This window comes from Nyctereutes procyonoides, unplaced genomic scaffold, assembly GCF_905146905.1.
Source record: "Nyctereutes procyonoides isolate TBG_1078 unplaced genomic scaffold, NYPRO_anot_genome, whole genome shotgun sequence".
NCBI lineage: Eukaryota > Metazoa > Chordata > Mammalia > Carnivora > Canidae > Nyctereutes > Nyctereutes procyonoides.
The window spans coordinates 59,165,496-59,453,853 of record NW_026575121.1 but is presented as its reverse complement, the minus strand read 5'-3'; the positions used below and the strand labels follow the sequence as shown (position 1 = coordinate 59,453,853).

General features: G+C 48.8%; 1 protein-coding gene across 5 annotated transcripts; it reads right to left on the bottom strand.

Moving 5' to 3' along the window:
• Window positions 1–145,782: 145,782 nt before the first annotated feature.
• Window positions 145,783–272,324, bottom strand: ARHGEF7 (Rho guanine nucleotide exchange factor 7). Of its 5 annotated transcripts, XM_055335593.1 has the most exons (22): window positions 272,034–272,324; window positions 243,086–243,172; window positions 217,242–217,326; window positions 212,846–212,976; window positions 206,775–206,976; window positions 196,315–196,403; window positions 185,035–185,129; window positions 184,720–184,815; window positions 182,231–182,353; window positions 176,566–176,704; window positions 175,609–175,668; window positions 174,834–174,980; window positions 172,811–172,897; window positions 170,379–170,457; window positions 170,045–170,184; window positions 167,152–167,376; window positions 164,766–164,859; window positions 160,369–160,458; window positions 157,402–157,578; window positions 149,467–149,566; window positions 149,270–149,324; window positions 145,783–148,376 (listed from the first exon to the last, which is right to left on the bottom strand). In XM_055335593.1, exons 1-22 carry the CDS (start codon window positions 272,196–272,198, stop codon window positions 148,254–148,256), a joined length of 2,589 nt encoding a protein of 862 aa, XP_055191568.1. In that variant the 5' UTR covers window positions 272,199–272,324; the 3' UTR covers window positions 145,783–148,253. The 5 variants fall into 5 exon arrangements, with proteins under 5 accessions (XP_055191568.1, XP_055191565.1, XP_055191566.1 ...); XM_055335590.1 differs by lacking the exon at window positions 157,402–157,578 and having other exon boundaries at window positions 272,034–272,293; XM_055335591.1 differs by lacking the exons at window positions 157,402–157,578; window positions 243,086–243,172; window positions 272,034–272,324 and adding an exon at window positions 219,549–219,594.
• Window positions 272,325–288,358: the final 16,034 nt, after the last annotated feature.

Below are 288,358 nucleotides of genomic sequence, written 5' to 3'. Positions count from 1 at the left end.
CGAAGGTGATCCCCAGGAAGTCTACAAGAGAATTGTGTCCAGCCGCAGAATTCCAGACTTGCTTCCCCACCCCAAGACGCACACGTGGGTTCTGGCTGCCGCCTCCCAGCACGATGCAAAGTTTGCCTGGTGTCGGGAGGAGGTGTGCAGTTGTCTCTTACCCTAGGATTAAAGGTGGGGGAGCAGAGCCAGGAGGAAGGCAGCCGCGCCGCAAGAACAAATTCCTTCAAAATCACACTCTTTTGTTTATACTATTTTTTTAAAAACGATTGTGACTTTTACTCTCAGTAGACGCATTTATAATCTCCAAGATGAATATAAATACTACCATTTCTCCTTAAATAGAACCCAATTTTAAACCACTCCCAACTTCATAAATTTGCCTAATCGAGGATGACAAAGCACACAACACACTTGCAATACGGCAATGTTCTATAGAATTCGTTTCTTCTCTTAATAAGAGTCGTTCAAAAACGAAACAGCCAAGATATTTTATTTGAACCCAAATTATTTTAAGTAAGTTCTCGTGTTGGGTTTTCAAAGCTTACATAGGAAAAGTTTCCAATGCATTTTTTTTTTTTTTTTTTACTCCTAAGGACTTAATGTTTAAAAACTGAGTTACGCCGCCGGATTCAAAGATCACTTCGTTCCCTTAAAGGTACTGTGCTAGTTTGCCTCATTATAATAAACACCACTGTTTTTACCCTTGCAACAGTTCCCCGCTTCATTAGCATATTGTGGCTGAGGTATTGTTTTACTCTGACCTGTATAATAAGTGTCACATTAGCAAGACAACAAATCAAACGTTTGTTAATTTCCCCCGCTTTCCCACACAGCTGGCGGTGTTATCATGTCACCAGATTTTAATTAATATGATAAGTAACACTTGCAAGACAACAGCCGGATTTTTTTCCCCTCTATGCACGCGTGAGTGGCTATAAGCCTCCTGTGTGTGTGTGATGTGTGCGTGTGTGCACGCGCGCGCACGTGCCTGCACACACGTGTGCGCAGACTGGAGGCAAGGGGAGGAAACCAAGATGATCACAAGGGCCTTCTGCAACAAATTAGTCACTAAAAACATTCACAGCCCCACACAATGCTATTTCAAATCAAACTTTCACTGTACCATTTTCTTTTGCTCTTCCGGATCAAAGACCACCACGCACCAATGCATAATTAAAACCATAAAAACATAGAATAAAATGCGCCAGTTTTCATACCTGGGGTAGCTGTGTTTAAGGTTTTAGCATTTAAGAGAGAGGCGATACTGCTGTCTTCCAAGAGGCTTAATTGTGATTTCTCCAGCCTCCACGTGAATAGTAACAAATACATTTCTGACTTCTACAGAGACCATTGTGAGTGCTTTCCTTGTGCAAAGGTCTGATCTGCACTGTTCTTGGGCAAGTCAAAAGTGCCATCTATTTGCAAAAGCTAGAAATGCAACCAAACCGAGACTAGAAAATCCTCAACCTGCTCCAGCCTCCGGAGGCTCTGACTTTGCTAATGACAGACCCAGAAACGTGGGGGTGCTCAGCAGGGGCAGAACACCACGGTGCTAAAATACTAAAATGAAAATGCATTCCCATAACGTTTACACGGTAACATATTTTACAGTGCTGTGCCAAATTTTTGTTTAAAACTCTCTCAACACATTTTTTTTTATAAAAACAAAGGCAGTATCTGATTCCAAATAATCTATGTGCTGTAAAACGTTACCTGAGAATGGATGTATTTTGCCTTTAGATTTAGGAAAAATAGATTTGTTTCATATTTTTTACTGATACAGTAGAAATTAAGTATATAATGAAAAACGAAGAGTAGAAAACTCTTAAACCATTTCTGGAGAGAAAATGCCAATAAGAAAAGTGGTATTCAAAATCAAGACTCAAATGCTTTCTGATTTTGAATATTCTAAAAAGAAAGGAAACCTCTTTCTCTTGGGAATGGAAAGCAGAAGGCCCTTTTAAAAAGCTGAAATTCTTCCAAATCTCCTTATTGTTATTTACCTTAGCATTTTTCCTTCTGTTGCAAAATACAAGATTTCCCCCAATGAATCCCAAACTCTAATATTCCACCCACATAAAATTAAGCCCCAGAAGCAGGATGGCACCTAATTCCCTACAAACAGCTTTTTCTTGGAGTAGGATTAAGCACAGTAGCAATTTCCACAAGTGTGGGAGGTTTGTGGAGAGGCTAAGCCACCAAACCCAGTTACTGAATGTGCTGGGGCTTAATGCCCACCCTCCCCATAGCACCACCCACAGGACCCCAGGTTGCAGAGCAGGTCTTATTGTGGGTCCCTGGCAGGGGTTCTGACTGAATCTGCAAGAAGCATGCCCCCAAGGACTTCCTTCCTCTCTACAGGCCACACAGGCTCACCTAGACGGCAGGTGGGAGACTATGCCAATGGGCTAGTTCTGCAGAAACCAACTCCAGGGTCGCTCACCTGTGCATTCAGAAAATGAGTAGAGGACTCACTGGAGCACCCCAGGTGACACCCAAGGCAGGACCTGCACCTGCAGGGAGCCAAGGTCCCAGGCCATCCTCCAACACACACCAAGGCGTCCTTGTCCATGGCAGCAGTGCCTTCTGGAAGGACACCACAAGGTCCTCTTCTCTTGTGACAGTGCCCAGGGCAGACAGACACCAGCTGTGCTGGTCACTGACACTGGCTGTGGGTGCTCTGTAGCATTCTGAGGGCCATGGGCCCACAGGGGTCTCAAGAGGGCCTTTGGCTGCCCCCAACCTCACCCAGGGAGAGCCATCTCGCCAGCTAATCTGAGGCATAGGGTAAACCCCAGGGACCTCCCTGGGATCCCAAGAACTCTCCCACTTCCTCATGGAGGTAGGACCTGGCCCAGTTCTGCCTTCACTTGTGACCCAGCTACAGAAGGGGATCAGCAGTGCCTTCGGGGCAGTGCTCACCTTCTTTCAAGAGAAACTCTGGCCCAAGAGGGCTCCTGAGCAATCCCCCAAAGAACTGCAACTTCAATGATTTTTGGAAGGAGGAGTCTGGTACCCAGGATGCAAAAGAACTTGTATGGCCAATGACCATGACGCACAAAAGAACTCGTATGGCCAACAAGCATGACCCTCTCAGAAGATCGCTCATCGGCAGAGACAAGAGAAGCTGCTGGGAGCTTCAGGCAGATTTCAAAATAAAAACTCAAGAAAATACATGTTTTATCCTGACCAAAGAGGGGCAGAAGAGAGCTGTAACATGTGTGAGAGGAGCGAAAGAAGAACCAACCCAATTGTGCAGCTGATGCTTGCAAAGGGCAGCAACCACCAGAAACATACCTCGGGGAAGCAGGGCCCAGGGCCTGGCAGCAGAGAGGCTTCAGACCAGAACTGGAGGGAAGAGGAGGAAGACGGTATGAGGGCAGGGGAGGGGAGGAGAAGGAAAAAGGAAGAAATGAAAGAAGGAAGGAAGGAGGAATGATGGAGGGAAGATAGAGGGAGGGAAGGATGGAGGGTAAGAAGGGAGAATGGAAGTCATCTAATACATTGAAGCCAGAAATTTCTAGAATCTGCTCAAAGTAGTGGAGTATAAAATAATAAAGTAAACCTGTTTATCTTTTTAAAAAGGATTTGGGATCTGTAAAGTAAATCTCCCTACTTCTCACCAACAACCCCAAAATAATACGCCTGCATGCACATACACGCACACATCTGTAGAATAATACTGAATTCTAGGAAATCAGGACTACAGTGTCTTAACCACCCTCACCGCGATTACAAATCTGGCTGCTGTGTGCAGTCCCTCTGCCCTTGTCCAGGGAAGGTGGCGTCACGAGCTCACAGCTGCCTCTCTTGTTCCCCAGAGGAGGAGTGGCAGGTACCAACTTTGTCTTCAGGGACACAGGTCAGAACGTCCATCATAATACTTGAAAATAAGTGCAGGACTTCACTGGTTACAAGATTCACCCCATCTTATGTATCACTAAGAAAACAATGTGGCCAACACTAATTAATTGTGAGGTGCCGTGGACAGTAAGAGACATTTGACTTTAAAACTGTTAAATGTGAAAAATGGCTATCTTAGAATAAATTATGACAGCAAATATTAAGAGGGTCAAATCGAAGATAGCCTTGTACCAATAAGATATGCTATGAAGAATGGAGAGAATTCAAAGAAAAAATGTAAAAGACCCTATGATATCTTCCCCATTGGCTTTCTACACATTTGGAAGGTAATACAGAAAAAAATTTATTTTTAAAAATCTCCCATTCCATAGAGCAAATCTCAGGGTTCCTCCTTATGATTACACTGGCCTTTGGGAGAGGCTGGGGGCACAGTGGGCACCCGTGGGTCAGGGGCCGTCCACCTTGGGCCGGCACCTGCCCTACCTACATGGTGTGGGAAGGAAGCCGGGGACAAGCAACAGGTACAGCAGAAGGCCACGCCATGGGTCTGACCTCATGACAGTTTTTCAGGGGCAAAGACACAAGAAGGGAGTAAAGAGAAGGTGCACGCTGAAACCCTCCCCCGATACACAAAGACCCTCCCAGCCGGGCCGTGGTGCCGTGGTGCGGGGGCGCGGATGCTGCTCGGAGAGGTGGGGCCGCGCCCAGGGCAGGACCAGGCCAGCAGCACACAGGACGGCTGAGGAAGCAGGGGACCAGGTAAATGATGTTCTTGGTTAGGAGCTGCATCTCTCTCTCTCTCTCTCTCTCTCTCTCTCTCTCTCTCTCTCTCTGGTTAAATTCCTGCAAAATCGTCCTTGTAATGCAAGTGAATAGGGCTCTTATGTCATTTGTTAGCTGACCCATTTGGCTGTTGGCAAAAATCAAACAGGAATTGATTTTGATGATCTGACATGCAACTGAAAGGAACACAGACTGCAGACAAACAAAACTCCAGGTCCAGTGTAGGTGTGCGGGTTGATTATGTACCTGTGTCGGGTGTTGTGGCCATCACGCCCGGAGAGAGACAAAGCCACGCTGCCCTCCCACATGTGGCCTCTGGCACGCAGCCTCTTCTTCTAGGAGGCACTGCTATCCTTATTTTCTGTTGAGAGTTAGGTTGTTTCTTTGTGGAGTCCCCCTGGCCCCAGGCACTATTTATAAAACGCCCAATGAAGAAGCAGAGAGAGGAGGAGGAGGATGGGAAAGGAGAGGCAGGGAGCAGTTTCTTACATTTAACCCCAAACACGGCTCCCCCGTAAGCAGTGAGTAATAATCAGAAGAGAGCCCGGCAGCCTCCCTACTTTAAGAGTTCTTGTTCTCATTAGCAGGCCTAGCATTACTCATTACCCGGCCATTCTGCTCAGCTCAGGAGCACCAAGAGAAAACGATGTTCACCATTTCCATTATGCAACCTGCTTCTGCTAATTTTAGTGATTACCCTGGGACTGGACATATCATTAATCTCACTTCTTATGCCTAGTTTATTTCAAACAAATTGGAGGTATATTATTATCCCAAGGCTAAGGAAACACACGCCCTCTCTGGGGCCACGCTGCCAGGACAGGCTCCAGGAGGAACGTGACAGCCCTGACCGTGAAGCCACCATCACATCAGCTCAAGGTGGGTCTCTGTCCCTGCCCACCACCAACACTCTGCATGTACACCGGTGGCTTCGTGTTGCTCACATCGTCTGGGAGTTACAATTTACAGAGATACTCCCATAAACTCCTACCCACTTCTGGAAAAACGTCACCTAAGTGTGCAGAAATACATACATGGGGGTTCTATAAAATCAGTTCTCGAAATGGTTTGCAAAGTATAAATGGGTCATGAGAGACATGGGAAATGTCATTGTTCACCATAGGGCTGCAGAGAAAACAGCAGCCAGGCATAGCACTGCTCAGCACACACTGAATCCCCAGAGATGATTCTGGAACAGCGAGAGAAATCTATTCTCCCTGTATTTGCCACAGAGAGGAACCAAGGGGGACACATTCAAGGTGTACAGGACACAGGGGAGAATGCTGTGGTGAGCCAACCGAGCCCTCCCATAGGCCTTCAGCATCAGGCAGGGACACAGAGGGACGCAGGCACATAGCTGCCTCCCGACACTGCCCCAGCCCATCCTACATCTGCTGACTTAGCCTCAGAGCCTCCCGCATTGGACACTGTGACTGCAGGTGTGGCTGTGGGTTAGAATTCCTGAATACCTGCCTTGGGTAAGTCATGCTCAGCCTCAGTGTCCATATCTATAAAATGGAGAGAGTACAAAATGTATAGACTTCTGGGAACTGTGTGCAAAAGTTGGATAGAATCTTATTCAAGGTCTCAAAGAAAGCTAGTGAGAACTTATTTTGCTTGAACTGCACGGAAGGGAATTATAATTTAGTGCTATACCAAGAAAATCTCCATAAAATACTATTTTTCATTTGTTTTCAATCATTCATCCACTCATTCTTCTATCCTCCACCCATCAATCCCTCCACCCACCCACCCACCCACCATCCATCCACCTACCCACTCACCCACCCATCCTTCCATCCACCCACCATTCTTTCACGTACCCATCTAGTCATCCATTACCCACCCATCATCCACCCACCCACCTACTCACCCACCCATCCTACCATCCACCCGCCCACCCACCCACTCACTCACCCATCCATCCATCCACCCACCCACCCATCCTACCATCCACCTACCCACCTACTCACCCATCTGTCCATCCATCCACCCACCATCTGCTCATGTACCCATCTACTCATCCATTCACCCATCACCCATCCACCCACCTACCTTCCATCTACCTACTCATCTTCTGTCCATCCATCCATCCATCTACCTATCCATTCACCAGCCGTCCATCCACTCATTCATCATCCATCCACCCACCCAACCTTCCATCCACCCACCCATCTTCCATCCGTCAATCCATCCATCCATCCATCCACCCACCTTCTATCTACCTACCCATCTTCCATCCATCCATCCATCTATCCATCCACTTCCCCTCCCCACTCATCCAGCCAGCCGCCCAGCCAACATTTATCTACTGAGTAGCTCCCAAGTGCCATGCCTTGTACTCGGTCGGTACTGGGATATAACAGCAAGCAAAGGAGTCTTTGCCTTCATGGAGTTTACCATCCAGCAGTAAGTCATTCAAAAAATAACCAAATTCACATGACAAATGCAGAATTACAACACTAATGTGCATCCCGAAGGGGAAGAACCAGGCAAAGTGAAGTCACAAAGTGATGGCCTTATCAGGCCAGTCCAAGGAATCTGAGGAGACTCTTCAGAGGAAGAGGCCAGGCTGAGATGGGATGGAAGGACAGGGTTCACTGGGAGAAGGAGTAAAAGAGAGGAAGGGGGATTTGAGAAGTGGAAGAACAGGTGTGTGGGCAGCCGTGTGACTTTTCTGTAGTTGCCATAACAAAGTATCACAAACTGGTGGTTTAAAACAATAGACATTTACTATCTCACAGTTTTAGGGGCAGATGTCTCAGGTATTGCAGGGTTGGCTCCCTCCTGGACTCTCTCCCAGCTTTCACTGACTCTAGGCAATCCTCAGCAATCTTTGACTTGGATCACGTGGCTGTGTCATTCCAATCTCTGACCCCATCGCCACATGGAGTGTCTCTGTGTCTGAATTTCTCTCTTCCTATGAGGACACCAGTCATTGCATATGGGCCCCCAACCCAGTATGGTTCATCTTAATATATATGGGAGAAGTTAATAGTTTGAGCAAAACTTGAAGGCTCCCTGGGTGTAGAGTACCTGAATTTTAGGCTATGGATTTTGTGACTTTATTTTATTTGAAACCATTTTTGCTTATTTTGTCCTGAAACAATATTCCGGATAGTTGGGTAAGTGATCTCCAGTTAAGGGAGGGATGGTAGACTGAATTGGCCCTGCTTCTCCACACCCTCAGAATCCATACCTACCAAGGCCTCACAGTGGGCGAGGCTTTGGGTCCCTCCCTTGGTGTTCTGCCTACCACATTGCCTGCCTCGGCTAACTGAATGGCCAGTTCTTCTTCTTCTTTTTTTTTTTTTTTTAATTTTATTCATGAGAAACACACAGAGAGGCAGAGACATAGGCAGAGGGAGAAGCATGCTCCTCGCAGGGAGCTCGATGAGGGACTCAATCCCAGATCCGGGATTATGCCCTAAGCCGAAGGCAGACGCTCAACCACTGAGCCACCCAGGTTTCCCTGAATGGCCAGTTCTAAACCCAGACTTTCAGAGGCCTCTGTGTTTCCATGTGTTCATTTACGCCCCTGCTATGGACGCCCATCACTTGGGGAGCATAGATGCGGCCCAGCCAGGTGCAGACCAGTCCTGAGCAGTAGAGCTTCCTGTCAGGCTCAGCCTAGACCATCCCAGCCCCAGCCAACCAGCACATCTGAGGAAACAAGGCATTGCTGTTGATGCCACTGATTTTGGTGTGATTTGTTACACAACATTATTGAGGTAATAGCTAACCAAAACCAGAAATGATATTGCGTCATTAAAACACAATATTAGTTACCTTAATTACTCCACAATGTGTATCTTACAGAGTGTAATCCAACAGGTTATGGTCTATCCCATCCCACTGGCTCACAATTTAGGCCCAGTCAATACTACTTCTAGAGAATGTTTTATTTGTTATACTTATAACTCCTTTACATCAATAGCCCTTAGTCAGAGAAGCTCTTTCTGATTCCAAGCATCCTAATCAGCTCAAGTATGCTTTTTCCCTGCCTGACTCCAGATTTAGACACATGGTAGGTGCTTAACAACATCCATTCCATAAAAGATTCTAATCCCTTCCTCTTAATTCTTAGCACTACCTCTGTGGGCTTGTCGCTTACCTTGCCCCAAATGGAAGGCAACTAAAGATCCCAAACATTCTAGAAGGGCTCTGCGTGGTTCCCAATTCCTTCTAACGACTTTTACGACCAAGTACCAAATCAGATAGAACTAAAAGCATTTTCCATTTTAGAAAATCCCCACGTAAATCATTCATACCAGCTTTCTTTCAGTTCTCAAACTCTGAGTCTCCCTCTTCGGGTTCATGAGCTTGTTCTTCTGTCTGCTTGGACTATTCTCTCTGCTACGCCAACCCGACTCCTTCTCTTCGTCTCAGGGACACTGACCACCCAACCCAAGGAAGCCTTCCTAGCATTCTTTCTCAGCACACAGTTCCCTGCAGCCTTCAGTGCAATTTGGAATGGCTACTTTCTTCCAGTATTTGTTTTTGGGTCTTCTCTTTCCTACAAACACTGCTCAGAGCATAAGCTGCAAGAGAACCTGGACACCATCTTTTTGATCCTGCTGTCCAGCATTCAGAGGTACTGAGTACGGTAGCAGCCTGTTTGCAGTGCAAGGACAGTCCCTGAGGGAGATGGCGGTGGCTGAAATCCAGCTGGGACTCTGCGCGCCAAACCACTCACTCTGGCACAACAGGGCTGAGTCTATTCAGAGAAAGAACATCTGTTCTAATTCCCAGCCCTGCCCCATTTACACCCACCCTCATGCAGGAGCCGATGCACCAAATCTTGACCACCCTAGGGTATAAATGTGGTTTGACTAAAGGTTGGATCTTTTAGGTCTGAATTTAGATGTGGGTTCTCAAAACATGGTGGGCATTTAGCTAGCTGGGTCAGTGATTAGCAAGGCAGATTTGGGCCTTCTAGATCTACCCTCCCTGACTCTGTCAGGTGTTCCAACGTATTCCACGTCATGAAGAGCAGAAACATTTTGGCTGCTAAAGAAGAGTAAAGGAGACATCAACCCAGAGCAACATGCCTTCCATTGGGACGAAGACAAGGCCTTGCCTGTAGGCCTTCCTCTATCCAGGGATGCTTACTGTTGGTTTCAAATGCACACAACACGTAGCTGTTCAAACATGCCTCGAATCACACGTGCTGTGTGAGAAGCTGAAATACTGCCAGCTAAGGAAATGGGTAGCGTGAATGACAATGCACGCATGATAGGTTTTGTGGATGATGTATGTGGGACAAGAACCGACACCCTGTGGACTGGTGCACAAGGGCTGGAATGCGCACATCAATCTTCATTAAACTGCCTTTTAAAAATTATTTCACTGCCTCTACCAAATCCCACTTTATAATGTGGTATCTTCCCTAATCTGCCTAATTACACACAGTGTGTTTGCTCAGGCTCTCCACATGGCCTCTGGAGAGACGGCTGTGCCCAGCCATTCTGAAGCCACCAATTACCCACTGTATGCTGTGCTGGCGCCCAGGAGGGCCATGAAGGAGGCCCAAGGCTGGGAGGCACATTTTGAGAACTGGCTTTGCCGGTTGTTACCATATCTATCAGAGACCAGGCTGGGTGACTTTTCATTCCCACTGTGTTAGCAGCACTGAGCTGACCTGAGTTTCCCAAAGAGCCAGCCCATGAAATGCAGGAAGTCTTCCTGAGCAGACTTGCATTAGCACAACCAGCACCCTGTCCTGGGTTTGCACACAGAATCAAGCAGTCCTGGGGGGGCCTTGCAGCTAGCACTGCCGCAGCAGGCGTGGGACCCGAGTCACCCATGGCTGCCCCAGACACCTTTAGGGGTGAGTCCAGAGCTGCAGGCCACATGCTGAAGGCCTCCCTCACTCTGGGACACTGCTAGTCTCCTTGGTGTCCTTGCTCGGGGTGCCAGACTGGCATCAGCCCCAACCCTCAGCAAATCTGAGACAGAGCTGAGACACATGTTAGGGGGAACAGACCCCAGATGAGCTGGCCTCGACCAAGTGACCTCACCAAGCACAGACCGGAATGTTCCTGGTAACCAAAGGTCCTGTCAGGACCTGGGCAATGTCCATGGAGAACTGCCCCGGGGACTTATTGCTCCCAGTTCTGTAGGTATTGAAGAGCTAAAGGAAGGAGGCAAGGCAAACCCCATCAAAGCAGTGCTGCCAACGGTCTGGGGCTCATGGTAAGCATCTTCCTGGTAATGCCATTAAAAAACTGAGTGATGTTTTGTGCACGTATATTTATATAGTGCATGGGGTTACCAGGACCTCTTAACTCTTCAAACTTCAACAATTCCATTCCTTGGCTCACAGCCGCCCTAGCATGGAGGTAACCATGCGCTTCTCACTCTCAACCTCAAGGAAAGCAGGGAACAGAGAGAGCGAGGCCAGGTGAGGAAGTCTTAACAGAAAGCATTTTACTTAGGATTTCTACGTTGAATGGAAAGAAGGTTATAAAATGGCAGATTTCACTTGACATCCTTTATGGAAACGTATCCACAAAGTTATGAGAGTTGATACTTTTATATAACAATTACATGCTAGGCCCTGCATTTATTGTCAGGACAGACCTGTAACTCCAGCATCATCAGAATGCTGACCTGACAAATGAGCAACTTGGCCCTGGATTGGGCTGCATAAGTGGGTTGACTTAGACCCTTCTAGACCTAGTCTGCCAGTCGGAGCCAGTGCCCAAGGAGCCTGAGAGTCCTGTTTCTTAGCTGCTATTTTACTTTTTCTACACGCACATGATAGTCACTCTCAGTGTGACAGGATATTGAATGGGAATCGCCAGTGGGAGTGTTTTGCCTGAATGCTGGGGCCATTCCTTCCATCCTCACCATTCACGGCCTCCATCCCTCCAGGTCGACCACAGCCAAAGAGACCATCCTCAAGTAGAAAGAAAAGGCAAGGCCTAGTGGAGACGGTACTCTGGTGGAGGCCCCTCCCTCCCCGGGTACCTGGCAGGGAGCACGGATGGAGGGAAGCAGGTGCAGCCGTCCCATGGTGCCCTGCACTCCCTGCAAAGGACAACCTGTTGGAGAGGAACCCCCGCCAAGGGAGAGAGTGAGCATCTGGACGGTTGCCCCGCACAAGTCGAGCGTGGCCGGGCACTGAGCCTGCCTGGCGGTGCCCTCACCAGCCGGGGGAAGTCAGGCCCCCAGCTACAGAAAAGCTGTGGCCTTTCTGCCTCATCCTCTCTCTCCGCTCCAAACCACACCTTCTCCCAGCTCGGGGATGCAGGCTGCACCAGGAGGAGCAAAGGAGCAAATGGACAGGGCTGAAGCTGGCCTTTTGACAAGAGAAAGAGACGAGGAGCCATGGGATGTCTTTCAATATTACTAAGAGACATGCTGGCAAGTTACTGTTGAAAGTATTAACTGGAAAAACTACAAAGAATTGTATAAAAGCAATTCAAAATAATAGTCTCAAAACTGTGTCCCAGAAGAATGATTCTACCACATATAAATAGCTACTGATTATGAAGTTTATCAAGTGTATTATTTTGTTGTTGTTCCAAAATATATAAACATATGCATTTCCTGCAGGAAAAGCAGAAAAAAATGAAAAAGGAAAACAACACTGACCTACGATTAAAAGTTACGCATAAAAAGAATAGCATTATACCTGCTTATAGGGGCATGAGAAGAATGTTTTCATTTAAGCAGGGGAAAAAAGCAGAGGTTGGAAAATATCCTTTCTTTTAGTAATAAATGTCTGAAAATGGCCATTCACCGCCTTTGCAAGTTCCAGCTCCACTATTAACACTAGAAATTGAACTGTAATCCTTGAGACCATTAGACTCTTCAGACCATCCCCTCAGAGCAAGCAAGCCATTATCCAGAGTGACTTAGAGGCATTTTTATGTTCTTCCCACTGTATGAACAACTGCCTCTCAAAATTCAGTTAAAAGTAGATGTTAGCGTGAAAAGAGTACAGGCTTTGGGGTGCAGTCAGGCTTTAGGCCCCCTCAGCACTAAGCCGTGGATGGAGGAGGAGCTGCTCATCCTCCAGGCTTCCTCTGGGGGTGACGGCTGACCCAGTCCCCCTGCCAGGGCAGCTCTGAATCTAGCAGGCCCTGCCCTGTGACCAGACCATGGCCAGTCAGGAAGGCTGTTGAAGGACAGGGTGCAGCCCCACGTCTGTTTTCTCTGAAGGCTCATCCCTGCAGAGCCTCCTCTTGAGAACCCTATTCTCACGCCTGCCTACAGACACAAGCAGGAAGTGGGCCCACGGGGCAGTCCTGAGTTTCAGTCCCCTTTCCAGTTTCCTTCATCTGTGCATGAATCCCTTGGAAGTTAAAATTATCATCTCTTACCTAGTATTCCACACACTGTACCCTTCATACTCTTCACACGCTACTATCCCACACACTAGTACTCCTCACACTAGTATCCCTCACCTCACACAAGTACCCCTCACACACTAGTATCCTTCACACTAGTACCCCTCACACCAGTACTCCTCACACACTGTTATCCCTCATAACAGTACCTCCCATTCCGGTACCCCTCACGCACTACAATGCCTCATACACTAGTACCCCTCACATACTAGTATTCCTCACTCAGTACTATCCCTCATACTAGTGCTTCTCACAGATTATTATCCCTCACACAAGTACCCCTCACACACTGGTACCCCTCACACACTAGTACCACTCACACTAGTACCCTTCATTTACTAGTATTCCTCACTCACTATTATCCCTCACACTAGTATCTCTCACACACCAATATCCCTCATATACTAGTACTCCCGACAGTAAGTACTCCCGACAGTGTGAGAGATAATAGTACCCCTCATACTAGTACTCTTCATACCAGTACTTCCCACACTAGTACCCCTCACACTGGTATTCCTCACTCTACTACCCGCCATACCTACATACCCCTCCTAGTGACAATGGGAGGGGACAGGAAGCCGAGAGTAGTCAAAACTACAACTCTCAACATGAAAACCCAAAGTGGGTGGGGCTTTCAACTTGAAATGCAGGGAGTGAGGCAGCCTCACTGATCATTTCACCTCAGCCCCACTGACAGAGAGCCCAGGCCTGCACAACACCATGCTGATGGCTACACGGAGCATGCAGAGCAGCTCCTCGCAGAGGTGGCCAGCCCATGAGACACAAACACTGAGGGTAAATACAAGCCATTTTGTGTTAAGTGATTATCAAGAGGTGATCAAAATGGGCATGAGTAGAAAGCAATTAATTCAGCCTTGGAGAGGAAATGACAGTATAGAACCAGGGAGAAGGGAGTTCCAGAGAAGGTAATGGTGTGGAAAAAGTGTGGATGCCTGTTATTGAACAGGATGCCTTCCCACCTTCAAAAATATAGAATAACATGTCAAATGGAAAATAAATGCCCCCTCTTTGAGTTAACTGCCAACTAAAAAGAAGAAAGAAGGTCTACTCTCTGAAAAAACAGGCTACACATTGTAGGTTCCTGGGTTTCTCTATCAGAATCTAGCTTGCTACAAAGTCTTAACTTGAACTTGAGCAACTTATTTTCTTAGTGAGCTCGAGGCTAACAGCCTTTCCTTGCATGAAATCCTCAGCAAATAATGACATAACATGTATTTGGTGCTAGGCAACAGGGTTGGCATCTTTTGATCACGAAATTTATAGAGACTATCCTTAGAGGCAATACCTGCATTTATCAAGTAAAGTGCCAACACATCATTTAGGCAGCTGCCATCTAAAAGATCTCTCTAGAAACCCTAGCACAAACCAAAAGGTACACAATCGTGACGTTATTTGGTGATACAAACAGGCATATTCTAAGAAACAGTGATTCTAGAAAAAAAGCTTTATTGCCACAGCACTTATTATCCATGCACCAGGCAGTGCACTAGGTCCTGGACACATGAGCTCAAACCATGGTCCTCATCTCTTTCACGTGCTCAAGGTCCAGTGGGAGTCAATGCAGATTGGCTTTTTTGACCACAGTCTTAAATCTAGGAAACACTCAACTGTTTCCCTGAGGAAAAGGAACTCTGAAATGCTCACAGACATCATGGAGTCTGGTAGAAACATAACTGGACCATGTGTGATATGGCATGCTTAGCCCTCACAGCATGGAGATAAGATCTACATAGTTGAGCCTCAATGAAAATAAGGCTCATCAACTCAGAGGTCACTGTGGGATCTGCGAGAGGGATGCTATGCCCAGAGAGCAGCAATATGGGCCTGGGACGAAGGAAAGGCAAGAGGCAAACAGGAGTACAATTGTCATGGGAAGGGAAGATTCCACAAGGGGGAGTGTTCCAAAGTTTCAGATGAAGAAAGGTGTTTGGTAAGATGTCAGAATCAGCAATGGCCACATTGTAAGGAGTTGAGGAAACGGAGGGTGGGATGAGGTGACAGCTCTGAATAATTCTGGAGGAGAAAGGAAGCCATGGTGTACTTCTTCGCTCTTCCACGATCTCAACAAGGATCCACTGAACACCCCCATGCTGGACGTGGACAAAGTGCTGGGGACACACAGGGGGTTAGTTTCCTGTTGTCGCCATAGCAAATTGCCGCAAGTTCAGTCTTGGAGCCCAGATGTCCAACATGGGTCTCTGGGTCTGAAGTCATGGTGGCTGCCTTTCCAACTCCCATACCTCAGCTCGAGGTCCACCTCCTTGTCTCCTCAAACTGCCACACTGCGTCTCTCCGAGCCACCCTCCATCACCACAGCTTTCTCTCTGGTCGAAGCCAGGTAAGTTCTCTGCTTTTAGGGAGCCTGTGGTAAGACAGGGTCTCAGGGAAAATCTGAGTGATCCAAGAATGTCTCCCACACTGTTCCCTTTGCCAGGGAGGGTGGCAGGTTCCCAGGCTCTGGACATGGGGCTGGGGACCCCCAAGAGGCCATTATTTGGTCAACCACAGACAGACAGCCACACAAGCCCAGCCTGCTGGCAGGGAGCCTAGTTCCCACAGCAAACTGAGAACTGTGGCCATGAGCATGAGGAGCCCGTGCGTGCCACGAGCCAGAGCTGGGGAGTCAGCAGGAGCTGCCCTCTCCCAGGAGGGGATGGCCTGAGGCCAAGGCCATGCTGGCACAGAGGGAAGTGGATGGGGTGGGCTCTGGAGCCGGATGGCAAAGACCTGGGCTTGCCTCTGGGGGAACAAGACCCCCTCAATCCCCCTGCTCATGGGAAGCAGGCAGGTCATGTGGGAGGGTGGGATAGCCTTGTGGTGGCCAGGGGCTGTATGCACAACGGTGACTTTCTCTGGCAGCTGAGGCACCGCAGGTCAGGGAGGAAGTGGATCTGAGCCTGACGGAGTGGGGGCCAGGGCTGATAGGTGGGTGGGCCTGGTGACCACGGTCAGATACATCAGCCAGGCCAGGCTGGCCAGAGGCGGGGGTGGGGGGGGTGGCGAGAGCAGCCTGGGTGGAGCTAAAGTCACCGTGGGCATCCCTGGTGTCCGTGGAGAACCAGGGCTTCTTCCTGATGGTGATCACACAGGCCTTGCTCCCGGGCCCGGTCTCCTGCTGCCAGGTGAGTGTGTGTGGCGTGTGCATACATGGGCAAACGCATGCATGCGTATGAGGGTGGGCGCGTGCAACAGTGTACATGTGCATGAGCGTGTGCACACAGACGAGCTCGGGAGAGGGCATGCTGGGAGAAGGCCAGGACTGTCCTCTGCTTACGCTCAAGGTAAGGAGAGGGTCCAACCTGGCACAGGGGAGAAGCCTGCTCCCTGGGCGAGCTGGGGAGAGCCACGCAATGTGCCCACACTATTTCTGCAGAAGTGCACACACACGTGTTGCTCTAACCTTGCTGGTCCCTGTTCAGGGGAGGAGGGGTGGTGTCTGTGAGCACTGATGGAAGTGGCTGGCCTTCTTTATAGTGGCTTCCAGGCAGGGATTTATTTATTGTGATAGAGGCAGGGATCTCCCCCCCCCCTCCCCGCACAGAACAATGTAGACTCCCCTAATTTTGCATGCAGATTCCCCCAGGGCACGTGAAGGGCTCAGGCCAGCAGCTGCCCATAGCTGCTTTCCTCAAGGCAAGTGGGAGAGCACCAGCTCCCAAGGCTCCCACAGAAGCACATTCAGGTCATCGCTCAGGACACATCTGCTGACCCTCCAGTGGTGAAGGCCATCAGGTCCATGCAGGTCCTGCCTGGCCCCCCAGGCGATGCTGTGAGTCATGGCAAAAGGCGGGACAGACAAGGGTCTGACCCACCACGGTAGACTGGAGCCCAGGGCCTGCAATGGCTCCCCGTCACTAAAGCCCAGACACAGCCCTCTGCCCCAGGCCCAGACAACACGCTCCCTGTCCACTGCCCCTCCTCACTCTTCCAGGGCAGAGGGACACCGTCATCAGCAGAGGCTCCTCGGACATGTGGCCCATCACAGCTGGGACCCCACTTCCAAAACAGTGTCTTGGCTGGAGCAAGGCTTGTAAATCCATGACCAGGTGAAGGAGCAGCCCCTACAGGAGCTCCAAGGTGTCCACACGGTGTCCTCTGACCTCAGGCATTGACAAGGGCAAGCTTTAGGGGGAAACCACAATCTGGAACTCGTCTAATGCCTCCCAGACCATGGCAGAGCATTCATGAAAACTCCCGGCGCCATCAGCAGGCCCGAGTGACTGCTGCCAGACCCTGTGTGCCACCGCCCCACCGACACGGAAGGCAGATAGAGGCAGAAACAGCAACCACTTTGGGTGCAATACCCAGATTTCTTAAGCACCCCTTCAACGTCAAGACCTGCTCCTCTGACATCACCTGCTGCATGTCTCGATGCAGCACGCACCTTCCGGTCCCATCTGTCAGCAGAAAGCCACCCGGCTTCCGGGCTTTCCTCCCTGCTGAGCTGAACAATGAGGTGGGGTGGGGGAGTTTCATCACTATTTCAAATGTTTTTCACAAGCTTGATTTAAGAAGGGAGGATTCCCCCCCATATTTTCGGTCTGATTATCAGACGGAGGTGGACAATGGATTGATAAGAGCCACTCAAGGAGACACAGCTCTCGTGTGTAACAGCTCCTCCAATCATCAGACACTACTAAACGATTATTGATCCTGCTCACATCGGGTGATAACTGAGCATTTTCCACTTCTTTAAAGTGCTGTTAGCTAGAGACTCCAGTCAATGAAGAAGCAGTAGATTTCCTTTAAACACAGCTCAATACAATAAACAGCTCACACTGAAAGTTCAGAGTTCTTTAATCTCAGTGAAACAAATAACTACCCAGCACAAACACACAGGCTTGCTCTCTGCTAAATGCTTTATTACAACACTGGCACCCAAGGAGGTCATTTAATATGTAACCTTAGCTACCACTCAGGGACCTGCTGACAGAGAAGGACAGTCTCTCCGCCTGCTTTCAGTGGCTTAAACATAGGGACAGAGAGACGGGGCTGGGAAGTGATAGTTTTCAGCCATCAGAGTGGTTGTCTTACAACCTCCGGTGACATCCTTCCGGCCCTGGAGCGGCAGACCCTGGTTTTGCGTGGGCCTGCAGGATGTGCAGACGGGAGAGGCCCACTGCAGAGAGCGCTGGTCAAGTAAACATCCCCCTGAGGCCCTTGTCACAAGAGATGCTGATCTGTGACTCCTGCTCTCCTGGGTATCTCGTCTGGCCAATGACAAATGGGTGCTATTCTCCAGATGGACCAAGCTTTGTTGTGGGTCTGGGGCAAACTCCAGAACATAAAACCGGGAAATCGACATATAAGGAAATCGGCAGTAACTGTGGAACTAATCTCTCTGTGCCATCTGTAGTTAGCCAAAGGGCTGACCACAAAGGCTCGGGGGTCAGGTCAAATGACCTGAGAAGTCAATGAAAAGTGGTTTCCGTTATTTATTTTGACATACTTTTTTCCCCCAATGTGAATGGCTTCACGTTTTATTGTATTCAAATAAAAGCATGGAATGTCTTCAGACAAAGGCATTGTCATCACTCTGGGGCAAGTGAGCAGCTCTGAAGAGCCCTGTGCCCTTGACTCACCCACCCAACCACCAGGCATCTGATGATTAGTGTTTCATGCAGAAAGGAGCTGTGGTCCACGAGAAGAGCCCCAATGATTCCTGAAAGAGGAAGGTATAACAGAAGCAGAGGCTCTGGAGGGAAGGGTGGGTGCATACGTCCAGCTAGAAGGACGGGTGGACCTAGGGCTCAGATGGATTGAAGCCACCCGCACTGTCTGATTCTCTCTTCATTAAGCCAGTCAACACAGATTTACGTGTTTTGGGGTCCCACAAGGCTCACACCTAATCATGCAACTGAGCAGTGACGTTAAACCAATGAGCAGTGAATGGAGGAGTGGTAGAGGAACAGAGGGTGATGGCCACAGGCTCAGCTCGGGTGTCCAGGGGGCCCTGCAGAAGGGGACACTTGTGCCAAGCCTTCACGGGGCATCCAGCAGGGGCGGGAGCAGGTGCACAGCAGATGGGGCCACAGCACCCCAGAACACACAGGGGTGGAAACAGGTGCACAGAAGATGGGGCCGCAGCACCCCGGAACACAGGGGCAGAAACAGGTGCACAGTGGCTAGGACTGCAGCACCCCAGAACACACAGGGGCAAAAACAGGTGCACAGCAGATGGGGCCGCAGCACCCCAGAACACACAGGGGCAGAAACAGGTGTACAGCAGACTGGGGCCACAGAGCCCCAAATGCACAGGGGGAGGAGCAGGTGCACAACAGATGGGACCACAGGGCCCTGAAATGCACGGGGGCAGAGCAGGTGCACAGTGGATGGGGCCACAGCACCCCAGAACGCATGGGGGAGGAGTGAGGTGGTGCCTTCAAGAGCCCAAAGGCAGGGACTCAAATGGGTGTCTGTACACCCTTGTTCACAGCAGTATTCACAGCGACCCAAACCGGAGGTGACCCAAGTATCCACTGATAGATGACGGATAAATGAAACCGTGGTCCCTCCACACCAGGAGTGCTCCTCACACTTTTCCACATGGACGGACCCTGAAGACGTCACAGAGCATGAGATCAGCCAGACACAAAGACAAAGACTGTGTGACTGCAGACAGGAGGGACCCAGAGTCCTCAAATCCACAGAAACAGAAGGTAGAAGGGAGGTCACCCGGGCCGGGGAGGGGTGGGGAGCTGGTGATTCTGGGGACAGAGCTTCCATGTGGGAGGATGAGGAAGGTCTGGAGATGGACGGTGGGGTTGCACAGTACCGGGAGTGTGCAGAATGCCACCGAGTGTACAAGTAAAGCGGTCCAGGTGGCTAGTTTTATGCTGTGTTTCATGGAACACAGTTAAGACCAAGGAACCTGTAGGCGCTCTGTGGTGATAGGAGATGGAGTGGGAGAAGGAGAGCTCTTTCATTCTGTCTGGACTGAGCATCTTCTGTAAGATGTGGGAGGAGGGAGGAGGTGGGAAGAGGCGGGTCACGGCCAACTCTGTATTGTGGTGGGGGAGCAGAGAGCTCAGGCACCTCTGGGCAACACCCTGCATTCAAGCAACAGTGTGGAGTCCTCGAGGAGGTAGCAGGCATGGAGGCCATCAGTGGAGGTCCCAACACAAACATGACTGACATGCCAAGGACCACCTACGTGCCAGGCTCTGATCCCCCCAGCAAACAACTCTGCAGGAGAGCCAGTTGTGCCCCAGGGACACAGACAAGGAAGGGTGCTATTGAGGTAAAACCTGCTCGAGGGGGTGAGGCCAGCCCCTTTGTGGGCCTCTAGGAAATGGATGCTTTGCAGATCTCCAGCCCTGGACAAGCAAAGACAGGAGGGGACCACATTCCAGGATCACTTGTACAGGTGCCTGCTTTGCTATGTGTGTGTTTTGTTTTCACTGTGCTACGTTTTAAATCTTTGAAGGTGGCTACCTCTAGGTTGACAATGCATTCTGTACTTGGCCGCGGTCTCCATTATCCCGCTGGCATTCATTAGAAGTAAGAACCCACAAGAAGTAGTGATCTGCTTGGATCCTGATGGTCTGTGGAGAGAGAACAGGCACAAGAGAGGCTCTAAGTAAAAGCTTTCTGGGTGATGGGGTGGGAAGGCACAGCTGTCAGAGACACACAGTCTCCAGTCATTCTTTCCACCACAAAAGAAAAGAAATGTGGTGACGTCCTTAGTCCCTGCCCAAAGTACAGAGGAGGTGTGCCTACACTCCCGTGTGGATGCCAGACAGTGCACCAGCTGAGGTGAGAGGGCCCCCCTGTTGGCACACCCCTGATTTGGGGCCATCATGCTGAACCAGTGTGCCTAAGAGGAGTGTGGTGGCCGCGGGTGTTGGGGAGCTGGCAGTGCTGATCTGGGGTCACAGAACCCTGGTTCTGAGCCTGGATTTGCTGTTTATCATCTATATGGCCTCAGACAAATCGTACTCTGCCATGCTTTGGCTTCCAGGTCTGAAAAGTAGGGTGTTGGTGGCATCTGTCCCATGGAATTGTTGGACAAATGCATTCAAAGGGAGCCTGGGTCTTGGTAAGTGGCACGGAGGTCAGCGGCTGTTACCATAAAGGTGAATTTTATCATCCATCTGAGTGACAGTTTCTTCAGCATAGCATCAAATGAGGTGACAGGTCTGAAAACACCAGACACAATGCCTGCACACAGTAGGCAGTCATGATGGGGGTTCTCTTCTCCTTCCCTGGGCAGGTGATAAAACCTGCTGCTACCACTTTTCACTGCTCACCTCACATAGTAAAAATAACAGCAGCTAATGGAGACAGAGTCCTTCCTAGGTGGCATGTGCCACGTGTGAACCTGGCTTTCTGCTCAATGCAGCCCTCTGAGGTGGAAATCACTCATGATGCTCTTCTATGTAGTGGGAACTGGAGTCTTACAGATGAAAGGACTGACCCACTGGCCCCCAGCCAGTAGGCAGTAGAGCCTGGCTTTGGGCAGCCTGGGAAGGCACAGCCAGGACCCCTGAAGTTGGGGGCTCCCCCTGGGTTAGCATCCCAGCCCTGAAATAGGGGCATGACTGCCCCGGGGCTGGGGGGGGCGGGTGTAGCTGGACATGTGGACCAGTGAGGGAGTCAGGGCCCAGTCAGCAGAAATGAGGAGAAACAGGGGCTGGCCCATCAGGGTGGCTACCCAGCTAGTCCTGGCTTGAGCCTTCCTTGCATCCCATGAGGGGAACCACGTCATAGGAAACAGAACTTCACTCAATTGGAAAGAAGAGAAAATAAGAGTGGGCAGACTTACAGGTATTTAGATAGGCTGAGTCATCATTTCTGTAAGTGGAAAATGTCGCCAATCCACAGCCTAATATATATTAATGAATTACCTAATGAATCTTAGAGTTCAAATTCAGTTTTTCCCACCAAATAGGATTTGTCCTCTTAAAGTTGAACATAAAATACACCTGTGAAGCATTTTCATTCAGAATCAAAATAGGATGAGGAAGGGAATTGGGCCAAATGCTGTGATGTGGAGTCCTACAGAAGAAAGAAGTTCAGTTCTCTGGAGTATGTGAGCCCACTGAAGACAAATCCAAAAGATGAGTTCCAAGATGAACTGTGTCCCATGCAGCCTAACTCAGGCAAACAGCTCCCCTTGAGGAGTGAGACAAGGCTGGGTGCTGCTCACACACATCCCACGTTGCTTCTAAGGCCCATGTGGTTAACCGGACATTCAGCGAACTAGGCGCTCAGCAGAGGAAGGAGGACACATTGGGCTCGGAGACCCCCACAGAGCAAGCGTCCTGTGTTCCCTGCTGCATTGAGCATTTTGTTGCAAGTGCACACACCATTAAAAAGCAAATTAATGAATGATGAACATTTTCCAGAAAAAAAAAAAACTATACACCTCCTGCAATTCCAAAAATCTTGAGCTCTTGGGGAGTGATTGAAGTGAACCTAAAAGAAAGTACATCTTACTGTAAATGGTTTTGGGCAACAGGGAGGTAGAGCTGAACAGCCTTGGGAAGGTACGTGACAAAAGCAGAGAAGCAAAGCAAGAGTTTCAATGGCTGATTTGCATCATACCCACTCTCTCTGAGACAGGTGCCCCACTGCCCCCCACCCCACCTGCTTGGAAAAGAAGTAGCAGGACACTGAGTACACAGATATTTCCTCGGCAACAGGATGGCCGGAAAGGAAACAAGTTGGAAAAAATCAAGTTCTCAGGAGTGCTGACAGACCTGGAAGCCAAAGCAAAGGCTCTGACACTCTGTAGCTACTCCAAAGCTCACCTCGTTGGGCCTGTTTCCTCCCAGTGGCAGGAGGTTGGCTCACAGCACACAGAAAATCAGAAAGTCCTTTCCCCAAAGCCAAAGTCTTCTGACCTAACAAAACCTCCATACCTGTTTGTCCCTCACTGACATGGATTTCTGTAAAATGCCCAGAATAAAGGCCAGTCTCACCTATGCAAGTGCTATGCTAGCCCCAGCCTCGTGCTGCTGGGGATAAGCACACACACGTGCCCAGGGAAAGTCAGCAAGCATTACGATTCCCTCCTTTACCACTGATGACCAGACACCACAGTCCACACTTTCTCCCAGGGCTCCAGACACAGGAGCAGGTGTAAAGAAGAAAACCTCTCCTTAGAGCCCACACAAAACATCCCAGACCCTGTCACCTGTCTGGTCCAACCTCTACATAAGGCAGGAACTGTGGGGAGAGGCTCTCTGAGGTGTCCTTATGACACCGTCTGGGCACATTCTCTCCCACAGGAGAGATGCTGGATGGTGCCCAGAGATCTGCCTGGTCTTCTCTATCCCTCCCAGCCAAGAGAGCCCAGCTCAAATCCCATGGCTGCCATTGAGCTTTCCTGTTCAGAACCACAGATGGCTAGGATGGGAAGGAAATCAGAAGGCACCCCATCACTTCTCCCATTTCATGACCCTAAGAGCTGACACTATTTGCTATGTGCAGGAGCTGTGCAAAGTGCTTTACAGAGGACAACTTGGGGAACCCCCAGAACCCTGGAGACCTACAGTGGTATAATGAAGTAAGTACAGAGTGAGTAGCCACCATCCACCATGCAGGACACAGAAGAGGCAGGATTCCAACCCCAACAGATTGTTCCAGAATCCTCACTCTCACCTTGTCACCAACCAGACACCACCACCCTCACCCTTCCCCGGCTTCATCTCCCCACCCCATATACATGACTGCACAACCATGCTGCAATTAACCTGTGCTGTCAGGGGTATTTATTATCTCATGTGTTCATAAACCTTTTATGGCTATATAGCTGATCACAGTGTAGACCTCATTTCCCTATTTTTATTAGAAATTACCTTGAGGGCTAGGAGAGAGGGGATGGCATGCTTCCAGTTATGGTGAATCTAGTTCTGGACCAATATTGGGAATAGATAGTCCAGCAAAGGCTTCTTCTCCCACTTCTAGGTACAAGAGCCAGCCTTGGAGATGTGGCTTGCATAGTAAAATAGAGAATTAAGAGAGTTTCACAGGTTGAGGATGTTTCTCTTTCTGGAAGCATTCCAGACAGTAAATGAGTCAGGACTGGTGAACTCAGAACATCACCCTTAAGGGATGTAGCCACTGGGAACAATAACAGCAGGAGGCAGCCGGATGGTGTGTGCCCACTGATGGAAGAATGCATCGCTGCCCACAGAGCAGTCTTGCCAAACATCTCAACCTCAGTGTACTCCAGTTTTCAGGATTTCTCAACCTTGGCACTACTGATGCTGTGGAGTCACAGTTTTTGTGTGGGGCTGCCTGCACATCACAGATGCCGAGTGGCACCCCTGCTTCCACCCACTAGATGCCAGTAGCAGCCCCCCACCCCAAAGCTGTGACATTTCCCATTGAGAACCTCTGCATCCAACTACCAATCTGGAGGAAATACAGGGGATAGAAGAACAAGTTAAATACACCATGGAGGTGCAATCAGTAAAACTCAAACAGTAGAAAACCCTGTAGAACAACAACTCAGTCTCCTCGACACATAACATGAGAACTGCAAGGGGACAAAAAACAATGGTGGAGAATGTTTACAGATTTAAAAAGGCTTAATTGCAATTGATAGATCTTATGTGGATCTGGATTCAAACACAAATTATTAAAAATTACGGTCTGAGACTACTAGAACTCAGAACACTGGATATTTGGTGATATTAAAGGAATATCAGTAGCTTTTTAGATGAGACAATGTCATTACTATTCTATTAAAATTTGTCCTTCTGTTTTAGAAATATATACTGAAATGCTTACAGATGAAATAAAATATGACATCTTAGATTTGTTTCAAAAATATAAGATGGGGGGATCCCTGGGTGGCGCAGTGGTTTGGCGCCTGCCTTTGGCCCAGGGTGCGATCCTGGAGACCCAGGATCGAATCCCACATCGGGCTCCCGGTGCATGGAGCCTGCTTCTCCCTCTGCCTATGTCTCTGCCTCTCTCTCTTTCTCTCTCTGTGACTATCACAAATAAATAAAAAAAATTAAAAAAATATGAGATGGGGTAAGTGGGGAGAGGTACATAAGAAATAAGACTGGCCATATGTGGCTAATGATTGCACCTGGGTGATACACAAGCATGGGTTCATTATACTGTAGTCTTCTTTCTTATATATTTGCAATTTTCTATAAGAAAACATATAAAGGGGATCCCTGGGTGGCGCAGCGGTTTGGCGCCTGCCTTTGGCCCAGGGCGCGATCCTGGAGACCCGGGATCGAATCCCAAATCGGGCTTCCGGTGCATGGAGCCTGCTTCTCCCTCTGCCTGTGTCTCTGCCTCTCTCTCTCTCTGTGACTATCATAAATAAATTAAAAAAAAAGAAAGTTAAAAAAAAACATATAAAAAAAACCAGGAGGTCTTTTAACAAGAGGAACCATGCTAGAAAATCTGCTATGTGGCCACCACCAAAGCTGTGGTGCCCACGTATATGTTGCTGATGGTAGGTGTTTGACAGATGGAAAGATTTAATAAACTATTTTTTTATTTTTATTTATTTATGATAGTCACACACAGAGAGAGACAGAGGCAGAGACACAGGCAGAGGGAGAAGCAGGCTCCATGCACCAGGAGCCCGACGTGGGATTCGATCCCAGGTCTCCAGGATCACACCCTGGGCCAAAGGCAGGCACTAAACCGCTGCGCCACCCAGGGATCCCTTAATAAACTATTAACGTGTGTATCTCTGTCAGACACTCAAGAATAATTTCCATAACCCACTCCAGGGATGGACTTCCCAAAGGAAAAAAAACAGTGATGTGCATGTGCCAACTGGATGTATACACTTTAGAATGCTGACAAACGAAACTGAAATGAGGATCCCATTTTGTGGTCTTTTGCTGCTCTGCAAGGCAGTCTTGGAAAAGGCCTTGGAAGGGGAAGCCAGAAGACCCCTGAGGGTTCTTCGCTCCCTCTGCCTCAGACCACCTCAGCTCACCCTCCAGGAGTGTGTCCATTCTGTATGCCCACAGCTCCATCCTCCCTCATGACAGCCGTTTACTGAACAACATATCTCTTCCTGTGGGACCAAGAAGCTCCCTGGAGGTGGGAACTGTATTGGTATCATTCACCACTTCCCCCCTGGGGTTAGGCACAGGGTAAGTGCCCAGTGAGTGCTGCTGGATGAATGAATGAATGAAGGCATGCTCAGGAGCAGCAGGCAGATGAGGCCAGAAACAAAGCAAGCACTGTAGAGAGAGCCCAGAGGCATCACATATGTCCACAGAATGCCTCCAACTTCAAGAAGAGACTTCAAGAAAAGACCTCTGACTTCAAGAAAAGGTGCCCAAGCCAATTAAAAGATTAAAGTATTATTGTTTACATCTTTAGAAGCATTACACTGGCCAAGAAAATTATATTAACTTATAGGTTGCTATATCATTTATACTTCAGAGTTTATTAATACCTTATAAAAAGCAGATAATGCATATTTTAATTGAAAATTTCTTAGAGGAAAATGTCACTTAATGGGGGCTTTCTCTCCCCTCCTGCCCACCCACCTTCCATAGTTCCACACACTGCCATTCACTGGTGGCACCCATTGCATTTATAGGCACCTACTAGGGAGAAGTCAGCCAACTCTAGCAACATCTGAGCAAACCCAGTGTTTGAATAAACCCTTAAGCAGTCAGCTTGCTGCCTGCAGCATCTGCAGACAAACCAGAGATGGGGAACACTGTGGCTAGAAGTCTGAAGGCCTGATGCAGTTCTGGTTGGACCACTCCCTTCAGGCTTCTCCAGGCAAGATGATCATCATGGCCCTTTCACCTTCGGAAGTGCTATAATTCTAAGTTCGCCTCAGGTTTCACTGATGCCACATGCAAGCTGGGAATCTAATCTTAATCATAATGATGCAAGATTAGGTGGAGGATGCTGACGCGGGCTCATTTTTATTTTAAGGAACCTACTACTGTTTCAGGCTCTCTCTTATGAATGAGCTTGGAGGTCCTGCTTTGAAGGGAGTCTAGAGGCCTGAGCAGCTGGGGGCTCAGAAGGACCACACATGAAGTTGTGTGGCTGAAGATCACCAGGAGAGGTGGAGTATGTGCATCTGGGTTCACCTGATCAAGACGCAACCTCACTACGTGTCCAGTAGAAACGGCAAAGAGAGCCAGAGGAATGAGATCAGAGTTGGCATGTCCGTCAGCACAGCTCTGGGAGGCTACCCGGGTGATACTTTCCTTCTCTGAGCACAGCCCAGGAAGCTGCGCCACACAATTATTGCTTCATTCATTAGTACACATCACAGGCGACACCATGAAAGAAATGACAAATTAGCAATTCCACGGCCGTGGCATTAATGCTATCGTGGCATCACAGAGTCAGCAAAACCCAGGGCCCATAACTCAGTTCATCCTTCTCATCCAAGCCTGACCATCAATAGGGCCTGAGGTGCCTTGTACTAATCACTAAAGTCAGATAATATGAAGGTTAATGGTTGCAGACAGTCTGGGGAAATATCCAACATCTGATAAGGACACCCCCCATTATTGGCCTCCTCTGTGTCTCTACCCCAACCAAGAATAGACCAAGGAAGGGAATCGATGTTTAAGGCACTCGTAATACATCTCCCTGTGTAACATATAAATTGGCCCTTCATTTGCCCATTCACATTTCAGTTAATAAATAGTTCAGACACGGGCCACCGTGATAGTGAAGGAGTGTAACCATTGTGCTCCCGTCAACCCCTTGAGATTTATGGTGCCACCACACAACGGGCCCCAGGCAAGGCTTTCCAATTACCTCACCCATCTCCTACACAGAAACAGTGTGCACTGTGTTCTGATGAGGACTTTAATATCTACATATATCAAGGCCTCAAAACTGGGAGCTGCACTTTCTTCTTGGAGCAAAGCACTTGTATTGAACAGTAACTAGACAAAGCCCAGCTTGGGGCCCTTTGTCCGGGTATCGACTGTCAGGGTGAGCACCGAGCCAGCACACAGGCAGCATTTCCTCTGCTGCAGCCTCGGCAGCACTTAGCAACATCCCTAGAGAGACTTAGAGGACCTTCTTAGGTTCTTAACACTTAATTACTACATGTGGAAGTCCCCCCACGGACACTTGGGTGTTCCGGAGAAACTTGCTTTTGACAAGAAGCTAGTTAATGTCAGCATGTGCATCATAAGAGAGATGGCACAGTGCAAATACACCTCCTTTGGTGCAGCACACACATGCCAAATCATCCCTACATGACAGATTCTGGCTTTGGCAACGTGATTTTTCTTCAAATCTAAGTATGCATTTCTGTGTCCCAATATAATTACTACAATTTACCTTCCCAAACCAAAATAAAGCATTCTGACCCATATGTTTAATTTGTAACTAAACTACCAAATGAAAATGTGGATTTGGCAGTGTGGCCATGGTAGCGTTTTGGAGAGTTTATCTCACTCGTGACAGTAAGAAAGACACTCTCCTAGGACCGTGAATTTTGACAGATCCTCCAACACATGAAAAATCACTGCATACGGCCGTCCTGCTGCGGCTCCTGCTCGTTCTTTGCTGTCTGCTCCAGCTCTTGCAGCCAGGCTCTTGCAAGCAAGACGAGGACAGCTGATTTTCCTCCAGCCCTCTGCTGGAGGAAGCACACTCCTCTATATTTCATGCAGCACAGAGACTGGCAAAAGGGATCCCCCTCTGTTGCCAAGTGCAAGCAGGGGAGCAACTGAATGTGACGTCCCCAGGCCTGGCTCTCCCAGCAGTGGGGGGAAATGCTGCCCATCTGGCCCTGCTTCTTGCTCTTTCTATGGATGCTGGCCCTGTGCCAGGCACTGTGTGCAGACCAGGTCTTTGGCCATCATCCTTCAAGGCACTGATGGCGCTCTGGGATCCAGAAAAGGTAACTCAGCCCAGTGTGATCCACAGTCTAGTGAATCCCCAAGGGACAGTGACATGGGAGAGATTAATGCTGCCCAGCAGCGAGGGAAGGGAGAAGACAGTGGAAGGAGCTTCCCCAAAGATACACTTAAAGAGGTGGTCTGCTTCCTGACAGAGAGGGGAAGGGAGGTTTGGGGTGCCTTGGAGTACTGCCCAGGGCAGCAGGCAGGTCAGATCAGCCCTGGAGGATTCCTCCAAACAAATACCACCTGAACCAGCTCCAAGGGTAGAGCCATACCCACACTTCAGTCCACATGCTTTTGCAGATGAGATGAGGACACCTCAAAGCAGGAGTATTCACGGGTCCCTATTAATGGGGCACCTGGGTGGCTCAGTGGTTGAGCATCTGCCTTTGACTCAGGTTGTGATCCTGGGGGCCTGGGATCAAGTCCCGCAACGGCCCCCCCCCCCCCCAGGGAGCCTGCTTCTCCCTCTGCCTGTGTCTCTGCCCCTCCTTCTGTGTCTCTCATGAACAAATAAATGAAATCTTAAAAATAAATAAATTAAAAATAAGCAAAATGGCCACCACATCAAGACACTCCATGGTTACAGTTTTCTTACTGTGCAAGTGGGTAAGGTGGTTCAGCAAGCCAATGGCATGCCTCTAAGTCAGGTAAGAGTGAGAACCCAACCACCTGCTTAACTACTTTTTGATGCATAAGGAGAGACCACTTGCCCAATGCGCCCTCTATAGAACAAGAGGAAGAAAAGGGAAATCGCATCTTCTCCTTTGTTACAGACTTGGATTCCCCTGTTTATATGGCATTTTGTGGGAATTATCTGTCAAACTTCCATTTGGGGAACCAGGGCACCACTCGTCATACCTGCAAGGATGTGCAAGTCTCTGCCTCACATGCAGTGCCTAGGCCAGACCAGGTACAAGATGCATACCAGCCCTGAGTCGGGCTTGTCTGGATAAAGTGATTCTTCATCCCCACCCCGAAACCCTGTACTTGCAAGCTTTCTCCCCTTCATCCTTGCAATGTGGCAGGCTGGCTTAGACCCCACAGCCACTGATTCCACTCACTCTTGGCTTCCTCCTCAAAAAAAAAAAAAAAAAAAAAAGGAGGAAAATTGTATTTTTGATTGGAGCTCAACAGTAATTCCAGCCTCATGAAGGAAGGCATCACGGCTCTGTGGCTACAGGTGGCCCTTTGTAGTGGGAAGCAAGCCTGGTGGAGCATTCTTCCTGAGATTAATAGTGGAAATGGCCTCCTGTGCAGAAGATGCTCAGGATCTCCCCGGGGCAGTCCTGTTGTTCATCGATGTGATGCTGCACCCAGCCCATATCCAAGACCTGCCCGGGGAGCGATGCAGCCTAGCATGCCCCCTTCACTGCTCTGCCTTGGGTGGCCGCATGGAACCATCCCGGCTTGCCAGCTGACTCTGGCCACACATGCTTCCACAGGAGCCGTGTCTGGATGCCACGATAGTTCAGAAACAAACTGTAATTACAGAGGTGGGAAACTGTCCTGCCTCTTCTCTTGACATTCGGTGGAAGGAGAGACACGCTTCTCCTCTTGCCACGTGGCCTCTATGGCAGGAGAAACACAGGAGTGCTCCCTGGGTCTGGGTCAGCTGCCGGCCGGAGGAGGTAGAGGACCAGAAGGGCACAGGGCAGACATCACCCCTGTGCCCTGTGCCCTGTACCCAAGGGGAGGAGACATTCAGGAACTCCCGACCCACCAGGAAGCTGTCAACAGAAGCCTAGGGGCTCGGAGAACGGCCTCCACCTGCCAGGCAGCTCAACACTGAGCAGAAGGAGTAGCTCTTCAGCATCCATGATAAGAAGGCACCGCTGCAGGCCAGAGACAGGGCTTTGAGACCCAACTCTGTGTGCAGAGGACAACGTGTGATGCATTCGCATCAGACCAGTGGCTCTCAAGCTTCAGGAGGCGTCAGAATCATCAGGAAAGCTTCTTAAAACACAGACCACTGAGACCTCCACCACTTGGTTTCTGATCCAGTAGGCTTACCAGGGGCTAGACAGTTTGGTTTTCTAAGAAGTTCCTGGGTGCTGATGCTGTGGGCCTGACAACCTCACCTGGGGACCAGCGCCTTCCAAAAGTCATCACATCTCATAGCCAGACAGTGGGACTGGGGCGGGAATCCCCACTCAGGGACAGTGGCAGCAAAGAGTGAGTGGCCGCCTTCAACCGTGGAAGACCATAAATGTGGGACCAACAGGGGCAGCCACAGGCCAGGAGAGTCCGGCCTCATCCAAGGAACCATTTCTTTCTGGTTCAACTGTCAGAAGGCGACCTGGGCTCCCAGCAGGTAGAGGGAGCACCCAGCAGAGATGTCCAACCAGCCATGTGCAAACCAGAAGAAGAATGCAGGCCAGGGGCTGAGACAGGGGCAGACTTGAGCCCAAAGTCCTGAACAATCTTTCTACCCCTGAGAGCCCACACCCTCTCCTCCTTGGTAGGCCTCCAGGACTGGCCAACTTCCAGCTCACCAGAGGCTCCGTCCCCAGCACACGTGGGAGGGTGCAGGCTCCTCCCCAACACCCATCCTGCTTTTAGATGCTTGACATTTGAGTTTTGAAATAATAGGATCAGAAGCAGTTATGAATCACCCCCGCTATGGAAAGACGTTACCAGTATTAACTCTAATATGTCTTTAATTGGTGTCGTTCCTAAGGAAGAGAGATTTTTTTCAGAGAGCTTCAAGCAATAAGAAAGCTTTCAAGAAACATCCCAAATTCTTATTCCTCAATTCCTTTCAGAACTAATTTGTGTTAATTCAATTAAGGGCATGTAATTTGGCTGTCACAGAAATTAAATATAAAGAAAAATGTATATTAATGCAAAGTTTGAAGAGTCAGCCACATAGAATCTAAGAAGAAAAAAAGTTGCATTTCCTCCTATAGCAAGAAGGAAGGAAAGAAATAACGTATATTGACATTTCTTTTAAATTTCTTGTTTACAAAAGGCTTAAAAGTGCTACTGAATTTAATAGGCAAGTATGCAGTGAGAACTTGTCATCCCTAATTTCTACTTTTACTACATTTATTTTTTACCCCAGACACTGGTCACCGCATCCCAATACTATAACATCCAGTAGCAATCCTTTTATTTAGTACCACACTGTTAAAAAAAACCCGGTCAGGGGATCCCTGGGTGGCCCAGTGGTTTAGCGCCACCTTCAGCCCAGGGTGTGATCCTGGAGTCCCGGGATCGAGTCCCACGTCGGGCTCCCTGCATGGAGCCTGCTTCTCCCTCTGCCTGTGTCTCTGCCTCTCTCTCTCTCTCTCTCTCTCTCTCTCTCTCTCTCTCTCTCTCTCTGTGTGTGTGTCTCTCATGAATAAATAAAATCTTTTAAAAAAAAAACCGGTCACTGGAGAAATCCTCATGTGGGACCCACACAGGGGCTGCCCACACACACCCTCATCCTGCAGCCCTCTTGCTCTTGCAGGACGCATCTCCAATAAAATCAGTGCAACCAGGAGTAGAGCTAGTGACATAGGACAGCTCCTGGAGATGCTGCCTTTACCAGCAGAATCATCCTCTGTGAATGCAGAGCACTGCCCATGCTCGCACGCGGTCCAGCCACCCTTCCAACCAGACGTCTCAGGGGTGCTGCCCCCCCACCCCGGTCAGGCCTCGTGGGGTGGGGTGGAGGCAGGATGTGGGGAGAGGAGCCCTAGTAAAATAGAAATGAACATCCCCCAGAGTTCCATGGAAGCTTCATTACTGTCTCATGATTCTAGTCCGTCTGTTCATGGTGAGTGCCCGACACACAGTATGTGCTTCACAGCCTCGAGCTAACGGTGCATTATTCCATTAAGTTCTGGCAAGAGTCCCCTCAGCTCTCTCGGTGACAGAGCAGCAGTCTTACAGAAGCTTGTTGGCGAGCCCCAGGACTCAGCACAGGTAATGGCAGAGACAGGGTCTGAACATCAGCTCTGGCCCCAGAGCCACTGCTGGCAGCGGGGGAGGAAACAGGGATATGCCCAAGCAGAGATGCGGTTAGATGGGCAGAGATGCCGCGGGGTGGGCATGACGCAGCGTGCTCACGTGACTGGAGTACGGTGACCAGGGTCGTCCCCCAGGCCACGGGTTTGGACTGGGTCACCGGAGTGCAAACCACCGCAGGTCCCCAAGCGAGGAAGCATGGGCAGGAACCCCACCCACCGTGACCACTGGAGAGGGGCTCAGGCAGTTCCAGGGCAATGCCCTCAGGACTGGGATGAGGTGGTCAAACCTGGGACAACCTCTCTTTCATTTAGAAAACCCGGGGCAGATCCAATAGAAGCAGCGGGCACTCTGCAACTCCACGGCTACGCTCTCCTGTGCTACCGGCTCCCGCTGCCCTGACGTCCACCCCCTGGCCTGGGGGAGCCCCCCCCCAGGACAGTCTGCGGGTGGGCGCCCCTCCTCTCACGGGCTCCGCTTCCCACAGTGCCCGGGAGGCTCCCACCCCTCTCGGTGCACAAGCCCCGCCCCTGCCCCCCCCCCCCCCCCCCCCCCCCCCCGCCTCGGGCCCCCACAGGTAGGTGCTAATGGGCCCTGGGCTTCCCCTTCGCCCAGGCCCGGCCCCACACCTGCCCTGAGGCCCACCAGAGCCACTTCAAACAAGACTCCGAAGAATGCCATCTCTTCCCCATTTATTGTTCGGGCAGGGGATGCAGAAAAGATGAACATTCGATTCGCAAAGCCATTTTGCCTATGATGGTGCATTTACTAATTTCCGCACAAAGAAATCGGGGAACACAGTAGTTCGGCATCTCGCGCTCATTATCCCGCCCACAGTTCAGGTGGCGCCTATTAAGCCATCATTTTAAATAGTTTAACTTGTAATGAGAAATACCAGGAGCACTGGAATGAGTTCATGTTTCTGTGAAAGCTGCTTCGCTTCCTACCTCCATTGTTCACGCTGCTGCAAGTCACTGTGCGATTATGTATTTATGTTTAGAGTCTCAAAATAACGCCTTTTGTGAGAATGTCCGTGGGGCTCGGGGAAGAGGTGACATTGAAATGAATGCGCAATCTGTTCAAAATGTAAACTTTGAAACCAGATGATTAGGAAACGAGTATTTATTACACAAAAAGAATTACTACTGGTTCCTTTTGTAAATGACGGATTCTCAAAGTGAATTTATAATCTGATCTACAAAACAAGTGTTAATGCAATCGCGTGGTAGGTCAGTATGCCCCAGCACATAGTAGGTGCTCAGAAGCAAGAAGCCAAGAAAGTGACCCTATGTCTCAGCCTGTCTGTCCTTTGGACCATAGTCACACCCACAGGTGCTAGGTTCCCCCAGGACGAGGCTAACATCTCCCCATCTGCTGGATTCAGATCCACAAGGCAGAGCCCTGGGAACACGCCCCCATGCATTTCCCCCACTGGATCCAAAAGCAGAAGACAAGGGGTAGGTGGCCACATATGTGGTCTGTCCCTCCCAAAATGGGATCTTGAAAATTTGGGATTTAGAAAATGGAATTAAGACTTCAATTAATACGTGCACCTGTCACTTAGATCAGGCCATGGAAAGAGCAGCAGCACGAGACAAGGGCAGAGTCGTAGCTCCCTGGCCCTGCTGACTCCTTGCCGTCCCCGCCCGAGGTCCGCTGGGACACCACCTGCTCTACACCTGCTGGGCAGCACCACACCCCAGAGGCGGGGTGGGGGGATGCCCTCAGGCCAGAGTGGAGTTTCAACACAACAACAGGCAGGCCTGGGACCTGAGGACACATAAGAGCTGCAATGCTCCACATTTAGGAGGAAGAGACCAAGGGGAAGCAGTGCCTTCGGAAGATGGTGAGCAAGTCTCAGATGTGCCCACACGTGGAGCTGGCCCTGGGCTAGCAGCTGAGAGAGCCAGGCCTTCCGTCTGAGCTGCTGGAGCAAAGGGAGGTGGTCACAGTCAGGCTGGAGCCTGTGCTTCCATTCGCACGGAGCAGGTGTATGCGTACAGCACGCTCACTTGGCAGAGGCCTGCTGAGCACCTCCCACTCCCGAGCACCGAGGTAAGGGGCAGCCTCAGGCCTGTGATCACTTCTGCTCCTGGCCTGGAGTCCATACCCAACAATGTCTCCCCAACAGCTGGCTGCCCCCAATCTGGGCAGCAGCAGCGGGCAAGGCCTCTGTTCCTTTTTACTTTTAAAGCACTTTTAAATCATTTTTATTTAGGAATGATTTATATCCAGGGAAACGAGCAGATCTTAACCATTATAGTGAAATAAATTTTGACGTATGTTAATACCTTCACAACCACAAACATGGCCCTCATTAAGATATTTTTAAGATTTTTTTTTTAGGGAACGCCTGGGTGGCTCAGCGGTTGAGCATCTGGCTCAGGTCATAATCCTGGAGTCCCAGGATCGAGTCCCACATCAGGCTCCCTACATGGAGCCTGCGTCTCCCTCTGCCTGTGCCTCTGCCCTCTCTCTTTGTGTCTCTCATGAATAAATAAATATTTTTAAATCTTTTTTTTAATAATCTCTACACCCAACATGAGGCTCAAACTTAACCCCAAGATCAGATTGCATGTTCTACTGATTGAGCCGACCAAGCACACTAGCCCTCATTTTTTTTAATTTAAATTCAATATAATTAACATATAGTGTATTACTAGTTTTAAGGGTAGAGGTCATTGATTCATCAGTTGCATAGAACACCTGGTGCTCATCCCATCACATGCCCTCCTTCATGCCCATCACCAGGTACCCCATCCTCTACCCTGCCCTTCCAGTGACCCTCAGTTTGTTTCCTAGCATTAACTCATATGATTTGTCTCCCTGATTCTGTCCTGTTTTATTTTTCCCTCCCTTCCCCTATGTCCCTCTGTTTTGCTTCTTAAATTCCACATATGAGTGTGAGCATGTAGTATTTGCCTTTCTCTGATTGACTTATTCCACTCAGCATAATACCCTCTAGCTCCATCCATGTCATTGCAAATGGCAAGATTTAATTTTTTGATGGCTCAGTAATATTCCATTGTCTACACAGACCATCTCTTCCCTACCCATTCATCTGTTGATGAACATCTAGGCTCTTTCCATAGTTTAGCTATTGTGGACATTGCTGCTATGCACATTGGAGTGCAGGTGCCCCATTGTTTCACTACATCTGTATCTTTGGGGTATTCAATAGAGCAATCGCTGCATCAGAGGATAGCTCTATTTTCAACTTCTTGAGGACCCTCCACACTGTCCTCCACAGTGGCTGCACCAGTTTGCATTCCCAGCAGCAGTGCAAAAGTGTTCCCCTTTTTCCACATTTTCGGCGACATCTGTTGTTTCCTGACTTGTTCATTTTCGCATTCTGACCGGAGTGAGGTGGTATCTCATTGTGGTTTTGATGTGTATTTCCCTGATGCTGAGTGATGTGGAACATTATTTTTTCATGTGTCTGTTGAAGGCCTCTGTTCTTCAAAGCTGGCCCCTACAGCTGCTGAACAGGGGACTGTGACATCCCCAATGTGCTGGCCAGCTCCTCCAGGAGGGCCCCACAAGACACTGCAACTTATTCTTCACCCTCGTCCACTCTCCCACACCTACCTCCAGGTTTGGGAGCAGAAGTAATCTCTCCCTTCTTTAAACCCCTATAGCTTTTATCACTTTCTCAACTAAACCCTAAAATCCTGGAGTAGAGACCAGCTTTACTTCCTGTGGCCACCACAGTGCCTCCCACAGAACACCCTCGAGATGTGTGTCACAAGGTCAATACACAGGTGCATCCATGGACCTGGGGTGGGGTAGAGCAGGCAGCTGCCTGTCTGTCCACTTCTGTAACACAGATGGGACAGGTCAGTTATCTCATCATCATGGGGCTTCACACCCATAAACTCACTTCAGACATTTAACAGTCAGGTCAAGATTTGAACTCTAGAGCTGCGCCATCCAGTATGGCAGCTGCCACCAGCACTCATGAATGTGGTAGTAAAATAGGGAAAACACACCAGCTTTTGAAGACTTATGGGAGAAAGAACATGAAATATCTCACTAATAACTTTATCAGTGACATGTTGCCCCTGAGTGGCCAAGTTCTATGTGAATCATTGGCGCTCTTCCAGCTGAGCTCCTACTGTGTGCTAAACACTAGGCATATGTACATGGGAAGTCTTCCTCAGCGGACTGCAGAAAGCTAAGCTGCAGGGCAAATCCCCATCATGCCTCCGACTGACCTTCCCCATGTGGCGCAGTCCCCAGCACTTCCTTGGGCTGTGTGTTATCAGAGCATCAGAGATGAGGCCCAAGAACAGCCACAGCAGCACTTGAGCAGAAGGTATTGGTGTCTCCTGGCTAGTGTCCCAGGGCTGCCGGAACACAGCCCCACAGACTGAGTAGCTTATCCAATATATTCCCCCAGTTCTGGAGGCCATAGGTCAGAAGTCAGGGTAGGCTGGTTTTTCTGGGGCCACAAGGCAACATCTGGCCCTGCCCCTGCCCCAGAAACTGGTGGCCTGGGGCCTTCCTCCTGTCTCCTGTGTGTGCATCTGTCCCTGTGCCCAAATATCTCCATTTTATATCTGACTGCCTCGGGGCTATCCTGATGCTTTCCTCCAGCCTTGATCTGCTACAGAGACCCCATTTCCCAGTCGAGTCTCCCTGGGGGACTGGTGCATCATTATTCAACTGGGAATGTCACCTGAGCAACAAGTGGCTCTCTTCCATCTCACCATCTCTGCAGTGCCTCAACAAGCACGGAGGCGATGCTACCTGGCCACCAAGCACACACCTGCGGCCGTCCACGCCAAGCGCCACAGGCCAGTGTCCATGGGCAGAGCCTGGCCCTTGAGGAGCTGCACACTCATGCTCACCTCCATGAGACCTACATGTCCAGCCCCTTTTTGGACTCCAGAGGGTGGATGGGAACAGCTCTCCTAGCCATGACTCCAGCTCCACATGCTTGCAGATAAATCCACACACTGGTTATGGCAAAACAGAGGGGTATCCCCTAAATCATCCTGCCAGAGCTCTGAACACCCTTGCTTGAGAGAAAAGCCATGCCACATATCTGCCTTTGCTGCTGCCCATAACAGCCTCGGCTGAAACCCACCCTGTACAGCAGGACAGACTCCCCACTGCTGAGACCAGGTAAGACCTGCAGCCTTGTACCACAATCAGCTGAAAGGAATCCATTAGAATGACAAATGGTCCTTCAAACACTTCACATCTTTGTCAGCAGTAGGGTGAAAGAGCCCAAGAACCGGAGGGGGGTCTGGCACCCCCATGGATGGCAGCTGGAGTTCTGACAGGGTGGATGCAGGCCAGGAGAGGGGGCCCGGCCAGCGAGACAATGAGCTGGCTGTGGGGTTTTCTTCTCCAAGCCCAACAGGAAAGCAAGAGAAGTACAGGGAAAATAAGGTTCACTTGAGTCCCTCACGGCCAGGAGGGTGAATGGAGGCTTTCCCAGCAGCCAGGCAGGAGGCGTCACCGAGGGAGCCTAAGGAGAGCCCCTGATGCTGGCACCTGAGCTTCCTCCAGCTGGCTGTGTTTTCAACCCCCTTGCACGGCAATAATACCCCAGGAGAGGGAGAGGGGCTGGTTCTTGTGAGATCTCCTGAAATCAGACAGACTGGAGACCAGGTTCTCTCGTGCTCTAGAACCCAAGAGCAGCAACCCCTGCCTCACACCATCAAAGCCCAGGACTGCTGCTAACTTGACTTCATAAGATGGGAGCCTGGTGTTTGGGACCCACCAAGCCCATTTTCCTTAGCAGAAGACAGGGGCTCATGTGACCAGGCCAGAGAATGCCACACATGACTCCCGTCCGTGGTGCCAAAGGGGAACAAGTGAAGACCACCTCCAAGACATACGTGCCATGCAGAGAACACGTGGGGAGGGGCCCGGCAGGATGTGTGCACATTCCCCAAAGTTTGGAAAAGTGTGGTATCTTAACCACAGCGGGCCTAAACCACTGTCCATTTGCACATACACTCCACACCCTGGCTCCTAACCATGACGCAAGGGGACCTCCTGCGGGGTGGGGGAGTCACCTGGAAAATCACCCCCATCCTTGCTACCTGAGGCTGGCTTACACACCTACACCAACGACACCACGGGGTGGACTTCATTGTTTCCCACTCCTGCTGCTGCCCACTCTGAGGTGTGTACGGGTCTGCCTGGAACTCTCCCCATAGAGGCTGAAAGCGACCTGAGGTCGCTGCTGGTGGCACCTTCTCTGTTTGCAGGTACCGGCCAGGTGTGCAGAAGGGAAATCCTACGTCACCGTGTGACGACGTGTTGTAATAGCCGTGTTTACCCTGGTTCCTCTTGGGACTTGCAGTGCCAGCAACGTCCTCGGTGATGTTTGCTCAGCTGTGGACTCTGTCCCGATCCTGCTCCCAGCAGCCCCGTCTTCAGATCCCCCTCACCCAGGCATCCCGGAGAGCCAGGTCCCTCGCCGTGACATGGACAGCCTCCCTCACAACCCCATGTGCCCTGTCCCGAGTGGCCCCTGAACCCTTCCCTTCAACCAGTGCTCTGCAGCTGATTTCCCGTGGTGTCGTCTGATCCAGAAGGGTGCAGAGAAGACCTCTCCTCCACAGCTGCGTCCGCACAACACCGCCACGAGAGGCGGGGCAGGGAGTGGGAGCCAGGGCGAGCGGGTGTAAATGAGCACGAGGACACAGGATCAGGGGAAGGTGCCACGGCGGAGAGCACAGGAGGCTGGCCAATGTGCGGAGAAACGCAGCCCCAGCATTTCTCCACGTCTGAGCTGAAGCAGTCTCTTCTCACACATGACCGGACTGTTTTGCTCGAACCATAGGAGGGGTGTCCCTTCTCTGAACCCTGGGTAAATCCCTTGGTCTGCCAACGGAGGAGGAGCTCCCTCTCCAGAGAGAGGAGGGCCCATGCGCTCCTTTCGGGAGGCTGAGCCGCCAAGGAACTGGCGGTACCCTCGCAGATTTCTCTGCACCTTCTGATGCTGAAGGCTTCAGTCGCAGGAGCCCCCGAGGGGCCACAGCACGGACGTCTGCAGAGGCCGCTGGTGCTGGCATCCACGCCTGAGACTTCAGGGACACCCCACCTGCAGCCAGGGACAGGCACCTGAGCCCTGGCGCCCCAGCTCACCGCCGCCTGTGCACCCAACATCTGCTCAGCAACCCCATCTCCACCATGTGCCATCTGCCTGAGCACTTTCCTCAAACGTAGCAAGGTCTCTCGAGCTGGACTCAGGCAACCCTGCAAACCATTCACGTGTGTTTTCATCTGAAAGATCTTCCTGTTCTGTTTTCATGGTGTCATCATCAGACTTTGGTTTTCTTCTTGGGAAGGGCTGAATAGTCTCCGTCTATCATCTCTTGGATCCACTATGAGAAGACCCCAAGTCCCCAGTTCTTGGTGAGGCAGTTGCTCCTGAGGTTTGTAATCTGGGGTTGTGAGTGCACATCCAGGAGGATTCTCTCTCTTTGGAAAATCCATGATGCAGAGAGGTCTGGAGCTCATGCCACAGTGCCACAGAGGTGGATGCCACCTCCCAAGACGACTGCTGGTCCCATAGGGTCAATCCAATGTAAGAGCAGAACCGGGGCTACACTCTCACCTCCCCCTCCACCAGCAGTCCAGGTGCCTTCCCATCTAGTCCCTGTAGTTGGGGGGAGGGTGTGTGGAGATTTCTAGAATACCCTGTTACCAAGAATGGAGCTATGGGCAAGGATCCTGGCTTTACACCTATGGGCTAAGTACCTTCCCATCCAGCATTCCATGTCACACAGGCCAATCTCTTGTTTCTTGTGGGTGCAAATACAGAACCCCACAAGGCCAGCAGAGGCAGCCCATTACCCCACTACCTCCAGGGCTGCAGATGTAGCCACTTATGCAGACCACTTCTGATCCCCAGTTTCTTCTTTCTGTCTGAGCCTTGGGGATTTCTCCCACTTGCTCTTAAATGTATGCATTTAAAATATCTGTTATATTTTGTGCTCCATTTCTGTGTGTTTTGTCAGTGGTAGCCTTCAGGCTGTCGGGTCCATTGTCTGGTCAGGCACAGAGGTTCTCAACTAGAGGGTGTCGAAGACCCTCCCAGGCTCTCCAGTCTATGCCTCAAGTTCTTCTTTGTAACAACAGCTTTATTAACATACAGTTCCCACACTGCATAATTCACTCACTCAAATTGTACAATTCAACGGTTTCTACCATATTCAGATATGTGCAAACATCACCATAGCCTATTGCAGAGTATTTCATCATCACAAGAAAAACTTCATGCTCTAGCTTACTGCCATCTATCCCCCTGCCTGCCCCTCCTTTCCTAATCTGGAATTTTCATACAAACAGAATCATGTGTGTGGTCTTTTGTGACTTGATTCTTTCACTTAGCGTGATGTTTTCTGGTTCATCCACATCAGAGCCTGCGTCGGTGTTTTATCCATGTTCATGACTAAATAATATTCTGTCGTGTGGGTGTATCCCATTCATCCATCCATTCTCCAGCTGGTGGACCCTTGGACTGTTCTTGCTTTATAACAATCACAAGTCACTCTTCGTGAACATTCACGTCCCGGCATCTGTGTGCACACGTGTTTTCATTTCTCTTGGGTGTCTACCCAGGAGTGGAATTGCTGGGTCATCCGGTAACTTGCAACTTAATCATCCGAGAAGCTGTCAGAATGTCTGGTTCCATGTGTTTTTAATCTACTCCCATTTACTTCTTATGGGAAAAAAGATACATGTGGAACTTGCTTCATTTTTCTTACTGTAAATCGTTATTGCTGCAATTTTAAAAGACTGACAAGTATACCATCATGAAAAAACATATTATGCACAAAGAAAAAAGTCTTACAAAATGGCCACAAAACTGTTTATCACTAGGAGGAGTGAACTTTAATTTTTGCAATTTTCCTTATCTGAAAATCTGAATTTTCAATAACGAAAATAAGTAGTACTCATCATAAAGTAAATTAAGGAGAACAAAGACGATGTCATCTTCAGAGGATGACAAGAAGTATTGTTTTTTTAAATTCAGAATCCAGACTAAACCTTTCTGTAGAACAATTGGTACGCTGGCACACGGGGCATCCCTTTCTGGAATGCAAGTGGCAAACAGTTTTGGCTGGAATAGACATACAAGTCCCTTTGGGATCCCAAATGGATCATCTCTGCATTAGACAATGGGAGATTTAAGAGAAAATTCTGGAAGCTACTGGCTACTGAGCACTTCTTGACCTTCTCAAGGACAAAGAGCCAGTACGGATGGGTCCAGGGCCCGCATGCTAGCAGAATCTGCTCACCTTCAGTCTCAAATGCTCTTGTCCTCCTCACCCCAGGGACACCCTGACAGACTGACTTCCAGATGTTTCTGTTTCTGTTGCCCTTTCTGGGATACACCGCCCCCCTTCTGCCACATGTGGACCAGGACTCATGTAGAGCAGTGTAGAGCAGAAGCTCTCAACCAGCTGCACACCAGCTGCCCAGAAGCACCTCCACACACCAGTGCCTGGGCCTCACCTCCACACAGAATGTCTAGATGGTGTCCCCAGGACACAGTCGAGGCTGGGAGCCAAAGACCCACTCACAAGACTCTGAAACATCACCAAAAACTACAAGAGAAGAGCTATTCTGGTCTCTTAGGAATGCCTCACCATCACCAAAGGAAAGAAACATGAATAATTCTCCCCAAAGGGCACTGGGCCTGGGAGGTGGACTCGTGTAAGAACATGGGCAGCGTCCCCTAAAATGTACAGCAGATGGATCCGAGGCACCTTCTCTTCTGCGGCTGCCTTCCCCAATGCCTCTGGTTCAGGATTACCCACGTCCTGATGAATCTGTTCCTTATAAATGTGCAACTGCCTCCGTCAATGGGTCTTCACCCAAATAGATTCGCCTGCCCACCAAGACTCAGGGCCACAGAGACACCCGGCTGGTATGCAGGGCAGGTGGCACAGGCTGGCTCTGCAGAGCTCATGGTGAGCTCCTAGCCAGCTGCCTCCTTTCTTGGGTTCTCACTGCATCCTGTCCTCCTCCTCCCTCTTTGGCTCACACTCACTACAACTTTTTGCTGGAATAATTATATTATCTCATTTAGTCCTCACACTATATGACAAAGGTGTTAGAGCTACGGTGGCAGAGATGCCAAAGCCACAAGAATAAGAAAATCTCTTAGGTGACCATTTAGAGTTTAGGAGTGCTAGGATTTGCACCCAGGTCTGGGCTACTGCCCAGACTGTGGTTTGACCACCACGCTGCTCCCACCCCAGGACTGACACAGTCCAGCCAACCCTTAGCCAATCTGAATGCAACCCCATTGATATGGTCACATCAAAATGTTAATGCATCAACACCACTCACCTGTTTCTGGTGGAGCCAGGTGGACGGAGCCAGGTGTGTGGAAATGCCTTGTAAACAGTAAAGAATGGCCCAGGGACAGAAAGAACATCGCCGTATCTTTGGGTCCATCCGCCTCCCCCATGGACATCAATCCCTTCTCCTTCCCGGTGGGTCTCCATCCTTGGCAGAGCCATGGTGGTGGCTCTCTGTGCTGACTCCACACGGTTTCCTGTCGTGCTAACAAGTGCCCCAGCCCTAAGGCAGACCCACACTGCCTCTCACTGCACCAGCACAAGTCATAGACGTGCGGGATCCTGGCTTCTAGAAGCAGGCTCCTAATGCTGGTGGCAGGGTGGCACCAGTGTGGGGGGCCTCACCTCGCCAGCCCCCCCACCCCTCCCACCACTGTGGAGGCCTGAACAAGCAGGCAGCCCAGCCAAAGAGCCGGCACTCAGCCATCAGCACCCGCCCCCAATCTGCCCTGTACACACACACACACAACCCTGGCCTGTTCTGTGCCTCGTCCAAGGATGGACTTCGAGAAGTCACTGCTTCCAAGTCAGCCTGCTGGCTGCACATTTATTTTAAGAGGGACATTACTGACATCTGGTGGCAACCTGAGAAAGCTCACTTTGTAGAAGAAGAGTGCAGACTGCATCTGCCCACATCACAGGCCATGACTCTACTCTAAAGGGAAGGACAGAAGGGTTCTTAAGAAGGCAAGAAGCTGTCATAACCTCTGGCCCTCTCCCAGACACTGAATTCCAGCAGGGACAGGCTCCACTTTCTGGAAGCGAGCTACAGATGTGGAGTGAAGCCAACTTGGTCCTGACCCTGCAGGCACCACATCCTGGCATCTATACTGGACCCGGGGAGTCAGGAGTACAGCTCTGAACACACATGATGTCCGAGCAATCCAGTAGAGAGGATGTTCCCACTGCTGACAATGAACAGAGCTGCACAGCCTGGGTGGGGCTCCGCGGATGCGCGTCCTGAGCCTCTCAGCTCTCCCAATGCCCGCCCCTCTGCTGTGGTCCCGTGCAAGGTGGTGCCTTCCCCACCATGCTATCAAGTCCCAGGAAATAAACACAGCAAGTGCGAGTGACAGACACCGGGAGACCCCGAGGCAGACGTGGAACCCACTCTCATGTGTCCCACACTGAGGTGATGCGAAGTGTAAACGTTCTAGTCATTAGGAGTCCTTCTTACAGACTAAGTGCTTCTCAACACTTCCCTTTAAAAAGACGTACTGGGGTTAGTAACTCTCATCAACTAGAATATCCCCTAATAAATTAAGTCTCATTCTTTGTTGGACAAAGGATAAAAGTTTGGATTTTCATCCTGAAGTGAAAGATTTACCGTTCAATCAACGACTGGGGTAACACAAACAGTCCAGACACAGCTATTCACAGATCTGCTCACACAGCCTCAGATGCAGACGTTCCCAGAAACACCAGGCGTCAGCAGGCAGGCCTGTCCGGTGACCACTGTCATCTATCCACATGCATACCTATTCCCAGTTATCGGCAGTGATGACCTGTGATTTACATTAGGCCAGCAAACAAAACCCACAGAGATGCCAGGTTTCAGCACGTGACTTGCTGCAGGGACAGGCCTCACTGGCCTCTCTCTGCCGACTAGGGCCTGCTCTCCTTGCAACAGTGCACCTTCTGCCACCACCCTCCCTGCCAACCACGGCAGGGCCAACACTCACAACCTATCTTTGGTTCCTCAAACTTATAAAGTGGCCTGAAAACCCCCGTTGCTCCCACTATACCCAGAAACTCAGCACTGCGCGCAGACCCTCGTCGGGTCCTGCCAACCTGGGAACAGGGCAAGCTGGCCGGTTGACATGTCCAGCTCGGCCCCTGCCATGTACAGAGGCTGCCTGCAGGGCCCCGTCTGCACCAGGAGCAGTACCACCAGTCTTGGCAGCAGAAAGGATGCTGGGCGAGCATTCTTTGCTTGATTGTGTAATGGAGAAATGGGGCACACACTGGACGCCGAGACTCAATGAGAGCTGGTGTTCTAGGGCTGTGAGAGAGGTCTCTAGGCCTGACAGCCCCTTGGGGAATGCGCCCCCTCCCTTCTATCACCCTACCCAGCCCCCAGGGCCATCCTCACGCTAGTCCTCAGCTGCCAGGCATCCTGCCCTCGCGCTGGGTCTTCCTCCCGCCACCACTCTCACCAGCAGAAGGCCTGGGCCCACCTTCCAGGAGCTCACTCTGCCAAGTGAAGTTCCCTGGAGAACTCATCCATGGCCTGGGGGCTTCCTGGTGATCCTTCAGTCCAGGGGGGTCTGCACCTGAGGCCCAGCGGAAGCCACATGGGAGTATATCCGTGGGAATCCACACACCCAGCTGCCCCACAAATGGCCCCTTCTGTTTCCAACAGGGAGTTAGACACGGAGCAGATGAAAAAACCATCTGCCTGAACTCCTCGCAAATTGTAGCACGGCCACAGCCTCGGAAATGTGCAGAAATGTGCAGATTCTACTTCTCCACAACTGAAAAACAATGCAGCACACTGACCTGCAGTCACTCTGATAACAGAAAACTTAGTTTTGCCAATTAAAGATGACCTGGGCCTTCCCAGACTTCTATGGTCACTGGAAGTTACCTTCTCCTCCAGGAGGTGACCCGGGTGCCAAGATCTTCACGCCCTTCCACTGGCCTCTACCAGTTGTGTCGCCCAGACACAGATGCCCTGGCTGACAGCCTCGCCCTGCCGTGCCTGAGGTCCGTGCCAGCTTCCCAGGTTCTTCTCAGCCTGACTCAAAACCCTTCAGGTCTGTGGCCTGCGTGGCTCTCCCACAGCCCACAAGGTCTGGAGCCTTGTGGCTCCAGAGTCAAGGCAAGGTTGGCCGCCATCCTCCCCTCCTCCCTCGGCCATCCCTTCTCTTCCTCCCCAGGCTGAGCCAGGGTGACTCGTCCAGGAGGCTGTATTCTAGCACCTTCTCCCAGGTCAGCAGCCCACACAGCTCTGCTCACGCTGGCCAAAGCCGTCCAGGCGCCTCCTCCTGGGCCTCACTGTTTCTGCTGCGCCCAGCAGCTACCCACCTCTTCCCAGGCCTGCGGTCGCCAGCATCTTTGGCCTCACTTCCTTCGGCCCCTCGGCTTCTCCTCTCCAGCAGGCACAGCCGAGTCTTTCCCTCTCAACACTCCGGCTCTTGGAGACCAAATGGTTTAGACAGCAGACTTTACACCCTGCCTCTGTGGTGAAGTCTAACAAGGACAGCTTAAAACTTAGCCGTAAACAGCAATCTTTGTTCTGAGCTGGACTCATCATAGATTCACCCAGACAACAGGGTGCGAACTGGTCACCAGGGAGCAAAGTTCAGGGAGGGGCTTTTCTCGGGCTCACACGGGTGGCCACACAGCGCCTACCAGGACCCTGAGTGGTCCCTCTTCCACTCTGGACCCCGGGCACCTCCGTCTTCCTGTTCTGGGCCCAGCCCTGCCCCAGAGCCATGAATACAGCTGGACAATGAGAGAAGGGAAAATAGGAACACTAGGGAGTGCTTGAGGAATATTCCCTGCTCCCAAGATGCTCAGCACCACTCAGATGTTGTACACACACACAAGAATCCTGTCCCCATACGGATGGACAGGTACACACGGGGACAAGGACTTGGTCCACATATACATGTAGCAAGTAGTTTGCACATGGATGGGGTCCTGGTCCATGTACAGGTGTACAGCTATGTGCACAGATGGGGTCCTGGTCCACATATACACGTAGTGGTCCATCCACGAACAGAGTCAGGGTCCACATACAGATGCAGAGGTACAAACATAGATGAGGAACCAGGACGTTTATAGACATACTGATACACATATACATACACCCCCATCTGAACAACACCCAGTCCATGTTTGGGATGTGAGGAAGGGGGACTTACCTAGTGCCACTGACTAGGCCCACACCTCCTCATCCCCATCAGCCAGAACCTGGGGATGCTCGCATCCACTTCTCAACAAGCCCTGGGGCTTGTTAGCAGCCCACACTGCACCAGGCTTTCAGGGCACAGCGCGGAAACAGCGGGGTAGGTGATGGCAAACTCCCAGTCACCCTTAACAAGGCACCTCATCTGAGCCATAGGACCCAGAAAATGACTGAAGTGACTCACTTGTCACTTCCCCAAGGGCGGAGCATAGCCAGTGCCTGCCAGGTGCATGGGGAGGCTAATTCGTGACTCACATGGGTGATGGGGTGTCAGGAATGGGTGCTCTCTGCAAGTTCAAGAGCAAGCACAGACACCCCTGCTTCATCCCACGGCAGCTGGGCTGTTCACAACTCCCACAGGGATAAACACACAAATCTGCAGATCCAAACCTCTCCTTCTAGAACATTCGGTGGGTTTCCTCTGTTAGTGGCTTCATTTTTCCATTCAAACCCTAACAATTAAAAGCATATTTTTTTCAATATTACAGATGACATATATTCCCAGGAGCAGCGTGTTTACTGCTTTGCACACGGCCTCCGCGAGAAGAGACAGGGAAACATAGTTCTCAGGGAGTGAAGTGAGGGGTGTGTATAGACTGCAATTTCTTCACCCAAGAACAGAAGCTAAACTTCTAAATGTTAAGAAGCAACTTTTAAAAAAATGCCAGTCTCGAACCTAGTATCACAGCTGGGGCCACCAAGATGGTCAAAGGTCCTGGCAAAGGAGCCCAAGGTTCAGGGTAACAGAGGGCAGACTCTGAAGTCAGGGCGCAGACACATACACCCTGTCTCTGGCCTCAGGCCAATTACAGCTCTTTCTGAGCCCATTTCCATGACTGTGAAAACAAGATGAGTCCTTCCTCCCCATTCAGCTATTGGGAGCAAGAAAGGCACCTTATAGCACACGCAGCACAGAAGGAGTCGAGTTGACAGGCATCTTACCTGAGGCATTTCTGCTGATGGACGCGGTACCCAGGCCACAGGCCACATCCCCCAGGGCCCCACTTCTCCCCACACAGAGCCGTGGTCGACACCACCCCCAAACCACAGCATCACGGTGCCTGCCACAGGCCCACGGCAGATTCCCTCCTGCCTCAGCCCCCAGCTACGTCCAACCCAAAGCCACTCCCAGGGCCTCTACTATGATCATCTCCATCTAACAGAGTGTGAAACTGAGGCTCGGCTGGTGAAACTGGGACCAGAGCCAGCCGCCAATTCTGGCCAGGCACTGAGTCCTAACCTGAGGTGGGCCGGGAGGCACCCTGGGCCCCTGACCCTTCAGGAAACCTTGTTCTGCCTCTGACAAGCTGTATGACTCTAGGAAAGTTGCTTTACTTCTTTGAGCTTGTCCCATGTCTGAAATAGCATCACTGAACCAGGTGATGTCAGGGACCTTTGCAGATCAAAGCTCTGGGCTCTTTTCTAGTCTCCTGTCCCCAGACACTCCAGCAGGAGCATCACACCAGCAGGAAGTTGGAGGGACAGGATTGAACCCAGGCAGCCTGTGTGGGAGGTCTTCATGGAGGCTGAGCTTTCTAACATGATGGCAGCTCAAAAAGTGGGGAGCCCCTGGTATACCGGCCTGCCAGACACTCGAGGCAGAAGCCGTCTCAGGCAGGATTTCCATCCATACAAACACCAGAATCGGTGATCAGCAGGCTGGCCACCTGGCTCTGGGATCTCAACAAAGTGGCAGAGGGTGAATAACAGACTGAATCATGGCGGGAGGGGGAACTGAAGCCTTCACTCCGTTCTTCTCCTCCCTAGAAGCTCATCCTGAGAGACGTGATCTGCAATTGCATGCAAATGCACTGTTTAATTTCCAAAAGAGGGAAAAATGAGAAAGCTTCTCAAAGTGGAAAATACGCACATACGCACAGGACAATAGAAGGCGCTCAGAGAGCCCGTTTGGAAGCGTTAATGCATTTCTTGGATGATTGAGGTTGCTCAGCCTTTAGCCTCACATCTTGGCAGCTGTGCTGGGCAGACACTGATGGCCAGGGTCCTATTGTTTAATTAAGTGATTAAGTGCTTTACACATGAATACATCTATCGAGCAGAGACACCACTGCTCCCACAGTAAGAACACATTAAGCGTGCAGAAGATAAAGGACCCAGGCAGGACAGCATAATTGAGGACAATTGGTCTTATCTGAAATGGAACTTCAATACACAAGTTTTCTGCAGGAGCAAGACCAGGGAGTGATCAGTGTGGTGGTGGGTTTGGGAAGGCCCCTCGGGACATGGACAAAGGACCCCCACCCACTGGCACCTGGCTGGGCTCTGGGGTCTGGGAGCACCTGGCCAATAGGTGGCACCAGAGGCTGCTCCTGTGGCCAGAGACCAGCTGGGGACCAGAGGAGGACCAGAGGGGGACCAGAGGGGGACCGGAGAGGGACCAGAGAGGGATCTGCATGGCAGAAAAGAGCCAGAGGCCAGCACCTCCAATCCCCGGCCCACTCTCCCTCCCACACCTCCCCACCAGGTCAGGGACGGTGCCCACAGGGCACCACCAGAGCCCACGCCCATTCCCCTCCAACCAAGTCACCTGACCAACACCCCCATCACCATCTCCACAGGTGTGCGGGAAAACACTCTTCTGTGTCCAAGTGCACATGTGTGCAGACACAGATACACATACATGCATGCATGCAGTGCACATCTATCATGTGTGCACATAACACATAACACCCACCACACCTAGACACTCATGTCACACACCACATACGTCCACACACACACGGGTATAAACCATGCCTTCTCACATCTCACTCATCACCTGCTCTGGGGTCAGAGCCAGACTCCTCACAAGGCCTTGGTGTGGCTCCAGTCCCACACCATGCTGCACACCATGCTGCGCCTTCCCCACCCTTTCACTCTTCCCCCTAGGGCTCCCCCCACAATGTCGCTGTTCTTGCTGCCCTCAACCCTCCACTGAGCTGTGGTCAAACACTTCCCGTGCCCACACCTGGTGACATCCCACCTCCCTGCACAGACTCCTGAGCATCCTGGAGGCCTCCCTGGGCCCTTGAGGCTGAGATGTTGCTCTTTCCCTGCTCACACTGCTCACAGCACACCACCCAGCCACGCCTGACCAGCAGGAGCTATGGCACATGTTCACTGGATGAAGGAAAGCGGAAGGTGGGGCTGCAGACAGACCTCTTCCAGCACACCAAGGGTGATGCACAGGTGTGGATCACACCTGACCAGTCCCAACTATGCAGGGCGGTGTGGCTCCGATCGTGCAGGAAAACAGGTGTGTGTGTGTGTGTGTGTGTGTGTGTGTGTGTGTGAGAGAGAGAGAGAGAGAGAGGGAGAGAGAGAGAGAGAGAGAGAGAGAGAGAGAGAGACTTCCCTGTAGCTGCATCCACAACTGTCTCTGCACTCTGTCCTCACTGGAAAGTTCTAGAAGGATTTAAAGAAGTCATTGGGATTTGTTGGCTCTGGGAGAGGAAGAACGTGTGAGGGCTTGAATTATGAAGAGGATGTAGTCTGATCACAGGCAACTCCTGTGTTTTTTTTTTTTTAAACTCCTGTGTTTTTAAAACATGATTTTAAAGGAACAAAAGAGACCAGATAAAAATTCTCTGATAAAGCCTCTGGACCCATAAAACACACACACACGGATACACACGTCATTAATTGGCCTTAAATAACAGAAGTCTGGAGACGGCAGAGACAAGATAACCAGTAAGTTTGCCAAACATAATCAAAACCACCCTTTTTCCAAGTCGACTAAGCTGCTAAATTCCCCCACTGTTCCAACTGCTCAGAGAAAGACACAGCTGTACTCCAGGCCACAAGAATGCTGCTGAGAATCATCTTCAAGTGTCCTTCCTCCTAAACAATTCTATTTAAAACCTGATCTTCTCTGATGCTTTTACAGCTAAAGTCTCTACCAAGTTTTAAGTTGTAATAAGCCAAAAACTGTAGAATAAAAAACAGAGTTTATAACTCCTGAAATGCCTGTGGCCATGATTTCAAGTATAACACAAGCAAGACAGCTTCATGGAACACTACGGCTGAACATGGACCGTGCCCAGGGCCCACCTCCACCTTTCTACCTGAAGAGAACCTGCGCCATTTCAGGCTACAGCATCCTCAACTCACCAGCACTGAGTTCCCGGAGTCCACCTGCCCTTAGAAACACACAATGTTCAAAGGAGGTGAATAAACTGATCAGCCTTGTTCTGACCCTAGAAACTTTTGCAGGATAACTTATAAAGCTCAAAAAAACATAGTTATAAATATATAAATAAGTTTCTTGTAAATAATTATTCATAAGTAATAAAGTGTACTACTCAAAGTTAGGAAACAAACAATTATTTGGGGCATAGCTGGACACAGAACAGAAAGAGAGAGAAATTCAAAGATAATCAGACAGAAATAAAAGTCCAGGGGCGAATATCAGAAATCTCGAGTGCTTTGAGGAAGAAAAGCCTCTCCATTATGACATTCACAGAGGCTGGTGACCTGCGGTGGAAAGGAAGGAGCAGTCAGCTAAGAAAGAGGCCCCATTTGCAAAACTTCCATGAGGCTCTTGTACTTGGAGGATATGTGTACAAAATGTAGCCAGAATGGAAGCATATATCCCCTACATGCATCCACCTCTAACTAAAGTATACATCAACTTCGACGTAGCTTTGGGAAACAAAGACGGAAAACATCACTGATCAGGGCAGCCACCGATAAGCAGGGATGTGATGAAAGGAAAATAAATCAGCACCCTAGGATGATTAGCCTCATTTGCACATTCTAAAAACAAAGACGAACACAGAACTGTAGTAACTTTATTCTGCATCCTTCCACGGCACAGCGAGTAAACAGATTGGCTCTCAGAGTCAGGCCCGTGGGGTTCAGGTGGCCTGAGTTCCCCCGATCTCTGAGGCTGCAGTCAGGGGGCCTCAGGGCCACAGACAGCTTCCAGAAGGCCTTCTGGGATCACCTAGCCCTGGTGAGGGATGCATTATGATGCTCTAGACTAAGCCATTTGTTCACACAAGCGCCAAGCTTTCCCAGAGGGTTGAAGATTTCCTTGCTTTGAATTTGCACTGACATTCCCTTTTTCTGGACTGTGATGCACACAGAAGCTCAACTGGAATTGTTTAAATCAGATTTTTCTGAACTCTAAGGTCTGAAAAGAGACCATGTGATTCTAAACCAGCATCTCCAGGGAAGAGAGGAGATAACTGTATTAAAAACTCAGGTGTGGGATCGAGTCCCACATTGGGTTCCCTGCATGGAGCCTGCTTCTCCCTCTGCCTGTATCTCTGCCTCTGTGTGTGTGTGTGTTTCTGTCATGAATAAATAAATAAAATCTTTACAAAAAAAAAAGTGTGTAGGGACACCTGGGTGGCTCAGGGGTTGAGCATCTGCCTTCGGCTCAGGGTGTGACTCCAGAGTCCTGGGATCGAGTACCACACTGGGGTCCTTGCATGGAGCCTGCTTCTTCAGTCTCTGCCTCTCTCTGTGAAATCTTTAAAAAACTGGGTGTATACACACTTTCTCAGACAGAAGTGTATGTAGTCACAAAGCTGCACAGCTGAGATGCATATGCTGTTCCAAAAAGGGCACATTCTCTCACATAATTCTTCAATCCACACCAGTAGCTCTGTGTGCACAGGACAGAGCCTTTTATACCCATTTTACAGATGAGTAACTGAAACCACACATGTGAACTGCAACAGGTGTCAGAGGCAGTTTTAGTGTCCGAGGCCAGTAGGCTTCCAGATCCCAATGTGGGTTTTTTTAAAATTGTGGTTAAACACACACACACACACACACACACACCCCACAAAATTTACCATCTTACCCATTTCTAAGTACACAGAGCAGTAGTGTTAATTATATGCACATCATTGTGCAAGTGATCCTTAGAACTTTTCTATCTTATAAAATCGAATTCTATGCCTAAACAACTCCCCATCTCCACCCCTGGCACCCAACATCCCACCTCCATCTCTAGGAGTCTGACTCCTCTAGGGACCTCGGATAAGTGCAATCATACAGTATTTGCCCTTTTGTGTCTGGCTTATTTCACTCAGCACAATGCCCTCAAGTTCCATCCATGCAGAGCCTGTGTCAGAATCCGCTCCCTCTCTAGGGTAGAAGAACATCTTGCAGCCATGGACCACGTTTATCCATCCATCCATTGATGGGCAGTGGTTGTTGGCTATTGTGGACAACGCTGCCATGAACAGAGGGGTGCAGCAGGTGTCACTTGGAGATGTGGACTTTTGATTCTATGGGATCTACATTCAGAAGTGGAATTACTGGATCATACAGTAGTTTTATTTTAAATTTTTTATTATTTTTAACTCTTTGAAGGAACCATATTGCTTCTACCGGCTGCACCATTTTACACTCCCACCAACAGTGCATAGGGTTCCAATTTCTCCACATCTTCACCAAGCACTCATGACCCTCTGTTTTTTTTTTTTTTTCATAAAAACCAGCCTACTGGGTGTGAAGAGGAGGATGTCTTGTGCAGATACACATGAAGTCTCAATTTAAGATATTGAAAACTGTAGCCCATGCTCTTAGACAATATTAGGAAATTAGTATTATTTTCCTGAGTGACCATGCCATTGGGGTTATATGGAGATGTTAAAATGTGTAGAGATGAAAGGTCAGAGGGTCTGAAAATCACTATCATATGGTGCAGAAAGTCACAGATGGATAAATGACAGATTACGGGCAAATAGAGGACAGACAGATGCAGAGGACGAGTGATTAAACAGAAAGACAGAGATGCAGAGACAATGGACAGTGGTTGAGGAGGAGGATATCCAGGTTTTCATATGTTTGGAATTCTTCCCAAGGAGAAAGGCGACCAGCGCAGCAGGTGCACACGCCTAGCCGCCCACCGCCCTTGCTCAGCCTCGCCTCCCAGCACCCACGGGCTGGCCACTCCCCTACTTGCCTCTGCCCCTGCTTCTCCTTGGCTGGCAGGCTCTGTAGGGCTGCCAGAAGAGCCAGTGACACCTGCCACCCGCCAACCTGGTGCCTGGCACCCCAGGGGTGCAAGGGCTCTGCATACCATGTCTCTTTGTTACACTTCCCCTTTCTTCTTCCTGATGCCTAAACCCTCTAAGGATGATGTAGACTGCACCTGTGTCCCCTCCTCCCTCCCCACAGGCAGGGTGGACAGGAGAGAGCCCAGAGTATCCCCTTGCCCTGTGACATTGACAGTCACACGCCTACTAATCTTCAATCTTGATCTTACTTGTGTTCAAAAGTAGTTTGCACGTTCCTTGCTAAAAAGGCAAGAAAAGACTATCTGTAGAGACTTACCAGTGTCCCCCAGAAACACATATTCCCCACAGGGTGACAACTGTCCCAACTCTTCACGTCTGCAGTGTGGCAAAGGGCACGAGACAGCATGTGGCAGTAGGCTTCATGCTTCTGTGGAGTCTGGGGACACACCTCTGAAGCGGAACACAAGGGCACCCACTCCAAGGTCCGCCTGCCACCGGAGCCGCCTTCCAGCATCTCGTCACTAGGTGGCAGTGACCCTCACAAATTCCCAGCCAGCCGCTGCCACCTCCAAATAGGTTTCAGGAGAAAAACCCAGGGACACGGGTGTGTCTTGCCCTGACCACCGGGGCCCCTGCATCAGGCTGCACCGGCGGCCACCCCCCACAGACCCTGAAGTCAGAGCGGGACACGCAGAACGGGATGTCAGGGCCTCGCTCCCCCCGGCGGGGAGCCGGCTGCTCCCTCTCCCTCACAAAGGGAAATGGATTATTCCCAATGATTTTCCAGCTAAGCGCAGCTAAGAAGCCAAACCTACTGTTGCAGAGACCTCTGTCACTTTGTCTGTCTGTCTGTCTGGGCTTCCTTGGGGCCAGGGCCCCAGGAGGCGGGAAGATAGGGGTGAATTTAAAGCAATAGGTGTGGCCAATGTGGGAGACAGCGGCTTCTCATCAGTGAGACGAGCGCGGCTCACAGCTTCACCCCCATCAGTCGTCCATTGGCCACACACACACCCCATCCCGAGTGATCTCACCAAGGAGCACAAGGAGAAAACAGAGGACACATATAAAGGGTGCTTTCCTTTTTTTTTTTTTTTAAAGATGTAATTATTTATTTATTCAGTCATGAGAGACACACACACAGAGAGAGGCAGAGACACAGGCAGAGGGAGAAGCAGGCTCCACGCAGGGAGACTGACGTGGGACTCGATCCCGGGTCCCCAGGATCACACCCTGGGCTGAAGGCGGCGCTAAACCGCTGAGCCACCCGGGCTGCCCTAAAGGGTGCTTTCCTCTTTATGGTTCCCTATAATAACTCCTTGTCTAACACCTCATACTTAAACGTTAGCATTTTTTTCAATAGATTCATAAAATTTGAAAATCTTAGTTGTTCATGTCGCATCCGTGGACAAGATATACAGAGTATGAAACAGAAAGAGCATTTACAGTTGGTAAGTTAAACTTTCACATAAGAGGTACAACCCTAGAAAGCCATCCCGGTACCTGCTCCCCATGCACAGGGTTACAGTGGGAGCCAGGGCCCTGCTTTCCCCACCGTGGGAAGGTGGGGTGTGCAGGGGGGCCTCCACTCCTGTGGGACAGGAGGGCTGTGGAGGAGGCCTCCACTCCTCCCGTGGGACAGGGGGTGTGCAGGGGTGCGGTGGGAGGCCAGCTGTGTGGTGTGACCGGGGGGCTTTCTCAGAGCTCCTTCTCATATTTAAAACATGACAAGTGAGATTGGTGAAAATCAACAAGACAGGAAACAACCAATGTTGGAGAGGATGTGGAGAAAGGGGAACCCTCCTGCACTGTTGGTGGGAATGTGAACTGGTGCAGCCACTCTGGAAAACTGTGTGGAGGTTCCTCAAAGAGTTAAAAATAGACCTGCCCTATGACCCAGCAATTGCACTGCTGGGGATTTACCCCAAAGATTCAGATGCAATGAAACGCCGGGACACCTGCACCCCAATGTTTACAGCAGCAATGTCCACAATAGCCAAACTGTGGAAGGAGCCTCGGTGTCCAGGAAAGACGAATGGATAAAGAAGATGTGATCTATGTATACAATGGAATATTCCTCAGCCATTAGAAACGACAAATACCCACCATTTGCTTCAACGTGGATGGACCTGGAGGGTATTATGCTGAGTGAAGTAAGTCAGTTGGAGAAGGACAGACATTATACGGTCCCATTCATTTGGGGAATACAAAAAATAGTGAGAGGGAAAAAGGGGAAAGGAGAGAAAATGGGTGAAAATATCAGTGAGGGAGACAGAACATGAGAGACACCTAACTCCGGGAAACGAACAAGGGGTGGTGGAAAGGGAGGTGGGTGGGGGGTTGGAGTGATGGTTGATGGGCACTGAGGGGGGCACTTGACGGGATGAGCACTGGGTGATATGCTATATGTTGGCAAATTGAACTCCAAAAATATATATATACAAAATAAAAAAAAACTTGTGAAAATGTAAGGTCTCTAACTCTAATGGTTTTATTCATGATACTTTAACCAGCAGTTACCTTGAAGGTGCTTGAATGTCTCATGTGTTACTAAATCAATGGGGAATTTCATTCACTCTCATGAATTTAACCATGGCAGTTCTGTGAACTTGTGTCAAAAATGGGAGCTGGATATCCTGACTTGTGCTATCACACAGCAACTCTATGGCTTCACAGTGGTAAAGGGATGTGTGAGTGTGTGTGTGTGTGAGTGTGTGTGTGTGTGTGTGTGTGTGTGTGTGATTTTTTGAGCTCAAGGTGGAGATTGAATTATTTTTGATTGAGAAAAATCTCCTGCAACTGTTATTATTGAACACTGTATGTTTCTGGAGATTAGCTTTTGTTGTGGATTTGGTAATATTTCTTAATAAATTCAACTTAAAACTAACTAACTAATTAACTAAATAAATAAATGAATGAATGAATAAATAAATAAAATAAAACATGAAAAGTGTTTTTACTCCGATTTGCATGACAAGCCTGGTGCCCCCTGGGCGTCCCTGGGTGCTCACAGCCTGGGGTGCTTCTGGAGCGCTGCTCAGCTGACCCTCCTGACACTCCCGAGGCCTCATCAGAGCCCCCCCCCCTTCACAGGCCAGAAATACAGGGGAGGGGCAGAGGCTTACCCTGTGCTGTAATGAGGCACGATGGGACATGCAGACCCAGACGTGGTTGTCATGGAAGAGGCAACTCAGCATGTCCCTGCCTGTGGGGCCACACAGGGAGGTGCCAGGGCTGGTCGGGAGGCAGGTCACACCAGTGGCCAAAGCCTCACCTCGCTGTGGTTTCCGTAGAAGGAATGTGTGAGGCCGGACACGCAGGACTGGCTAGTGTGAGTCACATCGGGGCCCCGGGACCGCCCTGGGGGATGAGGGCAGGGAGAGCAGGGGAGGGTAAGCACCCCCGGAGGAGGTGATCGGTCTGTGCTCACAGGTGAGCTGTCCGCTATCTGCAGGGGCGGTTACCCTGCAAGTGGCCACCCCTCCCCAGCCCGGTGGCCTCAAAGCATTTGAAATACAGGCTGAAAGATACAAAGGCACACTTGGCCTTCCCCAGGTCACGCCACCGGTGAACGCAGAGCTGGGACTGCCACCTGCCTCTGCCCCACACTCAGCCTGCCCTGCCATCGGACCTGGCAGCTGCCTGGGACACTCCCAACACCAGACAGAGCCTCACCCCTGCGCCCTGAACCACAGGGCACTGAGGCACCCCTGCCATTCCTAGTGGAGGGCAGGCCTCCTGAGACCTCCAACAGTAGGAACAGATGAAAACCCAAGGTCTTGCTGTGAGTATTCAGATTAATAATGACAGTTGCTACTGTCCAGGGACACCCCTAGGAAAGAACAGCCCCCCACCTAACCAGCACTCACTGCCTGGGAGTGCTGTTTAGGAGTTGTTAACCTGAGAGATAACAGTGTGATTAACACCAAGATTCCATTAGTATTGGGAGTGGGGTTTTTTTAGTATTGGGAGTATTCTTGTAACTTGACTGCTACTCGAGATCTTTACTACCCACAAATAGCCCCAAGGACACCAAGCCAGGGTGTCTGTAGTTGCCTGTGGAAGCTCTATTTCACAGGAAATAAGGAGAGCAGATCTTAGACGCATTTTTATGGAACTATGGCCTCCATGTCATTAACTGTCACAGGGGTCATGAGCTCACACCATTACAGAACGACCTCCATGCAGCAATCTTCCGTCAACTTTGATGTGCTGCTAAAGGGGGTGCTTCCACGTGCACAGTCTGCAGTCGTGAGCTTCCTGGAAGCTGCTCACTCTGTTTTTTGGGAAGACCCCTGGAAGTGTCCCTTCTGCCCCACAGAACCAGGTCCACGGAGGGTCGGCAATCTGTGGGATGTCGACCAAGCCTGATATTGCTGACGTTTCATTCATGAACGGGAGACAGTTTCACATCAATCACTGTCTGATGAGACCCATTGCTGACTTGTGAGTCACACCCCCTCAGCCACACCTCAGCCCGTCCATGCAAGTGTACAAATTCAGACAACAGTACAACCTGCTACATCACCTGCTTGAACTCTCTCCTGCCCAGATTATGGTGGGGCAGATGCTTGCAGAAAGACACTAAGACTTTCATCTGTAAAGATCATACCATACCAAAACTTTCAAATGCTTTTACATTTTTGGAACAAGGTATGGTTCTCAAATAGACATGCTGAAAGTGCTGTGTTTTTCAAATGTATCCAGGTTTTTTTTACAATTATTTATTTATTTATTTAGAGAAAGAGAGGGTACATGCATGAGCAGGGGGGTGCAGAGGGAGAGAGAGAATCCCAGGCAGACTCCCCACTGAGCTCAGAGCCCGACGCTGCTCAGGGCCAGATGGGGCTCCATCTCAGGACCCTGAGATCATGACCTGAGTTAAAGTCAACATTCAGACGCTTCACCAAATGAGCTACCCAGGTACCTCAAATGTATCCAGGTTTTTAAAGGTGTAACTATATTTGCATGAGTCCAACCGGGAGGTGGGAATCTGCCCAAAGAGATGCCTCAGCCTTGGTCACTGTCTCAGATCAAACCAGCTTCCCCTGGTGGCCAGCTCCCTCCTGAGAACACTGCAGGAGCTCCTTTGCGCTAGCAAGTCTACAAACGCTGCACATTTAAATGCACGGGGGCCTCGTCCAAGTCACAGTCACCACTGGAAAGCCCAAGCATCAGGAAACACGTCCACACACGCTCCTGTGTCTCCCATCCTGGATAACCCCGTAAAGAGGAAGTTAAACTGTTGCTCTGCGTCTCAAGGCCGCAGGTTCAAGGACGGCTAGCTTTTCTTCCAGAACCTCCTTGGTACGGCTCACTTAGCAGGTCCTCAGCGCCTTTTGACACTGCAGAGGGAGGAAGATCCTTAGGAAACTGGATGAGAAAGGACTAAGTCCTTCAAGGAAAATCACACTGCCAGCAGAGAACAAAGGAGACAGACGCACAGGAGCCTGCATGCAGGCAAGTCCAGGGCCACTGGGCAGGGTTTCCACCAACAGCAGGAGCAAAAAGGCCAGTCAACAGCAGGTGGCCATTTCTCTTGCATTTCATGCCTTTTCTGAACATCAGGGGTACCTTGGAGCAGGTCTCAGTAAATACCACATAGACCAAGACGACCACCCTGTCTACAGATTGAAGAATAGTGTCTTGCTGCAAATATCTGCGCTTTGTTATCTAGACAGAAGAAACTTCCGGTAGGCAATGTGGCTGGTGGTACAGTAATCTGAATTTCTGTGGGGACAGCAAGAAAGCAGAGGAAACAAACGTTTACCGAGCACACATGGTATCGGGTGCTGTGCTAGATGGATTAAACATACAGCCTCACTTAGGTTCTGCCTAAAAGCATTTCTCTTCAGAGCTGGGTTTCTTCAGAGGGTGAATGATGTACTTGTTATTGAAGTACAATTGAGAATGAACTATAGTTATTTACAGTGACAATTTAGTGAGTTCTGACATAAATATACACCCAGGAAACCGTCACCGCAAGCACCGCACAAGAGCTCCCATTTTGCAGAATTTCTTTTTTTTTTTTTAAGATTTTATTCATTTTTTTAGAAACAGAGAGAGAGAGAGGCAGACACAGGCAGAGGGAGAAGCAGGCTCCATGCAGGGAGACCAACGTGGGACTCGATCTCAGGATCAGGGGACCACGACCTGAGCCAAAGGCAGAGCTCAGCCACTGAGCCACCCAGGTGTCCCACCAATGCTTTTGAATAGACCAATCCTAGAGCTGAGTGTCTCCTGGATCCAAATCACGGTCTTGATCCCTGCAGCTGTACAGTCTTGAAATCTGGTACTGCTGGTCCTCCAACTTTGTTCCTCTCTCTCAGAGTTGTTCTGGATACTCTAGCCCCTCTCATTTCCATATCATTTTCAGAATCTCCTTGCCGATTTCTAAGAGAATTTACATGCAAAAAAAAGCTTGCTCAAGTTCTGATTGGTATCACATTGAATCTTCAGATCAATTTGGGGAGAACTGATATCTTAAGAATATGAAATCTTCTTACTCATGAACATGACATATCTTTCATGTTACTCAGATCTTTCATTTGCCTTGGCAATATTTTATAGTTTTCAGTAAACAAGTCTTACACGTCTTTTGTCAGATTTATCCCTAAATTGTTCATATTGTTTGATGTTTTTGGAAATAGTATTTTTTTTCAATTTTGATGTTACTTTCTGGTATATAGAAATTCAATATATTTTTGCATATTGGTTCTGTATCCCACAACCTTGCTGAACTCACTCATTAGTTCTAGCAACTATTTTTATTGACTGGAGTCTGAGTGAAAGAAGCCAGACTACAAGGAGAACATATTGTATTTTTCCATCCATATAAAACTTGAGAAAACATTAACTAATCTATAGTGACCAAGTACTAGCAGGGCAGGGTAGTAGAAGAGGTTATGAAGAGCCATCAGGAAACTTGGGGGTGATGGATACATTAATTATTTTCTTTGTGGGTAATGGCTTCCCACTTATATGCATATGTCAAACTGTACTAATTACATTTAAAATATGTAGTTTATTACATGTCTATTAAGCTTCAAAAAAGTTATATATATATATATATATATATATATATATATATAAAACCTTTGCTCAGTAGAAACTAAATTCTCCCCAACCCAAATTCATGGAATTACAGAATGAGCACAGAGAGACAGAAGGAAGCAAGGTCTCACCAGGACTGTCATCTCCTTCAGGGCACAAGGAGGAGGGAACAGAAGAGCATCCACCCAGGTAGGCACACCAGACAGAAATGTGGGCCAGGAGGACAGTATTTGGTTCATCCACCACTCTCTGAAAGACTTGATGCACAGAACATAATGATTGGGATCAGTCAGTAAGGACACTATCCCTGGACCTTCTCATCCTGTATCTATGAGTGACTGCATCCTGACATAGGAGACATGCTTCAAAAAATTTAGATTTCCTATCATTATGATATGTATAAAGTTCTGCATGCACATGCATGATTCAAAGTCCTTTTTTCACACAAGGGTGATGATCCAAAATAAAGAAGGTGAAAGTCAATAGGAATGAACATAAAACACTAATATTATATTCAAAAATCTGCTCCGTAAGTTCAGCATAGGTGACATCTCACCTGATGGTGGTTCTTATCAAACAGATGTGTTGTCCATATCAAGGAGGTCAGACTGGTCTATGAATATCAGAGACCAACAGAAAGGCAACAGGTAGAAGGTGGAAAAGGAAGAAACCTCTGGAAACATAATGGGTTGCTCACAAAACATTGAGTACCTTGTTGGTGGCAGCATTCCAAATTCTTCCCCGTGGGTACCATAGGGATGAGAAGATGCACAGAGCTCCTTCCCAGCTCCGAGAGTCTGAGGTAGAAGGACCTCAGAGGGTAACAGAAAAACATGACTATCTTGCTTTTCTGATGGCCCTGGTCTTTATTTTTTTAATCTTATTTATTTATTTATTTGATAGAGAGAGGGCACGCACAAGCAAGGCAGGGAGGAGGGAGAGGCAGACTCCCTGCTGAGCAGGGAGCCCAGTGTGGGACTCGATCCCAGGACCTAGATCATAACCTGAGCCAAAGGCAAATGCTTCACCAACGGAGCCATCTAGATGCCCCTCTGATGTCCTTGGTCTTAAAGGGTTCACAGCAGAGCCATAGTACAGGTCTGATCTCGATATAAGCCATTTAGCCTCTGCTGTGCAAACTTCATCTAACCTATCATATTTCCGTACCTGCAAACATGGCCCACCAACGTGCTAACAGCTGCCAGGGGACTCTCACCACACAGGCACTGCTGATACCACAACATTGCTGTGTCATCCACACCCAGAGGAAATGCCCATCCACATTAGTTGCTATCATAGGCCTGGACTGATTTTTAAAAACAAAGAAAAACTCTGTATTCTGGGTTTTTCTCTCTTAAACCCAGAATTAAAGACATTATTTTCCTCACTGAAGGCTGTGTGTTGATGATGGAAGAACAAGGTCGTGGGTTGGTCTTCCCACACACGGATGCTGGTCACCTGCCGGCAGTGTGACTCTCCCTGTTCAACCCAAGGGGCTCTTCATCCCCATCTGACACCTGAGCAAACCGCTACGTAGTATAAACCACTGGACTCATAGAGCAGTCAGGCAGCAGCGCCCAGAACCAAGTCTGTCTGCAACCACCGCCCATGCCCCAACCCCGGGCATGGACTGTGCTTTGCCCAGAATGGCCCAGTGGATAACGAAGGTGGATGTGTGCTCCCAGGAGGCAGAGATGTTCTGACTCACCTTCGGACTCCCAGGGTCCCATACAGTGTGCGGTACAAAGTAGTCCTTAAAAGTGATTTGCTAGTTCTATGCAAATGAGGCGATCTTCCAGTACATATTTGAGAATCAATATTGCCCAGCACACTATGGGGGATGCATGATAAAGAATAACCACTTTCCTCTTGGAAGTCATAATTAGAAGGGTGAAAATCACAGAAAGGCCTCTACGACTAGAGAAGGGAAGAAAGTGGAGTAAACATCCGTATCAATCTCTGAACTATCCTTTGTGTACTAGACGTAGTAAGAACCGCACTCCTGCCCTGGCGTCACCGTGGCCGAGGGACCGTGCTGAGCACTCTACCCGCATTGCTGTATGCCTTCCTCCTGACTCTGGTTTGATGAAATAACCACACAGTATCCGTGTTACAATAAGAAGTCAATGAGTCTTCCCCTCAAAGGAAGACTCTGCCCTCTTCACAGATCACTTGGTAGCTGACTGCCCAGTCTCTCCAGGATTCAGCGATGGACCAGAGGCAGACAAAATCTGAGCACGATCTTCATGCTGAGAAAGGTGCCACAGTCACCATATGCTAAGGCCAGATTAAGTCACAGGACCAAGAGCAGCGCCCAAAATGAGAGGGGAGGCAGGTCGGCCGCTGTGAGGCTGGACACACCTGCTTCAAATCACAGGCCTCCATGCTGTCCTCCTGGGGGCTCTGTTCCCAGACCCAGCACCACGCCTCACTCGTGGAGGCTCAAGGAAGATCTCCGTGAACCCAGGCAGAGCCCTCTGGGGGAGGACCCATGGCTGGAGGTCAGCTTCTGTGCCAGAACATGTCCCTGGGAAAACCCCGCCCTTCATCCTTCCAGTTCTCAGCCACTGCACAAGGTAAACAAGAGCAGGTACCGGCCCTCAGAGAAGCCATGGCATCCAAGAGGGGGGAACAATAGGCAAATGGTTCCTCCATTGTTGGACGTGCAGTTATTGCTGAGACATAAAACATTCTGGAACTGAAGCCCAGAGAGAACAAAGCCTGAGTGTGTGATGTTGGTTTTTATGCCAGAAAATACAGAATCCAAGCGACTTCTGGATCTCTCGCTGGGTGTCTGCTGGCAGAAACCTTTGTTGTTTCTGATGCAACAATAGAAGAGTTCTTTCTGTTTGCACACGGGCTAGTTAATGTCTGGGATGGAAGCAGAATGTACAAAAGAAGCCTTCTGTCATTTCTAGACAAATGACTCGGATATCACCCGTGCCCGCTAAATAGACACAGAGAAATTAAATTAGTTTTTCAGGGCTGTAGAGAGCCACCACATCTCTTTAGATCTAATTCCCAGATTAAAACAGAATGAAAGACCAAACAGGTTTGTGAATAGTCTCACCTCCATTGACAAAGGGCCTCCTGCACAAAACTGTCAAGGGTGCCAGCTCCAGGGCCTACCTCTCCCTACCTCAGTATAGATGCCTGGCCCCAGCCTCCAGGCGGCCACCGAAGCACAGATACCCAGGCATGCCTGGCGGTCTGCTCCCTCCCACGATGAGGTTCAAGTCTTGTTGTGATTCTCCACAGTTGGGAATGTCTCACGAATCAGCATGAGCTTTGGTTTCTGGAATTCTCAAGACTGCAACAGAACCATCCTGCCTGGATGTCCTACTACTGGCCTTCCACAGCTTTGGGACTTGCCAGTCCGCACAGTCACATGAGCCAATGCTTGCTTGCTTGCTTGCTTGCTTTTTTTAAATAAAGATTTTATTTATTTATTTATGAGAGACAGAGAGAGAGGCAGAGACACAGATAAAGGAAGAAGCAGGCTCCTGGCAGGAATCCCAACGCAGGACTTGATCTCAGGATCATGGGACCACAACCTGAGCCAAAGGCAGATGATCAGCCACTGAGTCACCCAGGTGTCCCACCAATGCCTTTGAATAGACCAATCCTTTCCTCCTCTCGTCTCCCATCCGCCCTCTCCATTTATATAGGTTATTTGTGGTCTTAGCATGGTGTTTGAAGGTAGAAGTAAGAATTCAGTTTGTTTTTAAATGAACTTTTCATTGGTGAGATGTCTTCCTCTGACCTTAGGCTTCTATAGGACTGGACCACGTGGGTCGTGTTTTAATAAGATAATAAATTGATGACAATCATCTCAGCCTCAAACCACAGGTTGTATAATCAAAGGAAACACAATGTGGTAAAATGAGGGGGAAGGGGGCGGCTAATATAGGCAGGGAACCAAGATACAATGTTTTATTCTTTTAATCAGAAAAATGTGGATTTGTAGGAGGCAGCTTAGAAAAACTGAAAGAGAAAATTCATCACAGACACATGCGTGTGAGGTAACAAGATACACAAAGGATTGTTTCAAGTAACAGTATGACCGCATAAAAGAAAGAAAAAACTACTAAACAAGAACAGGGGTGCTTTCTATCTTGGCCTGTGATCTGGAATATTTTAGGCAGCATTGTAATCAAATGCTCTTTTTTTTTTTTAAATAGGCCGTCTCCTCAGCAAACTCCTCAGCTGATTATTCACCCCAGAAATCCAGAAATCCAGTCTCTTACCCAAAACAATGATACCCGACCCTGAAATAAGAGGTACCCCTGTTAAAATATTCTTTTTGGATATTTATATGATTATAGACTTGGAAAATTCAAGAGAATCAACCCCAGCAAAATCACTTTAACAGTAAGAAATTAATAAAGGATCAAAACTCAAAATAAAACCACCAAAACGATGAGACAGCCTACGGCCACGCAGCACCCTACGTTTAAGTGCTTGGTGTTCTTGATTTCCCGTCTGCCACGTGTTCCCAGCGCCCTGGTCAGCGGCACAGTACTGCGACCACGACGGTGGTAACTACTGCGTCGTGGTGCCGTTCACTCGGTTCCAGGGATTGAGCTATTCGGTGTGTGTTATTTATCACATATAGCAACGTCCTGTAAAGTCTCTCCTTCAATTTGTGGATTAGAATATAAAGTTCAGCAGGGTAAATGTCTCACACTGGGGCGTGTACGGTGAACCGGAGCCTGGATTTCAGCCCACGTTTCTCAGGATACAGAGTCCATTCCCTCCGACGGAGGCACCTGTCCAGCGAGATGATGAGCTGGGGCTTTGGCCCAGCCCCGCAACCTCTCTGGCTACTTACCGGCCGAAGGTGAGTCTGTGGGAGGGGGCCTGACACAAACGATGTCACCTGCACAGAAAGGCTGACAGTACTAGCCATCTACTGCAGACCTGAGAACCTGTGCGCAAATCCCAAAGTTCAGCTACAAGTAAGATGATGTCTTAGCTCCCAGAATAAACTTCACTGGCACCTGCTCTACATTTTCAACAGATTAGGATGTACACTGCTGCTTCAGTTATCTCTAATTCAATGTTTTTCTGATGATGATCAGCAGTATTTACTCAGAATGTTTCTCCAGTCATTTTATTTTGGTCCTAACCCAGCTGACATTCTATTTTCCACTCATTTTTATTTAGTTTCTTTCACATTTTGTATTGTTTTATGTGGGTTCTTATTTTTATTCTAACTTTTATACCCATTTTAGCCAGGACAGAGATGTTCTACCCTTTGGGCCTTTTGGAATTAGCTCTCCATCCTCACTGGGGTTTGGTTTAAGAACAGGCTTGGTATCTACCAACATCCCAGCCACGGGAATGTCAGCAAACGGCTGCTGTTTCCAGGGCTGCGTCCCTCACGGGCTCGTGGCCTGACCTCATGCAGAAGGACAAGGTGTGGGGCAGAGAAGTCCAGTGGGGTGGTACTTGGAGGTCTTCAGTTTTCTCTAAATTTAAAGGAAAGGATGATTCAGAGAGGGATGAAAAGTCTCCAGCAGGTCACCTCCATAGACAGCTGTGCATTTTCACAATTACTTTTAAAACAGTGACTATATACAGGAGAAAGATTCTATACACCACACTCACCAAAAAAAAACAAACAAAAATACATAAAGTTATATTCTTAAAAATGGGGTGTGCTCATGAAAAGGTCTCAACATCACTAGTCTTTTGGTAAACTCAAATCAAACCCACATGAGATCCCACCTCACACCCATTAGGATGGCTGCAATCATATCAGACACACGGAAAATCACAAGTGCTGACGAGGATGTGGAGAAATGGAACCACTGTGCACTGTTGGTGGGAGTGTAAACTGGTGCAACCACTGTGGAAAACCATATGGAGGCTCCTCAAAAGATTAAACATAGAAATATCATATGATCCAGCAATCCCAAAATCTCTGACAATATCCCCAAAAGAACTGAAAGCAGGAACATGAATAGATATTTGCGTGCCCGTGTTCACAGCAGCATATGCACACCAGTCAAAGCTGGATGCAACACAAGGTGTCCACTGATGAATGAACAGTAAACAAAATGTGGTGTATGCACACGAAGCAATATTGCTGAGCCTTAAAAAGGAAGGAAATTGTCACCTGTGCTACAACGTGGATGAACCATGAGGACATTATGCTGAGATAAGCCAGACACAGAAGAATAAAGATTGTATGATTCCGCTCACACGAGGTCCCTGGAGCAGTCAAGTCCACAGCTGGTGGGTGCCGAGAGCTCAGGATGGGGATGCCAGTTAGCAGCTAACAGGGACAGAGTTTCGGTTGGGGAAAGTGAGAGAATGTCTGGAGATGGATGGTGGTGGTGGTGGTACAGCCCTGGGAATGAACTTAGGGCCGCTGAACCGTACACATAAAAATGGTTAAAATGGCAAACTTTATGTATACTTTACCACACAATTAAAAAGTTAAAATTTGCAAAGGGGGTATATACACTTATTCTGGGGCCTCCAAACACAAATTTGATGCAGGTTTACCAGGGGCCAGAGTCTGGAAGGCAAGTCAGGAGACTGTCAGGGGAAGAACAGACACTGAGTGAGGCCCAGCAAGGTCCTCTAGTGGAAAGGACAGCGCAGAAAAGGCACCAATGGCAAGACACACAGAGATGGGACATGCAAAGGATGGGCAGGAAGCAAACTGTTGTGTCCCAGACCGGCTTGCTGCCACCTCCAACATCACAGACCTGCGTTGGATTTTGCGAAACCATTATAATTATGGATTTGGGAGGGAAAGACACGTGTGCACACATACTCATGAACACATGTACTCACACACTCACAAATATACACAGACTCGTGTACACATGCACATCTGCACACTCATATGCATGCAAGCACACAGACCCATTCACACATGTGTGCGCCTGCACACTCATACGCACTTGGGCACATGCACAGCCTAACATGTCTATGGGGCCGGCAACATTCTGCTTTCTATGGGATGTGTCACAGGCAGGATCAAAACTCAGGTGGACTTGCACTGAGGCCGAATCCTAAAATGACACTCTGCCGATGGAGCTCTGAGAAGCTCCCGAAACAGCCTGGCCCTCAGCCCCGCCCCCAGCCTCAGCCGTGTACCACCTGGGGCCCGGGCCCAGCTACTCACCATGAAGGCGGACATGGGTGGAGGCCATCAGGAGAGGAGCTCTCGGGTATCAGACCTGCCAACATCACCGCTTCCCTTCAGTGTCCCCCCCCCCATCTGGTGCCCACTGAGGGGAAGAGTTAGTCCCCATGGAGGAACCCAGCAGGCCCACCCGACCAGTCCACCAATGCCATCCTCCCCATCGCTGCAGCAAATGGATGTGCTGTGCCTTGTGATGATGGCACAGCGGCAAGGACCTTGTGGTGCACAGGCCCCACACGCATAACTGGAACCAAGTCCTCAGGAAACATCAAACCCAAACCGAGGTATTCTTCAGAAATATACAGATGTAGTGAAACGACAGGACATCTGCACCCCAATGTTCATAGCAACAATGTCCACAATGGCCAAACTGTAGAAGGAGCCTCGGTGTCCATCGACAGATGATGTATAAAGAAGATGTGGTCTATATACACAACGGAATATCACTCAGCCATCAGAGAGGGTGAATACCCACCATTTACATCAATGTGGATGGAACTGGAGGGTATTATGCTGAGTGAAGTAAGTCAATCGGAGAAGGACAAACGTCATATGGTCTCATTCATCTGGGGAATATAAAAATTAGTGAAAGGGGCCCTAACAGAAGGTGGGGAAACTGAGGGGAAAAATCAGAGAGGAAGATAACCTGTGAGAGACTTCTAACTCTGGGAAACAACAAAGGGTTGCAGAAGGGGAGGTGGCTGGGGGATGGGGTAACTGGGTGTTAGGCACTGTGGAGGGACTTGATGGGCTGAGCACTAGGTGTTATACTGTATGTTGTCAAATTGAATTTAAGTAAAATATTTTTAAAATATCAGGAAAGACCAGGAGAGTTTCAAGCACTATCTCAGATCTGTGAAATGATTCTGAGAAGACAAAAGCCCACATAAGGCATGACTGGCACAACTGACAACTGTGGAACAGGTTGACCTCCAGGGTACAGCGGTACCATAGTGTGCAGACTGCACACTCAGGGAGAGGCCCCATGGTGCCACAGACGACCAGCAAGCCCCAGAAGGTGCAGGACAGGAACAGGCACTCTTGTGCTGCCTTGGAGGGAACCAAGCTGCCCACACACCGACCGCACAGGCCTCTGGCTCCAGAGGTGACGTGTGAAAGGTCAATGTCCGCGATGTGAGCCTTCCCTGAATGACACAGGAGGGAGGCATCGGTGGGTGGGGAGCAGAGAAGGGCTGTGACTACAGTGACACAGTTGGTGGATCCCTCCAGCTCTGGGATTTATCAAGGCCACAGGAGGGAGGGGCAAGGAAGTGGACAGGACAGGGGCTCAGGGCAGGTGGTGGCCATGGTGGAGGTGGGCCACAGCCAGACTTCTTTAGGGTGAGCCGGCCAGAGCTCAGCCTGGTGAACGTGGGTCTGAGCCCAAGTGGGCTGTCGGTCTGGGGACAAAATCAGGCATCGTGGACAAGAAGAGTAAAGGTGTCCGAAGATATCCACCTGGCACTATCAACCAGGCAACAGGCGGCAGGAGCTGTAGGTGAAGGGCCAGGCCACTTGAGTCACCGGCAGGGAGGTGGGACAGAGCATCGCGGGAAGAACCCTGGACACCCCAGCCTCACGGGCAGGAGGAGGGTGTACGCATCCAGGGGCGCCTGCCTGTGGAAGGCTGAACACTGTGGAGGTCTCTTCATGTGACACAGGCTGTGGGATGCACCAGCACCCCTGGTTTGGGGGCTCTCCAGGGACAGGACCTGATGGCGCCCCACACCCACTCTCCTGGGCACTCACTCCACTTGCCTCTCGGCAGCAGCAGGCTGCAGATGACAACCTCAGGCCCTTCCCACCTCCGGCCTCCTTACCCTCCACCAGCTCCCGTCCCCTGCACTCAGGGAGCCCCCGGGCCTGTGGACAGAGCCCAGCAGCCTGGAGCTCGTGCTGCCGCCTCTGAAGAGGTGAGAGGAACACCAAAGAGCCGCTCTGACCTCTGCCCCAGGTGCCGCCACCGGGTGAAGCCTTGGAGACAGGGCTCCAGGAACCTGCTGGGTCCCTACCACAGCAGCCGTAAGGACGGGGAAGCAAGTCCGAGCTGCCCAGCAGATTCCACACCTGCATCCACGCGGTCTGACAGGCCACATCAGCACCCGGGGGGAGCCTGGGCCTCTCAGGTGGATGTTGGAGAACAAGAGTCCCAGAAAACCTAGCCCTCACACAAGTGGAGCCCGTGCACACGCTGGGGACCCAGAACACACCCTCTGCTGACAGAACCGAAGCTGAGCTGAGGCGTGCGTCCCTGCCAGCGACCCCCCGTATTGCATCAATGCCTCACCCTGGACACAGGAGCGAAGCACCTGGAAAGAGCCAGAAAGCCAGCAACATGCCCTCCCCGGTGGGAGGGAGACCAAACACGGGGGATAACCAAATGTCTGTGTGGAGAGAAGGCTCTTCTCAAGAACAACGTATCACCCACAGGGGATGTGTGATTCACGGAAACATGAATAAATGGAGAATTTGTTTATAACTGGCAATTAATATGGGCTCATTAAGATAACCCAAGAGTTAGGAGCAGGCCAGGATTGCTTTTAATGACTTGTAATTGGGTTAATCTGAGGCTGCTGGCTCCTTTTCCCCAGAGCAGGACGGCCACTGGGGCGCATGCTGCACACCTCAGGTTGGGGCTGTGCCACCCCTGGGCCACAGGACAGGAGAGGGCGGTGGACGTGCGCAGATGAGACTTCAGCTGACAGCCTGGCAGGCCTCCCAGAGGGCGCACTCTGCCCAGGACAAGGGCGTCCACCACGCGGCCCGTGGCAGCAGCCCCCAGAGCCCACTCAGCCATACGGTGTGTCAGGGGCCGACAGGCTTGAACAGGCCACTCGCAGGCCTCCCTGCAGACAGGTAAAGAAGTGAGAGGCCTCGGGGTCTCAGGGGAGCTTCGTCGTTCTGCAAACCACCTTTCATGGTGGTGGGTTTGTTAAAATTGTTTGCCCAACGGACTAACATTGCAGGTCTCCCACACTCCCGCACACGCCCAGCCGCGCAGAATACCAGCAGCACGTAGCCTTCACGTCCGGCCGACTGCGCCAAGCACCTGGCAACCCTGACCATGCGCCTGACTGTCCAACTCCACAGCCCCACAGCCCGCACCTGCCATCTCGGGAAAACCCAGCCGGTCTCAGAGCCGGTCAGTGTCTGAGCCAGGGTGCCTGCCCCTTGGCCACCAAGCCTTCCCTAACTAGAACACGGCCACCTTCAGCAGGTGGCGGTGCGGTCCCTTCTAACTGCATTCCCGGAGCAGCTTCAGATGAACCGGGCCGTCCGCTAAATGACATTCAGTCACAGTCAGTTCAGGCTGCCAGGTTTCACAACATTCTGCTGAATATCCAGTGGGCAGTAGCAATACGGGTCTAGGTGCAGCCAAGAAGCGAGTCTGGAACAAGAGATTTCTGAGTGAATGAAGGTACAAACTGTCCTTGAAGACACAACAATGTAATAAAGAAGAAATAAGGAAGGCAGAACACAGAACCTGCATCCTGGCTTAAAAGCCTGCCGTAGCACCACCTAAGGCCACTCGTCCCCGAACAGCCCTACCTGTGCATTCTCTCTTCTAGTAATACAGATCCTTGGGCATGTAATAATACAGAAGTGGTATTTTTTCCTGCTCAAACCCCAGATTTTAGAAAGAACATTAATGGCAGTGAGGCAAATAATTGTCTTTAAAACAAGAACTTTTAGAATCTAAGATTACATTTAAAAATGCAATGATACATCATGCTTATCCCTCTGGAATCCCTGAAAAAGGCAAAAAAAAAAAAAAAAAAAAAAAAAAGACTTCCAAGCAGACAGAGTGAAGGTACAAAGGCCACCACCACAGCTCACCTGCCACAGGAGAGGAAGTGACACCAAGCCACCTACCCATCTCCACACGGTGGTCGGAGGTCATCGCATGCCAGGAGTCAGGGAAAGAGGTCCAGCATGGGTCATGAGGTCATAACGATGCCTCTGCATTTCAGAAAAGGGGAGAACTCCAACCTGTTCACTCCCTGCCACAGAGGCCAGAAGATGTCTTGTAAAAGCCATGGCTAGAAGGCTCACCAACGGTCCCCCTGCTGCTATGTCCAGGGACCTCTCTATGGCCCTGGCCCGGCCCTGACAGTGTTTCACCCTTTAAATGTCTCCTCCACTCAGGCTGCTCTCGGGCTACCCTCTGCCTCCACACTGAGGTCCATGGAGCTTGTTACACTTTGCTTTGTGTGCTCACTCCTCATGCTCTCCCCAGCTGAGAAAGCTGCTTGTGATTCCACCTCACTCAGTACCCCCAGATTCAGACAATCACCATGTTCTATCAATTTTGGTTCCTAAACATTCCCAAATATCACTTTTCCCCATCCCAACTGTTTCCCCATATCAAATCGCCAACACACCTCATCAGATTCTGCAGCAAACTCCTCACTCACCTTATCCACAATCCTGGAGATGCTGTTCCCCACCTTCTCGTCCCTCTATCCAAGTCTGCATCCACCCATCCAGCTATCCACCCACTTACCCAGCCACCCAGCCATCTGTCCCTCCACCATCCACCCACCCATCCATCTACCCATTCATCCACCCATCTACCAGCCTATCCATGCACCCATTCATCCATCCATCATCCCCCTCCCATCCATCATCCATCCATCCCCCATCCATCCGTCCACCTGTACACACACCTGTTCATCTATCCATGACCTATCTACCCATCCATTTATCTACCACTTTATCCATCGATATAGCCATCCACCCAACCCTCCCTCCCTCCCTTCACCCACCTACCCATCTATTCATCTACCCATTAAATCACCCATCCATTTATCTACCAATCCATACATTCATCTATCCACCCATCTATCCATCCATCAATCTACCTACCCCTCAGTCTATTCACCTATGCACTCATCCACCCCCCACAACCTCCCATCTGGTAGTCATACCATAGTCAATGTGCACCACCTAAAGAGAAGTCTTATATCTTTTCCTACAATGTCTCCTCCCTGATCATAAAATACAAACCTCTCAAAGTGATAGACAATGTCCTTCACTGTCATTTCTTGCTGCCCTTCCACCTTTGCTCTCCAAGCTTCACATAAGGGTTCCTCTTATTCTCATTCTTAAGCAGGTCATGTTCCAGACCTCTCACTTCTGTCCAATGCTCAGCACAACTTGGCATAAGGTGCTGTCCTGGTCACCCTGGGCCCTTCTAAGTCAGCTTTCACGTCTTATTCAAGTTGTGACTTTCTCGGGAAGAATTCCCAAGACTCCCCACCCACCCTACCCCAAGTCTAGAGCAATAATAGTGTCAATCTCAGAGCATTTCTGTGGGCATTAAATGAGACTATACCTGCAAAACACTTAGCATCGGTCCTGTTACATGAATGTTCAAAACCTGCTAGTTACCATAACAGCCCTGTGACTTCCTCCATGAAACTAAATATCCCATTGATGAAACCTTTCCCAGCCCCACAAGATGGGCTTCTATAGCATCCATGCACACCCCTGCCATAGGCCCTCTCACATTTTATTAGTTTTTAATCCACATCTCCCTTCCAGGAACTTGGGCCCCTTGAGAACCAGGGCTGGCATGGCCCCCACCCAGAACACAGGCATCAGAATGCTCACAATGAAAACCCACATGTGCAACAGTTATCCCCGTCACCTTCCAGAGGCAGAAACAAGCTTGCAAAAGGTAAGAAACTGACCCAAACTTACTTCGTAAGTGAGTCAATAAAACTCAGCCTCTGAAAAACTCCAGTGCACGATACACTTCCTGTGGGTAAGGGTTTGTTAAAAGAAGGAAAAGTAAAGGGGTATTCCAGCCTCAAAAAGTCATGCAGAAAGTCCAGAGCCTTGAAAGGGCAGATGGTGGTGGCGGGGGAGAGGGAAAGCCCGCAGGCTGGAGCGAAGGGCACATGGCAGAGCTGAGAGAGGTGAGACCAGGGAGGATGTGGCATCTGGTTGAGGGGCCTTTGTCCATCACAATGATAGCATTTTCCTGAGGGTCTGGAGGGGACCAGGTGACTTGGTGAGGAGCCAGTGCAGAGTAGATGTAGTGTCTGATTTAGAGACACAAAGATGTGGGGAGGCAAAGGGAGGCAAGGGAGGGCAAAGTTGGAGGAATCTAGGTGATGCGATGGCACTGGGTGGGAGAGGAGATGAAAGCATGTGGTCCCATGCACACAACCAGGGCACCAGTGGGATGGGGGGAGGAGGGCAGCTTGCACACATCAGGTCTGAAGTGCCAGGGAATCTCCCAGCAGATGTGCCTCGCGGCTATGGGACATAGACGGATGCTTATGTTCTGGACCTCAAGCAACGAGTCTATCTTGGTGTCCATCTCAGGAGCCACCTGTGCAAGAACGCTGGATGAAAATCCTTCAAGAAGACTGTGAACCCGAGGAGGGAAAGAGCAGAGGAGATAGAACTCACCCAGGGCACATGCACACATCAGGAGCTGCTCAGCAAATCGCAAGAAAGGGAGAGAGGAAGAAATCTCAAGGTCAGACTTGAAGATGTCCTTGAATGTTAAATCAGGAGCTGCACCACTTTTAGCTGAGCTGTCTGAATCTTATCTATGTAATTCCATTCATCTAAACTGTTTCTTCTAGTAAAGGACAGTTGGTTAGTATGAGCATACACACAACCACGGTCAGCACGAGGGCTGTATAAAGTGCATGTTTGTGCAGTGATGGCATGTATTCAGTGAGGAAGCTCATAAGTCTCTCCTCACTCATTTTTCAACCAGCTTTGGAAGCTTCCTTGGTTGAGATGCACCCATGGAGGGGAGGGCACGGACAGAGAAAAGTAGTTCCATCTGTGCCAGGTGCTCTTTTACACAAAACATCATCCAGGAACGCAATAAAGAGAACACTTGCTACCAGGTTGTTTTTTTTTTTTTTTTTTTTTTTGGCATTCCCAACGTAGAACTCACCCGCACACCCTGACTATATGGTATGATGTTGCCACACCAGAATGAAAGGTCTGTCTGGTGAGAGGCATGACCTAACATGGTTTGGAATCAAAATGTAACCAAAGGCTTGTGGGGAGGACAGAAAGGGAAGAACAAGTGACAGGCTCGCAGAGAGAAAAAACTGGGTCTGGTCTGAAGGGGCTGGTCTGGGTGACAACATGCACAGACAGAGAAAGAGGTGGCCGTGCAGAGCACCCTAACAGGAAGATGTGAATGGGCGGGTATGTGACATGGGGAGCAGTCAGCTCTGCAAGGTGGACAGATCCAGGGGCATCTGAAAGAGCTGAAAGAGCACAGGCACTGGACGGGCCAGCAGGAAGCCATGGACATTGAACCGAACAAGCCAGCATGCGCCAGATGGGAAGACACCACACAGTCTCCAAGAGAGGAGCAGAGTAGGTAGGTTTGCAGTGGCTGCCGTTATGCTGGGGTCGGTGAGAGTGGCATGCCAAGCACAAGGGACAAGGCAGGAGGCCAGCAGAAGGAAGGAAGGAAGCTGCGGCTAGGAAGGAAGAAGCAGCCGTGGGAAGAGGGCAGCTATGATATGTCTTAAGAACACAGGGAATGGGGCACCCTGAGTGGCTCAGCAGTTTAGCGCCGCCTTCAGCCCAGGGCCTGATCCTGGCGTCCCTGGATTGAGTCCCACGTCAGGCTCCCTGCATGGAGCCTGCTTCTCCCTCTGCCTGTATCTCTGCCTCTCTCTCTCTCTCTCTATGTCTCTCATGAATAAATAAATAAAATCTTTAAAAAAAAAAAAAGAACACAAGGAATGGACGGATGCAGCTAAACTTGACTTTGGTTTCAACTTGAATTTTTAAAGTAACCAGCATGTAAATATTCACTGGCTTATTCCTTATCTCCCTAATGAGACGCGGTGGCTAGCTCAAGATCTGTTCTCTGAGAGCAACAGTTTTCTGTTGTTTCAAACTTCAAATCAGGAATGTAATTCCTAGTTGGCACTGCATTAAGGACTGTGGGACTCTTGACGACCTGTCCCCAATACTATACTGCAGATGAGGAAAGTGTGTTGAGTCACTCTGACATGGGGAACCGGCGAACAGCAGCTGTGCTCCTGGAGCACGGTGATGGATGAGGAACACTGCCTCAGCCAGGGGACGACATATGCTTAGGGCAGGTGCTCAGGGATGCTGCAGTGGAGGACAGAGCTAGGCCACTGTGACATTCAGCCCGGAGTTGGGGAAATGGTGCCTACAACTCCTTGGAAGGTATGAAGCTCCCAGCAGCCACAGAAGTCATGGCAGCTAGTAAGAGAATTGGGGTGCAGGCAGGAGGGGAGAGGGAGGGCTTACCCAGCCAGGGCCTCAAGCAGGGCCAGCTGCTCAAGGGATGTCCCTAAAGACAGCAGGAGAGCAGCAGAGAGAAGGAGAAGCAGAGGAGGCGGTTCCACGGAGGCCAAGGGTGGAGTTCCCAGGATGGTGCTGTCAACAGGGCTGAAGGCTCCAGAGAGGCTCGAGCAGAGGACTGGCACGTCCCCGCTGGATGTGGTGGTTAGGAGGGTATTAGTGACCATAGCAGCACATTAATTCATCAATATGTCCTTTCCCATGTCAGGTTCCAGGCCTCTAAAAAGGTGGGCAGAGCTCCTAAAATATCTGCTGCCTGTGAGCACAGGTCATTGAACAATCACGTAAGGCTCATGGGTCCCCACTGACCAAAAGTGGAACATCAAAGAAATTATGATGGTAATGGATTATAACCCATGAATAAATCAGATTAAAGAGTCTGTAAATAAATAATAAAGAAACAGAGGGAAAGAGGAAGCTCTTCCTTCCAGTGGAATGCCCATGTTTGTGTCTACATGACATAGGTCCATTATGTCATGTCCTAACATGTCACATCAACAACACATAATATCTACATAACAGGCATAGAAAGTAAGAGGGGTTAGGAAAATTACCCATAGGTGCCAGAATTGTGGACAGAGGGTGAATGTGGAATGGAGCACATCCACACAAATGTGCCCACAAGTTCCTAACAACATAGAGACCTGTGTAACCTGACAGCTGCGAAGCCTGGGAGACTACGGCCTCACCCACCCTCAGAGCCAGCAAGCCTGGGGTTACAGCAACTGAGCTCAGGCTTCCCGGAGGGAGCCACAGCCGCGCCCCAGTGCAGAAGCCCCCAACAAACCCAGATATGGTCCAGAAAGCCCAGGAAAAGCTGCAGAACTGTTCCAGAATGAAGAGCACGAAATAAAGGAGACACCTAAATGCCCTTCCTAGACCTGGGCAGGGCTGGACAGGAAAACAAACAGCTGTAAATGTTGCTGAGCCAAGTGATGGTGGGTGAGCATCACCTGGGCATTAGAGCCATGCTGCTGAACCCCTCGCTGCAGCCGAATCCCAGCATGGCTCGTCAGGGCTTGCTGGCCAGCCCCCTCTCTGTGTCTCTGGCCCACCAGGTGTGGGGTGCAGCTGAAAATACGCACTTCTAGCAAGTTCCCAGGAGATGCTGGTGCTGCTGACCCAGGAACTCGCTTGGAGAATCATTTCTAATATGACTGGGTCGGTGTTCAATTTCCCTATGTTGACAATTAATTATAGCATATGTGTATGTGTGTAAAGGAATATCTCGTTTTTAGTCAGTGCACATGGGGATAGAGGGACTTAACTCAATGTCAAACAGTCCAAATTGTGTGTGTGCATGCATGTGCGTGTGTGCATGCGAGTACGTACATGTGCGTGAGTGCATGCATATATGTGTGCATGTGTTAGTGCATGTATGTGAGTGTGTGCCTGTGCATGCACATGTGTGTGTGTATGCATGTGCATGAGGAGAGAAAACAATATAACGGTACAAACTGTAGATGACGAACCTTGCCAAAGTGCATGGAGAAGTTCTCTGGATGACTGCGGCTTTTAAGACTGAAACTATGTCAAAATTTGACAAAATTATGTAAAAAATTTCCTCCCTTCTGCAGTTCTTACAATGGGGAGAGCTGCAAGCTGTGTGACTTCACTAACAGGGATCCCAGGTTTGCTTCTGCACACCCAGCACCGGCACGTAAAGGCTCTGTGATGCATACAAACCCCAGCGAGTCTAAGAACCCCTCCACCTGTAAGCACCTGGGCGTGTGCCTCCCTGTTTCTGCAGAGGGTCATTAGCCTTCAAATGAAAAACACTGAACTACCGTATCCAGAAAATCAGAATGATAGCAGTACACAGGCTGCCATGGACGCTAAGCAAAGATAAAGCCCTTCTAGCACTCTCCACTCGATTCGGAGTTCTGGCTGCAAGGCTCGCCACGCTCCTTGACATGAGACCACTGTACGAGTGTTCATTGTCGCCATCCTCTCCGGTCAGTGGGGGCCCAGGCCCTACTGGCCGTTAAAAATCTGGAACAACAGCCCACCATATAAGGTGCCAGCTGTGTGCCCAGGATAAGAACAAGGACTTCCCCTCTCTCTATGGGAAAGTCCACACAACTAAGCAGAGGTTTGGTTCATTAGAAGGACACAGACACAGAGCAGGACTCTGCTGACCCAGCGGACTCAGGCGGCCATAGGTTCTGAACACAGTACGGTTTCCAGGTCCTCCCTCTGAGGTTCTCCTGGCTCTGGCTTGAACAGAACCAGCAGGGGCAGACCTGTCAACGGTGGATGCCTTGCAGAAGCAGACCATTCTGTAATTCCTGGGGCCCGCCCAGGAGACCCCAGCTCTCCACACCTCCATCACCACCCCAGCACAGCATGTTAGAAGGGCGCTCGCAAGACATAAGCACTTGTGTGCAAAGAGTCACACGTCCCCGCGGCTGCCTTCCTGACAGGGCACCTGCAGCCACAGGCGGCAGAAGGGGGCGCCGAGGAACCCCGCTTCGGCAGTGAGGCCACGTTCGCCATGAGTGCCTGGTGGCTTGAAAGCAGGTGGAGTGGACACTTGGGGAGGGCGGGTTCTCAGCATAGCACTGATTTCCTCTTTAACCTCCCGTAACGATGTGACACCATTCATTACCTGCCCTGTTATTCCACTGGCAACGAATGAGAAGAGAAATCTTGCTACTATTAGGAGAACACACTGCCAGGCCCCCATTCCCCGCAGGCAGGCAAATTCTGCCTCTTTCTGCTACGGGTACCCCAGAGGCACCAAGCAGGCTGAGAAAGCAAAGCCCTTGTATTCACTGTCGGGGACTCGCGGCAGGAGCAGCGGCGCGTGGAAATCCGTGCGAGCCCCGGGTGGGAGCTAAAGGCCGGGGTCAGGGGGCCCAGGCTGGAAGCTTCCAAGCATCACTGTCCCCACAGAACTGAGGGCTGTCCTACGGCGCTCTCTGTCCTCAGCAGCTTTGCTCTCCAACACTCAGACGTCCTTGGACGGGTTATTTGAGCCCCACTCCTGGTACCCACAGGTTACATGTCGCACAGCTGCTCACGTACACTTTCTTCAGCTTGTTAGGTAACAGAAGACAAAGTCTGAGGTTGGAAAAACTTTTTTTTTTTCCCAAACGTCTCCTTCCTATGAGGGTGGGGGGATATAGGTTTTAGGAAAAGAAGACTTTAGAGTCCAGTGGGGAACCGCTGGCTGGAGCACACCACACTCACTCCAATCAAGAGACCCTGTGGGACCCTGTGTCACACGGATTCCAGCACTTTCTGACGGTGGGACTGCAGGCGAGTCGAGGACATCCCTGGACCACCATCCCCTCATCCACAACCCAGGGTGAGAATGGCACCTTCTTCCCCATTTTTTTGTGTGGATTGAAGGAAACAGCATTTGGCAAAATGCCAGGTGCCCATTAAATGCTCATTAAATGTCAACTGTTTTCTTTTATAAACTGGGCAAGACTGTCCACACATCGGTCCACTCCTCACTGACTGTGGCCACATCTCTAGTTTCTAGAGCTGAGCAGGTAACAATGCCCCATGGCCAACAGAAGGCCATCTACCCTGCCATGCCCACCTCTGACCAAGTCCCTACCTCCCTTGCTCAAAAATCTGAAATCTTAATATCAGAGGTTTTATTTGGGGGAAAAAAGCTCTTTTTCCAATGCTACTATAGAGAGCAAGGTACCTGTGGGCAGAGGACATGGATCCCATGCTGCAGGACTCAAGAGAGGCCCAGAAGCAGATGCCCATCTGCCAGCACTCAGATGCCTGAGCTTCCTTGGGAGCTGCAGGAGGGGGTTGCCGGGTGTGGGGAGGGTTGGAGGACAAAGGGGCAGGTTTTGCCTCCCTCCCACATTGGTGACAAGCACCCCTAGCTCCAGCGTGCTCCCAGCTCATACCCCAGCCCTCGTGCAGCTCACACCATCTTGCAAGGTTTGGGATGAGCAACTGGGATCCACATCACACCTCATCACAGAACACCTGCCAAGACCAGACCTGTCGAATGTGGAAGCCACCAGCCACAGGTGGCAACATAAACTTGATTTAATAAAAATTAAAAATTCAGTTTCCTGCTCACACTGGCCACATTTTAGGTGCTTAACAACCAGCACTGGACAATGGTCAGTGCGCACGAGAAAGCTCCCCTGGAGAATACTGTTATAGACCCGTAAAGGACACAAAACCCCATGTGATGTGGTGCCCAGCTGGAGGGACAGGGCTAAGTGCCAAAATAAGAAGACACAGAGGCAGATAACAGTTGGTCTGACTGTCCTCCTCCTCCTGCTTGCTCTCCCAGCTTGTCTCCCATCAGCATTTAATCAGACTCTATACACCAGTGTATTTCTATGTGGTCAGAAAACCACTGGAGTATAAAGCGTTGAGCACAGGTCAGGAGCTGTGGACAGAGTGGACTCTCATCATTCATGGTGGCTGTGTTCTACAGCAGTACCCGGACCCTGGACCTTCCCTGGGGACACAGGCTGTGCCCGAGATCCTCTGCTCATGAGGGCTCGTCAAGAGGCCAGTGTGCACCCATGCTTCACGTGTGTTCCTGTGATGGCCCGGCCACAGGCACCCAGGTGTGTGTCTATGAACAAGCTTACCATGGGAACTGGGGGGCTGAGTGAGGGAGCTCCCCCTCCCCAGGATGGGTGGGCCTGCTGTGGTCAGTTGGAAACTGGGAAAGAGGGAAGCCATCCTTGCCTGACTGCTGAGCTGGGAGGCTGGTCACTTCCCACCTTCCAACAGGAACAGCAGACCCAGCTCACCTTGGGTGCCCACCTGCCAGCTCTGCTGGGGCTCCCGCTATGGGCTCCCAGGACCCCTCCACCTCCTCTCACCTCCTCCTCAGCCTATATAACCACAGGAGCCCACCCCTTTCAATAGATCTCTTCCTACAGGTACACTCCCTGGTAGCCCGGCTCCTCTGGAGAAGGTGGACTGCTGACACCCCATCAGCGACTGCTGGTGTGGACGCCAACCTGGGTGAGGCCTCAGAGTCCTGGGCCCACAGCAAGGGGCGTGGGGCTGCTGTCAGCACCTGGACCCTGTGGGCATCGCCAACGCGGGTGCGCCAAGCTGTCACCTTAGCTGACAATAACGCCCTCACCTGCCCTTGCTCAAGACAACATGCCGCCTGGCTTCTGTTTCACAGCCACATCCTGTGCAGGGGAGGGGGAGGCCACATAGTCATGTACCGCGGGGACCGGGCACAGGTGCGGACCTCACTTGTGACTCCGTCATCGTGTGTGGGACTATCAGATCGCTGTGCTGTGCACCTGAAACTAGAGTTAAGTTACCAGCCTTCAACTGAAAATTTCTTAAAAAGCACTTTTTTAAAAAGCAAAAAAAGTTCGATTCAAATGACTATAAATAAAATTAACTATAAAATGGGAAAAAAAACAGTTGCCTTTGAGTGATTTCCATTTTTCTAGTATTTTTAACTCTAATGAGCTTATTTTTATAAGGAACTTTTGAAATGTAATAATTACAAGTGGATTTTATATGAGCGACAAAAAGTTTTAATGGCAATTTCAAAGCATATAGAAACTGTAAGGTAGTAGCTGACCTAAAACGGACAAACTACTGATTTCACTTTGTTCACTTGGGTTCCGACTCACATTGTTTTCTTGTTGTCACATTGGTGATCCTATTTGAACAAATACCCTTTGTCTTAGAGATAATTTTGTATTTGAGAACATCTGATGGGAACTTTTCAGAACGCCATTAGCTCCAGAAGACACCTGTCTGACACCTGTCTGTATTTGATCTTGGATAGAATCGTCTCAGAACCTCCCCAGCCCCACCCTCCATTCACCCCCCCACGTCCCCCAGAGCGCCCCGAGGTACGGAGAGAGAACCAGGGCCTGGGCCTTTCTTTGCTTGCTCAACTCCCATCAAACACAGTCTATTAAACCCTAAATCTACTCTATTTGAATTCACTTTACTTCATCTTTTGGGAACTGTTTTGAGGGGTTGTTTGTAGTGACCCCCACGTTGGGTCTCCTCAGCCTGCCTCCATCTGCGTCCCGGGCCTCTCCCCTCTGTCTGGGCCAGGGGAAGCCACTGTCCACACACTCCACCACTGGTTCTCTCATTTCTGTGGATTCTTGCCTGTGAGAAACATCCTCAGAAAACTAGAATATTCCAGAAAAGTGAACTCAGCTGCTCCGTCCACCCCGTGGCCCGCAGGCCTGGGGGCAGAGGGTCCTCAGTGCCACCGGCCCCAGGGCCTCCCCATCACTCCTCAGGCGCCCGGGCACCACCCACCTCAGTCCGGAGAAGTCTTTTCCTGAAACATCTCACCTAACTCTGGAATGTGCCGTGTGTTCTGCTGGGCTCCTGTCACCTATGTGTTCCCAGCGCGTGAGAACAGCAGGACCTGAGCTGCTACAGGGCAGCTGTGCAGACGGCCTCCTCCTCCCCACTGGGATCACTGCTTCCTGTGCACCAGCATCGATGTCAGTGCCCCTCCGAGGGTCTCTTTCCCTCCTAAGTGGCCTGGAAGAAGGTAACCATGAACAGGAGAGCCCACCTGGAGGACCCCACATGCAGGGGAGTGGCGGGGATGTAGGCAGCCTTCCCAGGCCCTCCAGGCAATCATCCTAACCGCCGAGAGGCTTGCGTGCCTCACCTCCACCTGGCACATGGACTTCCCTGCCCCAGTGAGGAGCAGCCCGCAGCCCGGCCAGCAACCTGGCCACACAGAGTGTCTCCCAGTAGCATCAGGGTGGTGTCATCCCCTTTTCTCGGGCCCTGGTCACAGAGCACCCATTTGTCATTTTCTGCAGGAACCAGGTTTTGGAGCCTTGTCAGCACAGAACCTGGCTCTCTGATGGGAAGGAAACCGGTTTCTGGAGGGTCCCAGAGCAGGAGGAGCAGGAAGCCGACTGGCTGCGTGATATGTGAATGGGTCATTTCCTGTCATGCAGAGGAAGCGTGCAGGCCCTGGGAGCACTGCTTTGATGGGATCAGCTCTTGGGAAGTAAGTTGGGGACCCCAGAGAGCCCTAAGACAAGGGGAGGCGTGCATGTCAGGCTGCCCTGGAGGTGTGGCCCAGGCCATGGGGTGTCTGGGAATGAGTTAGGACACAAGACCTCTCACCAAACCACTGGGACAGATGCTTTGGGGCCAGGTCACAATAGGGCCGATCTCCTTCTGAGCAAAGGGTCGAAGATTTCAAGTCAATTGTCTTCCTTTGTAAAGTCTGCTAGTGTCTAGGGTGTAAGACAAAATGATTTGTTCCTTTCAAAATAGAGCAATTTGTGTCTCTTTGAATATGAAATGTTCCAGTGATGATTGCATGGTTTTATTGCCTCAAGTTGCTGTCTGTTCCACACCCTGACGTTCAAGAGTAACCATCGCAAATCTCAGCCTTCACTCCAGAGTTCCTCTTGGCCTGAGCGTTTCAGGGGAATGGATTCCAGAAGACAGACTTTCGATAATAACCAAGTCTGACACTCTTCCCTTCCCAGAAACGCAACGCATTTTCAGATTAAGGAAGTCGTTCATTGTTGGAGAGTCCATCGGACTGATTACCAGTTTCACCAAATCTAAGTGATTACAGTGGGGATATCCCAATTTCAGAGGTATTAAAATGTAAAAAAAGTTCATGCTACAATCGATGAAATACAATGCTCACAATAGCCAACATTTACTGAGACCTTATCATGCTGTGATGCCAAGTACTTCACATGTACTGGCTCATTTCAGCCTCAGCCCAGTCCCGTGAGTTAGGTCTTGCCATCCTCCCGACTGCACAAATGTGTAAAGCCAACCCAGAGGCGAAGGCGGTAGAGCCAGGAGAGACCTGGGCGTCTGGGCTCCACGCTGCCCTGCCCGCTACTCCTGCTGCTGGCTGAAGGGATGTGGCTCCCCGGGGGCAGGTGTTAATGCTCAGATTCCAGCATCTACTCCAGGTTGGACAGAGTCCAATTACTGCTAAATGAAACTAACACTTATTTAAAGACAAATAGCCTTTAGTGAGACCACTCCTTGCCAAGAGTTCAGTAAAGACACCATAATATTAAGACCTCGTTGCCCAGGAGAGATGCTGCCCGTGGGTTCTATGATCCAACCCATTTTCTGCAAAATTGTACAACCAGAGACCCCTGAGTACCATGTCTGTAGACCGGGGACACAGGGCAGTTCTCACACTGCCCCCATCACACCCTGTCCCACTGGACAGCAAGCAAGGGGACACACTCACTCAAATTGCAACACCATGCCACACTAGGGGTGCCAGGACCTCTGAACCCCTGCCCTGCGCACATGGACACGAGCACCCTTCCTAGGCCTGCCTGGACCATTTCTCAAACTCATTTCCCCAGAGAGGGATTCAGAGGCAGCCGCCCATGGGTGAGGTTCATGGGGCAGAAAGAGGGGTGGCTGACTTGGCTCTGATGGACCCACCAAGCTGCTGTGCCCAGTCCCAGAAGGTGGAATTCTGCATTCAGGCCTTTGGCTACCATGAAGGCACCTGAGTCAAGGGAGGAGGTAGACCTGCGTTCTTGGCTTCGGTTGTGACTGACACATCGAGGTAAGGCATGGGCCCTTGCTGTTTGTCCCCTTGCTGGGGCCCACAGATACGGGGTGGGGGTGAGAATTCAACCCTGCATGCTTCAAAGCTTGGCAGTTTGTGTGTTGGGAGTGTGTTCCTCAAAAATGAGAATGTCAGAATTTAAACAGGCCCCAGGAACCAGCACAAATAACACCTTTATTTTCAGCAGAAGGACTCAAGCCCAAGAGAAGTAGCTAGTGTCAGGAGTAGGAAAAAAATGGGTGGTTTCAGGTAATCAACAAATCCAAAAGAAGAAAAATTCAGACATTTATACGCAAAGGTAATAAACCATTTTTAAAGATTTGCAGTGACCCAGGACGAAGAGATCATCCTGCTGTAAAACACCACATACTGCCTGTTTTTTTGTGTTTTTTTGCTTCAGTGCTGTTTTTGTGGGCTCTTAGGATTTCCTTAGCTCATTATTTTTCCTTTAACTTTATGTTCTCAAATCTTTGCCTCAAATCTAGGGATAATAGCAAAATTGTTTTCTAGCAGGACTCAACTACAATTATTTAAGTAAAACCAACTGGATGAGGACCCATGTTATAAATTGCACCTTCATTATACACCTTCTTCAAAATTAAAGGTGCCTGCAGTATCAACCAATGCTGAGAAAGGAATGAAAATTAACTCTAGTAATAATTCCAACCTTTGTCTCCAGAAATAAGCACACATAATTCTAAAGGATTTTCAAAACCATGATGTAGGAAATAAATATTCTCTGTGTCAGAAATATACTTTATTTCTAGAATGATAAAAATCCTGCTACTAAATCCTTTCTCCCAGGGGCCAGGAATTTATATCCTAAAACATCATTTTAACTTTTCAAAAAGAAAGAAATCATATTTTGAGAGTGTAACCAATGCCTTCCAAAAAAATGATAGTTTTTTTCTTCATTTTTAAGATAAAACTTCCCAGATACCTGATAGATGGCATCAGTGATGCCCACTAACGCACCAGTAAAACTGAGGTACAATGCATAATGGCATTTTTAGGTTTGTGTTTCAGGAACTTACAGTTTTTCAGAAATGCTTGGAAGAAAGATTCAGTCATTGGGTTTGTGCAACGTGTGCCACGTATGAAATACAGCATAAAGTGAGGCTCTTGAATCTCATGTGCTGGCAGCGTGCAAGAAGCTACCCTCTGTACATTAGCTCTGAATTTCAACAGCACGGGGCCACAGGAAGTCGTCAAAGTCATGGCAGGCTTAAACTGGATCTTGTACCCTGGAAGTGTGATTTGCATGCAGCAGTAGAAAAGCACTGGACCTGACCCCAAAGTTTCAGAGATGGCCAAGTAGTGCGGGTTAAAACAGAAACAAACCCAGAAGTGCAGAGATGCAATTTCTGACAGATAATTATCTGCTTAACGTCCTCTGATATTGTTGACGTTGGCTGTTAGTATTTAAAACTACCTATTTTGTACCCAATTTTTATATCTAACTCTTCTCTAATGATCAAAAAGTCTGCAGTTCTAATCTACATTCTGATTCCCTGAAAAGTAAAAAAAAAAAAAAATGCAATCAAACATTGCTGTTGCATATTTAATATACTTCCCTGTCTTGTAGAAAACCTGGTCAGGCCAAGGTAGCCACAAATCACTGGACAATTGGGATTCAAAGGTTTAAATGACGTTGATGGGAGGATAGAGGTCCTGTGAGATGCAATAAGGAAGAGCCTTCGACTGCATTTGTCTTCACCGTGGGGTAAATCCCTGTCCTTTGCTGGGCAGTCAGAAAGACCCCGGGAGCCCCGACGGAACATGTCAGTGTTTTCTTCTGCGGATTTTTACCCTCCTCCTCCTCCACCTGACAGTCCATCTCACAGGTAAACAAACCACTGGAGGCCTTGGAGCCAGTCAGTGTCCCCTCTACCTGGAGCTGCCAGCCCTCATGCCCCTGGGGCTCTGGCCACCCTGCCTCCACGCTGCACCTGTCACGCTCATAGGCGCTGCACTTATCATGCTGCACGTGCCACGCTGCACTTATCATGCTCATAGGCAACGGCCGCCCTGCCTCCACGGGACCCAGCCTCCACCCTCGCCAGCCAGAGCAGACCCGCAAGACCAGCCCTGGCCATGACTCACAGAGGGAGGCTCTGGAGGAACAGTTTGCCCAGATCACCCCTCAACTGCTCCCCAGGCTCTGGCTAGTCTGTGCATCTGCCCCACCGGCGCCCAAGGCCAGGGGCCCCTCATGTCAACACTTGCCCACCTGTCCCCCCAACCCTGCATCTTCAGCAAGAAAAGAGCAGCTCCTCTTCCAACAGAGGCTACACATCATGGGACTGGATGGAGAGAACACCAGGGGGCGGAGTGTCCAGCGGGTGAGGGGTGAGTGGAGAGGGGAGGGTGCCCCTGCATTCTTCTCTCCCCTGCAGGATGCTCCATAAGACCATCTCTGCGGTGGAAGACTTGCCCTCCATGCAGCACCCATTCTTGGCTGCTTGAGCATCCTAATGCCTGTGCCCTGAGTGGGGGCAGAGGGCCACGTGTGACCAGTGGTGACCTCATAAGTGATGGCATCTCCACTGCTCTGAGTCCCAGGCAGAGAAAAGGCCCTCAGGCCATCCAAAGAAGAGGACAGTAAGTACAACTTTCTTTTAACTTTCTTAAATAACTGGAGAGGAAAATTAGGCACAAGTCCAGAGTCCCAAGCCCCCACTTTCTCCTTCCCAAGCTCCTGCCACCACCAGGCTTGTCCTCCTGGAATTGCCTGGCACGCACCCCCCAACAGAACCTTTTATTCCTCCAGCCAGTGGCCAGATGCATCTCAGGCAGGAGGAGGCAAAGTCACCTGCATGTTAAAATAGGAATTATTAAAAGAAGAACTTTTCATCAAGACCACCAAATAGTCAAAGAACATTATGATTTTCTGGTCAGAAGTGTGCTATGATACCTGGTGGTGGTTTGCACTATGAATAAAGACTATTTCTGCACCTTTTCTTCCACAGTGAAAACACTCCAGAACTTTTCTTTACCATTTCCTTTATGTGAAGCAGAAAGCTGACTCTCTGACAATTAGCAATCTTTTCTGTCACATCCAGTTCAACCTGAGCATGAGAATAAAGCCACCACACGAGGCAGCTCTGTCAGTGGGAGAAAGTATGAGGGAGCTTGTCAGGGCTTTTCCTGACAAAGTATATAATGAAAGCCAATGAATCCTGGTTCTTTTCTCCCTAAAATGAAAGTGAAATGGGTTTTAAAATCAGAATTTAAGGTGTTCATGATATTGTAAAGCACAAACTAACTGCAGCAGAGTAAAACATATACAATTAGAATCCTAGTTGTGAAAGACTTCAGTGCAAGGGATATTTGTTGGAGTTGAAAACACACAGAGGTGTGTTAAGTAAAGCATAAAAACATACACTTGTGTAAACTAATTGGATAATGACATATATTACCAAAACTGTCAGTTTCCACTGTGCCTTAAAAGTTCTTTTGTTAGGCACGCAATTTCATTGTTAAGATAGCAAAACGACACAAAAATACCTGTTTGCCAGCATTGGCCCAGAGCATGTCCCTGCCTATCTGGGTGCAGATAAACACTCCTACTGCTCCCTCACTATCTGCTTTCTGCTCCTGTCCGTGGGTGGGCGAACCGGTCACTGACTTGGCGTCTCTGAAACTGTCAAAGTTGAGTACTTTAAAATTGCACACCGTGGTCTTCATCTCCACCTCTCCATTCTTCCGTTCTGAACCAAAGATGGGCTTTGCAAAGCCTTTACCGTAAGCCAGGAAAAAGAAAAAAAAAAAAAAAAACCATGATTCCATGGGACCTTCACAAAAAAGGTACCTGAGTGAAATTACCAGTGAATATAAAAGAACCGAGTCTACCCAACAACCAAAATCCAGCAAAAAGGACATTATTTTGACCAATGCTAACACGGCCCACGCCATCCTGTGTATTTCTCAGCAGGCACAGTTTTTCCTTTTTCCACCCCACCTCTCTCTCTTTCCTTTCCTTTTCTTTCTTTCCTTCCTTCCTTCCTTCCTTCCTTCCTTCCTTCCTTCCTTCCTTCCTTCCTTTCCTTGTCCATGGAATGATAGAGCCAAGAAAATGAACTTAGGCAACCACCAGAAACAAGCCCCAAACGAACAGCTAGAGCATTCTATCAGAAAGATCCTTCATCTGTGTTTGCAAGCTCAGTAAACTGGATGTGCTAATGCTTCATTATTCTCACAGCTCTGTGTTAAATGTACCAGAAAATGACCTTTCTCTCATTGGCCCTGGCCCCTAGATCTGAATCCGGGAACGCTAGGGCTGTTTTCAGGATCCAACATAAAGGTGGGGTTGGCACACATTGTCGCAATCACCAAAACATAACTTTTTACCAACTTGAGGGAGAGAACAAAAGTCACAGTTGCCCAAGTAGCAAGAGTCAGTGCTACAAGCGTAGGTGACGATTCCAGCCCTACCTGATCCCCACGGCCTGTTACTCCCACACCGGGAGCTTCCAAGTGAAGTTCAGCACACGCACATCTCACCAGAAGAAACAGCCGCTCTGCCTGTGGGTCATGCAGTGCCCTGCACCCAGGCGCCACCAGGTCCTAGACGACGGTCCCAGGGGCTGCACACACGCCAGTGGGAGGGCTGAGCTGCCCGGGGGCTCCATCTGGGATCCGCTTGGAAGTCACTGCAGTTCAGGCACCCAGACACTCTCCTCCTGCACCCCCCTCCACGCCGCTTTGCAGAGAAAGCACAGCAGGTTGTGCCCTCAGCCGTCCCCTTTCACCTCTCGCCATCGACCAAGGACACCCCCTCCTCCTACCTCGCGAGCCCCGCGCAGCTGCCGGTCGGTCCAGGGCTCTGGGACGCTCCGGTCCTCGTGGGCGCCGACAAGCTCTGCCTGTGAATTACAAACGTCCTGTGGCAGCCGGCTGGGTCCCCGGCAGCCGCCGCAGCCCTGGCAGTGATGAGCACAGCTTGAGACCATCACAATTAACCAAACATTGTGTGGCAGCAACAAATCAACAACGAACACCAGAGCACAAATCAGGCAAAGTCCCATTTCAGAGGGATGCTGAAAGCCAAAGTCGCCGAACGCCACGTTCCTTCTTCAAGATCATTCCAGCCAGCCCCTTGGAGCTATTTTTACTGTACCATAATGCACTAGGTCTGGCTTTTACCCTATTGAAAGAGCATGAATATATTATTATCCACACAAAAGAGCAGGTTATTGTTTATGAATTACCAGCCTTCCCAGCAACAAAGGCTATTTTCATAAGAAAACTCAATTTCATTTTAGCTCCAATTTGATTACCAGCTGAAGAAAAGAAGCTCTGCCCTAACCCTCAAAGGATTTTTATTCATACCATTGAATGGGCTTTATTGCTTCCTTTTCAAAACTGACGTAGAAAGCTTTTAGAGTAAAACATTGACAAAAAATTATTGCGCTGCTATTTTGTGCAATAACAGAGCAGAAGAGGGCAATGATTTCTCCGCCATCCTTCACGGCACTTCAGAATAGCAAAGGCTGGAATTAATGACAGACCGGAGAGAGGACGCCAGCTAAGGTCTCACAATGCACGTCAAATCTAAATGATCACCATACATTGAAAGACCCCAAAAAAGCCCACAGCTGATTGATTCACGGCTTTCACGAGAAAGACAGGCTTGAAGAGTTTATTGCACCACAATTTACTCGGAATTATCATAAAAATGAATGTAGAGGCTGAATGTCACCCCGGCACGCTCCAAAAACACACACCCAGGGACAAAGTTCATGAGGAACGAACGCCTGTCACGGCAACGTCGGAGGGCCGCTGGGTGTCCGTGATCGGCTTGAGTCACCGCTGTCATGCGGGGCCAGGCTTGACCTGGGCTCCGTGGAGGAGCAGCCTCCCTCATGCCAGGACATCCTTCCATTTAAAGTGGGAAAACCTACGGCTGCAAACAATGGCCCCGTGTCCCAGATGCTGGACCCAGTCGCCCTGCACCCGGACCGGCTGTCCTGGGGCTGCCCTGAGGGTGCGTGTCTGTTGGCTGGTTTGTTTTCATTCCCCAAGGAAGAAGTTTGCAAGGACTCAGTGGCTCACAAAAACAGTTTTGGGGCAAATGTTTAAATGATACAGGGAACTGCTGCTAAAATGGCATTCTCCACATGCATGGCACTTCTCTTTTCATTAAAATTTGACCAATAATGGCTAAGCTAGCAGGGTTGCCAAAGAAACCTGCACTTGATATTATGTAAATAGAATCTATGGTGTAGTAACTTGGCGTTGCAGGTGCCCCAGCCAATGGCATGTTCACGCTGGCACCTGGGGCAGCACGGGACTAACCAAGATGGAAAGGATGCCCTTAAAAAGCTGGCAGCCCGTGGGGCAGTTCCTCTGCTGGCTCACCCAAACAGCACAGCTGGCACTGGTAAGCAAGGAATGTGTCATCTTCAGTGTTTTATTAGGAAAGCAGCATTTATACTTAAAAACAAACAAACCAAAGAACAGTAAAACTACCCTGGTTGGCCATTACATTTTTTAAAGGCTGTCAGATACAAATGTCAGATGCTAGTGTTTCCTTCCCTGGCAGTCAGGCGACCGGAGCTCCACTGTGCTCTAGGACACAGGACAATGTCCAGTTGTGATACAGCATTTTCAATGACATCCCCCCCCGCCACTGCTCCAGAGCAGCCACCATGTCTGTTGACAATGTCACAGCTAATGTGCAAAGAACCCAACTTCCCGCAAGCACTCACATGTTTATATTGAAGCTTCGGCATTGGGCTGGTGACAATAAGATGACATCCTGGAAACAGCCAGTTCAGTTAATAAAAACAGACCAGTCTGCATCTGAAGATCCTTCAGATCTCTATGGTAGTCATGTTTTCTATTTCACCGAGAACACGAGCCTGTGCTCCTGAGGAAATACAGGGTCAGGTCCCTGCAAGCCTCTGGTGATGAGATTTTCATCAACCGATCAATCCATATTGAAATGGATCAAACTAATCATCCTTTGTGTTACATGTGTTTTCTGTTTAAAGACACTTTAATGTATATTGTCCCTTCATTAACATGGAACCCGTGGCCAACAGCATGTAACTCAGGCCTGAGCAAGGCTCTTCTGACACACGTTTTCTCTGCGAGGCCCATCACGGCCTCACACTTGGAAACATCAGCCAGCACTGCAACACTGTGCGTGGGGCCACTTCAACCAGCAAAACCCCACCAAAAAAGAGGTTGAAAATGTGGCAATAGGACCCTAAAAAAGACTGCAGTTTTAAAGCACAAGAACCAAAACAAGGATGGGGTTGTTCGAACTGGGCTGGAAAGGAACATGATGGTCGACCCAAATTTTTCACCCCACTGCAAAAACTTGGGTGTTACAAATAAATTTTATTAAGTAGGCGGATTCATGGACACAGGATCTGTGAGCAATGAGGATCCATGTATTCGCTTTCTGACACAAGGCCATCTGCAATGGTGTCCTCCCACAATGCACTCATAGAGGCTCTAACCCCCCGTGACTCTCTGTGGAGATAAGCACTCGAGGAGGTAATGCAGGTGAGATGAGGTTGTAAGGCTGGGGCCCCATCTGATAGCATTGGTGGCCTTGAGAGGACCAACAGCTCTCTCTTCCTCTCTGCACATGTGCACCGAGGAGAAGTTGTATGCAGGCCAGGAGGCATGCTCTCCCCAGACACTGGCCTTGCCCGCACCCTGACAGCAGACTTCCACCCTCCAGTATTGTGAGTTAACATCTCTTACAGACGCTGCCCAGGTCATGGTATTTTGCTCTGGCAGCCCAAGCTGACTAAGGCCAAGGCAAAGAGAGGAACAGAGATGTGGCATTATCGATCAACCAATAAGCACTGGTAAACACCTACTGTTTACTAGCTGGCATCTGCAGGCAGCAGGACAGGAGCCGACTGGAAGGTTGCAGAGAGAGCAGAGATGTGGGCCACGCTTTGGGGAACACAAGCCTATGTCCCACGGAAAGGTGACACTCGAGGCTGGTGAAGGACTGGCCACTCTGAGTACAGAAGGATGATAGTTTTAGGCAGTAGGAGTCGCGGGGAGCCAGCCAGCCTGGGGGTCCTGGGGGCCCACCAAACAGAAGGGCAACTGTTGAAAATGTGGGCCTTGCTGATGTCACAGTCACTGGGGGAGTACCTGTGTCCACCCTGTCATGAGGTCCTGGAAATCTGTCTTCTTAACTCACTGCCACAGGCTGCCCCTACTCCTCCAGCTAGAAAAACACAGCTCTCAGTTGAGCAGATAAGGTCCAAGTGACCTAGAGAAGTTGACCAGTATTGACCGGAAGCACCATGCACAACAGGTAAATGACAGGGTCTTCAGATGAGCCTCCCCTGGGGAGCTACAGCTCACCCCTCACCTGGCAGCAGGGACCCACCCACCTGCGTTTCCTGGCCATCAGCCAGGTAGCCAGCTCGGCTCACAGGATGCCCTCAGTGTGCTCAGGGAGGCTTAACTCAGGAGTAAGGATGTTCATGGCCTTTAATAACACTTAACTTGAAGGGACAAAGGAATGCACAAAATAGATGAGACATGCACCCCCTCATAATGACTTTATGTTCAGGATAAATACAAAGGGACCACTGAAAACGAAAGGAAGCTTTCTTCCAAGCTGTTGTGATGTCCACAAAGCCAGAACGATCTGACCAGACCGACTCATGGCTTGCTTGTGGGACAACTGGCTAAGCCTCCTGGTCAAACTATAAACTCTGGGAGTTACCAGGAGCCCTGCACACTTGTCTTTGGATTTGCAGTCTGGCACATAATAGCTTCTCAATAAAAAAAAAAAAAAAAAAAAAACTAGCATGACCTGCCTTCAGACAGTATGGATGGACTAGTAACAAGAAAGACAAAATCTTGAATGTTGAACCTCATGTAGACTAAGGGCAAATGCCAAAATTTATTAAAATTAGGGAACATGACCATGATTTCAAATATTATGAATTTGTTTATGGATCCCTGGGTGGCGCAGCGGTTTGGCGCCTGCCTTTGGCCCAGGGCGCGATCCTGGAGACCCGGGATCGAATCCCACGTCGGGTTCCCGGTGCATGGAACCTGCTTCTCCCTCTGCCTATGTCTCTGCCCCTCTCTCTCTCTCTCTCTGTGACTATCATAAATAAATAAAAATTAAAAAAAAACAATTTAGAATTCCTTTCAGTTACTCAGACTTGATGTTCTGCCTCCCGCCCCAGATCCATGCACATGTAAACCCAAGCAACTGCCCACTTTTGCCTGCCTTTTAGCATTTGGAAGCAAAGGAGCAGAAGCAGTGATCAATGAGAAAATGTGTTAGCACAGAGGCAGTTCTTCAACTGTCTGAAGTCGATAACCATATAGTTTGGGCTCCTAAAAGTCAGGTCAGGTCCTCAAGAGGTTCAGAATGTCCTACTCTTTGGCCTGACATTTCAGTCCTCTGTGCAAAGTCCAGCCCACTCCCCCTAGAAAAGCAAACCTGCAAGAGTTACAACTAAGGAGGCCAAAGAAACAAAATAATCATGTTAGCACAAGCAGTAGAGTCCCTGCCAGTCCGTCCCCAGAGCAGCCCCTTCATCCTTGCTGACACCGACCCATATTAATGCCAACATTGGAGCATGACAAAACATACCTCATGGTCTCCTCCAAGCAGCCGGGCTGCCTTGGGAAGACATTTTTTCAAAGTCTGATGGTATCACTAGACATTTATGAAACATGTGACTCTGTCATTAAACTTGTTACTCATCCATTGTTCAAGAAGCACATCTAAAAATCACACCAGGATAAAAATCACTTCCATTTTTTTATTCATTATTCCAGTTTTTATCTCATTCTACTTTATGTTTCAAAACTATGACCTAGATGCTTTAAATCTGTGATTTGATTGAGTACTTGCCCCTTCTCTCTTCTATTTCCTCCTCCAGTTATCAAGAGGGAGAAGCCAGCTCCTTGCAGCTGGTTCACAGGCTCTCAAAATAAATGCACATCAGAAAACTTGAGTCCAGATCAGAGGAACCACTTCAGCCTCTAGTACCATATATACAGCAGCAAGAAATGAGCCACACTTAACCCAAAGTATAAAATTACCTCATTTAGGAAATTTCTATTTAAAATCCTTCTGGATTTTGACAAGCATTTTCTAAACTTGCCCAGTGATATTGCTCCAGTGATGGACACTGTTTTTCAAGCCTTCTGGTGGTACTTGGGACACAGTGTGGCCATAGGATCAAGTACATACACCGGCTACACCTATCTGCAACCTGAAGGGAAAACCATGCCCTAAATGTGCACTGGATCTGCCCTCGCCCTACCTCTCACCCACAAAATGCATTTAAACCACCTGCAGAATGACACTGAGTGACCCACCTCCACTCACACCCTCAGGAGCCTTCCTGCTACAAGGCAACACCTGGTTTGACCTGCCAATGGGTTCTGGGACAAGCATTATTTCAGTAAGGTGGACACACAAGGCTTTGGATGGACATACATGGTATTCACCAGCCATGGAGGAGTCTGATGTTTCCCAGTATGATCTAATGGTAATTCCCCCAAAACGACTTCATGTCTTCTTATTCAATCCAGTTCTGATACCGACCACCCAGTTGGCCCATGCCCACCAGTTCAATCCTACAAAATGGCCAGCCCCCTTGGAAGCCAGTCCCCCAAATTCCAGGTCCCCAGATCATCAGCACTTCTGTTCAACTAGGTACAAATTTGGAGGTTCCTTCAGGTTCAGTAATCTGCTAGGACAACTCATATAACTCAGGGAAACACTATTTATAGGATTACTCAGTTTATAAAGGATACAAATAATAACCAGATGAAAAGGTAACCATGGTGGCAAAGTCTGGGGAGAGGGTGGGCACAGAGCTTCTGTGCTCTCTCCACACAGGCCACCCTCCTAAACCATCAATGTGCCCACTGCCGGGAAGCTCTCGGAGCCTCAGGGGTCCAGGGATTTTATCTGGAGTTTGATTGAACTCAATCTCCAGTCCTCCTGCCCTCCCAGGAGTTCAGAGGGGAAGCTGAAGTCCTAACCCTTCTACATAGTGATTGCTTCCTGGGGCAGGAATCAGCGACTAAACTCCGGTGTGGCAAAAAGGCTTGTTATAAATAACAAAGGATCTTCCTAGGGTTTTAGGGTTTTCTAGGGCTTTAGGTTTCCTAAGGTTTTAGGATTTTTGTGCCAGGTCCTGGGGGCAAAGGCCAATGCATTTTCACTTCACCTCAGTAGGGCAGCGTGTGAGCCCAGACCCCTACACCACCTACTAGGTGCACGGTAGCTTTGCAGCCCTCTCTGGGCATGCCAGCAAAGCTGGCCTAGCTTGGGGCTTTCAGTAACAGGGGGCTGAGGGCAGAAAGAGCAGAGGTAGCTCAAGTGGACAAGTCTGTGTAGGAGCCGTTTTGCCTTGGGAGTACTTCTCCCAGCCTGTCTTCTCCTGTGTAAGGGCCTGCCCCATCGGCACCTTCAGACTTAGCCTGGCTGAGCCAAGGCCGTTGCCTGTGTCCCCTGTCCTGCATGCCCCTCCTCCAGGTCACACCATGGGCATAACAATGAGGACCGGCCTCTGTGATAGCTATGGGGCTGGAGACTAAATGGAAACACATGCTAGCACATCCCTGTCTTGGTGGTCATTCTTGTCACATCTTGTCTGAAATGGAGTGTGGCTGCCGAGGCCTGACAGGTGAGCAGGAGCTAAGGCCACTCATGACACAGTGATACTCACCACTCCCAGAGATGACCCCTAGTGAGAATGGTCAAGGTCCTTCAGGACCAATATGACAGAGATACAGAGAGACTTATCAGGTATTAGCTCACATGACTCTGGAGGCTGAGGTCCTGCGCCTGCCCTCTGCAAGCTGGAGCTGAGGAGAGCCTGTGGTACAGGTCCAAGGCCTGGGACCCAGGAGGGCTGAGGCAGGGCAAAGTCCATGTCCCGGCTCCACTGTCAGGCAGAGAGAAGATTCAACTTGCCCTCCTATGTGCTTTAGTCAGATCCTGGGGAGGGCAACCTGCCTACTCGCCCCACAATTCAAACTCTCATCTCATCCAGAAACTCCCTCCCAGACACACCCAAAGGCCATCCCAGGGTATCTGGGCACCCTGTGCTGTAGGAGCTTTATGTGTCTGAACCCACAGCTCCCACAGCCACTCTATAGAGCAGGTACTATGGTTCTCCCCATGTCAGAGATGGGCATCTGAGCATGGAGGGTTAGCAGTACTGCTGACAAGTGGCAGCTGTGGGATTCCCAAAGGACCCACCCTACAACCTGCTCAGGGGTAAGGCCCTCCCATCACCCCCTTCACTTCCCCACAGCACCTGCCTGCACCTTTGATGCACATTCCTGAGGCCTCCTTCCACAGATCAGAGGGTACAGGCAGGCATGGTGCCCACACTCCACGCAGACAGGACCACAGTCCAGCTCAGGATAAGCAAATCGTCCCAATAAGGCCTCTCCTGGTAAGTGTGAGAACCCAGAGCCATGGACTTGGGTGTCAACTAAGCCACATGCTCCCTCCAGACTTGGTGGTACTAGAATAGCCTTCATAAGTTTACACCTATTTGAAGTGTGCAAAGCAAAGGCTAAATGGTACTCGTGTTATAACAAGGGAAGGGCCTGATCACCTCATACTCCTTCCCACCATCATCCCAGGGGCATCCTGTAAAGTCTCGCCAGGATTTGAATCCTATGCAGGCTGCCTGTGTCTCAGTTAAAGCCCAAAGGGTGGTGTTCCTGAGAGCTCGTCATAAGGGCCACGTCCAGGTTCGGGGGGACTGCCCAAGGGATCAGGGGTGGGCAGCCCCACCAGGGAAGGAGCCAGCCAAACCAGAAGGAAGGGCCATTAGTCAAGTGGAGGACAGGAGGCTGCAGGGGCTGACGGCAAGGGAACAGCAATCTGGAGCAAGTGGTGCCCACCGGCATCGGGGGGATGAGACACAGCCAGTGTCTTTGATTGTGGCTTCATTCAGGCCAGGGTCACCTGCCTCAGAGGCAAGAACAGGTGGGAGCTGGCCAGTCAGGCCCAGGCTTTCTTGGAGCGGGGTGGATGGGGGCAAAGGGGAACTGGCCTTGACTCCAGCTATACAGCCTCCACACAGCCACGGCCAGTGTCCTCAAGAGTGGAAGTACCTGCGTGGTTCCCTCGTGGCATGGCGCGTCTCCCTGTCCCGTGGACAGAGCCCCAGCAGCGATGCTCAGCTCTGCGTCCTCACCTAGTCCACCCAGAGCAGCATGGGTGCAGAACCTGCTCAGCCTCGGGTCTTCTGCCAGAAGCAGCAGCACGTGCTCCAGGTTATCGGTGGAACATCACCGTCCTCCAGACTGAGGTGTGGGACAGGAAGGCTAAAGTGACCACCTTGGATCCACCTGACCTGAGGGTCAGCCTGAGTCCAGAATCTCCTGATCTCTGAGAACAAGTCCACTTTGCACGATCAGCTAGCACGTCCAGAGCAGGGCAGAGGGGGTCAGATAGAACAAAGTGTCATACAGGAGGGAGAATGGGGACATGTGTGAGAACCAGAGCTTCTCCCAAAGGCCAGAGAGAGGGCAAGGGGCTTGCGGACACCGAGGGCGGTGGAGAGCATAGCATTACCACTCGTTAGTGGAGGCGTGACAGGAACAGTCCAGCAAGCAGGCGACAGGGCTCCGAAATGCACACATGCTTCCTCTTATAGAAATCACAATATTACCCCCAAGTCAAAGCCACCCCGTGAGCCAGGCTGACCATAGAAAACCCATGAGTTAATGATGCAGAAATCACTAGAACAATGTGTGATGCCACGTTCATTTTCACCACACACATACACACACTCACGCATGCTCGCGCACACTGCACAGTTAGGAAGGAAGCACCAGAACTGCTGCCTGTGTGCCTGAATCGAGGCAAGGAAACAAATATTGCTGAAGGGTTTTAGATGGGGAGGCGAAGCTGTCAGCCAGAGTACAATGGCACGAAGCCTCTTCACAACACAGAGAAAAGAGACGCTGTCAGAGGGCGGAATATTCTAGAGGAAAAACAGGGAAGACAACAACTATGGTGAGCAAGTGCCTGAGACAGACCCACTGTGGACGGACAGTGTCACCGAGACAAAGACAGAAGAGTGTGGCCTCAGACCAGAGGGAGCAAGGACACCGCAGCAGTGGGTCCGGACAACGTGGAGGAGATGCTGTCACAGCTGTGGTGACCTGGGGGAAGCTGCAGGAAGGGCGACCGAGCCATTTAAATCTCACTGGCTCCTTTGTCACTGGATGAGTCGGCCAATGTGACACTCTGTCTCACCCATCCAGAGACTCAGGGCGGGAACCCAGTCCCAGGCCCAGCTCCCTCTGCCATTCGGCAGCAGTGGAGCATCTACTGGGAGAGCCCAGCACCCCATTCTTGATGCACTGAACCATCGTCCCCATCTCACAGGCGAGGAAACCCAGAGCCCCTACATGGAACCCAACAGATTCCCATTGGGATGCTGAACCCTAGGCCCAACCCAAGACACCTCCCATGGAGCCCTGCCCTCCACCCGCCTGGTCCCACTAGATCTGAGGGGCTTCCTCCTGGGCATGGTGATCGTGTCCTTGTCACCTGAGTAGGGTGACACAGGCACGAGCTGGGACCAGCCCCACCCAGCCCAGGTGCTACAGCCCCAACAGAAATAGGCTTTCCCTTGCTGGCCTCTGGGAAATGCTGAGCACACAACCCATTGGGTGTGAGAACAGGGAGTGACGGGACCGTCTGGAGACATTAGAGCTGAGGACAGCAGGTGCCAGCCCAGCCCAGTGGTCACCACTGGCTGGGCAATGATCAGTACACCTAACAAGGGCGCAGACCAATCAGAGAAGGGAGACATGGGCCCAGACTCGGTGCCAGGAGCCTGATCACTGGTCATGACTCCTCCAGCTGCCCAGGAGGCCCTAGCTACTGGTGGCACAGGGAGACTCAGGAGGCCAGAGGGGTGCCCATCCCTGACTACATGGGAGCATCTCAGCATACTAATCTCCAGCGCAGCTGTGTGTCAGACACCGTACAGGACAAACCGAGAAAACAGGTTGACAACCATAATGGTCAGGTTCACACCTAGCGGGTGATGGACACAGGAGCTGCCACGTTCTATTAGCCACCGGCTCAGCCCACGTGCGCAGCAAGGAGCACAAACCAGCTTCGGTTAAAAGGGCTTCGCGGGGCGCCTGGGTGCTCAGTCAGTTGAGCGTCTGCCTTCTGCTCAGGTCAAGATCTAGGGGTAATGGGATCGAGCCCCATGTTGGGCTCCTTGCTCACGGAGGGGACTGCTTCTCCCTCTCCCTCTGCCTGCAGCTCCCCCTCCTTGTGCTCTCTTTTTCTCTCTCAAATAAATAAAATCTTTTTTATAAAAAGATTCTCTTTGCAGACAAAGAGAAGAACCATCCTTCAATATGCCACAAATGCTGTAAACAAAGGATGCCCACGGCCTCTGGATGTGCTGGGGCCACCGAGAGGGTGGAGGGCAGGACCCGGTGCAGAGGACTAGTCAAGTTTCAATCTAAAAAGTTGGAGGGAGAAGAGGTGGTTCTTCTGGATATTCTTGCTTGTAGAACAAGAATAAAAGCTGAGGCCGGTGGAGTCGATTTTTGTTTTATGTACTTATTTTTTTTCTTTTACTTATTTATGAAATCAGCTGAATCTGGGAGTTAATTTCCTCTAGGTTTTCAAATAAAGCTTTAAAAGGTTGGCTTTGCATTTTCTTGGCAGAGTCGCTGATCACAGCTTTGTAGACAATTGAGGGAGGATGTATTTATATTTAATACAGTCACATTTGATGGGTATTTGGGTGAAGGTTTTTTAAATAGAAAAAAGGGATTGGGTATACAAAAAATCAGAAAGGACACGCATGGCAAAGGCTGAATGAGACACAAAGGGCCTCAGGCCCCCACATTTACTCTTCAAGTGCATTAAGCCCATTATGGCGAAAGGAGAGGATTTTACCGTTTTCCCTCCAACCTAATGAAACCAGAAACCCTCGGCAGTGGACAAAGCTGTTTTTTCCTTTACATAAAATAAAATTCTCCTATTGATCCTTTTTGCATTTAATCTGCACTGATCGAGTATTTTAGAATGCATCTGGTACAAGGAAAGATTCACCACTTCACGTAAAGTTGAGGGCAGCTGGGACCCTGTTGGCATTCCAGGGATGTGGGTGTTTACTGGTGTCTTAATGAACCCTCGTGAAAGATCATGGTACCTCCAAATTGCAAAGCAGAATATGAACAGCAGAGAAATCCCTAAAGCCCAGAAAACGCCCTGGCTGGTATAGCGTGCGGGTGCCTCTCTGCCACACCTGGGCTACTCCAGATAGAGCGTCCGTGACCAGCACGAAAACCACCACGGGGCACTTGGGCAAAATGTCCCGAGCAAGGCCTGTCTTTCCTTGCAGTCTGGCTCCATGAGGCTCCCCGTGGACTGGCTGTGGGCACAGACCAGGGAGTGAGCCGCGGGAGCCGCACCGTGGGGAGGGCCGCTGCCCCAGACTAGCAGACCCGGCAGGCCGGACTCCTGGGGTCCCTGAGCTTCTCCAAGGACAGGATCTAGTTTAGAAGTCATCTTAGCCTCCAGGCCCACATTCTTGGTAAGACAGAAGGCCAAGAACCCTCTTTCCATCCCATCACTCCAGGATTTTTCTCCCAGGACGCCAGCTCCCACCATGACCACTCTCCTGCCAGATCATCAGACAGTCGAACCCTTGGGCTCTCAAGGGGCCTGTCTCAGACTCCAGGGCTGAGAGGATCCACGGAGATGGTTGCATCCAGTACCGTCTCCCATCCCGGGTGGATGAACTGAAGCTCGGAGATGTGGCCTACTTAGCAACGTGGTCCCATTCCTCCAAGAAGCTGGCGGGAGTTGGGCTGGTGGCTGTCGCTCCACAGCAGACCCCTGCCCCAGCCTGCATGGTGGGTGCCCCAGGGGCCTCAGGGTTGGGTGCCTGTGTTCTTCCAAGGCAATCGCCACAGCAAGAGCAGAGCTGCCTGTGGGAGTGAAGGACTGGCCAGGCCGTGACTCAGGGGACACAGACGCTGGCAGGTGCCCCCACCCGGAGGTGGGGCCTGATGCTGAAAGAACTCGAGACCCCTCCCCTCACAAAGTCAGGCGAGGCCTCGGAGGGACCAGAAGCTTTTCAACGCTGCCAGGTCCGCGGCCAGTCGGGCTCCACGAGTGGCTCCAGGAGGATGCTGGCTGGGCTGGGAGGTGGACCTGGCACTGGATGGAGAGAGAGAGTGAGTGCTCACCCCGAACCCGGAGAGAGGAGAGGAAGGCCGGGCAGACAGCAGCCGGGTGCTCTCCTGCGGGACGCAAACCAGCTCACGACACCGCGCGAGCCCACCTGGGTCACGTCATGCCCGTGCCAGGGCCCAGACACAACAGGCTCGCGGCCCGCGTGTGCCCAGGGGCCACTGCACATCCAGCCACCAGGGCCGCGTGTTGCCCATCCCATGTCCACCTGCTCTGGGCTTCCTCCCTCCTTCCAGGTCAGATCTGTGGATGCTGCCCTGCTTCCTGACAGCATCCCATCCAGAGCAATGCACCTGCTTACCCCGGCCCGGAGCACCCAGCCAGGCCCTGACGAGTCCCTCTGACCCCCCAAGCCACCCCGCGATTCCCTCCTGCACCGTCTGGCCCACCGCCCACCTCGGTGTGTCCTGGAGTCTTTGCTGGGGTGCTGACAACCCACAACCACTAGTGCCAAAGCCTGTAGGGGCCACCTTGCCCCTTCCTGATTATGCCCACGTTCCTTATAGCTTCACCCCACCCCCTCAGTGCAGAGAGTTGAGAAAGAAAAAGGAGGGGAGGGCAGGAAGCAGAGCAGAGGAAGGAAGGGATTTCCTGGGGAATTTCCCCTGCCTCGCCACCCCACCCGCTGTCCAGGGCCCCCTCTGTGAGCCGACCCCAGGATGTGCCTCCCCCCACCCTGACTGCAGGCTTGGCTCCTCAAGGTTTAACCAATCCCTCCCAGCCCACAGCATGGCCTGGAGGGGCGCCTTACCCAGGGCTGGTGGGGGGGTGGAGAGCTCCCAGGCCAGCCCCATGCCCGGACCACCTGCACACACTCCTCCCATCAGTATGGTGCGTGGGCCCCAGCCCTCCCTGCCCAGCATGTCTCCCCCACAGACACCGTATCCCCTTTCTCTGGGCCCCCACTCCTGGATCAGTCAGCACCTGACCCCCTCCTTGCCTGGGAGGGGCTCAGAGACACACACCTAGAGGTCCCTAGACAGTGGTGTAGACGGTGGGTTTCAGAGATGGTGGGAGAGGAATTGGGGAAGTCTCCCAGCCTCTCTGTCCCTTATGGTTCCACAGGGAGGTGGGATGAAGAGGACACCTGCCCCCATGTCAGGGGCTTGTCGGGAGGAGTAAACAAGATGGTACAGGGGTCTCTGGCACTGAGGACGTGCTGGTGGCTGAGGCCGGGCATCCCACATCCCATCTCAGCTACTAATGAGGAAGAAGGCACAGCTCACGCCGTCTCCTGGCTCCCCTTCCTCCCCTCCTCCGTGACCTCACCCCTGCGTTCTTTAGGGACTAACCACCCTCCCAGCCCAGGTTGCACACTAGGGACTGAGGACAGCTCCAGTCCACGCAAACACCGGACCCCTGTGTCCCATTGTGACGGCCACAGTGACGAGCAGAATGGATCCTATCTTCACATCCCCGATCCTCCGTCTGTCAAAGACCTGTGATTCCTGCCACACACCTGTCCTCTCAGAGCTGGGCCTGGTGGAAGGAAAAGATGCACAGGGCCAGACAGGACTGCTTTAATGTGTGATGGGCTTGCGTTGTTTGCTTTTGCCAGGAGGGACATCACCTGCAGAAACCACGAGAACGGCATCTTGTCCCCAAGGTGAGCCTGACTCTAGCCTCGTGAGCCTTCTGTGATGGAGGCGGGTGTCCCCTTTGTCCCGCAGCCTGGATGCCAGCCCCATCCCTGTCTCAGCATCGCACACAGCATAGGCTTCCCGGCACATCTGAAATCACAAGCATTCTCCATCATAAATTCAGTGCTAAATGTATTGCACATTTTTTTTTAAGATTTACCCCCCTTTTTTTTTAAGATTTATTTATCTGAGACAGAGCTCAGCTGGGACCCTGTTGGCATTCCAGGGATGTGGGTTTTTATTGGTGTCTTAATGAACCCTCGTGAAAGATCATGGTACGCATAAGCAGGGGTGGGAAGGGGCAGAGGGAGAGGGAGAAGCAGGCTCCCTGCTAAGCAGGGACCACTCCCCCACCCCCTGGACATGGGGCTCCATCCACATCCCTGGATGTGCGCAGACCTCTGGGTTTAGCAAGCACAAGATGATTTCCAGTTCCAGAATTTCTGTCCCAACCCAAGCACCCTCTCAAAATTCATACAAATCCTAGATGCCCAAGAAGGCCTTTCCAGGGACACTTGCTCTGCTGTCTGCAAACACCTGTCGTTCGTTTCTCTGCCTCCTGTGGAGACCCCGGAAGGCAGCTGCTGTGGGGAAACCCCAAACAGGATGAGCAAACTTCCAACAAGTCCCTTCCTAGCTCCTCGTCAGCGTGGAGCGCCCCGAGCAAAGCCCTTGTGCCCTCGCAAGGTGGAGACGACCGTTCACATTTGCCAAGTGCCTGTCACCATAGTACCCGGCACTGCGCAGTGACGTCATCCACTCAAACGGAAACCTAGTCACCCGTGTTGTAATGGGTCAACATTGTCGAGGAAAGAAAAGGTTAAAGTGCATTCCGGAGACCTTCCAGGGAGCAAGCACGGAGCAGACACCCCCCGGTCTGTGGCGCCCCAGCAGCCAGGCCTGCCCAAGGTCTGCTGGGACCCCCGTGCTCCTATCAGTTCTGTGCCATGGTCACCAGCAAGGGCCACTCACATCCCTGCAGGGAGCCTTCACCCCGGGTCTGCCTCCTGCACCCACACTCACCCTGAATATAGTAATGTGCTAAGGGACAGATGGGGAAAGGCTGCTCTCTGTCACTGCAGCTGAGCATCCTAACCCGGGGCCGGCGTGCTCCCATCTCTGGGCAAAGCAGCAGTCCTGCCCGGCTGGCACTGTCCCTCAGGGCTGGGGGGCTCTCACTGGGGCCTGGGGCCTTGTAGGAGCCAAGCATGCTGCCCTCCCTGTGTTGACCCCATGGTGTTCCCCCCCGCCCCGCCCCAGAGCTCACCACAGGACTCCCCCTCTGCTTGTCTCCATGGGGGCCAAAATGCACCCTCTTTACTAGCCCTGCATCCTTACAAGGCCCCCTCCCACACCAGCTCTGAGAAGCTGGGGTCCCGAAGTAGCTGTCCACCCTCTTCCCAAGGGCTGGGCCTCCCACCCCATCTAGAACTGCTCCCAGAGAGGGAACTGGTCCAGGCCACACCAGGCTCTCCCAGCCCGCAGGCCTGTGGCTCTGCCAGGAGCCCGGTGCTCAACTCAGGCCTCACCCTGACCCAGGTGTGATGTCCCCAGCACAGGATGAGGTGGGAGGTAAGGGGCCAGCGCCGACCACATTCCTCCAGATGAGGCCACCTTCCCAAAAGCAAACCCTGCTCTCATTAAGAAAACTGTCCCAGAAAGCAGCCATGATCTCAGGTGCCGGAGTAAGCAGAGAAGGAAGCTGGGAACCATGGAGGGCTCACCGGGTGCCGAGGCCCGCATCAGTCCTCTCCTCCCAAACCCCTGCCCTGTCCTGCCTGCACGTGCTTCCACGCGCTACTGCTGGGCCACACCTGGCCTCGTCAGTGACTCCTTCGTACATGCACGTTCTTCTTCCCCAACACACTCACACTGTGCACATACACACTCATGCACAGGCACATGTACACAGACACACACCAGCATTCACACATATACACACAGGTCCACACAGGTCCAAAGACACACGTGCACATACACACATACATGTATAAACACAAGTACACACACCAGCGTTCACATTCACGTACACACACACATATACACCACCATTCACACTTGTATGCATACATTCACAAACACATGTACACATATACTCTCACTCTGCCCGCATTGACCTTTGGACCTGAAGCACCAGCTTTTCCCTGGGTCTGCAGCCTGCCCTGTACATTTGAGTCGTGTCAGTCCCACAACCACATGAGCCAATTCCTTAAAAGTAATGTGTTTCAAACACACATAAATATGCATATACATTCTGTCTCTTCAGAAAACAAGAAAATTAGTCTAATCCACACATATACACATTTTTAATAAAAGTTGGATTTTATGGACAGCCCAGGTGGCTCAGTGGTTTAGGGTCACCTTTGGCCCAGGGTGTGATCCTGGAGACCTGGGATCGAGTCCCACATCAGGCTCCCTGCGTGGAGCCTGCCTCTCCCTCTGCCTGTGTCTCTGCCTCTCTCTCTCTCTCTCTCTCTCTCTGTGTCTCTTATGAATAAATAAAATCTTTTAAAAAATGGATTTTATTTTCATATCGAAGTAGAACTTGCTTTATTCACGTGAGAGTAATGTGGGCATGTTTGTTCATCATGCGAAGCTCTCCCCATCCTACTCATTTCCCAAAGCTGTGTACAACTCCGTGGTTATTTGCGGTTGTTCGCCATGGACTGGCTGATCTTTCAGATGAATCTGCTCTTCTACTCTTATCCAACCTTTCTTACAAACTCCCTTCCAAAGGTGACAAATAGAGAGCCATCCCCAGCCCAGAAAGAATCAGCCTCTCTCATGGCCTTTGCTCTCCCTAACGCTGAGGGCCTGGGACCCAGGGCTCTCTGCCCTTCCTGGGCCTCGGGGTTTCAGACGTGGGGGGTCTGGGGAGACAGACCCTTCTACTGGGACCCATGATCCCCCTTGCGAAGCTGCTCAGGCCCACAGTATGACGCAGCTTCACAGGTAAGTGGGTATGCACCCCGACAACCGTCTACACCTGGGCTGCTCCCTCATTGATAATGTAATTATCAGGAGAGTCATATTGCTGCACACACAGCATTTTCAACCATTTATCACAATGTTGATCTTTATTTTAAATATAAATCAGGCAATCATTTATGTCTTTTATGCTCTTTGTATTTATTCAAGAATATTTAACTGTAGACAAAAGGTGACTTATTCATTATTCATCCTGAACAAGGCAAGTATGGTAATTTGAAAAGGCTGACATTTGAGCTTTTTGCCAACACTAGCAAAATTATATCCTTCCCATTGTAAATCAATGAAGTAGAATCATCGTGCACAAAGGAATTAAATTGCCTTGTCACTTTAATAAGGCCACCTTATATACAACCTTCAACCAATGCCATTGTATGGAGGATGGTTCATCCTCATCCTCGACCGCCTCAGATCTCAGCTGGTTCTCCAATTACACGGGCCTCCTCTGTGTCCTACTCTTTCCTGAGAGACGGCGTCAGAATGTCACGGGCCCCACTGGCTATCAGTGACATGCACACATTGGAGCAAATTAGCATCCCAGCTACAGCCTTGCTTTTGGCATTCCATGAACTTCTTTATCGGGTCCCTCCTCTGCTTGGACCCCTCCTCTGTCACTGTGTCTCTCACTCCTCAGCGCCCGCCCGCCCCTCCACACACACACTCGCGTGCGCGCACATACAGTCACGCGTGTGCATGCAGTCACACACACCTTCGTTCTATTCACTCATTGTGGCTTTCATTGAGAAAGTTCTGCATTTTCCAGGCAGGAAGTATTTTTTTAACAATACATGACAACCTTTCAAATTTAAAAGTCTTAGGTGGACACCAAGAAAGAAAAAGGTAGGGCTGGGGTGCAAAACAAAATACAAAATAAAGAGCTTGACAGCAGCATAGAAAGCTGTTTCCACTCGCATCAGCAGGCTGACCATCCTGCTCCCTTGACGTTAAATTTGTCACAACAGAGAAGATGTACAGCTGAGATCTGAGTGCTATGGTGGAAGAGGTGACAAGCTAGCGGAGCCTCCCCCGGGGCCACCAGAAGGCTCAGGAGGCACCTGAGTCTCCCCAGGAAGGGGTGCGGTGGCATGTTGAGGACCAGGATTTGTCCATGTTCTGAGACCTAGGTAGACCCCAAGCCGGTTCCCCTAGCTCCACAGCCTGGAAACGGACCCCCTACACTCCACGGAAGGCAGGAAGCTTAGTCTCTGAGGATATTGAATGGTGAACTCTACCTGAGGTACAGGAGGCAAGGCTGGGTAGGAAGGTGGAGGCCACCCTGAAGATGCAGCCTGGGAAAGGTCTTCCTACCAGTGAGACACCAGCATCCTTCCCATCAGCTCTCAGCATCAGTAGCCAGTCTTGGGTACCAATGACAATTAGGGGACTTGGGAAAACATATACAACAACAAGAAGGCTGCACAAACGGCCAGGACCCCAGCCAAGCACCTTGCAGCCAACAAGCCTCCTCTGTGAAAACAAAGCACCTGATCTGTGTCCAGGGTCAAGAATGTCCAGGTACTGCAGGGAAGTCCCCAGCAGGAAATCTAGGTCAGATAACAGGAAAGAGGGACAGTTGGCTGATCAATGAGCAGAGGAGGGGATCCCTGGGTGGCTCAGCGGTTTAGCACCGGCCTTCAGCCCAGGGTGTGATCCTGGAGTCGCAGGATCGAGTCCCGCATCAGGCTCCCTGCATGGGGCCTGCTTCTCCCTCTGCCTGTGTCTCTGCTTCTCTCTGTGTGTCTCTCATGAATAAATAAATAAATTATTAAAAAAAAAAAAGGAGCAGAGGAAACCTGCCTCAGGGGTTAGTACTATCGAACACATAACAGATACTGGCTTTGTGAACAAGAGGAGGATGCAGCAGAAGACAGGCCACTTATTCAGAAAACACGAAACAGGTGACTGTTTTCCAACAGGGATGGTGGAGCTGAGACAGAGAAGATAACCCAGGAATGTACACAAAGACGGACATGGAAATCCACAGGAGAGTTTTAAGAGTTTAATCCAGGAATTTGAATGTCTATTTTCAGGGGGATTTGAGAGGTTGTCCCTTGTCCCAGAGAGCTGTGGCCCTGGGTCCCTCCTGCCCACTGGCTTCCCTGTCCCAGGCCAGAGCAAGGCTGGGGAACCCCCATGTGATGAGCCCAGGCATCTACATTCCACCCCCCCCCCACGGGCCCTGACTGTGTCTATGTGAGGCTGGGCTCAGAGTGCAGCCCTCATCCCCTCTGGAGGAGCAGCAGCATGTCTATGAGGAAAAGCTTACCCTGGGACCAGCAGAAGGCACAACGGTCTCTCCAAGAGGAGCCATTCACTGGGGTCCAGCCAGGTATGGGGTGGGGGTCAAGTCACATGTGCCAGTGAGGTGAGCTTGTTCAGGGACACAAGTGACTGCCCCATGTGACCCAGTGGGTCACCTGTAAAGAAGTGGATTCAAACCCAGGTCTGCCTGATTCCAAGCCTAAACCGTCTCTCCTAGAGGCTTGAGAGGCTCCTGGCTCTGCCATGCCCGTCCTTCCCACAGCCACCCCTCCCCCAACGCAAGTAAGTGACATTTGCTTCTTGATGGGGCCACCTGTCTTCTGACTCTGCCATGATGGTTTCACTACTGGAAAGGGGCAGGAGGCCGTGGGAGCCTCCCCACTGACAAGTGCCCCCCCACAATTCCTTCCATTCAGTTAGTGCTCATTGAGCTGATACCTACTGTGTCCCAGGGACCAGCTGCTCTGCTCACATATATTTGCACCTACAGCACTGTAGCTCTGCTGATCATTTTACTGAAATCTGCACTGGCATGTTCCAGCAAGGAGAGCTGGCCAAAGAGCAAGGAAGTGTCCTCAAACGGTGGTAGTCCTTGCATGGTTTCCCTGAGCAGGACCCCTGCAGGCACTCTGGTGGTAGTGAGAGCCAGCAGTGGGACGGCATAGCTTTGCAGCCTGGAAAAACCAATAATGACTCAAAAGACTTTCAATTTTTAAAATCTCCCCTTAATTCCTCTTGCCATGAGATGCTTGAGAGAGAAAACCAAATGGAATAAAAGATCAGCAGAAGGATCTATAATCACTTTAATGGCAGCTGAATAAGGAAATAGTGCCATGCCTCATTCACTGATAGATGTTGTGTCAAGTTTTCATTTCCTTTCCAGTTATTTGAGTCTTCCAATATGGCTTATTTATTGAATTTGTATCTAAATGGAAAAAGAGAAGTAAAGAAATTATAAAAAAAATAATACAAGAAAACTTCCCTGAACTGAAGGGTACAACTTTCCAGATTAGTATACCCTAATGAAGTGGCCAGCACAGCAAATATATGAGGACTGGCACCACATGACTTCTCCATGAAATGTGAGGATACACCATGTGCCTCCACCATGTCCTGGAGACAGAGCAAATGTGCAAAACCAAGGAGTCACACTGGGAACACAAATGGAGGAGCTCCCCCTCTGCAGGGGGGTGGGGGTGGGGCAGCCGAGCAAGAACAGACAAAACTATGACAGAAACAAGTCCACCTCCCAAAGGAAACCCAGTGGACCAAAGACATAGCTTCTGGGAGTACTGGGGGGTCTAAAAGTAGACACCCCACAGCAGGAGCATATCCAGTCCAGACCTTGGTTTCTGACATCATCCCCAATAAATGAAGCCAGGGGCTGGAGATGCAGCTGACTCCAGGCTAGGCAGGGAAACTATAGGATGTGCCTGGACTACCTCATGGAACAAGAGAGTGAGAATGTACTCAAAATAGAAACAAACAGAATGCATGCATGTTAGAAGGGCACAGGAGTCAATGAAAGGCACTCATACAAGTCAAATCTGGAGCAGTTTGAGCAACATAACAAAAAAATGACACTTTGGGATCATAACCCTCAAAGTAAGATAAATATTTATGAGCCCATACTGATACAATAAGTGAATGCATAAATGTGGAAGATGACAAATCTTGCTTAAGAAAAATTCTAGTTATACCTGTAGGAAGAGCAAGTGAAATAGAAAATCACCACTAGTGATACCAGAAAACCAATGTCCACAAGAAAGATTCATAGATAAATTCCAGAATTACTTGGTAAAACTTTAAGGAGAAACAGAATATTTGCATGGCCTCAAAGGCTCTCCTCTAAAATGTACTACTTACTGTGGTGATGATCATGTGTACACAGGCTCTTTGATGTCTTCTCCAGGAGGTGGCACCTGACTCCCCACCACTTCGGAGTGGGAGAGACATACTCCCTCGCTTCTGAAGACCAGAGTACGGAAAGGGGAAAACAGTAACTTCACAATGGAGAAACTGGCAGACACCACTTCACCAAGTGATCACAGTCAACCTTGATGGTCATGTTGATACCACATGCCCCAGTACAATCTAAGGAGAAGGCATGTCACCTCTGTGGGACTCTTGTCCAAAATTCTATCATCTAAGGCTAGTCATGAGAAACAGCAAACAAATCCAAATGGAGGGACATTCTACCAAATACCTGACTGCTATCCTACAAAATCCCCCAGTCATAAAAACAAGGGGGACACTAAACACTGTCCTAAATTGGAGACATGAAGAGAGACCTAAATGTATGTGCACCCTGGGTTGGATCCTAGGATAGGGAGATGATATTAGCACAGAAACTGGGACAATCCTAATAAAGTGATGGTGGATTAATGGTGTCCCAAAGTTAGCTCCTTAGTTTTGATAAACACACAGTGGTATAAGGTGTTCACAAGAGGCAGTTGAGGGAAGGTGGACAGTGGAACCCTCTGCATGACCTTCACAACTCTTCCAGAAGTCTCAAATAAATTTAAAGGACAAGGTTCTTGAAAGAAAGCAGCATGGCAATGTGTGGGGATGGTGGTAACAGTCTTGGGAGGCACTGTATCAGGGGCAGGGGCAGGGAGCTTGTGAAGGGAAAGAAGGAAGCAGATGGTGTCAATTAAGAATCCTCCAGGGGGTGGGACGCATGGGTGACTCAGCAGTGGAGCATCTGCCTTTGGCTCAGGGCATGATCCCAGAATCCTGGGGTCGAGTCCCACATTGGGCTCCCCACAGGCAGCCTGCTTCTCCCTCTGCCTGTGTCTCTGCCTCTCTCTCTCTCTCTCTCTCTCTCTCTCTCTCTCTCTGTTTCTCTCATGAATAAATAAAATCTTAAAAAAAAAGAATGCTGCTGGTGCACTTGGAAGGCTCAATCAGCAAAACGTCTGCCTTCAGCTCAGGTCATGATCTCAGGGTCCTAGGACTGAGCCCCACATCAGGCTCTACTCAGCAGGGACCCTGCTTCTCCCCTCTTCTGCCCTTCCCCATGCTTGTGCTCTCTCACACTGTCTCTCAAATAAATAAAATCTTTTTTAAAAAAAGAATCCTCCAGAAAAGAGAGAATCACAATCTGAAAAGGTACTATTACAAGAGCACTCCTGAACTGAGCCTGAACCAAGCCCCTCTCTGCTGCCTACATAGTGTCACCCACCATTGCTGGTTTAGGAAGATAAAGATATTTCTTGAAAAACACAAAACAAGAGGCACTTCATCTGGTTAAATTTCTCCACACAAAAGAAAACATGGAGCAGAGAAGAGCTGTGAGCAACACCCAACAAGAAGTAAATATGAAACAAATATATTTTTTTTCAGAATTTTAGAAATTTCACATAAAAAATCTAAAAAGCTGAAAACAAAACAAAAAGAATTAATATCAAAATATGTAAATGAGAACTTGCTGGATTTGGGGAAGAAACCAAAGAAAAGTCGTATAAATTAATCTATTAGGTGCCCAAGAGATGATATATTCAACTAAGTTCCTAACAGGGACACTGGGAACAGGAGAAACAACCAAGAGGATGGGGATAATGAAAGGAGGTTGTTAAAGGATCAAAGGGAAAACCATACACAAAGAAGACTGACAGAGAAGGTCCAAAATGCAGCTAATCAGAGTTCCAAAAGGAAAAATCATGTAACAATGAGAAGTAGCTACTATTTATAAAGTAGAATCCAATAAAACTATAAAGAAGGCAATTTTGTGGAAATATAAGAAGGCTTGAGTCAGTATATTATAAGGACCCATGTGTAGCTAGTAAAATTGACCTGAAACTATCAAAACCAGAACACATCCCAATAAAATGATTAAAGGTATTTTTTAAATCCTTTGTTCCTCTTGGGAGAACAAGTGACTCCCAAAGGGGAGAACATGAATTAGCATCTGATGACCAGAGAGAAAAATGTAAACACAACAGTAGATTCATAGTTGTTTTTAAAAACTCAAGGAAAGAATATAGGAGCCAAAGATTTTCTGCTCTTTCAAGTTGTCCTTCAAGAATCAGATTATGGAAAAGAGTTGTAAGCACTGTAAGCATTCATGAGTTCATGAAATATGTCTTGATGCTCCTTTGAAGAGTTAACTAAGGACAAACTTCTTCCAAACTAGTGTTGACCAAAAAAGTATTAACCAAAAGAAGGACTGATTGTGAGTGTTGAAAATATTTAATGGTAGATCTAAAACTAACCCTAGAATGGGAACAAGGATAGAAGAATAGTACTTAGATGTTTAATGTCTTGCAAAATAGAAACAAGGCAACAGCAAAAAAATAAAAAGCATGGGAAAAAATAAAAGCAGCTGCACAGGTAACAGGGTTAGTAGGTCACTTACAGACAATAAGGGTCCATCTGAGAGGAAAAAGATTGCAGGCATTATAAAAGGCATCAGTACTGATACAGACACTTCCTAATGATCAAAAGAAAGACAACAAAATTTAAACAGAAGAAAGAAATAGAATATATTATAATACACACTGTAAATGTAACGTTTAATAATACGACATGGATGAGATCAAACATCACACTGAAAACTCAAGATTTTCAAATTGATTCACAAAGTAGAAGCCAACTAATGCAAGAGATACATCCAGATCAAAGTGCTCGGTGTTGTTGAACACGCAATCAGGTACCAGCAAACGCAACCAACAGGAAAGCAACAGTACAAACAGTCAGCACAAGATTCAAGCACGGAAAGAGCATTTAAAGGCACTTCTAAACCACCACTTTTGATACCAAAAACAGCAATTCATAATGAAGACCTACCTGTTATGAACGTCTATGTAACAACACAAACAGGAACCATCTTTCGTGAGGTGGTGATTCACAAAGAGGCAGTGGAAAGGGAAAACCCACTAAACCACCAGATACGATAGTTACTTTACAGAGATGACATTTCTCAGTCCAGGCAAGGTCAAAAGGACAAAACAACAGAAGGGAAATGGAATCATCAAAAAAGCAGATATTATGATAAATTATTAAACTTTGCCTCTGAATATCGGGAACATGGTCTTTCTCAAAAGCCCATGGAACATTCACAGAACTTTACCACTTACTAGTCACAAATACAGTGTTAATAATAAAATTCAAACATAAATCTCTAATAGAAATTCAAAAAAGTTAGAAATTGATACTGAATCAAAATAGCAAGAGGTTTTTTTCTCTTGAAAATTAAAAAGAAAACTGTAATAACCACAATTGACTAGGGAAAAAAGTACAAATAAAAATTGTAGAATTACCAAAATGCATGTGATAAAAACACTGCATATCAGAATCCATGAGCTAAAACCCAAACAGTGGTCAGGGGGAAATTTTATGACTTTAAATAATTACACTAACAGAATTAATAAAAAGAAAAGGAATTAGGTTTCAGACTTAAAGAGCTGGAAAAATAACTATAAAATAAAAAAAAGAGAGAAAGCAAGAAGAGTCTTTATTATTATTATTAAGAGAATTATTATTTAGTAATAAGGCTAAAAGCAAATGTGATAGAAAACAGAAATTAAATATTTAAAATTTATTAAATACCACTAGATATGCTTACAGATGGGCACTCTACAACTACAAATGGTCTATAATAGAATAAGAAGTAGAACTATTAAATAAATAAAAATGCTGTTTCTTTTAAAAGAAATGAACAGACAATTCTATAATCTGCCCAATCAAGAAAATAAGAAAGTGGCAAGAGAGAACAATAAAACAAATGAACATAAAAAACTCATAAGAACTATTTTGTACGAGTTTATGTGAATTCATTTTAAAACCTACATGAAATGAATAATTTCCTAGGAAAATACAACTTGCTAAACTTGACCCAAATAAAGATGGAAAGCTTGAACAGACCTACTTCCAAAGACAAAATACATTAAGTTATCAAAGAACTGTCTCATGTGAAAGGACAAGAAAGGACATTTCACAGGGAATGTACTCAACAAGTACAAAACGACTCAGCATTATGAAATTGTCCCAGGGCACAGAAAGGAAAACTTCCAAATTCTTTCCTGAAGCAAGTAGAATATTGACATTGAAAGCAATAAAGATAGTACCAAAAAGAAAGCTATAGGCCCACATTCCTTATAAATATCAATGCAAAAAATCCTAAATAAAAGATTAGCACACACAAGCCACAAAACATTAAAAAATAGTACATCATGTTCAAGTATAACTGATTCTGGGAGTGTGAGGCTGGATCAATGTCAGAAAATTCATTAATATATTTTGCCATCCTAATAAAAGTTGTAAGGAAGATTACATGGTTTTCTCCATAATACAAAAACAAATCCTGATAAAAAATATTCAGTAAGAATTCATGTACATTTCCCTAAACATACATTCTCACACATGTATGTGTATCTACACCCATACCTACACGCATGTACACATAGATATGTGCATACACAGGTATGCATGTAGATACATACAAGTGTGTACATATGACCTTTATGTCATTTTCTGTCTTCATAGGATATTGTAGATGTACTTCCCACTAAGGTCAGAAACAAGGCAATAATAGCCACTATCTGCACCATTTAACAATCTAAATAATAAAAATAATAACAAAAAGAAAATAATCCAAAACAATATGTAAACTGAATTTTAAAAAATCTACAGTGACTGTGTATGCACGTGTGTTTGTGGGTGTGTGTACACACCCAGATAATGAACAAGGAAAGAGAAACTCACTATTACAAAAGCATCAAAAAGGATAAAGTACTTAGGAATTAACTTATCAGAAAAGATGCAAAACCCATGTGAAAATAATTTTAAGCCACCTTTAAAAACACAAAATGACTTTAGCAAATGTAAGAACATCCCTTGTTCTTGGATGTGATAACTCATTATAAAAACATCAGTCCTCCTAGAGATAGTATATACATTTAACAAAATTGAAATAAAATTCCCACTAAGTTGATATTCTGGACTTACACAAGTTGACTCTAAAGCTTAAGTGAAAAATTAAGCACACAATGATTGCTAGAAAAACTCTAAAAGAAGAGCAAGGAGGGGGATTAGTCCTACCAGATATTAAAACACACCAAAAGCCTCAATAGTTACAACTATGGTATTGGTGGACAGATAGGCCAGTGAAAAAGAGCAGGCATAGACTCGCAGGTATGTGGGGAGACATGGCACAAGAGAAAAGTGACATCTCAGCTTTCCGGGAGAAACAGACTGTTGTAACAAAGGACACTGTTGTCACTGGGCGGCCATGTGGAAGAAGGTGGAAATCAGTCCTCACCTTACGTCATATGCCACAAATGGATCAGTGACGGAAATGGAAAAACATCTAGCAAAGAATATGCATGAATTCCTTTATAACCTGGACATGATGGATGAGAAGAAAGCTTTTTAAACTGTAACACAATTAATGTGCAAATAAAGCATAGATGGATTAATTTGATTATAAAAACTTTTTAAGTTTCTGAAAAACACCCTAAACCAAGTCAAATAGCAAAAGACAAACTGGTGGAAGTCTGCATTACATCTCTCAGGGCCCATCTCCCTCACCTATAAAATGATCTCAAAAATAGAGGGGAAGAAAAGGCCAAAAATCCAATGGAAAAATGGACAACATACATAACAGTCCACAAAACACAATATGCAGAAGGCCCTTAACATATGAAAAGATGTTCAACTTCACTCATGAATACAGATGAAGTCTCAGACACACCAGGTGAGTCTCATATCCCACTCATCATGTAGACAAAAATTCAGAAGTGTGAGCACACACCCCAGGACAAGCAGGCATTTGTGTGCACCACTGGTGGGAATGCCAACGGTAGCACACCTGTGGCAAAAACCTAGGAGAACTGTGCATACACACTTTCACCCAGAATCCCACCTCCAGAAACTAACCCTGACAAACACTTCTTCACAAATACATGAGGCTATTCACTGTGATGTTATTTCTAATTGCAGTGTATGACTTCCCAAGTGCCCTTCTGTAAGCAACCAGTTAAAGGATCCACAGTACAGCTACCTGATGTATTAGATGGTTACCAACAGGAAAATTTCATAAACTAATAAAAGGTGAGTTCCAGGATATACTCCAAGTTTTTTAAAAAAGGAAAATACATAAGAGTATATATGCTACACTACCTTTTGCCTAAAAAAGGATCGAAGGCACCTGAGCAGCTCCATCGGTGAAGCGTCTGCCTTCAGATCCCGGGGTCTGCTTTCAGATCCTGGGGTCCTGGAATTGAGTCCCACATCAGGCTTCCTGCTGAGCAGGGGTCTGCTTCTCCCTCTCCCTCCCTCCATTCATTCTCTCTCCCTCTCTCTCTCAAATAAATGATTAAAAAACTTCAAAAAATAGAAATAAATTTAAAAAGAAGTTTCCCTAAGAACTGAACTGACTATCCACACTTTGTACAATGTATTCTAAGGACAAAAATCACTGCAAAGAAATCCTGAATTTTTCTTGTTTATTTTTGGCAGTGGTGTTGGCATGGTGATTCTGAAATGAGTTTGTGCCCGCTACAGGGTAGAGCAAAGAGCTGACACAGGTTGAGCTTCGGGAAACCCAGAGCCTCACCGTGAGAGAAAGGAAAATCAAACGTGGACAACCCGGTGCTGTGGGGCCTGAGTGGGAGCACGAGTGTGAATCTATGACTTCCAGTGCCGTCCTCTCCGCAGACCACAAGCGATGGCACACCTGCTCCCTGGGACTCTGCTGTAAATATCAGCAGAGTTCTCTCTGTCTTCTCTGTCAGAAGGCCGAGAAGTACTTAAAAGACAAGTGAGGTGCTCCTAGGAAATGGAGGGGCTCCTGCGAGCCAGACTTGGAACAGTTTGGTTAAACAGTTTGTTTAAAAGAACAGTGATGGTAACAGATTAGAATACACTGAATTAAAAGGAATAACTGAATCTACAATGAATTATCTTTTAAAGGCTAGATAAATTCTTCTTCACAAAAGAAAGCCAGTTAATAAGCGTGGCAGAGACGAGAGAATTGGAGTATCCCCATTCTGCAACCACGGTTGATCAAGGTTATTGGGGAATGGAATATTCATGCAGCTTTGAATTGTCATCCCATGGGTTTCTTACCAACTTCCCAAAGGACAAAGTTATTCACACCGGAGAAATGTGGTAGTTAAATCTGGCGAATTCTTTCTTGGAGTCTCCTGTTGTCGTGATGCAGGGACCACATGCATCTGTCACCTCTGCAGCAGCCTCACCAAAACCTGTGACCCGCATCGACCCACAAGGGAAACACTAGACCATCCGCACTGTGGACATCTCATAAGACAACTCGCCTGGACTCTGCGGTGCTGATGTCTTGAACAACAACAAAAAAGCAGTGAAGACCATTCTGGATTAAGGGAGTAAGAGACACGTTACAAACAACTGTACTGTGAGATCTTTAATTGTTCCTAGATTGAAAAAAAAACATATACAGGACATCAGGGTGACAACTGGGTAAAGGGGAATATGGAGCAGCCGTGATTTCTGGAGGATGACACAGCTCTGTAAGGCCAGAGAAAACCCTTGTTCCCAGGAAAGGCTGACGTGTGCACGTGTGCCTTCTCCACCGCAAACTACATAGGATGATGTGCAGATTAGACTGTGCACATGTGTGAATTTGATGGGGGGCAATTCTCAAGAAAGCAGCAGCCCAGACGCAGAGATGCAATGTCTTGTACCATCTGGCCGGAAGGTGGCTTGGAGAGTCAGGCACCTTGGCGCGTCCGCTTCTTGCCCCGTGAAACACCAAGGGATATGGTTGCCGGGAACCAGAACACAGTCCCGACGGTTTCTAGTCTGAGAAATAGAGCCCCAGAGCTAATGAAGCATTATATAAAAACACTGAGGTTAAGTGGAAAACAACAACAACAAAAAATGTGTCCCGCTGTGTGACCCGCCACGGGCTGCTACAAGACCCTGGGGGGGTGGGGGGACGTGCGCTCTGTGGACCTCGGTGGGTGCCCCTGGCAGCCGCCCGCCCACAAGGAGAGACTTCTTCTCTGCTGCAGGTGCCTCTCGCTGTCCCAAGCCACACGTGGAGCAGGGACAGGGTGCAATGTCACCATCAGGAGCCAATAAAGGTTGCCCTGCAAGCACAAAGACCAGGATAAACATGTTTCCAAATCACAGACTCGCACACGCACGCTGGGCATCAGCGCTCTTCCACTCCCATGTTTCGTCCTGTTGTGAGAGTCTCCTGACATTACACAACTGAACACATGCCCACACGGAAGGACGTGTGGTGACCATGTTCTTGGCGCTGCTTACAGGGCTGGTTTTAGTTGGAAGTGTTAATACCGAATGACCTTTTTCTGAAGGGTATTTTAAGGAGAGAAAGCAATTTTCCGTAATACGGTTGCCATAGCGATTGGCCCTTGAAAAGGCCGGGAGAGAAATGATGCACGTCTGTAATCACCAGCCACTGCCACAACTAATGGTCTGGCAAAGCAGCATTCGGGGATTAACTTGAAGCAGAATAGATAAGCGGGTTTCTAAAAACTTCAAGGAGAAGGAAAAGAGGAAGAAGGACCCTGCAGCACTTGCACAAGCAGGGTCATGGTGATGGGCACTGCGCCCTGCTCGGGGGCACGGGGGCCGCAGGGGAAGGGCTCAGTCAGTGTATGGGGAGCTGGCGGGTTCCTGGAGGAGCTGGGAGCAGCGGCCTCCCAGGGAATGGAGCCAGTGCTCCTGGGACCATCTGCTGACCCCAAGGCCATCTGCTGGGGCAGGGAAGGCACCAGACAACACGGAAAATCACATTGTGTCAGAAAGCAGGAAGGTTCTCAAAGATGAGTGGTGACATGCCAGAGGTGTGGGGGTCCACATGCAGGGGCCTCCCCTGGCCAAACTTGAGAGAATTCAAACACCAAAGTAAATCCTGGTAGCGACAGACCACAGCGCATGAAACCACTAGACCGTAAGTCCACACAGACGTGAATGAATGAATAGAAGTTAAATGAGAACACTTAGCTAATTTCAAAGCACCAACACACAAAACACTAATGAAGGAGGAAGAAAGAGGAGTGTACAGTGGACAACCCAAGGTGATGTCATCTTAACCAAGTGATTAAAATAGCCCCAACAGCAACAAGCCACTTAACGTGACACCTGACACACGCGATGACTAGATGCAGCACTACGTCTATGATGCCCACACCAAGATTTGCAGCCTGAATGCATTCATGATGATGCATCAAACTCCAAATAAGGAATATTCTACTAAACAACTGCCCTGTAATCTTCTAAAGTGACTTCTCCATGACAGCCCTGGGAAGCCTGAGGATTGTTCCATACTGAAGGAGACGAAAGGGACCTGATGGCTGCATGTAAGATGAGCTGAACCAGATCCTCTGGGTACAAAGGACATTGGTAAGAGAATCGGCAAAATTTGAGTGGGGTTCAAGGATTTGATGGTAAAGTTGGTATTAATCTCCTGATATTGAGAATTCGATTATGATTATATAAGAGAATATCTTCGTTCATTGGAAATGCCTGTTTTACAGCAGCAACTTACTCTACAATGGTTCAGTGGGGAAAGAACTTTTGTGCTAGAACTTGCAACTTTTCTGTAAGTTTGAGAGTGTTTCAAAAAATAGGTTTAAGAAAGAAGGCAAATGGGGACACCTGGGTGGCTCAGAAGGCGAAATGTCTGACTCTTGATTTCAGCTCAGGTCATGACCTCAGGGTTGTGGGATCCAGCCCCATGTCAGGCTCAGTGCTGCGCATGAGTCTGCTGGAGATTCTCTCCCTCTGCCCCTCCCACCTCTCTTCTCTCTCTCTCTCTCTCTCTCTCTCTCTCTCTCTCTCTCTCTCTCTCTCTCTCAATTGTATCTTAAAAAATAAAAAAGAAGGCAAATTACTAATATCAGAAATGAAAGCTGGGACATCACACAGACATTAGAAGGGTAATAGCAGAAAACCATGAATAACTTAATGTCCACGAATGTGATAAACTGTATGAAAATGATCAATTCCTGGAAAGACACAATTTGCTAGAACTCACACAAGAAAAAACAGAAACCAACTTTCCAAAACAGAAAGCATCAGACCCAAATGAGCTCACTGGTGAATTCAACCAAACCCTTGAGGAAGAAATTGTATTAATTTTCTACAATCCCTTTCACAGGATGGAGGCAGTGGGGACAGCCATTCTTCATCTCCTGTTGGCTGTGGGCAGGGCTTTGCACAGCAAAACCAGGAGTTTGAGTGAAAAAATGCATGACCAAAGGGTGGAGGGTTTGCTCCCTTTTTGGAACTGAGAGCATTTATCCAGAAGTGGAAGTTAGCACCTCGCTGCACCCATGAGATAGATCCATGGCCCTGGCTGGGATCCCACCCTCCACACTACCTCAAGATGAGTCTGGTCAATTGGAGCCACACCGCTGGATGCAATGGGTCGTACATGATGAGGTGATGCAATCCTGGGCCACAGCCGCTGGGGGCAGGTTTCCCGGTACCCAGGAAGACCCCGCACCAAAGGAAGCCAGCCATCATCACGGTCTTATTCTTGATCTTGTCGTCACCAGTCACCTCCACTTCACACTCTTGTCCCCAGTCCCCCGCCCCTCCCCTCCAGGCTAACCCCTCGCCTCTGCCCTGTCCCCACCCGTGTCCTCATGTCTCTCCTCACCCAGCTTATTTTCCAAAGTCCTCTAACTAGATCTCCCTCTAGACGTCGTTAACCCTTCCGTCTCCAATTGGCATGCTTGATTGGCTAAACTGCAACCTGGCTTAATCCAGTTCTCCAACCTGGCTGCACCCATGCTCACAAGGTTGAAGGACAAGAGGAAACCTGCAATTGCACCCACTGTTCTCACTTTAGATTCATGAAGTTCTGGTGCACACAGCCCTACGTGCCTCTACCTGTTCCTGACTTTCCACGGTTGCTGGCAGTCACCTGCAGGCCCTGTTAACCACACATCCTGACTGAGTTGGTGTGCCATGAGCCCCCAACAAGCTCCTGGGGGAGGCTGGTGCAGCTGGAACCACCATACTCAGTACCCACGGTCCTAGATGGAGACTTGCAGCCAACTCTGTCCTCAAAGCTCCAATGACATTGTGTTTACTTTCTGTTGCAGCCATAACACTCAGCAGCACAACACGACACAGATGTGTTAGTTCTGGAGGTCTCATATGGCTACAGGGAAGGTGCTGGGGAGACTCCACTCCTTGCCTTTATGCAGTTGCTAGAAGCACCTGCCCCTGGTCTCACAGCCCCCCCTCCAACTGCAAGAGTAGCAGCATTGCCTCCTCCACCTTCCCTCCACAGGATCCTCTCCCTCTGACCTCCATCACTGCTGGGAGAGTGTGCTTCTCAGGGCCCAGGTGACAATCCAGGATAGTCTCCCCACCTCAGGGATGCTGCATGCATGGCATCTGCAAAGTGACTCACATCACAGGTTCTGGGGATCCAGATGCCGACGTCTCTGGGGCTGTCCTCCTGTCCCTTGCCCATCCTCTATTCTCTCCCTGCCGAGGATGGGGCCTTGCTCAAAGATTCCAATGGTTTCCCTCCACCCCCACGTACCTGGACATGTGTGGTGTTTCATGATCTCCCCTCACATCTGCATCTGGCACATACAGATGCATCAGGGAAGCTAGTTCCTGGTTCATTTGGGAGGACAGACTGTGCAACATTCTTGGGCAGGCTGGCACTGCACTCAGTGGCCAGCCAGAGGAAAGGGGTGCTCTCCACCTGTGTCCTCACGTTACCATCTGCCTGCCCCACCTACAAGGCCACAAACGTCCCAGGCCACAGTTCCATGTTAAGCATCCCCAAAACCCTCCCCAGTCCTGGGCCTTGGCCAATTGCTCTGGAGTCTCTTCCTATTTGCCGAGATATCCATAGACGTGAAGATATAAATGTGCTCATTCTCCTCCCAGCTGCTCTCCAGAAAGAACACCCCACAGAGAAGCTGACCATCCATCACAACAGAACAGCTTTGCATGAACTTTCTTCTAAGCACATACATTTAATTTCTAAAATTGCTCTGGGAAGGCAAGAGACTGAGTTTCATTTTTAAGATCTATTTGTTTGCAGCCTAGAAACAAGCACAAAGAGGGAATCGTCATGGGAGGGAAAGGAGAGTAGTGAGCCAAAGAAAATGCTCTAACTTTAGTTGTGTTCTTTGTGAAGAATCAATAGCAGCCTCTGTGGGATCAGACCCGGGAGGTGCCACATCCCTGTGGGTGATGTATCAACACACACGTACACATGGACTGGGGGACGTGCCGAACTGTACCAGGCACTTAAACACATGGGATCCAAATTAAGTCTTATCAGCAAGTTCGTTATCTAAAAATAAATCAGCTTTTCTTTGCTTCAGCAAAAGATCAGATTATAGTGTAACGCCGCCTTTCAGAATACAATGTTTTTATTCTCAGATGAGTGAGGACAATGAGAATTATTACAGAATCTTTCAGGTACTACATAGGCCGAGCAGAGGCTTTGGACCTTCACTGCAAGGGTTGTCTCACAGGGCACCCATTGCAGACGTGCAATAGGCTTCAGCGGCTAAGCACAAAATGATTCTGAAATGCAGCATGGAGAGCAGAAAACACTGCCAAACTTCCAGACAGGATGCTCCCAGCAACCCTCCACCCAAGTCAGATGGGCAACCCCCACACCTTCTGCATGATCTGGCGGAAGTCTCTCCATCCTCTGGGCATTGACAAGGCTGAGATGACCATTCCCGGGCCTGTCCCCTCACAGGATGACAAGGGCAAAGACAACATGGGTTCTAGCCTACCCTAATGCAGGCAGCCAGCCGTGGGGCTAGGTGGCAGAGTATGTGCATATGTACATACAGACATGGACACACATGCAAACCCACAAATATATATATGCATGCATACATACTTGCACACATATACACACATGCATATATACACCTATGCACATCTGCATGTGTGTGCACATATGTACAAGCGTACACCCACCTGTATACATACACACACATGTGTGCATACATGCATGCACACATACATACTTATGTGTACATGCCACACATATATGCACACACACGTGCATATATATACTAAGCCTGCAATGTGTGGGTGCATGAGCCACAGCTGCTATGGAGAACACAGGTTTTCAAGGTATGTAAGAGATTCTCCAAGACCAAAGGGCTCCCTGGGCCACATCCCCCATGGTTAGGCTCTGGAACCTCTGTGCATTCTACCCTGAAGAGGGGCCATGAGGACGCTGCAGCAGATGACCTGGGCCTCCCAGAGGTGGACACTGTGTCCCTCCTTGCACAGCTCACCGCCGGGCAGGTCTTGAGCCCCCCACGAGCTGGAGTGACAAGTGCACCCCACAGAGGCACAGCCTGTGCTCTGAGAAGTGGTGCGAGCTGCCCAGGCTCCAGCAGCATTAAGAGGCAGCGTGGCTGACCGCTGAGAGCTGCTAGTGCACATCCATACCCCCAGGTGGTATCTGTCTCAAGGTAAAAACGCAGCACTGGGTACAACAACACGACAGGAAGCAGTGAAAATACTTTACTGTTTTCTCATTGTGCCCTTCCCATCACACACTGCATGGTGGCTCGCCAGGAGGCCATTTCAGGCAGACGTCTCTGCCTATCTTCACCTTGGCTTCGTCGTGCCCTCAGTCCTCACTCTCTTCTTCCTCCTCCATTATTGTCACAATCGCTGGATTGAAGATCAAACAAAGTGTGGGTTTTCTGCATGGAGGTGCAGCAATCCCAAGAACATTGCATTAGGTCCATGAGCAGATCCACGCAGCATGCATGCAGCATACATACAGCGATCTACTCAAAGACGAGTTTGGTCAACGGTCTGTGTGGCCCTGTCCCCCTGCCACCAAAGGAGCAGCGTCTCCACGTCTCATGGCCTCACTCAGCAGAAAGCCCCTGAGAAAGTGGACGTGCCTCCCTGCAGGAAAGGACCACAGCTCAGACGCAGCTCGGCAGAGCAAGCTCCTGGACCCTACAGGCTGGCTGGGGGGCCTCCTGCGCACCCTCCTCTCCCCGTTGATCCTGTGAGACCAGGTCTCCTTGGCTGACAGGCAACAAGAGACCCAGAAAGAGCGCGTCTGCACCAGCCGCCCAAGAGTTTAGGGCTTTCTTCTCCAACTGGCCAGGCGCTCGCCTGTGAGAAGCAACAAGCAACTGCCAAAGCCCTCCTGAGACAGTTCATAAGTACCCGCGATGCTGCCTCCTGAGAAGCAGAGGGGCCGGCTCCTGAGCCGCTGCTCACAGCCCAAGGGGCTGCCGGCACCATCAGGCCGTCGCAGGGGCAAGTGGGCGTCTGCACCACCGCCGGGAGGGTCCCGAGGCCTGCAGGTGCGCGCTCAGCCCACGGCATGACCGCCCGGCCCCGGGGCACGCCCATCACAGGCAGGGTCTGGGGGCCGAGGCTGCCCTGTGCCAGGACCACCGCAACCGCAGTCTTACCGTCCTCCACCCTGCTGCCCGTAGTCTTGGACGACGGCCCCAACCCCTCTGTCTTGGACGCCAGCTTCTCATTGGATGGGGCTGCCCTGCCTCTCTCGCTGGGCTTGGATGACAGAGGGACACCCGCGGGGACCTCCTTTTCTCTCTTATTCTCTTGAAAGACCCTGACAGAAAAAGAGAAATTGCAGGGCGAGAGCCGTCCCATCCTCCACCAGGATGTCCACTAGGATGTCTCCCCGAAACGGGGAGTTGTGCGTTGCCTTAGCCATCCCCACTCTAGTCTCTTACACACGCTCCACACACCCAGCCATGAGAGGCATCCAGAACCCTGAGGACGGGGACAGGTGCAGGGACCATGTGAGTGTGCAGGCAGGTCACACAACACAGCACCTAGAACCACTCTGAGTAGGGAAGCAGTTTTCTCTGCTGCTGCACAGATTGCTTGACTAGTCTCAGTGGCTTCTCTCTGTGTCCTAAAGGGGTGTGTGGTTGTGGCGGGGGCACCTCGGCCCCGAGTGGCAGCAATGAATCCAGGCCCTGCCCATGGACAGCTGCCACCTGCCGTGGCCTTGTGTCCTCATCCCTGAAACAAGAGGGGAGACTGGTGTCTGGAGCAGTCTACACTGTGACTCACAGCACACCCCCACACATGTCGGGCAGGAAGCCCTGTACTGCACGCGTGTCGGTGCTCCTTAACTGCTGGAGGCGGAGGCGTCATAGGGAGCCTCAGGCCGACCACCCACTCCTCGCTGCCCTGCAGGTGGACTGGAGAAACGACTGACCTGTAAATGATTGTGATGATGAAGGCCCCGGCGATGATCACGATCAGGGCAGAGAACACCTGCACATAAACTGGAAAACAGCTTCTGTTACAAAAGTCGGTCTTCCTGCCAGTCAGGCGGTGCTCCTGCTGCCCAAGGCCTCTCCCCCACACCCTCTCCTGGGGACATGTGGAGGCTTGAAGGCACCTGGGCCATGCAGACACGTGAGGGTCCACATGGGCCACGCAGAGGACAACCAGGGGCTACCCACAAGCACAGGCATGCAGACAACACCCTCCTCTCTTCTCTAGAAAAGCCTCCTTGCTGTCCGTAATCCGTGGCCCTACCCGGAACTCCCCAATACTTGGGTGAGCTATCCTGAGACAGCATATAAGGAAAATGCTTCTTGGGTGACAGACACGTTCCCCTGGCTGAGCTTCTCTGTATTAACAAGGGGCTTCCATTGTCCCCACACCACCACATCTTCTCGAGACCCACCCCCAACAGAACCACCAGGGCCTTCACAGTGATCCTTGGGGGGTTGCACCTATTCCTGGGCTTCCCTCTGTGGGAAGGTTCTGGGCCCCTTCCACCGGGGAAAGCAGGAGTGGGCATGCATGGCCCAGCCTTCCTGTAGGGACCCTCCACCACAGGAGCCTCCCTTGCCGAGGCTGGGCCTGACTCTTGGGGCCCACGGCTCCTGGGCTCAGGCAGAGCAAGGGGCCATGTCCCGGGGCCTTCATACCCAGGCAGCCCCCATGAGTGCGCTCAGGGGAAGCCTTACAACCACCCTCTCCCTGTCAGGAGGAGGTAAGGAGCCAGAAGACATGATGCAAGAAGAGCTGTGGACATGGCACTCAGCACAGTTTGTGCATAGTGGTCCCTATCATGGAACTATCGTTGTGCCTCGTTCTCACTGCTTTTCACCCTTTCAAAGAGATAAAACTGGCTTCTTTGCAAACCCCTACCTTGAATGACAGGATTTGCTTCAATTCTCTTACCTCCTCCCCTAAACCATGTTCACCTGCCCTTAACCAGCAGTAACATTAGATGCAATGTCCCTGGGAGGTTCATTCATGTCCCGAGGCTACTGTAAAAAAGTGCCAACAGCCTGTGGCTTCAACAACAGAAAGTTAGTGTCTCACAGCTGTGCAGGTACAAGACCAAGATGGGGGTACCCTGAAGCTCTGGGGCCCCTTCCTGCCTCTTCCAGCTCCCAGGGATCCCGGGATCCTTGGTGCCCTTGGCTTGGAGATGTGTCACCCCACCTGCTGTCTTGTCATCACGTGGCATCTTCCCTCTGTGACACTGTCTTCACATGGCATTCTCCACTGTGCATGCCATGGGCATCTGTCCATGTGTCTCGTCTTATAAGGACACCGATCATCTTAGAAATTAGGGGAGGGACCCCTGTACTCCAGCACCTCACCCTAACTAATCACATCTACAAAGACCGTGTTTCTCACCAAGGTCACATTCACAGGTACTAGAGGTTTGGCCTGCAACATATCGCCTGGGGTGGGGGGACACAATTCAACCCACGACAGAAGGCAAGCAGTAGCTGCAGAGAAACCTGCCTCCCAGGCAAGGGAGGGTGATTCCAACAGGCACTGTATACTCTGGACTAACCCTGAGGGTCTCGGAGAATGGACGGGGCCTCCAGGATCCTTTGCACCGGGGCTGATGTCAGAAAACTGAAGGGAGTTGTAGCCAAACAGCTCAGTGATAACAACCCAAGTGCCTGGTTTTTTCACATTGATTCCAGCTCATTAAGTGATGGCCAAGCACAGGACAGGGACTCAATGGCCAGAGTCCCTCAGGGAGAGAATGGAGACCTGGTCTGTGGGGTTGACAACACACACACCATGGCAATGCACCACTCAGGAAGCTGCTTGCTGAAGGCTCTCTTCTAGTCAGCTGGCTCATTTCCTTCAGTGATACCTCTCCCATGGATATGTGTTCACCTCAGTTCACCTTTCCATCTCTAGAGCTATAACAACCAGCCTCCAAGATGGCCTGTGGGGATGCTCCTGATATTCACACCCGGGTGTAGACACTTCCACATTGCACAGGGCTGACCTCTGAACCAAGGGCATGTGACAGGGCATGATTTCCTAGGCTAGGTCAAAGAGTCCTTGTGGCTTCTACCCAGCTTTCTCAGGCCAGCCGCTCTGGGAAGAGGCCATCATCATGACGTAAGGACAGGCAAGCAGGTCTCATTGCATGGGAAACAGCTTCCTGTTAATCCTTAGTACCACCTGCCAGCAAAGCCAGCTGTCTCAGAGCAGACCCTCTAGCCCTGGTCCAGCCCTCCAATGACTGCAGCTTCATGAGTCCCCAAGCCCCCTCCACCTAGCTAAGCCTCTAAGCTGTTGCTTTAGGCCACTAAGTTCTGAGTAGTGTGTTCCACTGCAATAACTAATACAAGGGTGTGGCAAAGGGCCTGGCACAGAGAAAGTACACTTGAAATGATGCTAAATGGAAATGATCAAACCAGGAGATATTAAGGGATGAGAAGGGAGTCCTCAAATTCTTGAATTCCAGGAAATGTATGTTCCTGGAATAACACTAGGTGTTATTTTCTCTCCTGGTTCATGGAGTAAATGCAGAATGTATGTGAGTGAAGCTGTGAAAGAGATACACACATATGGGTAATGTTGGAGTATCCAACGTCAGTATATCTTCCACATCCTTAATCAAGTATTTGTGATCCTTGGTGTCAAGTTCCTGGAGGCAGAGACTGAGTCTCTGTGATCCTCTCTGCACAGGATGTGGTTAGCACACAATTAGCTATCGACAATATGTACGATTGGTCACTGAGAAATAGCAACAACTGAAGACAGCATTATTTTCCTTAAGGAATCTCTTGGTAATTTCACCCCCAGATACAGTTAAAAGTTTTGAAATCATCTCAGTGAGTCCCATGAAAAAACAGAAGTCAAACACTTAGAAGAAGTGACATGTTAAATAATGTGCCCTAAATCAAGACAGAAGGATGAAGGCAAGTCATTCTCTTTGAATTCCCAATTCTTTTTCAAAGATCTAATGCTAATTCCCCAAGTTCATATTCTTAATAATACAGATTATGCCATAACACAATGTGCACTTCAAACCAGCCAATTTAAGAAGTTAGTGAAAGGTTTTCATAACATGGAATTATGTGCACAAAGAACTCATAATACCCTGTCACTGAATACTACAACTTACACAGCACAAAGGTTCACTTGCCATCTTGAATGAGAAAGATGTCAAGGAAATGAAAAATAATTTGAGGGCACAGTGAGAACCCAAATGTAGGGCTCACTGCCCAGACTCTTCCCACAGATGGCCCAACTTATCAAGCTTGAAGGCAGTCAGAAGTTAAGAAAAAGCCTAGCCCACACAACTCATTTATTAAAACTGAAAAGATGGAAAGAGGATTAATACTTGCCTCCATGCAAAAATGGCATACCTACTTGTAGAATAGTGAACCCTCTTCCCAGACAAAAATTATTGAAGGGTTTGTAGTCATTTATGGATTCATTATAGACATTCATTATAGGTAATGCTCCTTAAAGAATAAGACTCATCCTTCAAAGTGAGTAGCAGGCATAAGGTAATATCAATGTATGCGATGTTGGATTACTGGCAGAAGTTCGAATCTGTGTGCCCTTGCCAGCCATGATCTGTCTCCTAGGATCCATCTCACCACCTTTTGTTGTTGGGGCCATTTCACTGGGACATGAGGAAATTAGGCTGACAGCCAAAGACTATGACCACGGGTGTGACCTGACTCAGGAACTGAATGTCTTCTGCATCTTCATATGTGGAAGATTGAAAGAACAAATTCAAGTGCCCTTTGGGCGTGAATGTTTCCTCCAATTAGAAGCCCCAAATGGTAAACATCTCAGAAAAACTAAGATACACAAGTGCTTAGGAAACCAGAGCCAAAAGTAAAGCTTCATGATGTACCTGTCTGTTGCCCTCCAAACAGTGAGATGTGGGTGTCAAACCACCAATGCCACAAAATGACAAAAGGATGACAAATGCAAAATGCATCAAATTATGGCCAAATGAACTCAGCTCAGGAATATCTGTCATATGCCCCAAAGAACAAGCTGCTGGATGACAGGCCACTCCACACTAGAAGACCTGGGACTCTGAAGGATCTCTCGGGTAGGATTCTGGCTAAAGGTTGTGGGTTTTACACCAAGACAAATAGAGGACAATAAACTAAAGACAAAGTGCTGTGTCTCATAGTAGCTACCCAAATGTGTGCAAATGGGCCTGAGGTTCATTAAAGTCTACAATTAATTTTCAGTGTGACATCAGAAAAAAAAGGCAGAAAAGGAGCCCCCCACCCCAGTCCCTCCTCCATAAAACCAGTGAGAACACTGGCAACATTTATCAGAATAAACTTTTCCAGAATTCTGAAAGTAGACCAATCAAAAGTTTGCAAATGAACACGTAACTGCAGTAAGAACACTGATCTATGGACATTTCATGTTGCCCTATTCCCACTTCTGCTCACCTCCAATTCCATGGTAGTCTTGAACCAATAACCCAAAATCATGGTAACAACTAGCAGCCTGGCATCACTGAAGGGGATAGAGCAGGGCTAGAGCTCCTTCAAGGTCCCAGTCCCAGAGAACTGTCATTATTTTATCCATCCTGTACTACACTAGAAGATCTTACCTGAGATCTTATTTCACCTGACTTGGAGCTAATTTAGTGTGAACAACTTTTCTCAGACTTTTGTTGAAAATAATCAGAGGCAATTGTTGAAAATCATGATGGCATGGGGTGCCTGGGTGGCTCAGTCAGTAAGTGTCTGCCTTCACCTCAGGTCATGATCCCGGGATTGGGATCAAGCCCCATATTTGATTCTCTCCAGGGAGAGTCTGCTTCTCCCTCTGCTTCTCCCCCTGACTCATGTTCACACATGCTCTTTCTTTCTCTCTTTCTCAAATAAATAAATAGACAACTTTAAAAAAGAAAAAGAAAAGAAAATCATGATGGTTAAATTGGCTAACAGTAGTTGGAGGTAGATAACAGGTCAACCAAAAAGCTTAAAAGGAAAATCTGGGGAATTATTTGTCTGTAGGGAGGTCTGAAAAGCTGTGACATATTCCTTGAAATCTAGAAGGCAATGCACATGCCTGAGGCTGTGCACATAGTTCTAAATAGCTGAGGAGGCCCTAAACTCTCATTTCTGGCTGGCATTGAGGCTCTGTCAAAGTATAAAGAAAAGATGAAGGCACGGTTGGAACTACCAGGCTGACTGTTGAAAGTATGCCTCAATACACACAGAAAGCCCCTATGCAAAGACTGAGATTTACTAATTCCAATAATCTAAGCAGATTCTCCAGTTATTAGCTGACCAGTAGGCTATCCAGGCTGAATATTCAATGGTCATGTGCCACAAATAACATAGATTTTACAGCATTAGTTCAGAAAGGTCACTAAACAATGCTAAGAACAACTTTTGGGAGGCAGGAGGACATGATTTTCAGAATTTCCACATATTTTTAAATGTCTAGTTTTCAACAACAAAAAAATGCTAGATATGCAAAGAAACAAGAAAGCATGTACACACACACACACACACACACACACACACAAGCCAGAAACTATGCCTGAGGAATGGTTTCCCTGAGAAACTGTCACTGAGGAAGACCAGATGTTGGCTCGCGAGGCAAAAATTTTAAATTAGCTACTTTAAACATGGTCAAAAAACTAAAGGAAACCATGTTGGAAGAGCTAAAGTAGGAGAATGTTATCTCATCAGATAGAGAATACCAATACTGACATAGAAATTATTTTTTAAGGAACAAAACAAACTCTGGAGTTGAGTATAAGAAAAATGAAAATATCACTATAGGAGTTCAATAGATTTGATCAGACAAAAGAAAAATATCTGTAGACTTGAAGATAAACCAGTTGATACTATCCATGCAACAGAAAATAGAATCAAGAAAAGGTAACAGAGCCTCAGAGACTTGTGTGGTACCATGGAGTGGACCAATATGCACAATGGGAGTCCCAGAGGGAGCATAGAGAAAGGAGAGGAACAGTTGAATAAATGGCAAGAACTTCCTAAATTTGATGATTAGGATAAATCAAAGAGATCCACACCTAAATACATAATAAACAGTCAAAAGACAGACTCTTGAAAACAGCAGAAAAGAGGCAGCATTATGTATAAAAGAAACCTAAAGATTAACAGCAGATTCCTCATCAGAAACCATGGAGGCCAGAAGGCAAAAAGTGATGATAGAAAAGACTGCCAATCAGGAATTTTATACACTGCAACTCTATCCTCCAAAAATGAAGGACAAATTAAGACATTCCCAAACAAAAAACAGAGAATTCATCACTAGTAGATCTGCCTTACATGAAATACTAAAAGAGAGCACTTCAGGATGAAAGGATAGGATACTAGTCAGTAGCTCAAATCCACATGAGTAATACAGAGCATCACTAAAGTACCCAATAGACACAGATAAAGAACTTGATAAAATCCAACATCCCTTCATAATAAAAACACTCAATAAGCTAGGAAGAGAAGGGAACTTACTCAACCTGACCTTTAGTAAAACCCATAGCTACCATCATAGTTATTGATACAACACTGCAAATTCCTCAATAAGATCAGGAACCAGATAAGGATGTACGTTCTCACTTACTCTATTCATCATGTACTAGAGTTTCTAGCCAGGGCAATTAGGCAAGAAAATGAAATAAAACCAACTATATTGGAAAGATAGAAGTAAAATGATCTCTATTTACAGATGATATACTTTTGTATCTAGAAAATCCTAAGTAGGTGTGCCTGGGTGGCTCAGTACATTAAGTGTCTGCCTTTGGCTTAGGTCATAATCCCAGGGTCCTAGAATTGAGACCCATATTGGGCTCCTTGCTAAGTGGGGAGTGTGCTTCTCTCTCTCTCCCTCTGCTTGCCACTCCCTCTGCTTGTGCTTTCTCTCTGCTAGCTAAATAAATAAATAAATAAATCTCTTTTTTTAAAGAAAATCCTAAGTAATCAACTGATAATGAGTAGAACTATTAGATAAGTCCAAGAAAGTCAAAGGACACAAGATCAAAATACAAAAATCAAATGTATTTCTATATTCTAGCAAAATTTCAATTATCTTGTGTATATATCTAGAATTCTACATACAATCTAAAAATCAAATTAAGGAAATATATTCATTAACAATAACATCAGGAGAGAATAGAACACTTAGGAATAAATTTAACAAAAGAAACACAAGATTGGTACACTGAAAACTACAAAACATTGAGAGAAATTAAAGAAGACCTAAATAAATAGAAAGAAAACCCTTGTTCACAGATCAGAATACTTATTAGCAATAAGTATTATATATCTTATTATTAGCAATACTCTGCCACCTATCAAAATATCAGAAGGAATTATTTTTCAGAAGTTGACAAGTTGATTCTAAATTTTTAAAAAGATTTTATTTATTTATTCATGAGACATAGAGAGAGGGAGAGACATAGGCAGAGGGAGAAGCAGGCTCCCTGCAGGGGTCCTCAATCCCAGGACCCCAAGATTATGCCCTGAGCCAGAGGCAGACACTCAACCACTGAGCCACCCAGGTGCCCCAAGCTTATCCTAAATTAATATAGAAATGCAAAGAACCCATAGTAACCAAAATAATCTTGAAAAAGAAAAACAAAATCAGAGGGCTCATGCTTTTCAATTTCAATATTTATTATAAAGCTACATTAATCAAAATGGTGTGATACCAACTTAGTGGAACAAAATTGAGAGTCCAGAAATAAACCCTCACATTTTTGGGCAATCGATTTTCAACAAGGATGCCAAAGCAACTCAGTGGAAAAAGAATAGTCTTTTTAACAGATGATCTTGGGACATCTGGATATATCTATATTGAAAGGAATGAAATGGGATCCTTGCCTCACACCATGTAAGAATATTAAGTCAAAATGGACCAAAGACATATCAGCTAAAACCATAAAACCTTTAGAAAATAACAGAGATGTAAATGTTTGTGACCTTGGATTAGACAATGGCTTCTTAGCTATGATACCAAAAGCATATGCAACCAAAGAACAAATAAACTAGGCATCATCAAAACTAAAAAACACTGTGCTTCAAAGAGACACTATCAAGAAAGTGAAAAGATGACCATCAGATTGGGAGGGAGTGGTTTGTTGCAGAATACATATCTGATAAAGGTCTACCATCCAGAATATGTACAGAGCTCTTAACTCCACAGTAAAAACAAACAAACAAAACAAAACAAAAAAAACCTCCACAAGTAAAGATATAATTAACCCAGGTAAAAACCAGGCAAGGAATTTGAGTAGACATTTCTTCAGAGAAGACATACAAGTGGCCAAAATGCACATGCAAAGACACTCAACATCCTTACTCATCAGAGAGATACAATCCAAACCGCAAGACAAAACTCATATCTATCACAATGGCTATAAAACAATGGCTAAAAAGCCAGACAACTAGTGATGGTGAGGATACAGAGAAATGGGAATCCTTAGGTACTAACATTGGCACTGTCATTGCAGCTACTGTGGAAAGTAGTTTGGCAATTCTTTAAACATTTTAAGTATAGTTAACATATAATCCAGCAATTCAACTTCTAGGTAAATACCCAAGAGAAGTGGAAACATATGTTCATGCAAAAACTTATACACATGTTCCTAGTAGCATTATTCATAGAAGCTAAAAAGTGGCAACAACCCAAATTTCCATCTGCTGATATATAAATAAAATGTGGCATATCCATACAATGAAATATTATTCAGCCATATACAAGAATGAAGTGCTGATACCTGCTACCACATGGATGAATTTTAAAAACCTGTGAAAGGAGCCTGACACACAAGGTCACATATTGTATGATGCCATTAATATAAAATGTCCAGAAGAGGTAAACCCATAGGGACAGATCAATGGTCACCAGGGGCTAGAGGGAGAGGGGAATGGAGATTGTCCAGTTGACGCATACAGGGCTTCTCTGAGGGCTAATAAAAATGCTCTGGAAGCACCAGTGGTGATGGTTGCATAACTCTGTGAATGTACTAAAAGCCGCTGAACTGTACACTTTAAAGGGGTAAATTTTATGGTCTGAGAATTTTATCTCAATATAAATAACAACCAAAAGAGATAACTCCCAGTTAATTCAAGTACAGGGGTAAGTGTGGGATCCTAGGGTTGCTTGGGTCTCCCAGAGGCAGAAATAAGTAGTGAGTCTGGTTCCAAGTCTTCTGACCCAAGATCTGGATGAGGAATTGTCATCACCTTCCCAGCTATCCTAGCGTTTCTTGCAGCCTCTGATTTCTCCTCATTCTGAGAAGCCAAACTTCTTTTGCCCTAAGTGCCAAATCTTCACCATAAAGCAAGACAGATGCTCCCAGTGGCGAGGCAGGATCCTGCCGATGCTTTAGTTTCTTCAATCCTTCTGCACAAAATGTCACTCCCTTCTTGAAGAAGGGAGTCCAGAAATAAACCCTCACACTTTAGGGCCTATGGGATCCAGCAGCCCTGTGGGTCACACCCTGGGAACAGTTAGGAGGCGCAAATGTTCTGATTTCCTAGAGCGGACACTCTGCATCTCAGCTCCAAGGGCTCAGCCTGCCTGAGAAACCTTTGAGAGAAACCTTTCCAGTCTCCCAGCACAAGTGTGCCTGTATCATCTGGAGAGGTGAGGACAGAGGGTAGGAGCTGGGAAGGGAGGGCCCGGGACACATTCTCCCCCAGCATCAGAGCTGCTGAGTGTCCGTGGCCCTCGGCCAGTATCTGAGTGCGGAGTGCCTTCCTCCTCTCTGGGGAGATCCTGTGTAGGCCGCCTCACTACTCATGCTTGTTCATTCCTCTCCAAACACTCCTAGAGCCAAGCACCCTCATTTCTAAAAGGGCCACAGACAGGGCAAGAAAAGACCTCAATCATCAAGTAGAATTTCTTGAGGGTTTGGAAATACTAACCTAGAAAATTCTAGACACACAGAAGACCAAAGCGCTAAACTATGAGCAAACTGCCAGACAGCCTAACTAGAACATCCCTTCGCACAAGGCATCCCAGCTTATACCCTGCTCTGCACCTACCTCTCCAACCAAAATATGAATCCCATCTCCCTGGTGCTTCCCTCCTCATCCATGGGAAGCAGGCCCTCCTCTGAGGGTGGAGGCCTCTCCCCACTCCCACAGCCCCTCATCCCAGGGCTCCCTGCTGGCTCCACCCCCAGGCACATCCCAGAACAACGGGGTCGGGGTACACAGCTCAGTGGAGCCTGCTTTTATGCTGCAAAGAAGCCTCAGCTGATCTGACCTTGTACACAGTCGTTGGCCAGCCCCTCCTGGAACCAGCTGCTTCTGCACCCCCAGCATGCCCAGGGGTCTCCTAAGGACCCTTCTTAGTATCAGGTGGATTCCATCCACAGTGAACTTGCTTGGCCCCATTTACCCACCCCAAAACCGGCAGTTTCCATTAATTCATCAGAGTGATGGGACCAGGGAACAGCAGAGGTCAATCCAGCAGGGGAGGCTGGAAAGGGATGCAGGCCCGTGGGCCTCCATGGTTGCTCTGCGGGCCCGGTGCGTATACTTACTGGGGACTGCTTTCTCATAGCACACGCCTTTGTAAAAGCAGCACCCAAGCTCCTTGCAGCGGTCCCTGGTGACATTGTAGTCACAGATGTCGTAGAGAGGAATGTCACACACTGCAAAGCACAGACATACAGCCGTCATCACTGAGAACACAGCCCTGCCAGGAGCTCCAAATCCCAGGGCCTGGGAGGGGGCATTCCAGGGCTTGCACTGGGGGACGTGTGATGTTTTTAATTATGCATCACACAAATCTCACTTTGAAGATCTAGAATGAATTAGATTTCTGAAAAAAAAATCATGTCAAGTTAATTACAGACAATGATGAGGGGTCCTCTACTGATTAAGGAGATAATGTGTTTCCCAGAACACGCGCCAGCATCAGCGCTCTGCAAAGAAAGGAAAAACAAAGATGGGATACGGTGGGTGGATATCGGGCCGCAGAGTGTGACATGAAATTAATTCATTCGGAAGCACAAGGGGAGTGAAAATTATCAACTGAGGCTGAAGATTATCCCAGAATTTTAAAGTTGATTCAAAAGGACAGAACGTGAAATGTCAATTTTAACCCAAAGAAAGCAAGCTGGTACGCGGACCAGCGGTGTGGCAATGCCGGTCAGGCACCAGTTCTGATGAGCTTCCAGCTTGAAGGACACGATTCCCCTAAGCGGCAGCAGTGGCGGCTGCCCTAAACCCTGATGGGGTCCCCCCGGTGTGGAGGGAGGGGGGCAGCGGCCTCCAGGACATCCCATCCTTTACCCAGTAGTGTCCCAGACACGGGGGCCCCACAGAAACCCACTGTGCCTCCTGTTCCTTCTCAGGACGTGTGGCCAGGATGCCACTGCAGGCTGAGCAGCACCAGGCTGGGCAGGGTCGGGAACAAAGAAGCCCGTGGTCACCCTCCTGCACTGAGGCCCTCTCCCAGTGCCCGGCAAACTGGGCAGGTAAGGCCACCTCCCCCACTGCCCATGGTCACCGAGGCTCAGTCCCCCTGCAAGGTGTTGTCCATTAAAGGGCATGTCACCTGTGCCCAGCTTCACAGGCTTCAGATGGGGTCCCATCTATAGGGAACTCACTTAGGCCCTCAGGGTGGCAACAGGTGGAGCACACCCACCACCGCTGTGCCTACAGGTGACTCCCACATAATTGAGAGCAGGGGCCCCCAAAGAACCTCCCCTGAGGTCTTGATGCATTTTTGTAAAGTCACCCCCCAAGAACCTCATCCACTTCTCAATTCCTGGAGCAACCCCTCTGTCCAGCTGTATGGCCCCCAAGATACTGGGGTCAGCTGAGGCTCCCTTAGCTCCATTCAGGGGCAGGTCAGTGAGGCTTCATGGAGATATCCCAGAGCCCCACACTGACCATTGAAAAGCATGAAAGGACAGCCCATCATGTGACCATTGAGCACCAGAAGTGGCATCTCCAGCTGCCCCCACCACATGCTGCTTGGGGGAAATGGTACCCAACAACATTTCTGTGGGCAGGGCCCGGCCACTGCAGCACATGTGGCACCCCGGGTGTACCTGTCTCCTCACGCTCAGGCCCCCACATCCACCACATCACAGCCAGGGCAGCCCCAAGCTGCCCATGACATCCAGGGAAGGGCAGGGCCCAGGTGAGCAAGGCAGCCAACCATGTGCCTCCCGCTCTGGAGGGCACAGGCCACACAGCCAGGTCCCTGGGCTCACGTGCCCTCCCCCTGCTGTCGGCTATGTGGCCGTCAGAGCCCAGTCTTCTCTACAACGCAGACGGACGGGGATGTGTCTGCCGTGGGGCTCGGCTGTGGAAGGAGTAAGTGCCGCAGAGCCTTGAAAACAACGTACTGCCTTAGGGCTTGGGATGGCCCGATGTGAGCTGCTGTTTTATGGTTGGCAGGCCGACCGGGGAAGAGGGCACCCTGGCTGTCTCCCCACTGTGAGACCCCAGGGATGGTCTTTCATCTTCAGGGCAGGCTGTGCCCGGCACACAGAATGCACAGTGAAGGTGTAACCCACAGGCCACCTGGTTAAGGTGTAACGAGCAGGATGCCACGGAACTGGGCCCCATCTACTAGGTGGACCTGAGATGTGCCCCAGCAGTGCCTAGTGGCTGGGTGAACCCCTCAGTCTCCCCACACTGGCCTGGAAGCACCTGCCTGCTACAGTGAATAGAGCTGAAGATGGCCAGCACCCCCCGGCCCCCGCCAGGCCCCCTCAGGAGGCTGCCTGTCATCTACACAACCTGCACTCATTCCTTCATCCGGTACATTCAGTCCGAGGCTGTGCATGCCTTCAACAGCACACAGGAGCCCCACCACCCTGCCACCGGCCAGGACCCTGCAGCAACAGGCAGGACGACAGCCCAGACATGGGGGACCTCCAGCCCTACACCTGAGAACAGGACCACGGGGTGGGCAGCACTTCAGTGGGTTAGCCCAGAACCCGGGGGGTCCTGGCACAGAGTCAACACCTGTGGGTTGGGCTTGACAGCATCCTTGGAAATTTGTAAAGGAGGGTCAGGCCACACCATCCCAAGGCTGCATCCTGGAGGAAGGAGGGGGAGGCCCGGCCAGGGTGGGGTTGAAGGTCTGAACCAACGGGCATAGCAGGCTGATCTGATCTTCAGACCACCAGCATCCAGTGTGGTCCCCTCCTCCTGCCCACCTCCCACACCTGCCCAGATTCCCACATCTGCCCACCCTCCTCTACCTGCCCAGCCTCTACACCTGCCCAGGCCACAGCGGCCAGGGTCCACCAGAGGCACCCTGCAATAGCAAAAGCACCAGGACTGGCTGCCGGAAGGCTGCTGGGAGGTGCCGACAAAAACAGCTGTCATCTGTTTATCAGCAAGTCTCAGAGTAAAAACATGTGACAGCCCCATCAATGTCTCCAGAAGGTGACACAGACGTACTGACACATGCTGACATTCACCCCCACACCCCAAAGTAAAGGAATAGTGATTTATGGTAGGTCACTGTGAACCAGGAGAGCAGAGCCCTCCTGCTGATCAGAGAGGACACGGATGGCCTCCTACCCAGGTGCGTTAGCACAGGTGCGAGCCCAGCTTTCCTCGGTACACGGAACGACCAGCCTGCTCTGCCCACAGCTGGACAAAGGGCACCTGGCTGGCCTCAGGAGGGGTGGGCACTGCTCTCCATCCCCACCACACCGGGGCCCTAGGCTCACAGCCCTGAAGTAGAGGCTAGAGAGGCTGAACACTCCTGGCCCTGAGAACAGACTGTCCCCATGCAGGTGCTTCTTGCAGGACTCTCGAGGGGGTGACGCCAGGCCAGTCTTCTCTCTTGCCGGTTCAGTGCCCCCAGGCGCAGGCCACCTGCCTCCTCTGTTCAGGGCCTGGTGGATCAGAAACCACAGCCTGGCTTGGAGCCCAGGCCCGGGGCCCTGGGACCTTGAGCTGGAGCCCCTGACCTCTTGTTCCCTGGCAGCCCTATGTGATGGAGCCCCACAAGACTGGCCCCAGGAGGGGCCCCAGGAGGGGCGACCAGGGGGGGGTGAGCCCCCCTGCTCAGTCCTCAGATTTCTGCCGAGCAACAGGAAAACTCTCTCACAGAAGCCTGGGCCAGCCTAGAACCCTCCCTAGTCAGTCCAGGCTCCAAGTCAAATAAGAGAAACCACATTTCTTTTCCTTCTGTTTTCTTATCTTTCATCACAGAAGTATGTGCATGGACAAGCTCACTTGAGAAGGAACGTCACAGCAAGCATGCATGGCAGGAATGGCCCTTCCCTGGTGTCACACGGTCCCCAGTGGTCTCATCCGTGCAGGATGCACCCCCCACACACACACACCCCACACCCTCATGTGGTTCTCCGTGGCCACATGTGGGTGCGCACACCCACGCTCAGACGGCCACCATTTCCCCTAGCGTCCGGGATGAGTGTCCGACCACAGACCCCGGGCACCCAGAGCAGGGGAGGTAGGCTTTCCTGTTGAGAAATGTGTTCTCTCCAAGAAAAAGTGGCTCTTGTGATATTTTGAGGTGGAAGTGTCTGCTTGGCAAGTCACAGGGAAACATCTTTGACCCCTGAGCCCCGGGAACCAGCTGGACGTGTTTCTTATGCTGAACAACTCCGGCTCAGGTGTCTCTACAGGGACACTTGCAAGAAAATGAAGACTTCATGGCATTTTCCTGCATTATTTTTAAGGACACACATCCCTTTGCCCCCCTTCCCTGGCTCAGCCTGGGGACTAACTGCGCCCCCTGGGGTTTGTGAACCAGGCTCCACAATGGTCTTTCCCTGTTACCTGCAAATTTCTTCAGGAGGTGTGAGGGGGATTTTTTGAATTCTGGTGCATATCTCATTGTAGCAGTCGAAGGACAGACGAGGGGGTCAAGGGAACCTGGGAGAGAGAATGGGTTAGCACAGGTGGGCCCTCGGGGGCTTGCAGCCATGGCTGGCACCAGGTGTGGGGGCCTCACCTGGCGACCATGTCCCCAGCCGAGCCCCCTCCACTGGTCCTCTTACACTCCAAGCGGACAACTTTGGATCAAACAAGAAACTGGCACCTCCTCCCTCCACTACTCCCACCAGCAGAACGTGGGGCCAGTGGCAGGCCCGCCCTGCCCACTGTGATGTCACACAAGCCCCCTGACATCACAGAGGGGGCAGGGCAGCGATGCTGATAGGGCTGAGGGGGGGTGGAAGGGCCCCAAGTGTGAGGTGTGGGGCTGTGAACCCACCCAAGACCCTTTCCTGCCTACACACCCAGGCCTGGCTTTGTGTTCTGCCCTCGCTCCTGGGTTTTCCTTTGGGGGGTGTCCATGCTTGCTGAGATGCAACAGTGAGCAAAACAGACAAACTCCAACCCTCAGGGATGCATAGCACCATGGAAGGAGACAGACCAAGTCAGGTAAGGCATGTGCTGCAGAGGAAAAGCAGAGCATGGAGTGGGGGCTCATTCTCTGCTTATGTGAGGTAAGCTGGTGGCCTCAGGCTTACACAGCATCTGAGCAGTTTGGGGAGGAAGTGAGGGAAGGCATGCAAGCCTGCAGCAGCAGCAAGTGCAAAGGTCCTGGGGTCAGGCAGGCCTGGCCAATCAGAAACACCAAGGGGCTGCACACCTGGGAAACCTGAGGACCCAAGTGGACAGGTCTGGCTGAGGCTGAGATCCCCAGGGCATGACAAGCAGCCAGGGGGCTGAAAAGCCATCTGTGTGCCTTGGAGAAGTAGCCTGCTGGGGCCACAGTAACTTCATGGGGCAAGCCTGGGAGGTGGGACAGGAGGAAGGCCTGTGCTCAGGCCAGAGAAGGGTATGGGAGCAGTGATGAGGCCCAGGTGGCCTCGGCCACTGGGGCAAGAAGCAGGGACTCCCGAGGGAGGGCTGGGTGCTATGGGACTGCAGGACACAGCGGGAGGGTTGTGGGCATGGCCAGCCTGCAGGGTTAGGAGCTGTGTTGGCTGCCAGAGGCTGAGCCCCGGGTGGTGAGCTGTAGCCATGGGGAGTTAGTGGAGCCTTGCTCTGGGCCCTGTGTCACTGTGGCCCCGGGAGCGGTGTTGGGAGTATCAAGGACCCAGCTGCAGGGAGACATGCAGGAAGACAACCTGTGACAACCAGGCCAGAGTGGAGCAGAGGGTGCAGGAGCCAGGAGTGCACGGACAGCCAGGGTGGCCACCTGGGGCGGGCAAGAGCCAGGGTCAGCAAGGAGCCGGGCCCCCAGTGAGGGCTGCCTGAAAAGCCTGGGGTCTGGCGGTGCCCCTCACTTCCACGGCCCACAAGGCAAGGACATGGCTTCAGTCCCCCTCCTCCGCAGCCAGAGGATCTGGCCTCTTGGGGCCATGGTTTCATTGTAACACGAGGGGGACGACAGTCGCAATGCGTGGCTGGTGACCACCATGTGGTAGTGCCCACGTCTAGAGGGCTTCCAAGGGCCCCACATGCGAGCCTGGCACCCATGGCACATGATTCACGTGCAACACGCTTCACCCGCCCGAAGGGCACCATTCAACGGTCAGAACAGAGTCTGCAGCCATCATGACCTATGGAAGGACGATTCCATCAGCCCAGAAAGACGCCCCACACCCATTAGCAGGGCCTCGCCATGCCCACTACCCACCCACACCACATGAGGTGTGGTCTCTGGGGTCCAGTTTCCATCATGTACGTGGTTGTGGGCTTCGTTCGCTGAGCAGCATGTCGGCACCCGGCTCCCCTGGAGGCCGGACAGGGTGCAGGACATTTGCCTCGTGTCCCTTCTGTGGCTGACCTCTGCTGCTGCCACGGACCAGGGGCTCAACTATGGGACAGCCCAGCGTTCATGTTAGCCTCAAGTCCCGTCCCCAGGGAATGACGAGCAACCGCACCTAACACTTCATTTTAACGTCTGCTGTTGTCAACGGGGAGGCCTTCCCAGGGGTAGGGAATGGAGATGTTGTCCTGGGTTTCCCACCAGGATCCATTACACCTCCCAAGAACTCTAACCACTAACCCCTTACTATCCCTGCAATGGGATTACCTAACCCCCAGCAATCCCCAGGCCTAGCCTCTGGAAGGTGTGGTGGGAAGGGCAGGACCACAGTCGGCCTGGCTCGGAGGGCATGGGGTGCTCCGGGAGTCCTCCCTGAGGGCAGGGGCAGGAGCCCAAAGGGAGGAAATCTGCCCAGGGGAAAGGAACAGGTGGTGGTCAAAGGGGAAATCCCAGAATTAAAGCAGCTCTGTAAAAGCTCATGTAAGAGCCAAAGGATGCAATTTGCCGTGTTTACAAGAAGGAAACTAGGGCTTCCTTTCGATCTGAGGAACCAAGTGAGGGGCCCTGGCTGCTCCTCCCGACCATCCTCCACACACCATGACCTGTGATTCTAGTCCCTTTTCTCCCAACAGGCCAGGGGGCCAGGGAGCCAGGAAACGGTAAGCAGCTCTGGGGGCCATGCCCATGTTCTTACACAACCTCAACGTTCCCTGTACAAAAAGGCCTCAGGGGCACCCCAAACAGAGTGTCTCATGACTGCTGGCATGGGGCTCCCAGACACGACACAGATGCCATCACACACCCCCGCCCCCACCCGGATCACAGCCGCAGCAACGGTTCACTCCACCGGGGCTGGGCCAGAGCCTTGCCAGCAGCCCCCAGGGATGGACTGGACAGCCGCCCGGGCTGAGCACCACGTCCCCCGAGGCAGTGGAGGGACAGAGGCAGGACTGCAGAGCAGCTTCCCTGGCTTCATGAAGAGCATCATCGTGGCTGGTGGGTGTAGGCTGCCAACGGCCTCCTTTCTGAGCAGCCCATTCTCCGCAGAGTCTACAACACGGCCATGAACGCTCCGCAACAGAGGAAAGGCCGCGCATGGCATACGGATCTCAACTCCCCTTTCTGAAAAACTGGAAGTGCCAGATCATCAAGGTCATTTCTAAAACACCTTCTAGGAATCTGGCAAAGTTCATCAAAATTGAGGCACATTTCCAGAACTTAAAGCTATGGCTGTGACACCTGTGTGCACACAGGACATTCACTGCCCCTCCCAGGCGCCTACGAGTAACAGGGCACTGGAACCAAGTGGCACAACCGGGCAGGGACAGGGGGTGGGTATTCACGTGGCTGCCAAACACGGGGGCAACGCGCATGGCCCTGCACGGGAAGATACTCGGGACTCTAAGGACCGTAATCCATGTCTTCAATCTCCCTCGGATTTTTCATGGTGTGTCACCGCGGCCCATTAGGCTTCCCACGGGGATTTAAGGTGGTGGCATGTACAGCAGTGCATGGTCCGCGCACTCTCGTGTGTGGGCAACAGAACCACGTGTTCGCATTTGCTCGAAAGAACAAGGGAGGAGACGCGAGGCCCGTCACCTGGTTACCATCGTGGAGGCAGGGATACGCACTCCTTCCCCTTATGTGCGCACGTTCTGTGAGGACTAGCAAGAAAAACACCTAAACTGCTTAACCCCAGTATGATAAACAATTTGAACCAGAGGCCAAGGTAGCTCACATCCTATTCACAGTGCCTCAACAAGGGACTTCCTGCCTCATGCCAGTCGGAAATACCGGAAACCCTCCCAGCCCTGGACACCCGCAGCTCGGGGTGCTTGGTGGCCGGGCACCCGGCACACAGACACTCTGTGCAGCAGCTGCCTCACCTGCCACCCAGCGTCCAGGACACACGGCCAGGTTCATGGCTGCGGGGGTGGCCTGCCCTTTGGGGTGTTGGGGGAACAGTAGAGGGATGTGACAAACATAAGCCACCATGTGGGTGCAAGTTACAGCAGCACCAAGCAAGACTGGTCTTTCTGCAGGACACATGTGCCATCACTGGTCTTCCAAAAATCTGGGAGAAAGAAGACAAGATAGTGGTCACCAAGTCACCCGACAAAGTTTTCTCAGAGCCCAGCGACTGTGCAGTGCACCACTCAGCTGCTCGGGGCACGGCTGGACACCCTGAGAGGGAAGGAGCATCACCCGGGAACATTTTGCCTATTGCTGGTGTGGCCACGTCTGCTCGGAACACGGGCTCCAGCCCCTGACCCAGACAGAGGAGCCATGGGAGGGTGGGCCAGGGAAGGGCAGGGCTTGCTCTCAAGCACACAAGCATCACACGCCAGTCCTACAAGTGCCATGGAAATCCTGGGACACTTTCCCTTGTTCCACCCACGAGGCGGGTTACTGCGTGTCTTCCGGCGTCAAAGTCGTTATTCTGCCTCATGGTGCCAGCTTCCCCTTTCTTACCTACAACCTTCCTTTTCCTAATCTGACTTATCTTCAAATATTCCCAAACCCTAGATTTTAAGGGCAAACGGGGTTGTTTCAACATCAAAAATCTGCACCAAAATATTTAAAAATGTAAGTCAAAAAAAAAAAAGCGTAAAGGTAACATGCACCAAAAAACCCCACATCACAGCAGAGAAACTGATGTTGTAACATAAGGAAATCGGTTTAATGATTATGACAACGTAGCAGGAGTCAACACCAGGAGAGTCTGTGGCATTTACATGACAAGGCCCCATCTCTGTACATCCCAGAGAAGCAAAGTGGGGGCAGTGGGCAGAGCACACAGAATCAGCAGTGCCCCCGTCCCAGGGCCTGGCACACGCGCAGAGAGGCACATCCCAGAAGCACAAAGGACAGTCTGTACATCCCAACATCGTACAGAAATGCCAAGTGCGTTCTCTCCTCGTCCTTGGGGTACACAGAGCCCCTTCCACCCACCACCAGCAATCCCAGCCCCTGGGAAGGCCAGGCAAACATGAGTGCTCTATTTACAACAGGACATGGTAGGAAGAACGGTGCTCAGGCTCCGCTCCCTAAAGAGCTTCCTAAGATACCAGATGTGCGGGAAGACAAGGGAACGCATCCCACAAGCAGCCCCATGGCCCTGTCAGAGCAGGTGCAGGCGGGAAACACTTCTTACTCAATGCTTCAGTCAGCTTAAGGCAGGTTGTAGGAGACCCGTCCTGGGATGTGGCCGGCAACACAGCCCATTAGACAGGGGAGAAATTGGGGAGTGAAGGCTGTCCCTGAGTCCAAGACTGCAAACTTTGGCACACTCCGAAGAGTTTCCTACAGCAAAGGGCTTGTGCATCACCAAACTCACAGTAAAATAGGGCTTCCTCTAAAGAGGCTCTCTCTTGCCTAGTCCTAGCACTAGTAAGCAGAACATCAAGTGCAGGAAGCAGAGAATTCTACTGGAAAGGCTGCAGGAGGGCAGGCCAGGGCTGAGCCACACACACCCCTGCTGGGGGCATAGCAAGGAGGGCTCAGCTCAAGCCACTGCCCGACAGCATTAGACCTGGGTGAGAATCCAGCAAGCAGAAAGAGTCCGAAAGCCGCCAGCTCAAAGGCATCAGACGATCCCCATGCAGTTAAAGGGTCGCTTGACCTGTAGATTGCAAGGCCCGAGTCACAGCTGGTACCACACAGGCATTTCTGAAAAGTTTGCAAAGCACAGTGCTGCCATTTGGTCTTAAAGACAGAACACTTGTTCTATGGAAAAGTCTCTCAATGCAAAGCTGACCTCTTCAGAAGAGAGGAGCGGAAAGCGCGGCTCCGGGGCACGGTATCCTGCCTACAAGGAGGGATGAGCTGGCTTCATGGCTGCAGTTCCTGCCCAGGGGCCCTGATGTCCCCAGATTCCCAGCCCAGAGAGGTCAGCAGAGCTGGGCTCAGGCAGGCTTCCTCCCTGCCCCTGCTGCCATTCAGGTATGGGGGGGGGGGGGCAGATATACCCACATTTAAACTGATTACTTGAGGCAGAATTATATTGCTTTATTCTCACTGCAAGAGGGAAAGCGTTCTTTTTCCCGGTGAGCACTGAAGGCTTGCTGCACACTGATGGTAAACAGCTCAGAGTTTACAGTGGCCTGACAGACAACTTGCACTGGGCCCTTGCTGAGTCAGCTCACAGCACCCCTGGTGGGCCTCCATTGGCCTCAGTGATAGGTAATAAATACTAGTTATTTACAGGGTCTCATAGAGCTTTCTCTTGGGGGAAGTGGGGAGTGGGGGAGGCAAACAGTACATTTTGCCACCTTATTAAACCCACCTACACATGTAGGTCTGTTCTCCCCCAGGGCAGTGAATGCACACCATTGAGCCGCTGTTCTCCTGAAGCGGACAAGTGCGGACACCAGCAGTTGACACGATGCTGTGCAGGGGACTTCCTGGGACTGCTGGCTGACACTCAAGTCCCCCTCACCAAGTCAGGGTCCCTACTGCGCTTGGGTCCACTGCACGTCGGTGACAGCAACACTGCTTCAACAGAAGGCTTTGGAAGGTATTAAAGTATCTTTGCAGGTGTAAGTCAGATTACATGGTCATACCAAAAAGAAGGTCAGTCTAGAGCACATGGGGGCTACAGTGGCAGATTACAAAGCAGGTGTCTAGCAAAGCATCCAGGGACCTTCACGCCTCTGCTTCCCAAAAGCAAAGGAGCCAAACTTGCTATTTGTGGGACCAGGAAGGTTAGTGGGAAGGGAATTCTAGCATAGAGGGTCAGCCCAGATACAACAATCATGGATGTGCATTCAAAACAGGGTATTTACAAGAAACATGTATATATAATTATTTATATATATCTCAATAAAAGCCAGAAACACCAGGTTTGGTAGTCACTGCACTTATTGCAAAATGAGGTAATTTGAGATGTTAACAGCGTAAAAATAATGCAGTCCAGCCCCCAGGGTCCACACCTCATGTTTGTATTCTTCAGGAACAGTGTGACTGTTTCTATTTGTGTGATAAACTCCAGCTTTTCCATGCCCCCAAAACAAGATGACTTTTGTCCAGCCTTGCCCCATGGTCCTTAAGGTCACCCTGGCTAGGGTCATGGGGCTCCCGGCTTGGTCTCTTAGCTGGTCTCAGAGCAAGAAGCAACGACATTCCTCAGAGGTTGGTCTCATCCCAGGCAGGGTCGTTCATGTTCTTGAGAACCTTCCTCACCAGCTTCTCTAGGTCTTTGCGGGCTCTCTGCTCCTCCTCCAGAGATTTCTTCATCTTTTTGTTATCCTGTAAACGAAGCAGACCACAGGAGACTGACTGTCTTGGACACAGAAGAGGACTTCCATTTCCCAGGAGCAATCCTAGGCTGCCTAGGCTGCCATCTTCACACAGACACTCCTGGGAGCCAGGACCAATCACAGATGGAAGAACAGCCCTAACTGTGGAACGAGAGAATTCCCACATAGCACGATGAGGAGAATGGCTCAAATTTACCAAAGGAACAGCGGACATCTTTCCACATATGCAATGATCTTATAATCTCTTTACAGAAAAATGGCAGCAGCAGCTGAAAGGATGCGCAAGTAAAGGAGAAGAGCTTTCCTTCCACACTTTCACCTGCACAAACACGTACCCACTGCAGAGTGTCCCTTCAAACGCAGAAGAGAGGCACCTGGAAGCCATGTTGAAACAGAGAGGTTGGCCGAGTGCGTGTCCAGGCACAGAGCGCACCACACCCCAACCCCCCCACCCCCCTCGCATGCAAGGCTCACCATGTGCTCCTCAGAGACACAAGCTGGTATGTAACATACTTTATCCAAAATATGCAAAATACACTCAGTTGCTTAGCCAAGTTCACCTGACTTCTTAAGAACAAGGACCATGTGTTACATCAGCAAGTGTCGCAAAGAGAATCTCAGTAGGATTTTCAGAGGTTTTATATGATGATTCCAAAGGGACCTGAGAGGACTTGATGCCAACAGTACAGTACAAAGTTTGAACAAGTCACTTTAAAAATGTACCTCCTGACCTGTTCCATTCACTGGGAACCAAAGTGACCCTGCAACTGAGAGGAAGGACGTCCCTTCAGTGCTACTGTGCATATGGATGAGTGGGCTTGCTTTTCATCCACTGCTTTCCTCCCACCCGGTAACAGGGTTAAAGAACTGGTTATGACTCACCTGTCTCAACTCCTGGACTTCATCCTTTAATGCATAGACCGTGTCGACAAGACTCCTGAAACAGAAGACAATGAACACCTGAGCTAGGATGAGACACAGCAGTGCTCCAGCTGGAGGCACGTCAAGCCCTCCACGCTAAAGTCCCGGTTAAGGCCAGTGCCCACCCTGACGTGTGTGTGGGGGGGTGGGTTGCTTACTTCTCCTCAATCACCGTCTGACCATTACTCTTCGTTTCCTCAACTATCATTTTCTCCTCTTCTGGAAGCAAAACTTGTGGAGCGGACTCTTTGCGCGAACCTATGTCATTAAAACAAACACACAAACCCACAGGTGAATGCACTGGCAGAACTGAAAATCTGACTTGACAACACAACTTAAAGTTATTATTAAATCCCAGGGACTGTGCGTTAACAAAACTCTATAAGATACAACATGGAAAGACAGCTTTTACCAATTTTCTCCACTTCTGCCTAGAGAACTCAGTCTTCCTCATGCCTAAAGCATCTAGATGCAAGGAAGCACCAGCCTTTTGGCGATATATTAAGCTTCGGTTCCTGAATCGGGATCACGGAGCTTTTAAATCCTGAAATCTTCCACAGGTAGCAAGGTCCTGAACCCAGGGCCCTGGATGTTTTGGAATAAATACCAAAAAACATTGGGAGGAACACTGAAACCAGCCAAAGTTTGAGGCATCTTATTCTGGGCACGTTAGGAAGGTAGGTCAGATGGGCACGCACACAGAGTGCTCATAAATGTAAATTGCTGGCGAATACCAAACTCTAGAACAAGATAAAAATAAACACTGAGGCACGTGGTTTAGAAAAAGATTTATTCTTTCATGAAAACCTAATTTGACATTTCCTGGAACATACACATTTTTCCAAATGGAAGGCGGTAAACCACAGACAACACCGAGGAAGCACCTGCGTGGGGGCCCTATCCCAGGAAGCCTGCGCTGTGGGACAAGTCTTTGAGAAATCAGGAAACCCAAGTATCTCACAGGGAAGAAAGGAGATTCAAGTCTTTTTGAAGGATACAAGAAAGAAAATTTGAGGTAGTACTTTCTTAAAGGTTATACAGCACTAGAACATTTATCGAGAAATATAAATGTTTGGTTTGAGGAAGGAACGCACCCCCCAGGATACAAACACCCACAAGTGGTATTTTGACAAACATTTCTCCATTAAACAAACACACTTGCTGTCTGATAACTGCTAACTGATTACGGAGATGCCGATACAATTCGCTGGTCTCCCGGCTTGCCAAACGGTAAGATGGCTGTGCCTCCTCACATCACTGAGACGTTCACTAGAGCACCGTCTTAAAGATACAAGGATTTAAAGATGTTTTAGCATCCTCGTATCAGCTCACACTCCTCTGACCAGGACTAGCAATTACCATCAGAGCCTGCCAGCCACGGGGCTCATAAGCAGCACGCCACAGGGAAGAGCACTGGAGTGTGCCGGCCACAGGGCCTTGGCCTAGATTCCCCCGGTACCATCTGGACGTCTGCGAGACCTGCTCCGTTCCATCACACAGCCAGGGAAGGGTGTCAAATCCAAGCACACCATGAAACGTAATGGCAGGAACCAAATGAAGCTAGGCTGCTGACCTCCTCCTGTCATCCAAGCATGAGAAGATCAAACTCTGGGCAAGTACCGCTGTATGCCACACGGCATGAGCTCCAGCACACACACGTTTCTATAGCAAGGAAGGAAGGGCCCCCTCGGTGCATTGTAACTTCAGGACTATGGTCAGATGGAGCACTTGGGACTTCGTCACGACAGGCTGGGGTATGGGGGTGCATCGGCATGGTTTCAAACAGGACTGTCCACTGATGCTCCTCTGTTCACACCCATCACTGCCAGGGACGGGGAGGCGTCGCTCTGTTGTACCCCTCACTATGGGGCTGCCCTACCCACCCACCCTATCACAGTCACCCATCCACAAAAGGAATTACTCTTCAGACAGAGTGAAACATCCTCAGAGGAACACGTTTTTAAAGACATCACTGCTAACAACTGCCTCCTGGAGGATCACCTATTCCACATGCCACGGCTCTGTGATGGATTGCAGGCACGTTGTCTTCTAGGCCCTTCCAGGGCTTCTGGGCCACACCGGAAAATACTGCTCAGGAAGGAAACTGGTATGTGAGACAAATAAAAGAAAGCTCGGCGGGACAAGCCGAGGTAAAAATTCTGAAGGCCATGGAACATCCCGTGCTTCCAAGACATGCAACGTTCCCTCCGTTTTCATCTGAAGACTTAATTCATGAGCTATTTTGCCCAGAAAAACAAAGGGATTCATAAGAATTCACATGTGCATAGACATGTAGCAAACAATGGCTTTGGCGACTTTGCTGTGAAGAGAGGTCATTGGACAACTTAGCCAGATACTAAGCGCCCTCGCCATCACCTGCTCCATCATGGTCAGATCACAACAGGCACCAGTTGTGTGTCCGTCACCCTTGGCTGGAAATACGACGTCTCATTAGCTCATTCATGTGAGGACACAACAGGATGAGATGTTCATGTGGCAGTGCTGTGAAAGACTGGCTTCCTTACATCTCTCTCTGGCTATGTCCACCACTTGTCGCTTCCTGGGCAGCTGGCTCACATCAGGTGCTGCCAGCACTCCCAGCTTCAAACACCAAGAGAAACCAGGGACACCTGTGTCGTAAGGTGACATGCATGGATCAGATGGCAGGTGTCATCCCACCCGCAGGAGTATGGAGGCCCAAGACTCGAAAACAGAGCTCACCCGCTCTGCAGAGCTGCTCTGAGAATTTAAGAATCACATCCAATATCTTTTACCGATAAAGTCACAAAGATAAAAGCCCTAAACTCCAATAGGTAACGTGACATCAGAGGACTAAGCCCATGAGAACTGGTGTAAGAGTCACACATACATGGTGGTTATTTTTGGAAACGCGCTGAAAGCACACCAGAATTTACTATAAAACCTTCAGTTTGAGAATGTTACAGGCAAAATGTACTGACTTAACTGGTAATTCCTAAAAGGTGGTGTAGAAAATGATATGTACGGATTTGACAGTGCACCAGGCAGCTGGTAAACCGCAGCTTGTAGACTTTACTAGCCTGAAGAGAAATTCACAGGATGCTAATAATGTGCCTAATTTCAATGTAACATTTTTCTAGAAAACTTGGTTTTTCAGCAAAATAAAGGAATAGTCTCCAGGGAGGTTTATAAGTTTGTTCTTACAGAAATAGCCAAATTTTACAAAGTAGATTTATCACGTTATCTCAAAGATAACTTCAGTATTTCTAGAGGGATCACACCATGTTTTCCCTGAATTATTTAAGTTTGGAAAAACAACCGAACTCAAGAAGAATGTTCTGTCACTTTATTTAAAAACCTCTAAGGGCTGCAACACAGATGAATGGGTTCATGATGGCTCCAGCACATTCAAGGTCTGCATTTCCAGGAGGTAACGGGGAGCGAGCGATGGCTGGTAATACCGATTCCATCTTGTTCACATCCACACGATGACTTGCCTCGGAGCTACTGCTCCAGGCCCCTGGGAGGGAATATGTGCCCTGACCAGAACACCTGTCCAGAACTTTCCTGAAGTTGTTCTGACAGCTAGGAGAGAAAAGTTTCTTGTCCTTCCCCCACCCCCACTCGGCCCTCTGCTGCTCATCCCACTGATCTACGTGATATGTGGACAAAGGTCTGGACTTCTTGGAGAGCAGCCATGCAGCACCTGGATCATCGCCCACGAGCCCACCCAACAGCAGTAAGGGGAACCCCCGCTGAATAATGCTCTGTGGAAACATTTGGCATCACTTCCTTCCTTTTCTACCCTCAAAGTGCCTTCTCAGTTCGGAGGATACTTTGCTGCCCCTCCACCATCTAACAGGGGTTCTGCACCACATTGTTCTGGAAAAAGCTGATGGCTACAGCCACTTCTGGAAGGTCCACAGTACACACGTGGCATGTTGACAGTTTTCAGGAAGCGTGCAGTAGCAACACCCACCTACTTTAATTTAGCATTTCCTAAAGTCACCTGAGTGCTGACCCTCATCTCAGCAACATTGCATCATTTTGTATGTCACAGATCAAAAGGAGTGTTGGACTAGCCTACAACCCTGTCTGTGCACAACTGCAGGTTGGATTTATTGCTGCTGTTCAGTACAGGGGTGAATACAATGAAACTATAATTTACACCTAGCACCAATCCAGTATTTCTCCAACTAGAAGACCCCCCCCCCCCAAGAAGGTGTCTGCAGATGCCTAGGATTGGGCTACTGAGGCCCACAGACTCACACGGCACGGCAGCTGCACACCGCCCCCAGAGGGGCTGCTCTGGGTCACACAGCTGGAGCCGGGTAGAAGAGGGTGGCTTGGGGAGCCAGGGAGTGTGCTGGTTCAGAGGTGTGATCTACCAACTGGAGACACTTGTAGTCCTGCCCACCCCCAAAACATCTGCAGACCCTCAGAGCACCATAGGTCTTCGAAAAACACGATCTAGCGAGCGCTTGAATTGCACAGAGGACTTGCCTGGGCAGCACAGAGCAGGAGGCTCAAAGCCCAGGGCACCTCTCTGTGGTCAGACTGCCACCTGACCAGAAACACTGATAGAACACACAGCTCCATCAACTCCAGGGCACGCATGTGTGCATGTGTGCATATGACTGAATCGCCTTGCCTCAAACACCTAAACACATTGTTTGTCAGAAAAGATCATCTTCCTATTTGGCCAGCTGTCCAGTACATTTGTGGTAGCAATCCATAATTTCTTTAAATTCATAATCCCTCTAAAACCTGCACCTAATTATACTCAATTGAAACTGAACTTTCAGCCTGAAGGGAAAATATTACAACTTTCAGAAATTATTTACCAAAGGTCCTTTGTTATTTATGGCTATCACAGGATTCTGATTTTTTTTCCTTAGGAAAATGTGAGGAATCTCTTTAGGGAATAATTTGCATGTGTTTACTGCCTGCACCCTGCCCCAGCCCCACGTTGACACTCCTTTTTGCTTCTTAGCCTGCTGGGCATGCACTCAAAGACTGACCTTATTCTTTAAAAAAAAAAAAACAAAAAAACCCACAACTATTGAAGTTGGGCTCCCCCCCCCCCCATTTATGCACAAAGAACCAAGAGTGCTTCTTTCTGAACACAAACCTTCTGGTGACTGAAAACTTCTTTTTTAAAAAAAAAAAAAAAAGGAAATAAAGGCGTGTCAGGAGTGACCCTGTATTGTCTAGAACATATTTAGTCTAAGAAAGTGCACATTTCTCTATCAAACCAGATAGAAAGTGTCCCGTTGCCTGGCCTTCCTCTGGAAGACAATGTACAGGAGAACAGCCAAATCATATTCAGTTGCAAGCTATGCTACTCCCCCGTCCCCCAGTAACAAATATTAAAAGCCACAGGCTAGCAAATGCAAAATTTATTTCAACTGTACATAACAGATGTCTTTTTTTTTTTTATAAAACAAACACTTCATTGCCATATGCAACCACAGACAATATGCATACTGTACAATACAATGCAACATTCAGGTATACATCCAACTGAGTCTTCAAATGGCAGTCACCCACTAAAAATGGCTTTCCCATTCACAGAGAAAAAGCACAATATATAGATTTTTTTCAAGGTCTTATACCACTATATACACATTACTGTGTTTTGGCAATTTTACGCAAAACACATAATATAGCTTATATACTGTGGCAAGCATCAATTCAATGTCCACACCACGCAGGCCCCCACGAAGGCCCAGGATGGCTCCCACCCACTTCTGGGTCCAGGGTCTGCACCCACACACTACCACACTAACTGTGCATGCGGCCAGGACAGAGCTGCCCCAACCAGACTCCACCTGGGCATGCCCCAGCCCTCGGGGTGCCACGCCACCATTGCCACCAAGGGACTGCGATCAGGCCCATGGCACTAACACTTCCAACCAGGTCACAAGAGCTAATGGTGCCAGACATTCAAAACAAGCCCCAACAACCAAAAGTCAGGGTGTCATTATGCAGTGATCCCAGCATCGGCAAAATCACTGCCCACGTGGCTTTCACTGGTACCAAAGGACTGATGGAATCATGTCAAACCTTGGTGTAGAGAAAATGAAAGGTCTCAGGAAGACAATCCAGACGACACTTGGCAATAAAGAAATATCCCTGTACGGCAACTGTGTACCTTAATGCTGGGGGGCATGTGCCGCGCACAACACGGGCTCACTGAGGCATGGCAAAGGCGTCTAAGCCAACGCACAAATGAGAGCCTCAAAGCAAACAAAAAGACTTTGTATTATCAGTGCCAGAAAAGGTGACTACTGTACGGATACAAAAATCAAACAACTGCTTCTCAGTTCAGTGCGTGAACTTCATAGCCCTATTTTTCCCAAAATTTCATTTATTATTTGGCTGAACACCTATAAATCCCATCTCTACTGTGGGTTAATACTGGGCTCTAATTTTAATAAGATGCTACTCAACTTTCTTATTTATACTAATTGATATAAAAATATGAAATCTCCAGATGGCATGAGTGGCTCAATAGATACTTGGGCCCAGAAGTATTTGGAACATTGGTTCCCTCAATATCTCACCGCACGCAGTACTCAAGCCATCTGACTCTAAGCACTATACCACTGCTAGGGTCCACTAGCTCCTCTGGGTATGTGAGCAACAGGACCCAAAGCCCAGTCAACAAGGGCATGGGGCACAGCTCGTCATCTATGTGCAAACAGAATCAGACACCGAATACGTGGGTTTAGGGATGGGGGGACCCCAGCCACTCTGGGGAGAGGGAAACCGGTTATTCCCACTTTATTATGGCATCTTGTTTTCTGAAGCTGGTTTCAACGAATACTTAACAACCTCGAGTTTCCATTTTCACACCAAGTGCAGCATGCATGAAAGACAATGACTAGATGTGGGTCTGGGTGCTACAACTGAATGTAACAGGTCACATTCAGTTCTTTCTGAAGCAGAAATTCATCTGAGTGAGGCCAGTGAAATCTCCTTACAACAAATTCCAGAGATGTGGGGGCACCCCTCTCCATCTGAGATTTTCTTATTAAGTGAGTTATATAGTAACTGAGGTCTTCAATGGACTCAGGTGTTCCCGTGACAATGAGGAATGAGGGTTACATATGATGGGTTGCTGTAAACAGAGTTTCACTGCAGCAAGCTGCTGAAAACAAACCATGTGTCCATCACAGGCAGCGTGACAGGGATGTCGGGGTGCAGCCAGGCTGGGACTGAAGCCAAGCACTCACCTGGCTCTGAACAGAGTCTCACGTACACCTTCAGAGGCTGAGTGCTTCCGAGTTTGGACCGAATCTTCAGTGGAGTGGCACGGGCGTGCTAAGCACCATTGAAGAGCAATTGCTCCAAATAAGGAGTGTTTGGTATGATGCTGTGGGGAAGGGTCTGAGCTCTGACAGTAACCAGTAAGCTCTCAGAGAACCCCCACCCCATGGGCAAATGGGGAGATGGGTTGGCTGTCTGTGGCACCCTGATAAGAGCAGATTCTCCTGCCATGGCCCAGAGCCCATGCTAGCCACACCCACACATGGCTCTCCATGGCTACAAAGCACCCTGAGGAGCCCTCAGAGCACAGCTGTCTGAACTGGACTCTGTCCTTCTATAGCATGTTTCCTTTGCCCCTGTCTTCAACTCAGTGATCAGTGGGTCCACTGAACATACAACATTTAGATCCCTAATCAGGCCAGTCTCCTCCATGGTGCTGGCACTTAGATCACAAACCTATATGTCTCAGTATAAAATATAAAAGTGTTCACACAGCTGTATCCAAAAAGAAATGAGATGGGTGCTACAGTGAGAACGGGAACCCAGAGCTGGAGAGCCACCGCCACCCACGTAGGAAAGGACCCTGGGGCGCGGCCCCACGAGCGCACCGTCTCCTTCCACTGCGGCAGCTCGCATGGACTGTAGAACTGGCCAGTGGGCCTCCACAAAGTACAACGGGAAGTATCAGCAACGCTCTCAAAAGTTGTTAAAATATCACATAAAAGACAAGGAACAGCAAGAAAACATCTAAGAAAAGCAGGCTGCGATACAACAAGCATTTGTTAAGAAAAGCTCAGAAGTGCATTAGTTCTGGTGAGAGATATATGAGCAACAGCTCTTACGAGATGTAGAACCCATTCTGTAACTATGGGCTGTCCATATACTGTCATAGTCAGAGTCTTCCGAGAGGTCTGAAGGCTCCAGACGGGACAGGCTACTGCGACGACCCAAGGAGTCTAGACTTGATTGGTCGTCGTCGGCCAAGACGTGATTATGCATCAGGTCAGTGCCTTGCCATGCTACGACGGGGACGGATGGAGTGACAGGCAGAGGTGGGAGGGGACGGACAGGAAGAGCCACAACCAAAAACATGGAAACAAAAGCAAAAGGTGATGGGAAGAGAAGGAAGAGAGAAAATATTGTTAAAAACTGGCAACAATGTTCATTTCTCCTTATTTACGGTGGGTTTTAATAGCACAACCCGCAGAGTAAAACTGGATTTCAATAAACTGCAGTCATAATATTGTTCCCAAACTGTCCCTTACATAAGCCCATGTCCACGGATACTTGTATAGACATTTCACAAGTAATTCTATTCCACTCTATGAACCAGGAGTCTCGTTTAGGACACTTGTAAAAGGAGCCATTTATGCATTTCAGTAGAAAGTGTTCTTTATATGGACATATGGAAGCAGGAGAGTCCCAGAGGAAGCTCTCCCGTTGCCAGTCTGTAAGTCCCCAGAAGTTATCTTAATGGTGGGGTCTAAACTTACCTTATCTAAACCACCAGCACCGTAAACATTTCAGAGCAGAGAAAGGGGCCCCCCTCGCAGCTGCACCACACTCAGAGTGCAGTGCTCCCCAGAGCTCAGCCAGGGCAACAGAAAAAGTGGGATGCCTGTTCCCACATTCCCAGCCCTGATGCAGACCCTTTTACCGGCAGGACAAGAGACACGATAAGCCAAGAGCCACTGAGTTCACAGGAGGGCGACAGGACAATCGGCACAGACAGGAGAAGAGAAAGCAGCCCGAGAGGAGTCAGCCACAGGGAGCAAGGGTGTTGGCCAGGCAGCCGTGAGGGAGGCATGCAGGGACACTGCGTGACGCACAATGCACACCACGGCAACCGCTGGCCATCCTAGTCCTGCGTCCACTCCAAATTCATTCCATTCCCAAACCAGAACAAGCAGAAGTGGGCCAGTTTGGATTCCTCCAATTAAATCCCTGGACTCTATGAAGATCACTACTTCTTAAGACAGAAATTGATACCAAAGATGTCTGGCTTGTAACATCTTGGCATCCAAACATACGCTGACAGGAGGTGAATTTTAAGGTCAAGTGTATTATCCTGTTTTTACTAAGCATTTAATATGAAAAGAGCTACCTCCATTGTAACCCCACACTACCTTTCCAGCATCAAAGATCATTTTCCCCTCATCCTATCTGGTCCCAAGACTCCCTGAGTTACAGTCACCTGGGATTATACACAAGGCCCCAGACTATCAGCTGAAAACAAAAATCCACATATCATGCAATGCTCTTCTTACACAGGAGAAATGGAAACACGTAATACAGAGGACAAATAACGTACACAATCTACAGGCCATCACTTCCAGGCAGCCAAAGCAACGAGGCCACAGGCAAGGGGCACGGTCTCCCAGATGAACAAATGAGACTCTCACAGACATACATACAAAGTTCACATTACCCGGTCTGTTTACCTGACACTACCAGGTTAAAATTTTAAGTAATTCAAGTTGAGAGAATTCTTTAAAATCTCAAACTCAAAACCCAAACACTATGGCCACGTTTTACATAGCCTACTACTTAAAACACATTTCTTATCAAATCTAAGAAAACCAGTATCTCAAAAGACAAAATAGGCTGTATTTACAAATGATTGTTTGGCTTTACGTATACCCAACCTTCAGGCCTTTCTATGCCTCCCCCATTCTGCTGACCAGTTACTATGAATAAGCATTCTCACCAGGGCAAGTATCAAGTATAAACAAGAATTTCAATGGCGCAGATCGGACATTTAAAATATGGCCACAGAGAAGTCTCTGCAGACTGTGCCTGGAGTTTGATCCTGCCAGCCCTACCTTTTTAAACTGTCGCCATTTTTAACAAAAGCTAAAGCACGTAAAAATTCCCTTTCCCACCTGTCCTTTTTTCCAGAATCAGTCTTGACACTGGCCAGGATGCAGATTTGAACTGCCACAGAAAAGGTGGTGGGAATGAAGCAGTGATCAGCAATGTGCCCAAAGTCAGGGTGGAAAGGGAATCCAAAACACAAAATCCAACAGAAACAAGTTTCTATGCCAGAATACAGAGATCCAGTTCTCGAACAAAACAAGAACAGACCCAAGAAAGCCCACCTAGAAATGACAGTGCAGGACCCCATGTGGTGCCCATGGCCCTGGCTCCAGTGAGAAGAGAGAGTAAATCAGCCCTTTCTTCTAAACAAACCACACACACCCCTGCATCTGCCCCATCTTCAAATGCTGGGAGGTTGCAAACAAGAAGAGCCCACTTTTTTTCCGTCAAAACAGATTAAGATTTTCTTACTAAGTAAGACTTTATGTATAAAGATAAAGGAAAATTCAATGGTGCTGCAATCTACCAAATAAATTAGTTGGGGTCTACTTCCGAAAATTTCTAAATGCATCATTTAAAAGAGGGGGAGGAATGGGGGCTAAAAAAGCCTTGCTCTGGGTTATTTTTTACAATTCTAAGAAAACAAGACCCCACTAACCAAACCAATAGTTTTAAATAGCTTAAAAATAACTGAACCAATCTTCTGTCTTCTGAGCACATCTTCTCTAAATAGAAGAAAGCTTTTAAACTCTGGCAGCATCTCCTACGTAAAGTTTCCCAACTGGACAGTGTGTAGAATTCCATTCTCTTACTGGCAGGTCAGCCCCTCTGCAGTGACTTAGGACGCCAGGCTGGCCAGCCAAGTGTCCCTCAATGAGGACTGCTCCGCCATGCCCACGGGTTGCATTTGGGGCCCAGCACCGGCCCCTCCTGATGGCGACTCTAACCCCAGTGAGGCACTGCAGTTCCTAGTCCGCAACTGTGAAACTTACTTGAGTTGAGGGTTTGCCGCGTTTTGGCGCTTGTACAGTAAGCTTCAATGACTTTCAGAATCTGTGCGTCTTCTTCCAAAGCAGCTGTGCCTGTCAAGATATGACACGCCACAATCAAGCTAAAAGTTGACTTGTACAACAGGTCACAAAGTAAAAAACAATTTCTCTATTTTCTTCTCAGATAAGGACTTTCCAATATTTACAAAGCAGTTCTATTTTTTAAAGTACTATTTATGCACAACATATCTAGCAAAAAGGTTAGTACCCTAAATATGTATATAAAAGCAGTCTTCCTGGGCCCATAAGGAACAGTGTCCTCCCATGCTGGAATTGAAGAATGGGCCAGGAACAAGCAACTCACACAAGAACACCATAAGAGGTTTATTCTCGCTAAGAAGTAACAGAACAAAGCATCAGGTTTTCACACACCAGCCTAACAAAAATACCAAGTCGGACAATCCCCAGTGCCACCCACAGCTGATAGCATGAAGACAGGTAGGACCCTGGAAAGCTCTGGAAAGAGTATTTCCTCTGACCCTCCAGTCTGCACTCAAGAATTTATCTAGGATGAAAAAAAAAGCACAACCTCAACCTTGAAGGTGCTAAACCAGAGCTCCCCAATTACGGATTACTCCAGACACTGGTTTCTCGTGCTCAGACTACAGGTATGCAGAAGGATAGACTCTTCCAGACTAACAACATCTAGTGATATCAGTCCCGGATTCAGAACCTCACACCCAGCATACTTCACATGACCCTATGGTTGAACTATTCCTCTTTTCTGTTTTATTAAGTTTTCTATATTCTTTTATATTTTCTAAGATATCACTTTTGGGTATTTATTTTAAAAGGCTCACCTACTCTAATAAAAATGTAAAAGTATGGAAACCTCAAATATTTATAAGCTATATAAAGCCTCAACAATTTATGATAGTAAGATATGATATAAGGCAAGGCAGACATTACTAAAAAATATAACATCAATGACTTCTGGGATTTTTATGGTTTCATATCTCAAATTTAGGTCTTTATAATCCACTTTGAGTTGATTTCTGTGTATGATGTAAAAAAGTGGTCCAGTTTTCCCAACACCACTGTTTGAAGAGACTGTTCTTTTCCCCATCGTATATTCTTTCCTCCTTTGTCTTGGAATGACCATATAAGTATGGGTTTATTTCGGCATTCTATTCTGTTCCACTGACGTATGTATATTTTTGTACCTATTTCAATTAGAACCAGCTTTATAGCATAACTTGAAATCTGGAATTATGGTATCTCCCACTTTATCTCAAAGATACCATATGATTCAGTAATTCCACTACTGGATATTTACCCAAAGAAAACAAAAACATTAACTTGAAAAGATATAGGTAGCCCTATGTTTACTGCAGCATTATCTACAAGAGCCAAGTCATGGACACAACCAACCCAAGTGCCCACCAACAGATGAATGGATAAGGAAGATGTGTACACACACACACCACACACACACACACACACACACAGGAATATGACGCATGCATAAGAAAGATGAGATCGTGCCATTTGTGACAACATGGATGGACAAAGAATATTGGGCCAAGAGACATACATCAGACTAAGGAAGATAAATACCATGATTTCACTCATGTGGAATCTAAAGTAAAAACAAAGAAATTTAAAAAAAAGCACCGTTAGACCTGTAACAGAGAACTGATGGCCTGAGGAGTAACCAAGATGAGGAATAGGAGGTGCCAAACATCCAGTCAAGGAGTCAGTCGTGGGGATGGAAGGCACAGCATGGGGAATACAGTCAATGGCGTGTTGGCGCTGTATGGTCACAGATGGGAGCTGCACTGGTGTTACGCATCGCATAGCATACAGACTTATGGCCTGGAACTCACGGAACAACGTGTGTCAACTACACCAAAAATTTTTTTAAAAAGAAAATACAAATCTCAGGACCAAGAGTTTAAGAGCTATGGAGAAAGGGACTTAAATGTCACTGAATGGAGCCCATCGTTTCATGATGGGCTCTTCCCTCAGGACTAAGAGAGGGCCTTCCTCATTTTACTTCAGGACCTGCTGAATGGCAACCTCACAGGCACGTCATTCCACCTCTGCCCAGAGGACAATGACCTTTGCAGGTGACAACCTGTCCAGACGATAGGATCAGATGGCTACGCCATATGTGGATTGGTACGCCCAAAGAAAGCACACTCACCGGCCTCTGCAGGACATAGCATTAAGTCTATGGTGATCCTCCTTTCCTCACATTTCCTACATGGCAAAGGCTATTGATTCTGAACGTAAGCAAGACTAAAATAACTCGGGAAAATACCATGGGACTATACCATGTCACACAGCTCACATCTCTCCTCTAATCCACATGGAAACCCTGGCTCTCCTTTCAATCTCCCAGTCTCTCCACATTCCCTCTGCTGGCGCCTCACCTCCTAAGACCCAGACTCTGTCTTCCTCTTCACAGTCCATCTCATGGCTTGAGCAGTCCTGAATTCTCACCACCTGCCAGGGCCTGTGATTCCTCCTGCAGGAATCCTTCCCAGCCCTGGCACGACTGTGCTGGGGGGTCATCCTGTGTGCTCTAGGACATTTAGCAGCATCCCTAGACTCTACCCACTATAAGGCAGCAATACCCACACCCAATTGTGGTAACCAGAAAGGCCTCAAGATGTTAGTATCTCCAGGGGTGCAAAGACACCCCCAGTTGAGAAACCACAGCTGCAGACTCCCTCTTCAAAAAAATCTGAACTCTGTCCATGATGACTACACCATCATCATCACCTGGTCACCTCGCTCAGTTTGCCTACCTGCCCTCCCTACTCCCACTGCTGCTCACCTGCTCTCAATACAGAAATCCATGATCCTGTTCAAACCCAGGCCCAGCACCCTCTCTGTTGACAGCAGGACTGCAACTGCCCAACTGCTCAAGGCACCTTTGAGGGTCCTCTCTCACCACCACCCCACCACCTCCTGCATGAGCCCCAGGGGCTCCTTGCTCCATCCACAGAGATACCTTTCAGTAGAAACAGGAGACTAAACAGGTCAACAGTGTGCTGTGCAAAGAGTAGAGGAGGGAGGGATGCTGGGGCCATTTTAGAAAGGGCGGCCAGAAGGTAGGGGGAGTGGTTGTCATTCAAATAAACACCTTGCGCAGATGGAGGAAACAGCCCAGTGGGTGACTGTGAGAGAGCTAGTTTCCAGGCACCGGCTCTAGAGCCCCCAAGGCAGGGCTCTCCTGACCCCTTTCACCAGGTGCCCTGGGCACGTGGCCCATGCTCAGGATCAGGAGGATGACGACCACCATGATGGCAAACAACACAGTGCCCACTGCAGTACACGGCAGGGGGCGGAAAACTGTGAGCGCCCTAGGCCATTCACTGCATCTGCCACTTCCAGCTTATCGTCCTGGAACAACTGGTAGAGCAGGCCCATGTGTGGGCTGCCTGGGCTCTGGGGATCCTGCAGAGCCCCCGAACCAAGCAGTCCGCTTCCTTGGGGCGACATTAGCCACACTCATGTTCTGACTAGAAATGTCTCTCCATGAGTTGTTTTTTTTTTATAAACAAATCCCTGGAGGGTCCCAGATAAATATGGCAAAAAAGAAGAGCAATGCTCCACAAAGTCAGGACCTGTGACAGGTCCTAGGCACGTGGGGAGTAAGGGGATGCAGGGGGCCAAGGAGACAGAGGTTCCCACTGTCTGGGCCGTTTCCCTATTGAGCCTCAAGTCCTCCTGCTGTGCCAGACAGTCCCACAGCCATCTGTGCCCATGGAACCCCTTCTGCCCGTCACACCAGAAAACCAGACTGGCAGTGGGAAGAAGTGGGTGGGCATTTGTGCACACTTACTCTCTCCAGTGGCATCTCAAAATAGCTCTACTGGCTCGCACGATCAACTGAGCATCTCCCGTGAGCCAGGCTGTCTGGGAGGTCAAGTGTTGAATCCAGCACCACTCCCAGCATTTCACAAGTTTACAGCTAGGCAGTGAGAGTAGTACAAACACAGAGGGAGAAACGAGGACTGTGGCCACAAAGCAGGTGTTCCCCAGACACGTGGAGACCACAGGGCAAGGAAGGGCTAGAAAGAGCAGGCAGCCCCAGGTCCACCCTACACACCTGGCTTGGATTCCCAGGACAAGGGATCAGAGAGGCCCAGAGCGCACAAGCAGTTCCATCAAGCGCACATGCACACATGGCATTGCTAGGCAGCTTTCCTGCTTGTGCGCGTCAATGCCGAAAGGCTTCACTGCTCTCACTCCTCAATGTTCTTTAAACAAGATGTCAAGACTCAAACCCCACAGCTGAAGCCTCTAGAAAGCCACCAGCCCCCTATTCCATGAGTGCTATGCACAAGATGGGCCCGTGTCCTCTGCCACACGTGCAGTGTATTACTTACTTTTCCGCAGTGCAAACTCTTCATCTGAAGGCTTCCGCTCAGGCTTGCGCTTAGGTAGCAACTTTTTCATGGTCTTGGGACTCTTACTAAGATCCTAGAGAGAAAAAAAGAGGAAAAAGTGCTGACATTCCAAAGGCAGTAACTTTTCCTGGTGTGTGGTTGAGTCGGTGACGGCATGAAATAGGAAGCAACTACAGCCACTCACAGTGAAGAGCTCCCTACTTTACTAGTACTGGGAGTTCTTGGCCAGCTGCTGAGCATTCATATAAAATCAATAGGGCTCAGGCTCTGATGGAAACCCCTGTGTCACTGGGACCTGTCAGCACTGTGACAACACACCACAGAGGTGTTGCAGGCTCACAGCAGACCGGCATCATCTGGAGAGGAGAGGGGATGGCTGGCTGACACAGGCAGAGATGCATACATGCTGCTAATTCTGGAGTAGACCCATCTGTTGTAGAGAACCAGAGAAAGACCCGGAAAACTAAGGCTATTTTTAGAGGAAAGGCAAAAACAATTCCTTCCGGCAACGACTGGAGGCCTCAAGAAAGGAGGAAAGGGAAGAGATCTGCCCATGGGCCTTGAGGGAAGAGGCATGCAGACGACAGAGCACTGGCTCTAACCCTGGTGTGCACATGCCAGCTCATGCCTAAGTCATAATGCAATGGTCTGCCCCTCCCCCTGAAATACAGCTACCAAAGACCACACAGCAGTTGGAGATACACAGAGCAGGCTACAGTCCACCCAGGCAGGCCAGGCGCCAGCTGCCAAGCGTGTACTCAACACTGAGAAGGTCTCACTTCTGCATCACCCAAGGCATACAAGCTATCTGTGAATCTTAAGCTGTGACACCAACGTGGGCTACGGGAGGGAACAGACTGAGAGCATAGAAGGGACACAGTTTGGTTTTTAAAGGTAGCTCTTCCAAGATCTCCTCTGCTAAACTGTATGGGCTCTTAAAAATGCAGCAGAAACCTGTTTCCAGGGCAGCCCAGGTGGCTCAGCGGTTTAGCGCCCCCTTCAGCCCAGGGCGTGACCCTGGAGTCCCGGGATCGAGTCCCACATCGGGCTCCCCACGAGGAGCCTGCTTCTCCCTCTGCCTATGTCTCTGCCTCTTTCTCTCTGTGTCTCTCATGAATAAATAAATCTTTAAAAAGAAAAAAAAAAAAAAACCCTGTTTCCAAAGAAGTAAACACAGCACATGTTGTATGGCTTCCACACTTCAAAACGAACAGAGACAGAGCCCTGGGTAACACAGCATGCACACATAGGCTGCATGCCAGCCCATGGACCCACGTGCACACTCTGTAAGAGAACCTCTACTAATCGTTCAGAGGTACTCAGTGACACGTGGCCACTGTTACAGATCCCAACCCTGGTCCTGCAGAACCAGATGCCTGGGTACCTCCTCTTCTCAGCCCACCCTTGACCTCCCAGCAGGGAGATCCACACCGGCTAAATTAGTAACAGACACCAACATCCACCATGTTAAGTGCCCGTGGCAAAGAAACCTAGGACTTGGGCATGTGATGACCAGCAAGAAAGGTCCTAACAGCAAAATTCAGTAACAAAAACATGTAGAAGGCAAATTATAATCTATATAATACTTCTGTGGGTCATAAATCATTGAGGGCTGTTAGCAAGGTGGAGGGTCCAGGGCCTCAGGCAGATGCTACCTCAAATGGACCTGGAGAGGTGTACCAGGACATGCCACCCCACACCCCACACTCAGGGCTGGCACTCAGGCTGTCCATGTGAAATCACACTCAGACCTACGCCCAGGACTTGAGTTATGGCCTTCCTCAAGTGCAAATATTTCTCACACCGTATTTCTCGAGGTACTTCCTTTCCTGCACGTTGGTTCAGCATAAGCATCTGGTGTGACCATGCAGGACAGCTTCAGGAGCAGAAGACTTGGATCTCCAACAGAGTCAGAGAGCCCCACTCTTCCACCTTCATTCACGCATGTGGTCTTCCACTCAAACAGCTACTCGTGACCAATGCAGGGTTCCAGGTGGGCCTTCACTCATGCCTGGAAAAGGGTCAGAAAGCCTAGGCCACACCCAACATGAACTAGACATGCAAAGTACATCCAAGGTTCCCAGAGGCCAGGTCCAGGGAAGCCCTCTGCATCAGGCTCCAGGTAGCAGGCAGCAAGGCTCATCTGCAAAGGGCACAGAGGAGCTAATGCCACCCAAAGGAGAAAGGGAAGAACCACCAAGGCAGACCTTCACAGTTCTGAACCAGGTTTGTATTTTTAAGTCAAAGAACTGCAGATAGAAATATAGAATTTTCTGTATTTCTGAATTCTCTAGAATGAGGCACGGAATAGCCAACCTGACACGCCAAGACGTCAACTTCACACTCGCTGGTGCTCAGACCTCACCTCCTTGTAGCAGAGAGCCGCCGAGGGCCGCAGGGGTGGTGCAGGTCGCAGGCAGCTCAGGCTCCATGGCTTGGGGGTCTTTGGAGGCTCCAGGGGCCCCCAGTTGATGGTGGTGTGGGGAGTGCCGTGATGGGAGGGGTGGGGCAGCGTGTGGTAGGCAGGTGTCAGGGGCACCGGCTTGCTGTCTGCATGCTTGCTGGATGGGGCGATCGGATGGGAAGGGAGCTGTGAGGGGAAGATTGAAAGAGATCAATATGTAACAGCTGCCACCAGAGGTCCCTCAACCATGAGGTTCTGCCCATTTCTAGAATACTACCAAGCTGTTGTCATTTCTTTCATCTCTAACCCCAAGCAGTCAGCTTCTGAGGCACCCAACTACTGTGTGTCAGGCCAGCTTGGGGGCATAGAATGCGGAGGTCCAGATCCAGGCACCCCACCACCACCTTTATTTGCCATGGAGTAGCATTTACAGAAAGGTGTTCCATTTAGCATAGATCAGAATTATGTAAAAGAACAGGAATTCCTTGTACTAGGAATGTAATTATGGGGGAGGGTAATTCTCCCTATGCATGCATTTACGGCTGGTGATTAAGGAATGGGCAAAACTAGGGCCACATGCCTGTTTTCATTTAAAAAGTTTTCACAAGACACAGCCAGGCCCATTCCTGTTGATGGCTGTAAAACAAAAGCACAATTGCAACAAAAACCAGATTGCCTGTAAAGCTGAAAATACTTGGTTTCTTTACAGAAAAATTTTGCCAATCCCTAAGGTAAATAAAACAAGTTATTTTCACAGAAAAACCAGCTTTAATCAAAATAAAATTAAATCTAGTTTCTCAGAAACATGATGGGGTTTATATTCCTGGAAAACCCAAAAATATTCCAGCACACTGACAATTAAATGCAAAAAAGTTCAATAAAAAAATACTCAAAATCAAGCAATGACCTCAAATTACCCAAACCAATAAGGCATGCTTAATGAAAGAGCGAAGTGTTCTCTGCTGGAAATCAGGGTGAGATCATCATTCAAAAGAACTGCCTATTTGAAACACATGCTTAATGAGCAGCCTGGCACTGGCTGATGCCACAGCACTCCAGGGCAAGAGCAAGAAACTTTCTGCAGCACCCACAGACCCGTGCTGGTTGTACACGTGTTTGTGCGTGTGTACGTGCATGTCCTGTAACATGCTATACAGCCACTACATAACAATTTTTTGAAACTACATAAGAGAAACTATGTAGTTTTGAAACTACAAAAGGAGAAAATGATGAAGATCTCTTCCAGCAATAACATCAAAGTAAGTAATACCTGGACTTATTTCTCCTTAAAGTTGTTAAAAGATAATGGTCTATGCTGAAATGAGAATATTCAAGCTGGACACAGCTAGATCACAGGGATAATACAGGATACCTGAAAGAGGAAACTGCCCTAAAAAGAATAAACATTTCAAAAGCCTTGTATGTGAGAACACTGCCAGGGTTCAGAGAACAAAGTTTTACCTGGCATGAAATCCTATTGTTTGGTTTCAAAAGTGTTGCTGACAATTTGAAGCAGCACTTCCATTTTTCTTCAACACATACACATGTACATACAGCATCTTTGGAATAAATTTAGTTCCATGTAAGCTAAGCATCTTTAGTATTTTTTAAAGCATGGAGAAGTTATAAATGGCAGAGCCATTCAAAATGAAATGTTAGCTAAAACAAACAAGTAGTCCCAACCTCCAAACTGTCAAGAGAAACCAAGTAAGAGAAAACTGATTTGAATGTTATGCTACAAGGGTGCCTGGGTGGCTGAGTCAGTTTAGTGTCTGACTCTTCATTTCAGCTCAGGTCATCATGTCAGGGTCCTGGGACTGAGCCCTGCATGGGTCTCCATGTTCAGCAGGGAGTGTGCTTAAGGATTCTCTCTCCTCTGCCCCTCCCCCCCACTCACACACATGCACATTCTCATATAAATCTTTAATTAAAAAAAAAAAAAACTTAAGAGGTGCGTGGGTGGCTCAGTGGGTGAGTGTCTGCCTTTGGCTCAGATCATGATCCTGGGGTCCTGGGATCAAGTCCTGAGTTGGGCTCCTTGGAGGGAGCCTGCTTGTCCATGTGCCTATGTCTCTCTGCCTGTGTCTCTTGTGAATAAATATTTTTTAAAAATAAATATATAAATAAAGTGTTACATTACTGTCACTCTTCCTGAGCAAAAACTTGAATGCTAAGGATAATGAATGCAGAACTGAACCACACGGTACAAAGTCCAAATAAAGATCAGGACAATCTAACAGGGATATGAGAAAAACCTGCCACCTAGAAATGCTGTACACTCACAGGTCACTTGTGAGTTCTAATTCAATATTGTGTGAGAAAGATGAGGGAGGTTATGACAACTTGATATCAGTATCTTAAGCATAAAACACCAGGAAAGAGAGGTTTTATTTTATTTTTTTGAAAAAGAGGTTTTAAACAGACACTTCATGCTCACATACTCTGAAATGTTTAAAAATATAAAAAGTCAAAGAGCTGGTGAGTTCTTCTAAGTAGAAGATAAACAGATTTCTTACAATCAAAACAATGATTAAGAGTCTCGGGGGGGGGGGGAATCAATGGATTGGTGGCTCTTGATGTTTTAAGTGAAAATCCCCATGAGTTGGGCTCCTAGACCCCTTCTAAGCTGAGTGCCAGCAAACCGCGAGCAGGGCAGCACAGTTTAGGAGCAAGAACTGTGAGGCAATTAGCTGCGCCACACGGACATGCCAGTATCCGCAGGCAAATCTAAGCATGTATTTTGTACTCCTGGTGCAGATACTGCTCATGCTTCACAGTACTTGCTCACTCACTGACAACCCAACCAAAGGCTGACCCTCTGGTGTAGAGGCAGAAGTACGGGAGGAGCCCTTACAGTGTGAGACGGCACAGAATGAGGCTTGATTGTGGGGTTGCCGACAGAGGTGACCTTGGTCTGCTTCTGTAGATGGTCCACCCACTCGTGGAGGTCCTGCTGGTTGTTGCAGGACACTAAGATCCGCTCAATCATGCTTCCTGGAAGCGAGAAGAAACACACTGAAGTGGGAAAGCAGACAGAATGCACACACAGGCACATACACACCCAGAGGAAAAATGAATAGCGCTTAACCATCAGCCCCTCTGGACAGTCCAGCAACAATATGCACACAAATGGTAAGCTGCCTCTCATCACCGTGACAGATAGCATCCACAAAGTCTGTGCCTATCACCTGATATTTCAAATGCATTTCTATGATTTTCACTGTCCTCAAGCTTTGTGATTGTCATTCCTGTCGTTGGTAGCTTTCCCTAAAAAAGACCCCCCCCACAAAAAAAAAACAATTAGTGCTTTTCTAGTAAAGAAAGTACCATTATCAAAATAAGTATTAAATGATTTTAGAAATGGCAGAGGAATTGTGTAAACCAAAAAAGCTCTTTGGTTGTGCCATATGCATGTATATTACAAAATCTCTACGTCAAATAAGAAATCATAACATCATAGTAAAAAAAAAATGGAGCCAGCATTAAGGTACAGAGCAGCAACCAGAATGAAACAAATTCCATGTGATGCATTCTTCTAAACACAAACATCAGGACACAAGAACATGGCCTATTTAGGACAAAAAACTAGAGTCCACAGTAGTTATTTCAGATGCCATAAGGAAAGGAGGCACTGATCTGCCTCACAAAGAAATTCCGAGGGAGTTTCCCATCAGAAAGCAAAACGAGAAGTGAGAGCACAAGGACTCATACAGGAGTCACGCTTGGTTGTGCGCCAGAGAAGTCAGCAGGTACATGGAGCACCACAGAGAATGCAGAGAACGGTGGGAACCAGGATGGGAAAGGTCAGCAGACAGACATCAGAATGGGGAGGCGAATGAAGCATCAATGGCACTGGACTAAAAAACAAAATATACTCCTCACCACACACGGTGGCCGAGGCCTTATGAGAAGTCTGTTGGTGCTTTGTCAGGGAGGCAGACCCACTCCACAGCTCCCAAAGCAGCAGCTCTCAGCAAGGTCAGGGGCACCAGAGCGAACACCAGCAGAGCCATGGCTGGCTGGGCACTCTCGACTATCAGAGGTGCTGCCCGACATCCCACAGCACACAAGGCAGTCTCCTGGCCCCGCCTAGGCAGGCAGAGAGCCTGTCCGGAAGTTCACGAGGTGGCACCTTAAACAGTGCTTGCCATTTCTGTGGTCAGATATACTTGAAAATGGCTGTACACTGCACGCTCCTCTCCACGAATCCTGGCACATAGAAGTGTAATGAGAGCTTTGGGAGTGCTACAGAAAATGCAGGTGCAGTGCTGGGTTTAACCTAGCACCGACATCAGTGGACAGCACATTCCTGGAAGGAATGAATGCTTTGCTACATTCCGAAGCCAGAAATGGGGAATGACAACACACAGCACATGGGTCACAGCACTTAGACACCCTTCCCAGGACACTCTGCACTGAACAGAAAAGTGGGTCCCATTGGGGGCATGAGCCCCCAGCAACACGTCAATGCCAACACCCAGAGCAAACGTGGCATGGGCACCCTTCTCATTGCTAGGGGACTGAGTCTGCTCTAAACGGCAACCTCTGCTCCCTCAGGTCTGAGCAGGTCCCATTCTCAGCCTCTTGGGGCACAAGACATGAAGCCAGAATAGGTTGGCAGGAAGGACTCAGCTTAGTGTTCACTGGGGCCACCTAATAAGGCAGAGCTGCCAGTTTGGGGGAATCTGAGTAGGTGCCAATTCACCCAGATGCCTGCTAAGCAGCACACTTACAAATTAAGAGACACTGTCTTTCAGGGTTTACCTACACACACCACCTTCATCAATTTTAAGTGCTCTTTTTGGAACAAGTGTATGACAACTCATCCTCTCTGGGTGGCAAAACTCTGTGTGGAGGCACAAACATGCCATGGATATCTTGGACTCAGGGTTCACCCACGTTCATGTCCAAGACGATGGAGGACAATAGAGTATGTTTGAAGAAACTCACAGAGAGTAGTGAGTCTTGTGAAACAGGACCTGACAACTGGCCAGGCCTAGGGATGAGCTACAGGGACACCTGACCTCCTGTGACTACACAGAAAAAGGCACTGAAGCCCTGCCAGAAGTACCTACTAGTCAGAGAAAACAAGCTACTTAATAGCTCATTTTAAATTTCTGTAGAGAAAACATCTCCCCCTTTACATTTTCTTCTTAAACCAGCTCACTTATCTTCTCAAAGTGTCAGCGAAATGACTAAAACTAAGGTTAAGTGATGACTTGCTAATAGTTGTGACACCCGACCCTGGCCAGTCTCAGGCAACACCAGGCCACCTCTGGGGCCTTAGGGCCCACGCACTCCCACCAGCCCAGCTCACCACACCACGGGGCAAAGTGGCAGCAATCAGACAGGACTGCAGGTGGTAACATGGCTGCTTTGCAGCTCGAGCAGCCGGCGTCCTTAGAAGGCAGCCCTACAATGTCACTGGTCTCCTCTTGATTTTGCTCAGATTAACTCGAGACTCTGAAGAGTCACATAGAAACACAGGACCTACATGTACATGATCAACTAAGGAACAGTGCGGAAATAGAGACACATACACCCAAACATCCAAAAAGTGCCTGGAAAAGATCCTCAGATCCATAGTAACAATAAAATACAGATTTAAAATGTATTTTACCTGATAGATAAAACCACTCATCCTAGGACTGGCAGACAACATTAGCAAAATATTTGGGAAGAGCAGAAGATATCTCTCGTTCTTTTCCTAATGTAAAAGAACAAACAAATCATCTTGTTTTTAAAAGATACAGATGTGAGAACAAGTATTTACATTAGATCATAGGAAATATGTACCATATTTCCTTTTTTCTACCAAATTTTATCAGCTAAAGTGAATGGAAACAAAATTTATGATAATCTTAAACGCACAAGTAGCCCCTGTAGCAGCTTTCTTAAAAAAAAAAAAAATCTGGTTAAGGAGTTTAGTTCTGCCATTAACTCCTTTTAATTAGTCTAAATTTTTTTTATGTTTGAAAGAAAATGAAGAACCTTATAAGTTTGGGGGTTGTGATAGAGAACAGGTGGACCTTTCAAGGTGATGGATGGCAGGATATAATGCTAAAAATCAACCTTGGTCTATTAATAATTACTGGCACTTTCCTTAAAGCCCAATACATCAATTCATCAATTCAGTGTTGTTTCAGCCATGTTATTAAACCTCACCTAGTTTACATGAAAGACTTACAAGCATTTCTATTAAAAATCACTTGCTTCAAAAAGGTTTTTATTTAAAAAAAAAAAAAAAAAAGCCCCAGAGAGACCACAACCAAAGGACAGAGATTCCCGGAAACGTAAGGAACACAGAGCCCTTTCCATGAGCGGCCATTTCCACATTTCCTGCAAATGCGAAGGGTTCCAGAAGCAGGGTCCTCCGCAGAGTCCTCCAGAGCCAGCCACATGCAACGGGCTTTGAAAACCAGTTGTACACTTCCAACTTGTGTGACAGCACTTCCTGCACACCATGCATGGGGGTGCACAACAAGCAGCGGGGGAGTCCTAGGAGCCCAGGCCCTGCGGTACACCACCATCAAGAAACCTGTGTGACCCACCACCATCTTTCCAGTTGCAGCTTGGAACCACTGTTTGAGCACACCTACTTAAGGTTCACAGATCTCCCGTTATAAAGAAAACGCTGCTTAAAAACTAAAGAAATATTTCCCCAAAAGTAAAAGCACATGATTAAAAGACTGTTCATAGAAATATCTTGGGTCTTTCTCAGTCAAGAGTAAACTAGAAAGTCATGATTTCCTACAATCCCCAAACTGGTACTAGTTTCGGCTTTCTTACTGTCCTAAGAGTTTCATGGTTGGAAATGGATCATTAGCCTATTTTGATCATGTTAACTACTGTTCTTGGTTTGTTTTGACACACACAAGGGTAGGACAAAACTCAAAAAGAGACGCTTGCTTGGTGAGCCAGTGAACAGAACTCCTGTGCAGAAAAACAAACTGGTTTCCTTGGGTGGTGATACAAGAGTCTGCTCTCATCTCTCCCTTAAATGAAAACCACCAGGTAATGGATTTCCACAACTGCTAACCAGGAGGGATGACAAAACAAGTAGAATGGACTTCCCAGAATGACGGTGTCAGCAGGAAGGCCCAGGCCAGGTGGGAACATACAGATTGCTCTATAGCAGACAACTTCTGACAGTGGTCCTATGTGGATACCACCTTTTGGTTGACACAGGTTGATCATCACTCATCCTGGCCAACATAAACTGGTCAAGTGGTCCACCGTGAGCTGCACCTCACTAACACAGCAGAAGCCACTTTAATTTCACACAAGGACAAAAGGTAGAAAACAAATTAGGATACAGGAATCCGAATAAATCTGACACTCCTTTAAAATCTCTTATTAACATGATCATAAAAGCATAAACATTCTAAAGTATTTACATTCTTAACTATCACTGAGGCATCTGAGAAAGCATTTATAAAACAAATTATATACTTAATACAAATTATGTTCAGTTCTCAAGTCCATCTTTCCCCAAGACATTCTCCATTGTTTCAGGAAAAACAATCTGGAGACCAGAACAGGACCACCAGCAGTCCGGCAGCCACCCTGTCCCTCCACTCTGTTCTGTTCCCACCCACGCTGCAGAGCGGAACACCTCGCCATAGCGCTCTGGCCCTGTGTACCTCACTTCCAGCGCACTGAACCATGACCTGGGACATGTAAACAACGCTGCCCAGGGTCGTAATGTCATCTCCCTCCCAGCTCCGGATGGCTTCCGTCAGTATCTGCAATTCCAGTTCCTTCCTTTTCCGTACTTCTTGACACTGGGCCTGAGACACAGAAACCACTGTTAGAAGACACAGAAGCTTCCAGAACCTGAAGTACTGACCATATTACTTTGTTTAAGACAGGTGGTCGGTCTGTTGAACGAGGATACGATGAACTCATGAACACAGAATTAAGAGGGGCAAAATGCATGGCAGCTTTGGTGTCAGAAACATTACTGTAGAATGATACAGCAGATCTTGCCGCTCTTAGAAGAAAAAATGCAGACCGGACAAGAAGGTATTTCTAGTGTTACGGGTCTCTGCTAGTGCAAAGAAGCAGGGACCAAGAGTAGGTGCTGCCTGTGCTGTAAGTCAGGCACATTTCAGAAACACTGGGGACATGGTGGCAAGGGGACAGAGCGGGACTCCATCCCGTAACTCGCCAAAGACCCTGCCCTTGCAGGAGGACCTTTATAAGTAACTATAGCATCAAGTTTATTTTTCCTGGTCTACGCAGCCCAGGAAAGCATGCGAAATTTACCATCATGGTAAATAAGCTACTATGTTTATTTTTTAGTATACCCAAATTCTCTCAATTTATCATTGGACTTTCTTAGGTGATTAAAATTTTTCTACATTCCCTTGTCATAATGATGTCAGAAGGGCAAAGCCATAATACATAATCACTTACTGAGAGATTTTTGAAGGCAGTCATGGATTTCTGAATATCTTGTCTATCTGGATGATAATCCTTTGACAGAAGAAACACTATTAGCTCTTATAACGTAAAGTTTTTTCCTTCTTCAAAAAGTACTCTACACACTAGCTTGAAACTTCCCCAATACTTGTCAACCCACAACAGGTCTTATTTTCCTTAGCACGAAAGCGCCATTCTTATTCTGACAGAGCCACTGGACTTGGGGGGAAAAGCCCAGGGCAGGAGCCTGCACCCCGACCCCCATCTGGCCTCCCACAGGACCTCTGCTGCTCCAGTGGGCAGCAGGGCAGGAGGCCATGGGGTGTACCCTTCACAGGGAAGGTTCACCAACTCTTACCCAGAGAGCACCCTGGACAGAAGCCTCTGCCAGGCCTGTAGCCTGTTCCTCAACAGTAAGACAAACCCAGATCAGGAATGGATGGATTCTATCACGGTTACTGCTGAAAAGGTTACTGCCTACCCATAAATAAGGGTCCTAAACAGGGAACCCTCAATGCTACTTAAAATTGGAGTGAATCGGGACACCCGGGTGGCTCAGCGGTTGGGCACCTCCCTTCGGCCCAGGGCGTGATCCTGGAATCCCAAGATCGAGTCCCGCATCGGGCTCCCTGCATGGAGCCTGCTTCTTTCTCTGCCTGTGTCTCTGCCTCTCTCCATGTCTCTCATGAATAAATAAAATCATTTAAGAAAAATTAAACTGAATGTTTTCCAGCTTTTGGAAATCTTCTAACAGCAGCAGTGGGTGACAGAGAAGATGAAGGACACGTTTTTTATAGGGCTAAGGAGGAAACCTGCTATTTCACAAAATCGTTTTGAAAATCCATCAAGTCAAAAACCCTTGCAAAGTACTTGGTTCTGGTCTCTGAAATGAACTGAGAGTTTCTGATGGTGCTAATGGATTCTGAGTGACAGGCACACGGCACACAGTACCTCCATGTGTCTCTCCAGCTCCTTGAGCAGCGTGGGGTACTTGTCCAGGCGCATGAACGGTCTGCTGAGGCCGGTGGTCAGCACCAGGATCCCTGGGCTGCTGGCACCTCTGGCCTCCATGAACTCTCCCAGCTGCTCGCTGAGCAGCCGGTGGCCATGTGGAAAGAGCAGACGGCGCAGCAGTTAGAGCAAGCATGGAAGCAGTGGACGAGTCTCCCCACCAGCAGCACCAGGTTGTGAAATGTAACAGGGTCTACCACTTTACACTTAGAGCCAAACAGGTACTGGCTACATTGAAACACCAAAGGGGAGAACCCCAGAAGGTTCATGCCATTACTGCCCTGGCTATGAGTAACAACAGCCTTGCATAACCAAACCCACTCATTCTATTCACAAAAGGCCACTTCGGCAAGTCTAGTTCACACAAGAGTGTCCATATTTCAGCAAGCATTCTTCAGGCTAGAACAGATTTTGATTATCTGGGTACCTTGAGGTAGAGGGAGGGAGGAAAAGGTACAAGATGCTTCAGAGCTGCAGTAACACTCTATGTGTCCACCAGCACACCCACCAGCCCTAAAGTACTCTGTGTGAGGAGAAGCCCGAGTTGGCACAATGAACTAGTTGACCCACTTAGGCTTTCAAATTTCAAAAGCAATGTCACATCACTTCACTTTAGCCTCACAATATATAAAGAACAGCACCCACATCTGCAGATGGGGACCTAAGCATTTTGAAGTATTCAAAATCAGAGAAGCTGAAAGCCACGCCTGCATATTTTCCACACTTCTGTCACCTTCAGCCTATTTCTCATCTAACTTCCACAGTTAGCCATGTTCTCCACTATCTTGCACACCAGCTCTGCCTGAGTGCTCTGATTCAACAGCCAGTGTCTGGAATGACCGAGGTAGGCCAGGAGTGAAGGGCAGGGCAGCAATAGACGCATTGGGACTCATGCCAGGGACCAACCCTCTGCATCTGTGGACATTCAGGGTCCAGGCTAGGAACTGAACCACGCCTGTGTTCCTCACGGTTGGCCCTTATAGCATTCCAGGCATGGGGTAATGAGGGACAGAGAGGCTGGGGGAAGAGGAGACACTAATTCAGGTCACCCCCTGGGAAGAACTCTAAGTGAAGCCAAAAACTGAAAATCCTGAAGAATAACTGAGCACATCAGTCCTCAGTGCAGGTTACCTGATCTAACCTCAGGGACCCAGCCACTGCCTCCCCTACTCTGGCACCCCCACCTCCCACTCAGCTACACCTACCCACTGCCCAAGCTTCTTGGGAGCACCAGCCACTCTAAGAGCTCCTGATGAAAATGGATACCCATTGAAACTGCTTGTTCAAAAGTACTGAGCACAACCTCTCCCTACAGTGCCACTAAAAGGACTTCACATGGAAATGTGAGGACAAATATGGAGGTTGGCATATTTACCCAACTGCGACTGATCTCACATCCATTGCAAACACATTCACGGGAAAGCAGTTCACTTAACTAAACCAACTCAGAAGTAAAATGTTTCAAACTTCAGGTTGAGGACAAAGAGGTCATCATGAAACTAGTCTTACACTCAAGCACACATCTTTAGGCAGCTACTTCTACCTGAAGTCAGCCTTATAAAAACTAGGTGGCCCGGTTAAGTCAGGGGCACTGTGCTGGAAACCAGAACACGTGCCTGGCTATATAAACGATACAGTACTAACATGGTTAACACAGTACCTGTCACCCACCTGCCTACATACCCATCTACACTAACATCTACGCTTCTTAAACCTTTTAAATAAATTTATATATACACACATTTTGGAAATATTATCAAAGCCAAAGCAAATCATAAAAAAAGAGAAGATTTCAAATAATCCTAGTTATAAAATATTATCACACACAACATTTTCTCATTTCTGTACAAATCCAGCTTCATGATTTCAACCCTGCGTGGTGATACAGGTGGATGAGTGTGTGTGTACAAGACACTGTGCGCCCTTGTGTATCGAACTTTGTGCTTTCAGAGACTGATTTTCTCTGGACAACACCCCAACTGCACTTACTGAAGCCCAGCACAGGGGTGTTTCACGACATCACCGCACATCGGTCTCATGTCTACCCATGAGGCTGTGGGGAATCTAAGGACCAGGAGCAGCACCTGGGAGCACCTGTTTGCAGAGTTACACATTTTATCACCATTATGCTTTCTTTCTTCAACATCAACTTCTCTCCACAGAGAGGAGGTGGGTAACTGAGGAGTGCTCCCAGGCAGACTTTCTCCCAGCCACTCCATTCTGCTCAGCTGTAATAGTGAAAGCTGCAGGCTAGAGAATGCATCGGGAAGGATGAAGGGAAAGGGATGATCCAATTTTAGACAAGCACTCTGCTGGGCATCTGAGAAGCTTCTGCACATAATCCCCAGCACATCACCCAAGCCTGCCATGCAGGTGGTCCTTACTATGCACAGGGGGAGGCCCCCATCCTCCTTGCTAGTAGGGTAGCTGAACCTGAGAAGGACCCTGGAGCTCACCATGGACTCGAGTGCTGGTATGGCCTCTCCGACTGGTGCTGTACTCCTTTGTGTGTCTCACACACAGTGCCTGCCCCTCACACCTTCCTCAAGTGCCCATCTCTTCCAACTACCCTATGTATCCCTAAAGCAGTGGAGTGAAAGGACAGATTTAAGGAGGAGAAATGCATAAGTTACCACTTCTCTAAGTGCTGAACAACTGATTAAACACAGTCCCATAGCAGCAAAACTTTATGGGACTCAAATATGATCCACGAGGAACCTTTCCTACCATGAGAAAAACCACAGGAACGTCCATTTACAATGGTCATTTTTCATATTCCTGGACATGAAATTTCCTAACTGTAGTAATGGCAGAGAAAAAGAACAAATCAAGTTCTACATCTTGCCCCCTCCAGAAACACCCTAAAACTAAGAATTTCAAGTGACATTTCTGCAAACAAAAGTAACTTCCTTTAATATCCATGATCTCAGAATGCCAGGACATGCACACAGTTCAGTCTTTATCGATCATATTTCATTTTACGGTTTTAAATTTAGTACAAAAAAAAACAGCTGGGTTACAGCTATTTTGATAAAACAAAGGCTCTTTCAGCTTAATTTCTACTTATGCTAGCAGCTTCATACAGCTTGTCTCCTCTATAGTTACTGAAATGACACCATGGGCTCCAACAAAAGGACACTCATACAGAGAACCACCACATAGCCAAGCAAAAAGCAACAATTACAGTGCTGGGGAAAACACAAAACTCATTTTACAGACTATCAAACACATAACTCATTCAAAATAGGCAGCCATGAACCTAGGTCTACCATCAAGAAAATGCAAAAAGAGTCTCTCGGTTCTGATTCTACACAACAGGCAGTCCTATCCTGTTCATTCCCAAGATTCAAATTCAGAATTTAAACACAATTGCAAATAAAGCCTTTTAAAACTTCAAATCAGTACACTTGAATCAATCCTTAAAAAGTATACTCAAGCACAAAAATAGGGTTAATCAACCCATAGGCGTGGCAGCTTTAACACTCCAACAAATGTAGGGAAGCTGGGACAAGGTTACAGGTTAAGATACCAGAATAAAACGTGGTAAACGTTAACAGAGGCTACCAGCCAACTGCAACCCTGTCTCAATTCACCAACTTACGCTTCGGGAGCAGGGTCTGACGAGTGGGCAGGGTGGGGTCTCCGGCTGCCCAGGGACCTCAGGAGGGCACACAGGCAGAGCATCCTGCCACAGCTGGCACCTGCCTGCCGGCACAGCATCCTCTCTCATAGCTCACCCTTCCAGAGCAGGACCTAATCCACCCACCCCACGGACATGCTACATGGAGGCGGCACAGAGGTTTCCCAACTCAAACTTGTCTGTATTTCTTCCCTGTTATTTTGGGGAAAATATTCCACTTACATTTCAGCGAGGACACAATCACTGAAGTAACAGTACAGAAGAGGGGATAAACATCACAAATATGCAAGGATCTCCCTTCATAGTCTGAACATTTTTGTAAACAGTCTGAATCACTATAAATGCCATCTTTATGACAGATCCTCACTTCCATGGGGAAAAATATCTAGTTAGAATCAGTCCCCCAAACTGCCCACTGCACACATTCTACACTTCCTGTCTGATCCTAGAGGATTAACCCCCACCCCCAAAAGGGAAAGAGAAGGAAAATTTTAAAAGACCATTTTACCCTAACATCCTATTTGCTATCTCCCACCCCTCCTTGCTACATCACTGAATCCTGCAGAATTCTCAGAAATACAAATGTAATCCTTGCATTCAACTTTTATGGAAATTCTAATGTCCAGGAGTAGATGGCAGAGCATGATGGGACACACGCTTCACAGTTTTAGAAAGGTATGTGTGAACACAGCCGTCCTCCCAGAAAGGCGAGGAGGAAGAGTTAAGAGGAGGGGGCCTGCGGTCCTTTGGGTTCCATTTCTGTGGACATCATATATATCCTGACCTCCCTTTCCTTCTGTCACTCAGCAGAGGCTGCCTCATTTTAGGACTGGAGAGGCTTTCTTATGTAGAGACCCCCGCATTTCAGCATGCTGAGCAACATCAGCACACAGGGACTCCCAGGGTGGGGGGAGGGCCAGAGAAGACCACCAAAAACATCCACACTGGAGCTCCTGCCACACCCACTCAATCCCTGTCCACTCACACACGTTTTGTTTAATGCTTACAACAACCCCATTGATCAGCACTTTCAGAGAAGCAGAGGACTTACCCCAGACTCACCAGTCAAGGGCACAGTTGGGGCTCAACCCAGGTCAAAATGAGCCAGAGGCCCCCTCTCCGCAACCCCAGCAACCGGCCAAGTGTATGAGGGACACTACACTTGAGCCTCAGCTCAATTTATAAATAGCTCAGCCATGCTTGCTTACCAAGAATTTTTAAGTCTTAAGTGAAACCCTTAAATATTTAATTATAACTTATTCTTAATGCTACTAAAAGGATTTTTCTCATTTATGGTTCGAAAAAATTTTTAACTGTTGTTTTAAAAAAGTAACCGTGAAAATTTTTCCAGCACACTCAGTAAAACGTGGTGCCTCTGTCAGAAGCAGACATGGACCCCCTGCCCTCTACTGAGCAGCACTCACCAGCGACAGGATTACAGGCTCTCACCAAACCAGCAGGAAACCTGTGCATTCTGTGTCACTTGTTTTAATTCTATCTCAGGTTGAAAAGCTGAAGCTACCATCTCCAATTTAAACTTTTAAGCTATAATACCCAGCCCTACTTTTAAATGAAACATGTTCCTCTTACAGAAAATCTAATTTTACCCCCTGTGCTTCCAGTTCACAAACTCCAAAGAAACAGGATTCTGACAACCTGGATTTACTTCACAGCTACATTCCAGAATCCTACCAGCATCTCCAATCCACTGTCCCAAGGGCTCCGAGCAGAAGGAAAACCTCAAAAACCGTTTCTACTCCAAAAATGCTACTTAGCACCTGAGAGGCCCCTTACTAGTGCTTCTCAGGCACTCAGCTGAAGAGGTGATTAAAAACATAACAACCATCGAACAAACAAGTGGCTATCACCACTGTGTCTCATGTAACATGTGCCCAGAACAAGCTGACCCACAGAAGACCCCAAGGGGTCCTTTCCCCAAAGGTAAGAGTGTCTGAGGGAGCGTACCTGTGCTCTGTGAGAACATTCACTGCAGATGGGTGGTTGGCACAATATGCAAGGTATAAGGTTTTCATTTGTGGCATCAGATTTAAAAAGCATCCTCCAACTCTCTGCTGAGCTTCTGGCAACCTAGAGACATGCAACACAAGGGAAATCATTCTGAATTTTATAGACAGAAGGGAAATTGCCAAATAACAAACCCAGAAAATTTGAAAGACCTCCTTGAATACTGTGTCTATGAAAACAAAAGATACAAATGCCAGAATGTAAGTGCTCAGAGCAGCAACCCAGCAGGGAGAAGTCCCCACCCCGAGAGCTCCTCTGCTGTAAAGGAGCACACAGACCACCTTCCTCTTCTCCAGTATCTGGCTGCCATGACCCACAAACTGAGGGTTCAGGCAGTTGAGACAGAGATCATGAACCCTTCAGTTTTCTATAAAAGGAGAATTATGAATGTCATCACTTGGCTGGTGAGGTCTGCTACTGAAGCAGCACAGAGACAGACACGTATGCATGGGTGCACAGCAAAACCACTACAGCCCTCCTTCCTTTTAGGCACAAAGCTGGACCAAGTCCACCCACAGACCCCTTTCCTCCCTTCTCAAAGCCTGGCCACGACAGCTGCTGAGCCTCCAACAGACATTAGAACCGAAAGGGAGACGTCAGCACTAACTATGGAAGCAGAACAATAAGAGATGATGGATGAATGGTCCTACCTTGGTGACACATCAGGCTCCAAGCTCGAGGCCACGCCCTCGAGCTGAGTTCTATCACATGGGTTACAACCACATTATTCCTATCAAATGGACTCTCCTGCAGGTACACGAACTTTGAACAAAAGATAAAACCAACTGTCTAAAGGCAACAGAGGGCCAGAGAGGAAGATTCTGCAGACGCTGGCATTTGGAGGAGGAAAGGACACAGTTCTCTACACTCTGGGGCCAGTGGTGGCCAAGGCTGGGCCACGTTGAGCAAAGAGGCCCCAAGGCCTCTTGGGTTGAACCACAGAGTTTGGTTCAACCCAAACTGCTGGGATGTCGAGGGTAAATCTTAGGACTACGCACCTGAGTTCTGTAGCAATCTGTCAACTTTCAGAATATTCATGGTAAAAGATAAGGGGAATGGTTAATAAGAAAACCAAGTCTCAAATCTTCCGTTCCACCACAGAAAAACCCAGTATCTAACCCCAACACACTGTGCCCTTGAGGAACTTCACCGAAACAATACCTAAGTCATATCGAAGTCTGAGACGACGCCAAGGCCTGAAGTCTGACAAGATTTTGGACTCTCAGCCGCTGGGTGCCTGCCCTGGATTTCAGGTTTCACATCCATACATCTGCAGTACGGACAAGCCTGAGGGGAGGCTCCTAAGAGGTGCTGCAAATGTACTATGAAAATACTAATTTATTTAGTCCACGTTGTTCATAGCCACTATGCATGTACCACTTCGTGCATGCTGAGGCTGGCCTCTTGCAAAGATCCAACATTGCTGGCAAATGAGCTACATTCACCAAAAAGAAGGTAATTTTCAAATGATTATTTTCATGACCCTGTAATTAATGCCACTTTATACAAACCAAAAATGCCACAAAAGGAAACGTAATGTAAATTTGTTTGAAAGCCAGTACTTCCTATGTCCTTCAGCTTTCCTTCTGGTATAAAGTACCTGGAGGAAACCCTGAACCTGCTTTGAGCATAGCCAGCCATCAGCCTGGGGCACAGAGGGCCCAACAGCCCTCACCACTTCCGAGACTGAGAAAGACAAAAAAGCTACAGAAAGGAAAAACCAGAGACCAACCAGATTCCAAGAGAAAAAGTTTTCTGGTTCCGTTCGAGTACAGAAATAGAATTTAAAAATAAGAAGTATCCCCTTCCCGTATCAAGTCCAACAGGTAAAATAAACATCCAGTATCACCTGGGGGCCTACTGCCTAGCAAGTTTTTGTGTGCATTAGGATACCCAGGATACTTTCAGTAGGTCTGATGGTAACCAAGAACAAAATAGTCACACACACACACACACACACAAGTCAAGGGCACAGCCAATCATTGAGAACACACCTCCTCACTTCCCAAAAACTCCCATGGAAAAGGCAAAAGCAAGCACGAAACATCACAGTAGCACATTATAGACATAGTGCTTCACGATCCCTCCACTTGTAGAGAGCCACCACCACGTGCACAAATAGCCCACCTGCACACCATCTTCCTACTCAGAACATCTTCATATCCCCTACACCCCCGCCCAACACCTTAAAATTTCCTACTCCTGACAAGCCCCTCTCCTTTCTCTACAGAAAGAGGAGATCCCTACCCCAAAGACCCCGACTATTAAACACTGGACATATACACAACTTTTACTATAAAAGCTGATACACCAAAAAGAATCAAAATAGCAGTTTTTCCATTAGAAAGGTAAATTCTAAAATTACATTTGTTTCTTTAAATACCAGTTGTACTAACCTGAAGTTTGCAAATTTTTAGTATCTTACTTACTTGGTGCATTCTTCTAAAGACTGTACAAGCGTTTGCTGGAAAGAACATATTTCTTCTAGATTTCCCATTAAATATGAAGTGTTCGCTGAACTTAACCTAGAACCAAGAAAAATAATAGTAAAAGCACGTAGTTTCACTCTCCTCTACCACCCCAATGCCCAATTAGAGGCTCCGCCTACTAAAAAACCTTGCATCTAAAACAAATTGTTACACCGGATTCTGCTCCAGCATTTCATCCTCTATTCTTGGAAAACCTGAGCAAACAGCCTAGGTGTTGACCATGTTGCCGTTAACACAATTTATCATCCAACTTACTTCTCACTGGTCTGCAAAGGCCGTAGATAGGTTGAAAGCACAGTCTGAAGTTCTTTAGAATATTCATTTTCTGTTTCCAAAATATTCTGTAGCACCTACAACAAACAATGAATAGCATTATTATTATTAGGAGCTTTAGGAAGTTCATCACTGCCCAAATTCATGTTGCTTCTACATAATACCGATGCATTCAATATCCCTATTAACTCTGAAAACCCATGCAATGGATTCTTACAGCCACACAACTGACTTCTTACCACCAAGCACAGGCGACAAAGGGAATACCTAGAACAAGGTTAGGATGAATTCCATCGCCATAAAAGTAATGCCCAGTCTGTTCAGATACAAAGGAGGAACCACTGGTAATCCCAACAGCAGGCACACACAGATCAATCTCTAACACTGTGTCGTACATAAAAAGCCAGCCATTCACAGAAAGGACATGACGACATGCCTGCCCCATCTATAGTTACGTACAAGAATAGGCAAAACTAATCCAGGAGGGCAGAAAGCAGAAGATAGGTATGGAGTGACAATGGGAAAGGGCCCTAAATTTTGAGAGTGAAACACATGGTCTATACGGTAATTTGAGTAGTTGTTATAAAAACACTTTTCACAACTCACTGAACTGTACCCTTAAAATCCAAGTGTTCTAACATACGCAAAGTATATTTCAATTTAAAAAAATCAGGTTTACTCTTTAGATTGAGCCTAGCAAATGTAAATCATTTTCATTAGAGAACAATGGTTTCAGATCATCATATGTGCATTTGTTAAAAATTAAAAGTCCACCAGTATAAAACCCTTAAATAGCCACTAGTTTAAGGAAACAGTGATAAATCAACCTTAAAAGGTTTCCTGATACCCTATTTTAGTACAGCAAATTCCGTAAAAATCCATTTACAGCTCCTAAAAAGATAAAAAGTACAAACCAGCTAAACTAAAAAATAAGCCTCTTTCCATCAGCAATGGCCAAGAGCAGAGGCCCCTCCTGGGGCGGGGCAGCACCAACAACCACAGGCAGAGCCGGTGGGGCCCAGATGCAATGGCAGGCGCAGAACCACCATCAAAGTAGCCCACGCTACACCCCCAGCACCCAGGGAGGTGCTCTACATGTAGCAGTGCCGTGTGTCTCATCCACGTGTGGTCATCCTCACCAAAACTATTCCTCTCACCCACTCTGCTTCAGTCTTTTCCTCCATAAGTTTCATAAGCAGAGCCCGCATGTGCCATGGGCACCTAGATCTGATGGTGCACAGCCCCTCACAGCTCCCTCTTGTTGCCAGGCTGAGGACAGGCATCTGGGCTCTCATGCGTCCCAAAGTAAAGAAGGAACACAAATACCTTCCTCAACCACTTTCCAGCACTGCCTTTAACCAGAAGACCATGCCCCACAGATTTTCTAAACACCCACAACATGCACTATGATGTGCTACTTGTCCTCCAAAAATCAACCATCCTCCACCACGCAGAGTTGTACAAAACACAAACACACACACTCCGTCCTCTCCCCAGTGTGATCATTAAAACAAGCATGCTTAAACATTTAAGAAAAACTGTTAAGCTAAATTCATATTTCAACATCAGTAACACGGGTACAACATGGATTCTTGGTCTGCTCACTGTGTTTTCTGTGTACTCTGAGAAGAGCACAGTCCTTCACAAGCAAACTTACACACTACGCTATCTCAGATGAAGAGAATCCATCGCTTTCACTGTGACACAGCTCTGGTTTCGCCCCTGAATGAGGCTATTCATGCCAGAGTCGGGGAGCGAGCCAGAGGGCGGAGGGGCCGCTCCGGGAGTTCATTCCTTTGTGGGAAAATCTGGGTGCTGGTCCCAGGATTACAATGTCTCCCTTCGAAGAAATGGTACTGGACACAAATGTCAAAGAAATGGTGGACAGAGAACATACTATGACACCAGCCACTATACCAGAAAATTATACATTAAACAGGATCTTATCCTTTAAAAGTAACATGAAGCCAAGTATAATAATCCTTGAACTCAGAAAAAAAAAAATTAAATCTGCCACAGATGAAGATGGAAAGTCTTCAATGTTTGATTAAACGGATTTCAGGTGTTACAAATATTACGGTTACAAATATTACGAACTATTAGCAGTGCTGCTTAGAGCATGCTTGAAAACCCATGCACCTTTTATAAAATGAGAGGAAATAAGTACAAGAAAACATCAGTAGAATGAGTGGAGGATAAAATGGCATTTCCTCCATCACAGCATTAAGCATAATAGTATGCACACATAAAAGCCTTCCGTAAGAATGTACCAGAAACAATGCCAAAGAATCCTCTACCAAAAAGCTACATTAAGGCAGTTAAACTGGTTAATCTCAACTAGTAGTCACAAACATGCTTTTCAAGTAAGTGCTAAAGACAAGTTGTATTAACCCTCCCATTCAAACGATCCAAGTTACACTTAGTTTTTCCACCAACACTCAACCAGACTTGGCTGAGTCCGTCCTGCTGATGCCAGGAGCCGCACGCACCACCCCCTTCTCCCCCTCCAGCTCCCCCCAACTCATCAGCACCTGTCTCCCCCTTCTGGACTTGTGCACGCTCTGGCTGCTGCAGGACCCCATGTGACTCCCCAGCCGGGCTGCAGAGCTCCATCACACAAAGGCTGGCCCCAGAGAACGTGTGCAGGTTTCACAGCAAGAGCAGCCTGTGCTCCCCAGCCGTGAAGAGTGGCAGGGCTCAGCCAGCACCAGCTCCCCCTCAGGCATGAGGCGTGGAGCCTCGTCCAGTCAAACAATGGGGCCACACAGGAGGACATCAGGCCAGCCACACAGACAATCCCTGAACTGTCAGCCGTTATAGCAAAGCAAAACAAAGCTCCACTGGCTTCATTACCTTGTAGGCACATAGAAACTCACTTTATTACCACCACCCTTGATTCAAGGAGCACTTAGTATCACCGATTTTACCAAAGAGTTGCAACTTTCACCGCACAAATTTTGGTAGGTTTCATATTTTAGGTCACTGAGTCCTTTAAAAATAAATAACTGATTTACAGAAGAAATGTAGTATTTTCTTAGAGATTTAATTATGATGAAAAATCATCATAAACAAAAACCAACTTATAAAAACTTTACCCTGGTTTGGTCTTGAGCATGTCCCTGAGACGGTAACAAGACAGTAGCAAATAACCACCCTCCTCCGCCCTCACCACATTGGGGCCCCATACACAAGGAAATAAATCACCCCTGCCCGTTTCCTCCCAACCCAGTCTATTCAACTGTACTCACATTTTCAAAAACCAGATGTTAGGACAGGATGTGAGCCCCTGGGAAAGGAGAGGAAGGAAGAGCCTGGCCTCGCTGCTGGAGGACCCAATTCCAAACCCCCTTCCCCTGGCCCCACAACCCTCAGCCCTCAGGACACAGAAGCACAACCCCACCCACTCGCACTGGCAATGACTGACTGAAGTGAACTTGCTTGTGTCTGTATGTTCTTAGTAACCAACTCTCAAGAGAGTTTGGAGAGGCCATGTCAACGTTTAATGTTACTGTGCCTTTTGAAAGATGCTCTATTACTGTATTTCTAAATTTGGGGATTCACAAGGTCTTAGGACAGATTTCTTCCAAATATTAACGGTTTACTATGCAACAGTTCCAGCCAAAGCACCAGGTGGCCTGGGATACAAGTCAGTGCCAGAAGCCGGCCTGAGTACACAGAGACATGTGCGACCACACTGGAACGAGTGAAAAGCCAGCCATGGGTGCTGGCAGACCCAGACTCTGCCTGGGACTGCACCGGTCTATGGGTCTGTTTTGAAAAGCTAGTATGGGGAAGCGGGAAGGGGGGACGGGCTTCACAGACTGTGACACTGGAGAGTATCAGCCCCCAACGTAAGGTAGAAGAAATCTTACAAACCACTAACCGCAGCCTTCCATCCCAGACCTGGAGTTCTACATGGTGCTGCTCCTGACAAAACTCCAGCAGTCATGGGGAAAGGACTGAAAAGCAATCTTGGTTAAGGGCGTGGCTCATCGTGAAGCAAAGAAAAAAGCAGCACACTAGGGCTTGGGGGTCTGTGCTGGGCTACGTCAGCCGAAGATGCTGGGCCAACGATCTCCAGTCTCCCCATGGCCCAGAAGGCAGAGGCTCCAGGCAATACAAGGAGCCAAGAGAAAAGAGACGCACTCTCTCTGGAGCACAGTAAAGGTCCACGGGGGTTGCTACGGCATTTTATGAAAAGCGCACACCTACAATGGTACATTTATTAAAACTAATGATTCCTACATATCGTAACTGCAATGTTTCCAAGGCAAAAGCTACCCTGCCTCTTCATGACCCCTGGCATGGGAAGAAGTAGCTCTCTACCACTTCATCTACCAAGATGAAGAATACCAGCATACCACCCTCAATAAAAGCGTTTGCTAGAACCCAAGAAATGAGCCAATACCACTGAACATGTGAGGTCATGAGGACCTGTCTTCCCAGGTGGACATATTTAAGAAACCTTCTCTAAGAATGACTGAGGAAACTTCTCATCCCCCCCCCCCAAAAAAAAAACAAAAACAAAAACAAAAAAAACTCCAGATCGTCCCTTCTCTCTGGGGGCATCCAGCTTCTACAACACAGGTGCCTTCTCTGAGCTCCACTGGAAAGTGGGGTTACCAACCTGCAGGTGCAGTTAATATGCTTTCACTGCTAAAATCCACCAAGCTCAGGCACGTCACAAATGTGTTACCTTTAATCACACGTTCCTGTCACCCGTGACTGTAGCTCTCCCCAGGTTAACCCTCAAATAGGATGCCTGTTGGCAAACACAACAGCACAGTGACTTCAAGGATGCCTAAGGCCCCAATTGTTTCTATGTGTGCTCCAGAAAAACCCTGAAAACCTCCTCAAGGCCCATGCAGGCAGCCAGGGGCTTCTCCCAGTCTGTGTGTCACACAGACACAACACACAGGACTGCACCCCCAAGCTCTGCCACCCAAAGCAAGGGCTCTCCTGATCACGTGCAGATCTAGGACACTGAAAACTGATGTGTTTTCCCATTTGAAAACAGAGTTGACAGTGGTGGCTGGCTGTTACAAAAAATAATCAACTCTGTATTTGCAGGATCTGCATCTTCTTCCACTGTTGCTCTCAAGTCTGACACCCTGCTTTTGTCTCCAACAGCCTGGCCCCAATGCCAAAGCAGCCCTCCAAAGCCACTGAGGCTGGCATTATCAAGTGATGATGTCTGCCACTCCTGAGAAACCACTCTCTCTGGAACCCTTCTGTTAACAGTTCTACATCATTAAATCCTGTTATCTATATGGTTTCATATTCTGCTTACTGTACTTAAACATGTATTCCAAGTATTTTTTACAGATTCATGTGCATTTTTATTGATTATCAATGTATATGCCACTAGTTACTTAATCATTCTTGTGTTGCTACATATTTAGGTTGCTTGCATTTATCATTCTATTAATTCCCATTAAAACACTTTGCACAGGGGTACTGGGGGCTCAAGTCAGTTAAATGCCTGCTCTTGATTTCAGGTCAGGTTGTGATCTCACAGAGTCATGATCTCAGAGTCGTGAGATCCAGCCCAGCAGTGGGCTCTGCACTCAGCAGGGAGTCGGCTTGGGACTCTGACTAACCCCCCTCTTACTCCTCCCTCTTCTCCCCTGTCCCCATTCTCTAAAATAAATCAACCCTTAAAAATAAAACCACCTTTGCATAAACATCATTGAACATATTTTAGGTAATTCCTCTGGGGTGGATTCCAAATAGAACTAGTAGATTACAGGGCTTGACTGTTTTCAGAATTCTATATATAGTTGCCACATTACTTTTGAGAAGCATTGTATGGATTTACATTTCCACCATTATCAGAGCTGAAAATTCTTTTTAAATCTCTGCTCACCAGTTACATAAAAAGTTGTCATCAGAATTTTTATGATAAGCTTAACCATACCACCAGAGTGCTATAATGTTTGTGTCCTCCCAGGTTGCATGTTCTGGGCATCCTGAAATACCCCAGAGTGGTGGCACCTGGAGGTGGGGCCTTCAGGCAGTAGACATGAGGAGAGGAAGAGGCAGGCTCTGTCTCTCCACCATGTGAAAACTTGATGGAAGGCAGCCCTCTGTCAACCAGGAAGTCACTCAAAACCCCATCCATGCTGGCACCCTAATCTCAGACTTCCAGTCTCCAGAACTGGAAGGAGTCTGTGGCACTGTTCCAGCAGTTTGAACTGATTCCAACACAACCATCAACATTTCCCATTTTACAATGTTCACATACTCTCATTTATCCACTAATCTTAATGTATATGCCTTAATGAGCTCCTTAGTCATTAAGGATAATCTTGTGTTGTTGTAACTGTTACTACTGTTCCAGTTAACTTGTAATTTGGTTTCTGTTTTTCGAACGCAAAGAATTTATTAAATTTTTACAAAGCCTAATCAATTTTGATATTTTTTCCTTTGTTTTCATTTTTTGCTTTTACGTTCTAAAAAGCCTCCTCTCACCCCAATGCATTAACCAACCACATACAGAGCTGTGGGCAGAGAATGGAAGCCCGTTTAAATACAATCTTTGAGCAATCCTTGGCTACATACTAAGCTCTGCAGCTCTGAGTATGAACATTAGGAAGGTAAGCTTTCACACCAAGAACCCATCAATGACTGTGGGGGGGAGATAAATTGCAGAGTTAGTCAGGAAACAAAAGTCAATTAACAACCAATCCTGGGACAAGGAGAGTTCAGAACCCAGAATTACTAAATTGTCCAATTTTCAGTGAAAATTTATGAGATACACAAAGAACCAAGAACATGTGACCCATGCACAAAACCCAGGCATTCTACAGCCATGGGCTGAAGGGCCCCAACACTGGGCTTAGCTGATAAAGACTTCAAAAGAGTTGCTATAAATATGTTCCAGCAGGGACTTCCATTCTGCCTGTGTCTGCATGGAAATCATCACCTCCATCCGAATAGATAAAAAGCTGAACAGACTGAAAAGAACTCTTACAACTCAGAGAACCCAACTTTAAAAACAGAAAGAGGGCAGGCCGGGTGGCTCAGCAGTTTAGCGCTGCCTTCAGCCCAGAGCGTGATCCTGGAGACCCAGGATCGAGTCCCATGTCGGGCTCCCTGCATGGAGCCTGCTTCTTCCTCTTCCTGTGTCTCTGCCTTTCTCTCTGCGTCTCTCATGAATAAATAAATAAAATCTTTAAAAATAATAATTAAAATGGAAAGAACAGATACTTTACAAAAGATATACAGATGGCAAATAAACATATGAAAAGATGCTCTACACCCTAAGTGCCAATTAAAACAGTGAGATAGCACTGCATACCTAGTACCAGCAAAACCCAAACCACAGATACCACCAGAGGCAGTGAAGATGTCCACCAGGAATTCTCCATGGGAAGACAGAGTGGCAGGTTCTTATAGAAATAAACGTACTCTTACCACACAACCCAACAATCACTCTCCTTGGTATTTACCCAAAGGAGCTGAAAACATGTCCACACAAAATCCTGTGCACATAAGCTTACAGCAGCTTTATTCATAATTGCCAACACTTGGAAGATGTCCTCCAGTAGGAGATGGATAAACTGGTCCATCCAGACAGTGGGTTACTATCACACTAGAATGAGAGCCATCAAGCCACCAGAGATGCTGATCATGGGGGAAAGCTGTGCACGTTTAAAGGCAGGATGTCCATGGGAAATTTCCATTGCCCTCCCCACTTTACTGTGAACCTAAAACTGCTCTAATATAGTTAAGTCAATGACTCAAAAACAGTCTGAATTTGACTATGAAAATAACCAAACAGGGACACCCGGGTAGTTCAGTCAGTTAAGCTTCCAACTCTTGGTTTTGGCTCAGGTCATGATCTTAGGGTCCTGTGTCTGTTAGACTCCTCCATGCTCAGCAGGGGCCTGCTTAAGATTCTCCCCCTCTCCCCCTCCACTCCTCCCCTCCACGCACTTGCACTTGCTCTCAAATCTTTAAATAAAAAAAAATGCAAAATTTGAAATGAACTCAAATGGAAATTATGAACTGAAAATTCACTAGAGGGGCTCAACATTAGATTTAAGATGCCAAAGAATCAGCCAACAAAAAGGACAATAGAAATTACTCACTCTGAAGAACAGAAAGAAACAAAGGAGAGCTAACAGCACCTCAGAAACCAGTGGACACTATCACACTTAACATGTGCACAGTGGGAGTCCCATGAAGAAGAAACATGTGACATTCACCCAGAATCACTTTTTACTTCTCAGTGTTTTTTGGCTTGCCTTGACCATCACACAGGAGCAGCAAATTATAGATCCATTCCACTCATGCCAGTGTCCTGTCTTAATTTCAATAAGCTTGTACCTCTACCTACAGCTCTCCACTGAGCTCACGCTAAGACCTGGTCTCTCATGAATAATCTCTCCTCTTGGAGAACCTTCTCCAATCAGTGGGGTTGAAAATACCTATACTTCTTGTGAAATACCTAAGTTTCTTGTGAAAACAAAATCACACGAGATAGTGAGAAAATGCTAAATGCATTATCTATTCTACTTTGCTCTGCATGTGGTATTCTGTTCTATACTTTACTTTATATCATGTATAAATACAAAATTCAAAAAAGAATTTATTCCTGGCTTAATCACTAACCAGTGTATATCTTGGATAAGTCCTTTAACCTCTAGAGCTTTCTGTGTTCTCCCCTAAAAAATGGGACTGCTATCCCCAGAGGTGATTTCTATGAATTCTGAGTTACGTCCATAACAACTGCAATTTTAACATGTGCTATTTACTAACACAACTTTATGTAAACAATTTGAATGGGGCTCTGGTCAAGGTGTTTTCCCATCATTCTGAATTAAAGAGTAGGTGACTCACAACAGCATGTGTGATATGAAGGCTCTTCACCCCATATGAGCACAATTAAAAGGAGGGAATTAAAAACACACTGATTGGGATCCCTGGGTGGCCCAGCGGTTTAGCGCCTGCCTTTGGCCCAGGGCACGATCCTGGAGACCTGGGATCGAATCCCACGTCAGGCTCCAGGTGCATGGAGCCTGCTTCTCCCTCTGCCTATGTCTCTGCCTCTCTCTCTCTGTGTGTGACTATCATAAATAAATAAAAAATTTAAAAAAAAAACACACTGATTATGCTTCAAGTTGAAGAGAATTATAGGATATAAAATGCAAAGGAACGGGTGCCTGGGTGGCTCAGTGGTTAAGTGTTCAACTCTTAATCCTGGGGTCGGGAGACTGAAACCCGCATCAGGCTCCATGCCAAGCAGGGAGTCTGCTTGGGATTCCCTCTCGACCCTGCTGCCCCTCCCTGCCCCACTTATGCTCTAAATAAAATCTTTAAATATGTGTGTGTATAAAATGCAAAGGAAAACAACCTATCACAACTTCTAGAAAAGCACAGTTGCCTACTTGGACAAAATCCCTAATGGAAGCAAGATTACTAGAGAGATAAGAGAAATGCAGCAGGTACCAGTTGAGAGGGCACTAACTTGTTTCCTCTAACCATCATTTGGACAGAACCTCTAGGAAAAGCAGCTCCCTCTTCAGAACATCACTGTGGATTATGATTGGTACTCAGCACATGAAACCTTCCCCTGGAAAGAAACCAACGTTTTACAGAAGAACACAAGAGGAAAAGGCAGCTCCTCAACAAGCTCTCCTGCTGTGAAACCCTGAAGAACCACTAGACGACTTTTATTGTGGCTTTATGCATGAAGCCAAACATAGTACACTCTAAAAACCAAAGACCTCAGTAGAGCCATGTCCCAGGAACAAGCATCCAACAAAGAACCGAAGAGGACACCTGGAGAGCAGAGCACCACCAGGAAAGGTGGGCAGCCCCACCAAGTCAGGGTACAGGCTGTGCTGTGGAGCCTGCAGCTCTGCCAGGGCAGAGTGGGGGTGGAAGTCTGCGATTGGAAGGAGCAGAGGAAACTAGGAAAAGGAAGTGGGAGAAGCAGAGACTGAGACTCGAGTGAATGACTGCTGGCGTTGGTCAATACAAATAAAAGTGATCTGAGAGGGCGAAGGCATGGCACGAAGGCCACAGGACAGGAAATGTAGAAGTGAAATTGGCAGAGGCAGAAGAAGCTGGGGAGGCAGGGAAAGGAAGCAATGAACTGATCCACAGATGAGGTGCCAGCAAGGGGAAAACTGCTGCATTTCTGCCCACCACTACGTCCCACTGCCTTTGCCAGGGCCTGGTGCAGAGCACGGACTGATCTGATGTATGTTAGGACAACAAACCCTCCCAAGTTCACATGGTTCTGTAAGATCTGGAGTCAAGGGAAAATGGATGCTCAGCAACGCTGAATACGCAGACTCACAGGACAGACTGCAGCAACAGACAAGCTGGCAGAAGGTCCCACATCCTCACCCTCTCCCACCAGAACCACAGACAGTGGAACACTCGGGATTCCTCATTGCAGTGCCAGACCGTGGCTGCTCCATGGCAAAGATGCACAGGCCTCACACCCGCAGATAGACAACCCTGATCAGGAAACCTTCTCTGGAACCAGAGGCAGGAAAGGCACCCAAAGTGCAGACCTTCCACAGAATGGAGATCAGTTCTATTTACAAAGTTTACTTTGCTGATTTATCACATTGATACATGTGAGCAATTTAAAAGGTTACCCCCCCCCCAAAAAAAAAAGAGTACCACTTCCTATTTCTGCAGTATATGCAACAGTTTAGGGACCAAGGGGGTTTAGACTAGACTTCACATCACAGGTATTTAAGTTCACAAACCGATCTTAAGTTTCAAAATGCAGTTTTAGATTCTCAAACACTCATCTTTACTATGTATGTGTAGATGTGCTCCTGTGATTACACACTATTTGATACACACGTACATCAATCCCAAGAAAAACTTTCTATTAAGATACAAGTAAACTAGAAATAGCAATTGATCTAAAGTACTTACAATCCACTCTAAGTACAAGTAAAATGCCATTTGATGCCTGTAATATCTTTAAATCACATCATGTGCCTTTTTACAATCTTATCTTCGAAGACTTGAAATGGCATGAGGGAATATTACATTGTGTGACAAAAATGGTACAATTCTACATTACATATTGAAACAAAAATATAAGATTCTAAAGCAAAGATAAGAAAATACACCAGAACATTAATGGTAGTTATAACTGCAGCCAATAATGGATGATTGTTATACCCTTCTACATGCTCTACATAGTTTATCTATATGCTACACTTTAGAGTTTCAGAGATGTTTAAAAAAAAAAAAGTGATTCTTAAAACAGGTTTTGCAATTACTCACCACATTGTAATAGCTTTTGTTAATGGCAGTAGTGTCAAATCCTTTGGGAGGGCTCTTCAGTGCTCCTGACTTGGGAGAGACAGGCTTTTCTGAAATGAAAACATAACACAATTTTACAGACCATACTTGAGACCCCCTCACATACCATCCCCACACAGCCCAGAGCCAGGGGCCTCCAGTGAAACCACCAACCCACAGGGAAACCCAGACAGAGACCCATGTGTCTCTCCCTCACACTCTGCTCCGAGGTCAGGGAGCCAACGTCCTCACAGTCCGGACAGCACTCGTCCCATACTCCCTGTTCAGGCTCAACATCTCAGATGGTGCTCCATCATTGACAGTAGGTAAGAGAACACTAGCAAAGTACACCTACAACTCAGGAGTGTAGTAAAAATAAAAAACTAGGAGAAGAGAATCTGAGGCAATGGGGCAGATCGGTAACAATGTGAAAACATTACCACCCCCAGTCTGGACTACACCTCAGCAATGTAGTACTCAAAACCCAAGTCTCTCTAAACAAGTAGGAGCGGCTCAAAGAGATAAGGAGAAGTGAAGCCAGGCCAAGCAGGGGCCTTAAGACCTCAACTACAGAGAGACAACAGGGAACGCAATCGTGAGGATTACAGGGATGCAAGTATCTGTACTAGGCCCAACTTGATTCCACATCCCATCAAGAGAGATTTATTTAGTGTAACAGGTATCAAAGCAGTGTCTGCTAACTAGAACACGGCTCTCAGAGTGGGTGTGCTCATCAGCCACTGGTCCTCCAAGGATCCTGGGGCTGGTAGGGAGTGCGTCCTCAAGGATAGACTCTGCATAGTTGCCACCCACCTCCCCCACCATGCAAACTGACAACAATCTGTGCCTCTGGTGTGCTGGGCTCAGCATCCTTCCACCTGCCCACCCACACTCCCTACAGCACTTCTGCAAACAGTCCGGAAGCTTCAGGTCCCTAATTCCCACTGCCTGCCCAGTACTGCCACCTACTATTTTCCCAGTGACAGAAAGCCCAGATGCCAAACACACATAGACCAAGTGTAGCCGCCTCCTTCCTACGCAATTGTCCACCTGAACCCTCCTTCAACACCTGACTGTAAAGAGCTTCCGAATGGTTGAAAATAGGAATGCCTGGGTGGCTCAGTGGTTGAGCATCTGCCTTTGGCTCAGGTCATGATTCTGGGGTCCTGTGATCAAGTCCCAAAAAGGGCTCCCCATAGGGAGCCTGTCTCTCCCTCTGTGTCTCTCATGAATAAATAAAATCCTTTTAAAAAAACAGCTGAGGGGGATCCCTGGGTGGCTCGGTGGTTTGGTGCCTGCCTTTGGCCCGGGGTGCAGTCCTGGGGTCCTGGGATCGAGTGCCGCGTCAGGCTCCCGGCATGGAGCCTGCTTCTCCCTCTGCCTGTATCTCTGCCTGCCTGCCTCTCTCTCTCTCTCTCTCTCTCTCTCTCTCTCTCTCTCTATGCCTTTCATGAATAAATAAATATCTTTAAAAAAAAGGTTGAAAATAAATAATAAAACAGGTGTTATTCCAGTTGAAAGAAATCTGCTCTCTGCCCACAGGATAGAAAACAGAACTCCATGAGAAAAGTGTTCCTTCTGAACCCATAAGAAATTCCAACCTGTCCTGGCTCCCACATTCCTTCCTAGTCTCGCATCCACAGCTAGGTCTGTAACCATGGAAGAGAAAACTGACATGCTTTCACCTGAAGAGAAACAATGCTTTTCCATCTTTAAGACTCATAATTTGGGGGACAAGTACAAATAGAAGTAAAGGGGAGAGCACTGTGGTCTATGCGGCAGCCATCGAGACCACAAATACCCACGTGCATGCTATTACCTTCAGTCTGCTTGAAATTATTTTAAAAGTAAATAATTTGTCAACTGCCTCATTTCACTTAAGACACACCTCCCAAAACCTTAGATAACAGTATTTAATTAACTTACTAAGACAATTACAAGGAAAAAGCTTTTTCAGATGAAGTTTCAGGCTACTAACACTGTATAAAAATAAAAGGTAGGCAGAAGAGAGCCAGACACAGTAGTAGGCGGGGTCCAACCACTGGGTCTTTTGCCCCTTGCAAAAGGCTGTCCACAACTTTGCTAGCTACTGCCCAGAACTTACAGGGATCGGAGGGCTTGTGAACATCTCCCCAAAACTCATGTGCCATTCTCGACAGGGGGCTCTAAGGTAAGAAAGTTCAGCATGGAGCAGTCACACAGAAGAGCTGTGCCTGCTTGTAGTGCCACCAATCGCAAGGTGCCCCCCAAGTAAGGAAGCACGTTTGCCAGGAACACCTGATACACTCAGCTTGCAGGAGGTCGCCACCCCCAACCAGCTCACACTGCAGGGCCGAGGCAGCGGGCTTGGCAGGCTCCCCAATAAGAGCCCCACTGGGGCCTGCTGCTCCTCAAGCATCCCAGCGCCTGGGCCCTCGGGACAGCTGTGTCGGGAGGTTATCTGGTTAACCAAAGGAACTTCTGTGCAGCCAAAGGGAGCCTTCTAACACTTTCCTACCCCCAACCTCCAAAAAACAAAATCTACACAAAGTATGATATACCAAGAGAGAAATTATGGCCAATCATACCAAAAAACACACAAAGGAAACATTAGAAAATACTCAGCCTTCCCAGTATCCTTAAAACAACAAAAAAACACACACCACCCAACTCATTTGGGGCACACCTGATAGCTAAGAATTGATGCAACCTACTGTGACTGAGGGGCAGGGCAACAATGAGAATGCATTTAGTGCTGCCCTTCCAGGGGCCAGAGGATGCAGATCTTCCCTTTCTTGCAATAAACTAAAAATGCCAAAAACAAAACTTAAATATAAGTGTGCTAAATGAGAAAAGGGGGTGGGGAATCACTAGCAGCAATGGCAGGGAGAGCCCCTGGGGGCTGGGGTTGGAGCCAGCCCTTGAGGGCAGGGCAGAATAATGCAGAGACAAGGCATAGTCCTGGTCTGACCCAGACAAACAGGAGGATCTCTTGGTGACCCTTAGAGGTGACAATAAGAAGCCTAAAGCTCCTGAGCACCGATCCAGAGAAACAGCAAGGGTGGAGACTGGCTACTCAGGGGTGGGAGACACAGCCTGTGAGAAATCAAAACCCAGAGTCTGACCCTACTGCAGGGGTGGTCCAAATCCACACCAAACCACAGGGGCCCACCAGGATTTGCCTGGGGCAAGAAAAACTCTGGGAGCCCCTCAGGAAGCACATGTTCCTCCTCTCTGTAAGAGTATTTACTTCCGTAAGCCTGTGAAGAACGGAGCCAAGAGTGGAAAGATACATATGCGAGGGAAATTAGTACCCAAGACCTAGAAATGGGGTACTCTAGGATTCTATGGAGTAGGTGTGTGTAAAACACCTGGAAAACAATGAACTATTCCTGGAAGTGAGCACTCTGGTCACTAAAATGAAACCCAATGGGCTGCTACCATCACAGGGGAGGGATACTGCTGAACAGAAACGTCCTGAGGAGTGTAAAACAAAACATTATGAAAAACAGATTGAAAGCCAGAGAGGGCAAAAAAGGATATCTAATAGGATCTTCAGGAGACAATGAACAACAAGCAGGCAGCGTTCCTAGAAAGAATGCTTTCCAGAATCAGAACCACGGATGAATGGAGGGCATGGCACCTTGAAGCAGCACTGAAGATGGGGACGCTTGAGGAGGCCCACACAGGAGGCCCCCCTTATCTGTGAGGCCTACATTCTAAGACCCCAGAAAATGCCCAAAACCAAGAACATAGCATCCTCCACATGCTACAATTTTCCCTCTATGTACAGACCTACAATAAAGTTTGATTTGTAAGTTAGGCACAGTAGAAGATTAACAAAAGCCCTAACAATATACTCTAAGGAAGGTTACCCTGTCCTGCGCTCATCCAGCGCTCGGGGCTTGAGGGAATAAAATGCGCAACTCTGTGTCAGCTACTACTCACCTCCCGACCTATGTCACTGCTTCTGGACCCTGGCCAACCACAGGCACAGACTACGAATGAGGGGGCGCTTCTGTAGCAACAGCCCTCGCCCCTGGCCTGAGGCAAAGACAGTCAGATATTTGACACTGCATGTGACTCCACTATCACAGGCTTTTCTTTTGTGACTATTTTTGGAGTGAGAATGCTTATTGAAGAGAAAAATCAGGAAAACGGATTTGAAAGCTCCACATCCACCGTTGCCCCTTCATCTGTGATATAAGTGACCCAACAGAGCCCGCCAATTCTAATTCCTCTTCCTACCTTCTGCACGACAGCAGTCACCTCGTCTACAAATCCCCACAACAGGTCATGTCACTCTGTGTGGGTTCATTCCACCATCAGCAGCTTCCTCGCTGCCACAGGGCCCTGGACCTGGATGGTGTCCTGTTCTGAGTCCTCCAAGCTCTCTCGCTGGTAACGCACTAGTAGGAAATGCTCAGGAACCCCCATGGGAAGATTTCTCTACCCCTGCTTTTCTGCAACTTAATTACAGAAACTTACACAGTTAAGCAAGAGAACAATATATACCATTCTTCTTTAGCTTCAACAGTTACCTCTTAGATGCCTCCTCTTCTTTTCTGGAAGCATAGTACAGCAGATCCCAGACACTGGCAATTTACCACAACAGTTTATAGTGTGCGTCAGACTCAGACTTTAAAACACAACCACCAGGTGATTCGCACACCAGACAGAAACAGCAGTTCCTCTCATCTCACATCCAGTTGTAGTCAGAGTTCCCCAGACTTAAACTCATCACAACAATGACTTTCTGTAGCTGGCTTACGGAGCCCAGAAACCCAGGAAGATCTACATAACACATACAACGTTCTGCCTCTGAGATTTTTATTCAATGACAGCAGAGTGCCCAGGGGGGCATTCTCCACCTTGTTTTCTATCAGGGAGCCTGAGGTAGGCATCGCGATTTCTGGAAAGACACTTGGGTTTTATTCTCCCAGTTCCCACAACAGAGTTCACTCCAGTAAGTACTTACTGAATGATGCTACCTGAGGTTCTGGAACTGAATGCACTCCTAACAATCCTGATGGTGGAAACCGGAAAATATAATTGACCAAAGGCAGACTGGATGGGTGGAGAAAGGTCAAGGTAGGTCCTCATATTACAAAGTGGGGCATCAAGAGGTCACTGCTGAGCACCCACCAAGTTACGGTCAAGCATTACCAATGAAGGAAGGCAACAGGAGAACGAAACGTAAAGCCCAAGCTTACAAGGAAGACGAGGCGCCCAGGGAGAGCATCTATGAGACACACATCCCTGCAGAGAAATCCCAGCAGATGGGCAGGAGCTGCAGGGCAGCTAGGGGGCAGCCATGGATTGGGGAGGAACAGGACCTCCGCTTCCATCACTGGGTGCTTCTGTCCTCCTCGCTTTGTCTTTACAAGCTCGTACTACCCAACAGTATTTTGTAAGCGAACACAAAACTTTAAAAGAACCACCCTAACACTGGAGGACCATCAATCCTGACCCCTAAACAACTCCATTATCAGCTGACCTAGGAGACAGGTCCCTTGAAACAGGCACTGGAATGTACGCACACACATGCACAGAACATCCCCTCCATCACCCACTTACACAGCTGTTGGGGTGAGTGCACATAGAATTAGCCTGGAGGGACACTCACTCCCACACCCTAGAAAAATTGCACACCATTTTCTCTCAGATGCATCTACACGTCAGGCCAGGTTCCCCACACACACATGCCTCAGAGGTGCAATCTGTTATCACATCTGCATCTGCAACAAGTAGTCCACACAGGCCTCCCCTCTAGAACAGCCTTACCCTGAGCGCCTTCAGAAACCTAACCACATGGGCACACACACACACACACACTTCCACCAACGCGAAGTTGTTACCTCTATCCCTTTTTTCCTGAAGATTGTAATCATAACACTGTTCTTCCAGAACTAATTGATCACTGCATCCAAAACCCAGTTGGCATTTTAGGTCTTTTTTATTTCAAAAGTAAACAGGACCCAAGACCCCAGGGCTACCATTCTAACTGCATGACCCGTGCTGTAGCCCTCTCCCTCAGGACCACAGGCCTTGCCGCAGCTCTCCTATCTCCCTTCAACTGAAGATTCTCTACAGAACATACATAAGACATATACCTTGTGTGCACAAAAGCAGAAATCTATGGTCTTTACACATCAAAGCAACATTGACAGAAAATAAATGCTAACTAACGGGTATATTGGCCATAAGGGGGTACACATTCAGGAAGGAAAGCGCACTTGCAGCAAGCTTTGGAAATAACCTTCTGCAGACTCTTGGAGAAGGGCTATTTGAAAAAAGAAAGCACACCCAGTACAAAGGCACAAATCCACAGGAACACTGCAGTGTGCAGCCACAGGAGGGCAAACGCTCATGGCTATTTAAACTTCCAAGAAGAGGGAGAGATTGAGGGGCCTTTGCCTGGACACAGATGGCCCAAAAGAGGTCACTTGGGAGGCAGACCTCAGGTTTGTTTATTCGAGAAAGATATTTATAAGTAGGAATTTTAAGGAGGAGAAACTCACAGCTTAAAGGATGTCAATATTTGTTTCAGACTGCCAGTTATCCAGCACATTCTGCTTACAGAAAATGAAGAATTACACTGTGAATTACAATGCTTATCTGAAACACACCCTCCAAAAAGGAATCCTAGTCTAAAAATCAGGAAGTCACAGAAATCACTGATGAATTACAACACTAGCATGTTATCATGACCTTCAAATTTTCTTCTCCACTGCTGTAAAGTGATACAGGAAAAACGGGATTTTATGTCTTTTGGTCTCAAATGCCCACATCTAAAATCAGACAGGGATAAGTTTCCTTAGACTACACAGATAAATTGTGAACACAGGATGGAAGTTTTCCCCAAAAGGCTATTCCTTTGGTCCACTGTCAGCTAAAGAATATTTAACATGACACATCACCAATCAGAGTAAATGTGTTAATATTTATACTTAAAAAAAAAAAAAAACAAAAAACAGAAAAACAGGAAATTTTCCAAAGTTACTTGGGTCTCTATTTAGTACAAAAACTTGGGATTCCACGTGACCCACGCAGTTAGTTACCAAATGTTTAAAAGAGTCTCTCATGCATGTGCACATGGAAACACTGGGTAAGATATAAAAATTGGCAGAACAGGATGCAGTCGCCTCTGACATAAGCCAATGTAGAAAGACATAATAGCTTTCTTTTTTAAAGCTTTTCTTTTTAAATAATCTCTACACCCAACATGGGGCTCAAATCCACAACCCCAAGATTAAGAGCCTTATAATTGACCAAGCTAGCCAGGCACCCCTTTTAAATACTCTTTTTTTCTAAGTCAATTCTACGTGCATGTAATGGCTAGTTACTGTTGGCCTACATGTGACCCCAGAGTCCACTCTGAAAGAGGGGCCCCAGAGCAAGGCATTGGTGCGGCACTGCCAGATTTTACAAGGGTGACAGCGTACCATGAAACCACCCACTGCCCACGGCAAAACTGAGCATGTGCAAGTCCTGTAGGAAACAACTCCCCCAAAGTCACCTGAAGAGGACTTTGAGACTCATGGACTATCTTTTCGGTAAACCGTCAAAGGTAACTTTCAAAGCCCCAAGAGAATACCTAAGAAGTAACAATTCCTCTGCATTCTTACTGGCAACTCAAAGTCAAAAGTCAACTCAAAATTCCCACTTAAATGAGTCATTCTCGGGGTGCCTGGTGGGGCTCAGTCAGTTCCGGGTCTGTCCCCAGGCTCAGGTCATGATCCCCGGTCCTGGGATCCAGCCCCATGACAGGCTCCCTGCTCAGTGGGGAGTCTGCTGCTCCCTCTTGCCACGACCACCACTTCCCCAGCCCCCCACTTGTGCCCTCCCCCACCTTTCAAATAAATAAAATCTTTTTAAAAATTAGAAAATAAATGAGTCATTCAGGGCAGAATTCAAGTCCTGGATTCAACAAACACAGGACATGAGCCCAGTCAGTCTCCACTCTGATGGCAAGCCCCAGCACCACCTCTGTGGCCCCCTGGCCCACACTGGTAAAGGCAAAGACCACTTCTCCCTCTCCTCTCCCTTCTCCCACTCTAATGTCCTCCTGGCAATGGCCCAGGACAGCATTCTTGGCCCCAGAATAACCATCAGACTAAGGGACTGGCCAAGAGCCAAGCTCACAGCCTGAACGCGGCCCTTCCCAGGGGCTGACCAGTGACCACTGATGAGTCCATCATCCTGATCATCCTGATACAAGTGCTGTGTGCTCAGCTGGCTACACCTACATGATTAGAAGGATTTGCACCCTTGGCCCTGAATATCCCAAGGTCTTCTGGGGTCATGGTGAGGACTGAAATGAGGCCACATAGAAAAGCACTTCAGATGGTAACCAGAAGTGAGAAAGCTATTTATTGTGGCCTGTACTGTAACGAAAGATACTATTTTTGTTATCAACCAGAGAAAAACACCAACAGTGAGGTCCCATTTCATACCCAGTAACAGTTATCAAAAAAAAAAAAAAAAAAAAAAGTGTTGGCAAGGACATGGAGAAACCAGAACCCTCACGCGCTGCTGGGAGCATGGGTCCTCCACATAATCACCCTATGAGCTAGCACCTGCACTCCCAGGCAGGTGTCACTTCTCCCAAGAGAAGCAAGAGAACTCAAACAGGTGCCACCCAGGTTCACAGCAACACTATTCACAACAGCAATACATGGAAACACCCAAATGTCCATTGACCAGTGAATGGGTCTGCAAAATGTGGTTTCAATATAGAAAACAGAGATGCTGGTATGCCCCCCCCCCCCCCCAGTTCAGGGTGCAAGAAATTAGGGTCCTGGGAGCTCCGTGTCAGGAACTATGATCAAAGACCAAGTATTAGAACAAAAGATGCCCCTCAGTGCTTTATCACCCAGGAAATTACAAAGGTTCTGGGTGCTCTAAGTGATGCCACCGAATTGCTCTGACACCACCCACCTGGTGTCAGAAAGGCTGGGAGGGTGACACTTAGAGCCAAGTCCACAGAAGCACAAGGGTTTTTTCATTCAGTGGACCCTTGGACAACAAAGCTTCAACTGCAGGGGCACTTCCACATGGACGCTTTTCAGTATGCTGCAGTATTATAAACGCGTGGTTTCTTCTTCTCTTAGCAATACCTTCTTTAAGACTACAGTACATGACAACATATAAAATACATGTTAACTGTTTCATCAGTAAGGCTTCTGGTCAATGGTAGACTACTGGCAGTTAAGTTTTGGGGGAGTCAAGAGGTATGCAGATTTCTGGCTGCACAGGGGGCCAGCATCCCTAACCCCACACTGTTCAACAGTCATCTGTATGCAGGAATGCGCAAAGAACAACACAGTTGCATTCACGAACCCAACAGTCTTTATGCACAGTGTCTGGGTCAATAAGCTAACGCCAACTGAGGACATGAACCAGTAAGTGCCCCACGCTCATAAGGACAGCCACTGCCCAGCGCAGCCCCATGCAGGTCAACAGGTACAGAGGACATGTGCTGTGCACACAGAACGAGCACAGCCACAGCCTTCTGACAGAAATCACAGACCGGAGGCCTCAGAACTTCGTTCCATAAGAATCACACAACAGAAATCAAAAATGTGCCAAATACTATTATTCCCTTTCAAAATAATATAAGCTTTTGAATGATTTTTTTAAAAGTTAGTGGTGTTAATGACAGAAAACATAATGAAAGTGATGCATTTTAAAATAGCATAAAAGGAAAAAAAAATTCTACATCACTGGCAAAAGCACCATAGTGATAAAAATGAACAGCCTATGTGACATAGCAATGCCCAAGTCCTCATTCTAAAGGAGATCATGATGACTAAGTGAAAGGCTCCATTTATTATTTTATTTTATTTTATTTATTTTATTTATTTTATTTATTTATTTTTAGTTGTTTATTAAGAGAACTATTCCATAACCCAGTGTTCGTGTTTCATAGCTCAGGAACACAGGACAGTCAAGCAACCCAAAGAAATTCTTTATATTCCAAATTCACTTTGCACTCTGAAAGATACCAGCCTTCTCCTCAAAATCTTTCATGGAATCATAATTTCTGTAGAAATATGCATATGCCTTCTTTCTTGGTTCGGCCACAGCAAATATAGAAAGCTGCAAACCCCAGGGATATAGCGAAGGCTCCAACAATATGAAATCGCAGACGCTTGGCCAGAAGGCCTCACATCTGAGGTTTCGTTAAAGCACCTGAAGTCATGGTAGTTATTCTCCTCAAACCTAATGTCCTTCCTAACAGAAATGGACCCCTTCCTAACAGAAATGGACCAAAGGCTCCTTTTAACAAGGAGCCTTCCTGGCAGCACCCCAAGGCTGTGTCCCCAAAGACAATACAGGGAAGGATGGGCATCCTCGGCCCAGCGCCACTTCGCCAAAGTCCCCCATGAATAACACTTGCTCCTCCCTGCAACTCCCACCCAGAGGACCAGCAGCAGCCCCCGGACCAGCATGCCACTTACCACTGGGCTTCATCTCCCGCACGTAGTTGCTGGGAAACCAGCCAGTCTTGCCATTGTGCGTGCCCTCCCACCAGCCACCTTCTTCCACCCGTGTCACGTGAATGACGTCCCCTTTCGTAAAGGAGAGCTCGTCTTCATTGGTCTGCTGGAAGTTAAACTTTGCTCTCACTACCAGTTGGCTGTTGCTATTGTCAGTCATGTCCTAAAAAGGGAAGAAGGGGAAAAAATATCAGGTCTACATCATCACAAAATTAGATTATGTGTTACTAGAATACAAGGAGTGCAAGCACCTCATTCTGCCATGAGAACATTTAAAGCATAGACTGCCTGCGGTGCACCCTGACCACCACTGCCCAGTTCCAGCCCAGAGGAAACCCTCTTCACAGTCTGAAAGGCCTTACTCCGGCCATGGTTCTGCCTACTTCAACAGGACACACTTTAATATGTACACTTACATCACATTATATGGTACATGTCTACTGTTAGGGAAAACATATTGTGGTCCTTTTAGCATTTATAACAACTTTAGTCTTAATTGTGTAACTTAACAGTACAGCTGTGCCATTAACTCATTCTCTATTACTGGACTTAAAGTTTTTTCTACTACTATTCTACTGCAAAACAAGACTTCATTAAAACTATGCACATTTTCAAACACACCTGTGTATAAGCTTATATGTTAAATTCAGTCAGAAAATATATAGGACACATTATAAATTTTAGTACCAATTTCTAAATTGCCCTCCAGAAAGTTCTAATTACAGCAAGCTACATTTCCACCAACAGTACTTAAGAGCTAGCTCTTCACATGTTCACCAGCACTGAAAATTATCCAGCATTTTGATTTGTGTCAAACTGCTGGAAAGATATGGTATCTCTTTTTACTCTGCATTTTTTCATGAGAGGGTAAGCCTATGTACCCAACTCCAAAAGATAGGAAGAGGGAGGCAGATTGGCTAGAGTTTCTTTTCACTTCCATCAATCCTGGACGGGGTGCTAGAGAGGCTTGCCACTGGGATCTACCAACAGGAGCAAAATAAACACCTCCTCAAGAAAAGTCACATCTCCTGACAAAAGGAGCCAAAGAGGGACAGCATACAGGCCCACTTACCCACTGACAGGGGTACACCCTCAGCCTGCACCGTCCACAGGGATGGAGAAGGACATTTGATACCCCACCAAGTACCAGCGCCATGCCTGCTCTGGTGACATCAGTAAGGATCAGACAGGGAGTCCCTACCTCTACCCGCCCCCAGGCGGCAGCCAGTGGGCCCCTCTGCCCACACAGGTGTCCCCCATCCTGCAGGCAGCTTTGGAGGAGGGCCTGGGCCCAGCCGGTCCCCCTCCCCCACCCAGCAGGAACCCCAGCAATACCAGTTGGGTGAGGCCAACCAGACCCCACCAGAAGGACTCTGAAAACTAAGCTGCCCCCGGGAAGCACAGTTGACTGACTGCTAGGTCAGCTTATCTTTGCAAACCACAGTCATCTTTGCACCAGTTGTCCACTATGATCTTCCTTACGTTCTCCTTCCTGTGACCCACACTGGGCAAGCTGGCTTTGTGTGAGTCCTGAACAGAGCCCATCCTGGTGACAAGTTTTCACAACGGAACACAACATGTAATCAAGCATGCAAGCAGAGCAGACTCCACAGAGGTCAAACGGTCATCCCCACCCCAGAACGAGCCTGCAGCCAGCCCATCCACCTCGCTTGGCCACCAGTGCTGAGGCCCTCTCTCCAGGCATAACACTGACCAGAACACGTCAAATGAGGTCAACTATACTCTCCCCACCAAGCAGCAAATTTTTCTGCACGCAGCCATATGTTAGACAAACATCACTGACACCTCCTCCACTTGAGAAATGGTCAACCCACAACAGAAAGACAGGTGTCCGAGGACAGGCAGCCTAGATCCATCTAAATTCCTGGATCCACCAATGTCCACTGGCTCAGCACCTACTAGAGACATATGTTCAAGATGTCCTAAGGAACGTTGCTAAGAGAACAGGATGCCAAAGGCGGGATGCAAAGGCAGGCACGCCACACCAGACACCGCAACAACTCCACACCGAAGTCCGCCTCCTATCCTAACACAGACGAGAAGAGCTCAAGTCACTGCTGCTGAGGTCAGGAAACCAGAAGCATGTATTTAGCCACTATCTTATTTTGGATTTCTCTTCTTCCCCTTTCTCAAAGCTCTCTGACAAATAAAGCTCATCAGGTATCTGGGTTCAACCTGACACTCCAAGACAGCCTACAATATAACAGGCGGAGTAAAAACAGTCACAGAATGAGTATACACTGTGGAATTTCATTTATGTTAGAAAGAAAACAGGTACAGCTCATCTTTACAGTCAGAAATCAGGACAGCAGATGCCTTTGGGAAAGGTAAACATAACAAAGGGGACACTAGTCAGGTCTGCTTCCTGTTCTTGCATGCGAATGTGTGACTTGTAGAAACTCATCCAGTGTTTTCTAGATGTACGTTTCAGGTAGGTCAGTGACAGGGCACATGTACAGTACCTCCTGTGGGGGCAGTCACCTGTACCCAGCACAGACATCTGTTCTTAACAGCCCACAAAGGGCTGCCTGATGCCCACAAAGGCCCGCCTGTCAATACCACCCACATCCCAGAGCTTCGTCAAGCAGTCTACCCTATGTTCTGAAGTTATCCTAATCATCCAAAACTAGGATATCCTGGAGTGCTGCCTTCACGTGAACTTCATCCTCTGTTCCCTGGAATTACCTATAATTTCCCTGATAGTAGAAAAGCCTGTCAAAGACCCAATTTCTACTCCAATGGCTAATACTTCCCAGTCTTGTGATCTTGTATAAAGATCATGACTCCTCTAGGCTTGTTTCCTCAGAAGACATTCCCTCAAACAGAAGATGCTAGCCATCAGACCACCTCCCTTCGAAACCGTGTAGGGCACTGCCACTCCCAAGACAGGGGTGGTACTTTCAGGGAGCTCTGTCCAGCCCCCTGGGCACACGTGCAGACTCCGCACTTGTACCTCTGGTTAAGCACGTGTCTCCTAACAGCCAAAGCTAAGATTTATTTTGATGGGATCACAAAATCAGTGTTCAAGAAACCATGAATTTTTAGATTACGGAAAATTTCAAACACAAAGTAGAAAATGATGGTAGGTGGAGGTCCACCTGTCACCTACTCATCCTCCCACTTGTGTACATTGTTTTGGCTACTAACCCCTTTTTGGTTAGGTCACTTCCAAGTATCTTCTCCCATTCCATTTGTTGACTTCCTTCGATGTAATAAAGCCTTTTTTTTTTTTTTAAAGCGTACTCATAAGTTTTTTTTTTCCTTGCCTGAGAAGACATACCTAGAAAAAGGTTTCTATGGCCTTTGTTTTCTCCTAGGAGTTTTAGGATTTTGGTCTCACATTTAGATCTTTAACTCATTTTGAGTTTATTTTTGTGCATGACATAAGAAAGTGGTCCAGTTTTTCCCCACTGTATATTCTTGCCGGCTCTGCTTTAGATTAACTGACAGAGCTGTAGGTTTATTTCTAGGCTCTCAATTCTGTTCCAATGATCTTGTGCACCTTTGTAGTGCACCTTGAAATCTGGGATTGGGATACCTCCAGCTTTGTTCTTTCTCAAGACTGCCTTGGCTACTATCTGAAGTCTTTTGTGGCTCCAAACAAATTGTACTATTACTTGTTCTAGTTCTGTGACAAAATAACTATTGTTTTGGCAGGCACTACATCAAATCTACAGACTGCTTTGGGGAGCGTGGGCATATTAACAGTACGGACTCTTCTATACAGGAGCATGTTTGCATTTGCATCGTCTTCAATTTCTTTCACCATTTTCTAGTGTTCAGAGTACAGGTCTTTCACCCCCTTGATTAGGCTTATTCCTTTTTTATTCTTTTTGGCACAACTGTAAATGAAAATAAGAAAACAATTTCTCTTTCTGGAGCCCATCAACCAGCTTTATTTTTTTTTTTTTTTTAAATTAGAGTAAGGAAGTTCTTAATTTCCTTATTTATTTATTTATTTATTTATTTATTTATTTATTTATGATAGTCACAGAGAAAGAGAGAGGCAGAGACACAGGCAGAGGGAGAAGCAGGCTCCATGCACCAGAAGCCCGATGTGGGATTCGATCCCGGGTCTCCAGGATCGCGCCCTGGGCCAAAGGCAGGCGCCAAACCGCTGCGCCACCCAGGGATCCCCATCAACCAGCTTTAAATAAACATTTTGCCATTCTTATTTCATTATAATTTTTAATCCAAGAAAATTACCTTAAAGTACTATTAACAACACCTGCAAAAAACCTAAAGACAAAGAAGGTCGTCCTCAGGGAGCATGGTAAGAGAAGCCTAACCCTGCTCCTCACCACCAGCAGCTAATGGGGTCTCTTCCAATCACAGACACTAAACAGGAGGGATGGTAGACGGCTTTTTATTTCTGATGTAACTTAAACTTTCTCCAGCTCATTAAAAATTAATCCTATGCATGTTGTGATCTCAGTAACATTCACTATTCACTAAACATTATATTTAACTGCATTTTACTTAGAACTATACATTTGCAATCTAGTCTTCATGTACTCAAAAGTAAGTAGTTACAAAACTGGCACAAGTAGTGGTGCCTGGGTGGCTCAGTTGGTTGAAGAGTCTGACTCGATTTCTCCTCGGCTGTGATCTCAGGGTCAGAAGATGGAGCTCTGCACAGTGCAAAAGCCTACTTGGGATTCTCTCTCTGCCCTTCCCCCATACCTCACATGCACCCATGCTGTAAAATAAAATTTTAAAAACTTGGCACAACAACAGATATTTCTTTGCCCAGTTTGCTACATTTGTTTTTCCTACATTTTACCCCAGTAATTTTATAAAAGCCAAATTTAAAACATTTTCCAAGTAGTTTGTATATTTTTTCTCAATTTGGAATTAAAATATTCCCAACAGTGCTCTGCAAAATTCACCTAACATCAAACCCTGTGCCTCATGGGTTCAACTGGGAGGGTTATCTGAGGGACTGCAGGAACAGTGTCTGGAACAGTACATGGAACAGTGCACACAAAACAGTGGCACAGAGTGTAACACACACAAGAACAGAAACAAGAAGGAGGCCTCTAAGGAGAAACAGGCAAACAGCAATGAGTGAGCTTATGTTCAAAAAGTTCAGGAAATGTAAAAATTACATTCCCTTTCATAGCTTCCTTTTTAACCCTCCTTCACGAATTAAAGTCAAGTTCCCTACACAAAATACAACTCTAACCAATTTATTTCTTTAAGGTCACCTTTAGTTTACTTAACAATATTCCTTTCTGTGTCAAAGCAGACAACGTAGCCATGGTCCATAAACACTCAAGAGCTGGGTTCTCTTTAGATTCATGTGCAAGACCACTGGTCTCCAACACAGGTTTACTAAAATGGTACCCGAAAGCAAAGTGACATGACTAACTCATTAAACTAAGTACAAACTGCCCATTAGCTCAAAAGAGGGCTCTGTTTCTACAAGGACAACCAGGATGGCCTCTCCACACAGTCCCCGTTCAGTGCTGTCCACTTCCTCCCTGCCAGTTCCACAGTCACTGTTCTTTGCTCACAGCCTGTGTCTTAACAGTGAGACATGGATTTTTCTTCACTTCCCAAGATAACCATTCATTTCAGTTCCTTATTCACTCCACTACCAGCCATTAGAAGGGAGTCTCTCCTCCACAAATCTCATCCCGACTCAGGAAAGTACTCTAAGTCATGCTTTTAGAAAGACCATCTTTTGATTCTTTAGCTGATAGCCCTTTCTTCTTTATACATCTAAATTTCTTATTCCCATACTTCCATACATTTGCAGAAAGCAAATAAAATACAAGGGATCTGGAAAACACTTTAAAGCCCCTATCTCTCTAGATTATCTAAAGAGTCTCAAAATATAACCCCCCAAAATATACAAAAGCAATCAAATATAACATCTGGATCATGTGGTGATAAGCAAATTCCATGCCCACATAAAGGAACAATAGGCACAAAGCCAAAGCGCCCTTGGCTGAGCAGCCGCTGGTTCACACTCATCCCCCAATATACTTCAATCAACTCAAACTTACCAAACTTCGATACTGGCCCTGGAACAACTTTGAAGTCCGACTGTGCGAAGGCTGAGCTCCCAGGGAGTCAAAAGACTTTATCCGATGAGACGAGGGCCGAGCACACACAGAGTCACTTCCCAGGCCGATGTCTGTAAAGGTCATGCATAGAGAAGAGGAGCTGAGAGGCTGGCAAGTGTCCCGCCCCTCACTGCACACCCTCTCTCCACTGGTTGGGGGGAAGGGGGGTGACCCTTCACCACGGCAGCCCCCATACCCCCACCCTGGGGAGCACACAGCAGGCGGCAGGCAAGGCAGACCTCCCGCCAAAGCAGCAGCATGTGCACAAGCGCTCCTCAGGAATTAACTTCAGAGAACTATTTGTCAGTTCTTCTCTAGTATAATTTTCAAATTTCTGAAAGGATTTATAACTTTTTACTATCTTCCCTTCCACATGGAAAAAACAAGCCTCTCCAATTCTGAGCATCCCCCAACACATCACCCCTGCCTGACCACTACTCCAGGACAGAGCTTCGTGCACTAAGCAGCAGGAATTATTTTGCAAAAACCAAGAGAAAAATCCCCTTAGCACTTTTAGCTAGAGGCCGTTCTGAGGATGTACTTCCTTGAAACAAAGGCAGCCACACTTTACTTCACAAAGCTGCTGGAAGGACTGAAGTGAACAGCTATGAAAGTGCTCCACTCACTCCCGCAAGTCTCCTCAGGAGTAGACACTCTCACTTGGGCCAACCAAACAGTAAATGTTAGCAACCCATTTCTTAGAAGCGGGTTGACTGAGAAGAAAATGAGGCCATGAAGAAACTCTCCTGGGAAATCACTATACCAAGACCCACCACACACCTAGCAATTTCTAAAGCTACTAAACACATGGGGAGTCTTCTTTAAAAATATCCTTAGGGCACCCGGGTGGCTCGGTTTGTGAAGCAGTCAACTCGATTTTGGCTCAGGTCATGATGTCAGGGTCGTGAGATCAAGCCCCGCATCGGGCTCCATGATGAGTGCAGAGCCTGCTTGGGGTTCTCTCAATCTCTCTCCACCCCACCCCCACTCACTCCCTAAAAATAAAATAGTAAAAAAAAAAATAATAATAATATCCTTGGCTGGAAGTGTCCAGTTCCTATTTTTCTGGCAGATCTGTTGGGGTTGGCTTACATAGTGTCTTATAAAATTGCCAATTTTATAGCTGTCAATTGCAAATCTGACATTCTCACAGAAAAGCCCAGATTTCAACTGTTCCTGAAGCACATAGGCTGTAGCACCCCCGGGGCCTATACTCCCTGAGACAAAAGTAGGGCTGTATGCACAGAGAGGAGCCCACCTGGGCTTCTGTCCTTCTTGCTGCCCACCTGGCTCTACAGGCACTGGTATCTGGAAACCCAGTCCTCAAACAGCCCTGGCAGCGCAGTCTTACATCTCTACCAGAGCACCTCTAAAAGGCGATGCCACCCTCAGGTCCTGCCTCAGGCTGTAATAATTGCCAGGGCTTTCTACTACAGCAAGACACAGGCCTTGGGAATCTCAAGCACAAAACCAGCCCTTAAAAAAAAAAAAAAAAAAACCAGCCCCCCTCAAGGGTATCCCACGGAGATTCTGCCCACAATGGCTACTCGCTGTAGCCACTGACTCCCTCTGTTCTCTGTTCTCACCTGACTCCACCTTTGAAGGGACTGTTCAGTGCAATGGATGTGTCTCATGACATCCCATTTTCCCATTATCTGTCGTCTGTTCAAGTTTTCATCAATATACCCAAAGAACACAAGGGTCTTTAGGTGGCAGAAGGGAAATTCTAACACACTTCTCCCCACAAAGCCTACAAACTTGAAACTGCAATTGTGTTGGCGTTCATTTAAAAGTGAGATCAAAAAAGACAGGGTCATTTCTATCACAGTGACTTCAGTAACAAAATTTAAGAACAAACAGCCCAGTATAAAAGCAAAAAGTTCTTGGGGCACCTGAGTGGCTGAGTCAGTTAGGTGTCCAACTCTTGATTTACAGCCCAGGTTGTAACTCAGGGTTCCGGGATCTAGCCCCACATCAGGCTCTACACTCAGCACAGTGGGCTTAAAATTCTCTTTCCCTCTGCCTCTGCCCCTCCCCCTTGTACACTAGCACGCATTCTCTCAAAAACAAAACAACAAAAAGGCAGAAAGTTCTTTCTAGCTGAGAAGCTTACAGTGTCAACACTGAAAGGAAGAACACCAAGTTTACCTACCAAGTTTATCTCAGAACTTTCCAAACAGGTCTTTGTCAAGAACATCTTACATCCACTAAGTGTCCAATGCTCTCAAGGGTATGGAAGCAATATCTCTGCACCAGACAGGATGAAAACAATGGCATCGTGCCCAGCAGACAGCAGATTCCATCCACGTTCATTATGAAGAGCACCTGCCTGAGGGCACAGACCAGAGCTGCCCCATGGCACCTGCCCCTCATCTTCCCTAACTTGGCACCTGTTCTTCAACTGCAGGGAGACCATGCAAGCAGCAGCAAGGACAATGGAGCCCTCTTCCCTCCTGGGGAGCCAAAAGAGGTGGCAGCCCTGGAGGCAGGGGCTCTGTAAAAAATGACATGTAGATTGCCTCTGTGTCTGCTCCTCTCATCCCTGTCTGCACGGTGACCCCTGGCGGTCCTAGGACACCCCGAGAAAACTGAGGCACAGGTGGTTATCAAAGCAGCTGGCAAGCAGGACCCAGACACTGAAGAAATGCAACTGCACCCACTCTGCATCGGTTTCTCCCGTTCAACTACAGTGATCAATTCTAAGATTTCTGTCACCACGTTACATCCACCATTACAGAATTCCTTCCTCATCAGGTTTCAACTTTAAAGCTACCTCTGTTACAATGTGGGCTAGAGAATGCAGCCTCAATGTCTAATGACCTTTATGAAATGCCCAGAAGTTCTATCTGCAAACATCAAGTGGAAGGATGATCCCAACTATTTACATCTTCGTATCCCCTTCCCTTCTCCATCCTGGTCTCTCTCCCTCTTCCTCCTGGATTTAGATCCTCACCCACCTTTCCATATTTGCTCACAGATGGACTAACTTACCAGCTGAGTGAACTCCCCAGATACGTCAGCCTCAACAGCCCTAGGAGATGTTCAACTTTAAATTGCGCAGTCAAGCTGGGAAAACCTAGCCACATCAGAAGCCCTACCTGTGGATGGCAGGCAGTGGCAGGGGCTCTGGGTGGCACCCCCCTCTTCCACACCTCCACGCAGGCAGGGGTGTGGCACCCAGACAGCCAACCCAGTAAACAAGTTCTAGAAGGGGCACCAGAGTCCCTGAGCACAGCGCACCCTAAGCTGTGGTTGCAGCCCACCACATTCTGACTCTGTTCCCCCCTACACCCCCATCTGAATGGCCAGGAAGCAAGGGACAAGAGCCCCTCACAAAATATACCTGAGGTTTTTTGTTGTTTTTTTTTTTTTAATTTTTATTTATTTATGATAGTCACACAGAGAGAGAGAGAGGCAGAGACACAGGCAGAGGGAGAAGCAGGCTCCATGCACCGGGAGCCCGACATGGGATTCGATCCCGGGTCTCCAGGATCGCACCCTGGGCCAAAGGCAGGCGCTAAACCACTGCGCCACCCAGGGATTCCCCCTGAGGTTTTTTTAATCAAGAGACCTCAAGGTCTAACTTTCTCCCGTAAATCTGAAACTAAAAATGCACAAAGGTAAATGGGAAAACAAAACAAAACAAAACAGCTTTAAAACACAAGAGCCACAAAGTCCTTTCAGATCCACCCAGCTCTGTAAAGACAGAATTACTGGGTGCTCAGGGGGCAGGCGGGGGGGGGCGGGGCGGGCTCCCTTTAAAAAGTTTGCACAGCAGCTGTCCTGTCCTCACTGAGGGACCCCAGAAGGGAAGCACCCTGGGGCTCCAGCTCCATTCAGCCCCCTCCACTGAGGGATGACCCGAACTCACGACACTGCAAAACACACAGCCTGGGGACCCTATAACCCTCAGGAAGCCTGGCCCAGGTATGGCTTTACTGCAGGGGCCAATTCACAGGCTACTTCCTTGTCATGGTCACATCTCAAAAACAGTCACTGACTGGATCTGTTCCCTAGACATGAGCTTTGATCAGCATAAACTGAACAAAAATCCAGAGAAAGTGCTCTTAGCTCCAAGACAGCCCATGAATCTGCCTATGTGAATCTGCCCATTTGTCCTATGTCCGAAGAAAGGAGAACACCTGCTACCCACCAGAGGCCCTAAGACTTTGAATCATGTAAGGAAAAAAATCATAGCAAAAATTACAACCAAAAATGTAACATGATAGCTTATTTTTACAATTCAGTAATGCTCATTTTTGCCTTGCCAACCAAAGAGCAAATGTTTTTGCCCCTTTGCCTTCCCACCCCCTCAAGTTCAATAGAAAATTCTTACCTGCTGTTACTTTGTTTAGAGTCACTAAGGAACTGAGGACCTTGTTAAAATTCTGCCCCTGATACAAATCATTTGCATCAAATGTCTGAAAGGAAAAATTAAACAAGTTAGTAGGGTCTTATATGTTGGGTGCAGGATAAACAAAGTTCTCACAGCAACAAGAGGACCGTGGCAGGATTCCCTGAGCAAGTCCTAAAGATGCAGCCCCCCCAGAAGGAGAAGACCAGGGATGCAGCTTCCCACACAGGGGCGGGGTCCTATCAGTTCCCTCATTCAGGAACATTTTGATCGAGGACACAGAGCATGAGACCAGCTTCTTACCTGCCAACTGCCCACATGGTCCCAAACACCTCAGCTGGTTGGGCAGAGCCCTCCAGGCTAGGGAGCAGTAGCTGCTGGCCCTCAGGAGGCAGAGCCGGCTTTACAATCCCATCCCAGCCACAGGCCCTTCCACAAGCAAAGCATAGCAAGAGAAACATAGAACTGACAGTAGTAGGAAGGAAAAAGCAGGTTCAGAAGGGGGATACCTCTGCCCTCTAGGCACAGCCCTGAGGCCACACACCCCAACTATCTAGTCTGCATCTCCTCCAACCTCCACCACCTACAGACCTGGCACACATGGGAGTCTGTCCCGGCAGTCTTGCACACAGACACACACAAGCTAGAAGAGCACAAGAGCTTGCCTAGATACATTCCAGCTGGTCTACAGTGTATACGCTACACTATACACACACAGCTCACTCCCAAACACGGCCTGAAGACTACATATAGCTTCTGATCATCAAGTAATCCCCACACACAAAATATTTTTTTTTAAAAAAAGAATTTATTTATTTGCGAGGGAGAGCAAGAGAGAGAGCATGAGCAGGAGGTGGTGGGGAGAGGGAGAAGCAGACTCCACACTGAGCAGGGAGCCCAACATGGAATTCCATCCCAAGACCTCGAGATCATGACCTGAGCGGAAGGCAGAGGTTTCACCGAATGAGCCACCCAGGTGCCCCACAAAAAAAATTTTAATCCTCAAATCACCCACAACTGTGCCAGAAAAATTATGAAAAGATCTTTCAGAGATGTCAATAACAAAGATGTACTTCGATATCCAAACATAAACCACATAAACAGCCTTCCAAGTTTCTCGCACTAGGGCAGGAATGAACAAACATCACCAATCATCCCAGAAAGGAGTATGGGGGGGGGGGGGCAACTTCCTCTCCAGGCTGCCTTCCATCTCTTCCCACCTCTCCCCACCCCCTTCCTCCATCTCACACATCCTGCCAGGAACCCCCTTCTTCCTGCCTCCCGGCCCCATCCCTTAACTCTTCCTCACAGGACATCTTCCGGCCACACCTCCCCCACCAGTCTTGGTTAGGTGCCCTAATCAGGCTCTCCCAGTGCACTCAAGAAAATGACACCGTTAAAAAAAAAAAAAACAAGAAAATGACACCATTATATTCCAAGTGTGTATGCCACCGTAAAGTCTGTAAAACCAGATTTCACGATGCCTAACATCTAGCAAAACAGCTGTCACACAGTAAATAAAAACTCCAATGTTGGCTGAATTTATAAATGCACCAATCAATCCACCCATCCACCCTGTGGTGCTCAGAGTCACTAGGAGAGACATTCACATCAAGAGCAACTAAGAGGAGTCATTTCAAATCTAATTGCGGTCTTTCTCAAAAAATCTTCACTAGATGGTCCTCTGCCTTTAATTTCTGAAATGAGTAAAAATCATGAGGTCGGGTTTATTTAAACATGAGCAAGCAAAAAGAAAAACCAAAAGCTGAAAAACTTTAAGAAAGGAGGCCATCAAATCATGGAGTGAAGGTACTAGCTGAACACATAGCTCACTGTTCTAAACACTGAAAGAACCTACATGGAGCCCTAGCGCATCAGTGTGGCCACATCTAAGCATTCTGTACGGTTCCTAATGCCATTTCTCTCACAGCAGACATACACAATAAGGCAATTTCATGCCAGATCCTTCCTGTAAAACAAAAAAATTACCCCTCAGAACAGAGCGTCTTTAGAATCAGCTTCTACAACACAAAATTCATTTGTTGATATTTAAGAAATTCCAAGTAAAATGAGAGCACTATCTAAGCTGATACATCCACCGTTTTTAACGAGTTTAGTTGTTTTTTAAGAGAATTAAGAGTATTAACCTCAAAAGGCCTCAGCTTCCTTATATATAGAACATGAACCTTCCCTCATTTGTGAAATGCAAGCCTAGCTAATCTGCATGTCTTTCTATCTCATTTTAGATAGAAAAATTGTGTGGTATTCTACAAGACGAATTCTACTAACCTTCATTGTGGTGAGGCAGCAAGTCCCAAAACCCAGAAAAACAGGATGTTGAATACTGAAGTTTCCTGTTATTCCAGAACTACATATCTTTCTCACTTGGATACCAGGAAGCGTCTGGTTGGCTGAAGCTGCCCACCAATGGGCTTCAATGTGACATCATAACCTAAGTGAATTCACACACGCACTGCATTTTGTAACAGGAAACTACACAATGAGAGGAGACAACCACTTGTCACTGAGGAAAAACATACATTCTCAATTGATGAATGTTTTGACTAAAGCTCTTCTTTAGAAAGAGACAGCAGACTCTTTCCTGAATCAGGAATCTATCCAACAGAAAAACAAAACCAGAAAAATCTTCAAGTATAAAGCAAAGTTTGTACTATGGGAATAAGAGCAAAGTCTGAGAACTTTTATAGAAGGATCTCAGCCAAAGCCACTCCACATGTAGGAGAAGGATCAGGAGACACTGCACACTAAATTGTCCCAGGCACTGGGACCTAAGGGCACCTGTCCCACCTCATGGCCTAACCTTCTGCCCGAAGAGCAGCACAGGCCCACCCTGGCTGGGATCAGGAGCCAGTGTTCCTCAGGGGCACAGGGAACAGCAGTTCTCAGGGGAGGCTGCATGGGAGGAGCTCCAGGAATTTAGAAAACCAAGATACTCAAGCCAAATCCCAGACCAATTAAATCAGCACCTCTGAGGAAATCCCCCCTCCCACCCAATAGCAAAATGTTAACACTCCCCAAGCAATTCCAAGGGAAGCTGGAAGGCTGCCCCCTGTCGGTTATGTCCTCAGTTGAGGGCAGGTGTAGAAGCCCTCTGCATCTCCGGTTTCTCATCCTTCCAATAGGAAAGAAGAACACGCGCTGGCGATAGCAAGGACAGGAAGCAGCAACATGCAAAGGTCTTGTATGTCAGAGAAGGAATGAGACTTTAAAACTCTGAATCAAAAAAATAAAAAATAAAAACAAAAATAAAAACTCTGAATCCTGCACACCAAGCCTGTGGTTTGCCTATAAAACTGACATATCAATAACTACATTCTACCAAAGAAATTTGTTTTCTAGGGATCCCTGAGTGGCGCAGCGGTTTAGCGCCTGCCTTTGGCCCAGGGCGTGATCCTGGAGACACAGTATCGAATCCCACGTCTGGCTCCCGGTGCATGGAGCCAGCTTCTCCCTCTGCCTGTGTCTCTGCCTCTCTCCCTCTCTCTCTCTCTCTGTGACTATCATAAATAAATAAAAATTTAAAAATAAAAAATAAAAAATAAAAATAAAACCTTTATAAAAAAAAAAGAAATTTGTTTTCTAAATCACAGCTACCAAGATAAAGCATCCTCAATGACTGGGGGTGTTCAGGAGCAGAGACCTCATACATAGACCAGTTAGAGAAGGGAGTGCAGGTTTGCACATGGCACCCCCGCACCCTCAGGCACTGCCCTCCCCTACTGTGCACCAGCCAGGTTCCAGCTCCCACTCCCATAGGAAACCACCCTACTCCACCAAGGTGCTTGAGTTCCCATCCAGAATTCCCACCCCTGACACTCCTGCTTCTGACAGTCTAGCCCTCTTGCTCACATCTTTCCACATTGACAATGCAGACACGGTGGCACCCTGAGGCTCCTGGAGGGAAATATACCAGCACAGGAGAGGAAGGGCGGCCCCCCGCCCCCAGCCTGTACTCCCCTCTGCTCACAGCTGGAGCAAGCAGCACCTGCTGCCCATGACTCCACACAACAGTCACAACAGCTACCCCTATTTGTGAATGCTTCTGCAGAACAGTCATTCCCTGTGCTGTGTGCCCAACACTCAACTATTCAAAGCCTTTTCACATAATTCACTCCCAGGATGGGAATCCTGGTCGACCTCAACCCGAGCCCATTTTTAACAGTAGGAAAAAAGCCAAGCAGCACAGGTGGCAGAGGTGCGGGTGTGGGCAGCCACTGTGACTGGGGCAAATCTGGGAGCTCCCAATCCAAACCAGAAAGAAGGGCAGGGAGGGACGACACGGGAGCGCGGGCCACTGAGTGCCACTCCTGTGGAAGGTCTCTGCGAGGCCCGGATACCCAGCTCACCTGACCAGGAAGTGAAACCCTACTAGTCCACCTGCAAGAGCACTCCTGACACAGGACACCACTTACAGGAGGACCATCAACTGGGAGGAAAGGCAAACCAGGGTCAAGAGCCAGCAGCAGAAAAGAACATGTGAGGGAACAAGGAGAAGGCTGGCAGGCTCAGAAGCTGGCTCTCTGAGACACTTCTGTAAAGCCTAAATGAGAAAAGGGGCGGGGGGGGGGGAACCTTAGGACACCACAAAGGATAAGGCATTCCTCTGTGGTACCAGGTTCCAGGGAAAAGAGGCTCCCAGGTCTGGATAACAGGAAGACAGGCAAAGGAAAGTGCCACAGGCCTGGCAGGAACCCCTTCACACCAGGAGGCGAGAGAAGCGTATACCCAAGCTGCAGCCTGCCCTCGGAAGAGATCGGAGGCTGCCAGCAGCTCTGGTTCATGAGCACCTGCCACAAGAGGTCTGAAAGGGCTTCCAAAAGAAGGTGTCTACCATATGTGGTCTCTGATGTGCAACACTCAGCCTTAGGGAGAAGGCACACCATCTGTGTTAGGATGGCACCATCTGGCCTGAGAGGCCACCTTCCCAGCTTTCCTCCCTGAACTGCCTGGCAGAGGCCTAAAGAAACCAGCCCCTCAGAGCACCCACCACCCTGACCACTAACCCCCAGAAATATGCTCCATGACATCACCAGAAGGGTTAACACAGACCGTCGAAAACCTGAATATCTGGCCCAGATTCACCTTTCCAGCCTTAACTTAACTTAACCAGCCTTGCTGGTTCTCTAAAAATATTTTGACATACTCTGTATTTACATGGTCACATTAGTTCAGCTCAACTCACACCAGAAATCAGGAAGGTGGCTCACCTGTAAAGGAAGATGGGGTGGGGTCACAAATGTCAACCAAACATCACTGGTGTCCATCTGGCAGGGCAGTGCCAGGAGGGTGACCCCCTGTGGTTACTTTCGAGAGCTTCTAAATGCATAAACCTCTACCTAGATACAGGATGACTGTTTTAGGAGAAGGAGCCACCATGGTTTTCAGGAAAACCTTAACCAACAGAATGTTGTAAAGTAAGTAGGTTTCAAAGGCACAAGTCAGCACATGCTGACCTGATCTAGAATTGTCACACTCATCACACTAGTTTCCAACTTCTCTAACTCAAGGTCACTGCAGCTGGCTGCGTCGACATGCTCCTCCACTCACTTCCCACCCAATGCTGCGCCTCCCCATGGGCTCCGGCCAACAAGACATGAACACACAGACACGCAGCAGCTCTGAGCACAACAACGCAGAGCAGCCCAAGCAGAAGCTGGAGGAGTGCTGAGGTGTCTCGACCAACGTTCTGATCTTTTCCTTTCAATGAGAATGGAAGCAGCTCCAGTTTGGGCCTTGCATCAGACCGGATCCCGGAAGAAAGACGAGCCTCCAAGCACAGCAATGCCCTATTTGCAGCTGACACATAACCAAGAGGATAAACCTTTGGTATTCTAAGCCTTGGAGATGTGGGGGTTGCTGATTAATGCAACTGGCAAGAACTGGTTATGCATTCGTATGACACATTTTGCCCCCAACAGAACGGATTCTTGAAGGGGAGAGGGTACATCTTCAAACAACAAACAAAAAAGAAATTAAATAAAGCAGGCCACTTAGAGTTAGGCCATGTTAACACTGAAGGCTAAAAGGCCAGATCCTCTTCTTTGCTGGCTGAGACACAGACTTCTCCATTATTCAAAATAGAAAAAACTGTTCCCCACAAAGTACTTCTCAATCCAGAGCAAACAAGATTTTCCTCCCTTCCTAAACTCTGGACACAGTCATCATGTACCTGCTAGAGGGCAAGGCCTTATAGCAGCCTCCAAGAAGGTATCTACCAGCCAGCCTGCAAGAGCTCATTCTTGCTCATCCACCCTGGATGGACCCAAACCTGTGCCAAGCGCCCTGGGAGCTAGCAAGCAGGCAGGCAAGCAGGCAGGGTCAGGAGAGCCACCAGATTGGCATCACCACCTTTAACCTGTAGGTGTCCGTACTACTTGTCCGTGTCTACACAACCAGCACTCAGACCGAGGCTAGAGCTAGCTCTCAGGTAGTGTGCGCCAGGAGTTCCAAGTAGCCCCACTGAGGGAACACAACTCTGGTCTCTCAGAGAGGTGGCCTGAATGCATCCCCAAGGCTACATCAGAACAATGGCTATGGAGGGTGGCCACCCGAGAGGAGGGATACAAGCACACGACAGGAAGGACACCATGGTGCCAGTGACCCAGGAACTGCAGACCCACAAGCCACGCTGTTCAGGAGACCACTGCAGCATGATCCCCTCAAGGGAAGAGGCCGTGGCCCCACCTTCAGTGGGAAGGACAGTGCTCAAGAACCACCAGTGCATCTACCCACCATGGGAGTCATACCCTCATGTGCCATCGCTCTTCTCACATCCAGTGACCGCACTTTCTAACCAGGTGGGTTAGCTCTAAAAGCCATTCTGCTGGTGTCAGGTGCACACACCTGACAAAGAAGGGGGACAAGGTTCCACTAAGGTCACCAACTATTAAGACCTGAGAGGCCCCTCCACCCCCACACTGGCAGGCTTGCCTCACTCTGGCTTCTGAACTCAGGACTGGAAATTGGAACTATCTTCCAAATAATAAAATAAAAAAGCAAAGTTTATAGCACAAAAATCATTTATACATCATATAAGAGGTCATCAGTCAAATCTTTCAACTGTAAGTGAAACTCAAATTGGCTTACAACAGCACTGGTTCATGTAATTAACAAGTCAAAAAAGCAAGAGCTGCTGCACAGAAATTGGAAGCTTGGCGACATCCTTTTAGTCTCCTCTCTTCAGTGTGGGCTGCAGATTCAGGAACGTTCTTCTTGGTGAGGCACAGCAGCCCCAGGCCACAGCCAACAAGCCTGCCATGTGAGCAGCATATGGCTGGCCCTGAGTCCGACACAACCCCACAGCCAAAAAGGCAGAGCAGCAAGGAGAGCCAAGGGCAAACATGCTTGGGCCTCCTCATGCGGGGGGCGGGGGCCACACAGCAGCAGGGCTGCACAGATGCAGACAAGAGGGATGGATGCACAGATGCAGACAAGAGGAAGACACGGTAGTGGTGGTCTTTAGGTTACCCGGGCCGCTGTCCACACCCTTCCCAGAGGCTCAACAGCCACAGTGACTCAGCGGGATCAAAGACCACCCAGCACCCTCACCTCTGGCCCACGGCGCCAACCAGAAGAAGTAGGACATGCACACCTGAATGATGCCACTGGCTGAGGACACCCCTGTTAGACTCAAGAAGAAAATACTGGAGAATGTAAAGAATGCTCTCTACGATCTCAGGGTTAATGGACAGAGAGCCCCACAGGTACAGCTGGCCAAGCATGTTCAACTCCCCTAGCTTTAATATTCCAAACACGAGCCAGCTCTCCAGGGAGTTTATAACAAAGCTATTTTTGATGCAAGAAACTTACTTTTGGCAGAGTTCTGGAGTGTGGTTCACAAAGTTTAAAAATAGTTTTCTCCTATCACATTGTCAGAAGGAATCTGATTTTGTGCGATGAGGAGAGAGAAATCTTTAAGTCATGCTATTTAAATTTAATGCAAATGGTCCATACTGATAGGGATATGTGAGGGACAGGACCCGGCAGGGATTTCGCCGCCTCGGCTTCTGTAGGCTTTGTCCTTGATTCTGCCTACGCCTACACTCCAGGGATAAAATTAGTTTGACAGTGAATTCTATCAATACATACTGCTGTCACACCCAACGTGCCCCAAAATTTCCAGTTTAAAATGAGAATTTAAATAAATAGATAGATAGATAGATAGATAGTAATGAGAATAAAGGAGATTCAGTTTTGTGGATTCCACTGTTAACACCCAAACACGGAAGAGGACAGAAACCACTCATATAAAAAGAAACCCCAGCCACATCTTTTAGGGATTTTCGGGGTGACAAAAATCCTAAGGAGGGAGGGAAGATAACTAGCACAAAGAAAGCACCAGTTAGTCCTCACCCTTCATGGAGGGGCAATGATCACAAGCAGAAACCGCCAGAGATGCAGAAGCACCACCAGGGATAGAGGCGGGAGGGACCATCCAGTGAGGCCTGGGTGCTGTGCTGAAGGCTTCACAACAATTTTTACAAAGGACAAATCCAGGCTCCAAAAGACCATGTGACAAAAGTCCCAGGAAAACAAAGATGGAAAGCAGATCAGTCACTGCATTTTTCTTCAGCCGCGTACACACGTGTGCAAGTCCACAGCAAGCAGAACAGTGGGAAGGGGAAGTGGTCTCCAACATACCTGCACAGACACAGCACCCACCAGCTTACACCAGGCCCCTAGTCTGTCTGCCACTGCCAAGGAGGCAGACCTGCAAAGAAGAGCCCTCCACCAGCTGCCCTACAGCGGTCTGGGCAGATAAACGACTTGCTAGAGTTTAAAATAAGTTAGGTACTAATATTTAGAGCCAGAAAGGTCATGAGTACATTGCATTAAAAACTTAAAGTTAGGACGCCTGGGTTGCTGAGGTTGAGAATCTGCCTTCAGCTCAGGGCATGATCCCAGAGTCCTGGGATTGAGTCCGGCATTGGGCTCCCCACAGGGAGCCTGCATCTCCCTCTGCCCCTCTCTGTGTCTCTCGTGAATAAAGAAATAAAACCTTTTAAAAAATAAAAACTTGGAGCGCATAGTTATAAAACTCAACTTTGAAAAAAGGTCTCAGAGATGGTAAAGTGAGAACGCACACTATTCTCATCCCTCTCAAGATCCCACCAAAACGACAGAAAAGGCTTCAAATAATAATAAAGGAAGAATCTATCACAGTGCTATAGGCTACATGGCTGAAGGCCAAAAGCAATCTAGAGGAGGCGTCAGGAAATTCTTGAGAATAGGAAGATGGGCTCCTGAAGGCCAGGTGTTCTAACCCACACTTGTAAGCACCATTCCTCCACCATCTCGACAGGAAAGCAGCCTCTTCTTCTGGGAGCTGCTAGAAGGAAAGACCCCGGTAAGGAAAGCCAGCTGCCTACCCTGGGTCCCTAACAAACGACTAGCTCCAGGTGCTACCAGACCCACAAAAAGAAACAGAAGAGGAAAAAAGAAAGCAATTCCACCCAAAACACAATACCCTACAAGTTCCAGCACCAACTTCAAGCCCAGACCACCCCAGCTGGAGACAGGTAACTGGGGTACACAGAGGTATCCCTCTGCCCTACTCACGGAAGGCATCCAGACCACCACCCCCCGACCCCAATTTCACCCAACTGCTCCCAGCTTCAGCCCTACAGTGAAGCCATCCTGGGCCTGTCTGTCCCTCAACTAAACAATTGTGCATTCAGGTCAGCTACGGGACCTTTATTCACGGATAGGAATAGGAACCCACAGATAAACAGTAATGAGATGAAACACGCTGCCCTATTCCTCCAGCAAAGTACAGCTAAAAGCCCTGGGTACTACATACAGAAGAGAGATTAAGGTAACTCAGAGCTAGAAGAATGCGGACTGGCTTTCTTCAAGAACCAAGAAACATGGCAGTGGGTTCTCCAGGTTTTGTGGGTTTTTTGTTTTGTTTTGCTTCAAATGCCCCAGACTGAGTGAAACACACAGATGCACCAAAGAGTACAAAAAACAGCCCAAAAAAAGCTTGCCCTCTCTGGCCGGAGTACCAGGAAAGGGGCAGTGTAGCAGACAGGAAACTTCCAGACACTAACTCTGTGCGCTGAACACCCAGGGAGAACATGGCCAAGCCCACCACAAACGGCCATAACAAAGTGCCCTGCTCTGTAAGCTGCTCCCTAGGTCCCATGGAGTCACTCAGGTTCTTCTCTTCCACATAGGTGCAAGCCCCAAGATGATAAACTGGGAAATACAGATTTCCAGTATATTATTTACATTTATAAAAGTACTCAAAGATTTAGATTCACCAGACAATGCAATTAGTGAAAACTGGAATCAGAGCTGGGAGGCAGGGCAAACAGACTAAATCTTTCCCTTCTATGAGGATCCAAAGGAAGCCAGCCACAGTGGAACAGAGGAGGAAGTGGATCGGAATACGACTTTTAGGTGAAAATCCAAAGGGCTTCAAGAAAATCAGCTTTTACAATGACAAAATGACAAAGTACTCTCTAAACTGTTCAGTGCTATGCACACAGAACTTTCACCAGATGAGAAAAGTTTTAAGTGGTCAGAAAAGACAGATAGTAGTTGGTGTTTGACAGGAAACTTGAACAGAGGTCATCAAAACATCCAGACAGATGTTCAGATGAGGATGTTGTCAAGGGAGTACCATTTGAGTGGCTTGCATGAGCACAACGACAGGACAGGACTACCACGTGCCTGCCAGCACATTCCCTCTCTGGAACACTCTACTATCTACTGGTCCCCATTCCAGACGTGTTCAAGAGTTTGGGCACCCGTCTAGACTGACCACCCTTCCCTATTAGTCTCCAACACTAGAAACTTTCTCAAGTTCAAGGCTATCGCATATCCCAAGAAAGGAAGGACCAGAATGCCACAATTCAGCTTCTCTGTCGATTCCTATTCAGGACATCATCAAATATAGGATGTTTCGTTGGTTCAACTCAACCAGGACCAGCTAAGGAGGCTGCAGCCGACTCTACCTATGCAGGTGTCTCCCCACTCACCTTCCTGGGCCTGGTCATCTGAAGGGGTACTCTCTACATCCCAGCCCCATGTCATTGCCCCTCTTGCAGGGCTTACAGCCTCCGCCCTGGATCCTGGTTATTTATACATATCTGTTCTACTTGCTACCCAAGGATCCTGAGGCTTCCAGGGAAAGAGGCACGCTGTGTATCTGTGCAGCCCTCAGGGCAAAGCAGAGATCAAGAACATCCTCGTCAACTGTGCACAGACTGATGATCACCTTCCCCATTCTCCACTTGAAATGAAATAAAATCTGTTCTTCAATTTCTTTCGATTTATTCTATCCAAAAAATAGTCAAAGGTTCTCCTTCTACCTAAATGGTACATCTCCAGGTACAGGACATGCCTTCTTCTCTCTTCCAGGGATTGGGTCTAAACTGTAATCCCAACAAGACGCTGAAAGACATCCTGAACACATTAAGTTTCACTTTAGAAGAAGTTAAGTTTCCAGGTCTTCTCTTAGCAAAGAGATGTCAAAATTGGGGCAATGTGAAATCCACCATACAGGCTTCCCATCCCCTAAATGGCCTTGCCCTGGACCTTCAAACAACTGTTTGAGGTTTTTGAAGTCCTGACAATGGTCCATAAATTAAAAAAAAGTTTTACATTAGAACCAATTTAATAAACTCACCACTGAGAAACAATTAGCAAATGCCAAAAAGGATGGCATTTACTCAAGCATTAAAAAAAGCTGTTCTCTAAGTCTTTCCCAGGTTACAAATCCTTCACTACACTGAATGGCTTCATGTAACTTGAATATCATACCCAAAACGATGGAGGATATGCAGAGGCTAAAACTGTGCAGGGACACTGGCTAAATCACGCATAAAACTGCACCGACTGCACAATGCAGACTGCTTGTCTCTAGAGGAGTGTGGTTACGAATCAGACACTGCATCACACAGCTGCCTGAAACGCCCCTCGCCCTTCCATGTGCAGAGCATTGACCAGCTGCACCACCACCGTTCCTTGGTTTCAGCAGTTACTCTAAACTTAGCAGTACTGGCCTCTTCCTAGATCTGGATTTAAATACCAGTTCTGCCACTTAGTCAACACAAGCCATGGTGCACCTCTCTGACCCTCTCTCTAGGTCGGTGTCCCCTCCAGTCCCAGAGCTAATTGCATCTGCCTCTTAGCACTGCCCTATGGCTGTCCTGGCACTTGGGAGCCACTCAGCAGTCACCATCCCCATGAAGTTGCTGGTATTCAGTTTTAAAAACTTTCTACTTCTGCATTTCTATCATTTCTCCTCATACACACCAAGTCTTATCTGTATTTTTTCCTTCCTCTTCAATTAACCTTCCTACTCATTCCTGAAGTCCATGTGGATAAAATGCAGCTTGTGGGGGTAGGCGGAGTCAGAGACTGACTTCTGCTGGATGGAAAATCTTCAAACAGGTAATACAGAGCTCAGAAGTGAATGGCTAAGTTCACAGATACTGTATTACCTTCAGATTCTGCAAAGCAGAGGTAATTTCCCACAGACCAAAACACAACTTTCTAACTTGGATGCCGATCACTACCCTCAAATGTTGCTGACCCGACCTGATGTCCCAAAGGCAGTGCAAGCCAGAAGGCCCAAGGACCACCTGGCTGCCACCGCAGTAGCAATTACTTCAAAAGGACCATCATGAGATGCTAAGAGCATCATGTGAAAGGCTTTGGAGCACCACCCCACAGGTTACATGCTAGGTACACAGGCACATTTACAATGCAGAGGTCCAGCAGATGCCACCTTAGCCACATGATGGAGCTTAGCACAGGCGGTATGAAAGGTGAGCACTAAGGACATCCCCATAGGACCCGTGGAAATACTATCAGCACCTGTGTAGGCTTCTTACTGAAAAGGATTATCCTGAACCAGATGCCACCCAGACCACAGGACACTCTACAGGAGAGCCACCCTGGCCTCCTCAAAAACGCCAAAGTGCTAACAAATGATAAAGGTGGAAGAACTGTTCTGGAAACTAAAGGAGAATGTTCGCATTTTAAAGATGTACATGCTAGGTATTCAGAGGCAAGGATCTTGAGGCCTACTCCATAGTTTAAATGACCAGCAAAATAAAAGTACGTAAATACTCAGAGGAAAGGGTAAAGTGTTTCTATAGTAAACTAAGTGAAGGGCACAAGACGCTGGCACTAACCTTTCACGCAGTCAGCTTACGTGTTTCCAAGTAAAAGGCAGGAGGCAGGTTAGGAAGTTCATTGAAGCACACCCATTCTACCCTCAGGACCTTTTAAGTAGAAAAGCATTCATCATCCACACAAGGACTCAACAAGAACAATCCCAAAGGCCCCATGTCAGTTCGGGGCCTCCACAGCTGCCTCACCGCCTCTCCACACCCTCTGTGCCCTGGGTGGGCCCAGCCCCACAAGGAGGAGGCCAGACAAAGCACACTTCCCTCCCTGCCCATCCTAGCTGGGCAGGGTCCTCGGCTCTCCTGCAAGCATGGGGAAAACCAACAATTCCCTCTCCTGACCTCACCAAACCCAAATCCAAGGGACCCAACTGGGTTAGCTTTAAAAGCCAAACTAAGGGATGCCTGGATGGCTCAGTGGTTGAGCGTCTGCCTTTTACTCAGGTCATGCCCATGGTCCCGGGATTGAGTCCCACATCAGGCTCCCCTGCAGGGAGCCTGTTTCTTCCTCTGCCTAGGTCTCTGCCTCTCTCTGGCTCTCATGAATAAATAAAATCTTTAAGAAACAAAAAAACAAACCTAAGTCTAACTCTCCAGGAAGGACCCTGGAATCAGTATTTTAAAAGCTCCACACTGCCACCCAAGCAGACACTACCTGTTCTAACCTGCACATCCTCCCTGAGGGGAAGGAGACATGTGCCCCTGCCTCAAGGTCGGAAACGCTGATGCCACAGCAAGTCCTGTCCTGCTACGTCAAGGATAGACCAGTTAGTTTCTCTAGAGAACAAGAAAACACCCAGCACACACTCACAAAATAGGTTGGAAATACATATTCTGGCTAGAAAACTATTTAAAAAAAAAAAAAACATACTAAGGGCATATTTCCTATCTAAACATGGTCTGAGAGGCCATGGGGTTTGTTCTGTCATCACCCACTGGGAACTGGTCCTCTCGCTGGTTCCCAGGACCTAAGGACTGTGGGGCACTACCACAGGGCAACTACCCGTCATGAAAAGGGGGTAACCCCTTCCCAGAAACGCCAACTGGGATTCTGTTTTTAAAAACCAAAGGAGAGAAGTGAAGGGTCAGACATTCAGAGCAGCTCCACACAAGGCAGTGAAGAGGAAGAAGAGGCACCACAGTAAGTGACCAGCACCTTCTTGAGCACAGAAACCCCTCAGGATTCTTCAGACCATACACGCTTGAGCTCCGATTCATGCTGCTCCCACTCACCAGTCCTGATAGTTTTCACAAGGCCTTACTGAAAAATAAGAAACCCTCAAACCATCCCCCCCCCCCCCAGTTGGCCAACAATAGCCATCCTGCCAATTGCAAAGTAAAAAAATACCCATGTAACCTAGTATCATTCAGGAAAATCCATGTTTCCTACACAGTTTTCCCCAGTGGCCTGGGCCAGTCAAGATACATCTGAGGCTAGGGAGAGCCCTTCTGTGCGACACTGAGGACAAGTGTGCAGCCAGCCAAACTAGCTTGGCTTGTCTGGACAAGCCCCTACCTCCTCCCCCCTCAACACACACACGTACACACATGTACACAGCAACAGCCCCTAGGCAGCCAACTGCAAGCACACTGCAGGCCTGCCCTCCTCCTCTGAGAGTACCACACACAAGCAGAAGACACATCCGACCTGCCTCATCTCCATTAGATGCCTCGACCTGACCGGTTTCCAAAACCGCCAGACCTAGAACCAGTTTGCCAAAAGCAAAGAATCTGGACCTCTTCTAGATTAGGAAACAAAACAGTTACTTGGTTACACACATGCCCACCCTTCCCTAGATCCTCCTAGGATCTCCAGATGGGGGGGGGGTGGGGCAGAACGACAGGACTTCCCCTCTCTGCAAAGGGAGGTGGAGGACACTGCACAGAGCTGTACTGCTGCTCTGCTGCCGTCTGCAGGACACAGTTCCTCACAACAGAGCTACAGACACTTGCCAAATTTGGCTGTGGGACCAGGCTCCAGGTCCTTCAAAGTGGTAAGAAAGAGAGCTTCCTGGGACAGCAGAACCGCCAGACCCCCAGGCAGCTGCCCCAAGAAGAGGCAGGACCAGCACCCACTAACCAGTGCTGCACAGCTGGCTGCCTGTCCCCTCAGGCTGACGCCCTCATCAGAAGGGAGAAGACTCCTTGTCCAGCTGCAAGAAGTCCAATGACACAAGGCTCTGAAGGGCTGACCAGACAGAACAGCGTGAACAGGGCAGTGAGGAGACCTACACAGGCTCTACGGATGCTCCAAGCCCTCCCACTGCCAGTGTGGCCAGGGCTCCACACTGTGTGCTTTACCGATTCCATCAGCATCTACTCGGTGCCCCTGAACCGAGACACAGCAGAACCTCAAACGAAGACACGACCTGCCCTAACACTAACACACGCAGACACAGTATGCACAGAGCCACAGAGAGAAGCGGCAGGGACAAGGGGGTGTGCAGAGCCCATGCAGGTGATCAGCTCCATGAGGGGCTGCCAGCACACCCAGGACAGGCATCAGGAAGGGCCCTCGAGGAGGACGCCCTGCCTGACCCTGGCCCAGTGACCAGGGCTGTGTTCCTGAACCCCTCTAGCTCTGGTCTCAGCTCATTAAGTCATTATAACATTGAAACACCACACATGAAGCCGCTAGCACGACAGAGGCACAGAACAAACGCCACTATTTTCTGATGAGCCAATTAGTAAATACTACCCAGGACACCTCAAGTGGTTCAACATACCTGCAATGTAAAGTCCAAGGGCGGGGGCAGGAGACTTCCTATTCACCACGGAAAAGCTCCAGGACACAGCCCTCTGAGTAACTGGAGCCTGTCCAGGGCAGCTGTTCAGCAGGATGGTGGCATGATCAGTGCCCAAGGACAGGCTGGCAGGACGAGGGGTACAGGCCACCCGGGCCATCCCACAGCAGGCAGCACAACAGGAGAACAACGAGTCAAGAACAAATTAAAGGCTACGTTCATGTCTCACCTGAATAAAAAGTAGCCAGATGCAACCTGACAACATGCCCTTGGCCACAGCTTGGCTGGGGCATTCTGAGAAGGACATGCCTGACTGGGGAAGAAGCCAACCATATATAACCCAGCTACTTCGACTCGTCAGAAAACAGGTGACATCACTGGGAGTATCAACAGTAAGTCCCCCAACTCTCCCGCCATGCCCGGAACAGCTCTCCTGTCTCAGAGGCCGAACACCTTCCTGCCATCTCTACCCTACTTCACGTCCCCCCAGAGCCAGTGCTGTCCCTGTCATGCTCACGTCAGCACTAAGACACCCTAGAACTGTGAAAGGACCTGTTATCGCAGACACCCTGCTTCAATTAACCCTTAGCACAGCTGGGGGGAGGGTACTAGTCGCCTCTCCCCTCTGTTTCACATGGCTTGATTAAAGATGGAAAGGAGGCTGGGGCCACCCATCTATCGGTGCAGAGCCAGACTATACCCCAGTCACCAGATACTCTAGCCTTGTTCTCAATACTACCTGAAGCAGAATTCCAACAGGTCCTCCAAATCCACCCCAAAGCCCGGGGCTTGGAATGTGACAGGACATCCTCGTGGGCGTGCTGTTACAAGTCACAGCAAATGGATTCTTACTGATGCAGCTCAGGATATTAATCAGTTGACCCTGAGTGAATTCAAAGGGAGACTTGCTGGGTGGGCCCTATCTAATTATGAGCCGTTTCCAAAAACCCTCCTGCTGCTAGGAACAGAAGAGGAGTCAGAGGTGTGCAGCAGGACTAGATACAGGTGCACCCCTGCTGGCAGGAAGATGAAGGGCCCATGGCTAGGAACAGAGTGGTGCCAGGAGCAAAGAGGGACACCTAGCCAACAGCACCAGGAAAAAAGGACCCTCAGTCCTGACAACTACTTGGGAACTTGGAAACAAAGGTTCGCCCCAAGATTCCCTCCAAGCCCAGCCAGCCACCCCCCTCTCTGAGACCCTGAACACACAGCCCAGTCAAGCTCCCCAGACTACTGGCCTCACTGCCCAAGGCTAAGCTGCTACATCTGTACTCAATTGTTACGCTGCAAGAGAAAACCAATGCGCTACACTGGCTGTCTCATAACTAAAATGCAAACACAGCAATCAATTTTACTGAACAACTATATAGTCACAGAAACCCAAAATACTCTAAGATCTACACACTCAAGTTATTTCTCCCTTTGACAGAAACAGCAATTTGTCACTTCAGCTCATAGATCTGGTATAACACCAAAGACTATAATGAGTACAAATTAGTTTTATTAATCTTGGAAAAAATATATAGCTTGTTTTTAAAAAGCTTATACAAGCAGCTTTTGCTGTTCTGGAAAAGTACTTCCAGGATCAAGCTTAGGAAAGTGAGCAGTGAGTTCTTCCACCCTCGGACAGGGCCGGCCACAGCAGTGCTCCCCAGGTGCACAATACAGTGTGGGAGAGAGGTTTCCAGATGATGCAAGGTAACAAACGTGACAGATCAGAACCCCTCTTCAAACTCAACTGAAGGCACCAAATGAAAGGTAACAAGGGATCTACTGCCACACCATGACCCTGCAGCTTCTACTCAACAAAGCAGGTTCTCCTTTTAAAAGCCCTGTGTCTGAAGTGGCCTGGTCACATCTCTAGAAAACCTCCAGCCTCCCCTTCTTAGAGAAGCACCTTTCATGAGGAAGCTCCAAGAGGGAGCTCTGACAAAAACCTAACAGCCATGAACAGATCAAACAACTAGAATTTTAAAAATAAATGCCTTTTGGGAGCAAGAAGCTAACATTATCAACAGAATCAAATGTAAAAATAGTGCAGTATCCCACCTCTGCCTCTGTAACCACAGAGAACAATCCCAAGACCTAGGAGTCACATTTTCCAAACCCTAAACTACTTTACAGAAGAAAACAAGTCCCAAAGACCTGAGTGTCTTTCACTGCTGGCGACCCTTCCCACACTTTCTGGTGGCCCGCCATCACACACACACAACTTTCTGGCACCCATGTTGAGGCCTGGCCCACAAGGAGAGGACGTCCCCCCTCAAAGTACCACCGAGCCGTCCCAGTGTCATTGGTTCCACACACGGAGCCTTCTCCAGCAGCTCAGCTCGCCGTGGCACAGACCATGCTCCCCACATGCCACCCTAAGACAGCACGTCCAAATGGCCCAGCAGACCACGGCAACAGGAACTACAAAAGATGGAGCCATTAGACCATGAATCTCAACAAGAGTTAAACTTAATCACCACCCGCCACTCTTCCTTAGACTCCTGTGTTCAACAGTTTAAGCAAGAGCCTACTACATGCCAGCACTGGGGACAGAAGTACAAGGCAACCCAGTACACAGGTACTGCCCTCCATGCTCACAGTATCCACACACAAGCACACACTGACACAGCACTGCCCACTGCCACGGAGAAGGGGACACCTAACCCAGCCTCCTCACAGGGCGTCCTGAAATCAGTCTGAGAAAGAAGGTGCTTCGCACAGTGGAAGTGAAAGTTGACAGTCCGGCTCAGGCCCTGGGCCACGTCCTGAGTCAGACCTCACTGACCCCCACCGACAAACATCCAACATCTCTACTGCAGTACGTCTGATGCTAAGCACCCCACAGGACATCAGCAGACTCCCTGTCTCCAAGGCAACAGCTTCTCCTGCTCAGGCCAGAGCCTGGTCCTCTCGGACTCGGCTTTCACACCCCGACACAGTCCATGTGGAAGTCATCCCTACCTTTTGCATGAAACGAGAATACACACTTCCTGCCACGGATGCGGTCCCCACTACAGGTCAAGGGCCATCACCTCTTCTGGTTTTCTTGCTCTTGTCCTGGACTCCCTGTAGTCTATACCCCAAGTAGCAGCCAAGGTAATCCTGAGACTCTTGCAGCCCCACATCCCTGAAGACAGGCCAGGGTCCTCAGAGGGCTGGAAGGACCCCTACAGCCTCCAAACCAACACTGCCCTGGTCTCCTGTCCTGCTCCCCCTCACTTCCAGGGAGTCTGGATTTCAGTCTAAGACGCACAGCATAATCAGAGTCAAGGGGGAAACAACAGAAGGGAAACATGGGTCTGAAGGAAGCCTGCCTGACATGAGAGACTCCTAACTCTAGGAAACAAACAAGAGGTAGTGGAAGGGGAGGTGGCCGGGGAGATGGGGTGACTGGGTGACGGGCACTGAGGGGGACACTTGACGGGGTGAGCACTAGGTGTTATATGTTGGCAAATCGAACCCCAATTAAAAAAATATACAAAAAAAAAAAAAAATGAAGGAAGCCTGCCTGCAGGAGGAGGGGGCCACTATGGTAATTGGGGCAAGGGATGCTGGTGGCCAGCGCAGGCAGCAGGCATGAGAGAGGAGGCCAAGGGGAACACCACAGCATCCAGTAAGAGCAGATGAGGAGAGAAGGCAGGAGGGGCTCACCTGCGGAGACTCTCAGGGAGCCCACCATGCCCTCCTCAGTCCCAGGCCCTCCCCTGCCCCCACCAGCCAGGCAAACCTGAGAAACACACAGACAACTCCCTCCTGGCACAGTCTCCCAGGAACGCATGCATGTCCCACATGCATCTCTGGGTCTCCACCTGCTTAAAAACAGGAGACTAGGCTACAGTGACCTCTTCATGTCCCCTCCTGCTCCAACACCTCACAAGTGCAAAGTCTCCCTCACTGTCCTGCTGCTGAAGACTCTGCTTTCAGCCTCCATGCAGGCTACAGGAGTAGCTCAACAGCCCATAGCCAATGAAGGCCAGATCCCATCAGCCCACCCCAGGGAAGCTGACAGGCGCATGCACCTACAGCCAGGGGCAGCAGAGCGTGAGTGGTGTGCTCACAGGAGGTAGAGCAGAACTGCCTTCTCGTGGGAGCCAAAAGCCATGTCATTCCACCGCACACAGGAAGGAATGCCAGCACTCTTTGGCATTCAGGCCGACTTGTTGGATGCAGTTCTACAACCCAGAGGAGCCTGGCCAGGCAGCCACACTGATACCACGTTCAATGGGTGTCCCAGGAAGCCCAGCAGGCAGGCCTTAGCAACTGTCTTCCATGACCAGGGTGGAAGAAGGGAGAGACTCTTGGGCTAAGTCCAACCCTGAAGTGGTGGCCAGGTGAGGCCACAGAAGAGGACAGTGAAAACGACACTGCAGACCTGGCAGGAGCCTCAGGAGCACCTGGCCCACTGCCCTATATCTAGCAGAGTCCCCTTTCATGGAGGCACTGAAAGTTTACATACAAATCAAAGACTCTTCCTCCCTCCTCACCTTGGAGGTTCTCCAAGGGGAAGCGCAAGTCAGCTCCCACACCCTCATCCACCACAATCCTAGAGGACTGCTTGCTCCACAGGATCCTTCAGAAACAAAACCCTGGGTCTGTGTTAGGTCCTGCCATTACCACGGACAGGCAGAGGGTTGGCGGTACCCTGGACACCAGGACAGTTCTCAGGGCACCAGAGAGGACGCAATCCTAACTCTGTAACAGAAGCAGCACCCTCACGACAGTCGGCTTCACATTGTGATGTCCATCACGGTGTGATGGACAGTGTGATGGACAATGGCTGAGGTCCAGAATTAAGTCTCACGTCTCCATCTCCTCATTGGGGTAAGGGACACAGCCTACTGGGCTCACCCAAGCCTGCCTGGCCCATGGCAGAAACTTTAGTTGGCCTCAGGCCAACAGGACACAGGGCAGGAATTCCCAGCCTGTGAGACACCATCACCTCTCCTTCTTTACACTTGGCTCCAGCTCATTACTCCCGTCTCTCTTTGGGGAGGGGCACACCGACGGTCACTGTTCAGCAGGCCTCTGGCGAGCTGGGACAGTGGAAGCCATACCACGAGGGCAGACCAACCATCCAATCTGTAATGGTCCAGCACAAACAAAATGCAGACCTCCTGGTTCAAGATTCTTCAGAATCTCAGAGGATATGAGCAGAACATTAAACCAAGTACAGAGCTATGTGACTACCTGGGGGGGTGGGGGGGAGCACGCCCACAAAGCCAGCCCTGCCACCAGCTAAACTCAGAACTTACCTATGGCCCTTCCCAGGAATCAGTCCAATAGCACTACTTTGCCATCATGAAACAACTCAGCTTCCTGCACTCCAGGCGGCAGCATACATGGAAGAACTCGCTGGGTGGAACCCCCAGACCAGAGTACAAATCCTGCATGCTCACCTACTGAGCTGGGCCCCAAGACCCACCAGCCACCCCAGGTCTAGCTCAAGTGCAGGATATTTGTGAGTAAACAAAATAGTACATACAAAATGTATGGGCATGTTTGTATTCATCAAGTATCAGTCTACTGAATTTTAAAGATGGTAGCCTCTTAACAGATCCAGACTTAGGCCATCCAAACACCGAGTGCGCCCCCTACATTGTCTGTTGGACAGCACTACCTAACCAGCGAGCTATCCCACAAAGCTGAAGTGCAGTTACCTACTCTGGAAAAATCAGCCGGGATACACAGGTAACTAATTGCTCACACTACACAACAATTTGGCAAGATGCAAAAATTTAAGACAGGGTCAATTTTGACACTTTTTTGTCAGGAGAAGTTAAATATAACTATATTACCTACCTGAAGAGAATTTGACTTTCTTTCAAATACCTACAAGATGTTCAGAGAATACTCATCTCCCAAATTTAACTCAACTTCCTTAAATAAAATGCAAGTTCTGACAAAGATATGGCAAATAAACCTCAAGAATTTTATCAATAAAAGTCAAATACCATGTCATTCATGACCCACCACTTCCAGCTTACGGCTATGTCAACAGTGAAGAGGACTGGCTAAAGAAAGAAAAAAAATGCCATGTGGCCTCAAATATACCTTTACACAAAATTGTAGTAAGCAGTTGAACTATCCAACTGTCTAAATCTAAGACAAAAGTAACACTTGCCAGGGGCATTCCATACCTAGGAAAAAGACTATAAATACACTTTGGACTTTGTTTCAATTAATTCTTAAGCCTTTGTCAACAAGTTTTAAGTTTCCAAGCAAGCAGATTTTAATTTTGATTTTTAAATATTCTTTTGGACAAAATTTCAATCATAATTTTGACTTAAAAATCTCAAAGAGCACCAAGCATTACACATAGTAAGATAATAGAAGAATCGGTCCTTCACTGCATGAGGAGGAGGGTTTTTGGAAACAGGTAAGGCAACGTTTCCCAAAACCTTCCCACTAGCTAACTATATCAGCCCAGCTGATTCCGATGCTGGAACACCCACCTGAACTCCTTTTCATTCTCTGGACTTCAGACAAAGTGCCTCCCTCACACACAAGGAGATGCTCTTACAGCCAGATCGCCAGCCTGCACAGAGCTGCCCCTCTAGCCTGGAAGAAGCAGAGTGGGAAAAGGCTGGAGCAAACTCAGCCACTTTCTGAGATCTGCCACTCCTGTTTCCTCTCCCAGCGGCCACCCTCTGTTCTCTAACCCCAACACGCAGTGCAGGACCTCAGGAGTGCCCCACACCTGCTTTACCACCTGCACAATGGAGAAAACAGGGGACCCCAATGAAATGGGGACACCATGGAGGACACAGGAGGAAAAAGGCCCAAATGTTTATCCCAAGAGGTTTTTTTTTTATCCTCTAGAGGTAAAATACACAACAGGTGGTTCACGTGATAAGCGCTGAGAATAAATGGATGCACTGGGCCAGGCTTCTTCCCTGACAGACCAGGGCTGCAGTAAGTCAAGAATGAGGAGCAAAACGTGTAACATGTGGAAGTCCTTTAAAAGGTTACCAATAAAGACATAACTAAGAACTGAAACCAGAGATCAAATGGAAACTGGAAAACTAAGCAATAGAGCACTCAGTCCCCATTAGCAAGATACTCTCTCCCTCCTATGTTGCACAACAATTCTGTCCTTGCTACATATACTAGGCAAACTAGGGTTTCTCAATACAACACCCTCAAAAGTAACTGGAGAGAACCACGCTTGCACCTCCTTCTGTCAGTATGTTTAAGAGAAGTATCAACTTTACCCAGATAGTTCTAAACAGTCATTTCTCAGGAGATCTTACTTTACCTTTAGGAACATGGGAGAAAAATCTGAATTCTTATCAAATTCTATACTATTCAAGGAAATGAAAGATTCAAGTAAGATACAAAATGAGTTGCAAAGAGAAAAAATAAAAAGGTCACCCGAGCCACCTGTGTGGTTTTTCCTACAGGTAAGGTTTTCCCCAAGTTTAAAATCATTTTTCCAACTTAAAACCTAAGTTGCTTCTCAAAATTTAATAAATGCAAACTGTACAAAGCTCCTTTAAAATTAAAATTCTCTCCATAATCAGAACAACCCACTGGAGAAAATACCCGGTTTTCTACACTGAATTAAAACAACTGATAATAGTAATCATTACGCTCAATTCTTCTTTTAAGAAATCTTAGCATAGTTTAAAATGGTGGTAAAATACATGTGCCAAAAATAGTCCATTACAAACACATTTCACCCTGAACTCTGGGGGAAAAAAAAAGCACCTTGACATGTACTGAATCAAAAGCCAACCTGGAATTCAAGCTATCAGTTTTAAGGACTGGTTTTGTCATTTCAAACAATTTCTCTGTCTTTCAGAATGTTGTAAAAATGAAAGCTGTCAAGCCTAAAACACTTCAAGTGCAAGGTCCTTCCCTGCCCTCTCTACATATTTTTCTTTAAAGTCTTGGTCCACATGCAAAGGCCAGGTTTCTGGATAGGCCAGTCCCTTCACATCACTGATTAGAACAAATCTGAAAGCTCAAGTTGGGTTCACACCATACCAGACTGCTTTCTCAGAGTAACTTCCTAAGGGGGGAAAAATGAGATGACAACAATGAGGGTTTTAATGTGCTGTCTTCTCATTTTAATTATCTCAGATAACTATGAGGGTTGTTTTGTTTTTAAGATTTTATTTATTTATTCATGAGAGACACAGAGAGAGAGAGGCAGAGACACAGGCAGAGGGAGAAGCAGGCTCCGTGCAGGGAGCCCGATGTGGGACTCGATCCCGGGACTCCAGGACCACGTCCTGAGCAGAAGGCAGGCGCTAAGCCGCCGCTGAGCCACCAGGGATCCCTGGTAACTATGAATTTTAAGTGTGACTTTCAAATGAACTTGAAAAAATAACAATATGTCTATTAGAAGAGATAACTTACTGTTTAAAAACAACTCACCCAAGTTTCCTTATAAATAAAGAGTTAATCAACTACAAATGTATTGAAAGGCCTACTGTATGCCAAGAACTGTTGAAGAGGCTTAGGACAGAGGTTAGTGACCTCTCTTAGAGCTCCTTCAAACTAGTATACAGAACAGGGATATGAAATCTCCACAGCAACCTCCAGAGGGTGAAGGATGAGGGATTTTTAAGACTCAACTTTAATACTTTCTTGAAGGGTCCCACAGGGACATTGTGAGATTATAATCTTAATGTGCAAACTGAATTTCAAATTAAGTGTAACAATAAACAAGACTCGAAGAAAATACAATCTGACAACAAAGGTCAAGGAAAAGCAAAGATCCTCACCAGCAAAGCATATTCCCCCCAGCCCAAGAAGGAAATCAAGGGTAAAACGACAAAGCCTTTCTAAAACAATGCTGCCGCCTCTTAAACAGCCCTGTGGTCTATGGAATCTGTAAGAGAGCCTTTCACTTAACTATGAGCTACTTCTTCGCAGATGTCAACTACTACTAAAAAGATGCCTTAACATTCACAGTCATGCATAAGAAGAGTAATTTCTTAAAAATCTCAATTCCTGTGTAATTTCAAGCAGCAGGTGCGTTGTCTGTCTGACCTTCCGTTGTAGATTTGAGGGCTTTTAGGTCTTTTCCTCCAAGAAACCTACATTAAGTCTGTCCTTTGAAGCGAAGAAAGCTCTACGGAATTCATCCTACATGATACGTTCCACTGGAGATGCACTCATATGCTGTGTGAGCCTGACGTAAATCATCTCTATTCTGATGAGGAAACAAAGACTACGGGGGGGTAACGCAGCAGGCAGAAAAAGATGCAGGCACACAACTGACCACGGCCACTTTGACCTGTAATTCCTAAATGAAAGAATGACTAGTGCTCCTGATCTAAAGCACTGCCTACCCCAAGATCAAGAAAAAGCATATGGTAAAATAAGTTGAAAAGGAAATTTCCAGAGAAGTGGCGCCGAAAAACTGTATTTAGCCCGGTGACGAAACGCTGCCCAGCCCGGAAAAGATGCCCCGCCTCCGTACGCTCCCCAAAACAAAGCTTGTCTCTACCCTAAACACCAAACGTCGAAGAACACCTAATTTCTGGCTGTCGAAAGGAGAGAAAGGGGTGAGGCTGGGAGGACTCCGGGCCCTTTGCATCTCAGCCCCGCTAAGCCTGATGACCCGCTGAGAACCGAGGGGCTGACCCAGACCTGAAGGCGGGTCCCAGAGAACCCCCAGAAGCCGCGTTCAAGCGAAGGCAGGGGCCAAAGACTCCGCCGACACCCCTGACAGACGGTTGTCGCCAGTGTGGGGCACCCACCCGCAAGCCCCGGCGGCGAAGGCCCGGCTTGGGGCTGCACGCAGCGGCTCCTCCCCGCCCTGGAAGCGCGGCGTTCACACCCCCGGGCGGCCCGCGAGCGAGGCCCCCGAGCGCCCCCGGCCCCCGGCCCTGGCCCCGCCCGCCCCCGCTGCCCGCGCCCCGCTGCCCGCTGCCCGCGCCCCGCCCCCGCAGCCGCGCCCCGCTGCCCGCCGCCCGCTCACCTCCAGGCGCAGGGAGGCCCCGCAGCCTCGCAGGAACTCGCGAATGTTGCTCAGGCACTCACTCTCGCTCCGGGGCTCCGGGTAAACCTGCAACACAGACAGAGCACAGGCGCTGAGCGGCGGCGCGCAGGCCGTGGGCGCCGCCACGGCGGCCCCCGCAAGCTGGCCCCGGGGGGGGGCGAGGGAACGCGGCCCGGCGGCCCCGGCGGCCCGGACCGACCCCGGCCGCCCCAGACGCCCGCCTGCTCGGCCGCCGCCTCTCCTCACCCGCTTTCCTTCCTCCGGGCTGCACCAATCTCAGGCCCCTACCCTCTCCAGGAAGTCGGCCGCCGCCGGAAGTGACGTCTTCAGGCCGCGCCCCCACCGCCCGGCGCGCGCGGCCTCTTCCGGCCTCGCCTTCCCCCCTGGTAGACGCGGTGCCCCTGGCCCCACGCGCGGGATGGGGGAGGCCGCGCGTGGTTCTTGTCCTCGGACACAGCTCCCCTGGCCCCACGCGCAGACTCCTCCCCCCCAGCGCCTGGTCCTGTCCTCAGACGCCGCGCACCCGGCCCCACGCACGTGCAGACTCCTCCTCCCGGCGCCTCGGCCTCGGCCTGGCCCACGCGGACACTGCCCTGCCGGGAAGGTCCCAGGAGAGCTCGGCCTCCGCGGTAAAGGGGCTGGCGGGAACCCTGTGTCTTCAGTTCTTCCCTGCCACCAGCTTGGAGAGTGGGACGAGTGAGTGTTCAGTGACGATGATTTAAAGTAACTGGCGACGTAAATCTTGCTTGTTGGGGTCGAGGTGCAAGGTTTGCCTTCCCCGAATTCATACCCTGTGCTTCATTAGTGATCGACTATTAGAGCCAGTTACGTCAGCGAGTAAGTCAGCGGGGGAGAACTTGTACGGGGCCTCTACCGCGGGGGGGGGCCTCTACCGCGGGCGGGGGCCTCTACCGCGGGGGGGGGCCTCTACCGCGGGGGGGCCTCTATCGCGGGGGGGGCCTCTACCGCGGGGGGGCCTCTATCGCGGGGGGGGCCTCTACCGCGGGGGGGGCCTCTACCGCGGGCGGGGGCCTCTACCGTAGGGGGGGCCCTCTACCGCGGGCGGGGGCCTCTACCGTAGGGGGGGCCTCTACCGTAGGGGGGGGCCTCTACCGCGGGGGGGGGCCTCTACCGCGGGGGGGGCCTCTACCGCGGGCGGGGGCCTCTACCGTAGGGGGGGCCCTCTACCGCGGGCGGGGGCCTCTACCGTAGGGGGGGCCTCTACCGCGGGGGGGGCCTCTACCGCGGGGGGGGCCTCTACCGCGGGCGGGGGCCTCTACCGTAGGGGGGGGCCTCTATCGCGGGGGGCCTCTACCGTAGGGGGGGCGCCTCTACCGCGGGGGGGGCCTCTACCGCGGGGGGGGCCTCTACCGCGGGCGGGGGCCTCTACCGTAGGGGGGGGCCTCTATCGCGGGGGGCCTCTACCGTAGGGGGGGGCGCCTCTACCGCGGGGGGGGCCTCTACCGCGGGCGGGGGCCTCTACCGCGGGGGGGGGCCTCTACCGCGGGGGGGGCCTCTACCGCGGGGGGGGGCCTCTACCGCGGGGGGGGCCTCTACCGCGGGGGGGGCCTCTACCGCGGGGGGGGCCTCTACCGCGGGGGGGGCCTCTACCGCGGGGGGGCCTCTACCGCGGGCGGGGGCCTCTACCGCGGGGGGGGCCTCTACCGCGGGGGGGGCCTCTACCGCGGGGGGGCCTCTACCGCGGGGGGGGCCTCTACCGCGGGGGGGGCCTCTACCGCGGGGGGGGGGCCTCTACCTCGGCGAGGGCCTGCGCAGGCTCCCCGGTGCTTTGGCCCAAGAGAGAACTGCGAGGGCCACCTGCCACGCGTGCAGGCTGTTAGTGACCACCTGCCCCGGCAAGAAAGGGGGAGAAACCCAGTAATACAGAGCAGGAGGCCAGAGGCGGCACAGGGTCCTCTGCCGTTCTAATGCAGAGGAAGAAGGCTCTCCATTTGGGGAGTTAGTCTAAAGCACCATAGAGAACTGTAACATTTGAGGACATTCAACGCACTTCTTGGGGAAATCACAACATTCCATCAAGCCTCACAGGAATACTTCAGCTTCATTTAAAAGAGTTCAGGTCTTTTAAAGTTTGAATAAAGGAAATGGGGTGTTGAGAGGTGTGAAGAGGGCAAAAATCAGTTTTTTTTGCCTATAGTTTAAAAATTCGTAGAAGAAATTACCAACATATTTCCTCCAAATTAAACAGGTTTTTTTTCCCAGTGAGTGGCTAAACCAAAGCTGCTTCCTACTCCATCTGGTCTCTCCATAAAAGATTTATGAACAAGCTCTTGTTTAAAAGTCAGAAATTTGGGCAGCCCAGGTGGCTCAGCGGTTTAGCACCACCTTCAGCCCAGGGCGTGATCCTGGAGACCCAGGATCGAGTCCCACATCGAGCTCCCTCCATGGAGCCTGCTTCTCCCTCTGCCTGTGTCTCTACCTCTCTACCTCTCTCTCTCTCTCTCTCTCTCTCTCTCTCTCTCTCTCTCTCTCTCTATGTCTCTCATGAATAAACAAAGCTTTAAAAAAAAAGTCAAATTTTACATTCTCTTCTCCTTCAACTCCTTTCCATTCCACTTCCCCCAACAAAGTCGTATCCTAAATACATTTTTAAACAAATTTTATTGAGCACACTTTTTTTTGCAAGAGTCCCATACAAATACAGTCCATCCTCATTCATGGATTCTGTGCAAATTCACTCAGTAGATAAAATTTGTTTGTAACCCCTAATCGGTATTTGTGGCTCTTTCTCATTTATAGACACATACAGAGCAGTAAAATTTTGAACGCCCTTTATGCACAAATTCCTAGCTCTGTGTGCATAATAAGATTATGCTCTGCCATCTTGTTTCAGCTGGTAACATGAGCAGATGTCCTTTTTGCAGTCTACTGGCACCACATTTTTCACATTTTCGTGCTTTTTGCTGGTGGTTTTGCTGATTTAAATGGCCCCCCAGCATAGTGCTAAAGCACTGGGTAATGCTCCCAAACGCAAGAAGGCTGTAACGTGCCTTACAGAGAAAGTACATGTGTTAGATAAGTTTCATTCAGGCCTAAGTTACAGTGCTGTTGGCCGTGAATTCAATGTTAATGAATCAACAATACGGTACATCCAGAAAAAGGAAGAGGACATTTGGAGATCTGTGCAAGAGGCCGCTCCCAAAAGTGCTAAAGTAACCTCTATAGTGCGTGACGCAGCTATGGAAAAGATGGAAAAGCAGCTAAACTTACGGATTCAAGAGATGTCAACCAATAAAAAGAGCATAGTAGACAGTGTTGTTGTGAGGCTGAAAGCCAAGGAAATTTACAGACATGTTACCCAGAGTCAGGAAAAGGTTAATAAACCCTTCTCTGCTAGTGCAGGCTGGCTTGCCCGTTTCAAAAGGCCATACCACATGAAAAATGTTCATACCAATGAAAAATTTGCAGGCAAGCCAGGTCCTGCAGATCAGGAAGCTGCAGAAGAATTTAAAAAGTATCTGCTAAGCATTGTACATGAAAAGGGTTATATGGAAGAGCAAGTTTTCAATGCTGATGAGACAGGCTTGTTTTATAAGAATGTTGGCAAACAAACCTATATAATGCAAATGGCCTCCAAGCCTCCTGGCTATGAATCATTCAAAAACCGTGCAGCCTTGCTACTGTGTGTCAATGCCAAGGGTGACTTTAAGTGCAAACCCCTAATGGTACACAGAGCACAAAACCCACGAGCACTTAGAGGCAAAAATCTGAACTGCATGCCAGTCCACTGGAGATGGAACAAAAAAGCACGGATGGCCTCCAAAATATTCTGGGATTGGTTCCACAACTGCTTCATCCCAGAAGCTGAACGCTATCTCCATAGCAAAAACCTTGCCTCCAGGATTTTATTAATTTTGGATAATACCCCAGTTCATTGCCATGAAGAACTTGAAAATGCCCACCCTGACACAGAAGTTCTCTTCATGCCCCCAAACACTGCCTCTCTCATCCAACCCCTCAGTCAGGGCATAATAAAAGCTTTCAAGGCATATTACACCAGGGAGCTTTACAGCAAGGCTTTTGAGGCTCTTGACACCAATGAGGAAACTACCATGATGGGCTACTGGAAATCCATCAGTATACGCAATGTCATAGATTATATCAACACAGCCTGGGACAGCATCAAGCAGACCACCATTAATAACTGCTGGAAATGTTTGGCCAGACTGCGTGAAAATTTTTGAAGGCTTTGAAGGTGTTACAGAAAATATTAAGAACAGTGTCAAAAACATAATGCATATTACACAGCAAATAAGTGGAGAAGGCTTCAGAGACATGAGGGAAGGAGATGTGGAGGAAATTTCGGCAGAAATGGCAGTAGAACCCACCAAAAAAGACGTGGATGAGATGGCAAAGCATGGCACTGGAGTCAGTGATGATGATGATGATGATGGCGATGAAAGTCAGAATCCAAGAATTGTCCCTCTCACAGCAGCCAAAATATCAGAATGGAATTCTGCCCTTGAAAAAAATTTCAGGGATTCCCTGGGTGGCTCAGCGGTTTAGAGCCTGCCTTTGGCCCAGGGCATGATCCTGGAGACCAGGGATCGAGTCCCACATCAGGCTCCCTGCATGGAGCCTGTTTCTCCCTCTGCCTGTGTCTGTGTGTCTGTGTGTGTGTGTGTGTGTGTCTCAGGAATAAATAAATAAAATCTTTTTAAAAAATTTAAAAAAAAAATTTCAATGACATGGAAGAGTGTGACTCTGTGCCAGAACGCAGCCTCACATTTAAGCGCTTGACCTCCACTGCATCTGTCCCTTATGCTGAAACACTTAAAAATTTGAGGCAAAAAGCCAAGCAGACAAGACTGAAGGAATTTTTCAAGCCAGTGTGGGAGGGAACGTTGCTGACACCATCACCAATTTGTGAAAGCCAAAATCCTGAGGTGGAACCACTGGATCTCACATGCCACCCTTGCTGATGCCTTCCTCTTCTGCCAAGTAAGTCACCAAGTCACCTACTCTCCTTTGGTTTTCCAGACCTTGGACAGGCCAAGGTCACAAGGTTTAACCACACTGCCCTTTGCCCCATCACAAAGTAAGCACCACAAGTAAGGTTTAGTTAATGTGTTCGCAGGATTCCAAGTATTTCATGTTTGCGTAATGCTTTCTTTCCTATGCAACATATAGTATGTCTGCTGTGTGTGTGTGCAACTGTGCCGTAACAGGTAGTGTTTCCTTAGGAATAATTATTCATGAAGAACACATAATAAATAAGCTGTCTTCAAACAGAAACACATCTAATACAAGATCATGTGTCTATTGGAACCAATCCTGCACTTCCTCTAGGAACACTGCTTCAGTAGCTTCTAGTTCAGTATTCACAGTGACTTTGTAGCACACACTATCACAAATAGCAAAAGTCAGCTCTATCTTTAAGATTATTAAGTTATAAAGATCTAATTGTTAACAAGTTTTCTTCTAAAGTAACACACTAAAGAAATAAAAAATAAAGTAACACTATTATGAGCACACAAAGGATGGGAACAATTCTTTAAAGCTTTTAAGGAAAATTACCAAATGTAAAATGTAAAACCTTATCTGGAAATGTGTATCTTAGTGAGATATAGAGAGGTTTGTTTGTTTTTTTAATTAGCTTATTTACTCATGGACAACTATCACTTATTGCTAGAAAGATAGTCCAGCATTAATTCTATTCTTGTCTTGGGGTTTTTTTATGTAAACACTGAGAAACCTCATTCCTAAAAATAAGAAATGGAAGGAGTTTTGTCATTTTATGCCTTCTGAATTATACAGCCTAAGTCCAGGTATAATTGATAAGTAAAATTTTGAAAACATCAGTTAACAGCCTGATTAGAGTCTCCTGCAGTCTCTATGAAAGCAAGCAAGAAGCAGCCCCTGGGCTGCAGAATTCCAGACATTAGAGCCATTCACTTCTCGACACCATAGGTCTCTCTTACTTACACAGCCAGGAAGTCTTCCATCTTGCAGCAGTGTGCCTTGGAGATAAGTGAGTAAACGATCTGCCTTTTTACATGAAGCAGGAGAAGGGGGTGTTGGGACAGCTCCATGAGCTTGTTGACTTCCCTGATCTCAGGCACATTCTCAGGTCAGTTACAGGTGAGCACATGTACAAGCTGCAACTGGACATGAACTCCTTTAAAAGTCTCCACATGCATGCACATGGGTGCATGGAACTAGTTCATTCCAAGAATGCTGTACCTCAAACAACATACTTGTATGGAAGACTGTAATGTAAAAGAGTCAAAACTCCATAGTAAGAGCCACCTAACCCTGTAACATACATGCTGACCTTGGACAAGTCACTCAACCCCTCTGGATCTACACACTTATCCCCAGTTTAAGGCTTAGCCTTTCTCTCAGAGCTGTTGGGAGGATAATAAATTAATTCAACAATACTAGACCTAGGCTTCATGTCAGATCACTTGATAAGCACTGTGACTGCAAAGAAGAGAGAAGCAAGGCCCCTGCCCTCAGTGAGGCAGGGAAGAATCTCACACAACATATGGCAAGTGGACCATAGAAGCACAGAGAAAAGAAGCATAAATACTGTGGACATAGGGGAGGGCCAGAGGTTTAACCAACAAAAAGGACATCTGAGGGGATCCCTGGGTGGCTCAGTGGTTTAGTGCCTGCCTTCAGCCCAGGACGTGATCCTGGAGTCCCGGAATCGAGTCCCACATCAGACTTCTGCATGGGGCCTGCTTGTCCCTCTGTGTCTCTGCTTCTGTGTGTGTGTGTCTCATGAATAAATAAATAAAATCTTAAAAAAAAAAAAAAACAGGGACATCTGAGTTAGAACTGAAACAATAGAGGCAAATGTAACTGCATTTTCAAAGGTGTGACATTTGAGAAGCCAGTGGTGTTTTCAAGGACTGTGAGTAACCAAGGACAGCTGAGGTCATGAGTGAGACTGCAGGGGAAGAACTAAATCAGAAATGATGCAAAAGAAGATATTCCCCAGTCCTCCTGCACAACTCAGTAAAGAAGCTATATGAATGATAGTGAGCACATGAACAAGTCATCAGGTAAATGCAGATTAAAACCACAGGTAATACTACGTACCCACCAGAATAGAGAGAAGACAGACACTATCAAGTGTTGGCAAGGATGGAAGGCCGTTGGCGCCCAATACCTGACTGGTGGGAGTGTGAAGGCATATTCTTGGAAAATTGGCAATTTCTCAAGAAGTTAAACAACCTAAGCCCCAGCAATTCCACCCCTAGGTATTTACCTTAGAGAGATGAAAACACATCCACAAAAAGCTGTGTATGAGAATTGCACCGGGTGCCTGGATGGCTCAGTCAGTTAGGCTTCCAACTCTTATTTTTGGCTCAAGTCATGATCTCAGGGTTGTAGATTGAGCCCCACATCAGGCTTTGCACTGGGTGTGGAGCCTGCTGGAGTTTCTCTCCCTCCCCCTCCATCAAAAAACAGCAGCTTTACATATAATCACTAATGCCTCCACAACCCAGAGACAACAGTTCCTCTCTCCAGTGGCCACCTTCCAATGACCAACAATAGCCCAATTCACTCTGTAGAAATACTGTCCAAATTTCTCACAGTAATTAACTCCAGGCTTTTCCATCAAGAACTCTAATCAGTCAAAAGCATAGACAGTGTACAAGCTGTGCAACTGGGCATGAACTCCTTTAAAAGCTATAGTGACTTTCCTTTGAGATGACAACTTTTGTATTCAATATTTGATAAAGGATGTGTCAGGAGTTCTGAGACTTTGCAATAAACTACATCACAGCAATGTTATGGTCATACTTCAGAGACCTCCACAGCTGTCCAGTTTGCCCCTTCTCAACTCCTCTCTACCACTCACTGCATGCTGGGAACATGGGAACATGCAGTGTCCTGTCAGCTGGCCACTCTTGGTCCAAGCAACATGCCAGCTGAGGCAACTAGCTGCCTTCACCACAAGTGCTTAGAGAGTCTGAGTTTACAAAACTTCATGAGAAAGAACAGGCACTTCTAGCAAGGCAACTAATTCAAACGGGTCCAGCGCACTGCAAAGATTAAGATCCAGGATACAGAAAACTCCTAGAGTATGCTCTGGGAAACACCTAACTGCCCAGGATTGCCATTCCCAGAGATTCTGATTGAGTAGTTTGAGTACAGTTCAGAAGTTGGGACTCTGAAATCCCCTCATCTGACTGATTTTCAGCCACATTTGTAACACGGGTACTGTAACTCCGTGTTTCTCAAACACAAATGTGCACCAGAACACCCAGAGTTACATTACTATGCCCTGCCAGAGTCTAATCGGTAGGTCTGCGGTGGAACCCAAGGATGTGGACTTCTGACATTCACAGTAGATGCTGATGGTACCAGGATCCTACTTAGTGGCAGAAATCAACTGAATTATCAATGAAGAAATGTTCCCTGTTTTTCCCCCATTGGGAAATCAAATTCCCAACCACAGGAACAAAGGTTTCTGCCATCAACAGCCTCATCACCACAGCTACAGAGAATCACTTCCTCTGAACATCTGTGATTCCGTATGCAACCCCCACCCTGTAGCCAGACTTACTTGTGCACATCTTATCTCCCCTGTTAGACTCAAGCTCCCTGAGTGCAGGAGCCTAAAATGTCTCTGATTAAACAGTCAGCATACTACCTGCTTAGGTTACTAAACTCATGGAGACGATGTTAACATAGAAAGGGTCAGAGAACCTGGAAGAGGAAACAGGGACTATGGAGAAATAACCTCCCCAAATGTATGCAACCTGCATACTTCACCAGCCTGCACCAGGAGGCAGACCTCTGAGGGCTACAGCAACCAGGCTCCCCTACTCCCACTCCTAGGGGGTTCAGCCAGTTGGAAGCCCTAGCAGGAATACGGTGGCAGCTGCCACAGTGGTGTGCTGGAACTGCTTCCAAGAACTGACCACACATACTCCCTACCCTAGCTCTATGTTCAGAAACACCTCACTGGTAGCTGGAATCATCTGTGGTGCAAGTATTTACACCACAGAAATCAGCAGACACTACAAATCAGGGCTTCTCACCACAGGGAACCCACTGTTAAACCTTTACCAACATACCACTGGCTGTGTGCCTTGACTGCAGACCACAGCTCCTGTCAGGACCTCCCACCAGCTCCAGTAACCCATTCCCCCCACTGTTTCCTTCAGGCTTAGGGGAAGTCATGGCTTCTGGAAGTGCCTCCACGTGTCTTACTGGCTGTCCTTACCCCTGCCCACACTTTGTCAATACCTTCTTCATTAAACTCTTCAACCACCTCTGCTTAGTGTGCTGTTTGCTGCTGGGTCCCTAACCTAATGAACTTCCTGGTGGTACAGTTAAAAATAGAACGAGTGTCACAGTAACAGATGGGAAATAACTCAGAGAGAGGATTGAGTCAATTACAGCACTGTACCTCCACAAACAGAGCACCACCCACCAGAGCCTTTAAAAAGGCAGCAGCTTTTAATGACTGATATATCATGACTTCCTAGTTAGTATAACTAAGTATAACTAAGTGGGGAAAGGAACATGGGAAACATATGCATAACATGCTACCTTCAGTGTAAAAAAAAAATGTGCATAGGTGCTTAGAAATGCATGAAATTTCTCTAGAAGCTCATGCCAGATACTTTTAACAGAGGTTGCCTTCAGCAAAAGGAACAAGGGCCTGGTGGGCAAGGGAAGAAGGGAAACTTGCTTTCCACTTTATACTTGTTTGTGCCCTGTGAATTTTATACCTCATGTAAGTATTATTAATAGACACATGTTTTAAAAGAAGAGGAAGAAGAACGCTCCAATCTAGTGTTCTCCTCAGGCCAAGATGCCTTCCCCCTTACAAAACAGTCCTCAAAGAGCCCAGCTACCAGTGGGCTGGGGTCCTTGTAGAACCTCCCTCACACCCATGTGGAGGTACAATGCTATGGTTAAAATCCTAAGGTCACCTTAATGAGCACTTCGTAATTCCTCCGATTTCTAATTACCTGTTTTATTATAACCTCTGTTTTATTATAATTAGACTGCAGCTGCCTCCTGATCAGGGATTATGCTCTTCAACAGCACTCTGCACTCATTCTACTGTGAATGATGTTCAATGGAGTGAAAATATAGGTCGAGAGAGCTCACTTGGCAGTCTACAAGGCATCTTCCTCCAAACCCACTAGAAAACAAATGAAGCATCCAGGAGAAGTTAAGGAATCGGTTGCTAAATGCCAGATAAGTATATTATCTCCCCAAAAGGTATAGCCTAGGATTAGAAGTAGCTTACTGAAAAAAAAAAAATAATAAGCCTTTAATAAAGTATATTCTTCTTTTGCTTTCCTCCTTCAACATCTCCCAAAGCCCAATTCTTGTACAGATGCTACAATCATTTGGGAAAAAATAAAATGTATTCCACTAGTGTGGAACCAGCAAAAATAAAAAGCAAAGCCAAATATGAATGTGCAAAACCTCCAGTTCCCAAACTAAATTCATATATCCAAGACATGTGGCATGTCAAGAAGAGGACCAGCAAGACTGTACGGCTTAAATTAACTCCTGTGTCCCCAGAGGCTTTCTTCCCACAAACTCCAGAAGCACATTTTTAGACCTCGGAGATGGTGGAAACCATCCAAACTTCATGCCAATGCCAAAAATGGATCTTAAAAAATATGAACAAAACATTAATCAGATAACCTAGAATAAATTTCTCCACTGAAGTTGTATTTTCTTCCCTCTGTGATGTTAGGCAGGTGTGCATTAGTTGTCAGGTAAGAGCAGTCTTCCAAAGAGCACATGCTCTCCCTGGCTGTGATTTGGACCCCAGAGAAGCTGGGGTGCGAGGACGGGCCATTGTTGATTGCATGTCTCATTACATTCTGTAAGCAGATGCCATTTGGTATGCCTTTGAAGGATCTTAATGCAGGAAAACAGGAAAAAATTCATTAAAAAAACTCAAACTGGACCTTGTCAGAAATTTTTCTTATCTACAGTTTTCAGTGGTTCATATAAAATTATGTTTTTTTCCTCATTCCCCATGCCTGTGAACTACTGAAAACAACCCATGAATGGTGGCACAGCATTTTGCAAACCTGAACCACTGCTTGCTTTTTTCTTAAGCTTCATTTCTATGTTGTTTCTGACCCTTGGAATCCATTCCCCCTCTTATTGAACACATTTCAGAATGGTTGGCTATACTGGTGATACCTTTTATTGTTGTCCCTCAATGGGGACTGTTTCCTCATGGAAAAGCCTATGGAGAAGGTCTGTGGTCCCTGGTGGAAGTGTGCTAAATAAATCCTAAGTGGGTACTTGCTGTATATGCTTGTGGTATCAGTGCAGCAAGTAGGGCTGAAAACCTTCCAGGACAGGAGGAATCCCATCTGTGTTCCCACCACCACCACCACCACCCCCACCGAGAGAGAAGCCATGCATTCTGCTCTCTGAATGGGCAGCTTGGTCTCACACGTTTGCTCCTTGCCTCACCCCAACACCCTACCTTGTACCAAGACACCTCAACCTAGAATGTCCTCTCCCATCCCTGCAGCCACCAATGGCATTCCACCATATAAATCCGTATTCTCAGATGTCTCAGAGGGCTTTTAAGTTTTTCCCTGCTGTTCCCCATTTGTTTTACCTTGGCTACTCATCCTAGCTTCTGAAGGAGCTTCTGAATGCTCCTATCTGCGCAGCAAAACCCAAGCACCATGGTAGGAGCTACAGAGCAGCGCACTGCCTTGTGCCCTTCTCTCCCAGCTAAAGAATCTTCCATTTTCAAACTGCTTGAGAAGCTGCACCCAAGGCAAGTTAAAGCCTCAGAGTCAGAACACTGGACAGTGACCACCTGAGAATGTGCTCTATTTTAATCCACGTGATAGCGTGTGGGAGGTTAGAGGCATGTGGAGAAAACCAGATGATTTTGGAGCCTGGGAAGCTAAACGGAGCCTTCATCAGAGGAAGCAATCTGACTAAAGGGATAGAAGACAGCTGAGGACCTGTGCTGGTGAGCGGCTCTCTATAAATAGCAGTTGAGACCCTCCCTAGAGGGAAACGCCTGGGGAAAGAGAACCCACACCTGGAATGCTCTCAGAACTCTGCAGCCAGTTCAGAATTTCCTGTTAACTGTGAATAATAAAAACGTGATAAACGGATCATTAAGTTTTCTTCTGAAACATTTAAGTATCAGTATATGGGCAGCAGCTGTGAATGAGTTGTGTCTATAGATAGGAAATACATTTTCAAAAACTCACTTAGAAAAACTGACCTTCGTTAGTTAAAGATATAGGGCTGCCAATGTATACTCAGGAATTCTATTTCTTCCGTATTACTATAACTGGAATATCTCCCTGCATATTTATAATTTGCCTGTCACATGACTCCTCTGCTCAAAACCCCAAAAGTTCCCAGTTTCCTCAGTAAAACCAAAGTCCTAGAGAAGAATGGAAGACAAGCCATAGACTAAGAGAAAGTATTTACATAAGACATATACAATCAAGGACTTGTACCCAAAATATACAAAGCACTCCTAAAACTCAACAATAATAAAACAAACAGCCCAACTTAAAAATGGGCAAAAGATAAATGTGTGGGAGATATCAGAAAGGGACACAGAACATAAAGACTTCTAACTCTGGGAAATGAACTAGGGGTGGTGGAAGGGGAGGAGGGCGGGGGGTGGGGGTGAATGGGTGACGGGCACGGAGGGGGACACTTGACGGGATGAGCACTGGGTGTTATTCTGTATGTTGGTAAATTGAACACCAATAAAAATTAATTTACAAAAAAAAATGGGCAAAAGACCTGAACAGACTCCTTGCCAAAGAAGATATATAGATGGCAAGTAAGCATATGAAAACATGCTCCACATCATATATCATCAGGGAACTGCAAATTAAAACAAGGAGAAACCACTACACAACTATTAAAATGGCCAGAATCCAACACCATTTGCTGGTGAGGATGTGGAGCAACAAGAACTCTCATTCAATCCTGGTGGGGATGCAAAATAGCGCTGACAATTTGGTGGTTTCTTACCAAACTTAACATATTCATACCATACGATCCAGCAATCTTGCTCCTTTGGTGCTTCAACCCAAGAGCTGAAAACACATCCTTGCAAAAACCTGAACACAAATATCTACAGCAGCTTTATTTGCCAAAACCTGGATGTAATCAAGATGACCTGCAGTAGTGAATGTGTAAATAAACTGAGGTGCATCCAGACAGTGGGAAACCAGTGATAAAAAAAGAAATGATCTGTTAAGCCATAAGAAGACATGGAGGAAACTTAAATGCATATTTCTAAGGGAAAGAAGCCGATCTGAAGAGGCTACATCCTGTATGATTTCAACTATATGGCATTCTGGAAAAGGCACAACTATGGAGAGAGTAAGATCAGTGGTTGCCAGGATGAACAGACAAGCAAGGAAGATTTTCAGGGCGGTGGAACCACTCTGTATGACACTGTAATGGTGGATACATGGGGTTGTCCAAACCCACAGGGTACACAACAAAGTGAACCCTAATGTACACTGTGGACTTTAGTTAATAATGTATCAGTATCAGTTCAATGGTGACAAGTATACCGCGCTAATGAAAATGTTAATAGGGGAAAGAGGGGGTAGGTGGGAATTATCTGTACTTTCTGCCCAGTTTTCTGGAAACCTACACTGCTCTAGAAAATAAAGCTTCTTAACTTTTTTGAAGTCAGAGTCCCTGTGATGGCTAAGCAAGCCCTGCACAATCTGCTCTCTTGTTCCCTCCTTGAACTAATCAGCCAGCTACTCTCCTCTATTTCACACTGATCTCTGCCGTGTCCAGAACTTGCCAGGAAGGCTCTTACCTCAGGGCCTTTGCACAGGCTATTCCCTTGCCTGAAATCCCATCTCCCAGACATTCACGTCATTCCTTTGCTCAGATTCATGGAGGCTTTATTTAAATGCCACTTCTCAGTAACGTCTGCCCTATCAGATATAAAATGGCAACATTGCCTAGCTGCTGGCATTCCCATTCCTCCTCTTCCTGTTCCTTCTCTCCAGAGCACTTACATGGTCTAACATGCTATGTGATCTACTTGTGTCCTGCATTAGGAAAGAGAGGCTGCAGATGCAAAGCATTCAGTCTGTCCAGGAAAAATGTCAACACCTGGTAGATACAAGCAATCAGTGTATTATTTGTTCAGTAAAAGTGAAGTTGAGCAATGCTGACATAGCACCTAAAATATAAAAGTAGTATCACTGTCAAGTATGAGAATCAAATATTTGAGACAGGTACTATTCTAAAAAAAAAAAAAAAAACACTTGATGGGACACCAGGGTGGCTCATCATTTGAATGTCTGCCTTTGACCCAGAGTGTGATCCCGGAGTCCCGGGATCGAGTCCCACGTCGGGCTCCCTGCATGGAGCCTGCTTCTCCCTCTGCCTGTGTCTCTCATGAATACTACATAAATAAAATATTTCATAAAAATAAAAAGCACTTGGAAGTATAATCACTACAGGCAAAGCGATACAGAGAAATGAAAGACAATCTTGGGTTTTACTGAAAGTCTTAACCTTAACCCTTTCTGTCAAGATCGACAGGTGCATCCTGCAACTGCCAGCTCAGCCTAGGGACAGCTGCCAGCCCCCTCCATCCAGGGCTGCCCACATTCAGCATCCTGGGCTCCATTTTCTCCTGTGTGTATCAGGACATCAGGTAGCCAGGAGCTGCCGGGAACTGCTGAGAGCCAGCACTCAGGTTTCAGTTTTCATCTCTATCACTAAGGAAAATCGCTGGCTACATGTTGGGTTCCCCCTAACCAGCTGGCATGCTCTCTCAGGCCTCTGCAGGCTCCCATCACCCAGCACATCAAGCAGCCATCCACAAGACCCACATGTTTAATAGGGTTGCCTTATATTAGTTTCCTAAGTATCACAAAGGAGCCAAAACAAGCCACCAAAGACCTCGTGTGATTCCGACATTTCAGGGAGGAAGGGACAGAGGCTCACGCAGTAGGCAGAGGGGAGGGACAGGCATGAACGCCGGCAGCCGCCCACCTGCAACTGTGACTATCTTGCTGCCTGTGTGGCGCAACCTCCTGTGTCTGTGACACCCTGAGAGAGTGGCCCTCTTGTGTCCCTTCAGGCAGTTTCCGCAGTTCAGGCTCAGCAAACTCCAGCAAGGGGGCCTGCTATTCACTGCTTCTGCCCTCTGGCGTCTCCTCTGCCTGTCTAGTGAGTCTAGTTTTTATTTCCGTAACTTCCACTTATTCCTTTTTTAGAAGTCTTATTTCTTTGCTGAGATTTCCTATGTTTTCATTTGTTTCAAGAGAATTTGTCATTGCTGTTTGAGGCCTTTTTAGGATGGCTACTTGAAAACATTTGTCAGTGATTCTAACGTCACTTCCTGGAAGGAGAAACAGTCACTAAAGGCCACCTCAGCCGTGGCTCACGGGAAAGGAGCTCCCCGTGGCCAGACTTGGGGTGGGGGAGGTTGTCAGAAATTTTCTCCATATTCAGTAACCAAATGATTCATTGGCTACTTACCTGAAAAGCATAATTGGAATGAAATTGAGGCAGGTCTTCTTGGTGTTGGTTAAAGGCCAGTGTGAGCCGCACAGACTCCTCCAGACCTTCAAAGAACAAAGGGTCCCCAGCTAAAAGACCACAGACCCAGCACCCCTTAGAAGCAGCATCACAAGTCACAGCTCAGCTGAACCCTCACTAAAGAACAGTTCTGCACAGCCATGTTTTGTTCTAGCATCCCAGACTCCTCCCAGAGGCCATTCTCTAACCCCACAGCCCAACAACACGGTGACTTACTTTTCCCTTAAAAGCCTGTGTTACAGAGAAACCCTGCCTGAAGTGTCTCCATCTCTCTCCATAGTTTTTAATGACTTGGCATCCTGTTCAGCCACAGCTCCTCCCAACCCTAATGCAAATATTTCAAGGATGTCTCCCTAAGCGCCTCAATTTAAGTAAGGCATTCATCAGAACTCATACAGACCTCCTGAGCTCACTCTCTTCAGAGAGACTGTTTCTCTCCTGCTTTACACAAGAATTTTCAAGATGCACAGAAACAGGTGATGAGTCCCATTTTTGAGGTAAATTCCAACAGCCCTTTCCAACCCAAGGCAGGATATCTTTCCAACCTCTCTACCTCCACATTTCAAAAGCCCATAGGAAAGCAGCATGGGATCTGTTCTGTCTTGAACTTAAAGGCACCAAGCATGAGGGGGTAGCCAAGGTAGGCAAGTGCAGTGCTCACCTGTGGAAGCCCCCAGGTAATCACACTTGGCCTCCTGTCTTCTTAAAGGGCCATGCATGCAATCTGGCTGATCCAGATTATGGTGTTCCTGGGCTGATGAGCTCAGAAGGCTGTCAGTAGTTCTCATATGTGGTCTCCTGGACCAGCAGCATCAGAATAACCTGAGAACCCATCAGAAGTGCAAATTCTCATCACCCACCCAGACCTATGAAATCAGAACTCTGGGGTGAAGCCCAGCAATCCATCTTCACAAGCCATCCGCTGAGTCTGATGACCCTCAAACATAAGACCCACACAGCCACCTAAACCAAAGGCACAAATGATGGGAAGCCCATCATTACTTGGAGACAACCTGAAATACACATGCTCACTAACATTTTGTACATGATGGACAAGAATCAGTGTTGGGCAGCTGTGCTACCTCCAGCTGTAAGAGAAGAAAACCAGTCCGATCCAGGAACTCTCAGCCCAGAAGCTCCTCAATGAGGGAGCCTGTATGTGTGTATGCCACACCCCTTGCCTCAACACCCCAAGCCCTGCTCCCGGGAACACTCCCCCAACAGCCTCTCAAAGATAAAGGATCAAGGAGAAAAAAAATAACCAGTGGGCTTGCTTCTCCCACACATGGAGACAGACCTGAAAAGTGGGTGTTTTATTGCTTTGCATTGGGAAATTAGTGCCCAAAAGCTAGACATTGCTTATATTTATTATGGTTATTTAGGAACAATATTCCCTCTGCATAGCATTTACTTACTTTTATCTTTTTCCCTGCATTTTATTATGACTTGTAACAAATTGTGAGTGGTTTCCAAATAAGAGAAAGCAAAAATATAAATAATAGTGAAAGGGAATATAAGGGAAGGGAGAAGAAGTGTGTGGGAAATATCAGAAAGGGAGACAGAACATAAAGACTCCTAACTGGGAAACGAACTAGGGGTGGTGGAAGGGGAGGAGGGCGGGGGGTGGGGGTGACTGGGTGACGGGCACTGAGGGGGGCACTTGGCGGGATGAGCACTGGGTGTTATTCTGTATGTTGGCAAATTGAACACCAATAAAAAATACATTTATTATTAAAAAAAGAAAGCAAAGCCCAAGAGACATGTATATTCATAACTTTATAACCTTATAATACAGTCCTCAACTTGCACATGAATGTTCTCAAAAATGGCATACTGACATCCCTAAAATGCCTTAACTCATCAGATCTGGACTTTCAAAGGTCAGCTGCAACACAGACGTGGCAGAGAACAGGTGGCTTCCAGCAGTTCCTTGTGAAATGGATGGAGGGGGTGGATTACAGACCAGACGTTAATACATTTAAGGTAAGAGGAAGCCTCAGCATTGCTCAGAGTGACAGCTCTTCAGCTTCTACTCACTCACTGGACTTACATGAACACCCGGTAAAATATGTAGGAATTGAAGGGGGAAATGTGGCAGTTGTATTACCCTGAAACCATGGGAAAGAACAGTTTTCTAGAATCCTTTTTTAGGCAAAGCCAGCTCAAGGTCAGCTTCCCCTTGCTAAGGTCAACTTCCACTTGCCAGACTCTGAAGAGGGTTGATGAGCACCATAACATCCCGCTCAGCCCTGAACCACTGCTGTGCATCCATGCACCCAGGGCACCCTCACTGAATCCAGCCTCACTGACTCAGCTCTGTCTCCAACATCCCCTGCTCCCCTCTGTCCAGAGCCACCCTCGCCCTCACCACTCCACACAGGCACCCTGGCTCAGCGGCCAATGACAAGGTGTACACTCAGCCGGCTAGCCCAGCAGAGTCTGTGTGTGCCTACTGCCGGGGAACAAGGAAGGACCATGCCCCATCCTCCCTGCACACCGCCAGATCCTTCTGGTCCTCTGAGGCATGCTCTCTCACCCCTGCTGCATACTGGTTGTGCTCTTCCCCTGGCTTCCGGTCACCAGGCTCCCTCCTGACCTCACCACCTGCTGCCAGGTTCCTCCTTTGCAGTGCTGCCCAGCCGTCCCTGTCCAACTCCCCAAGGCTGGTGCTAGGAAGCTCACCACTGCCCCACACTCCAATTCATATGTCTCTCTCTCTCTCTCTCTCTCTCTCTCTCTCTCTCTTTCTCTCTCCCTCATGACTCCCAAATTTATATTCCAGCCCATTCTCCTTTTGGAGCTCCAACTCCTCACCCTTACCTCAGGTGCCGCCCCAGGCTCCCTCTCACCTCTGTGTGTACCTCTCTCACCCCATCTACCCTGCTGTGTAGCCAGCACGCTGGAGGCAGTGGGGCTCAGAGCTGCTGTGCCTGCCCTGGGTCTCCTGAACCCCACCTGGAACTCAGTTCCCAACAGCTCAATCAGGCAAAAGTAAGAGCTTCATATCCACCTCTCCCTCCACCACAGGCCACATCCAGTCTGTTTCCCCACCGTGCCTGCAGTATTGTTTTCAAATCTGTAACCATGTCATTCTTCCCTTTATGACTGGAAAATGTCAAAACCTTTAAGACCCTGTGCTCCCTGGCCAGTGCTTGTCTCTGCCTTGGCCAGCACTGTGGCCACCCAGGCCTTTCCCAATTCCTCCCCTTAATTCCAGCCCACTCATCCATTAGCACTCAGCTCAAGTACCACTTCCAGAGAAGAGTCTTCCCAAGACATCACCTGACCTACCTGCCAAGTATAAACCAGGATCCTCTGCTAAAACCTGTTCCTTACCCCCAGAGCATGTATCTCAATTTATAAAACAAATTCACACGACTTCTTTAATGTTACTTTCCCCGCTAGATGGTCTTCAAATCTATACTACTAATCACTGAATCTCCAGAGCCCAGCATAATAAACCATGCAGTAGATACCCAACGCAGATTTGATGAGAAAACAAATATAGCAACAAATGAGCTCTCTGGAAGTACACTATTTACCTTTATACGTTAAAATTCTATACATGTTTTCTGAATTCACAATCAGGTTCAAAAGTACGGGACTGCCAAAAGAATGAACTAAAGCTCCACTATACACACAACAAAACCTTAATTACACACAGGGTGAATACTGCCATATAAGAGTGAGATATAACAGACGTCCTATGCTCATATTTGAAGGGTACAATTTGACAAATTATGACACGTGCACCATTGTGAAACCATCCCCAGAATCAGGACGAATGCCCCTTCATCCCCAAAGTCTCCTTGTGCTTCCTAAGCACTAATGTACCTCCTGTCACCGTAGACCATGCTGCATTTTCTAGAATTTTATGTACACAGAGTCATACAATGTGTACTGTTTTGCCTAACTTCTTCACTCAACATAATTCTCATCCCTCTTAAGAGTATTCACTTTTTTTTTTTAAGAGTATTCACTTTTATTGCATAGTACTGGATAGTACGGATAGACCACACTTCATTCACCAGCAAAAAACATTTGGGTTGTATCCAGTTTGTAGTTATCAAAACTAAACCTGTAGAAAATAAATTTAAAAAAAAACAAAGTTGCTATGAACATTTGTGCACAAGACTTGGTAAGGGCATATTTTTGTTTCTTTGAGTAAATACTTAGAAATGGAGTGCCTAAGGGGCACCTGGGTGGCTCAGTGGGTTAAGCATCCAACTCTTGATTTCAGCTCAGGTCATGATCTCAGGGTCATGTGGGGCTCTGTGATCAGCGGGGAGTTGGCCTGAGGTTTTTCTCTCCCTCTGCCACCTGCCCCCAACTCATACTCACTCCCTCTCTCTTTCTCAAACAAATAAATGAATAAAATCTTTAAAAAGAAAGAAAGGGAATGGCTAAGACACTTGGTAGATACTTAATAGTTCAAGGAACCGACAAGCTGCTTTCCAGAGTGGTTGCACAGTTTTCCACTCCCACCAGCAGTGGAAGGGGGCTCCAGATTCCCCCAAGGTCCTCATCAACACGTGGTAGGACCATTCTAACTATTCTAGCAGGTGTGCAGGAGTAGCATGCACTTCAGTTTCAGTTTGCACTTCCCTCATAACTAGTGCCGCCTAGCATCTTTCCCATGCTTGTCACTTGTGTACCTTCTTTGGTGACGTGTCCGCTCAAGCCATTTGTCCATTTTTTATTTTAAAGATTTTATTTGTTTATTCATGAGAATACACAGAGAGGAGAGAGAGAGGCAGAGACACAGGCAGAGGGAGAAGCAGGCTCCATGCAGGGAGCCTGACGTGGGGCTCAATCCCAGGACTCCAGGATCAGGCCCTGGGCTGAAGGCGGCGCTAAACCGCTGAGCCACCCGGGCTGCCCCATTTGTCCATTTTTTAAATTAGGTTCTCTGCTTCCTCATTATTGAGTGTTGAGAATTCCTTATGTACCCTGGATATAAGTCCTTAATTTTTTGGTAAAATTCACCAGTGAGGCCATGTGGCCTGGAATCTTCTCTATGAGAAGCTTTTTAACTACTGTAAATTCTTTCATAGATGTGGGGTTAGTAAGGTCATTCATTTCCTCTTGAACGTGTCTTCCATGGAAACTGTACGTCTTGTCTATGCTGCAGAAGTGACTGGCATAATAACAATGTTCGTACTATCCCATTGTTATCTTTTTAGCATCTAGAGAATCTGTAGTGATTCCTCATATTGGCCATTTGTGTCCTCTCTTTTTTTACTGATCAGTCTAAGAAGTTCATCAATTTTGAATTCCTCAAATAACCAGATTTTGGTTTTGTTGATTTTCTCTAGTAAATCTGTTATTTTGCTGATTCCCATTATGTCCTTTATTATTTGCTTTCATCTACTACTTAGAGTTTAATTTGCCCATATTTTTCTAACTTCTTAAAGTAGACAGACATTCCATTACAGACAACAAAAGCAATTTTGTGTAGTGAGTAGCTCACTCCCAGAATATTATTTTAACAATTCATAAACAGATGCTTAAGACTCACATGCAATAAAATACAGTTACTGTTATTATTTGAAGAACCAACTGTGGATTGCTGCCATGGTAGTTACTCGGACTCAAACTCAGTAAATGAATGCCCTTAGTCCAAGGTGGGATAGATGAACTTAGATCCTCCTCTATTTGTCACCAGTTGACCAAGTGTGGAAGACACTCCATTCCAGTCTCTTGTCACTTAAAAATATGGCTTCTGTGGTACTTTCTGGAGGCTTAAGCCTTCACCACAAGCCTGTCCAGAATTTGACCACATCCTATTTATAGAGTGTGTTTTCAAAAGAAACAAAAATGCATTAACAAACAGGAAAACTGTGACCAGAAAATGTCATGTTTCCATGAGAAGAAATCTGTTACCAGCACCAATGTTTACAATTGCCTGAATGAGGCAATTTCTTCAGCCCCACAGAAAATATTACAATAAGTTTACTCCAGAAATAAAGGCCTGGAATCAGATTCTAGGCATCCTGATGGTGTCCGAGAGTGCTACCAGCAGAGATGATTCATCCAGGGGAGGCTCCTCTGAAACTTCTAATTCTCCAACAAAACCACTGTAACGTGACAGAGTCATAATCTTTCGGCATGAAAATCTTTTCAATTTTTCAGAAAATCGGTGTTCCTAACAAAAGACTTCTGAATGAATTTGCTAACTGCATATGGATACTAAAAAGTCCCTCATAAACATAAGAGAAGCCATGGGTCTTAAGTGTAAAGCATTTGTGAATTCTCTGTGTGAAGGAATCTGGCCCAAACTCTTCATTTTATAGATGAATTAATTGAAGTCAGGTGCATATGGTTGTGTAAATTGTGACTGCACAGTCTAGGGAGGGTCACTCACATTGTAATGTACACGAATGGGGTGTTAGGAGTGTGCTAGGGGAGAGCTCTGGGGCAATGATGCATAGAGATCAGCCTCCACAGAGGTCAGCCTCCACAGGCTCTACAGAGCAAGTTAGGGAAGGGTCATGGTAGAGTACAGAAGTGGCCCTAGTTCTTTACTCTTCCCTGTTGCCATGCCCTGTGGAGAGTGACATGCTAGCTCTTTCCAAAGACAGAGCCTGTTTTTTTACTATTTGAGTCCAAAGCTGGCCCTGACTTGCTTTGGCCAATGGCAGGTGCTAGTACCTGGCTGAGGCTTCAAGAGGCTTGGAGTGTTTCTGTGCTGTCTCACACCTGCCTCCATTCTGTGGACAACCCCAGGCCCCAGGTGCTATGGGATTGGAGAGCATGCGGCAGCAAGCTTGGCCTCCTTGGTCCTTGCAGAAGCCTCCTAGACTCCACTGGAGAGAGCCCAGCTGAGATGGGCAGAGCTGACCACGCTGCATGGGCAAGATCAGTCATGACCCTAGAAGGACTGCCTAGCTCACCTGTAGCCCCATGGACAAAAACAGACGCTTTCTTCTGCCCGCTGCTGAGGTTTCATGGCTGTTTGTTATGCAGCCTCACTGTGGCAGTAGATAACAGGTACAGGCTGGAGAATGAAGGTGTTATTTTGTACAGAACTTTAATTTTTATGACACTTGGAGCAGCTTTTTAGAAACCAGTCAATAATATTCAATATCATCTCCAAACAAGGTGTTTGTAATCCAGAACCAAACAAAATATAGCAATTTAGGCTTCTTCCAGTTCATATTAAATTGCTTCAGCTGAAAATGGGACTCTGCTGTTCCAAGTTTGCTTTGGATTTGCAGTTTCCTGCCACGAAGTCTTGTTGTGGCAGTATGATTTTTTTGTGAGCAATACCTTCTTTAAAATGGTCTTGTCCTCAGTTATTCGTAAACACTGTGGCCCGTGATGGCCTTTCTCCCTCACTTCTGCATGACTCATGACCCTCTGCCCCTTCTCATTCATCTCTCATGGAGGAACCCCACAAGGAGTCTGGTAAGCTCTCCCTGTGGCACCTCATAGTCCTCAGGGGGACTTCAGGGCCTTCCTGACTCTGGGTTTACTGGTGTCCCGTCTGTACTAAGATGGAAGGCAACATGCTGTACTTGTACGGATATAAATGTGTCTGTGGCTAATGCTGTCTCTAGACGGCCGTCTCTAGTCTTCTGGATTGGAATCGCCTGCGTGTTTGTCATTGTCGGTAGGAGGTGGCAAAGGCGTGGTGTACCTCTGGGCAGTCAACTCTGCCATGGGCTGTGCCAGCGGCTAGGAGGGTTGGTTGTCTCCAAGACCCACTGGGCCCTTCCAGAGCCCCTGTAACAGGGTGGTTCCCACGTGTGTTCGAGAGTCATCCATTTGCTATGTGACCTTGGGCAACTTCTCTAATTTCTCTGAGTCTTAATTTCCACCTAAAAATGAAATTAATGATACCTGCCTGGAGGGGATGGGCTCTTGGGGGCAATAGGGTCATTTAAGGGGGTAAATAGATATGAGGGGTTTGGTGAAGCATTGGGTACAGAGTAGGTCCTCAGTACACAGTAGGTGTTAGTATTTTATGAATTGACACTGAAAACTTTCCCTGCGGTGGCCAGGAAAACTCTAAGCCAGGATTTGAACCTCAAGGCCACTCAAATCCAGGAATAGTTTCTTATTCTCACTACTGGGCAGATTCTAACAACCTTAGGGGGCTGGCGGCCCCTTCCTTCCCACCCAGACAGACCACCATTGTGTGGGCTGGTGGGACCACTGAATTTGACTTCCAGGACCCTCTGTTGCGCGCCAGGTCCAGTGCAGCTGCCAAATGCACACAGCTGCTGGCTCAGAGGGGCCGGAGGGCCTCGCTGGTAGGCTCGGGTTTCACTTTATAGGGCTTCATGTATGGAAAGGGCCTGGAACACCACCGTGTGCAGACGGAGGGTGGGGGAGGGCTGGCCCTGGGTCCCCTGGGTCTGAATTCTGACCTTTTCTTCCATCATTTCTTCCCAGTTAGGTTAGGAAAATTCATTTCCTGCTATTTTTATATTTCTTACTTTAGCTCTGGATTTTAAAAGTTTTCTGAACCAGGCTGGTAGTTCTCAGCCGTTTTTGTGGGATAGTGTTGTGTCTGCTGTACTCCAAAGGCCAAGGAGATGGGGATGTTTAAATAGGTTGTGTAAAAATATGTATTTATTGGGTTCCTACTATGTGTATGCTAGTATACATATCATACATACAGAAACACACGCACACATCTATGTGTTCAGCATACATAGAGCTGAACCCGGAGAGCTGACCCCGGAGAGCTGACTGAGCCCCCGGAGAGCTGACTGAGCAACGTGGGCATAGCAGACTGCCAAGCATCAGTGTTCTCACCCGGGAGATGGAGGCGACACGCAGCGCCACAGAGAAGCAGCTCAGCACACTGCCAGCAGCTCCGGGCTTGCCCTACCCCTTTAAGAGAGACGTATCCAGAGGCGGGCAGTGCTCAGGGGAAGGAGGCCAGGAGGCCTCAGCGGGCATATTTCTATTAATAGAACAGGGTCCTGGGACGGCACCAGCAGGACTCTCCCAGGGACTGGGAAGCAGCTGCCCCAGGACAGGAGGTCATCTTGCTCCCCTAGTGCTCCCCAGATCCAAGTCAGCCCTGAGTACCCATGGGTGAGGCCAGCATAAACCCTGCACTGGTGCTCGGGTGGCTCTCGGGAGATCCCTTTCTACGTCCCCCACTCTGAATGTAGGTTTGTCTGCTTTACTTTGAGCCAGCAAAGGCAGTTAGTTTCCTTCTTCCCCAGGCCTAAAGCCCAAGGCAAGAATCGCCCTGCTGAGAGGCTGAGACAAGACTTTAAAACCACATGCTTTGAAAGCAGATGTTTATTATTACATTCTAACTCTTGTGGAAGCTTCGTCTCATTAAAAGGAATGGGATATGAAGGAATGGGATATAACCCATCATTCCATTTGTAAAGTTTAAAGAAGACTCCTTAGGAACACAGTCAGGACAAGACGCGTTCTGTTACTTTTCTGAGCGCTTTACCAGGCGACCCACAAGGATTTACCAACAGTGACAGGGAGTGGGCCTTCGGAGCAAGACCCATGCCAGCACGCCACACTGCCATCGCTGGCCTCACCTGCAGGGAAAAGGGTCCAGGAAGAGGCAAACTTCCTGCAGTGGGCACTCAGAACTGCTGTCCAGCGGCCACTGACTTCACTTCTCTCCCTGAACCAGCTCCAAAAGACCTAGCACTGATCAGAATGCAGGCCACAAATCAATCAGGAGAAAGCCATTCTTCCTCCCATGTTCTGTCCTAATGCACTGATTTTCTGCAAGCCTGCAGATCACCACCTAGGGCTGCCAGATGACAGTCGGAGGAAATACAAACCACATTCTAATCCACGTCAGAAAAATCGTCAGATGCTGGGCTGCTCAAAAGCAGGTTGCCCAAAACTTCTTAGTTCCTGCTCCTCTGCACGAAGAGCTGACTTTCTGACTTTGGATTTCCTGCTGCCTCATCCTACCAGTTTTCCTACTTTCTCCTGTACCAAATCCCCAAAGAACCTGTTAGTCCTTTCATCTCCTAGAGCATCTGGGCACCCTTGAAGCCGGTACAGACTTATTAGGTTGACTGGGCCCAAATTTATTACGTGACCTATTATGGGTTGGACAGTATCCCCCAGAATCCGTATGTTCAAGCCCTGACCCTGGAAGCACAGGACGTGACCTTATTTGGAAACAATGTCACTGCAGATGTCACCTGTTAAGGTCACACTGGGGGCAGATGGCCCTAACCCAATGACTGTGTCCTTCCTTGTAAAAGGGGAGGTTTGGATACAGCAGAGGCCACAGGGAACGCAGTGGGGACTCTGGGTGAGTGCTAGACCCCCTTCCCTGGTGCCTTCCAAGGGACCAAGGCCCTGCCTGTATCCCAATCCCAGACCTGTACCTCCAGAACTGGGAGAGAGCAGGTCTGTGGTGCAGCCGCTGGGCTGGGGCTCCATCACGGCCCCAGGACAGACACTCAGCCTGACAGCTTAACCCAACCTAAATGCTCACATACACATGGAGCAAGACCAGAAGGGTAGCAAGACTTTCAACTGTGATCCACAAATGTGGATGGAGGGAGTGTCTCCAGGGAGCATTTACCCAGTGGCGTGTGCTCTGTCCCCCTGGACCTAAGGACAAAGAACAAGGCTCCATAAGCTTCTCGTGCTGAACCAAGCAAGTCCATGAACAAAACTACAGCAGCATGTCATGGCGTCCATCACTTTAGGGTGTCTATCACTGGGGGTCAGCCCTCTGAAACTTCGACATCTTGATTTCACCCTCCTGATGAAACAGTCTAGAGAATGTTTAAAGTGTGAATGCACGAGCTCAGGGTTGCAGGCTCCCTGGATTCTGGGGCCTCTGTGTGCTCCCAACAGGAGGGATGGGGGATTAAACTGTGAGCAGGTCACATTCTGGTCGTTCCCAGACAAAATCAAAGCACCTGAGCCTCATACACGAGATGGGGAAACTGTGCAATCCCCACGTTGTCTCCCCTTCAGCAGAGAACTTGTCGTCAGCAAGAATGTAAAGGGTCTCCCCTGAACTGCTTGTGTCAAGTCCATGCCCCGCCCCTACCCCAAACCTAGGAAAGTCGCCTGCATCAAGGGGATCCCGAAGACAAAACTTTTACAATCTGGACCGAAACAAAATGTCCTCATGGTCCTCCGCCCTTTCACTGGTTCCAAAGTGGAACGAATGAACATAATGCGACACATTAGCACGTTTTCTTAACAAGAGGCACATGGGAAACCCAAGCCACCCCAAAACTTATCTTAATGCTGTGCTTTCCCCACCCTAATGGTCTGTTTTAAACAGCAGATCTACAAACGTTAGGTTGCAGGCTGCTTACACCACATTAACCCATCATCCGTGTGTCCGTGCGGCAAACTGGGGTAATATCAAGGCCCTTTCAACTCACATGAATAGTCAGTGAAGTTTCCAAACACTCCTGTGGAAAGAAAGCCATTCATACAGTCAAGTAAAAGCTGTCTGGCACATCTGCTGTGGGGCTCATGGCACTGGGTATGAGCACTCAAATAAATACCTCTGCTTAAGAAATGCAAAAGCTCATGAAACACCTGAAACCCCAGGTTTTTAGAGTCAGAGACTAGCTAATATTTTACTCCAAAAACCTACCTTTGAACCACAGAGAATCAGTAGTTCTGCCTATGTGTGCCTCTGATGTGAAACTTGTGTGACTGCCTCAGTCGTAAACAAATCAGTTGGGGCAGCAGGGTGGGGGACACAGGGGCGGTGGGGCTTCAGTTTGGCCCTTGCAATCTAAACACTGTCTTCATTCCTTTCCTCCTTTCAGGGATGGAGGGAATGCTCCAGTTCTGAAAGCAAATCTTTCTAGAATGTACAAGAAAATGATTATTGAAGTCTGCCAATCTAATGAATGCAGTTAATATACCAGATAACACGCATTAATAGTGATATGTTTTTATCCAGATAGTATCTGAAATTTCTTAAAGTTTCATGTCGGTCATGGAACAGCATTTATAGAAGGCTGCTTTGGTGAACTGTGCATGCATCGTCACTGCTTCTCAACATCTTCCTTTTAATTACCAGAGGTCCTGATGTCCAGAGGACAACAAAGTACTCTGAGTGCCTTGCAAGTTGGATTTGGCTCCTTATTCCTCTCTTAAATTATCATTTTATTGTGGAATCGGGTTCATTTATAAGCAACATTTTTATTTCCTGGACAAGCTGGCAGCTCTTCACTCTAATGCAGATTCTGTTTCCCTGTATATGTTCCAAGTAAGAAAAATACCTAAAACTCATATGCATGCAAAATTTATGTTAAATAAAACCTTTTCCGACCTTTAAAATGCAGCACCAACCATGCACAGACTTAGAAGAGTAAACGTTTTACTTTTCCAAGTCACCTAATTAACATCTTATTAGCAAACTGCCCTGGTGCCGTTAGGGCCAGTATGAATCCATTTTTAAAAATAGTTTTGGTTTTTGTTTTTTTTTTTGTTTTTTCCTAATCATGGTGTGCTTCAGCTTCTCCACTGAACACCTTTTAAGTAAATGTTGATCTTAAGATTCTGCATCGGCAAAAAAAAAAAAAAAAAAAAAAAATTGGGATAAAACTGCAGTTTCTGAAATACAAGTACGCATTGTTTTTAAAAGCGTTTCTCCGCCTTGGCCCCTGCTTTGTGAGCCCCTGTAAGGGGAAAGCAAACTTTAATCACTCCAGAGAGGCGGGTCAAGGTTCGCGCTCGGCCCCGGGGAAACCACCAGCCACCAGGAGAGAGGCAAGGTCCGGGGGGCTGGGGATTGATTCTGCTGGGAACCAGGCATGGACCTGGGGATGAAATCTAGACTGTTCAGCCAGGGCCGAAGGGTGCCAGGGCTTCCCCGGGTCCGCCGCCCCCGGCCGTGGAGACGCGCGCCACGCTGGGCGGGGAGGGCGGCGGCTCGCGCGCCAGGCCGGCCCTCGCTCTCGGTCGCCGCATCCCTCCGACACGCGCGGCCGCGCGCCGGGCAGGCGGAGGCGAGACTCCTACAATAGCAGCCCCGGGAACTGCTGGAACAAAGCCTGGGAGGAAGCCGCGCGCGGCGCCGCGCACGGTCCTGCGCTCGGCCACGGAGCGGGGCGCCCCCGCCTTGGGGCCCCGCGGCCTCCCGGGGTCGTCCCCCGCCGCCCCGCACACAATGGCGCCCAGCTCCCGCCGCCCGGGCCTCGCGCCGCCTGCGCGCCCCCCGCCCGGGCCGCGCTCCCGGGGCCGCGCACAAAGGAGGCGCGTGGGCTCCTCCGCGCCCCGCGCGGCCGCCAGGTGCCGGCGCCGGCGCCCGCGCCCCCCGGGAGGCGGCGGGCGGCCGGGGCGCGGGCGGCGGGGGCGGGGCGCGGGCGGCGGGGGCTGGGGCGCGGGGGCGGCGGGGCCTGGGCGCGCGCGGGGGCGGGCGGGGGCGCGGGCGGGGGCGCGGGCCCGGGCCGGCCGCACTTACTTTCTCGATGGTCCCGGGCAGCAGGCGCTCCAGCAGCCTGCAGAGCACCACCCCGTCCTTGAGAGACGCCTGCAGGAAGCCCTCCGGGTCCGAGATGGTCTTCTTGGGCGACTCCAGCACCCCCAAGGTGATGAGCCACGTAACGGTCTGCTCGGCGGAATTCATCGCGGCGGCGCGCCCGGCCTCCCCGCGCCGCGGGCCCGTGTGGGCGCCGTTCACCTCGGAGCGGCCGCGGCCCGGCCGGCTGCGCCCCCCGCCCCCTCCGGCTCGCCCATGGAGAGGCCGGCCCGGCGATTGGCCCGGGCGGCGCCGCGCTCCGGCCGGCTCGCGCTCCCTCGCGTGCGTCCTGGCCGACTGTCAAGTGCCTTTTCATTAGATGCACATGAACCTGCGGCGGCCGCCCGGCGCCGCCCCCGCCGCCGCCTCCCGGCTCCCAGCCGCCGCCGCCGATGACATCACCGCCAGGAGAAGAAAAGACGCGGCGCTGGAGCGGCCCCGCGCCGGCCGGCTCTCTCGCTCCCCGCGCTCGGGCGGGCCCGCCGTGCGCCCCGCCGCGCGCCCCGCCGCGCGCCCCGCCGCGCGCCCCGCCCCGGCCCGGCCCGGCACGGCCCGGCCCGCCCCGGCCCGGCCGCGCGCGCCCACCTGCGCCGCCGCGACCCCGCAGCGCCCGCCGCCTCGGCCGTGTGCGCCCCGCGCGTGATTTTCGCGGTCCGGCGACGCTGCGAGCCCGAAGCGCTTCCCAGAACGCTCTTTTGGGTTTTGCCCGCTTTATTTCGGGCGCGGGGGGTGGGGGCCGTGCTGGAAACGAGCCGCTTGCCCCTGCCCGCCGCTTGGCAAGCCGGCGATTACGGAGCGCAGGCGATGCTTGCAGCCGCGAGCAGAGGGGCCTGGTGCGGGCGGGCGCAGACGCCAGGAGCCCCGCGTGCCCCCTGCCGGGAGGCGAGGCCCACGCGGCGTGGCTCGCCGCCCCACCCCCACCCCCACCCCCACCCCCGCACCCTCCGGGACCCCTGCAGGACCCTGGCGTTCCCGACACCGACACCGACACCGGGGCGGAAGGTCAGGAGAGCCACAGAGCCTGGCCTGGGCCTGGGCCTGGGCCTGGGCCTGGGCCTGGGCCGCCAGCGCAGAAAGCCTGAGAACGCCTCCATCCTTGGCGCCGTCTCACGGGGGCAGACGATGCTTGCGTCGCCGTCGCCGAGGGGCCGCGGGCGCCGGCCGGGCTGGAGGAACGCGACCTCCGGCTGTCCTGCAGGGCACACGCTTCTGCACACTCGGGATGACGTGGACATACGAGTGTAACCAAGGGGGAGCCCCTTCATACACGAAGGACATGGCCGTGCATACGTGTGCCCCGGTACTCCCTGCACACCCGAGAGCTTGCCCTGCTTGCTTCCCGATGGCCTCCGGCAGTTTAAACCCCATTAGCAGAGCTTTAGACGCCAGGCACATATATGGTCCAGTTAATGACAAAGGGCTAGGAGCCTTACAAAAACTTTGTAAAAAAAAAAAAAAAAAAAATAGAGGCTTAACTCTTTCTTTCCCTTCTTCCAGAGGACTTCCATGGCGATCATGAATTGCATTTATTTCCAGCTCTGAACTAAGCAATTACATTTTCTTCCCAAATGCAAATATGGTCGGGGAAAGGGCAGCATGGATTCTGGACGGGAGGGCCACCTACTCAATGGTCATGGTTACCGCTTCAGGAGCTCACTGGGTCCCTGCCAGAGCTCCTTCCTTGCATCACATCACAGCATCGTTACTACAGTCTTACGGAGTTTGTCTCCTTGTCCCCATTGTCACACACCCAAGTGGTGGAGATGAGACGCAACACATCACCAGTTTCTGGACAGCTTCTCCACACGCTTTCTAGCAAACAGAGCCATTAAGAGTTCTACTAAGGGCCGTGCCCAAAGACTCTATCAACAAAAGGGTATTGACCTAGGGGTAGTCGTCCTCTGAGATTCCTGTTTACTCTCATTACAGCTAAATTGAAGAGATAATTTCAATTTACAATTGAAATTCATTACAATTTCAAATTATGTTAAATTAGGTCTGGTGCTTATAATCAGGTAAACAAGAGAAGATTCAACTTGACTTAATCAAATAATACTACGTAGATGACCAATAACTGGGCAGCCAGTTATGGTCAGAAGGGAGACCCACTAAACTGATCTTACAAGTCCCCAAACATTTCCATGCTTTGTGCTGACTAGTGGCATCCTTTTACCTTGGATGTACATTTATTTCAATAAAGTTTACTTGGAAGGGATTCATTGTAACATTGTTCAAAGCTAGGTGTTTTTAGCTGTTTAACTGAGCTATTTTAGTACCCATGGTGAGCATTTGGTTAAGTTTACCATTTTTCCAAATTCCTGTTACAGAAGGCATGGGCTGTGGAGAAGAACTCATTGTTCTTTTGGGTTGGAGCCAATTAAGACTGTTGTCGACAGAGGATTTTGGTCTGTGGATGAGCTTTGCACCCCAGGTGGCCCCCCTGTTAACACCTCAGATCCCACATCCCCGGTCACGTCTGGGGCGGACCCACCATCACCCGCCACCAGCAGCTCAGCTGAATCCCATCCGAGCTCAGTTGAGTTATACCAGTTCAGTTGGTTGACTTGTTGGTACTCAGAGGATGGTCTTCCAAAAAATGTTAAACTTTACCCCAACCTGAAGCCGGACAGGCAGATGGCTTACTGACCTAGTAGTATGTAGAGATCACTTCCAATGGAGGTGCTTTTATTGAATTGGACCATCATCTAGATCGAAACATGCATGAAGAAGCAGTTCTCTGAAGCTCATTGGAGCTACTGTAAGTAGGTTATTGAAAGCATTCATTTTGTTAAACAGTGTCTCATTCATTTGCCATAAATACGGTCAAATGCTAAACATTAAAGATGCAAGGCAGGAGAAATAGTTTATAAACATACATGGCTGAAAATTACTCGGGATCAGAAGACATTCCAATACAGTGTTCTATGAGACATCATGCCAATCAGTAGCTTATCCTACTGACTGGGTTTCCCCCAGAGGCAGATCCTGAGCCAACAGTTGAGCACAAGCAATTTATTTGGGACACAATCCCAGAAAGGACAGATGAAGAAAGAAGGTGAAACAGGGAAGGGACAGAAGCTATTCAAAGGTATGTAGGGAGCAGCTAGGGCCCAGTTCCCTCGGGGCCCCCAGAAGCAGCCTCAGAGTCCTCTGACCGGGGGATGGGCAGACTAAGATTCATCCATCCACTGCCATCCCCCCGGACTGTGAGTCTCCTTTGGGAGTGGCCTCCACTCCGCAGAGCCTCAAGTCCTGAGAGCAGGAGGAACACGTACCCTGTGGACCACAGGCAGGGCTGGTAAAGCGGTGGTAAGCAGAACCAGTGCTGCCCCTGCCTCTTGGTGTGGACTCTGCTGCTTAGATACTGGGGCACAACACCTTATGAGAGCCGTTGGTCCAATGTATATGTTGCATCGTGAAGGACAGGCTCTAGCCTGAGGAAGTCACCCCCAAGCTGGCTGCATGCAAACACCCCTCCGAGATGAACTGCTTCTCCCTCCACCACCAGGGGGCTCTGATGTCATCAACCTGCCGCCAAACAGCCAGGTGTTACCAAACAGGGGGTTAGAATCTTCTTCTACCTGGGCACCTACCTAGGCCCGTCTTGGTGAGAGGGAGCCCACACGGTGGGTCTCCTGCACACCTCTATTCCTGCCACCGTGGCTGTAGGGACGGCGGGCACAGCCTGGGCTGCTGCCCCCAGCTACTGATGCCATTGGTAGCCCTGGCTGCTGGGCGCCACTTCCTCTGTGATGCTCTCTGGAGACTGAGGCAAGGCTGAAGAGCCACAGCAGCCCCTCCATCTCCTTGCAACCATCCATCCCACCTTGCCCTTTCCAGGCCCCCAGATGAGGGGCCCTGCCACCTACTGCTGTCCAAGCATGTGCACCTGTCCAAGAGGACAGGGAAGCTGCTCAAGGCCTCACCAACCAGAGGGCTTCTCCTCCCTAGCCCACCCTGGAGCTGGACTGTAACATGCAGCAGTCCATGTGTCCCCTGTGGTTCACACGAAATTAGCAATGTCACAGGTGCAAGCGGAGCGGTATTGGGAACCCAGCCAACGGAGGCAGGTCACTTGGAGGTCCGTGCCATTTGTGTTCACAGCCTATTTGTGCCCTCTGAACCTGCTCCTGCCTGACCCCAACCCACCCCGCCCAGCAGGAGGAAATGGCAGCAGGGCTGGCTCCCATCACTCAGTGCTCCTCCCGGGGGGACTGCCTTTCAGACTGTCCTCAGAATGTCTTCTAGAAACTCCTCTCTAGGGCACTCTAGCTGCCTTAGAGAAGATGCTCTCTGGTTGTCCCAGCATGGGCCCATTCTACTCTCGACCTCCCTGAGGCCCTCCACACTGCCCAGGCTGCTCCCTCGCTTGGCCCAGCCGAAAGAGCCATACCTGCCTGGACAAAGCGCTGGCTCTGAGCACCAGGATGCTAGTTCTGAGATAGAAGCACCAACATAGCCCAGACTCTCCCACCCCATCCAGCTACCCACCTCTCAGATGCAGGGGAAACCCAGCACATGCCTGAAGCTCCGACCAATGAGCTCCCACCAGCTGCTGTGGTATGCCCTCCATGCCTGCTGATGCTTGCCCAGTTGTCGGTCTAGAGGCCTTGAGTGGAGGCAGCATTCACACCACACCACAGGGCCTTTGCACATCCACAGGCAATGGAAGGCTGCACTTCCCTAGCAAAGGAGAGGGACCGTTTCTCCTGGCTTAGAGAGGCTAGTGAACCAGGAGTGTGAGTTTCTCAAAATCTCCATCCAGTCATCCCCCTTCCAGGTCTCAGGGATTCTTTCCCCCCAGCCCTGCCCTGGACTCAGTCAAGGAGGTCTGTGCACTACTTTGCAGACTGGCCACATCTACCATGAGAGCTGAACCCTCTTGCTGCAGAGGATGGATGCTTTCACACACTGCCAGGGAGGCTTCAACTGGTAAGCCCCCTGATCCGTCATCATCTTTCTCCAGGACTCCTCAGACAGTGAACACAAGTCAGCTGAAGCCACAGTCCTTGTAACCTGTCGCTGCTCTGTATCCTTCAAGCTTTAGGCTTGTTCCATAAAGGAGTGCTTCCTTTGCACCTGCTGTGTTCCTTTCACCACAGATGGGCGTGTAGTTGTTGTGAGGCACAGAAGATGGGGGGGGGGGGCAGGTAGCACCATTTCATGTAGCATGAGCAATAGCATCAGTGACAGTTAACTTTATGTGTCAACTGGACTGGGCCACAGGGCACCCAAATATTTGGTCACACATGATTCTGGGTGTGTCTGCGAGGGTGTTTGGCTGAAATTAGCATTTGAATCAGTAGACTAAGCAAAGCAGATTGCCCTCCCCCAACTCGTCTTACAGGTTGTGCTTCTCTGGAGAACCCTGACAGTTACAGCATCCTGAGGCTGGGCCATCCAGCTGCTGAGAGATGAGTGTAGATTCCTTGCCTGTGTGTCCACGTCCCAAGGGCACTTTTGAAAGCAACTGCCCAGGTTTGGGCTCCCCCAAATGCAGGCAGCGCATTGGGGGTGGAGCCCAAGAAGCACAAAGGAGGAAGTGGGGAAGATGAGGCAGGGAGAGAGGAAGTCTGCAATAAAGGGTGCGTTAGCAAGGGAGAGCCACTGGAGGAGCCCTCTGGGGGTCCTGTGGTAGCTTCCTAGGCTGTTGCAACCTGCGGGGCTTATGAGCAACAAAAATTGATCGCTTACAGTCTGGAGGCCTGGAGTCCAACATTGAAGGGGAGGGGAGATGAGGGGAAGGGGAAGAATGAGAAGAGGGGAGGACAGGGGAGGGAAGGGGAGGGGAAGAAGGGGAGGAGATGAGAGGGGAGGAGGGGAGGAGCGAGTGCAGGAAGCAGGCAAGCTCCTTCTGAGCCTGCAGGAGAATCTGTTTGAGGCCTGGTTCCAGGCCAGGCTCCCAGCTCCGGGGGTGAGGCTGGTCACTGTTGGCGCTCCTTCCGAGGCTTACAGGTGCCTAGCTTGGATCTCTGCCTTCACACGGCCTTCTCCTCCTGCCAGTTCCCAAATCTCCCTCCTTCTGTAAGGACACCAGTCACCGGGCCAGGGTCCATCCTAGTCCAGTGTGACCTCACACCTTAACTTGGTGGTATCTGCAAAGTCCCTACTCCAAATAAGCTCACACCCACAGGCAGCGGGAATTAGGACTTAAACCTATCTTCCTGGGGGACACCACTCAACTCCCAACAGGGGCTTGTGAGAAACCCCCAGGACGTCAGAAATACCCCTAATAAGCAAGGGGTGCCGCTGCCCCCCATTCAGGCATGAGAACAAATGTGAAGTCTCAGGGGTCTCTCTGGTCCCGGTGCTCAGACCCATTGGTGGTTCTGGTGGCGGTGTCCTGACCCGCCTGCTGGGAACTCGCCAGTTGGCATCTGTGTTTCGGCAGCTCTCAGATGCTGCATCTCACTTGGCACTGCTGTAGCCCGACACCCGTCAGGTGCCTGTCAGCTGAGCTTCTGGAAAGACTTCTTATCAGCACAGGGGCACCCTGGAACAGAGCTCCCCAGGACAGGTGCACAGCTTCTGTGCTCAGCGGGGCCCAGAAGCCCTAGGCCATGCTCCGGCGCTCTTCAGAGGAGATGGACAAGGTCTGTAAGCGTCATCATGAGCTCAAGGAGGTAGAAAGACATGTTTGACACATTTCCGGTTTATCTCCCTCTTCCAAGCTTCTCCGTGTTTGTTGGGAGATGTTTCTGAGTATCTGGGCAGAAATCATGAGGCTTTTGTTCTGATGGTCTTTTCAAAAGTGTTTGGGAGCAAACGGTCTTCAGACATGGAGACATCACCCCCTCCTGGGCAGAGGGCACATTTGCTTGGGGACCTACTGATTAAAAAAATAATGTCTCCTGGGGAACAAAGTTGGGGCCAGTTTGCTTGCAGCCCCTTTAAAGATTGGGGTTTGCTGAACTTGGGCTCCACAGCAGTGACACAACCCCGCCTGAGGCACCCTCCTGGAGCCCACCCCTGCATCTCCTGGGACTCGGGAGCACAGGGCACTGGTGCAAAACCAGAGCCCATGCTGCCCGCTGGCTGGTGAGTCACATGGTCCCTGATGTCCAACCAAGCTGGCAGTCTCTGTCTCCTGGCCAGCACCCATGAACCCCGGCTAACTCCATCAGCTTTCAAGCAGGCAGACTTCCCAGATGCATGATGGTCCTTCATGATGCCTGTACTCATTTCCCAGGATAAAGGATCAAGTACTTTCTTCTTTCTGAACATGGCTCTCACAAGGTCCCCTGAGTTTTATTAGGAAGAGCTTCTTCATTGCCTCCAAGGGGATTTGTAATCTCCCCTTTGATTTCCTCTCTGATCAAATATTTATCTAGTTTCTTAATCACCAAGAAATCAAGACTTTGTTGGCCATTGAGCATGATTAGGCAACCGAGCCTAGAAATCTCTGCTTTTCGAAATTGGCTAAAGTCATGGACTGTTCATGATCATAAATGCAAAAGGACGCACATACTCTGTTCAAGAGGTTACACATTTATATTTATATAAATAAAGGTTTTGTTCTTTTTAAAAGAACTTTTTATTCCACAATAAAAAGAACCACAGTGGGTTTCAAAACTAGTACAGAGAGCTCCAATGTGGACTTCACCCAGCTGCATTCAGGGGCCAGAGCGCATCTCAGGGCCACGCAGGGTGAAATACCACCGAACCACAGACGCTGTTCGGGTCCCGAGGGTGCTTATGCTTCATTCTGTACCTTCCGTCACAGGTGTGCTCTGGGTCCCCAGCACAGCTGGGCTGCGCACTGCTCTGTGTGGAGCCAACCCTCAGCAGCCCCACCAAGCTCCTGAATCCCAGCACCCCTCTATGTCAGTTAGACACATGAGATTTTCAGAAACACAAATATTATATGAAGTACCCTAAAATTCAAATCCTGGTAACATTAGATATGACGTTCAATGCACGGGTTAGTTGAAAACTTTTTTATTTTAAAGATTTTATTTATTTGAGAGAGAGAGAGAGCATGAACAGGGGGGAAGCAAAGGGAGAGGGAGAAGCAGACTCCCCATGGAGAAGGGAGCCCAACACAGGGCTCCATCCCAGGACCCAGGGATCATGACCTGAGCCAAAGGCAGATGCTTACCCAGCTGAGCCACCCAAGTTCCCCAGATTTAATACATCTCTGTCTCTTTTTTTTTTTAATTTATTTATTTATGATAGTCACACAGAGAGAGAGAGAGAGGCAGAGACACAGGCAGAGGGAGAAGCAGGCTCCATGCACCGGGAGCCCGATATGGGATTTGATCCCGGGTCTCCAGGATCGCGCCCTGAGCCAAAGTCAGGCGCCAAACCGCTGCGCCACCCAGGGATCCCACATCTCTGTCTCTTAATATCCTGGAACCTCTGTTAACTTCCTGTGAATTCTTTACGTTGCTTCTTTCCACTCATGGTTTCTCTATATTTCAGTTTGGCGCTTTGCCACCGGTCTCCCCGTTTACATTTTGGCCCAGTTCAGCAATTACAGCTTTCTTTTAGAAAGTCTTCTCTCGTGCTGCACTTTAAACTTAAGTGTGCTTTTGTCTTGTGTTTATGCTTTTAGGGAAGGAAGTGTATTTTGAGAGGGAAAATACTCCCCTTCACAATGAAGGGGGCTGGTGGTGGTTACAGTGGCTGCCCGGACGGCTCTCGGAGGCGTGAATGGGGACCCGAGAAAATCCGGGCCTCGGCAGCCTTCCTGTCTCGGGTCACGGCTGCTCACACCCCGCCTCTGTGGTCCCTTCTTTCCAGAACACACGCGTCCTGCCTGAGCCCCCTTCGGTCAGTCTGTTTATTCCAGTGCACCCCTGCCCCGTCCTCCGTCCTCCGATGGTTTGCTGCCGCCTGCCTTCCCTGTCTGCTCTCCCTCCCCACGACCGCCCTCTGCTGACAAATTCTCAGGTCCCCCCAACCCCTGCTCACCCCCAGCCCCACAGCACTGTCTTCTCCTGGAGTCTCCGGTCCTGCTGTCCCGCTGCCTCCTCACCCGGCCGCTGCTGCACGAAGCCCTATGGAAACACGCCTCTGAACTGGGAGTGCAGCGTGCTTTCCCGGGAGCCCCGCCGGAGCTACCTGCCCCGCCTGGCCCACCTGGCCCACCTGGCCCGCCTGGCCCGCCTGGCCCGCCTGCCCCGCCTGGCCCGCCTGGCCACTATCAGAGCCTCAGCAGGGCTGCTGGGGAAACATTTGCACACCTTTTTGATTTCTAGCAACAGCAGGATAGGAGGTTCTGAGACAGGCTTTTCCCACTGCTCTCATCAGTGTTGGGTTAAGAAGCCCTTTGAGAATTTGGTGGAAGCTAAGAAAATCCTCCTGGGAGGCACTGAATGTCAGAGGGCTCTCGGACTCCCCTGAGCGTGTCCCCCGGCAGCTGTCAGAGTGAAACCCCGCCAGCTGAAGAGCAAATGTGAACAGAAGACACACAAACCTAGTATGTCCTATAGACAAGTAAAGCTGCTTTAAAAAGAGCAATAGGCATTCGAAGAGTAAATTATGTCAGTTACTTCTGTTTGTGTAAGTCATAACGAGGCATAATAGGGCTTTTAGGGAAAAAAAAAGAAGTTTTACGAATCTGTGTTCTCCTCCATGTGTCTACCTTGGGGATAACCACCGAGTGGTGTTCTCCATGCCCTTGACTGGACGTTATATAAAATAACAGATGGGATTAGAGCTCTGTTGACCTGCTGTAAAGCCTGAAATAAACATTGGCCTTAAAAGTGGGAGGTGGTTTGCTTTATATTTAAAAATATGCACTGGAGGGATGCCTGGTGGCTCAGCAGTTGAGTGTCTGCCTTCAGCCCAGGGCGTGATCCTGGAGTCCCGGGATCCAGTCCCACATCAGGCTCCCTGCATGGAGCCTGCTTCTCCCTCTGCCTGTGTCTCTGCCTCTCTCTGTGTGTGTGTCTCATGAATAAATAAATATAATCTTTTAAAAAAGAAAAAGATTAAAAAAATATGCACTGAGGTTTTTTTGTTGTTGTTTTTGTTTGTCTGTCTGTTTGTTTTTTTACCTATATTCCCTGCAGAACTTAAACATTTTTTCTGTTGGAGGAGCACATTTGAAAAAGAACAGAGGCAGATACCAACAAATACCTACTTGTTGATGTCGTTAGTAGCTTGCCATACCTTAGGAGAGGGGCAGCAAAATCAATCTTACATGAACTCTTTTGTTTTATGAATGGCTTTATCCATTTGGATGTAAACGGATGTATTTTTCTATCACCTCATTTTCTGTTCTTTTGATTTACTCCAGAAAACCACTACATCAAATGAATTATGGAACCCAATCTTTCAGAGGCCACAAATTACTGAAAACAGAGATGTCCATAGGGAGCCAGGCCTTGTGGGCTTGTCCAAGCACTACATGCACCACGATTCTGTGTGGACTGTGCGTCCATTTGTCAGGGGTGAGAAACCTTACTCCCCACAGAACAATCTCTGGCAGAGCAGGTTCTCTCAGCTCAAGGAAATGGAGTAGACATGACAGCGGTAAAATAAAATGTGGGTTCAAAGAAGACTTGAGGAAATGAGGGCTGGTCTGCAGAGCCCAGGAGAAAAGCAATCTGTCAGGGTTAACAGGGAAAGTGTAGGCCCCTGAAGGTGGGGGGGGGGGGTCTTGCTGTCCCCACCGCCATTCACCTGGCACATAACAGCTGCTGGCTCTGCCCTCAGCCTGCCCCCACACTCCCAAAGCAAACCCTCTGCAGCTGTCTGCAGGCTCTAGCACCCTCTGGGAAGATCTCCTCCAGAGGGCTGAGCCCCGGGTTCATAGCAGCATCCTCAGAGCTCCCGAGGTGCCAGCAGCCTTGCACCCCCTCCCTGTGGTGGACAGGGCCCCGGTCAGCAAGGCCTCCCCCACTCTGCATTCTGAGAGCCCAACTTCTCCGTAGCTTCTCCCAGGCCTGGCAGCAGAGTCCCTGCAGGACTGCCCTGAGGCCTCAGCATCCCCTTGCTTGGTGGCCCTCCAATACCTCCTATTCAGCAATGGTTCCTTAGGCCAAATCGCATCTAAACAACCAGTGCAGCTTTTGTTCTCCTGCTGGGACCTCAGCTGACACATAGCCTGAAGAGTGGAAGGGCCTGCGGGAGCCAGCCAGAGCGGCGGGGGAGGTGGGTGGGGGCCGCCGAGGTGGAGTCCGAGAATGGGGTGGGAACAAGAAGAGTCTAAGCAAAGGGAAGAAACAGGACCACAGACAGGTCTTTCCCAAGGATTCTTGTTAAACCTGGACTAAACGGGCCAAGGACAGAGCCCAAGGTCAAGGACTAATCAGAAAGAAGAGCCAGAGCAGCGTGCCACACAGTGGGTCCAGGGAGAGTGCCCCGTCCACAAAACACAGGCTGTGCCCTGCAGGGGTGCAGTCACCAGGAGACACCTCAGGGGATGGTCATCTCCTGACCCATCCCCAGCGCCTGGGGAGCAGAGAGACAGTCCCAAACCACCCTCAAGCTTGTGATACTAGAGTGTGCAACACTCTTAGCTCCCAGGAACCAGAGCTGCTGGAATGCCTCTTCACTCTCTCACAGACTTCTGCACACATGGCACCTGCCCATCCTGCGCCTGGGACTTTAGTCCTGCGAGAGGTTCACCCAGCCACTCCTTGCAGCCATTTCCATCATGACCTGAGGGTGCCTGAGCCAGAGGGCCTGGGGGACGAGCGCCCCGCACTCAGGCCCCCTCTTTATTTATTTATTTATTCATGAGAGACACACAGAGAGAGGCAGAGACATAGGCAGAGACATAGGCAGAGAGAGGCTCCTGCAGGGAGCCTGATATGGGACTCGATTCCGGGACTCCAGGGTCACACCCTGAGCCAGAGGCAGACACTCAACTTTTGAGGCACCCAGGTTCCACCCGCTCAGGCCTTCTCGTCGAATCCCTCCAGGGGGGTGGTCTGTGCGTCTGATCGATGTGCACAGAGAGCAGACAGCTGTCCCCAGGGCCCAGAGCTAAGGAAAACCGCCTTTGTAAGTGTGACCCTCTGGAACTGGATGTAAGTGGGAACGTTTTGGGTGTGCTAGCTTCCCTGGGGGTCTGTGAGCCCTAAAGACCAGGGGTGGGGGGAGGTGTTGATAGGACACACAGGTGCAGGATGGAGTCTGAAACAGCACATGTGTGAATCCAGTCAAATCTCAACACTACGAAGACATTGCAGTGATGCTGCAGGCTGGGGGGCTCGGCACTGCCCTCGGAGGACAGCCACCCCGGTGCCCCCCCCCCTGGCTGCACCAGCGAGGAAGCTACAGATGCCCGCCTGCCTCCGGTTGTGCTAACGGAGAGTGATGCTCAGAGCACCCAAATTGTGAATGAGGGTGCTAGGAGTGCCCCAAAACAAGGTTCTGCCAACGCCTCCCCACCACCCCCTCCAGGGAAAACAAGAGCCGGCCGAGAATCTGCTGGGAAGGGTGGGGCTCAGAAGGGGTGCTGAGGACCCGTGTCTTCCCACCACATAGAGGGATGTGTGAACTTCACCCTACCCATGCAAAAGGGAGCTTAGGGGAGCCCCCTCAGAGCCTCACATGGCTCCCTGGGTGGCCAGGGTATGGAGACAGGCCCCCAAGCAGCCTCAGTGGCAGTGGGAGCAGCCGGCACCCTGGGGGTAGGGTGGGAGCATTCGTGGCTCCCCAGAGCTGGACAAGAACCCTGAATCCAGGCTCCAATGCCCCACAAAGGCCACTTGGGACACGGGGATATCGGGGGTCCCCCAATGCTCAGGCCCTGGTTCTGGGGAAGGGAGGCTCTGCAACCAGGGATCTACAAGGGGCGCCTCGAGCACTGTCTCAGGATGGCAGAAGCACGAGCACCGCCTTCCCCACCATCGCCTCACATCTCCCCACTGGGGGAGCGAGGGGTGGGGGTGCCGCGGCCACCATGGGGCCCCAGCAAATGCAGGTGGGAACTAGCAGCAGCACACCGAGCGGCCTGCTGGCTCCAGGCCCGGGCTGGGACTGCGCAGGGCGCCCGGAGAGGAGTGAGAGGGGCCGGGCACCCGAGGCTGCCCGCGAGAACGCGCTGGGACCTCCCCACGGCCCACCCGCGATTCCCCAGCAGACCTGGAAACCACCGGAAAGCTTTGCCTCCTGCCCCAGATCTCCTCCAACGCCCTGGGGGACACCCGCGGAGAAGGCGGGGACAGCTCTGTTCAAAGCAGCCTGTGAAGAGACAGAAGAAAGACGCTGTTGCCAGCCCGCCGAGGCCGGCCTATTAATATACCGGGGCACCTTCCAGCGACAAGAAGGGGGTGTCAGTGAGAGGCCAGAACAAGGAGCCCAGGGGCGAGACGCGGGGAGGGGCGCGCAGACGCCAGTGAGGAGCAGGGGCTGGGGCTGCGGGGACAGCAGCCACCCTGTGCCAGGGCTTCCCCCCCCCCCCCCGGCCCCCAGCAGCACGGGCAGGGAGACTGGGACACCCGCTGCATGACCTTGCATTTCCCAGCCTGAGCTGATAGAGTCCGGACCCACAGCAGGTGCCTCACTGCCCTCCCCGGCTGCCTCCCCACGGCCAAGTTCTAGTCCCGGGTCCCACAGAGTCATCACCCTCCCGGGCAAGCTCTCCACTCTGCCGGGGTCCACACGGCCTCCTGCTCTTATGCCTCCTCCCATCACTCCAACACTGACACGGGGTTTGTAGGTTGATCCCAAACCAAACTACAAGTGGGCTTGCAGCTGGGAGAGTGGTGAGGAGCCCGCGGCCCGCAGCCCTGCCTGCGCTGGCCTCTCCCACCGTGCCCAGTCTGCGGGGACTGCACGCCCTCCCTGGGCATCACCGACTCTGGCGGCACCAACTCTGAAGGGCAAACTCCCTTCGTGTGCGGCCCATGGGCTCGTGCTTGGGAGGGCAGGGAACCACGTGGGGATGAGCCCCAGGGACAGGGACAGGGCTTGCATGTCACAACATGGACCCAGCACAGCAGAACAGGTTTTCAGGCATCTCAGCTTTTTGGTTTCTTCTACGGGTCACCGATACCACAACTTCTGAGTGAGGTGATAGGGTGGGTAAAGGTGGGGACCTACCCGTTAGCCCAGTGATTTTATTTCGTAGAAGAATCTCGAGTGATGTGGACAATTTCCATAATGAGGATATGCTGCAGTTAAGATGTTTTACACCCATTTTTACAAAAGGAATTTATGAATAACCAGCTGTCCAAAACCAGGATAGGACTTTAAATTCATTCTTACTGGCACATTCAAATTATTATTGATGTGGGGACGCCTAGGTGACTCAGTGGTTGAGCATCTGCCTTTAGCTCAGGGCATGACCCCAGGGTCCTGGGATCGAGCCCCACACCGGGCTCCCCACAGGGAGCCTGCTTCTCCCTTTGCCCGTGTCTCTGCCTCTCTCTGTGTCGCTCATGAATAAATAAATAAAATCTTTAAAAAAATCGTTATCAATGTGCCTACATACCGTATATCTCAGTAATTGTTAATGTTCTGTCTTCAAACTAATACTTACTGTTACAGAACCTATGAGAAGCATTCAGCGCAGGTGTGTGTCTAGCCATCCCAAGGCCAACACCCATCCCAGTCAGCTCCTCAAGGACACAGTGGACCTCTCACACCCCAGACCATGGGGCAGGTGACTAAATATGTGATGCCTACCCTGCTTCATTCCCAAAATATAGCACCATGCCAGTTATGCACTGGGGTTTAGAGCAGAAGCTTTCAAATATTTTTACTCATAAAAAATTATTATAGCCTCACCTATTTCTAATTTGGTGTTTAAAAGTTTTATTTATAAGTTAAAATAGCTGCAGAGGATGTAATTTTCAGTGTACTATGAACACTGGCCTACAAATAAACCCATATCACCTCTTTAACAGTCTCCCATGGCATCCATACACCATAACAATTTCACCACACCATTATCCACTCAAAATTGCACTGACAGGGCACCTGGGTGGCTCAGTGGTTGAGCGTCTGCCTTTGGCTCAAGTTCCTGGGGTTTATAGGATCGAGTCCCACATTGGGCTCCCCGCAGGGAGCCTGCTTCTCCCTCTGCCTCTGTCTCTGTCTCTCTCACTATATCTCTCATAAATAAATAAATAAATTATTTATTTATTTATTTATTTTTGACTTTTATTTATTTACGGTAGTCACACACACACACAGAGAGAGAGAGAGAGAGAGAGAGAGAGAGAGAGGCAGAGACACAGTCAGAGGGAGAAGCAGGCTCCATGCACCGGGAGCCCGACGTGGGACTCAATCCCGGGTCTCCAGGATTGCGCCCTGGGCCAAAGGCAGGAGCTAAACCGCTGCACCACCCAGGGATCCCCAATAAAATCTTTTTTTTAAAATGCATTGACAGGGATGCCTGGGTGGCTTAGCAGTTCAGCGTCTGCCTTTGGCTCAGGACATGATCCTGGAGTCCCGGGGTCGAGTCCCACATTGGGCCTCCTGCATGGAACCTGCTTCTCCTTCTGCCTGTGTCTCTGCCTCTCTCTCTCTCTCTCTGTGTGTGTGTGTGTCTTAAATAAATAAATAAATAAATAAATAAATAAATAAATAAATAAAATCTTTAAAAAATGCACTGACAAGTCCTGCTGTAAAAGTACGTCATTTGGGATCCCTGGGTGGCGCAGCAGTTTGGCGCCTGCCTTTGGCCCACGGCGCGATCCTGGAGACCCAGGATCGAATCCCACATCGGGCTCCCGGTGCATGGAGCCTGCTTCTCCCTCTGCCTGTGTCTCTGCCTCTCTCTCTCTCTCTGTGTGACTATCATAAATAAATTAAAAAAAATTAAAAAAAAAGTTTTAAAAAAATAAAAGTCCGTCATTTTACATTTTACTTCTTTTCCCTTAAAATTGTATTTTTCATATGGTATCTCCACAGAGTTTACCTAACTGTAATGTTACCTTTATATTAGATGGATATATAAATCATTCTAGCAGACAAAATATACATTTTTCAATGTGATTGTAAAGCTCTAAGTGTCAAGAACACGCACTGTGAGCCGTGAGCATCCATGACTTTGAGCTGCTGTTGGTATCACCAGTGTTTGGGGGGTGAGTCCCCTCCTTACCAGCAAGGTGAGTGGAAGGACAGCAGAACATTCTGGAAACTATGTCCAAGAGGCATTTTTTTTCTTAATTTATTTAAATCCAAATAGCCAACACATAGTACATCGTTAGTTTTCGATTTAGTGTTCAGTAATTTATCAGTCTTATGTAACACCCAGTGCTCATTCCATCATGTGCCCTCCTTCATGCCCATCACCCAGTTACCCGATCCCTCCACCTCCCTCCCCTCCAGCGACCCTCAGTTTGTTTCCTATGATTAAGTCT

What these genes read in the sequence shown, in the direction of transcription:
- ARHGEF7 (XM_055335593.1), bottom strand. Translation starts at nt 272,198, where the DNA reads ATGAATTCCGCCGAGCAGACCGTTACGTGGCTCATCACCTTGGGGGTG. An exon ending in TGCCCGGGACCATCGAGAAA is followed by an intron (nt 243,173 to 272,033) that starts GTAAGTGCGGCC and finishes TCTGTGTTGCAG; the next exon opens with GTTTACCCGGAGCCCCGGAG. An exon ending in ATTCTGTGCCGTCTCACACT is followed by an intron (nt 167,377 to 170,044) that starts GTAAGGGCTCCT and finishes TTCCCCTCACAG; the next exon opens with CTCCCTTCCCATCCGATCGC.